We start from the raw sequence: 219,081 nt of genomic DNA, 5'->3' as shown, positions 1-219,081 counted from the left end.
GATATGAGCTTCCCATCCTGAAGTTATTTGAAAGGAACCCTTTAGGAAATTCTTTTTCCATTTGTTCAATTTCACAAGTCAGGATTTCATGAATTCTCCTTAAAGGAGGAATCTTTAAAACAGATTTTGTAGTTTAAGTCTTCAATTCCACCTTACATTTGAATTGCACACAATGTACAATATCTTATTTAATCCTCACAATCCTGTTACAAAAGCAGGTCAAGTTTTTATCTGTTTTATAAAAAGGAAAGTAAAGCTCAAGAAAGATCTGTCAATTTGCCTGAAGGCCACACTGAAACTATTGAGTCAAACAAGGATGCAGATTCATCTAGTCCTACAATACCACAGTGCTCAAAGAGCCTTAGCTAGAGACAGCCAAGACAGTAGTTCCAGACCTAGAAATAGTGAAACAGCCTTCCGTGGCAGCCAGAGAACCTTTCCCTCCATTATAGTAGGCTGTTCCTTTTCAGCGTACATGGTTTTTGTAACAGAAGTTCATTGGTATCTCATGGCAAAGTATTTAAAAGGACTGCCTGAAGTTACTGCGCAGGTTTCTCTTACAAAAAGGTAAGCACTCCAAATTTGTTGACTTTCTCTATGGCAACAGTGACTGTCGAAAGTATGATAGCTAATATATTTGAAAAGTGTACTTTTTACATAAGGTAAAGCATCTTTTTAAAAAGTTATTGCAGATATTTTTTTAACTTTTTATTTTGAATTAATTTTAGACTTACAGAAAAGTTGCAATGATAGTACAGATTTCTCATAGCCCCTTCACTCAACCTCTCTTCTACAAAACCATAGTAAAATGATCAAAACTAAGATATTAACACTGGCATCATGTTAACTAAACCACAGCCCTTATTTGAAATACAACAATTTTAGTACTAATGTTCATTTCCCTTTCCAGAATCCTAAGATCCTACATTGCATTATTTCTCCTTAGTTTCTTTTAAACGGTAACAATTGTTGAGGTATATTTAACATATAAACAGCACATGTTAAGTGTACAATTTGATTTGTCTTGACATATGTATGATTAAACTGCATTTGTTTATTCATTCACTTATTGATGGACATTTGGGTTTTTTCCAGTTTGGGGCTATGACAAATAAAGTGGCTGGGAACATTTCTGCACAGTCTGTGTGGACACGCTTTCTTTTCTTGGGTAAATACTCAGGAGAGGAATGGCTGGATCACATGATAGGTGTGTGGTTAATTTTTTAACTTGCCAAACTTTTCCAAAGGGGTTGTACCATTTTATATTTCCACCTATGGTGTATGAGTTTCAGTTGTTCTACATCTTCACCAACACTGGATATGGTCATTCTTTTTATATCTTAATAGGTGGGCAGTGGTATCTCATTATGGTTTTAATTCGCATTTGCATGACTAATATATGAATTCTGATATAAATCCTTTATAAGATATATGACTTGCAAATATTTTCTTGTCTATGGCTAGTATTTTCATCCTCTTAGTGTCTTTAAAAGAACAAAAGTTTCATTTTAATTGAGTCTAATTTAACAAATTGTTTAAATAGTTAAACATTTGAATAAGTAGTCAAATTAATATCTAAGAAATATTCACCTAACACAAAGCCCAAATATTTTCTCTTATGTTTTCTTCTAGAAGTTTTATAGTTTAGATTTTACCTTTAGGTCTATAATCTATTTTGAGTTAATTTTTGTATGTAATTCAAGCCTGGTCATTGTTTGTTTTTTTGTTTTGTTTTGTTTTTGCATGTTACTATCCAATAGTTCTACCACATTTGTTGAAAAGATTATTTTCCCATTGGATTGTCTTTACACCTTTGTTGAAAATCCGTTGCCCCTATGTGTGTCTGTCTCTGGGTTCTATATTCTGTTCCTTTAATCTATTTGTCTATCGTGACACCAATTTCACACTGCGAGATGAGGTAATGTTCTCCAGCTTTGTTCCTTTTCTTCCCATTCGTTTTAGCTATTTTATGTCTTTTATATTTCCATATATGTGTTAGATCAGCTTGTCAACTTTAAAAAATTACTGGGATTTTGATTTGTATTGCTTTAAATTCATAGATTGATATGGGAGGAGGAGGGACTAACATCTTAAAAACATTGTCTTTGATTCACGAACATGGTATATCTCTCCCTCATTTAGGTATTCTTTCATTTCAGCAGTATTTTAGCTAAATTCAGTGTACAGATCTTATACATCTTTTGTCAAATTTATACCTAGGTATTCGATAGTTTTGATGCTATCGTAAATAACATATTCAATTTTTGATTTTTTATTGCTAATATATAGAAAGAGTTGATTTTGGTGTATTGATCTTATTTCTTGAACTTGCTAAACTGACTTATTAGCTCTAGTTTGTATCTATTTGGGCTCATCATCCTTTTTTGAGGATTCAGTATGATTTTTTACATAGAAGGCATGTTGTCTATGAATAAAGACAGTTTTATTTCTTCCAAAACAGTTATTTTGACCTGAATGAGAAAGTACTGCTTTCTGTAAGGCACTCAAGTCCTGAAGAAGTATTCAAAATATTTTTCTTTTTTTTTATGTGAGTTTTTTGGCTGAGGCTGTGGTGCCTCTATCTCCTTTTCTCTAGGGACAATCTGCTTCTACCATCCTCTTCAATCTCACTGACAGACAACAGTACGGGAAGCAGCCCAGGACACTGTGGCCAATGCCCACAGACACAACTTTGTGCTAGACTGGTGTGCCTATGAGGCCTGACTCTAGGGACAAAACGAATTGTTCCCAATGGCTGCACATTGCCTGGAGGTCAGCAGCCTACTCATAGCATGAGCTTCCAGAAGCATCCTGGGGTGGAGATTAAGTACTCCTGGCGGGGACTTAGAGCTGTCTTATGACATATGCCACACTCTCCCACCTCTTTGGATTTTAATGAACAGGGAGTTAAGCACCTTGGCTTTATAGAAAGGGGTTCCAAAAGTTTCAACCGTGTTCCACCTTTTTAGTCCATCTGCTGTCTGGCTCCCATGTTCATGTCACTAGCTGATTTGAGTTCTCAGGATAATTGATATCTCATAACAAAAGATCTCTCATCCTAGCTGTCCCAGCAGGCACTGTGACCTCCAGGTAGATGTCTCCAGAAAAGTGGTTCCATCACATCACCACATCTCTCCCTCCCCTAGGCATTCCCATATGTCCTTTCTCCAAGACCCCCGCCCCCATTCCCACTCTCACCCTCCCATCCCCAGGTCTGTCTTCAGTCCTTTGGGCCTTCTGGTCACCGCGGGCTGTCCATGTGTGGCTTTAAGGAGTAGGATCTGAATTGTAATCCACTGTAGGAGGGCACTTCCCCTTAGTAAAAGGTGTGATCCTTTCCCTTTAAAAAGACAAAAAAGAGAAAGAAAAAATGAAAGTGGTCCCTTGGACGGAGTAAGCCCCCCATCCCAGGAGGGGCACCCACAGGAAGTGAACAGGTACATGTTGGTTGTGCTTCCCAGGAGATCCTACATTGGGTGAGAGGCCAAAATCGATGACCTCCAGAGCTTTTCTATCAGAAAAGCCTAGTTTTAAGGAGGGGATCCCTCTGCTCTGCACCTAGTTCAGCTCATCAGAACCCAAGCTGGCTTATAAGAACTTCCTAGCACCTGAAAGATCATCTAGCCCAATCATGCTTAGTAAGTGTTCTATAAATATCTGTCAAAAGAAGGAAGGTGGGAGGGAGGGTGGGCTCAAAGGGTAAAAGAGGTTTTACTACCATCCAAAGGGCCCCATGCCTCTGGCTCTTTGCTCCTCCCTAGACCACTGCCCCTGGCCTGGCTCAGAGACTTAGCTCTCACCTGACTATTAAGACAGCCTCCTTGTCTCTCCCTCCCCATTTACTCCCCTACCCCACAATGCCACAGAGCACACCTTTAAAACTCAAGAGTTACTTCCCATTAAAACCCTTCTGAGTGTCTGGGAGAAAATATTTTCAAAGCAATTATCTGATAAAAAAAAATATATATGCCTAGGATATATAAAGAACTCTTAAAATTTAATAGAAGAAAGCAACCCATTTTTTTTTTTAATGTAAAAAGAAGAGATATGGCGGAAGTACATGAAAAGATGCCCAACATCCTGTCATTGGAGAAATACCAATTCAGACCATAAGGAACTACAACTGTTAGGATGGCTAACATTAGAAGGGAAAAAAAAACAACAATACTGATGCTAACAAGAAGATGAAGCTATTAGACCACACATACATTACTAGTAAGAATACAAACTCGTACAGACATTTCAGATAATAGGTTGGCAGTTTCTTATAAAGTTATATATATACTTTGACCTAGAAATCCTACTCTAGGTATTTACTAAAGAGAAATGAAAATATATGTTTAAACAAAGACTCACATATTACTGTTTATAGCAACTTTATTTAAAATTGCCCAAACTAGAAATCACTCAAATGTCCCTCGTCTGGGAAATAAACGAATTGAGATACATCCATTCAATGAAACACAACTCAGCATTAAAAAGGAATGAGCTACTGATACCTGCAATGACATACACAAATCTCAGGAACATTATGTAAAATGAAAGAAAAGACACAAAATTCTATATATGGCATGATTCCATTTATATGACATTCTAGAAAAAGCAAAACTATAGGAATGGTATATCAGTAGTTGTCAAGGACTGGGGGAGGGGAGAAGATTGACTCTAAGTGGCACAAGGAAATCTTTTTTGGGGGGTGGTAATATTCTCTATAGTTTGTTTTTATGAGTATAGAATCATACATGTTTGTCAAAACTCATAGATATGTACTCCTTAAAAGTGAATTTTACTGTACAGAGTTATATCATTATAAGTCTGACTTAAAAAAAAAAAAAAATCCCTCCATGGCTTCTAACAGGCATGATAAAGTCCAAGCAGCTCACTTTTGTATTCAAGTTCTCCAAAGATTGACCAGATCAACCCTGCCTGCCTCACTCTCTGCTGTTCCCCTTTATACACCCCACACCTCATCCAGGATGAAACATCTAGTGTTTTCCGAACATGTCCTGAGCTTTTTTTGCTCCCTTTCTTTTGCTCACTTCTGTCCTACAAATTGTTTATCCTCCCTGGAAGTGAAGCCTCGTGGAAAGAACACAGCTTGGAGCCAGCTAGAGCAGAGATCCAACCCTGCTCTGCTACTGTAATAGAGAGTAAAAATGGCCCAGGTCTCCACTTCTTGTCTCCATGCCCTCTGCAATGTGACTCTGCAGCTTCTCTCATCAAGAGGTAGAGTCTACTTCCCCTGCCTTTGAAGGTGGGCTAGTCTTGTTACTTGCTTTGCCCACAGAACGTGGATGATGTAATGGTGCCGTTGTGAGCCTAAGCTGCCAACAGCCTTGCACGCTTCCTCTCGCAAACCCTTGCCTCTTCCATGAGAACAAGCCTAGGCTAGACTGCTGAACGATGATACCCCATGTGGAAGAGAGTCTAGAGAGTCTAGTTGTCCCATTTAGGACCATCGGAGACCAGCCAGCCCCTACCTAACCCACAGGCTCATACATAAAAGAAATGGATATTGTTTTAAGCCACTGAATTGTTACACTGCAACAGCCGTACAATCACTAACTCACTGTGACCTTGAGAAAGTTAACTCATTTCCACATCTACATAATAAAAGTCATATTTACCCTTCAGAGCTCTGTGAGGCCCATAAGAGATAATATTTAAATAGAGCTGAGTGCAGTGCCTGGCACACAGTTAACCTTTTACAAATGGTTGTTATTGCCTTGTCAAGCCCAACCCTTAGCCAACTTTTGAGAGCAAGCTCAAATGTCATTTCTTTTAACCAGCCCTCCTTGAGTCTCCAAATTGGATATAATCCTCCTCCTTTGAACTTCCACAGTACTTTCTCTGTTCCCCTGCAATGTACTATACCTTCAACTGTAAGTGCTTTAGAAACATAGCCATGGCCTTGAATATAGGTGTCCATCCAGTACAGATGTAGCCTCAAAGTCAGAAAAAGATTAAATGATTTGTATGTACCCGGGACAGAACACCTGTTCCTGCCTTCCAGGCCACTGTTCCTGCCACCATCACACACAACCTGCTTCCAGGGCAATCCCAGCATACTTCCTTGCACGTGTTTGGCACTTCATATCCCACATTCCTCACACTTGTCAGAGCCTGAAACAAGCCAAGTCAGGTTGGGAAGTCAGGCTGACCTAAAAGCAGCTATCGAGTAGACACACCATACACAGCAGAATCCAGGCTACCCACTGGGACAGGGGCCATAAACACTGAGGCCACTGAGAAAACAACCTGTTTCAGGAAGCTCAGGTGACTCGTCAAGGACACAGCTTGTAAGTACAGAAACCCAGTCCCCTCCCCCAATCCAGAGCTCTTTCCGGGGTTTACTGTAAAGTCTCATACCCTCTAAGGGTTTGCTGCCTGGTAACTTGGAAATGAAGAGGCAAAGGCAAGTCCCATCCCAATATTTTCCAACCTTCCAAGTGGCCCTTTCCAAAGATCTCCTCCTGTGCTAACTGCACTTTGAGGAAAGCTTGTTGGCTATGTGATTTGCAGGTATCTGTCTGAAAAAAAAGTCCAGACTCCTACATCAAGATACTATACTCCTGTCCCGCCTGATTCATCTTGCTCCAACTCTTACCACACCCCTCCTGGCAGCCTGGAGCATCCTCCATCTCTTTGTATCACCTTCCCAGGTATGCTTGGGCACTCCTCTCTCTGTACTGCACACTCTCACACCATCTTACTAAGCCCTTTGTCATGTACCTGATTATAAATCAACCCCTCCCCTCTGCCTCACTTCCTGTGACCTGAGCAAGAACTCCTGGCCCCTAGAAAATGTTGGCTTAATTTTATTGAATTATCGACCTTTTTGTCTCCCCCACTCCCTGGTCTATCCAAGGCCAGCTGATGCAAGGATCAGGTTTCATCACCTCACACCTGAATATCCTGCTTCTTCCTTGCCCATCAGCCCAAAAATATGCTCAAGTATCTACATCCACCCACCCCTACCCAAAATAGGAAAGATAGAAGGAAAGAAGGAAGGAAGGAAAAGGAAGGAAGGAAGGAAGGAAGGAAGGAAGGAAGGAAGGAAGGAAGGAAGGAAGGAAGGAAGAAAAAGGGAAAGATGGAGGAAAGGAAGGGAGAAAAGAAGAGAAAAAATATGGCCTCTCCACTCTGCCTTCCCTTGGAGCTAAGGCCCTGTCTTTCCTTGGCACCATGTTATCTCCATGGTAATCACCAGACTTCTGTGTTCAATAGCAAATGTGTCCTGGGAGTTGTGAGACGCAGGACTCTGTGCTGAACTTCCTAAGAGTCCCCCTTTCCTGTCCAAACTTTCCAATATCCCACCAAAGCAGCATGCACAAAGGCCCAAGAGGTAAAGCAATTGGACGAGGGCAGGCAAGGTGAGTACAGGAAGATGGTCACGGTGCAGGCTCTCTCTGCCTTAGCCTTCTGGGTTCAAATTGCTTTCCCTCCTGCTCTCATCCTCAGAAAGCTGAAGGGGGAAGAGTGGGGAAAGCATTCCAAATGCAGAAAGAAAAGTCCTGGGTCCCACCTGCCCTCATCCCGCTTCTCATGTTGCCCTGTAACTGTCAAAATGGAGGTGAGTGCCTTCCCTAAGAAGTTGGAAGCCACTCTGGGGCAAAACTGCTGCCTGGTTCTTTTTTGCAATGTCCCAGTAGCCAGGATGTGTTCGGCACATAGTAAGTGCTCAACTAATTTCTGAAGACTGAATGCACAAATGCCATTGACTAGCAGTGACTTTAGGAAAACACTTTCTCTCTCCAAACTTCAGTTTTCTCAACTGAAAAACAATGAGAGTAACACCTACCTTTTAAAGTTACTATATCCAGTAAATACATATAAAATCATGTTATATATTATAAACTCCAAGGATATAAGAATTTATTATTATTATTATTACTATGATTATTATTAAGAATGGATATTTATGATTTCAATTTCAGATTACTGGACAAGGAATATGGCTTTTGTTTAAAATGCTGAAAAGGTGGTATGCATATTGAGTATTCAGAAGGAATTGTATTGATGTCTGCCATTTACTTTAAAATTTATCAGATTGTAAGGTGATTAATAGATGGATAGAAGGATGATAATGGATGGATGCTTGATAGATTAATAAATGAACAGACAGAAAAATGTATCATCAAACAGGAAGAGTGAAACATTAGTGACATGACCTAAGTGGTGGGTATACAGATGTATACTGTAAAAGCCTTTCAATTTTGCTGTATGTTTAAAATTTTTCATGATAAAATTTCAGGCGAAAGAAACTTAGAAGGAAAAATAAACTTCTCCCAAGTCAAACCGGAAGTTCCCGTGCACTCCTTTCATGGAGTTACCCAAATTCTAGAGCAATCGATACACTGACTCATCCTTTAGCAAATATTCAGTGAGCTCCTTCTACACATGCCAGCTAGACAGTCGAGCCAGAGAATAGAAATGTTCTCTTTAGTAGGGACCACGGGCATATTAACAAATATTACAATATAATTTTTAAAAGCGATCCAACCTAGGAATTCTCAAGAGGCTGAGAATGAAGAGACACTGTCTGAAAAAAATCAGGGAAGGCTTCCCATTTAAGTGGAGTTGTGGAGATTGAATAGGATTTTTCCAGACAGAAACTAGGAGAAGGATGTTCCAAGAACAGATCACAGTATGGCCAAAACGCCAAAGGGCTGAAGAGCAAGAGCATGGTACAAAGCGAGGCCTGGCTGGAGCACAGAGTGCTCATGTCCACAGGACCAGAGGGTGGGCAGATGGAGTAAAAAGATCTAGCAGTAAGAGCCAGAAAGATGGACAGATGGAAAACCTGGTCCACTGGTCAGTCAACCAGATGTATAAGTACCTGTGTACACAACTCTAAAGAATGAAAAGCAAAAGGCCGCCGTTCCCATGCAGGAGTTAAATCCCAGGCTGCCTGGCTAGATGCCCATAACCCTGTGGTTTGGCAGGAAGAAACAGGTGAAGCTTGGGAGCAAGGGGTGAAAAAGATTAGCTGTAAGGATATATTCCAAAAGACTTCACAACTCACGCACACACACCTCCCTTGTCTAGACTGAAGACAGCAATCTATTGTAAGACATGTTGTGTTCTGCCATCCATGGCCTCCTCCAAACCTGGCAAGGGAGGAGTGGCAGAAGCCCAGGACTGGAGTCAGAGCCACAATTCCTGGTCTCTGCCCTGCCTCTGTTTGGCTGCGGGACGCTGGGCCATTTCCATCACCTCCACCCCTTGGAGTCTCGCTTACTCATGTATAAGATGGGGGAGATAGCACTGACGCAGTCTGGACTGTCTACATTTTCTCATCCACAAGCACACTGGATTGTAATTACCACCCTGAGGCCGAAGGCAGGGATTAACATTAGCCCATAAACACTGAGGGTTTGTGAGGGTCCAATGAGAAGGCCTCCACCCATCCAGTCTCTATTTGTTTTTATTAATTCTTTACTCCTGCTTTATTTTAAAATTTATTTTGATTTTTTAAAACTTCTAGAGTAGAATAATTACTTCTTTGGGTTTCAGTCTTTCTTATTTTATATTAAAAGCAATTAAAGCTTTGAATTGTCCTCTGATGGATGCTTGACAATATTATGTAGGTTTAGATAAAAAGTTTTCATTGTAATTAATTTCGAAACAGCCTGTTATTTTAAGCCTGATTTTCTCTTACATCCAAGAGCTGTTTAGTAGAGAACTTTGTAATGTCCAAACACTTGGTTTTTGAGGTTCTCTTTTATTTGTTAACCTCTTGTTTTATTGTACTATGTTTAGAAAAAAGTAATCTAAATTTTTCTATGTAGGATGGTTTTAATTTAGACATTTAAAATGAGATTTTCTTAGAAGATCAACTTTTATAAACGTCCTATGAGTTATCTGAAAATAATGTGGAATAAAATATACCTATTTAACTCCTCCAAATAATTATTTATATATCTTTACCTTATTCTCAGACAGACCTATTAAGAATTCCTGTTATGATTGTGGGAGTTTGTCACTGTTATTTTGGGTGTATAAGGTTAGGATTATAACGTCCTCATGGATTTTATTGTTTATCATGATTAAATACTCCAGTATCTTTGTCCCATTTAATAATTTAGCCTTGAATTCTACATTGCTTGCTGTTTGTATTACCACTTTTTTTGTTGCTGTTGGTTACATTTATTTGGTATATCATAGACAGATATATTCTTTCCCTTTCTTGAGCTCTCAATGCGAATTCATTTTCCAGTTGACTGTAGTATAACCCCCAGTAATATTTTCAGGAAAGGTACATTTGAATCCTTGTGCATCTCAATTTGCCTTGTACATGACTATAGTTTGGCTACATAGAAAATTTTACAGTCTCAAGTCTTTTTCTTAAGAATTCTATATAGTGTTTTTTATTATTCATTTTTCAGAAGAGATGCTCAAAACATATCTGACTGTCTTTTATTTAGATTGTAGGTTGTCCTTTTAGATGTAATGCTTGCAAGATTTTTATTCTACCTTTGAAACTCAAACATTTCATAAAACACTATAAGTGGATCAGATGCATACATTAATCTTCCAACCTCCAGAAATCTCACTAAAACAACAGTAAAGGAATAAAAATTTAAAGCACATACCCACGAGGACAAAAAGAATAGAAGCGGCAGCAGTGAGAAAAAATATTTTGGAACTTTAAAGCAGATGGAAGAATGGTAATGAACTTTCTTGGGTAGCAGACCCAAGAAATCTAAATCCTAAGCCAGGAGAAGATACAGCTCAGGATTCCTTCGGCTCCACAGGACTGGGGGGGAATCGGCAGCTCCAAGTGCTCCTGGAAGTAGAAGTGAAGGTGGAACTGAAATTGATCAGAAGTCTGTGCGATGTCAGTTTCCCACCCTACTCCCTGCATCCAGATGAGTGCCCTTCGTGAAAAAAGATGGGAGAATTTATTCTCTGAAGACAGCAAGGTTCTCTGTACAGGATGACACCGGGAACATTTGAGATCGGGAGTACCTCATTTAAAACAGGGAATAAAATGGGAGTTCGGTCACTAAATATTGAGACCTCTAGGCTCTTCTCCTCCACTTGGAGCTCTGGCAGCCAGGCTTACATCCCCCAGAAGAACCAAGGCCAAGAGAAAAATTATAACAACACGGACATTGAAGTTTCCCCAAGTGCACTCAGTTTGCTCATCCTGTGATGAAGTCTGTGATCGACAATCAAAAATATTTTATTTATTTATTTTTATTTTTTATTTTTATTTATTTATTTATTTACAACAGAAAGAGAAATGCTTTATTAGAAGGGAAAGTACATTTCCAGACGTGGAAGCGGGCCTGAACAAGAGAAGCGTGGCTCAGAAGGCCTTCAGTGGGAGTTTTAGTTAGGTATGAGTCAATGACCAAGGATCACCAGACATTTGAGAGAAATCTCAGATATGGAAGACTGAACCCAAAAAAACAGACAGAAAAAAACGTGATCTGAAAAAAAAACAGATGATGTCAGGCAATCATCTCAATAATATATATCTTCAGCTCTTCCTGTAAGCAGCCTGAAGTGACCTCTGAAAATGGCTCGCTATTCACTTGACCCAGAAAACCCCATAAAATCATGCAAATCAAGAGGTTCACATCTTCGTGTTCACTTTAAAAACACTCATGAAACTGCCCAGGCCATCAAGGGTATGCATATCCGAAAAGCCATTCAAGTAGCTGAAGGATGTCACTTTATGGAAGCAATGTGTGCCTTTCCATCGTTACAATGGTGGAGTTGGTAGGCATGCCCCCACCCAAGTGGGGCTGGATGCAGGGTCGGTGGCCCAAAAAGAGTACTGAATTTTTGCTGCACATGCTTAAAAATGCAGCGAGGGATGCTGAACTTAAGGGTTTAGATGTAGATTCTCTAGTCCTTAAGCACATCCAGGTGAACAAAGCTCCCAAGAGGAGGTGCAGAACTTACAGAGCTCATCCCCCTGCAACACTGAGATGATTCTCAGTGAAGAAGAGCAGACGGTTCCTAAACCAGAAGAGGAGGTTGCAAGGAAGAAAAAGACATCCCAGAAGAAACTGAAGAAACAGTTATGGCCCTGGAGTGAATTTAGCATCAAATAAATGCTAATACAAGTACAACGACGACAATGACAACAACAATAATATCTTCAAAGGATAAGAAAGCATTGTGTCCATGAAATAAGAGCATGTTGTACTTAAAGGAACATTCAGAAAATGAAAAATAACTCTTAGAAATTAAAATATAAAACCAGAAATGAAAAACTCAGTGAGCGAATGAGAGAACATTTCTGGTCACCTGAAAATAATCGGCAGCTCAGACATGCCCAGGGCAGACCCAACACGGAGCAGATTTTTAAAGGAATCAATCAATAAAAGAGTGTGTAAGGAAATCCTTGGCCCGCCTATGACCTATCTTCTGTGCCTCGTGACACAGTTCTGACTGTGGGTCCAAGAGCCCAAGTGGGTCGGGCCTCCATGGACAATGCCAAACCTGAGCCTCAGCAAGAGTCATACAGCAGCCTGACAATCAGACGCCCACAGGGGCCTGCTGGTTGGCTTCCATTCAGTAGCATTCATAAGCCTTAATTAAGGCTGACCCTGTAGGATATATGTCCCTGCAGGATATAAATTATGCTCCTTTTACAGGCGAGAAAAGTGAGGTCTGGAAGATAAAGGGTTGCTCTTGGCTAGAGACAGGTCTGCAAGGAGAACTCATCATTTGTGTAGTCTCTCTCAAGAGCTCTTGTCCTTTTCCTATTTGTTTTTCGTTTTTTTTTTTCTGATTATAAAAATAATGTTTATTTTGAAAACTTCAAAAATTTTAGAAATAAAACAAAGTAGAAAGACCCTAGTAACCCTTCAGGTATAACTACAGTCAACAGTCTGGGGCCTAGTCTTCCACAGTTATACTCACATTGCTGAGTGGAATGAGCCCTGCTCTGTGAGGGAAAGGACTGTATGTTACTTCCAGCTCTATCACTTACCAGCTGTGTGACCTTGGGCAAGTTGCTCTCTTCTCTGGTCCTGGTTGAACACCTATGAAAGAAAACTAACCGCCTTGGCTAGAAAGGGAAAGAAAATATTTTTGCACAATAAAAAAGTTCCGTATGACTTTCAATTAAATAAGGCGGATGAATATATGCACTTATTTCTCCTCCCTCCTGCGATCCACTGAAAAAACTATATAGAATTTTTTTTTTTTAATTGATAAACAAGAAAGGAGACAAAGGTGTTAAGGTTTGGGGAAATGCAAAGTGCAAGGAAGCATTTGCAGAGCCTAGAGGGCCGATGCAAGAGCTGCCTGCAGTAGAGGAGCCAATGAGAAGCTTGCCAGCTCCTGCCGCAAACCCTGGAGAGGTCCTGGAATTGGAAGCACCAGTATCTCAAAAAGCAGGCACAAGACAGATGGCTGAACACAAGGAGAAAGTTAGACACACTCCCTCCCCAACTAACTCCTCACCCACCTAGCAGGAGACTGAAGGTTTAGCGGTGGGAGATACTCCAGAGGGAGGAAGTGGGCGCAGTGGAAGGTAGGCAGCCAGGTGCCAGTGAGAACAGAGGGACCCAGTGGAAGACCATATACTGGTTGAGACCCCCAGCCCCCTTCCCTAAACACCAGCACCCACACTCCCCGCCCCCGACCCCCAACAACCCCCAGGATGTGGGATCCTTTTCTAGAGAAGCTGAATGGTCCCAGGGAAAACACCTCGAAACACTGACATTGAGGGTCTCCCAAGGGAATGACCAGATCCCCATCAATCACTCCCAGTGTAGCCACCAACCAACAAGCCCCACTCAGATGCACATCATATTTTAGTGTTTTTCTCATAAATATGAATAAAACAAGTGAAAGGAAAAAAGGACCTTGGAAGAAGTTTATACAATGCAGGGAGCAAAAGGGAACTGAAGGAAAACTGTCATTATCCTCAGATAAAAGAACATGACAAAGAACTGGGTGCTATTAAAAGATTGTGGGGAGGGGCGGGAAGCAATCCACAACACACAAAAGCTAAAAAAGATGAAAGCCAACATATAAAAAGGCAATAGTAGAGTCTGAAGATAAGGACAGGGGAAATTTTACCAGAAGGTAGGACAGAAAAGGCAGAGGTCAGATATAAGGAACAAAAGATAAGAAAAATAGAACATCAAATCAAAAAGTCTAAGATTTATCTGTGAGAGAGAAAAGAGAAAACAGAGGAGAGAAAATCACCAAAGACCAAAATGCAAAAATCTTCCTGGAATAGAAGATCCTGAGTTTCCAGAAAAAAGAAACTCATGGAGAACCAAAACAATAAATAAAAATAGACTCACACTAAAACCCATCATCATGAAACTTCGGGATACAGGAGACAAAGAGAAAATCCTAACAGCTTCCAGAAAGGACCATGCGGATTGCATATGAAGGACAGAAAATCGAAATGGCAACAGAATTCTCAACAACCACACTTGAAACTTGAAGGCAATGAGGCAAAGCCTTCAAAATTCCAAGGGTAAATTATTTCCAACCTAAAATTTTATTTCCAACCAAACTATTGATCAGTTGTGCAGGCAGGAAAAAACATTTTTTTAGGCATGTAGGCATGATAGTCTATCAAAAATGTTACCTCCTTTTACCATTTCTATGGAAGCCACCAAAACAAGGGAGTAAATCATGGAATAAAACACAAGACTACTTTGACTAAAATAGTTTAAAGCTGGTTTTCCCTGAGTGATCTGGTCCTCATGCCCCAGGATCTCCAACAACAAAATGATCAGCTCTAAAGTGCATGCTTATTTACATTTTAACATTTCTGAAATTGAGAATACATTGCAATTGCTGGCCTCTTAGTTCAATAAAATATGGCAGCAGCTAACAATTGCAAGCTGTTTTACAGCTAGCCACAGTATTTCATGCACTTTTTTCCTTTGGCTTCACAACTTTCTGAAATAAGTTTTACCAACCCCATTAAGAAAACCAAGAAACTGAGATTCCGGGGGGCAAAGCCTTGCAATTCAGAGGCTAGACTTTGTGGGTTGTGGGTGCAGGAGTTAGTGTTGATGAGTTCCTTAGCACGAGCTTTAGATAGAGCATCTCGTTTGGGTCTCCACAGTCCTTTGCTCATTTGACAGCTGAGGGAAATGAGGCCCAGAGAGGTTAAGTGATGAACCCCATCTCGCACAGCCAGTAAGCAGTAGAGCCAGGTTGGGAACTCTCTCCACCACTGCAGCTGTTTGGCTGACACTAGGGGCAGCGGCTGTGTCTCCACCGGAAGCAAGTATAAGGCAGAGGGAGCCCCTGCCCACCCCACAGGGAGCCCCTTCCTTGCCCTGGCCCCTCTGCTGGAGCTCCAGTGGCACTCACTGCATAAGCTTATCCCGGGCAGGGTCCGAGGGGTAGCGCTGGGCTCCCGCCAGGAACAGGGACCGATATCGCTGCCGTTGGTCCTTTGTCTCCATCAGCCAGGTGTTGAGGTAGCGGCCCACACCCACGGGGTTCTGCACCAGGTAGAGGAGGCCGGACGTTAGCAACCCCAGTGCCTGGCCTGGAGACTTGATCTCAGGCCTCCTGCCCTCCCCAGGCTCCTCACTACTCCATCTGTTATGGGTTGAATTATGTCTCCCAGAAAAGATACATGAAAAAGACGTGGGTTACCCCAGTACCTCGACGTGACCTTATTTGGAAACACTGTAATTGCAGATGTCATCAGTTAAGGTGAAGTCACACTGGGGTGGGGGTGGGGGGCCTTAATCCAGAGTGACCGGCGTCCTTATATGAGAAGAGACATATGGGGGGAGGATGGCCATTCGACATGGGTGCAGAGATTGGAGCGATGCATTTATAAGCCAAGGAATTCCACAGAATGCCAGCCACCACCAGGAGCTAAGAAGAGGCCAGGAAGGACTTCCCCCTCTCCAGGTTTCAGAGGGAGCATAGCCCTGCTGACACCTGGATTTCAGGCTTCCAGCCTCCAGAACTGTGAGAAGATAAAGCCCTATTGTTTTCAACCACTTTTGTCATAGCAGCCCTAGGAAATTAATATACCATCCTGCCCAGAAACCTGGGTCGTAGATACAAGAGGTGCCAACGGAAAGGAGCTGCGCCCTGCCCAGAGTGACTAGTGAGGGCAAAAGAATGGCAGGAAAAGAACCCCGCCATCTGTAAAGAGCAGGCCAAGGGTGGGCTGGGAGATGTTAGGAGCCAAACACTAGTCCAATGCGAAGCTGGACTCACTGCTGACAAGGGAAAGGCCTGTCTCACGGGAAAGAGGCTCCCAGCTGGGTGTGCAGTCAGAAAGGCTGCAAGGGCCAGGCGAGCTCAGCCTCTGCCCGCCGCCCACCCACCCCCATCCCCTGCACTCTGGCCAACTCTGTGGCAGCAGCATGGTTGTTTGGCTCCTGTCTAACCATCTTATTTGGGGTGTTCGAGAGAAGACCCTCTTCCCTGCATGAGATGCAGGCTGGAAGTGAGAAAAGGAAGAATGAAGAGGACTGGGGCCCTCTGAGAATCAGGCAGGGGAGGGAGTGTGGGCACACGGGGGACCAAGCCATCACTCAGGGAGGTGAAGAGAGGGTGTGGCTGGCATGTTGCTCTCCTCAGAGGAGAGAAAGCTCAGGTGTGGGCTGTGAGTGGGGCAGTGGGAGCATAATGGGAAGACAAATAAGTCACAGGAAAATGTTCCCAGGGAAACCAGGAGAGACTTTAAAAATATACAGCTGTTCCAAACCAGGCAAAACTAACCCGTACTAGCTGGAAGTCAGGACAGGGGAAGGTTATAACCTCTGGGGAGTGGGAAGAGAGGGGTAGGGAGAGGACAAAGGGGATCCTTGCTCAGCCAGGATGGGCCAGCTCCACCAGCTGCCCTGAGGCCCCAAGACAAACAGAGAATTTCCCTGGGGAAATAAGAGAATGAGATGGCTCCAGGGTGATGTCCCATAGTGCAGTGATGTGCCCAACAGCAGCATCTACATCACCTGGGGGATGGTTAGAAAGCCAAATTCCCAGGCCCTCCTCCAGGATGCTGAATTAGATGCTCTGGCATGGGGCCCAGCAAGCCATGTTTTAACGAGCCCTCCAAGATGATGCTAATGCCTGCTCAGAGTTGGAAACCAATGCCATAGAAAAAAAAAAGACAGTGAGAGTGGGTGTGTTAGCCCCTGGGGAGAAAAGGGGTGGGAGCAACAGTTTCCATGGAGGCAAGGAGGGTTTGGGGCTGCCCCTTACCACGTACCCTATGACACAGACCCACTCACCCAGCTTCCCTGAAGCATCTGGTAGGCCCTTGTGCCTATTCGCTTGGAGGACAGCAGGAATGGCGGCTGGTTGATATTTCTGCATTCGTTCTCTGAAGGAAGCCACATACCGGGACCAGACGTGGCCTGGGGTAGGGAATGACGGCTGAAAGCTGGCCGGGTCTGGCAGTGGTCAGCCTGGACCCAGAGCAGGTAAGGGCTCCTGGCAGCTGACATTACCCAACTGGCGGCACTGGGTCTTGACCCAAGGATGGTGGGAGGTACCCAGCCACCTCCTAACTCACCAGGAGCCCATCCTTCAGGAGTGTAGGGGCCCTGTGTGGCCCTCATAACCCCTGCCACCTATGCTAACCACCCACCCACTAGCCTGACACCTCTGTCCAGGTTCCCAAGGACGCTCACAGCTTGGCAGGGTCCAGAAAGATGCTCCAGGCTCCAGCCTGGGGAGCAGAAGCCACTTAGACCTTGGAGCTAGATGAGCTGGGTTCCAATCTCACTCTTCACCATTGCTGGGGGAGCCTGGGCAAATCTCTTCCTTTCTCTGGGGCTCAGTTTCCTTTTGTGAAATGCAAATGGTAATCCCTCCATAGGGAAGGGCGGGGCTGGCAGTGGCCTGGCCCAGAGCAAGCATTCAGGAAATGGGGGTACCCCTTTTCCTTCCCCCAGAACCCCACTCCTCCCTAAGCCCTTAGTGGTTCTCTCTCTGGGGGTGGCGGGGAGGACTCTGCTTGGAGGGCCCCGGTAAAGTCCAGGGCCTACTCAGATGACTGGCTGCTGCCCTCCAAAAAAGGAGTCCACCGCTCCCTTGGCCCAAATAGATGTGCAGCCCCTCTGCCAAGGTAGAGCTTGTAATCACACTCTGCCCCACCCCTGTCCTCCCTTGTCCTCTCTCTGGGAGATGGAGGGGCAGGATGGAGGTCAACAGTGGCTGGGCACTTCTGGGTACCAGGCTCCATGTGGTGAGGTCCAGTACTCAACCACATTTAATCCTTGCGGCCACCTGGATGTGGCCCGAGGACGAGCCTGCAAACCAAGGCTCAGAGTGAGAGAGACCCACCCAGCATGACTTGTAAGTGCAAGACCAGGACTGGAAAGCAGGTGGGGCTGATACCCGCCTGCTCAGTTTTCCCCCCAGAAATAGCCACCAGCACCCCACCCAGCCCTGCAGGACAGCCACCTTCCAAGAGAGGAAGGAAGGCCTTGGGCAGACACTAACTAGTTTTCGGGGACACTGGCTGAGGGTGGCCCAGTAAATCCTCTCTGTAGGGGTTTTCGGGTTGCGGGAAACTTGTGAAAACACCCCACGCTTCTTATTGTGCCGTGAGTTAAGTTCGTCCGTGAAGCTCTTGAAATTCATCAGTTCCCTGGGCTTTATTTTCTGAGAAACAGAGAGGGGGAAACGAATGTATCTGTTAGGCCAGGAAAGTCAAGGGCCCCTCTTCTGGACCCTCAGCAGCACTCAGAGAAAAGCAGGTGGCCACACAATGAGGCATCACTGTCCACACTGCCTGCGGACCGTCCCACAGCCCGAGTGCCCGGCTGGGTGGGAGACATGCAGCCCTCGGCCAGGGGCTAGTCCGACGGTCTACTAGCACCCTGTGTGGCGCACCAGCTTAAGTGTAGCCCTTCCTTCTTTCTTTCACTCACTTCCTGAACATTTACCGAATCAGGCACTGTTCTAAGCAGGAGCGACCATCCAAATACTTAAAAACCCGTGTAATGGGGGTACACAGAAGACTTTTAGGGTGGTGAAACTACTCTGTATGATATTATAATGGTGGGTACGTGTCATTATACATTTGTTCAAATCCACAGAATGTAGAACACCAAGAGTGAACCCTAATGTATGATGGGCGATGATGACATGTCAATGCAGGTTTATCAGTTGTAATAAATGTACCTCCTTCTAGGGCAGGATCCTGGTGGTGGAGGAAACCGTGCCTGGAAGGGGCATAGAAGGTACACGGAAACTCTCTTCTTTCTGCTAAATTTTGCTGTGAACCTAAAACTTCTCTTAAAAATAAAGTCTATTACTTTTTTAGATAATGAAAAATGTTATCGTGTTGCCTGGGCACTGACTAGCCAATCAGAATGGGCTTGATGAGGGTCCCAAGGCCCCTGCTGCGCCAGGCTGGACCACCTTACAAGCTGCTCATGGAAAGGTTTGGGAGGCTCAGGGGAGCTGGCACCAGGTGGCAGAGCTCAGTTCAGTGGCTATTTACCAACCAGTCCAAAAGTATTCATTATTTCACCGCCTCCCTAGTGCTCCGAATGCACTCCGTCGTAGCCCTCACCACCTGTTAACACTCTATATTGTTTTTTACTTACCTCTGTGTTGCTTTTTCCATCAGAATGTAAGTACCCTAGGGGCAGGTTTCCCCTGCACCTAGACTATTACCTGGAATAAACACATACACTGAAGGAACGCACAGAGGAGACAAAATAAACAGGTCATTACACAAATACTCAAGTCCAGTTGCTCTGAGCGTGAAGAAAGCAACGCACAGGGTGCTATGGATCACACAACAGGAACTCGACTGGTGCAGGAAAAGGGGGGTCAAGCTAAAATGCTACTTAAGTTTCCCCTCCAGGCCCTCCAGTTCTCTGCCTGTTGACAGCGTGACACTAACTCAGCCAGCTTCGCTGGATCTGTGATGCTCGGGAAGTGTATCCAAAATAGCAGGACACCCAGATCTGAGCGGTCAAGGTCCCTGCAGGCTTTGTGGACAGTTTCCCATGCCGTCCTGGCATTGTGGCCACCTGCGCTTCCTCTGAGGCTCGTGCCAGTGCAGAGGAGAGAGGACCGGCGGTGAACTCAGACAGCCTTGCTGGGGTTCAGACTGTCACTCTGCCTTACCAGCAGTGCGGACAGCCTCGAGTTTCCTGATCCGACACAGGGCGCCATATCTCGCCTTTGCTGTGAGGGCGAAGCGTGAGCAGAGTGCGGAAAGGGCCCTGCTCAGGGCCTGGCACACACGGTGTGGTGTTCCTGGTGGTGGTGAGGCCTGTCATCCTGCTGGGAAATGCACCCCCGCACCCTGCCTGGGTACCCACCTGCACAGAGTAATGTCCATAAGTAGGCTTGTTTCGATCACCGGAGAAAATGTCATAGAAGCCGCGGGTGCCCATGGATCGGCCCAGGTTTGCCTCCAGGTCACTTTTCAAGGTGTAGGTGCACGGTGCCAGACCGCTCCCCTAAAACAGAGCACAGGTGCCGTTGTCTGCAGGAGGGCTGCTAAAGCAGGCCCACCGACCTGCAGGGTCTTGGTTTCTTCATCTGCTCTGGGAGTCTGCCCCCAGGACTGTGCACGAAGGCAGCCAGCCCTGGTCAGGTGAGGGGGATACCTGATGAGCCAAGGGGAGCGGCTTGTTGGTCATCCTGCACATGAGGCCCTCGGAATGAGACCGGTTCCAGGCGCTCTCCTCCAGTTTTGTGTATGGATTGCCCCTCTCCCCATAATTTCCAGGACCTGGATAGTAGTTCTGTGTGGGAAGGGAGAGACATAAAGGCCATTAGTTCCACTCTTTATGCTGAGTGCAGCTGAGGAAGAGATGCTCCCAAGAGGGAATGGGATTTTCAGGGCAACTGTCCCCAAACACACAGCACTGTTGGCCCAAGAGCCTCCATCATTGTTCAAACCTCCATTTCTATGTTCAGACACTTTACCAGGGCCCCATTGGCCTGTCCAGTTTATCTCTTATTGCTCCCTTCCTACATCTACACTTCGGCCAGAGTGGGTCCTTGCTGGTCCCCAAACACACACCATTCTGCTAACCTCCTTACTCTGCTTACTCATGCTGTTACTACCACTCAGAATGCCCTTCCTGCCTTCTTTGCCTTGGAAAATTCTTCTAATCTTGCAAAGCCAGCTCAAATGTCCTCTATCCTGGGAATGAAGCCCTCCTTCCCGGATCACCCCAGAAAGTTGCTTGCTTTGGTGATCTCAGAAATTCCACCCATTACAGCCTGTGTCATAGCCCTGCATTTGCATAAATTGATTTCTCACTGTGCTGTGACCTGGAGGGATCTGCAGTCCTGGGTTTGAATCCTGACTGTTGCTTCCTAGCTGAGTGACCTTGGGCACACCACTTCTTCCACCTGAGCCTCATGGTCCACATTTGCAACATGTAGATGATAATACTTTCTCCTAGGGTAATGAGGATGAAATTAAATAATATCTATAAAGACTCCTGCATAGCGCCCAGCATGTGACAAATCCAGGTGGGGTGTCTGTCTTAGAGCAGAGGGTGGGAGAAAGAGGTAAGAGAGGCTGCGAACTATGGCAGGAAATTCTGGAATGACCACTCAGGACCTTGACTGTCAACGTCGGAAATATGTTCTTTGTAGGTGGAGTGAGGAACACCTCTCTGCAGTGTTGGTGGGTAAGTAGGTGGGTGGAGGTCCTCTGGCCAAGACCCGGCCAGCAGGTTGTTTTCTCCTGCTCTGTATCTTTTCGCCACACGGGGTCGCTGTCGCTCCATGATGGCTCAGCCCTGCCCACCTCTGGGCCCAAGAACCCACGCTGGGAAAGCAGCCGGGAACTGGAAGGGCAGTGGGGTAAGGGAGCTCTGCTGCGGGGGTCAGGCCGCTGTGGCATCTGACTTGTTTGCCCTCCAAGGGACACGACTACAAATCACCCTTTCTAGGGCATGTTCAGAGGAAGCTGTGTCCTTGCATCATGTGTTAGGTGCTTCACAAGCCTCATCTTGGTCCTGTAGACCAGCGGTCTCCAACCTTTTTGGCACCAGGGACCGGTGCTCTAATGAGAATCTAATGCCTGATGATCTGAGGTGGAGCTGAGGCGGTGATGCTGGTGCTGGGGAGCTGCTGCAAACAAAGATAAAGCTAGCCCACCGCTCACCTCTTGCTGTGTGGCCTGGTTCCTAACAGACCACACAGACTGTACTGGTCCATGGCCCAGCAGTAGACCACCGGTTGAAATCAAATTAGTGCTATCCACAATTAACAGAGGGAGAAACTGAGTCTCAGAAAGGCAAACCTTGCATCCAACCAAGTTTACCACCTCTGGAAAGGGGCGGCACAAGGAGGGAGTTCCATTTCTAAAATCCAAGGTCTTTCTGAGCCTCTCCTGTTTGCCAGGCACTATGTGGGCACTGCGGTGGGAGGGCCATGCGCACTACAACGTCCGAGGGACCTTGGAAGTGTCAGTTATAGCAAAGAGTGAGAGCAGCCGCTGCCCCTGGAGCCCGGTGCTGGGCGCTCTCTGCAGAGCCTCACCTTTCCTTCAAACCTTCAGGTTCAAAAGTGTAGTAAATACACTTAGGCTGATGTGAGAGTCCACAACTTTAACTAGAATGTTATGTCATCAGAGCTTTTGGGACCCAGGCTGGAGAAGTGATTAATTCTAAGAGTAGAGGTGTGTGGGAATAGAGGTATTGGTACTTATACGATTTTTATAGCTGGACTTTGAAGAATGGGAAGGATCCCAGAAGATGGGTGTGGTGAAGGGGACAAGTCCCCCCCAGCAGAGAGGCAAAGGCAGGGAGGCCAAAATGACACCTTTGAGGCAAATTGGGAGAGGTGCAAGGGAAGAGGATGGAAAAGGATCTGGAGGCCTCATCAAGGCTCCTCGAGACCTGATTCTGAGGCGTGAAGGCTTTAGGAAGATGCTGGCAAAGGTAAGACACCAGGGAATTCATGGAGAGACTGTCTGGATTGGGGTAGGGCTGTGGCCTGGGCCAGGGTGGAGGCAGTAGGGCTGGGAGGAGGAGGATACGAGGAGGAGGAGCACAGGAAGTGAGAGCACAAACCCCAGTGATTTGGGGGGAACAAGGTGTGCTTGGTTTCTGGCTCTGGCAGCTGGGTGGTGCCAGTCCCCTGAAGAGCAGGCCTGGGGGAGACGCTGTCATGTGCTGGTTATTGGATGGGGTGCAGAGTTTAAGGTGCCTAAGGGACCCCAGGATAGAGATCTGGAGGCATCTGCACAGAGCCTAGCTGAGTGAGAGAAATCACCCCAAAGAGGGGGGCGGGGCTGGCAGAGGAACTCCAGGGCTGCGGAGACTGGTGTGCCCAAATCCAAGAGAGGGGAGAGTGCCCTGAGGGCAGGGCGGGGGCCGCACCCAATGCCAATGCCGGATGGGGTTAGGAAACCAGAGAAGGCACTGCCCCTGAGATGTGGTTCGACAGCTCCATCCTCTCTGCGGGAAGAGTCGTGGGGTCCCAAAGCAGACACCCACACAGCTTTGGCAGGCGGTATCTGTAGACCTGCAGTGGTGGGGGTACAACTGGAGGGACCAGAGACCAGAGGAGGCCATGAGCTTTCCAGCCCAGGTCTCGCAGCAAGACAGTGATAGAGAAAAGCAAGCCTTGGATGGGCACTGCCTTCACCCACTGGGGCAGTGCCACGTCCTTAAACCTAGGGTCCAGGGCTGACTCCAGGAGAGCAGCTCGAAGAAATCCTCCCGGGCCTAGCCAAGGTTACTGCAGGCGCAGATATAAGGACCAGCGACAGCTGGAAAGGGAGGAACAGCCCACGGCACTGCCACCCTCCTCAGCCAGCACTCACGGATGCCTCAGAGCCGGGGGCTGGGGACAGGAAGGAAACGCACAGCATCAGATTTGTTCCGCCAACTCCTCTGCCATCAGCTGGGCTGGGCTCTGACATTAGACCCTGTTTTCTGCGGTGAGTCAAGAAACAAAATCCAAGGGAGCCAAACTTATGGGTACAGCTCAGTGATCAGGTGTGGACACCTGGATTCAAATTCCGCTTCTGTCCCTTAGTAGCTCTATGACCTTGGGCGGTTACTGAAACCTCTGTCCTTGTTTTCTCGTCTGGAAAGTGGAGATAATGATAGTGCCTACCTCACAGGGCTGCTGCGAGGATTAATTAGTGCAGTCCAGTGCTTAGAACAGTGCCTGGCACATGGTAAGCGCTGTGTTAAAGTGTCACCTATTACTACCTTAAATTTGATGGTAACGACTCAATTTTAAATGCCTCCAGGCATCCCCTCTTCCTAAGTTGCAGTTAATAGCGTCTGTACCTGAAGATGCAGGTGCTTGTTCCCGGAATGTGGCAAGGAGTAATGTCTAGGCCTCGGAGAAGGCTTCACAGCGGTGAGTTAAGGGGGAAAGGCTCTGGACATGGGGTTGGATGTTCCTCATTTGCAGTCGTGCAGCCTGGGGCAAATTGCTTACCCTCTCTGAGCCTTCAGGGCCTCATCAGGAGTGATTAAAAAAATGAGAATGTTTTGGAGCACCCGGTACCTCAGAGGCATGCATGCACTTAGTCCACAGATACTTATTGCATGCCTACTATGTGCCAGGCACTACTGGGATTTGGGAATTCTGCAGTGGACACACTAGGCAGATGTGTGGTCCACCCTCAGGGGCTGTCGTCTAGCGGGGGAGAGACACTAAACATCTAAAAAAAAGAGATGCCACCTCCTGGGGCCAGGCGGGCAGCGTGGGATCAGGTCAGACCTTGGAGCTGAGCACTGAAGGATGAGTAGGATTTCCTTAGGCAAAAAGCTGCTTGGGGAGGCAGAACATTTCTGGCAGCAGAAACAGCTGGAGCAAAGCTGTAGCTGAAAGAGCCTGGCTCGTTTAAGGAGCTGAGAGAAGGGCACAGAGAACAGGAGGACCAGAGGAGGTGAGGTTCTCAGCAAACCACAGCGGTCACTCGGTACGATGTGACTCCTGCCTTCTCTCTCATGATCTTATTGAGCTTGACCCCCACTCGGTGTCCCCTCACCCCATGGGTTGAGCATCCCTGCCCACACCAATACCATCACAGCCCTCCCGCCACCCCCACCTCTCACAGCCATCATCTCCCATCCGAACACCTGCTGCAGCCTCCAGCGCTCACCCACATAAGAAGGATATGTCTCTGAAAGTTAAGTCAGGCCCTTCTGGTCAAAACCTTCCGCTGTCCTCCCACAGCACTTGGGATCAAACCAGAAGCCCCCACATTGCTGCAAGATCCTCATAGCCAGCCCTCAGTCCTCTGCCCTCATTTCTCCTCCCGTTTTCGTCCACTCCCTCCGGCCACACTGGTCTCTGGCCTGATGATCTAACTTAAAGCCTTAGCCTTTGCTGTTCCCACTTGCCCAGAATGCTCTCCCGCAGATTCCAAGAGTCTCAGTTGCTCACGTCTTGCAGGTTTCTCTCAGATGTCATCCCGCGAGTCTTCCCAGATCACCCTATAAATTGTATCTCTACCACGGTCTATCTCTTCCTTGTCTCAATTCTCCTCACAAGCCTGACAATATATAACATGCTTCTTTAAACTGTTACTTCTACCACTAGGATGCCAGCTCCATGAGGGCAGGGACTTTGTCTTCATCACTTCTGGGTCCCCAGGAGCTACAACAGTACATGGCACTTGGTGAATGCTCCATCATTATCTGCTGGCTGGCTGGCTGGCTGGCTGGATATATAGGTGGATGAGTTTGTTGAGTGACCTATGTATGCCGGGCTCTGTGCTGGGAACTCAGAGATGAACAAGACCTATCCCTGCCAGCAGGGAGCCCCCGGTCTGGTGGGGGAGACAGACACAGGTATGTACAACAGCCAGTGGGCTGGAGGCTGAGGTGCTGGAAAGCCAAGGGCCGTCAGAACTCAAAGGAGAGCCTAGCCAAGCCTGGGGAGGGGATGAGACAAAAGGGGGAAAGGGGGCGCTTCCAGCACCACCAAAGGCGACAGAGAGCAGAGGGTGGGAGGGTTCCCACTCCTTACAGGAGAACACCTACCCCAATGAATCCTCGGAAGCGAACCTCCCCAGAGCTGAGCAGCCCCCGGGTGCTGCGCGGTTTCTGCTGCAGCTCTTCTAAGAAGTCTTTGAAGTTATAGGAGCCAGGCCCCAGCTTTTCCTTCTGCCCCAAGAGAGAAGGTGAAAATCTTAAACTTGAGGATGTCCACATGGGAAAGGAGTCCTAGGGATGATGGTGTTCCTTAAAGAATGAGCTCTACCTGGGGTTGGGAGGACACTGAGGCCACCCTTGGATTATAGAGGGGCGTGGCCCAGGGACCTCACCTGCAGCCGCTTTTCTTTCAAGATGGCCTGGTATTGAAAGTGGGGCAGCTTGGTCAGCCGAGTGGCTTCCTGGGCCTTGGCCCAGCCTGTGCCCACCTCCTTCATCAGCTTCTTCTTGCTGAAGCAGGTCTCCTTGTAGCCATAAGTCCCAGGTCCTATGTGGGACTGAGTCAGAGCACAGTGAGGGCTGGGCCAGCCACAGAACAAGTCTTTCCCCAGCTCCCATCCTGACCTAGGAGTGACCATCCCCAGTACCAAGCCTGGCACTGAGAGGCGTGGGACTCAAAGTACCATCATGACTTCCTCTGTCCTTGGCCCCCTCACACTTCAGGAGGTGGGGTCAAGAGCCCACAGCCAGTCAGTGCAAGAGCTGGGAATGGAACCGACCCATGCCGTGGTCCGACCCATGCCGTTTTCACTACAGTCCTGCCCCGGCTATAAACCAAGCCCTGTACTGAGAACTGAGGACATGGAGAGGTGTAAGACTCAGTTCATCTGCCATTCTATGGGACTTGGAGGGCAGTGACCAGACCACATGGGAGAGTCAGCAGAGCTGGCCAAACTCACCAACTCCACAGAGTAAAGCTTGGAGCGTGGGGCCCCTGTACAGGTGCTCAACTTCTTCCGGTTGGGACAAACAGTAGACATATCGAACCTGGGAGAGGACGGAGGCCCAGTGAGAGTCCAGTGCCTGGCACCCAGCCCTGGCATGGGCAGTTCTAGGGGGTAGGGAAGATGGCTTTGGAGCTAGCCCATGAAGGATGGGCAGGTGTGCTCCCACCTCAGGGTCTTCATCCTTCCTGGGTCCCTCTCCCTGGATACCACTTTCGCCCAGTCCCTTCCCCTTTAATCCTACCCCGCCCTCCAGCACTTACCAGCTCCTCCTTCCAACTTTTTCTCCATAGCCCTTATCATCATGCAACGTTTTATATACTTCTTTTGTTTACTATCCTCTCCAACCACCCCTCTCCACAACAATGCAAACTCTTAGTACAAGGTTTTGCTGTTTTGTTCATTGCCGTATCCCCAGATGCTACAACTGTGTCGGGCACATAGGAGGTGACTATATATATAATAGGTTGTGTATATATATCCCTCAATGTCATATGTATGAATGAACGAAAAAAAGACCTGGACTGAAATTCTACCATGACTTTTGAACTCAGAGACCTACTACGGGCCAAGCCACTTGGCATCTCTGAGTCTGGTACCTTGTAGGTTCTTTTGAAATGGTTTTAAAAAACTTAATAACAGCGGAAAACAGATTCCAGGCATGGGAGTGCAGCAGGTCTGAAGTGGAGAGAAAATCCAGTCCCCCATCCCACTGCCGGCCCCCCTCCACCCTCCCCTAGACTCCAGCCCTTTCTCCTCCAGCCCCGAGTCCAGCTACACCTGTGGCTCTGCACCCCAAAAGGTGCCCCGCTGAAATTCCTGATGACTATGGCACCGATCCCCAGCTGCGTGGTCCTGCAGGGGCTGGGCCTCCACTCTTGATCGCGGGACTCCTGCCGCAAACTCCGCACAAGCTTGGCCTGCTGGCCTCCGCTGCTGCCACGGCAACCGGGCCTTGTGATTTGTGATTCGCCAGAGGACCCAGGCCGCGTCTGTGCCCACGTGGCACCCTCATAAGCGTGCCTTTGCTGTCCCCTGGCTTTTTCATTGCTCTGCGTACGCTTTCACCACTTCCTTGCCAGAGAGCCTTTCCTGGGACCTACAGATTTAATGACCCCTCGTGGTGGGTAGTATGGATGCCATTAGTCGGGGTTTAGAGTCACTTGTTGAGGAACCGTTTCTGATTTCTTGCTGTATCTCTGCGCCTGCAACGGGCCCGGTAGAGTGCCGCTCAAGAAACGCCTCTTAATGTTCCCCTTATGCTCCTGGAACACTGAGGCCCACAGAAGGTTCAACGAGGGCAAAGAGGGTGCCGGGTTCCACTTTGGGGAAGGGAGGAGAGCCAGCGGGGAGGGCAGGAGGAAGGCCGCAGAGACCAGGGAAGGGTTGCAGGGATGGAGTCAGGACTCATCATCCCCAGATGCGCCCCGCCCCTCAACACACACACACTCACTCTACAGAGGCCGTTAAAGGTGTCTGGACTCACACGTGGTCCCAGTCCTGAGAGTCTAGTGTGACCAGGCCTGTGAAGAGGCAAGTCTCTGACCCAGCCTGTGGATGGGTAGGTCAGGGAGGGCTTCCTGGAGGAGAATTCCAAACTCATCATTGAAGTGTGTGTATGACCTGCTAAGTAGAGAAAGGAGTTGAGAGTATGTGGTCCCAACAGGTCAGCTCTCCTCCCTCCTCCTCCTCCATCTAGCGTAGCTTGAGAGGCACGCCCCATTTGCTGATGACAGAACTGAAGTCAGAGAGAAACAGGACTTTTTCTGGGTCCTGCATCCATCCAGCCTGGTGGAACCAGCCTGCTGGGACAGTGGCTGTCCTTTGGGGCCCCACCCAATGCCCTCTAACATCCCAATATAACTTTTAAATAGAAAGTTTGGACCCCCAGCAAAGTCATGACCCTCAGGCACCAGGTCAGGCAGGCACATTGCCATGGCTGGCAGACCGTCCACCCTGCACTGCTGAGCTTGATGGTCAGAAATGTCAGGCCTCGGGAACACACACAGAATAGACTCCCCGGGTCATCCAAGCACAGACTCTGCACCTTCCCAACTCTGTGACCTTGAGCAAGTCACTTCCTTTACTGATTCTCAACTTTCTTACCTGTAAAATATAGCTAATAAGCTCTGTTTCTCCAGATTGCTGTGAAGAGTAAATGAGCTATTTTAGTATGTTCCTGGCAGATAATGGAAGCTCAATAAGAGGCCATTCCATGTCCTAGGAAAGAGACCTTCAGAAGGCCCAGGGCAGAGACTGTATCTCATTCACTACTTTGCAGTACTTGGCACACAGTAAATTCTTAGTAAATGTTTGTTGAATAGCACGTGAACAAATAAATGAATCTAGTCCAAATTCCCAGGAGTCCACAAATCCTCAGAGACTCACATTTAATCCTGGGCCTGCTGCTCCCTAGATAGTGAGTGGCCTTGGTCAAGCTACCCTGGCCAAGATTCAATTTCCTCATCTGTGACATGGACCTATGACTGCAGCCTCCTGGAGGAGATGTTTCGAGGTGCCAGTGAGATGTGGCTGTGTATACTACCAAGTCCTGTGCACGCGGAAGCCCTGAGACCAGCCCTGGGCCTGCTCAGGTGCTCTCAGGATGGGCCCACACCTGCCTGGAGCTGCTTTGCTGCTTCTGTCCCAGCCTGAGCCCCTTGGCTGCAGGGCTCATGGAGGAGTGACTGTAGAACTCTTGGAGGAGTGACTGCAGGATATAGGCCAAGGTCCACTAGGCTGGGAGTTTTGGATGCCAGGCAAACCAGAGCAGGCCAGGGTGGGTCAGCTCTGTGGCAAGGCAGCCTGCTTTAGTTAGCCCACAGCCTCCTCATCGCAGCAACTCACTGATCATAGAAACTAACTCTTTCTTGTAGATAATGCTGCAACCTCTTCTCATCTCCATTATATGGAAGAGGAAACTAAGGCTCAGACAGGGAGAGTAACTTGCCCTGGTCACATCTAGTGAGGTATAGGAGCACACAATGAATATGGAACTCATAACTAGGTTTGAGAGCTCCCTGGCTACAGGAGTTTCTAACTCATCCAGATTCTGGAGTCATCTGTTACGTCAATTGAATGAAGTCAAGCTTCTCAGCCAGGATTCGGCCTCTGTGATAGGGCTGTGGCCATTGACTTCAGTCCTCACATCCTGCCATCTCCTCCCCATGCTTCAGCCATATGGGGCTGCTCTGGCCCGAGGCACACTCTGTCCTGCAAACCTCTGGTCTTTTCATATGCTTTTCCTACTGCCAAAATGTTCTCGCAACCTACCCTCCCTGTTCAACCCCTGCTCATCTTCTCAGAGTCAGATCAAAAGCCAAACACACCCATTAGGATGGCTATTATAACAAACAAACAAAACCAGAAAAAATAACAAGTGCTGGTGAGGATGTAGAGAATTTGGAATATTTGTGTATTGTTGGCAGAAATGTAAAATGGTGCAGCTCTTCTGGAAAACAGTATAGCAGTTTTTCAAAAAATTAAGCATAGAATTAACCATATGACCCAGCAATTCCACTTCTGGGTATACACCCAAAGGAATTGCCATGTTCATAGCAGCACTGTTCCCAGCAGTCAAGTGATGGAGGCATCCCAAGTGTCCATTGATGGATGAATGGATAAACAAAATGCGGAATATATATGCAATGCAATATTATTCAGCCTTAAAAAGGAAATTCTGACACACGCTACAATATGGATGAACCTTGACAAATGATGTTAATTGAAATAAACCAGACACAAAAAAACAAGCCTTATATTATCCCACTTGTATGAAGTACTTAAAGTAATCGAGTTAAAAGAGACAGAAGTAGAATGGTGGTTACCAGAAGCTGGAGAAGGGAGGAATGAGGAGTTATTTTAAATGGGTACAGAGTTTCAGTTTGGAAAGATTAAAAAGTTCTGGAGATGGATAGTGGTAACGGCTGTACAACAATGTGAATATACGTAATGCTACTGAACTGCACACTTAAAAATGGTTAAAATAGTATATTTTATGTTAAGTATATGTAACCATAATTTAAAAAAAAAAAAAAACCTCTCTGGGACTCCATCCCTGATCCTCCCAAGCAGGTCAGAGCCCATGTTTCATCTCATGAGCACCAGTGATTCATAGTCACAATTTTTTATTAAAAATTGTTAAATTTATATTTTAAAATTACATTTGAAAAATAGCACTAGAATGCGGTTTTATTTCTTTATTGTTCAAGTGAAATATTTTTTAACAAGTTTATTAATTGGTTCTACTTCCTCTTTTGAAAACGTTGGTCTATTTTTCAAAAAGATGAAGCAATAGGGTGTCAGGAGCCCCGGTGGAATGATTGATAGACAAGAGGAACTCTAAGTCCAGACTTGTTAAAAAAAAAAAAAAAAAAAAAAAAAGGCCAAGCACTGGAGGACAAGAAGCATCGCAGCAGGGAGCACAGCCCAGCCTTCTAGAGTGTGGGAGACCCATGCCCTTCAAGGCCACAGGTGGAGATACAGGATGGGCTAGGGAACAAGGGGGAGGAATGACAGTTATCCAGAGTGACGCATACCAGGTTGACTCATGATATCAACCCTGCCCCTGGGGAAGAGGATGTTACCCTTATGTCACAGATGAGGAAAGTCTGAAGTGTGAAATTATGAGGATCACATATTATCTGCAATGGAGAATCCGCATTACAACCAGCACCTGGAGCCCCTTAGTCTTTCCACCAGGGACAACTGCAGGGCAGAGAGGAGGCAGAGAAATCCCAAGTGGGAAGCCTGATCAACAATGGCCAAAGAGCAGGAGGGCAGTGAGGAATTGCCGTGAGGATGGGCAGCACCCGGAGTGAGAGTGGCTTCCATAGGCAGCTGGAAGTGCCAGCTCTGACTCTCCTAGTCAGGAAGCTCTAGGCGGGAGGCTGGAGCAGTGTCAATGGAGGAAGAGCCTGGCTGGGTTCCAGACCTGCTTGGGCCCATCTCAGTTCCATGTCTTCAGCAAGTCCTTTTCCTCCTGAGCCTCAGTTTCCTCAGCAGAGAGAGTGAAAATACGCCTTTTGTCATGCACCAGGATTTACGAGCCCCTCATTTGGCAATGCACCTGTTTGTCTGGCACACCTGGTTGTGCAATGCAGGTGTCTAAGAGCCGCTGAGCAGCGAAAGCGGAAACACCCACAGGGCGCACCCCGAGCCGACGCTCGGACCCACCCACAGGCTGGAGGCGCCCCGGGACCAGGAGGTGGCTGCGCCCTGGGCCCCTGAACGTTGACCGTCGCCTCCCTCTCGGGGCTCACTTCAGGGGGCGCTCCATCCGCCGCCCTCCGCAGCCTCTGGGGTTAGGGCGAGGCTCCAGAAGCAGCAAGGCAGACATGGCGGAGCCTGAGACCGCGGCCGAGGACCTGGACGCCCTCATTGACGATCTGGACTACCTCCCAGGCCACTTCCACCTGGAGATGCAGCTGAACTTCGAGCCGCGCTCGCCAGCCTCGCTCCGCGCGCGAGACCTGAAGCTACAGCTGGACGGCCTGCGGCAGGAGCTGGAGCTAGTGGCCGCCCCGCAGCGCCCCGCCGTGCGCCACCTCCTGGGCGCCTTCGCCTTCTACCTAGAGGAGCTGGACGAGGCCCGTGAGCACTTCCTCGAGGTGGTCGGTGAGGACCCGGGCAACCTTAATGCCTGGGCCAATCTGGCGCATGTGTACGGGCAACTGGGGCAAGAGGAAGAGGAGGAGGCGTGCGCCGGGAGGCTGGCCAGCCTCATGGGCCTGGCGGCTGACCCCGAGGCCGCAGGCGACCCCCAGCTCCGCGCTGCGCGTTGCCTGGCCGAGCAGGGCTATGCGCACGGCTTCGACGTGGGCTGTGCCAGCCCGCAGGAACACGCGCGGGTGCTTTCGGCAGGCATCACGCTCTACGAGAAGGCGCTGAGCTACGGGCAACAGGTGGGTAACCCCTCCCCAGGCTGGGGTCATGGCCCCTAATGTCTGCAGGGATGCCCCCCACACTCTCACACTCTCCACTCCTTGGTCCTTTGGCTCCCCAAGGACCTTTCCGATGTGCCTCTCTTCTCCAACCCCTCCTTGGATCCCAGACCAAGTCTGTAGCTTTAGTCTGCTGGGCTAGCTAGGGAAGGACCTGCTTCCCAGCGGGGCAACTTGGTTAGGTTTCTCTTCCCGCAACATCACAAACTCAACCTGGCCACTCATCTTCCCTCTCATCTTCTCCTCCCAGCAGGTACTTGTCCACGTGCCTGTGCACACCCACCTAAGTAAAAGGCACAACCAGACATCCCTCCAGAAATTTGAGCAGTGTTCCTACCTTCTCTCTCCCCCTCAGCCCCCATTCCCATCTATTCAGACCCCAAATCCTGTCCATTCTGCCTCCTCATATCTCAGAGGTCTATCCCCACCTCTCCAGCCTCCCTCCGTCAGCCCAGCCTCTATCATTCCCAGTCTGGACCAGTTTCCATCATTCTGCCTGGGTTCCTGCCCTCTGGCTTGACCCTTCTGCCTCATCCTCCACCCTGCTGCCGGTGTCATGTCGCACAATCTTGGTGGTCATGTCCCTCACATGCTTGTAACCCTCAATGACTCCCCACCACCTAGCAGATAAGTCCAAGGCTCTACTTGGGCATTTGAGGCCCTCTCTGATCTCTGCCCTCCCCCTGTCACATTCGCCTTTCCAGCCAGGCCTTTCCCATGGCCTACTGCCCTTTGTTCCCCCTGGGCAGGGTTCAGTTCCTCATTAGCTGCGGCTAGGGACCTCCCTCAGGTCGTTGCCACATGGACATCGCATCATTTTTGCTACATTCTGTTCAGTAGAAGTGAATTGGTAGATCTAAGCCACACTCAGAGGGAGAGGATTGCACAGGGCACGAATACCAGGAGGTGGAAGTCCCTGAGGATCATCCCAAAGGCAACTTGCCTTGGATGACAGAAGAATGATGTAGAGGGCATTGTCATCCTGTTACAGAAGTGGAAACCTCAGTTCAGCGAGGTACCGTGACTTTTTGTGGAGGCACAGCACAGGCAGGGTTGAGCTGATAATGGTGACATTTCATAATGGTTTAGATTTGTGATATTTAAATAACAACTAGCCTTCACACAGGGCTTCATTTTGGAGCCCTTTCCACCAAAGCTTATGGCTTCAGAGAGGAAATGTGGAGTCCAGACTTCAGGGGATGTGGGGTGGAGGGCACAGACTTGACTTAAGGGGAGCCATACTGTGTAGTGTTTAAGACAATAGACTCCGGGTCAGATGGTCCAGGTCCAAATCCCAACTCCTCCATGCTCTCTCACCTCTAGTTGGTCCTTAGCATCTCTGAGCTTCCATTTTCCTCTCTGTAAAATGGGGATACTAATAGTACTTATGTCCTCAGCTTCTTCATCTATAAAATGGGGACGTTCTTATCTGGTTGATGACATAACTAAAAGCCAATATTTGGAAAACACCTGGAATCAGGCCTGCACTAAGACAGCAGGATCACAGACGACCCCTGCCTCTCCCGGCCTGAGAGTCACCTCTGCCCCATGCTGGGTATAGCTGCAGCCATCGAATGGGGCCAACAGGGACCCAGGTCTCCTGTTTTAAAGCCTGAGCCTGAGGCCCTGAGTGCCAGCTGCCCTCCATGGAAGGCCTGGCAGGCATCATGTGTATTGAGCATGGTCACGGCAGCAGATCCCCAGGCTGGGAGCAAGGAGGCCCACAGTGAGGCCTTCTCCTATCTGGGCTATGGTTTCCCCATCTGTGAAAGGGTGACAAGGAATGGGACTAAGGTGGCCTCCAAGGTCCCTTCCTGCTTTCAGAGGGAAGGTTTCCTGGAGGAGGTGAGCAGGGAGGCAGAGGTTTAGGTGTAGGGATGGAATGGCGGCCAGACCCTCTCTTCCTGTAGCCAAGCATCCCAACCATTGTGGAAGCCACCTGCTCAGTGAGTGACCTCCCAGAGGAGAGAATGTCAAGCAAGGCACTACCCAGTGCTCCAGGGAGGAATCGATTGCATCAGGTGGGAGGTGGCCACCAGGTTCTGTGCTACATCTTTGGGCCTGGCCCAGCTGCTGCTCTCCAGGTCTGGACAGAGCGACTGTTGTCAGCCCACCATCACAAATCCCAGGAGAAAGTGGAGATTTGGAGCCTCCCCCTACATTTCATCATCTGAGGATTAGAAGAGATCGTGCTTATAAAGTAGCTGGCACAGAGTAGGTGCTCAAGAAATAGCTGCAGTTAGGCTAATGATGATGATTTCATTATAATTAGAGCCAGGAGGCTTGAGTTTGTGTCCCCAGCTCTCTTATTATTTTGCTGTGTGGCTATACAAGTCACTTATTGTCTCTAGCCTCAGCATCTGCCTCATGAACTTTAAATAATGATGATCTCTGCCTCAGTTTACTGTGATTATCCAATTGAAACATAGGGTTAAAGTGCTCATAAACTAGTCAGTTCTGGGTCATGTCTGAGAAGCGTATACGCAGTATCTGAACATTTATTGAGTACCTACTATGTGCCAGGCCCTATCTTTAAGAAGCTCATAGACAAAGAGAGGAGGAAACATTTGTTCCTGGGCCCCTCCTCTTGGAGCAGGAGATGAAAGGACAAATCAGAGATGTGCCTACAACTGGCTGAGGTCACAGGCATTCATTACACAGCCTGTGCCATGTGACAGTCATCTCTGAGTGCTGTACACCAGAGACCATCCTTTCTGAACTGAAAACGGGCTCACAGACATTGACAAAAGATGTGTACTTTGGGGACATTGGGGCCAGTGTTGGAGTCAGCAATAACTTGGAGAGTCCAGGTCCTGGGGACAGAGTGGCAGTGACTGAGTTTCAGAGAAGGAATACTTCCTTTTAGCACAAGTGACTGAGGGAGATCTGGGAGAGGCAAGAGTGGACTGGCAGGGAAGAGGTAAGAGCACACCCAGCAGAGGGCCTGTGGGGGCCCTGCAGAGCCTGAGACCTTTGGTGACAGCTTCCCTGGAACAGGGGATGAGGCCTGGAAAGAGGGCAGCCAGAGCTTCATGGGGAAGAGCACATGATGGCCCTGGAGAACTGCTATGAAGTCTCTGAAGTTTGGATCCTGCCCTCACCTTTAGCTTTATTCCTCCTAGTTCCCCGAAACTTACACTGAACTGCTTACCCTTCTCCAAACATGATGTGCTGTTTCATACCTCCCTGTGTAGCTACTGTTCCCTCTGCCTAGAGAGCAGACTCCATCCATCAAAACCCAGCTCAAATATCACCTCCCCCTTGAAGCCTTCCTTCATTCAACACACAAACTTCGTACAGTAATATTCATGAATGCCTTCTGTGGGTGCCTTCCAGACTTTATCTCAGTCCTCACAAGAACCCTCTAGTCCCATTTTACAGACGTCGGAACTGAGGCATAGCCAGGCTAAGTAACTTGGCCAAGTTCACAGAGCTAGCATGTGGAAGTTGAATCCACTCCACTCTGCCTGACTTCAAAGCCTTCACATTTTCTGGAATGCTCAGAGAAGTGGGGGGTGTGATAAGTGTAGTGCAGATGACTGGTGGGGTGTTGAGAGACCCCTCACAGACCACCTCCTAGAAATCTAGGGTGGAGGAGGTGTCAAGAGAGAAGGTGGGTTGCCGTGAATCGGCGGTGGGCTGGGGAAGGATGGATGAGTGCAGAGATGAAGTCAGAGTTGGGGCTGGGGTAGGAGGAGGTGGAGGAGGTGGGGCAGCGGAGCAGCAGCTGTGAGACTCCCAAGTGAGAGGGTCACCACCTGCAGGAGCACAGCTGGGGTGGGCAGCCGGGGATCTGGCCGACCCCGTGCTGCAAGAGATTTTCCATCTTCGTGGGGCTGGAACTGTCCCAGACAGGGGAGAGCCCTTGGAGATCAAAAGATAAAGAGCTGCTAAAGAACCAATGAATAGCGGCTCATCTGCTAACTAAAATTATGAGAAAACATTATAAAAGTTAATAATTCAGCCCATAATCCAAAAATAAGCAGAGTGTTTGTGTGGGCGAGTGTCTGTGACTTCCTTTCTCAGCTCTTCACTCCCTCCCTTTTCTCTTTCTCAAGTTACAAAAATATGATGAAGCAGATTGCTTTAATCTGTCATTCCTCCCCTCCTCCCATTCCCTCCCCCACCTGACCCCCACTCCACCCCCCCCCCCCCACACACAGTCACAGATGGATTCTTGGTAGCAGATCTCAAGGTTGAATGGGTATTAAGATCATACTCTTTGGAATTAGACAGACCAGGTTAAAATTCCGCCTCCATCACTAGGTGTCTACAGGCAAGTCATTTTGCTTCTCTAAGTCTCATTTTCCTCATCTGCTAAATGAGATTCTAACATCTGTCTCACAGGGTTGCTGTGAGGAATAAGTGAGAGAACATGAGAGGCTCCGGGCAAGATACAGATCACATGAGGGGCCCATTGCTCCTCCCTGCCCGCCCCCTGGCCCCACAGGGCTTTGCTGTTGCTTTTTAATAGAACCATTCCCAGCCTCTGCCTTTTCTCCAAGGAATCTGCCCCCTAGAGGTTAATCCCTCTATTCTGGGCTTCTTTCTGTCTTTCCTCACCAAGTGTCTAGCACAGAACTGGACATGCCAAAGGAGTGTATGATTACTGTTAAATGTAATTTAATTGAATCACTGAGTTTTAAGCCTTAAAATCCTTATTATTTTTGTAAATAAGTTAATTCGAACTTATATTTCTCTAAAAAAGGGACATCCCCATCTCAACCTAACTCGGTTATTCGAGCTTCTTCCCCTTTGCCGGGAATATCGGCGGTTTAACACACGCGTCACTGCACACTCACAGGTCCTACACCCTGCTCAGAGCCCAGGGCAGGCCCCGGTGACAACGGGGACTGTTGCTGCGGCAGGTGTGGCTATTCACAGCCTGTGTCCCAGCACTGAGCTCAGAGTGCAATGTTCACTGGTGCGTTTGGTTTTTATTCAAACCTCACAGACACACTGCCAGTCGGGTACTGTGATTCTCCATTGTACCAAGTTCCTAGCAAGCTTAGGGAAGGAACTGACTTGCCTAGGGTGACCCATTGTACTAGATTTCACCCTACCAGCAGGGGCAGGAGAGGAGGTAGGCAGTGCTGGTAGGCCGGCCTCACAAACAAAGGTGTGGAACGTTCCAATCAATTGCCACACCCAGCAGGCGGGGACCTAGCAGGAAAGCCAAGGGCGTGGTCCATCAGCAATCTCAGGTTCCCTATCCCCCCCTACCCCCCCCCCCACACACAGAGACACACGCACCCACGTGCCCCCTTCTCTCTACCTCAACCTTCCTTTCTCACTCTCCTCTACTTCCCCCAGACACCAGCAACTCTGGTGCGCTGTGTAAGGCACATGCAGGTGTGACCTCAGTCAGCATGTCAGTGTGGGAGTGCGGGCTGCAGGGGAATCCCTGGCTCTGCTGGCCATGCCCTGTACGACCTAGGTCAGTTGCTTAACCTCTGAATATCCATGTCCTTCTCTGTGGAATGGGGACAGTCATACCAGCCTGACAGGGTTATGGAAGGAGTAACTGGGGTCACAGAGGGAAGGCCAGGCCCCAGCGGGCATCAATGGACACAGGTGTCTTGTGCTTATCCCCTGATGTGGCTAATAGGACCAAGGACACACAGGAGCCCCAGACTTCTTCTAAGTGACCCCCCAACTCCCCCTCTCTGCCTCCCCCTGCCCTTCTTGCAATTCCCCTTATCCTGACCCAGAACCAGCCTTGGGAAAAGAGCAATGACTTTGAGGAAGACCCCTCTCAGAGTCAGGGGCCAGGATTTGGGTCCCTGACTGTGTGACAGTGGCCAAGTCACCTCCGTTCCCTGGGTCTCCATTTCTTCCTGTGTCAAACGAGGGGGCTGGACTCAGGTAGTGGGTGGGATGATTTCAGGGACAGGAAGGACTTTAAGAAGCAGAGAAGTGAGGAAAGGAACAAACATCCTGGCAGAAGAAAATGCACAAATGTACATCTGGACCTGGGAAACCACAGCTTGAGGGAAGTGGAGGACGGTATTTTGAGGACTTTAGAGTTTATCTCCAATTTTTGAGATCAGAGGCAGAGTTTGTCCTCCCATGGTGCTTGCAAATACAAACACACACACACACACACACACACACACACACACACACACACCTCCACAAATCTAAGTGGTTCAATTTGGTTCAGCTAGAGAAGGAGATGGATGACCGCTAGACAATGAGCTGTGCACTCATGTGCTTTTCATAGATTGTCTCACTTGCTCCTCACGGAAATGCTAGGAAATCAGAACTGGTCTTAACCCCATTCTACAGATGAGCAAACTGAGGCTCAGAGAGATCTAGTGACTTCCCTAAGGGCATACAGCCGTGAGTGGCTGTCAGGAACTGAACTCAGGTCTCTCAGACAAAAAGCCCACACTGAGGGATAACTTCCTTGCCTCTTTTACAGAAACAAAGAAAGTATGTTAAAGGCACACACAGCACGGACCTATGGGAGGAGCTGAGAAAACTCAGGCATAACTATTATTACTACAGAGGGCAAGATACTTCTTCAGACCTCTACTGGTGCTAGAGTTGAATTTGGACTCAGGACAGGACAGGGTCCCTTTTCTCTAGGGACAGTAGAATAAGAGAAGCTGCTCAATGCAGTCCTGCAAGTTTGGGGAACCAGTGAAAAGCAAAGGTGACCCACAGGACCCGCATTCGCACAACAAAAAGAGAGTGACACACAACAAGGAGCTGCAGTCGATTTGCTCAGATCTTAAGATTCACACTGAACCATCCAGGGAACCCAAAAAAGGAACACACTGGTGACTTACGTCCATGGCATAACACACAGCCTTCGAATCCCCTCCACGCAGTCAAATTGAGCACCTCGCCAACAGGCCTGTGACACAGGCAGGCCAAGTGGATCATCCCTGTTTATAGATGCAGCAGCCGAGACCCAGGCTGGGCCAGCAGCCTTTCTAGGATCCCTGAAGGAGGTAGAGGCAGGGTGGGTCTCCAATCCCATCCGTTTACTCCCCACATCCACTGAGGAAGAAACTGCTGGGGAGGAGAAAGCCCCTGCCCTTGCCTTCCTGTTCATGCCCCCGCAGGTGGCAGGGCCGGCCCAGGTGGGATGGGGGCAGGGCTCAGTATTCAGAGCAGGGAGACTGCTCTGTGTCATCACAGAGGACATTCCAGTTGTGCAGGAAGAATATATTCCTGAGGCCTGCCACCTTGCTACTTTTCTTTCTGCAGTGTCAGCCTTCACAGGGTCAGCGTGATGAGGTGGAAAGAATGAGGGCGTTGGAGGAAGGCAGATCTGAACTTGAATCCTGGCACTTCCGCCCTGAGCTGTGGGGCCGGGCTGGTCCACCGCTTTTTTTCTTAGCCTTTGTTTCCTTGCCAGTAAAAGGAGGATGCATTACTACCTTCTCAGACTGTTATAAGGATTCAGTGCCATGATGCACTAAATTGCCCAGTGGATAGTCAATGCTCAAAAAATGTTCATTCTCTTTCCTTCTTCTCATTCCCCCTCCCCTGAGAGAAAATTAGTCAGCTCTCAGGAACTAACTCGCAAATGTAGAATACAGTGTCATCAGGGGCAAAGTTCAAATTGCAAGGCAAATATTTTCCTTAAGAAGGAACGAAGTCTCTGTATAGCTTGTTCGGATGCACAAAGAATCTTAAGCTATTGGTATATACTGAAAGATCTTCTTTGGAAATCCTTTAAAATAACCAAGACCTCAGCATTTCCTTCTTTGGGGGCCACCTTTTGAAATAAATGGAATGGCTAAGATCCATCCTTGTCCCTCCAAGTTAACAAAAACCTGCTCCGAAATGGCTTATCCCTATCCTACTAGTCTCTGCAAGTTCTACCAGGTCACCCATCTTTGTCGCCTAGAGGATCACAATTTCTGATCCTTTGGCTCACTTAAAAGTGATCCACTGGCCAGCCTGTTTTCACTCGGCCCCCTGCAGTGTAGTACAGTGAGAGGCCAGTGCAGAGGTTCTCAAACAAGGGTGCATCAGAGGGCCTGTTGAAACACAGGTTGCTGGGCCCTACTCCCAGAATTTCTGATTCAGCAAGTCAAGAATCTGCTCTTGTATCAAATTCCCAGGTAATACTAATGCTACTGGTCCAGGGACCACACTTTGAGAACTACTAGTCTAGGGTAGTTGGGTGCAGGGACTTTGGGGCTAAGCTGCTGAGTCCCCAGTTCTGCTACCTTCTAGCTGTGCCATTCTGGGCCACAGTTGCCTCGTCTATAAAGTCAGGATAATCGTAGTCTTGACCTTGTGAGTAACCCTAAAGAGGGTCGAATGTGTTAACGCATGCAAACTATGTGCTTGCTACATAGCAAGTGCTCAATAAAATGTGCTTTTTTTGGAGCATTTGAGATCTTACTCCCTGGCATATGTTGTCAGTTTGGCTCAAATAAACTCTTATAAAAATTCTTTAAAATTTTTATTTTTGCTATTATTAACATAGTAAAAAAAGAAAAAAAGAAAAAAAAAGGCACCATTTCCAGCCTTCAGACCAGGCTTTTTCACTGTGTGACTTTGCATTCCACACAGGATGTCCTGAGGATCATATGGATCTGTGCGAGTGTGCTTTGTAAACGATAAGCACTGTACAAACTGTACAAACACTTGCAGCTGGGTGTTGTGGGAAAAACATGAACTTGAAGTTAGAGAAACCTGGCCTGAAATATCAGGTTAAGTAGGCAAGTCTCTGCCTCTTCAAGTCTCGGTTTCCCCATCTCTAAAATGAGGGAAATAATAGTGAGGGCCTCAGAGGGCCTGAGAAATGTCCTGAGAACCCCTCAAGCGAGAGGTTAGTACCAGCATCTAAGGATTTCACTCCAGGGTCAGTGCCGGAGCCTGGGCCTTGCCCAGTCCTCTCCCAAAGGCATGCCACTGGAGCAGCAGCCTAATGTGAGACCCCTCCAGCTGGAAGCCGAGGCCAACTCACACGCTGGCCAGCCCCCTCTTGTAGACCCCAGAACCCCCAGCTCACAGGGTCATGATGAGGATGAAATGAGAAAAAGAGTGGGGCGTCCTGCCCAGATCCCACACCAGGCAGGCCTTCAGCAAACACGCCTTTTCTGGCAGGGATCCTTTCAGCCTCTCTTAGGCTGCCTCCAAACATCTTGCCTCTGGGAGCCATCAACTCTGGAAGTGAATTCCTTGCAGCGTAAGAGGTTTCACAGCAACTTTATTCTCCTGGAGAGAGGTGGAACAGCCCCTCCCTCCTCCTGGAGGGGAGGGAGCAGTCAAAGGCCTGTTTAATTTAATTTAACGCACTGTGGCTTGCCAGGTTGCCCCTGGTAACAGCTTCAGCTGCCGCTTCAGTTACAACCAGAAGGATTTTTAAAGAGACAGCCATTTTAGAGCCAAAATCGTGCAGCAGAGTGAACACCCTCTACCAGCTTCATCACAGGGGTAGAGGATTAAACCTCAGGCACAGCAAGGCTTCAGATCACATCCGTTCTATATCTGCAACCCTATAAGCCCTCCTGCAAATGTAACTCTCAAGCAAGAATCTGAGGAGGGACTGTGTTTGGAGTTTGTCATATAGATGTCAGTCAGCTAGCCACTTTTCCGAAAACCAGTTTTAGTCTTCAAGTTGATGGGGAAGAGAGTAAACTCTTTGGAGTCGCCCCTGCAATTTAGACATACTGCCACCAGGTGGTAGATAGTATTGCTTGCTTAGTTCAAACCATAACCAGACTCTTGTCAGAGTGGTGTTGAAACCACTGGGTTTTAAGCTGATACTAACTACTGTGTGACTGTTGGTTAAGTTGCTTCACCTCGGTGGTCTTAGTGTCCTCAGAGATATAATAAGGAGATTGATCAAGATAACTGAGTGTGTGGACAAGGGTTAGAGCTAGGACAGTGAAGCCATGAGTTTAAGTCCCAGCTCTGTTGTGTACTAACTGTGTGATTTGGGGCATATAATTTAATTTCTTGCAGCCTGAATACCAGACAAGAGAGTAGCTATGAACCAGGGAGAGCCCTGGGGACACCACATTACTCTCCAACACTAGGGACCTGTGGAGAAGAGAAAGATGCTGGGGACCCTAGGAGATCTGAGGCTGTAGAGGCACAGCAAGGGGTGGAGAGTGGGGCGAGGCAGGATGCCTCTGGACTTCTGGAGCCTGAGGGCCTGAGACCTCACTGTCCCATAGGGAACCGAAAGAGGTCACAGTGGACAGAGCAGCCTCCTAGACACCCCTAACTCTGTTCAGTGTTAACCCAAACCAGGAGAAAGGGAGCAAACATTAATGGAACAAGTGCTCCAAGCTGGGCACTGCTTCACAATGCCTGTGAGACCTGTATTATGATCCCCCTTTGCAGGTAGAGACGCAGCCCTGAGGGGTAACCCATCCACCCAGAGCCAGCCACCAGAGCCTCTGCTGTTTGCATTACAGCCACCACATCTCTATGCCTGCTCTCGCTGGTGGCTACACCCCCTTGTCAGGAGCCTCAGAAAGGAAACAGGCTCTATCTCTCCTTACCATGACTCAGTTTGGCCAACCTCAAAGTGGGCATGGGGTCAGAGGTCATGAGATCATGCCCATAAGCAGCCATGGAACCTGAGATACACATGCCTTCAATATTTCCATGGTCAGGCACTGACATTCTGTCCAGGTCTTCAGCCAGCTTGGCCCACAGTAGTTGTCCCATGAATCCAAGTTCTCTTCCCTGTCCCCAGGTCCTGTGTAGGTGCAGCAGGTAAGGTTATCCAGAAGCTTACCCCAGCCTTTTGCTTTAGCCAGTGTTCCTCATTAAGCTCTCAAGGATGCCCTTTAACCCCTGGGACCTGCCGTTCTCCCCTCTGGACAGCTCTGTTCCCAGCTAAAGCCGCCCACACGTATTCCCACCTAAGTAACAAGATTACTCTACAAGGTGATGTGAATATAAAAACACATCGGATCTTGGCATTGGACCTATGGCTCCTTGCTGCCCTGCTCCCCCACAGATAGCTACGAATCCTGAGCCTGGCACTCAGGAGCCCCTCCTGGTACACCTCTACTGGCTCGTCCCCCAACTCCCTATAACTGGGGTTCCTGCAACTTGGGGCTGCATGCAGCCACCAACATACTATGTTCACTTTTGCATATGATGTCTCCTCCATGTGGAATGCCTTCTGTCACTGGATCCACTGGGGTGGTTCCTACTTGTCCTTGAGAACCTTGCCCCAGCTTGTCCTCCTCTGGAAGCTCTGGCATACCCTTGGATCATGTAGGGTACCTCCTCCCATACCCCTGGTGTTCCTTTACTCTGTGTCTTTGGTGCTGACTTTCCTGCCAGACAGGAAGTTCCTAAAAGTGAGGCCTGCCTTTACTCTCTTGTCCCCACTACCCAGCCTGGGCCACATAGGAAGATACTTGGGGAACCATGGCTGACAAATGCAATTTGTGGTGCCTCCTTTGGTGGTCTGGCATGGGCCTGGGCTCACTCAGTGGGATCTGACTCTCAGGTCCCCTTCCTCTCTCCTTCCAAGCTTATCCATGGCTGCCCCAGCACAGCTGCAACATAACTTGCTGGCATTAGCTCCATCCACACCCCGTTTATATACACCATGCCCCATGCTGACCACGTCTCCATGCTGAGGCCTCCATCTGGAATTCTCTTGGCCCCCCTATCCCGCCCTCTGAAATGCCACTGCTATTCAAGACCCACCTTACAGCCCATCCTCTGCAAGAGCTCAGAATCTTCTGGCTGGGATGGCCTTTCCATCCTGCTGCATTTGTCTGCATCCCTTTCAGGGCCCTGATCAAACTTTGTCTCCTATTATAGCTATTGGCAACCTAGTGTGGTAATGAGAGCATGGGCTTTGGAGCCTAATAAAGGGGGTTCGAATCCCAGCTCTGACAATCACGTGCTGTGTTACCTTGGTGAGTCACTTTACCTCTATAAGACTCAACATCTACTTCGTAAGTTGTTGTGAAATTGGATGATGAGTGTCAAGATCCCGGCACGAGGCAGGCACTTAGTCAAGCCCTATTATTTATGCCTGGCTCTGTTTCCCCAGCCAGGCTGTGAGCCCATTTGGATCAGGGTGCAGATCCCATTCAGTCCCACATCCCCACAGCACCCAACACAGGACTTCATACCATAGATTCCCAGAAATGCTGGCTGGACTGAACACATTCACCCTGGCTACTGAGAGTGGGTGGAGGAATGATGGGGGTCCTAAGCTGAGGAGGCAGCAGTGGCAGGAAGGGGGGGACAGGGGGTGCTGAGAGTAGAATCAAGCCCGGAGATCATCGGAGGGAGATGAATGCAGAGGGAGGGACCGGAGCCCGAAGCGGAGCTGCTGATATGCACTAGGGGTTTTATTGGTTTTCATTAAAATTCCTTCTCGAGGCAGGAGCAGCTACTCCCATAAATAATGGCATAAATATTTTATCTGGTGCCCAAGTCGGTCTAAATGCACAGGAAGGTTGGCAAGAATAACAATGGGAAACAGCTCAGGGGGTTCCTGGGTTTCGGCTGAACTCACTTGGCATGCCAAAGGGGCTTTCTCAGGAAGGTGGGAGCTGAGGGATGGTGCCAAAGGGGAGAAGTGGGTGGACGGTGGGGGAAGGGGAAGGTGGCCAGTGGAGTGTGGGCTCCAGTGTGGGGGGATGCAGAGCACAGGTAGGGAGCCAGGGGAGGGGAGCTTAGCTTGGAGAGCAAGACAGGAGGGGAGGGAATGTATCCCACACTCATACTGTGTTGGCCTCCTCACATGGGAGCATTCACACAGATTATTGCATCCAATCCTCTGTGGTCAGAGGAGTGAAGTGACTTGCCCAAGGCCACCTGCCCAGTCAACGGCAGAGCCAGGACTATACCAAAGGTGTTAAGGCCAAAGCCTTTGTGCTGACTGCTTCTCAGGGTTTGCAGAAAGCATGGGAATGTACGAACCACAGCCTGAGCCCCTCAATAACAGTAGCACGGGCCCTTCTCTGCTTCCCTAGATCCCAATGGAGGAGAAAAGAGGCTGGTACTTCACCATGGCAACGCTCTTCATCAGGTCAGGCTGGGAAGGGGGAGCACAAAATATGGGGGGAGGTGTGGCCTGGAACCTATCTCTATGGCAAGGGCTCCCCGAGTTTCCCTCCCTGCCGTTGGCCTGGGGAGGGGAGGATTTACAGCATGCTAGGGATAGCTAGAAGGAGGTACCTACCAGCTGTATCCTCTTCTCGGCCGCAGACTAGATGGCATCTTCCTGGAGCTGGACACTGAGGAGCAGAAGAGGCTGCCTGCCTTCAACCGCACACTGGCTCTGCTCCGGCAAGTTCTCAAGTCCTCCGACCCCCACTACCGAGGTACGGCCCTTGGGGACGGGTGCGAGACAAGCCTCTCCCTGCACCTGTCTCTATCATTGTCCCCTCCTCTAGTACGGCCTCCCTTTTGGAGACCTTGTTTCTCTCTCTCTCACCCCCTGTCCCATATACTCACTTGTTCAACTCAGGGAGCTCACACACCTTGCACAGGTGAATATACCAATTACAAATCACTGAAACTGTGTGTATCCAGGTGTGTGCCTCCTCCATCCGGCCTCTCATCCCCACTTTCTGGTTGGGAATGAAGGCTGTGCTGGAGAGGAGCCAAGAAATTTTTTTGCAGGGCCACACAGCTAGGACAGGGACTAGGACTTCAGAGCTGGCAAAGAGTCGGAGTCAAAGGAGCTGTGTACCTTCGGGGAGGTCCCCTAAGTGACACAGTAAAGGAAGATTAAGCACTGCAGTGTGTTCATCCACGCACTCACATGTCCCCTCTCTCCACCTTGTTTCTCTTGGTTGGACCCTGGGTGACCTTCCGTGGTTTCATGCTGCTGACCCACCCTCTGTCTTTCTGGGGCTGACACCTTGGTGGAGCTGGCCCACTCCCTCCTCTTGGCTCCCCTCCCTCTCTCCTCCTTGCTGCTTCCTAGAGACCTTCTCTTACCCTTCACCCCAGCTCTGGCCTGGTGCTACCTCGGGATGCTGCTAGAGAGGAAGGACACCTTCTCTACCACCCCCTTGGGTGTCCATGACTGCGGGTACTCGGGGACCGACCCCCTGGACTGCTTTGGCAAGGTACGTGTCCCCATCCACACCCACTCTCCAAACTAGGACACGGCCTGACACCCCAGCCTCCTCTCCTGGGGCTCACTACTTCTCTGGGTGTCACCCTCCACTCCCCGCGCCCCTTCCCACCGCCCCCTATGTGCCCACCAGGAAGTGCCCTCACTCCAGTCCTTTCTCTTCATCCAAAACAAAAGTGCCGACGTGGTTCTACAGTGTAGGAGTTAGCATGTCTGCTTTACACATACAAGGTCCTGGGTTCATGCCCCAGTGGAGCCATGGTCCATGCTCCACGGCCATGCCACCCTTAAGAAGCCCGATGTCTGATCTAGGAAGCTAAGCAGGATCGGGCCTGGTTAGTACTTGGGTAGGAGATCACCTAGAAAGACCAGGTGCTGTAGGCATAAATAATAATAAATAAAAAAAAAAAAAGAAAAAAGTACAACCTCATCATCAGTCAGTCCTCTTTGCCTAAGAATCAGACCCTCCCCAGGCCCAGTCTGGCCCCTTGCCTGTCTTCAGCTTTGTCTTCTAATCTACACACCATTTCCCAGATATACCCTCAGGCATAGCCCTGTCAGGCCTTGGTTTGCATTTTCCCTTCCCATCTGCAATGGCCTAGTGGAAAGAGGATGCGTGGTTGTAGCGGGGCTCTGCCCACAGGCCATGTGCCCCTAAGGCAAATCACTTCCATCTCCCAGCCTCCTCATCTGTTGATTATGTGATCTGCCTCCCTTCTAGGAGATTGAGCGACTCAAAGGAGGTGGCAGACAAAACTATTCATTGTAAACTGGAAAGTAATGTTCAAGCCTTATTCTTGGCACCTTGCTTATATGGCAGTTTTCACATTCAGTTCAGTTTTGAAGTCCTTCTTGGACACTGGGGACCCTGTGATATTCATTTACTTCACCTGTGCACTCAGCACAGTGTCCTGCATGGGGCACATCCCTAATGTTTACTGGTGGGTGATGGGCAATTTCTTAATGAGAGATCTTAAAATAGAGCAGAGCATAAACAGTGGTTCATGAGTCTTCCGAGAGCTGTGTCCAACCTAACAAACATGGTGCCTTTGCCCCTCCTCGAGAACTCACTCAGTGCCAGGGCAGGGCCCACCATTTCAGAGGCAGCAACAAACACAGGACAGACAGCCATCAGTACCAATCTAGGGGGTAAGTGGGCCCAGGCAGAAACACTGCACTGAATAAGTACAGGGGATATAGGGGCTGATTCTGGACTTTCCTCCCACCTGCCCCAGGAAAATGGGGAGCAAGCACTAGATGTGTCTGAGGAAGAGGGGTCTGGAGGAATTCACTGGACATGACTCGCGAACATGGTGGAGAGCATGGCAGTGAGTTGAGTTCTTGAGAATTAAGTACCAGTGAGTTGTACCCCAAAGTGTTGGGCTCCATGATAAGACTGAGCTTACTGGTAGATAGATATGGGGAATAAGAAGAGCATTGAAGTGACATGGCTCTATCCAGAGACGGGGTTCCTGAAGGTCAGGCATCATTTATCCAGTTCTGACAAACAACCAGACAAATGGTTCGCTCTTACCCTCCTCCCTTACCCAGGCCATCGAGATTGCCAAGGACCAACCCCCTATCCTGAATCGCCTGGCCAAAATCTTCCACTTCCTAGGAAAGCAGGATATGGCCATTGGCACATGCAACATGGCCCTGGATGTCCTACGAGATCCAGAGCTCAACTGGCAGGCATACTGCACAAGGGCCAAGGTGAGTCAACTTCTAATTCCAGCTCCTCCTGCCATCAGACACCAGAGAACAAGGGCCAAGAGCCAAGACCCTATTGCCAGAGCATTTATGATAATGGAGCATTTATGGCAGAAAAGAGTTTAGGAGTCATCAAGGTACACAGTTTGTGTTCTATACAATTGTAGAGTGAAAGAATGAAGGAGGCTCCCACCCACTGCAGGCCTCCCTTCTACAATGTGCCTGCAGCCTCTTCTTGATTAGTACCCAGTGCAGTCACATTGACCTGGGTTGAAATCTGACCTCTCGGCTCATCACTCCAGGACTGGGGCAAACCATGTACTCCTCCAAACCTCCGTCCAAATCTGGAAGATATAGATAACAACACCTGTCTTAAAAATTGTCAGAATACTAAGTAAAGTTACGTCTAACACACATCCCTCGGCCCACCCCTCACTCAGCTCCCTCTCTTCCAGCCACACTGGCCTCCTTGCTGTTCCTGAGGCAAGATCTCCCCTCAGGACCTCTGCCTTGAATGCTCTTCTCCAAGATATCCTATTGGCTTTCTCCCTCCCTTCCTGAGGTCTCCATGAAAAGGGGCTTTGAGCACCATTTTAGTGAAAATATCAACCTCTCATCAACATTTTATGTCTTCCTTTCTTGGTCTACTTTTTCTCCTTAGCACTTATCACTCTCTAACATTCTATTTGCTTATTTATTATGTTTATAGTCTCCACCACTAAAATATAAGCTCCACAGGGGCAGGGAATTTTGTCATTTTGCTCTTTAGTGTACCTTCAGTGGCTGGTACAATGCCTGGCACATAGCTGGCACTCAATGAATATTTGTTGAATGAACGAACGAACGAACGAACTCACATACTAGGTCCTGGCTAGACTATATTCTTTCAATCATCATGGTAACTCCTCAAGGAAGATATTAGTGTACTGATTTTTCAGATGTGGAAAATGAGGCTCACAGAGGTTGAGAAACTGCCTGCAACTCACATGCTAATAAGGGAGGAGGGGTTGGAATTTATCCAAGTCCAACTGGCAATAAAGCTCGAGCTTCCATCCCCAACCCCTCACCTCATGATGCTCTCTTAGTGTGGGGGAAAAGGGAGGAAGTGGGGATAAAAGTGAGGGTCTGGAATCATTTGTAATTTGATGTCTGTAAGTTGGGGCCACCTGTCATTCTTCCCAAACTGCCTGCTTACTTGGACTCTCACAAAATCGGTACTGCCATCCTAGCTAAAATAACCCCCTCCCCTAATCACCTTGATTCCTTCACCTTGTTTATTTTTATTTTTTTTTTAATTGCACTTATCATCACTCAAAATGATACTGTTTACTTGTTGTTCATGATTATCTCCCTACTGGAATGTTAAGTTTCACCAGGGCAATGACTTCATCTGTCTTATCACCATTGCACCCCCAGTACCTAGTGCAGGGTCTGGCATATGGTAAGCACTCAAAATATATTTGTTGGACAAACTAGTGAATGGACAAAGGGCTCTTACTTCATCTAACCCCCTCATTGTACAGACGGGGTAAAACTGAAGCCCCAAAAGGGGAGTGGCTAGCCCAAGTTGGCACAGGACTAGGACCTAGGACTCCCGGGTCTCAGTTTCAGGGGTTTTCTGCTGCACCACAGAACCTCTCTGACTTGCTGTTAAAAAAAAAAAAAAAAAAAAAAAAAAGACTAACTTCCTTTAGGGTAGAAAGAAGGGTAGGGGTCCTTGCTTGGAGTAGCATCACTGAGCTGACTCTGTGGGCAGGTCCACATCAGAGCCTACTTACACGACCTGGAGCGGGCCAAGATGGGGCTCGGAGGCATGCCTGACAGGAACCACCTGGCCTGCGCCAAGGCTGACCTCGAGGAAGTGGTCAAGGTGTGCCCAGGCCTCAAGACCTACCTGGACATCGGCCAGGTAAGGCAGTCTCTTGACTTGGTTAGCCAATGACTTAGTAAGAACCTGTTTACTATCTGCCAGACCAGGCCTGGGAACTGAGGACATAGGGAGGAATACGGGGCATGGCCCTGCCCCATGGTGGTACCCACCTTCTGTAGCCATGGTGAGGATTAAATGAGATAATACATGTACAGCTTTTAGAATGCGGCCTAGATCTTTCTAAGCACTCAGAAAATATGGACCATCGTTCTTTATCCAGAAGTGCCTTCTGTGCACAGGAGATGATTACCAAGAGGTGACAAGATCATAATTTTAAGCAAGAAAACCGATGCCCAGAAATTGCCTGGCTCAAGGTTATGTGGCCAAGAGCGATGGGGCTGGAAGGAGTACTTACTCTTTTTCTAGGGGAGGGAGACCAAAATTTGCCGTGAATAATTGTCAAAGGAGAGAGGTTGGGGGTGAATGAATTATATTTTTTAAAAAGCAAGTGTGGGAACAGAATGATCAGGGAGCAGCTAGACTGGAAAAGAAAGGCTCACCCCACCGCCCCACCCCAGGTCTACTACTACATGGGCGTAGACGCGGTGCAGGAGATGCTGGCAGTGGACGAGGCAGCGCTGAACCAGGCTCTGGTCTTCCTAGCCAAGGCCGGCGAGTCGGAGCTGGGCGCCACGCTGCCTGAGCTGCAGCTGCTGCGCGGCAAGTGCCTGCGCATCAAGGGCGAGGAGGCCAACGCGGCTGCCTGCTTCAAGCGTGTGGTGGAGCTGGACGACACGGGCTCCAGCCACACCGAGGGCTTCGGCTGCCTGCTCGAGGCTCTGCTGGCGCAGTGGAGGCAGGCACAGCTGAGCGACGGCGAGCTGGGCCGCGAGGTGGACACCTGGCTGCGCTGCGCCCAGGGCAAGTACCCGGCAGCGCGCCTGCGCCAGGAGCTGCAGCGAGTGTGGCGCGGTCACACGGAGGAAGTGCTGGGCCTGGCTCGGGCCTTGGTGGCCCAGGGCCGCCCGGCGCTGGTGCGGCTGCTCTTCGAGACCATGGAACGCGACGGCGAAGGCTCGGGAGCGCCGCGGGGCCACCGCGCATTCTCCTTCTGAGGGACGTTGAGGCCCTGTCCACAGCTGATTACCAGGTCTGGGCGCTGGAAAGGGCCTTGCTATCAGCTGGCTGGTGAGTGGAACCAATTAGATTCTCTTTCTGGAATTGGAATGAGGACGTTGAGACAGTAGGGCAGTTTGACATGCCCACTGAGAAAGAAGGACCTGATTCAGGAGAGCAAGGGAGGCTGGGTGCAGACACAAGAGACCACTGGGAAACTGCCGATTGAAGGCCAGAAATGTGCAGAGAAAAGAAGACGTCTCTGCGTCTCCTAAGAAATACAGAAGATCACTGCCACCATTGTGGTGGTTTTCTAGCTTCCAGTGCAACTCTGAGGCCTGACTGCCTGTCTTTGAATTCCATGAGCCACACTCTATCCTTATAATAAATCCCTCTTTACTTAAATTGACTGGAATGGGCCTTGGGTCCTGCAGCCAGAATAGCCGTGTGGCTAGAACAGAGGGCAAAGCTGTACAGTGAGCAGGTAAGGGGCAGGGCTACGGTCTACACCTGTGTGCCCAGAGCTCTTTCCTACCTAGCTAGCAGTCTTTCAGCAAGCTTCATCCTTGATCAGCACGGGCTGCATCGCCCTCAGACAACCTGGAATAAAGCCCACCCGTTTTGGGAACCCAGGTGCCCCACCCATCAGAAAATGCCATCTTCACGCAGTCTTGAACTTTTTACAGGAGAATGAAGAAAATGTTGGAATTTTACACTCTTGGAATCAATTCTAATAGTCATAGAATCTTAGATGTGGAATTTTATTGTCAAAGACTTAGACTCTGCCACCAAATCTTAGAATGGCCATCCAGGATTCTTATGGCCCTACCTAAAAGAGCTAACTTAACCTAAAATTCCAGATTAAGCTCTTGCCAGGCTCCATGAAAGCTAGTTATACATAGCTGCAATGGCAAGACCCCATGACGGTTTGTGATTTATTTTACATATATTTTATTCTTTCTTTAAAGAGTTATACTCACTGCTTTGCTCATATCCCTGATCCTCAGGCATTAACTAGGGATAGGCCAGCACCCCTGCATTGCTTCTCACATCTCCAGTGACAGATGGAGAACGGACTGAGAAGTGCAGTCCATAGAGATCACACACTCCAACCCTCTCATTGTGCAGACGGGAAGACTGAGAGCCCTCAAAGGGAAGTGGCTTGCCCAGGATCACACGTCCTAGCCTCCCTTCCCTTGTATCTCAAACTCACTGTCAGCATTTTTCAGGTTTGGAAAAATAACAATAAACTGATTAACACTAAAGCATTAGTGTTTATGTGTTATCTATCACACAGGGCGCTGATATCCATTGGGATAATACTCTAAGTCTAATGGTGGCAATCCAAGCACCTATGAAATCTGGGCTTTGAGGCCACCCTGAGACTCCCAGATTCTACCTCATGGCTCATTATGGCTCACCACTGTGGGCAATGACAGTCTCTCCCTCCCTCTCACCTCCATTGCAGCTGAATCAGGAGGCAACTCTACAGCAAGCAGCACACAGAGCCCAGTCCACTTCTCCCCGATCCCTTCTCCACCCACAACTGTGACCTGTGACCTTCCCTAGGACAGGAAACCATCTCTTTTTTCACCTGCTTCCCCAAACAGACAAACTAAATTCATGACAGTCTGCTGGCAAAATTGGGAAACTAGTGAAGTTTGCTTCCCAGGCTTCCCAATTTGTTTCCTTCCTTGCTTTTCCCATTCCCAAGGTCATGCATTTTTCCCTGAATTGCCTCCTATTAAACTTTTTAAATAAACTTTCCTTCTGATAATCTCATTCACACTAATCATATAAATGACTAACAAACACCTGCTGTTGACCAAAAGCCAAAAAGAGATAGGAAACCCCCTTTCCAGGACTGCCTCCTATGTGCTAGGCACTTCGTGCTTGTAATTCTCTCCACAGCCCTGGGGAGTAGCATTATCATGCTCATTTTACAGGTGAGGACACTGAGACACCAACCAAGATCACAGATAAGGATAAGAAGAGCCAGGATTTGGATCAGACCTACCCAATTCTGTGCTGCCTGCGAAAACACAGTCCTTCCTGGGAGATGGGTCATCTGTGGTGTAGAGTTGGGTTGGTGATCACCAACTCAACCTGTTCCTTTGCCCTGTCCTCTCCCTCCAGTGCACTAGACTCTGTTCCCAAACTGCCTTTCCTCTGTGCCTTTGTACATCTTATTCTTCTGCTGGCTTTTTTTCCTGTGATTTCTCTCCCAGTGCTTGGCTCAAAGATGCCTCCTCCAGGAAGTCTTATCAAATCCTCCCAGCTCTCATTAATCACTCCTTTTTATGCATGGAGAGCTCTCAGGGCATTGTGTTGCACTGCATTGCATTTATATCTTCTCCTTGGATCATAATTGTGTCATGTCTATTTCTTACCCTCACCCCAACCCTGGATTCTTTACAGCAGGAACCACAACTATTTCAGCACCAGGGTCCTACACTGAACTTGGCACAAAAGACAGGCTCAGTTTGGGTTGTTGAACTGAGTAAATTCGCAGCAGTGACATGGCTACTTTAGTCCCAAACAGGTTATTTCATCACCAGTCCACAGTTTTGAGGTTGGGGCCAGGTCTGCATCTTAAGGATATTTGAGGCCAGAGCTCAACCAGAAAGCATGGGCTTTCTTTCTGCCTCCTCGCAAGCCTTAGGCCAATTCTCCAATTCTGCAATTGGGAAACTGAGACCCAAATTTGTAAACTGAGACAAAAGAACAGAGATTTGGCCAAGGTCAAGCAATGAATCAATGACAGAAGCCAACTCGAGTCCCACTTCCTGACTTGTGGGCCACTGTCTCTGCCCTTTCAAGGCTGCCTCCTTTGCCAAGTTTATTTCTATCAAGTCCACGAGGACTACAGGCTTTCCATTCCTTTACTGGACAAATACTTATGAGTACTGGTTGAGTGCCAAGCTCTGAGGCTCCAAAGGAGAACCAAATAGACCTTCCCTTGCCTTCAGGGAGCTCGCAGGCTAGACACTGCAGAGTAGGTTATGCAGGGTCTTGTGGGCCACAGTGGGGACCCGGGAGACCAATAGGAAGCTAGGGAAGGTTTTAGCTGGCAGAACTGGCTACCCCTCCCCCTCCAAACCAGGTGTACACATTCTGTGATGGTTGCCTTTTCCCGGCCCAGTAGGGAGGAAAGAATGGCTGTCCCTGGGGCTGTCCTAAGCTGCCTCACCTCAGCAAGCCACTGCTGGGGCCAGGCCTGGCAATCTCCCAGGACTGTGGCTCTAGCTGGTAGGGGGAGGCTAGTGGGCGGCTGGTCTTCATTTAGTTACAATTTTGAGCCCTGTGGAACACCCCTGCCCACCAGGCAGCTGGGAGAACAACTGTCTGTCACACAGCTAAAGCAGCAGGAGATCCTTAGGGGAGCGCTACAGAGTAAAAGCCTAATGACCTCATAATCAGAGTAATGAAGATAAATCACACCTCGTGCTGCCTGCCCACTCTTTCCTCTGCATCTAACAGCCATCATTGGGCAACTGGAACTCATGTTTAGCCACCGTGAGCAAGGCATGTTAAAGATCGTGAAAACAGATGAGATTTTTCAGTTATAAATTTTTAGAATCTCAGAGCTGGAAAGAACCTCTTCCAGCCTCTCCATCTAAAGTAGGACTCCTCTCTCCAGTGAGTGTCCTGAACTACTTGCACGTGTCTGGCAGATGCGCAGCTCACTACCTCTGAAAGAAATCAATTCATTTTCAACTAGTCTGTCTTCTGAGCTTCTCCTATTGAGCTGAAATCCTCTTTTCTGTGGTTTTATCTCCTGATTCAAGTTCAGCTTCTGGGGCCACACGGAACAGGCCCTAATAATCATGCCGACCTTAAATAAGTCACTTTCTTATGACTCCCATTCTCTTTCTGTTGTACCTAGTACGGTGTTTGAGTTCTTCAAAAGGTGGGCGGCTGCTCTGCCAATGGCCAGGCTGAGCTCTGACCTGGCCTGCAGTTGTCAGGGCCCAGGCAGGAGCCTGCATAGAAGGGCTGCTTGCAGCTGAAAGCAGAACAGAGCAGGGCTTTTCCCATCCCTAATCAGGCCCCGAGGGAGCACCCTGTGTGGATAATGGTGGCTGGATGCCAAATGAAGTGAAATATCTCCTTTTCTCAGGCTGTTAACTTTTTTTCTTGTTTAAGGAAGGGGAGGATAATGACATTTAGCACTTTACAACTCAGCAGTAAAATGAGCAGATGGAAACAGATCCCCAACATGGCAGGCGTGTTTCCAGTGAGAAACCCTCCCCATCTCCGTGGGGCTGAAGTCACTGGCAAGGATTGCGGATGGGGTTAGGGGCACAGACAGCTCCCTCCTTCTTCCTCAACTCCTGCCCACAGGCAGCCACTCCAGGCTGCATGTCACACAGGCTCTTCCCTGCCCTTGCTTCCCGCTTCCTTCCTCTGCACACCCTATTCCACCTGCCTGGAGCACCTTTCTTACCTCCCAGGTCTGTTTGGAATACAACCTCTCTAATTTTGATGAGGAGAGGAGGAAAGGGATGCTCTTGACAGCAGTGGTGAGCAAAAACTGTGGAGCTGTGGCAAAGCTTCAGCTGGCCTCTAGGTGGCCATAGAAGAACAATTCGACTGAACAAGGAAGATTTCCCACAGGGAGGTCAAAGAAAATCACGGTCGTCAGTATCGCAATCACAACTATTTACTGAGAACTTGACATGGGCCAGTCATTGTGGCACGTGTGTCATATGCCTTACCCCATCTAACCTTTGCAAGCTCATGAGCTAGCATTGTCTCCATTTTACAGATGAGGAAACTGAGGTTCGGAGTGGCTCAGTAACTTTCCTGAGGTCCTTCCACACTGACTTGTATGGCAGGCAGGCTAAAGAGCACTAATGAATGGCTTTTTCATTATTTGGGGTTTAGATGATTTCTTTCTCTTCTATCACATATGTTGCTCTATAAACTGAACACTAAAAATCTGAATGCATTTTTCATGTTTATGTTTCCAAACCCGGCAATAGCTCTGTGGTGGAGCTTGTTCAATTTTGGCATGTGAATCTTTACATTTAACTGCAGCAACGCTGTGAGTTTTATTTGTCATCCGCAAAGTAAAAGAAACAAACAAAAGAACCTCTATATTTACTGCAGAGATCTGTTGTTTCATCTACCCAGAGCCCCTCCCTGCTGGTAATAGGAATTGCAACTTCCCCACTCTGTATGGAGGCAGAGGGCTGCCAGTCATAATACCCCGCCTCCTGACCGCAAGAGCTGACCTATGACCCAAGGTGGATCAATCAGAGTCTTTCCCAGAGAGTTTTCCAACTGGATGCGGAGACATAAAATGCTATCTATCCATTGGAATGGCATTAGCAGCTGTCCCATTAGGGTTAGGGTTAGCCTTGGGCATTGAAGGCCTGAAGACAGTATCTTAAACAAAATGGAAATTTATCCTGTAAGGCAAGCTCCAGTGTCATTTCAGTGCCTGCCCATGTCCCTTCTCCCCTCGCCTACCAGGTACCTGCCGAAGCCATCTAACAGCAAGCACCTGCTTGCACTTCTTTGCCTGACTGGAAGCACTGGGTACTTGTCACTCCTGGGAGCAGCCTTCAACTAATGGGGAATGGAAATTGGAGAATTCCCCAGCCTCATGGGGGGTGGGGGTGGAGAGGATCATTCTGAAGCAAATTCCACATTCCCCCTGAGGTCCCATTGGGGTTGAGGCCAGTTGCCCACAACAGCAATGGCTCTATCATTATCACACCGTGTATTCATTCCCGGCCCTTTCCCACTCTCATTTCCTCACTCCTCTACCAGTGTTTCCTGGGATCACCTCCCAAATAAACTGCTTGCCTGAGACTCTGATTCAGGATCTACTTCTGGGGGCGCCCAGCTTTTGACACCCTTGAAGTCCCCCTTTATCCAAAGAGGAGGACTCCACCACTTGAGCACTCCCTTGGCGCCTTCTTTGTACCTCTAACACAACAAACTGTGGTCTATTTTGTTGTATGCATTAATGAGGAAAGAGGGAAAATAGGGCATATATAAAATTGAATCACTTAACTAGCCTGGAAACTTAAAACTTTTGGATTTTCCAGTCCTGCATCAATGCCTACATATACTTCTGGACATATACTAAACTCCCAGATAATCCTCTGATTACTCCCTGAAGGATTCGTGTATCCAGACCACCTGACATCCATTATCCAGACCCCTGACATCTAACTAATAACACCCTGGACCAACCCTACAGCTTAAAATGCAGGACAGATCATTCTCAAGAATGTACTTTTTACTATAATAACTCTTTTCTTTCTTCTTCAAAACACATCTGGGTTTTCAACTACCTGTGTTTATCGTTTGCAAACTCTAAGACTTTTGAATAAATTTCTAGCAAAGCCTTTAGACTCTTTTTGAATTCACTAAACAAGTATAAAATAGGAAGGCACTCATTCATTGAGTGCCAGCTGTGTACCAGGCACTGTACCAGCTGCCATGTGCTCCTTCATTCATTTATTCACTAATTAATTCTTCAACAAATATATATAAAGCATTTACAGTGTGCCAGGCAATGATCTAATCCGGGGATTGGCAAACTATGGCCCACAGGCCAAATTTGGCCACTGCCTATTTTTGTAAATAAAGTTTTATTGGAACACAGTCATACTCATTTGTTGACATACTTCTATGGCTGCTTTCAGGCTACAATGACAGAGTTGAGTAATTGTGACAGAGACCATAAGTCCTGTAAAGCATAGGATATTGACTGGTCCTTTATAGAAAAAGTTTGGTGCCCCTTGGGAATGTTGGAGTGAAAAAAAAACAAACAAAAATCATACCCTCCTAGATTTTGCATCCTGCTTGGGCTGAGGGAGAGGCAACACAAATAAACCAAAAACTATGTAAAATTTAATATCTTAGATGGTGATAAATGTTATTTAAAAAAAAAAAAGAGAGAGAAGGAGTATCGGGAGTGCTGGGAGGTGGGGAGGTTAGGAGTCCTGACTGCAAAGGTGCCGTTTGAGCAGAGACTGGAAAATCCTGAAGATGTGAGCCAAGTGGACGTGGGAGGAAAGAACTGCTGGGTGGGGGAACAGCAGATGCAAAGTTAATCCTATGCTGAGCACTAATAGGAGCCCTTTAGGTGCTTTACATACATAATCTCATTTAATTACTTAAAAGTCATCATCTCATTACATACTTAATCTTGCAAAAGAATAATCTGAATGTATTTCTATTACTACTGTTTATGTAGAACTTTTAGTGTACATTGTTTTGTAATGTTGTTTTCTTGCTCTTCACAGCATTTCAAGGTTACTGACCTCACTAAAGTATAGCCAAAGATCAGAAGGGTCAAGTCCCTTGCCCCAGGTCACACAGCCTATAAGTGCAGGAGCCAGAAAGCAAACCTAGGTCTATCTGGATCCAAACACTGTATTTCTCTCTGTAAGCCACTAGCTCTGGAAGGCATGAACTCCACCTCGTTCCAATCGCACCTCATCCAAATCCTGCACCAAAGAGAAAAGTCAAAGACATATTGAAAGGAACTCAATTTCTATCATGCTCCCAGATAAGAGTGACCAGTTAAACTGCTGGAGTCACACCCAGAACTCATAGACATTTGATCATTCCCTCTGGCCTGGCGCACCTATGCTGTGCCCCAGACTTCTAGCTGTGCCCAGTGCTCTGCAGAGCTAACTCAAAGCAGGTGCTCGAAGAGGAGTTGTTGGTCGTCAGATTAGCTGTTGCTGAGGTTTTGTTTGGTTGCATTTTTAGCAGGGCATTCTTAAGAATTGAGGGAATTGTGTAGAATGATATTAATTCAGCAAATAAGAATTGAGATTTACTATGTACAAAATCTTTTTATGTAGTAAACAGATTTACTATGGCAGGGTTAGAGATGAACAGGACACAGGCCCTCCCCTCTGAAAGCTCGCAGTCTATGGTGGTAAAGAGGAACCTTTCGTGTGCCCTACATGACCTACTTTGTGCCAGGCACTGCGCTGAGCTCATTACCTACCTCATTACATGAGCCAACTCCTTGCATCTTCATCACGACTCCATGGGGGAGGATCAGGCACCTGAGCCTCAGGGAGGCTGCATATCTCACCCACAGGCGTATAGTAAGTGGGTGGCAGAGCAAGGATTTGCACTCCAGTCTATTTGACCCCATTAAATGTACATACTTAGCTATCACACACGTCAGAGAGAGAATGGGCCAGATGATAGACTCAGACAAAATTCTGAGGAGAGTGGAGCCTCTGCCTGCAGGGACTTCAAGGAAGGCTTATCAAAGAGGGTGCCATTAGAGCTGGGATCTAAAGGTTAGGCCTCCAGATAGAGGGGACCCACCCATTTGGAAAGTGTTTGCTTATGTGATGGCTCCCACAACTTTAGTTATGAGTCAACATGCGTTTGATACAAATAAGTTGCCATTGGTGGCTGTGAGTATGAAGATCAGGCTGCGCATCAAACAGACTTGAAGATGAATTTTATCTCCCCCTTTTACTAGTTGTGTTGACTATGGACACGCTATCCAACCTAAGCCTTGGTCGTCTCATCTATAAAATGGACAAAAGAGTGATATTTTTACCTTATGGGGTTGTTGTAGGGATTTCATCAGAAATGAGTGTAAAGTGTTTAATATTATCCCTGGCACATAGCAAGGGCTCTGAAAATGTGAACAATGATGATGATGACAATTCGTGACCATACTCTTTAATACTGAGGAATCATGATAAAAAAAACAAGCCTATCTTCCCAGAACCCTTCTGGCCTCTAATCCACCTAGACTTAGGTCCTAAACCCATGAACAAGTGATACTCTCTGGGCACAAGGAGAAGAGGCCTCTGAAGACAGAGAATGATCAGCATCCCACACAGTGGCAGAGCGGGGAGTTCCATGGCAACAAGATGATGATTCTCTCCTTATGGTGAGCAACGGAGCCATGCAGTCTCCAGAATCAGAATGAGTTAAAGGATGGAACAGATGCTTTCAATTAGACCTCTCATTGAACCCTCAGAACACCTCTGTGTGGTGGTATTATGATTTCTGTCTTACCGATAAAGAAACGAAGAGGTAACTGGCCCAAGGTTATATAGCTAGGAAGCGGCTGGTGGGATTCCAATTCGAGGCTACCCCTTCCACCTCCAGTCCAGTCTATCTAGATTGGGCTGGGCTAATGGGGCAAGGGTGGGCTTAGGAGTCCATCAGATGTACTGTCCCAATGGCTCTCTGGGGTCTGTCCCCTCCTCTCCCACCCACTGCCCCAGTCTGGTCCATGGTAGGAGTCCCCATCTTCTTCCTTCCATTTGGGTTCACACCTCACTCAGGCCAAGAAACACAGTTGACTATGTACTTCTCTAGTATAAAGCTCTTCCATTACCTACAAGCCTACTTCTCACACTGGCCAGCATCCTCAGCAGAAGAAGTGGCCATCAAATTATAACAAATATATGTCTACAGTGGAATGCAAAATGTCCAGAAATTTCTCTCAGAGAAGAAGTTGTTTTGGGCTAAGCCTCAAAACAGGTGTGTATATGTTATGGGGATGGGGGGGGGGTATCATTCTTCATAGAAAAAGTCTCACCAGCCTCAAAGATGAAGAAAACTTGCAGCCTGGTCCATTAGGCCCTGCCCCACTGGCACCTGCTGCCTTTCCTGTGGTGCCTCCATGATACCTGGGTACACTTGTGCTACAGATCTCTTTTTCCTTACAGCCAGTTGTGACTTACTGACCCCCTGACTGGAATGTCTTTCTATCCCGCCTGTCAGCCTGGGAAGCTCCTAGTTATCCCTTAAGATCCAATTCCACTTCCCATCCTCCAAGAAGCCCCCTTGATCCCACTAGCTCCATCCTTGCAGTGCTTGTCCCTCGATTTTTTGCTCTTCACAGCTTCTTACCTCAGGCTGCTGGGACTACCACTTTGAGAGGCAGCCTCTCCAGAAAGTTATGAGCAACGAGAGGTCAGGGAGTTCTGCCTTCACTTAATTCAGTACACACTCAGAGCCCCCGTCTGTGCCAGACCATGGGCTCCTGATGCAGAAATGACTCTGTGTCCTCAGAGGAGCTCTGAACTCAGGGAGAAACAAAACATCCATTCATTTATTGATTGATATAGTAAAACAAACAAAAAGCAAAACTCTTTGCCAATCCCCATCTGAGCCAAGCTGTGTGCTCAAGGTATAGAAAAGAGCAAAACCTATGTTTGCCCCAGAGGCCCTAGTCAGGGGCCAATAGAAGCCACTGAGGGTGAGGTGTGTCCCTAGGGCTGCAGGGCAACAAGGCAAGTATGCTGTCCTTTTGTTTTAAATGACAATAAATGAATAAATGAAAGAATGAATAATTTGTTCTGTAGGGGTTTTTCCTTCCTGTTTTAGGGAATTTGTGGGTTATAAACCATGAATGAGCTCTGTAAATCAAGACACCCAATAAATGAAAAATTGATTGATGACATGTCACATAGGGAGTTGCCAGCACCAACAGGGCTAGATTCTTGGCCTCTGCCACCCTGTACTTTCTCACTGGGGACTAAATCTACTCTGACCATGGTTAGCTTGAGCAAGCTCTGCAGCTCCAGGCTACAGAGTCTCCTACAAACACGAAGTGAAATGCAGCAGTTCTCAGCCTGCCTCCCAAGGGGGTCGTGAGCATTAATTAGTTACCATTGGTAAAGTGTTCTGAAGATGTGGGGTGTATAAACACAGCAAGTCATTAGGCCTCTCCACACCACTATGCTCTACAGCCTGGGAACTGTTAATTGAGAAATAATTAACACCTCAGGGTGCAGAGGACGGATGCTGGCTTTTCCAGAATTGGAAGGGATGTAATAATGTGCATGGGGAGCAGGGAAAGCTAAGGCTACTTTGGATCCCAAAATATACCAAAGATTATTCACCTCCTATCTCTAAGCAGGAAGCATGGGGAATATTGCCTCAGTAAAATGTTTGGGACTGCGCTCCTTGGAGAAAGCCCCCACCACAGTGCTAGGCTGCAGAGGCTGAGACACATTGTTAGGGCAAAAGCACTCAGGTCCAGTCCAGCTCTGCCTGACCTAGCTGGTTGAGCAGAGAGCAACTGCATGGTCCACCCAAGCTGCATTTTCCTCAACTGTAAGGTCAGGATGATAACATGCATCCACCATCTATCCCATTCCTCCACTATGTTGTCTAGTAGCTTCCCTCAAGGCCAGAAAATCCAGCTCAGGCCTGGGGAACTGTAAAGGACTGATGCCCAGGCCTACCCAGATTGATAACTGGCATCTCAGGGCTGGGACTAGGGGTTACATGGTAATTCCAGTTCAGTCAAGGTTGAGAACCAGTGCTTTGACCTATGTATCAAGCACTGGAGTGGTGGGAAAAGAAGATGCAAGTTATAAGCTATATAAATGTCTGACCCATGTACTGTATATACTTGAAACTAATAATGAAATAAAATAAAATGCTTAAAAAGAAGATATAAACCCTACCACACCTCATGCTTCCCTCATACCAGTTCATCATTTCCTGATTACATGCTTGTCAGTGTCCTGGTCCCTCTGCCTGGACATTCTATTCCATTCCTATTGCCATTCTTGACCTGGTAAACCCCACTCACCCTTCAGACTCAGTTCCAAGTTCACCTCCTCCGCGAAGCCCTCCTTCTTAGTACTCCTACAGGTTTCTCAGCCTCCATTACCCTACTGATCATACCATGTTGATCCTGGCAGATCCTGAGCAGGCTGAGAGATTCTTAGGGTCACCGTTAGAATCACCAGTGTATTGCATAGAATCTGCTACACTTTAAATGCTCAATAAATTATAGCTGTTATTACTTAGGTAGAGTTATATGACATGCAGCTCTCACGTCAGCACATTTGCACTTGTTGTTCTCATTGTCTGTAACATTCTTCTCCCAAATATCTGCAAGGCTCTCTCATCTCTTCAGGTCTCTGCTAAAATGCCACCTTCTCAATGAGGCTTTCTTGATCATCTTATTTTAAATTGCAACCTCCTGACCTCCAAACTTCTCCAATTAATTTTTCTCTATAGTATTTAAAAAGCATCTGATGAATCCTGTCTTTATATAAATTTTTGATAATTTTTTCACCATGATTTTGCATTAATTTTCTAAATTAATTACATTAAAATACAACTTCTCTTTATTGCAGAGTTCTGTGACCTCCCCTTGTTTCACTATATTGGTTTATTGACAGAATGTGAGCTACATTAAATACAGAGAATTTTGTTTGTGTTTTGTTCACTATTCCCAATTTCTACAACAGTAGCTAGTACATGGTTACTGCTCAAAAAGTAATATGAATGAAAGTTTGATTTAATGTCTTAAAGGCTGTCTTGGGCTTTGTAATAAGGGTGACTTTTTCCAATTGTTTAACTTTTTAAAATTTATTTAAATTATAAGCCTGTAAAATAATAGGGTAGATTCGAAACTGCATTGCCCACTGTTGTCATGGTTACACTACTGCCAGCCTTTCTCCTATTCAGAGAGTGCGGCGGCCCCAGACAGTAGGAGGGAACTCCACACTCAAAACCCGGAAAATCGGCTTTGATGATAGAGTTACACCTCCCTAAATCCTAGAGCGCACTTCCGGAATGGTGCTTTACTTATTGTTGCCCAGGCCGATCTTTGATCTTGAAGAGGGCCGGGTTCTCGCTCCTCGGCAAAGCTTCCGGAACACCTCTCACTTGCGTCTGCTGTGGGGTTGGGCGAGTCCTCTTGAATGCGGCTTTGTGATTGGCTAGAAGGACAGAAGGCGGAGCTTTGACAGACACGCCCCTGGCGCAGGCGCGTTCCCCCGGCACGGTGGTCGCGTGTGCAGCGTTGGCTGGGACTGCAATTGGTGAGCGTGGGTGTCAGGGAGGGTGAGAGACTGGCGAGGAGTGGTGGAGTGAATAGTGGGCTCTGAGCGCAGAGACCTAGGATTCTGCTGTCCGCTTTCCCATGTGCATCCCGTCCTTGGGTTGGGGTTACAGTCATATAAACTTTGGGGTAATACTCATCTCTTAGTCTCATTTTCCTCCATGGAAAACTGAAGGCAAGACTCCTTGTCTATCCAAGGTTGTTGTGGCATAGTGTTCCTAGAAGTGCCAGTCCTGGAAAGACCCTCAGAGTTCACCTGGTAGCTGAACCCATTTTACATATGGAAAAACTGAGATCCGGAAAATGTAGTCATGTGACCCGGTCACCCAGCCAGTGAAGGCCAAACCAGTTCTTAGAACTAGGTCTGGGGCTTCATTGTTTTTTGTTTGTTTGTTTGTTTGTTTGTTTGTTTTTCTTTCCCAGCATGGTTCGTGATGGAGACTTTGGGGGAATTGAAAATTGAAGGCAGGGACTTAGCCTCCAGGTGTGGCCCTGTGCTCTTCTGTCCTGTCTCTTGATACAGTGACTTCACATCTCAGAGCCTCCTTCTTCTGTGAGTTAGGCATGATGATAATAGCAAACACTGGCACTTACTGTATACCAAGCACTGTTATAAGCACTTTATGCATAGCTTTCCTGCTTGGATTGCAGGGCCTTGTGAGTCAAAGAACCTTTAAAAAAGCCTGTGCTAGAAGGACAGAGTAGGTGCTCTATAAAAATTTGCTAAGTGATTGAATGACTCAGAGGTTCTTTGGCAGACTCTTGAGATGCTGGACACATTTTTTACTATGTTGCTTTCAAGCCATTATCTGAGAAAATTGAAATGATTATTCTGTTGGTGTAAGCTGAGGGATCTGAGGATGAGCACACATTTAGGGCTCGGGACAGAGGGCTTAGGCTCTTATTTAAATTATCCAGGTAATATCTCATTGCACCCCTTCACTTTATTCTTCATTTACTAATATAGTTGATCAACAAACAATAATAGGCTAAATAATAGGCCTTGTCCTAGGCTCTGAAATATAAAAATGCAAAAAAACTTATAAACTCATAGTTTAATAGGGAAATAGGACATGAAACATTCATTCCCAATGCCTGGCACACAGCAGTTTCTCCAAACCATGTTTGAGAATTATTCCAGTGCAATATACTATAAGGAAGTGTTTTCAGTGGGAACACAGAGAAGGAAGTGACTCTGTTTGGAAGGGTTGGTGAAGGCTTCTTGCAATAAGCGAACTTTGAGTGATGAATTGGAGGTGCTGGGGGGAAGTTTGCCTGTTCTTAGAATGATGAGCAATTTGGGAACGTGTTAGGGGAGGGGTAGGATAAGTTGGAAGAGGTGTGTTGGGATAAAAATATGAAGAGGCTTTGGTACAATTCTGAGAAAATTACTGGGGAACCATTAACGGATTATAAACAGAAGAGACACTGAATCAACTGTAATATGGACACTGGACAGATGGGGTCAAGAATTGTTCAGTTCATTCATTAATAAACCTTTATTGAGTGTCTGCTGTGTCCGGGCACCATGCTGGTTCCTGCAGGTACAACTTGAATAAAATATACGTGGTTTTTACCCACATGTAATTTATAATCTAAATCAGAGTGGGTAAACAGTTAGGCTTCTGCATTGGTGCTCCCTGTGCTGTCCCTGGACTAGCAGCATCAGCATCACCTGGGAACTTGTTAGAAATGCAGGTTCTCTGTCTTTACCCCAGACCTACTGAATCAGAAACTGGAGGTGAGGCCCTACAATCAGTGTTTTAACAAGCTCTCCAGGTGATTCTGATGCTCACTTAAGTTTCAGAACCACTGGTATACTGTAATGTAGCAAGCGGTATTGAGGGGCTAACCCATCGTTGAAGCAATAAGGGACAAAAAGAAGGGGGTGGACTTAAGAGAAATCGTGAAGAAAGATTTGTTTGCTTTAGGAAGAGCCAGAGGCAAAGGCACTTCTGGCTTGGGCCACTGGCCTGAGGTGGGACCTCACGTGATGGGGGCAAGTGTGAACTACATGTGCCATGCCTCCAGGGCCCACACTTTTCCATGCAGTCACACTAGGACTCTGACGTAGTGCCTCCTAACCTTTTTCAGGTCCTAGGCCACATAGGAAATGATAATATTTGTACAGTGCATGGAGAAATGGATGAAGCTGCCTGAGGTTCGAGAGGACCAGCTGGAGGACTTAAGGCTGAAAGCTAGAGCTGGCCACCTGGGGCTTCCAGCTTCCCAGAGCTGAGAGGGATCAGTAACCCATTCTCAGCACACTGCAAGGGAACTTTCCTCCATGGGATATGCTGAAAATCAGAGTTGCTCACCAAATTTGACAATATAAATCAAGAACCTTGAAAATTTATACCCTTTGTTCAGTAATTCCATTCCTGAAAATCCTCTCCCAAATAGATAACAAAATAAAGACTTCTGTTCTTTGTAGTTTACCTATAAGGAGAAAACTGACAACTCTCTGGTAGTAAGAGAATCATTCTTGATATAGTCAGTCAATGAATTGTTGTACTGCCATTAGAACTGTGTGACTATTTGCTGAAGTCATAGAGAAACGTGCGTACTCATTCATCAGATAGTGTCTAGTCAGCCCCTGCTGTGTGCTGAGTGGAGAGCAAGTTAGAGGTGGTCCCTGCCCGCACAGAGCAGAGTGCCTGGAAGACAAGCAACCCAACGTGCAGTAACTCCAAAGAGTGGTATTTGATAGGGGACAAATGGGCTGCCGCAGGAGAAGCTGGTCTTTGCAGTATGAGAGGTGGGACAAGGAAGGCATCCTAGAAGACAGGATGGTAATCCTGAGGCCGGAAGGATGGGTAGATGTTGGTATGCAAAGGGGCAGTGTGTTCAAAAGCGAGCATGGTGCAACTGGGACACGGAGAGGGCAACTGGGACAATGAGAAGAGGTCTTAGGGGACCAGCAGCCGGCTCATGTGGGGCCGTGGGCACTGTGAAGGTCAGAAACTTAGACCCGGTTCTAAGGGAACCAGGAAGCCATTGGAGGATTTTAAGCAAGAAAAACTGTTACCGTATGTGTTTTGGAAGTGTCCCCTACGGCTGCAGCGTGACGAGATGATAGTGGCCTGGACCTGGGTGGAAGCTGTGGGGGTGGAGAGAACAAATTGAACAGCATGTGAAGAGGTAGAGATGACAAGGCCAAGAGGGTTGGTGTATGTGGGGCGGGGGGCGGGGGAGGGACAGGGAAATGAACCCAGTCTTTTGGTTTACACGAAGGGTGGCTTATGGTGCCATTCGGAGTGATAGGGGGTGGGTTTTGGGGGAGGGCGCTGAGTTTCTTAGGGTGCTGAGTTTGAAGTGCAGTGTGTTCTCCAGGAGTCAGCGTGTGGCCCGACCTGGGAGTGTGTGTGAGAGAAGGGAAGAAGCACACAACATTTGACATGTATGGGGGTGAGCAAGGGACAGGGCTGGCAAAAGAGAGAAGGGATCATCAGCTGTAGTTGTCTCTGGGCTGAGGGGTTATAGTTGCTTTCGTTTTCTTTTTTATTTGTTTGTTTGTTCCCAGTTTTCTGTAATAACAATAGCAAACATCGATTGAGCTCATAGAATGTGCCAGATGCTGTTCCAGTAACTTTTTTATAACTTTTCTAAGTTCCTACAATAAACCTAGAAGGTAGGTTCTATTGCATTGCCATTTTACAGATGAAGAAACTGAGCACAGAGGGTTTAAGTCACATGTCCCAAGCTGTCAGTGGGAAGCCTGCTCGGAAACGGGGCTGTGTGGATCCAGAGCCTGGGCAGTCGCCACCCATTCCTGTCTCTCCACAGTATGCTCTTATATTTTTTGTAGATGAAAAAATATTGATTTTTTTTTTTTTACATGACAACAAGAGGTAAGAAAAGTAGTACTTGGATCTGCTAGGAAATTGGAAATGAAAGGGTTTGCATCTGCAGAATCAGTGTCTGTCTCAGAAGTTTATTGGAGACCAGACTGAGCTGGCTACTTCATAGTGTCAGAATGTAGTTAATGCTTATTTGTGCACAACTCATTTTTCTTCAGGCCCAGGTGCTTCCGTATCCTGGGGTGGTATGGAAAGGCTGCTAGCAAGATTCAGAGCACTGGCCACCTGCAGCCACCAGCTTTCCGGGTATGTCCCCTGCAGGTTTCACCACTGTGCCCCAGGGAGAGGGAAGCGCTTGATGTTGTCCCGAGTGTTCCAGCCCCAGAACCTTCGGGAAGACCAGGTGCTCTCTCCGGAGGGCAAGTCTGGCGACCTGACCTGTAAGAGCCAGCGGCTGATGCTACAGGTGGGCTTGATCCACCCTGCAAGCTCTGGGTGTTACCACCTCCTGCCTTACACTGTTCGTGCCATGGAGAAGCTGGTGCGGGTGATAGACCAGGAGATGCAGGCCATTGGGGGACAGAAGCTCAACATGCCCAGCCTCAGCCCTGCAGAGCTCTGGCGCGCCACCAACCGGTGGGACTTGATGGGCAAGGAGCTGCTAAAACTCAGAGATAGACACGGCAAGGAATACTGCTTAGGACCAACTCACGAGGAAGCCATTACAGCCCTGGTCGCTTCCCAGAAGACACTGTCCTACAAGCAGCTTCCGTTCCTGCTGTACCAGGTGACGAGAAAGTTTCGGGACGAGCCCAGGCCCCGCTTCGGCCTTCTTCGTGGCCGAGAGTTTTACATGAAGGACATGTACACCTTTGACTCCTCCCCAGAGGCTGCCCGGCAGACCTACAGCCTGGTGTGTGATGCCTACAACAGCCTGTTTAACAGACTGGGGCTTCAGTGTGTCAAGGTCCAGGCAGACGTGGGTAGCATCGGGGGCATGATGTCTCATGAGTTCCAGCTACCAATGGATGTTGGAGAGGACCAGTTTGCAGTCTGTCCCAGCTGCAGCTTCTCAGCCAACATGGAGACACTGGACTTGTCACAAAAGAACTGCCCTGCTTGCCAGGGACCACTGACCGAAACCAAAGGCAGTGAAGTGGGGCACACATTTTACCTGGGCACCAAGTATTCCTCCATTTTCAATGCCCAGTTTATCAACGTCCATGGCAAACCATCCTTGGCTGAAATGGGGTGCTATGGCCTGGGCGTGACACGGATCTTGGCTGCTGCCATTGAGGTTCTCTCTACAGAAGACTGCATCCGCTGGCCTGGCCTTCTGGCCCCTTACCAAGTCTGCCTCATCCCACCAAAGAAGGGCAGTAAGGAGGCGGGAGCCACAGAGCTCACAGGGCACCTGTACGACCACATCACAGAGGCGGTGCCACAGCTTCGTGGGGAGGTCCTGCTAGATGACAGGACCCATCTGACAATTGGAAACAGACTGAAAGACGCCAACAAGTTTGGCTATCCCTTTGTGATCATCACTGGCAAGAGGGCCCTGGAGGACCCTGCCCATTTTGAGGTGTGGTGCCAAAACACTGGCGAGGTGGTCTTTCTCACCAAGGAAGGAGTCACAGAATTACTGAGTCAAGTGCAGGTTGTCTAAGCACTCCCAGCCCACCCCAACACATCTCGCAGCCTTGGAGTTCACTCTGATGCTGCCTTTGCCTTCACTCCTTTCTGGGGCTGGTCTCTCCAGAACCAGGGCAGCTCACAGAAGGTAAGAATATGTTAGGGAAACCGATTTTTATCCAGTCATTTGTTCAGAGGACTTGTATTTAAAGTCGTTAACTTGGTCCCTGTCTCTGGATTGGCCTTGCTGCCACGTACAGTCCCTTTTTCATTCCGATTTTGAAGCTTTATTAGGAGACAGAGAGGCAAGAAAGGGCAGAGTTCTCATGTGGGCCCTCAGCCGAGTCACTGCCCTTCCGGGAGCTGAGTTTCCTGTGTGAAGGATGGGAGTGGCTGATCGCCAGGGCCCTCCGGTTGTGATGGTCTGATTACAGGCCAGTTGCTGCATACCAGGCCCACCAGCCCTCTTCCACTTGGACTCATCCTCTCCCCTGCTGAGGCCTGTTTCTCCATCTGTGACATGAGATAATGGAACTAGATCTGTAAATTCCTTAACTTTCTGTCACTGGCTGGTTCCATGAGAGGTCATGACAGATCTGGTTCCTCTGATCCTCCTTAGTCTAAGCTACACAGAACGTTGATTTAATCAATTAATGAGCCCCAAAAGCACCTCCAGAGACCACTTAGGCCACTGCACTCTGAGATCATGTTGGATCAATGGAATAAAGTCAGACTATTGGGATGGGCCTTGCATGTTCCTTTGAAACAGTGGTGACACCTGCCATCTTAGTGTAGTGGCTTCCTGTCTTGAGACTCTTCTTTTGCTATCATTTCTGTACCCCACTCAAAGAAAAAAAAATGGGCGGCCGAGAAAGTGTTTTGAACCATTTCTCCCCACAGATACCAGGATAGGAAGCTTCGAGTGCCACGGTGACTGTGTTATTAGGGCAGAGTTGGATCCTAGAGCCACAACCGGGTGAATATTCAGTGCTCTGCCTGCATTATGTGGCCAATTAGGAGCAGACTTGAGCCACTACTGCAGTGCCGCCTGCTTTCATTGCTCGTGCTCCCTAGATTAGGGTCTTGGACATGTCCAAATCTAACAAGGATATATCAAGGGCAAGCTCAAGGCCACCACCTCCTGAAAACATGCCTGACAGCTCCTGGAAGTGGTTTTTCCCCAGCACTCCCCCGTTCATCCCTGATGGCATTCCTTCTTGTTCGGGGCAGCTCCTAGTTTTGCAGCCAGCCTCTTGTAGTTGATGGTCAGCAACTACAGGGTCCTAGACTGATTCCTAGTCTACTGCAGTTCTGTCTTGGCCAACTGTTGCACCTGCCACGCAGCTTCCCAGCAGCTTATTACTGCTACTGCTGTTACAGCTCTAGTAACCCCACCCCAAGCACATACCATCAGGTTCCCTAATTAATGCATATGCCAAGACATAATGACTCCCAGGCTCACCACTGGAGCGTGGGGGCCCAGCATTCAGGCCAGGAGATGCAGCTTCTGAGAGAAGACCTAGAAAGGCTGGATTGTAAGGCAGTCCTTACCCTTGGTTTCACGTTGGAATCACCTGGTTCCCACCCAGAGGTTCAGGTTATAATCAGGGATGTGGCTAGGTATCAGGAATTTTAAAGTTCCCCAGATGATTCTAACATACAAAGTTTATTGAGAGCTCCTAGTGTGTGGGTAGCCGCCTTCTCTGAGCCCACCTTGTAGCTGAGTGTTTCTTTGAGTAATTTTTGTTGTATATTATCAGACTGATGGGAGCTCTCTGCTTTTAATGGGCTTGTCATTTATTTGTTGGAGACCTGCCACTGTGCTGTGATGCCCTTTTTTGCACCATTTTCAGACCTTGAAATTGTACAGGAGGTGCTGTTACTCTCATTTTACCAATGAGCAAAGCTCTTAAGTATCAGAGCTAGAATCCAAGTATTGGCCAAAACCTGTCCTCCCCATTACAATGCATGGCCTCTGCCTATGCAAGTGATTTCAGTAGTTAAAACTGAATTATTTATGTCTATCTAATCAAGTTAGCCTTAACTAATGAGAAATTAGAATTCATGCATATGGGTGCATATATATATATATCTATATCTATATATATAGATAGATAGATATATAATTTTTAAGTTCATGCTCTATAATCTTAATTTTGGAATGCTAGCCAAATGTAAGAACTTTAAAAACCACCCAATTAATTTTAAACCCTTGACAAATGTACAAGTTATAGAATGATTTGGGGATGATGTAGAATCATGGAACTTTAGAATGAGAGGAGAACTTGGAGCCTGCCTGTCCAGCCCTCACTTCACAGATGGGAAACAGGCCTGGAGTGGGAATTAACCTGCCACATACCATCTGACTGAAAAAAGGCCTGATTGCAGGCCAGGTGCTACATCCCCCAAATTAGGCTGCTTCCTGTCAATAAATCAGCCTTTGAACTACAGAAGCCTCTATGTATGAAACGTGCCCATCCTCTATTTTCCGAGAGAAACAAATACAGAGTACAAGAAATCTAGGTGTTCTGATTGCTAAGCCAGTGTTTGTTCTAGTAGCAAGGTCAGTGTAATTTGGTGGAAAGATCAGAACCTGAAAGAGACCTAATCCTAGATCCACCTCTTACCAGGGATGTGACCTTAGGTAAATTACCTGACCTTTGTGCATTTCACATTTCTTCATCTGTAAGATGCACTCATGATAATGGTACCTACCTCCCAGGGTTGTCTGGGCGTTGGCTGAGCTTATATGTTATGCTTAACTTTTGCTATGCTCTCAGGGAACACTTCCTTAATACTAGGTGACTTAGAAAATGCCCATTGGGAGCTCAGGTTCTGCTGTTAATTTTATCTTGCTTAGGTGCTTTACATCCTTCCTGGGGAATGCCACCAGCAAGAGCTAAGTAATGCTTGCAGAGTGGTTCCATCTCCTTAGAGGCAAGATGGACTTACTCAAAATAAACTTTCTTCTTCTTAAACTTGCCAGTGTTACTTCTTGCCATGAATTGATGAAATGGAGATGCTGGCAAAATAACTGGTACTGGCTGTATTATCATTGCTCATTTCTTGGGGAGAGCTAGAGGCAACTGGCTAGGAAATATTTCACAGAATTAGTACTTGGGGACACAGGCTGGTGCATAACCAAATCAACATGTAAAGCAAGCTTAGGATGTAAATCAAGGGCTCCATTCATATTCTGTATTTAAATGGAAGAAACACCTGCTGGGCTATCCATAAAAAAAATCTGTTGAAATTGTCATTTCCTAACTACTCAATGCCAGGCCTCTTCACAAAGTTCCCACCATCCATTTCTACACCAAGGTGCCAGAATGCTTTTTAGAATGGATTGTTGCACATCCAAGGGCATGTAAAGGTTTATTTTAGTTAGAATAAGTCTTTATAAATGTGAGTGGTTTTCTATAATATAGAAAATGGGAAAAAAATTTAATAATGTTATTGCAAACTTAGGGAACTTTAAAAAAAAAATCAAGATACTTCACTTAATTTAAAATAATGGCTTATGTCATAGTGACTCAGACTAGAGGCGTGAGTCAGACTACCTGGGCCACTTGATAGCCATATGACTTTGTGGAAGTTTGACCTTCCTCATACTCCCTATGCTTCATTGGTAAAATGGGGACAACAGTGCCTGGCTCACAGCAGGTGCTTGGCAGCCGCCCCTTATATTAAGCCAGTTAGCCCTTTGTACACAGTAGGTGAGTGAGTGGTACATGCGGGCCAGCAAAAGAGGGTGGCACCTTTAGGCTCCCCACATTCAGGCACCACTTTGGTGCAGGGATGGTGTCCACTCCTGTTAAACCAGCAAATCTAAAGGCTACTAATGAGCTTCCATGGTGAAAGCTTAATTGCTCCTAGCTAATTAAAACTGTAGAGCCAGGAGAGTGAAGAGGAGGCACTTACCAATTAATGCTAAATGAGGATGCCCCATTTGTAAGGGTAGAACTGCCCAGGCTCACCCAGAAAGCTCATGGGCTGACAGGAGACTCATTGGTGGGGTGTCGAGTGCTGTGGAGATTCGGCTGTGGGCTGTGGCAGGGGTTTCCGCAGACTGGATTCTTCTACTCAGGATGGGGTCGTTGCATGACAGTGAATGCCAAGACTTTACTATAACCTTGGAGTGAGCAGGCAAGGCTGCTGGGGCTATTGCCAACTTCTCAAAGGCAGGGGCCCAGTCTTGTCACTATTAATATCTCCTAAAGGGTTTAGAGGAGTTCTGAATTCAAGTCCTGACTCTACTTTTACCAGCTAGTTGACTTTGGGCAAGTTACCCACCCCATTGGTGCCACTTTTATTATTAAAATGGTGCCATGAAACTATTTGCCTTCTAGAGGTGTTGAGAGGATTAAGTATGCCAGTCCACATAAATCACCTAGAATGCTGTCTAGCATATCTTAAGTGCTCCATAGATGACAGCTGTTACTATTGAGCCAGGCTAGCATATGCACTACCCCTGGAATGTGCCTTTCCAAGGCTCCTTGCCTTTGCATGAAGGCCCACCTACTTACCCCACTCCACCAATTTCTGCAGCTTCATGGCCCACATTCATCATGTATGGTGGCTTCCACCCCTTATCTGTTCAGAATTCATCACTCCTTCCTCTGTGTCATCAGTCAATAGTTATTTGTTGTGCACCTACTATCTGTTGAGCAGGTGCTCTGCTAGGTCCTAGCAATACAAAAATGTACAGTTCAGGTTCCCTTACTCAGTTTACAGAGAAGTGGGAGGAACCATCCAGTAAGCAGACAATTACAATGCAATATGGTAAGTGTAGTGATGGTGCAGGGGCCATGGGACAAGTGGGATAAGGGGCCACGAAGGCTTCCTGGAGTAGGCAGCTGGGCCTGATTGAAGACTAGGTGTTAAAGGGAGAAACAGTTGGGTATGGAGGAAGAAGAGCAAGTGGAAATAATGTTCCAGGCAGAGGGAACAATATGCAAAGGCCCAAAGTTAAGAGCATGGCAAGATTGGAGAATTACAAAAAAAGTGTCATCGATTGAACACATAAGGTAAGCTGTTACATGTGCTTCACATAATTAACTCATTTAATCCTCACAGCATCTGCATGAGGTAGGTGATACTATCCTATTTATATCGTAGATGAGGAAACTGAGGTACAGTGCTTAAGCAAATTGTCTGGAGGCCATATAGCTAAGTGAGTTGTGGGGCTGGAATTGGAGGGCAGGCAGCCTGGCTCCACAGCTAGTACTCTAAGCCACTGCACCCTCCTGCCTCATAGCTGAAATGTGTTCAGGATGACTGGGCTAAGGAAGCCAGAGAGAGAAAGCTGCAGAGGTAGTAAGGGGTCAGATCCTGAAGGGCCCTGGATGCCACACTATATTGATGAGGGGGAGCCACAGGGGGCTCAGAGGCATGGACAGACTTGCTTTTGTGGCTATATTTTTCTTCACTAGAGCAGTTTCTAGCCCAGAGTTAGATTTATGACATCCACTCAACAGCATGACCTTGAAGGCAGAGGGTGCCTGATGCACTTCAGCCTTGATGCCCTATCCTTGGTTGGTGCTTGTTAAATATTTGTAACCAAACAGAATAAAAGGAACACAAAAAAGGAGGCAGATGGGCTCTGGAGTGAAATGCTTGGGTTCATATCATGGCTCTGACAATCAGCCATGGCAAGGCTGCATGCCCCCATCTCCTTATTTATAAAATTGGGATCCTAGACCCAAGGCTGGGGCTGTTAAAATGAGAATTCAGGTTTGCACAGTGCCAGAACTCCATGTTGACAGCTGCCATAATGTCTCTTGGTTCCCTTCCTGCCTGTGTGTACCTAACCAGCAAGTAGTGTGTTTTGGGGTAGCTTAAGGGGACTTTGTTCCCCAACCCAATTCTCCAGCTGCCACCCTAAATCCACAGAAGTAACCAGAGAGAAGGGCTGCACTCCTGTCCTGTAGGAAGGAGGGGCCCCCAAGTGGTGGGAAAGGCTTTGTAAGTCAGGGATGCTGAGAATGCTGGTGCCTTGCCCCTCCTCTCTCGGCCTCAGTTCCCTTATCTGTAAAATGAGTCGGAGGGTTGAGGCCCTGCAGGAGCTCTGACTCTGGCTCTGCTGGAGTTTCAGCCATAGGCAGGTGGCTGGGGAAGCACTGGGCAGTGGCCAGGCCCACATGCTCCCCTTGGAATCATCTGCCTCTTGGGCTGCCTGTCCCACCAGCCCTGCCCCTAAGTAAGGGGCACCCCCAGGGTTTTTTTTCCCACACTCCCCCACCCTGCTTAGCTAGGCTTCTACTGGCCAGGGAACTGGAAGGGGAGGTCCCAGGGTGGGCAGTGCACAGGGACGCCTGCTCTCTGGCCTAGCAGAGTTGTAGTCCTAACCTCCTCAGGCCCACTCCTAAGTTCATGCTCATTCCACTTTCTTGCACCCAGAGAAGATGGCAGCGGTCAGAGGCAAAGCCTGTAGGCTTGTGAGGCCAGGAGCCTTCCTGAAGAAGGCATAAGACAGCCATGTTGGGCTCAACCCTGGGAATGCCATTGCTGATGGTTGTGTGTGTAAGTGGAGCCTGGGAACAGGACTGCTTTTCATTTCTTAGTTCTTTCATCTGTTCATTCATCCATCCATTCATCAGCACACTCACACTCACTGAACTCCCACTGGGTGTTAGGCCTGGGCACTCAAGGCAAATCCTCATTTGGCCCCTGCCTTCTGAGAATTCACCTTCTGGAGGGTTTAGTGCAACATTTCTCAAACTCAGTATTAATTTGGCTCAGATAATTCTTTGTTTGGAGACCTGTCCTATGCAGGGTAGGATGTCAGGCAGCATCCCTGGCTTCAACCCACTAGATGCCAGCGGCATCCCATCAAGTCATGAAACCAAAAATGTCTTTAGACATTGGCAAGTCCCCTGGGGTGCAAGTCCCCTGGTTGAGAGCTACTGGTCTAGTGCTACTACTGGTTTGCATAGATGTGTGGCTGTTTACTTAAGAACTAGTTACTGAATAATGTGCTAGGCACTTTGCGTACTATATCTGCATGTAAGTGCCACGGACACGCCTATGAGCTGGGTGGTATAGTGAATCATTTTACAGGTGAAATAGGCTCTTATCACAGTCCCTTATAGTCACAGCAAGTCAGCAACCACCAGGATCCTACCTCTGGTCTAACAGTCTGTCATTCTAAGTCCCATTTCTCCCCTGTGCACTTCTGCCCTCACCCCTAGCTGGAGAGAAAGGGAGGGAATGAAGGGAAAACAGAAGCTGGTCAATAAGAGGCCTTATGAAAAAGGGCTGGGTGATAGGAATGGTCACGTAACAACCTTTGTCAGGTGAATCTATAACCTGCTCTCTGGCATCTCATCCCAGTATTGGGGAGAGGGTGGGGTAATCAGTCTGTTTCACAGAGAAGTAAGGCAGCACACCGGAACCTGCTTTGCCCCGAGACAGTGAGGTGACTGAGGGGGCTACTATAGGGAATCCTACAGTGTCTGCTATGGTTGTTACTAAATGTTAGGCCTCTTACACAAAGTGCTAGGTTCTTACAAAGAGAGCCAAGTAGGAGTCTCTAGCTGGGGAGTGAGGAAGCATGGCCTTAGCCAGGCTTGGGAGGAGGGCTGGACTTTAGCTTCCTGGCCACGAGCCACAGGCAGGGACCTGCACCTGGAAGGAAAGCTGCATGGTTGTCAATATTCCACAACAAATTGACCTTCAAAGACAAGGAAGCACACAGCACGAAATCCCACATTAGTCCACCTTGAGGACAGCAGCAGGTTTCATTTAATGATGTATTAGTTAGCTTTGCTATAGTAACAAACAGCACACAAGCCCTGATTATTACAACGAACATTCATTTCTCATTTGTGTTACAATCAGTGGCTGCAGGCCAGCTGCTGCAGCTCTGCTCCACATGTCTTACCCTTCTGGCACCCAGGCTGAAGGAACAGCCACAATCTGGGAAAGTTTCTCATAGCAGAGGGAAAAGAGCATGAGCCTAACATGCAATGGCTCTTCAGGAAGGTACACAACTCCCAGGGGGATGTGCTGGGCACTGCAGGAACTCACATGGCTATAGGTAAGAATATATAAAACCCTCTAGGAAAAAGGAAGCAAATAGCTGCAGACAAAAATACAATCTATGACAGTAAGTCAACATGCAAAAAGACTCTCCAGTTTAAAAGGCACAAAATCCTGAAATGTGCAAACTGAGGAGGAATGCAGAATCCACTGTCCAAGTGTGTCGCAGTCCTCCATATTGCAAAGATCAGAAAAATTAGCAAACTTTTTAGGGGTTCTAAGGGATCCCAGATTTCAGGTCTCTATAAATGGAGAAATAGGACCCAGCTTTCCTGGCCCCATCACACACCAAGGCATCTACAACACCCCACAGAGCAACCCTCTGTGCTTATGAAATAACCAGAGGCTAGAGTTGCTCAGCTTTAATGCCTTCAAATTCCATGCATGGTTTGTATATATGCAGTTTCAGGGGTAGCTTCTCTGAGGCCTCCAACCCCACAAAGCTTCAGAACCAGGTCACTAGATCCTGAGTCAGTCCAGGGAGTTCCTTGGGTCAGTTGCTATGGTTAACTGCAACAGATGGTCCATTTAGAGATGGAGGCTGGTGGTTAATACAGCGCACAGTGAGCCCAAGGATGTTCTGACCAAGGCGTAGAGTTTTCTGTCAACAGAGGATGAAGACCGGTTGGGGGCTCAGCACTCTGACCAGAGAGGCTGCAGTTCAGGGAAGTCAGCAGCTCCTCTCCCACCATAATGTGAGGAAGGACTGTCCCCAGGGTGATAAAAAAATAGTGTGTCCAACTAGACAGTCTAGAATTATGTCCAACAGATTCAAGTATACTGGATTCCAGACAGGAGAATGAGGGAGGATATCCAGCGAGCCTGGCTCCCACCGCCTGGCTCAGTCACTTCACCTGGTGCACCTTTCTCCCCTGGAGATAATTTCTGCAAAAAGGAGAGGATCCTACACAGACCAAAAATGCTGGTGTCAGGGCTTTTACAAAGTACCTGCAGTGAACACAACAAAAGAGAGGGGTCAATTGAATTGCAATCTTATTCATGGACCTTCCCAACAACATTCAAGGTGAACCTTTGGATGTGAGTCAACATTAAAATGCAAGTTTAGCACATTTTGTTTAGCTGTTTATAAATCTGGCAAATTAACATAGCCTGCTTTTCCCCCCACCCCCACCCCTTTACAACCTAGCCAGAAACCTTTGGGCCAGTCCTCTAGCATCACTGTATGTGTGTGGCTAAACATGACAAGAACACTACAGGAACGTGCTTTCATTCATTCACTCAACAGTGAATGCCCAGGGTGCACCAAGCCTTGTGCTAAAAACAGACTATAAAACAAACGAAAACCATTGTCCCTGCTCTCAAGCCCAGGGGAGAGGGAGATAAATAATCAATTTATGACAGCGAGGCACAATTGTAGAAGCATTTGTAAAGTACAGTGTTAGTACAATGAACATGATTCCTTCTGTGAGAAGGGAAATAAGGAATGGCTCCTAGAAGGTGCTATGCCCGAGCTTGACTTTATTTGGAAAGGGGTGATGGGGAAGCAGAGCCAGGGGGTACAGGTCACCACAGCTTTCGCTATTGTTGGGCATAAAGCAAACAGAGTGAGGCAGACTGGAGAGATGGGCAAGGCTTTGGCCTTCTGGATCAGAATGTTAGCATATTACCTAATATATCTAGTACTGGACAGAGGGGCCTGTATTCTGGCTCCACCCAGTCCAAGGTCTGAAGTTGCTGGAAACCTGTCCTGGGTAGCCTCTTGTCTATAACAGTCATTTAAAAATCACTTCCAACAGCATTTACATTTTCTGAGAGGCATGAAATTGTTCTTTCTCCACAAATCAGTCTGCTTTCTGTTTCGATTTCTCCTCCCTTTTTTAGGGGGAGGGGAATAAATGAGGGAGAGTAGACCTTGGACCTTTAAAGAATCTAGGTAATGTGCTAACTACTGAGAAAATGAACAGCTAAAAATTTGTCTATAAAATAGAGAGATTTGTGACCAGAAAAAACACTCCCAAGAGAAATCATCGATCATAACTGAAGAATCTTCACCTCCTGCCTGCCAACCCAAAGCAGAAGCCTCAACACCAGCTGGACACCCCTACCAAGTCAGTCACCACATCACCAATTCCCATCCAATCTGCCTCCTAAATCTCTCTCTGACTCAACCCCTACTTTAGGCCTCACCAATCAAATAGTACACTTAAAATCTTACATCATTATGTAAATTTTACCTAAATAAGCACCTCTGTGGCTCCACACACCACTGTCAGGATGAAGGTCACACTCCTCAGGCAGGGCATCAAGGCCTTCACACATGGCCTTAACTCAGCTCTCTAGCCTCATCTCCTTCACCCAACCACCTTCATTCCCCTAACACATCAGACTGTGAGCCTAAATGCAAGAACATTTGCTTTGCTCAAAGCTTAGGGAAAAGTAGTCCATGAGTCAATTTATACATCTACTGAGGGCATTCCTTTATAATCCAGGAACACCCCAAACCAGAGGAAATTGACAACTACCAAATCCAACTGGCTGCCACTGCTACTAACCATTGTGCCCACTTACAGCACAACTGCCCTTTATAGTTTACAAAAGCACTTGACTCCTTCTCCCTCATCAACTCTCAAATTCCTTGAGAAATATGTAGGCAAAAGTTATTACCACCGTTCAAAAGATGAGGAAACCACCCCAGAGAGGCAGTGTGTGCTCAGGGTCAAACAGCCAGTAAATGATGCTGTCTGACTTTAAGAGCCAATGCTCTTTCCATATAACAGCATCAGGGACAAGGCATGATTGGGAACAGAGGGCCATCCAAGGTTGTCTTCAGGAAAGCTTTACCCTCCTCAGACAAGTGCCATTCAGTTCTCCCAGTCTTAGGGTGTCAAGGCTACAGTGCAGTGGGCTGAGTCATCACATTGCCACCTGCTTGGTCAATGGCCAGGCCAGTCTCCATGGTTGGTGTCTCACGGTTTTGTGTCCAGGTCAGAAGGGAGAGAATACAAGGCAATCAACAGTGAAATGAGAATGTAGCTATATCCCTGAGATAGTACATGAGCATCTTCCCTGGTCTACTCAGCCCCATGAAGTGACTCACCTGGGGTGCTGCAGCACCTGCAGCAAGGTGCTCTTGGGAGGCACCCGGTACAGTTCTGCCCTGTCCTCATCTTCAAAGTAGACCTGTAAGATTAACGAAGGAGCAGGAGTCAGATACACACAAAGGGGTAAAGCAGCACCAGGCATGTTGAAGCCAAGTCTAGGGAAAAGTTCAAGAGACGGTGACTATTACTCAGTGAATGGCTCCTTTATAGGCTGTGGAGTATAAAGCACTCAGTCCTCCCCTGTGACACTAAAAAAGGTACTATCACCTCCACTTTTCGAAAGATAAAACCAATACTCAGAGAACATAAATAACACGCCAAAAAAATCCAGCCAGTAAACAAAGGAGCCAAGACACAAGCCCAGACCGATAAGGCTTCCCATCCCCAACAATTCAGTCACAGAACCATAGGCATGGGGGAAGTCATGGTGGCCCAGAGCAGGGGCAGAAGGATGTCCACATGGAAGATAACCTTGTACTGGTGTCAAAGCCCAAGCAGGGTAAGGAAGCATCTGCAGAGGAGGGCTGCAGGAGTGATGGGCTCAAAGCCCAGCCCCTAGAAGAGGGGATCCCTGCTGGGGGACAGCCAGCCTAAGCATAGTGAGAAGGTCTTCCTGGTAGATGGCTGTCTGGGGTGGGATGTCAGAGGCCACATGGGGTGAGGAGGGTGTCTATGCATGAGAACAGCCGATATGGGGGCCTAATCAAGGTGAAGAAGGCAGCCACTAATGGCAGGGGCATCCTGCTATGGGGAGTGGGAACCAAGCAGGACAAAGAGGATGTTCATGCAGTGTGGGGTGTCAAGAGAGTGCACAGGATGAGGAGGGCACCCATACTGGGGCAGCAGCCTGATATGAATCAAGAGTCCAAGCAGAGTGAGGAAGGTTTCACATGAGAGGGGACAGTGGTGGTGACAGGAGTGGGATTAAATATAGATAAATTGATCAAATTAATAAATATATTAAGAATAATAGAAGCCAGTTCTACAAATACAGAAAGGAAGAGATCCTGTGGTGTTGGATCAACTGAAGATACCAGTGAGACCTCATGTCTGCTCCCTCCCTACCCCCTGCCCCAACACACAACATTGGAGCAGTGCACCCCCCCTCACCCCCATAATTATGAGTATACCTATTGCACAGATCTTGGCTTCTAAATACCGTTTTTTCACTAAAAAGAACCAGGGCTCCTTGGGGAAAATGGCTGAGTCCAGAGCTAGGACAAGAAAAGCACAATTTGGGCCTAGAACACCTTGTGCTAGAAAGCAAGGAAGTGCTTAAAAAATGGAAACAAGTCAAAAGGACACAATTTGAAGAGATTCCCACTGGCCAAATCTGAGACAATTCGAGTATAACATATTCATAGTAACAGATTATAACTCAATGAATAGGAAACCACAAACACACCTATACAAATAAATGATTATGTTGAAGGTGTGATAAACAATGGGATATTTAATTATTTCAAATTACCTCCCTATAAAATACTAATTACAAAATGAAAAATAGTAACTTTATGATAGAGAAGCCTGTCAGAACCCCCCACCTCAATAAGATGATCAAAGTGAATGTCATCAGTAATGGCAAACTGAAATCATGTGCACCTGACAGGATGCAATAAAACACAGCATCACTCATGAGATATTCCAGTCAAATATGCGTAATCCAGATCTAGTCATGAAAACAAAGACAAATCCACACTGATGGACTTTCCACAAAATACGTGGTCTTCAAAAGTGTTAAGATGTAGAAAACTGAGGAAAGACTGAGAAATTCTTCCACAGCCTGAAGGAGACCAAAGGGTCATGACCACTAAATACAATACAATGTGGGATACTGAATAGATCTGTTTGCTATAAAGACCATTACTGGGACAATCTGTAAAAACTGAACGAAATGGGAAGATTGGGTGGCACTACTATACCAAAGTTAATTTCTTAATATTGGTTGATTAGGATTATGATGGAAAGTGTCCTTGTTTGTAGGAAGTAGACACTAAAGTATTCAGGGGTGATGGGGCATCAGCTGGCATCTTATTCTGAAATGGATAGAAGATAAATTATTTGTACTATAAATTATGATTATTTTTTTAAATCCCAACAATGGAATATTATTCAGCCTTAAAAAGGAAATTCTGATACGTTACAACATGGATGAACCTTGAAGACATTATGCCAGACATAAAATGACAAATATTTTATGACTCCACTCATATGAGGTAACTAAAATAGTCAAGTTAATAAAAACAGAAAGTAGAATGGTGGTTTCCAGGGGATAGGGGAGGGGGAAATAGGGAGTTATTGTTTCATGGGTACAGTTTCAGATTGGAATGATGCAAACGAAGATGGATAGTGGTGATGGTTGCATAAGATTGTGAATGTGTTAATGATACTGAACTATGCACTTTAAAATAGCTAAAATGGTAAATTTCATGTTTTGTATATTTTATAATTTTTTTTAAAAGGGCAGTGAAACTTCTCCCTAACCCTCAAAAAAACCCAGAGGAACAAAATAAAATTTCACTTACCTCTAAATTATCAGGGCAGTATTTTTGCTCTGAGTCCCAAGAGGGCATTTCACCAAACATCACCATTAGATGATCAATAAACCTAAGGATATAACATGTACTTTCTGGATATCAAGAACTCATGATCTTTCCCACATCATTGTCCTCAGACACCAGATCAGAGTTACCAAGAATGTACAAAACATGAAATGTAAGCAGCCATTTTGACAACAGTATCCAAAATGTGTATGTGTATCACTTGTTCTATGACATAGTAATTTTCTTTAACTCAGGCTTAACAACATCCCTTACATTTAGCTGCATTCTAAACATTAACCCTATGAAATCACACTTTAAAACTGCTTGTTTTATTTTTTTCTAATAAATACACACTTGCATTACTATGAATGTACTCTTACAATGATTTTATATCTCACCAGATAGGTACCAATACTTGACAGTCAATACAATGGTGAGACTGTGTTTGTCACTCAAACGCCAATTAGTAGAGAGAGAAATCAGGTACAGAATAGAGATTATGCCGAAACAGATTGAAACCTTCTATACTATTCTCTTCCTTCAACCAAAAATCCACCGGTCCCTCCTGCAGAGATAGCAGGAAAAGATTATGCAAGCAAAAGCAGAGGACTCTTGGGAAAATAAGTACCTGGAGTCTTCATGAAAAGTGGAGATGAAGTCCGACTGGGCATACTCTGGATACAGAAAGAGCACAGGCCAGCTCAGTCTGCCCTGGTCATCTACACTCAGCCTAGCTCCATAGGGGTTCTCTGAGCTGAGCCCATCCAGAAAAAGTTCACCTAGATCTTCTGAGGCTGAATCTTCATCCTCACTGGCAGCTTCAGAAACCAGCCTGATGTTCCTAGCCTGGGGTAAAGACAAACCTTATTGTGTGGAATGATGCAAATCAATTCTACTAAAACGGGGAAACCACAACACTGCAAGCCCCCTGATGGCCAGCCCTACACAGGATTCATCTTCATTATCGCTGAGGCCTGGCACATAGTAGGCATCACTTGTTGAACTTATCTTCCTCAAGCATCAACCTCATGTTGGATGGACTCTGTCACAGACGAGTTAGACACAATTCCTGCACTCAAGACCCTGCTCATGGTTTAGTGGGGACATAGCGATAGAAATAAGCATAATATACAGTAAGAAATAGAGCTGTGGAACTGCATATTATGAAGAATTAATTCGGTCTGGGGACTGAAGATGACTGGAAAATGGTGGGCCTCGAGCAGACTCTGAAAGGCAGAGAAATTGGGGATGTGGGGAGGTAGAAGGGTGTTCTACCCTAAGGAACGGGATGTGCGAAGGCACAGAAAAGGTCAAGAGTATGGCATGTACAAAAATGGTAAATGCTTTCACATCTCACCAGATAGTTTAGCTAGGACATGGAATACCAAAAATAATGCACACTAACTTAATCTTAACTATCTTATGGAAATAAGGATAGATCAAAGGTCTAAAGAGTAGAGTCACCTCTTAGGTATTTGTGTGGAGGTTCCTAAGGCTAGCGCCCAAGGACAATGTTACATGCAATTAAAATTATCTTTGATGATATCTCCTAAAACAGGGGTTGGCAAACTTTCTCTTAAAGAATCAGGTAAGAAATATTTTAGGCTCTGTGGGTCAAATGGTCTCTGCAGATGTTAACTACTCAACCCTGCCACTGTAGTGTGAAAACAGCCATAGGTAACAACACAAACAAACAAGCAGGGCTTCAGTTTGCTGACCTCTGCTTTAAACCATTGATATCATGTATTATGCATGGCTTTGTGTATACTATTGTTGAGAGTAATTCTTCTGTACAGTGAAATCTGAGATGCAGAGCTGGACTAAAGAAAAGCAAAAAAAAAAAAAAAGGTCTGTGGGCAAATGTCTGTACATTACAATATTCTACATTTTAGAAAACGACCAAATTCTTCACCGTGAATGAGGATTAGGTAGATAATCTGGAGTATTACATTCTGTTCAATCTATTAATATATGTTAATAGATTGCTTGAAGTGAGGAGGGTAAGTGGAGTGTATCTTGGTAGTTTGAAGTTCTCAGAGTCAAGTCACTTAAATAGGTGCATAATTTAACCAACCAAAGAATGAAACCAAGAACCTACCCCATACTCTCATAGCAGGTGTTATTCCCCCTTATAAGACCAAGGCTGTTCAGGTGACTTGCTGGATATCCAGGTAAAAACAGGGTTTGGATCAGACTACATTCATTTAAAATGCAGGAAAAAGAGGGCAAGGGAGGTAGAATTTGTCATTGTTGTTATAGTTAGAGGAGCAACATCCTAAAAATTCACACTTTCTCAATGCAGTAGAACACAGCGGCTAAGAGCAAGGACCTGGCTCTGACATATATCAGTTACATGAGGTTTCTTCACCTCTCTAAGATTATGTCATCATCTAGCAAAATAGAAACAAGAAGACCTACTTCAGAAAACTACTGTGATTAATAATGCTTAACCCATAGCAACTATTTAGTATAGTTGAGCCCAACACATGGACACAAGTGGGAGAGCTAACTAAACTCAGAGGGTGTTGTTGACTTCAGGGCCCCTTCATCATACTGCTTCACCAAAGAGAAAATGAAGAAATTCATTCAGGTAAAGCACCCCAAAAAAAGTTCCCAAGAGGCTTCAAGATTAATGGATTTAGCAAGAACATAAGGGCCTGAAGTTTGAGAACTCACCTTGATGGCATGGAGTAAAGCCTTATTCTGATTCTGCTCCTTCTTTTCTTTCACCTTTGCTTTCCTTATATCCCTCTGTTCAGTTCGCTAAAAATGAAATTCAGATGCATCAGCTCTAGGGAACTTGCTTCCTCTTATTACCCCGGCCTGCTCCAAATTACTATCTCTGGTCTCTATCCAACCCAGACTTCTATGACAAAGGATACCAATGGCCAGATTCAGTTCAATAAGCATTTAAAAAGCACATGTCTGGGTGCTAGAACCAGTGGCAGCAGAAATTTTAAAATCTACAGTTGCTGTGCCCAAGTACTTCACGATCTACTGAGGGGAAGAGCTAAATAGTCTGTTATGTGTCATCATTGCAGTGTGAGCCAAGTGCTATGAAACACACAGGAAAGACTGACTGCCCCTTCGAGGAGAGTTTAGACAGACGGGGAAGATTGTACCAGATGAAGGAGAAAGGGCATTCTTGGTATAGGGACTAACATTGGAGCTTATGGAGCATTTCAGTTTCTCTGGTGTGGCTGGAGTATAGGAAAACACATGGGAAAAACCCAGGGTAAGAACTTATCGGAGGCTCTGGCTTTTGCACAATTATAATCCATGAGAGAAAAGTACTACCAGTCTACTTAATCTGGCAGAAATATAATTTTGATTTCCTTTTCATGCTAATCTACCCCAAACTACCTGATCCTGCTTTTACCCTCAAGATTGTGGACTAATAGGGATCAGCAAACTCTTCCTTAAAGGGCCAGAGAGTAAATATTTTAGACTTTGTAGACCATGTATAGTCTCTGTCATATATTATCAGGTTTTGTTTGCTGTTTATGACCCTTTAAAAATGAAAAAAATATTCTTAGTTCACAGAATGTGCAATAACAGGCTACAGACTGGATTTGGCCTATGGGTCAATTTGCTGACCCCTGCTCTAAAATATAACACTAATCATCCCTTATCCACACAAATGCCCCACAAAGGCTAACACAGGTCTTTTTTTTTTCTTGTGAACAAAATCTACCCTTTCAGGGAGACAATGGCTGATAATTCTTGGTCATTCCTTCTCCAATCCAGTATACCAAGAGAGCTGCAAAAATCTTTTCTGCTGTTATTATGATTACACTATCAAGAGTGCCTGCCCCATGGATACCACTAAAACTATGTCCAATTCTGCCTTCCCAGTGGAACTACACCTGACCGACCACATGGTGTATGGTCCGCATTAGAAAATGATTAAGATGGAATGATTAAGGATGACTTGGCCTCTGTCCCATGTTGTTTTTACTGTATTTACAGGATGCAAGTGGGTAGATATGGCTTCCTGCTCTCCCACCTGAAGTTTGGGGTCTCAGCAGCTCACATAAGTAGAATAACCACCACGTCAGAAAAGCCCCAGCCCCCCATGACTTTAAATCAACTGTATTGAGGTATAATTTATAGATTTTAAGTGTATAGTTGATAAGTTTTGGCAAACGTGTACCCTGAGTACTCAACACTCCAATGAAGACAGAAAACATTTCTATCCCCTAGAAGGTTCCTTCATACCCCTTTGCAGTCAGTCCCCATCCCATCCCACCACTGATAGCTTTGTTTCTTTTTACTGCCAAGTAATATTAATGGTATGAATATACTACACTTTGCTTATCTATTTTCCTGTTATTAGACACAGCTATTCCTGGGTTACTAGGAATAAAACAGGCTATAAGCATTCTTATACAAGTCTTTTTATAAACATGTTTTCATTTCTCTTAGGTAAATATCTGGGAGTGAAATTGCTGGGTCGTATGATAGGTGTATGAAACTGCCAAACTGATTTCCAACATGGTCATACCATTTTATATCCCACTGGCAGTATGTGAGAGTTCCAGTTGCTCCACATCTTTGACAACGTTTGGTATTGGCAGGCAGTCTTATACACCAGGATCCCACTGAGGTTTAATTTGCATTTCCCTGACGACTAATGATACTGTGCATATTTTCACGTGCTTATTGTAAATCTTTTGAGAAGTATCTGTTCCTTTTGCTATATTTAAAAATTTTCCATATTGACTTCTTTATGTATTCGGGATACAAATCCTTATTAGACATTTGTATTACAAATTTTTCTCCTATTCTATGGCTTGTTTTTTAATCTTAGTGATATCTCTTTTTTTTAAGTTTTGACTAAGTCCTATTTATCAATAATTTTGTCTTTTTTGGTTAGTATATGTATTTTTAAATTTTTAATTGAGGTGAAATTCACTTGACATAAAATTAACCATTTTAAAATATATGATTCAGTGGCATATAATACACTCACTATTTTGTGCAATCATCACATCTAGTTCCAAGACTTTTCAATATCCTAAAAGAAAACTGCAAGCCCTTTTAGCAGTCAATCCCCCCAACTCCTGGACACCATTTGCTGTCTTTATAGATTTACCTATTTTGGATATTTCATATCTATATGAAATCATACAATATGTGATCTTTCACAGCATAGTATTTTGAGGTTCATCGAATTTGTAGCATTTATCAGTACTTTATTCCTTTATTTATCATTAGGTGATGGACATTTAGACTGTTTTCACTTTTCAGCCATTATGAATAGTGTTGCTATGAACATTCATGTATAAGTATTTGTTTGAATACTTGTTTACAGTTCTTTTGGGTACATACCTAGGAGTGGAAGTGTTATACTATGTGGTAATTCTATGGTTAACTTTTTGATGAACTGTCATATTGTTTGCCATAGTGGTTACATCATTTACATTCCCACCAGCAACATGTGACAGTATCAGTTTCTCCAATTTTCATCAGTTTATTTTTTACCTATTGTAAAAAAAATTATAGCTATGCTAGTGAATTAGTATCTGATTGTGTTTTTGATTTACATTTCCCCAATGACTAATGATATTATCTTTCTTTTGCTTGTTAGCCATTTGTGTATCATCTTTAAAGAAATGTCTATACATTTCCTTTGCTCATTTAAAAAACTTATGATTACTGAGATGTTAAGAGTGTTTTACATATTCTAGATAAAAGTCCCTTAGCAGATGTATGATTTACAAATATTTTCTCCCATTCTGTGGTTGCCTATTTACTTTCTCAGTGGGTCCTCTGAAGCACAAAAGTTTTTACCTTTAATAAAGTATATCCATTTTTTTCTTTAGTTGCTTATGCTTTTTGTGTCACATCTAAGAAACCAATGCCTAATCCAAAGTCATGAAGATTTATGCCAATGTTTTCTTCTGAGAGTTTTAGTCCCAGCATCATTTGTTGAAATGACTATTTCTCCCCCCACTGCATGGTCTAGGTACTCTTGTTGAAAATCAATTGTCTATAAATATAAGGGTTTATTTCTGAGTTCTCAATTCTATTACAGTGTATGTCTATCCTTATGCCAGTACCACAATGTCTTGATTACTATAGCTTTTCTGGTATGATTTGAAATTGGGAAGTGTAAGTCTTCTAACATTTGTTTTTCAGAATTGTTTTGGCTATTCTGGGTCCCTTGAATTTCCATAGGACTATCAGAATCAGCTTCTTGATATTCTGCAAAGAAGCTAGCTGGAATTTTGATGCAGGGTGCACTGAAATCTGTACACCAATATGAGGAGAACTGTCATCTTAATAATATCAAGATCTGATCCATGAACATGGAATGTCTTCCCACTTATTTTGTATTTTCAGCATATACGTTTTATGCCACTTTTGTTAAACTTATTCCTAAGTATTTTATTTCTCCTTGATGCTATTATAAAATTGTGTTATTTTTACATTTGGAATGTTCATTAAAATTATACGGAATATAATTGATTTTTGTATACTGACATATCCTACCAGCTTGCTGAACTATTAGTTCAAATAGTTCTTTCAGTGGACTATATACAAGATCATATCACTTGCAAATAGTTTTAATTCTTCCTCTCCCTCATTTTTAAAGGGTAAGTTTCCTGGATATAAAATTCTTGGTTGATAGTCTTATTTTGGCACTTAGAATGTCATCGCATTGCATTTTGGTTTCCATGGTTTCTGCTATTTTTATTGAGGGTATCATATGTGAACCGTCACTTCTCTCTTGATGCTTTTAAGATTCTCCTCTTTGACTTTCAACAGTTTGATTATGATGTATCTGGGTGTAGATTTCTTTAAGTATATCCCACTTGGAGTTTATTAAGCTTCTTGGAAGGATAGATTACTGTTCGTCATCAAATCTGGGAAGTTTTTAACTGTTATTTCTTTGAATATGTTTTTTGTCCCTTTCTGTCTCTCCTCTCCTGGAACTCCCATTATGTCTATGATACACTTAATGGCATCCCACAGGTGTCTTGGTCTCTCTTCTTCTTTATTCTTTTGTCTTTCTGTTCTTCAGGCTGGGTAATCAAACTGACCTATCTTTGAAGTTCTGCTGTTGAGCCACTTAGTGAATTTTTCATTTCAGTTATTGTACTTATCAACTACAGTATTTACATTTGGTTCTTTTTTATAATTTTTCTTTACTGATAGTCTCTATTTGATGAGACATCATTCTTCTATTATTTTAGTTCTTTAGACATTGTTTCCTTTCGTTCTTAGAACATACTTAAAATACTTGGTTTAAATTCCTTGTCTTTTAAGTCCCATGTCTGGGCTTCCTCCAAGAAAGTTTATATTGATTTCTTTCCTGTGTATGACCGTACTTTTTCTTTCTTTGCATGTCTTGTAATTTTTTATTGTAAAATGGACATTTTAAATATAATGTGGCAACTCTAGAAATCAGATTCTGTCTCCTCCCCAGTGTTTGTTGTTGCTGTTATTTTTTGTTTGCTTAGTGACTTTTCTGAACTAATTCTGTAAAGCCTGTTTCTCTATGTGACCACTAAAGCCTCTAACAGTTTAGCTTAATTGTTAGCTAATGACTGGACAGATTTCCCTAAATGCCTTAAGCCAACAAAGTCTCTTGGTCTTTGCTGAAAAGCTCTATGTACATGTTGGGGCACACTTTCAACTCTCACCCAAGCAGTTTACAATTCAGCCTTAGCCTTCACTTCCTGCTTGCACAGAGCCTACAAATCAGCCAGAAGTGAGAGCTTAAAGCCTGCTTAGGTCTTTCCTGAGCACATGCATAGCCCTGGGCTTATAACATGACCTACATTCCCATGAATATGTTGGACCTTTACAAAGCCCTTATAGAATCTCATTCCCCAGCTTTTTTTCCTTTTAAGTTTTCTGGTAAGCCTACTGTTCGCCTCAACTGTTATCCACTGCCTCAGGCAGCTGCAACCTTAAATAATTGCCTTTAATTTTGACAAATGCCCCCCACTACCACCCCTACACCCAGCCAAACTACGGTAATCTTATGCCATTTATTTAAAACAGCCACAAATTTATCTAGTACTGACTATATGTCTAAGAAATGTACTAAGTACATACACACACTCTCTCTCCTCGCCCCCCCCCCACTGCCCTCATTTAATCCACAAAAAAAACCTTTGAGGTATATATTATACTTACTATTTTCAAAGAGGGGTCTGAGTTTCAGAAAGATCAGGAACTTATCCAAGGCTATACAGTTCTGCTTTATTCTATCTAGAATGTTCCCCTCACCCCCACCCCCAACTGAGTAAATTCTTGCTCAGTCTTCAAGAGATTAGACTCAGGCATCACCTCTTTCAGCAAATCTTCTCTGCCACCCCCATTTCTGCCCTGCTCTTGGCCAAGGCAAAGTCAGAGACCACTCCTACTTTATATTCTTGCCTGCCTCTATCACACTATTGTTTGTTTACTTCTCTGTGTCCTCCAGCATTCCAGGGATAAAGACTGGTTTGGGGTTTGTTTTTAAAGAAGTTTACAATAACCAAAAACACACAATCTTGAGAATGCTAATTAATTAACTAATACTAGTTAACAAATGTCAAATAACTACTATTTTGCCACCAACCTTCAGTTTGTCTGCTTTAGCCCTCATTTCCAGAAGCTTCTTTTCTTTCGCATCTACCTGCAGCCCTTCATCACACCAGTTCAGAGCCTCAGCAAAGTTTTTCAGTTCCAGATGGCATAAGGCACCTGCAGAACCCAGAACCATTAAGATCCTTAGACAACATGCACGGAAAGAGTCCCCCTTAAGCACGAACCCCCACCTCCACCAGGTACCACCCAGTACCCTAAAGGGAAAAACAGATGATAGAGCCCCTTTTACTCATTCCCAAGACTAAGAAGACTATTTTTTTTTTTTTTTATCTTAGATTAGTATGATCTCTAGGGCCCATTCAGGTCAAAACTCCTGTGAGCCTCTCTGGTATTAGGGACTCTTAAAGTAGAGAAGGCTATGGCTTAGTGGCAAAAAGCATAGGCTTTGAAATCAGACAGATCTGAGTTGGAAATCTGGCTCTGTCATTTACCAAGCATTAAAGGCATTAGACAAAGAATTGAGCATCTCTGAGCTTCAGGTTCCTCGTCTGCAAATAAGAATAAAGCCCATCTCAGAGGATTTTTCTAAATGGAATCAGCAAGCAGAATGAGCTTCAGCCATTCATCAAAGCGGTGGCAAGACCAAAGACATTAGGTCTCTCTTAAAATTACTCTTGATGGCTATCAGTATAAGCTGCCTCTCCTTTAATCATGTTCAATTTTCTCCAGTTAGCCTCTTTAGGCTTTCCACAGAATTTCAAAATATCAGAACTGTAAGGGTTTAGATGTCAACAGAAACCAACCTCATCTTCCAGAGATGAGCAAACCGATACTAAGAGTGGATGTCTTGCCAAGGTCACACGGTAAAGTAAAACTGACAATTCGGCCGAGGATTAGACTTCCAGCCAGAGGCCAATTCCACAGCACTACACTCAACTTATTTGCCAATCTTTGCTCAGTACCTTCTTTCCCCACAGCTAAGCGACATGGATCTACTTACCACACCCTATCATAAATATCTAAAGAAGGAGAACTTTGATAAAACATTTTTAAGTTGGTCCATGCGAATATAGGGAAGATTAATATGTGAGGAATAAATTAAAGTTTGCAAAGCATCTTTAAGCTTCTCAAAAAAAAAAAAAAAAGGATGAAGTATAAAAGTAATAAAAGCACTATTATTATATAGAAAGGTGAGACTACAAGTGAAAAAACAATCTGGAAACATCTCAGCATCAGAGTTATCAACAAAGGTCCCATAACTTATCTTTTAATTAACATGAAGATGGCATTTGAAGATCTCATCTTTCAATCAGCAAATTTGAAAAAAAAAATTAGAATGTGGCTTTTGGAACTGCTTTATTTTAATTAATTTTATTCTTTACTAATTTGAAATGAGAAATTTCAATTTATCTACAGATTGTTAAAACACAAAAGGTTAGATGATTCTCTGGGGAATTCTTTTAGAAATGGCATGTTGCTGTGGATAAGGACCAGGAACTTAAAATGTCTCAACTTTTCTTGCAGTACATGCCAACTTTTCCTTCGTGACAATCATACTGTAGTTCTATAAGACTTACCTCTTACTATTGCTTTGAGGTGGCAGGGTTTTAGCTTTCTGGCAGCTGTCACATCATTGAGAGCAGAACGAATATTGCCTAATGAAACACCAGTTAGCAAAAGAAAGAACAAGTTTTGAAATCAGAATGTTTCCAAAGTTTTGTGGGTAGGCACAAAGACACTCTTGTACAATCTTGTATAAATATAAATCAGAGCAACTGTTTTTAGAAAAGAAATATAATTGTGGTCAAGAACCTTAGAAATGTTTGTAACACCAAGTAACCAACCCACAGAACTACAGACGGTAAGCACATGAAAAGATGCTCAATGTCACGAATGATTAGAGAAATTAAAATTAACATGAAATTGGTAAAAATTAAAAATATCCAATATTAAAGATATGGGAAAAGGACACTCTAAGGGTAAATTAACAAATCAGCATGCACTTTGAGATACTCTAACCCAACAATATTCTAAGAACTTACCCTTTCATAGTTGCTATGAGGTCAAAAGGGATAACAAATATGAAAGTAAGCTCTACCAGTGGACATATTAGTTAAGGAATGGCTCTCATTATTAAGCATCTGCCCCTCTGGTGTCACACATACTTTTTTTTTCTTACAAGGTGCTTTTGGTCTTATTAGCTCTATAAGTGACATCCTTTAAGATCGCCAAAAAAAACAACTATGTAGCTCTTGTTCAGAATGCAGTGCTTAGCACACAGTAAAAGGTTAGGTCTTACTCATCTCTAGGATGCCAGTGCCTGCAACAGAATGAGAACTCAGTTTGTTGGCTGAATGAAGATGTATTCCTCCAGAAGTTAGAAAACTGAGTTTCCAATCCAGGTTCTGGTACTAACCAAAGGGCCCCTCTCTGGGCTTATACAAAATGAGGGGGTTGGTTGACCCAAATAACCTCTAAAGTTCTATACTACTCTCACTTTTTAGAATTTTATAATAAAACAGGCTAAATGAGAACAGTAGGAACAGACTATGGTTGGGTAGAAACTACCCAAATGATGATAAATCCCAACAGACTTATCCTAGCTAGACTGCAAGGCTTATTCTCCCCAGGCCCTAAGAAATGCCTGGGGTCATTTCCAGGTACTCTCTAAACTCTGAGATAAAAAAAACACAAGTCTAATATAGCCAAAAATAGTCACCAGCAATAATGCCACCCAAATAATCAGTGTTTCCCAAAGTGATATCTGCTGAACAGTACTGTGTGTTAATAAATGTTAACTGAAAAGGGGGCTTATGAAACTTGAGAATCACATGGTAAGGTTCTTTGCTATAGGTTATTTCACAGTCCTTAACACACTAACGAGTACTGCAAATCCCCAACAAAGCAGCAGCACTCTCCAAACTTGTCCAAAGAATATTTTTTATTTCAAGGGCCCCACAGAATATTTTGAGAAATTCTCCCTCAGATTAATATAGTTCTCATACAGAGACCTCTATTGCCTTAATCCTTCTATTATACTTGAGAAGAGGATATAAGGCCAGAAAAAAACTTTTGAGAGAGAATTTGGGCTAAAAAACCCCAGATCATAAACTCCTATATTAAGGTACTTCACGTCACTCATTTGGTTCAGATAGTAAAAATTATGCAATCTATGGGAGAAGGAGAGGATGGGAATTTTTTTAAAAAAGAATTATACAATCTATCTGGCTTCCCTTTTCACCACATCTACCTGGAAGATCAGAGTTTAATTAAACCATCCTAAGTTTCTGGGAGAAGCAGCTCCTCTTCTTGGACACTCTCAAACTCTCCATTAGCCATCACAATGGCTTTTATTGTAAGTTAACTCTTTAGAAAGCACTAAATAATGGAATTACCCAGATAGTACTGTGCTGCTGCCCGATTAGTATAAAGAACAGCATTCAAATCAGCGTCTTCACATTTCTTCTTTAAGCCTTCACTGTATGAAATCACAGCTTTTGCATAGTCTTTTTCTTTAAAGTAATCATTGCCCTCATCTTTATAGGTCTTGGCCTGTTCTGTAAAGAAGATAAGAAATAATCACTATTTCCTATTTTTAAAAAGTCTCATTAAAAGTTTCTAAATCATGCAAAAATTAAACACAATAAACCAAACAGAAGAAACCAATAGGGAAAAAATAAATAAAATACTATAAAGCTGGGTATCAACATGGACAAAATCATATGTACTTAATGCTACAATCAATTCCAAACAGCTCATAAAGTAGATTATTAAGTGCTTACAAAAAAAGAAATATAATAGAAAAATGCATACTTATCCTTTTAGAAAGAACTTTTTTTTTTTTAATTACTGAAGAAATGGGAGTAATTCTATTTCTGTTTGTGTTTATGTTGTTTTATTCCCTGGAATGATTTCTGATCCATTATGAGTCCCCTCCTACCTCTCTGCCTTCAGTGTTCCAGCCACACCTAGTCTATAGTTACATGTTGGCACTATCACACACGTTTGTCCTGATTCTTTAGGACAATTTGTATACTGATTGGAGCGTGACCTTTGAGGGCAGTCTTTTTCATCCCTGTCTCCAATGCCCAGCATTTAGTAAGTATCCAAAGAAGTATATGTTGAATAAGTAGTGACAAGTAAGCTCAGGCTAACTATTACTTGTTACAATAAGAACTTTTCCAATCACTATTTACATCAATGGAGACACATATGTTAGAATGATGGAAGATACCTTCTGGAGATCGCTCTTCATCAAAAATAATTGACTGGAGGCAAGCCAAGTCAGGATTCTCCTTGGGATCAATTTCTGATGGCGTTTTCTTCATAAATAGAGGGATCTTTTCGAATTCCTAGGGATTGTTAAGAGAAGAATGGACTATACAAATAGGATGTTCCATTGAATAGATCCAACTCCATGTCTCTATATCAAAGTTTTCTTATCATAATTTGCAAATCATCATGATTGGCTATATCTCTCCCTATCCAGGCCTCAGTTTCCCATCTGTAAAATGAGAGTGTAGGATAATGCTCTCTAAACATTCTTCCAAAAAAAAAAAAAGAAAGAAAGAAAGAAAGAGAAATCATTCTACTAGTTCTCACATTCTTACAAGATGGGTAGTAATTACCATTAATTGAGGGTTCTATGTTCCTGGCACTTTACCCACCATCTCATTTCATCTTCGCCACAATCCTACGAGATTGGTGCTATAGTTAGGGCAATTTTACAGATCCGGGAGACCGCTAAAGGAAGTAACTGACCCCAGTATCAGGGCCAATAAGTGATGGTGTCACAGATCCATCTGACCTCAAAACCAAGACTCCTAAATGTACTGGCATACTAAGAAGACCCTGAAACCCTTGAGGCTGACTTTTAACACTCAAGTAGAAATCACCTATCTGCTAGCAGCGCCAGGGGTCCAGGGACTGAGGTGTCTCCGCGCCTGGAGCCCGAGTTCGCAGGACGCCCCACACACGTGTAGCGCCCCGGGACCTGCCCACCTCCTCCCACTGGTCCTCGTTGAAGCCTCCTCGGTAAGGCTGGCTCTGAAACTTTTCCAAGAACGAGTCCATGGCGTCGTCAGAAATAGCCTCCAGCTCAGGACCCTCCATAGCGACTCCTCGGACGTCCAGCCACAGTCCCGGCACTCGGAACAGCGCTGCAACTTCCGGCGGCGCAGGCTCTCTTCCCTCAATCCTCCGGGGCGACGCCGGCCCACGCGCCTCGGGTTCCGCTGATCCGGGGGCGTGGCCGACCTCCGGCACTCCTCCCCGGACAGGCACCAGCCCCGCCCCGCCCTCCCTGCAGCTGTGCCGCAGCCCAGGCCCCCGAATGCTTTTGGTGTGGTGTATAAACTCAGCGCCCCGCCACGCCCAGTTATCTCTGAAACCTCAACTCATTTGTTCAGCCCGTTAACACATATTTCTTAAACTCTTTCTGGGTTCCAGGCCTGTTGTAGTCGCTGGGTATACAGTGGTGAGCAAAGCAGATAAAGTCCCTATGATCCTGGAGTTAATGAGGTTGTGAGGACAGATAGACAGTAAATAAATAAGATGTGAGAGTTTGTCGGGTGGTAGCAAAAGCTATAGGAGAAAAGTTTTAAGCCGGTAGACAGGCATTCAAACAAAAGAGGAGGCCTGGAGTGGCCAGGGCATGTGTTGGGGGTGGAGGTGGGATGGGGGAGTATTTTCATGGAGGGAACAGGCAGAGCGGAGCCCCAGCTGGGGAGCTGGCAGTAAGGGAATGGTGCTGGAGGAGAATGAGCAAGACAGTGAAGTGGGAGAGTTAATGGACCGTGATTCTGAGGACTTGGGTATTACTCAGTGCAATAAGAGTTCTGAGGAAAGAAGAGATGTGATCAGACATGTCTATTTATGAGGTTAACCACTTGGTATCCCCACAACTAGGATGAAAATAAGGTCTCCAGGCCAGATGTGCCTTCCTTCAGCCGCTGGGTTACCCAGCAAATGGCTGCCAGGCCCTGCATTGAGTTTTACAGTCTAGGGGAACCCACAATCTGATCTATCTAGAAGGAAAGGCAGCCAGAACACAGACCAATCAAAACCAGGGCTTAAATACAAATCTGCACAGTGGAGGTTCAGAGGGTGGGCATTACAGGAGGTTTCACTGAGGAGGTAATGCAGAGCTGAGAGCAGAGGTGAGGAAGGTCTCTGCAGGTCTCTGGATGGAGGCTGCAGGGAAATTGGGCATTTCAGGTATTGGGAGCCCAATGTGCAGAGAGACATGGAGGCATGTAACAGCTCAGCATGATGACAGCAAGGCTAAAGATGACATGTGGAAGGCCATGAGCCTTCCAGGGATAGGACTGTGTCTTTCCCTTCTAACTCGCCCACACATAATAGAGCACCTAGTTTCTTTCCTCCAAACCTAAACTTCATTTTCCACCCTTCCTCCTCTAGCCTGCTCCCTTAACCACATTTCCCATTTTTATTCTCTTCATTATCATTAAACTTCTTGAGTAAAGAGCCTACTAAGTCCTTTTGCTTCCATTTTTTAATTCAATTCCTATAAAACTCTACAAGAATCCATTTTTATAGGTGATGATAGGAGAGGCTCAGAAAAGAGAAGTGATTTGCCCAGTGCTCTTTAACCCTTCCAACTCAAGACTACTTGGGGGCCTTGGCCAGTAACTGAGCCTATCAGCCTCTGTTGAGCTTTGAGGCCACCCAGACCCGGAATATGGCAGCTGTTATGTGTCAAGGCCACCCCTAGACCTGGGTTCTGGCCAATGAAAGCAGCAGTGTGAGTTTAGGTAGAAAGGGCTCAGAGATGGGTGGGAAAACTTTGGGACCCACATATTTATTGATTCCCTCTGAGACCTTGCACAAAGCCCACCATCTATCTTTGAGCCCTGTCCTCACCTGTCAAATGTGGGCAATGAAGCCTACCTGCCCTTCTAATAATTCTGTATGACTACTATGAGATGCAAAGGAGACAATGCTTGTGAACATTCTTGGCAACGGAAAAGGTTATACCCCCATTTTCCTACTTTCTCTTTGGACCAGTATCCTGAAGGCCTTGGCCTACCATTTATTGCAGAATGATTACGTGGGTCAACTTTATGGGATCCTAGGTGCTCTTCACGCTTGTCTCTTCCCACTCTACACACTCACCCAGGGAATCTCACCTTACCCCTATATATAAATGAACCCCCAAACTGTTTTATCTCAGATCCCACTGCTGAGCTCCTCCCCTGTACAGCCAGCCACCTGGTAGATAGTTCCATTAGCATGGCATGCAAGCCCCTCAAGCTATCACCTCCAGACTGGACTCATTCCTCATCAAACCTGCTGCTGGTTTGAGAGATCACTCAGTGGGGGAACACTGCTAGCCCAGTCATCCACCCAGAGACCTGAGCACCATCCTCGGTGCCTTGCTATTCCTCCCATTCCTCCATCAACCACCAGGGTCTAAAAATTTTCCTTTTGTAATCTCACACAGGTCTGGTCACCTTCTCCATCCCACACTGCAGCCCAGCACTGCCTCCACTTCCTCTCTGCAGCCTCCAGCCAAGTCTCCCTGTGTTCATATCCACACAACCCCCAGCCATTGCCTTTTTGTTCCATTAAGAGTAGGATTTCTTCTGCTCCCTTTTTTATTTATTCCCCTTTATGTCCCAGTGCCTTCCTCCTTATGCCCTCTCACCAATCAGTGTGTTTTCACATGCATTTTCAGTTTGTAAGTGTTCTTGCAAAGTGCAACTTCTTTGGGACATATATTTTTAACAAAATTTTTTCACTCAGCACTAGGTTTTATGTCCCATCTATGATGCTACATGTACCTCACTACCTCTAACTGCTGTGCAGAATGTCACAGTGCTCATTTACTCCCCGAGGATGGACAGTCAGATGCCTCCCTCCTAGGCACCACAAGTAACACTGTGATAGACTTCCTCATACATTTCTCTTTATGGACCTGTGAAAAGATTTCCCTGAGATGTGTGCCCATGAGTAAAATTGCAAGGTCATGGCTATACATAAAGGGTATGTCTAAAAAGAGACAGATTCCTGTCCAAAATGTCTGCACCCATCTACCCTCCCAGCAGCGGTGCCTGGGGGCTCCTGTATCCCTGTGAGAGGAGAGCTTTCTAAAGCAGCCATCTGCCCACGTCATTCCCCAGCTTGCTTCTCCCCTCCTCACCATGTCTTCCCACTGCTCTCTGGATGAAGACTCCCTCCTTAATACTCCTCTCCCCCTGGGCTCTGTTGTACCTACCTATTGCCATTTGGGCCTTGGTCCCATGCACACCGCTGTCCTCCACACACAGACACCATACGGTCATCTTTCCAAGCCCCCTTGAGGGGAATACAGTCTCTTGGAAGCCTTCTCTGATGCCCCAGCCCCAAGCTGGCCTATATATCGCCTCTAAACTTCATAACTCTTATGTTTCCTTTTATCATAGCACTGGCCTACTGGGCTGTTGGTGTGTCTATATATTTCTGACATTTCCATTAGTACAAAGTTTCTCAACCCCAGCATTTTTGACAATTTGAGATACATAATTCTTCACTGTGGGAACTTTCCTGTGCATTGTAGGATATTTATCAGTATTGCTGACCTCTATCCACTGGACATCAATAGCATCTCCTTCCCCAGGGTGTAACAACCAAAAGTCTCCAGACATTGCCAAATATTCCCTGGGTGTCAAAATCACCAACGGTGAGGAACCACTGTATCAGGGGCTGGGGCTGGGTCTTGTTCATGTCTGTATCTTCAGTGAATGTTGCCCAAATGAGTGGCCAATCTCTGGGCAAAGACTCGAGGACGGGACTCAGAGATCAGGGTTCTGGGATATGCATCATGTCATGGGGTAAGAGGAGTCTCTTTTTTTAACTCTCCCAAAAGCCACCTGAATCATCATCTTCGTTTGTTCTTATAGTCTTCCTGTGAGGGAGGGGAAACTGAGACATCCAGCAGACTTACTGTGTGACTTGGAGCAAGCCGCTTCACCTCTCTGAGACTCAGCTTCCCACTTATAAAATGTGGACAAACAGCCTATGTGAGTTGTAAATGTCAACTGAGTCGACAATGAAGGCCATGCTCCTCTTACGGATTTGTCGCACAGAGCAATGACTGCTCCAGATCCCAGGGCATCTCCCGCAAGGACATAAATACTCAGGGGAGAGAGGTAAGCCACGTGGCATTTATAGTGAGCTTGGCTGGGGCTGTGGCCTCCCCTGGGGAGGGCTGGGGGCTCAAGGACATCACTGCTTCAAGGACATCTTCCAGGACCCCAGTGCCTGCATGATCCAGGAACGGCGCTGGTGGGAAGTGGGCAGGTTCTCACAGCTCGGGCTCCAGCGGTGGGTGGTGGCCGGGTTGCATACCCATGTGTTCCCGTGCGGCAGCCGCCAGGAGTTCCTCCAGCAGCTGGCCAGGATGTTGTCCTGGGCCTGGGCTGCGCAGATGCACACTGATGCTTCTGGGTCATGTCTCAAGTTTTCCAGAGCTGAGTCATGGGAAGGAGAGAGGCCCCTCGTTAAGACCAGGTCCCCACATAGGTCTCACACCTCATCCTTTCTTCTCGCTTTCATGCCTTGGCTTAGGCACCCTCTGCTCGGCATCCCCTACCACCCAGCTCTTCAAATTAATCATACCTTTTAAAGACCGAAGCAAAACCCGCTTCCTCCAGGAATCCTTCTTAAATTGCCCTAGCCTACTTTCATGCTCCTATCAGCTCCCCCATTTTTCTAAATTAATCCGCCCCCCTTAAGAGTCTGCACCACTTGCCTTGCACTAAATGGTTTTTTTGCTCTGGTTTTCTGAGCCTGGTTTCCCACACTGTAAGCTCCCCTAGAGTGGGCTATGTTCTGTGTCTTGGTGACCCCACGGTATCTTCCATGTACCCGCCTGGACAAAGACTAGCACGACTGGACTGAGTCGAGAACCCTTGCCTTAGGACCCCTGCCCTTCCCTATTACCCACAGTGAGCCTACTCATCCTCTCGCTGGCCCCTGCAACCTCACCAACGCGGGGCACAACTTACCGGTTTTAACTTCATTTAGACGATCTTCGGTCATTATGCCATCCATGCAGGGGACCAGGGACCCTTGAGCACAATCCGAGAGGTGAGCACACCCACCTCCTGATGCCGACCACAGTCCCATTCCACCCTTGGACCAGACCTCCTCAGAGAAGCCCTCCTCATCCTCTTCCGGTCTCATAAATGAGGACACAAAAAGAGAACTTCATTTTGACCCTATGACAGATCCCCCAAGAGGGGCACTGGGAGAGAGGGCAGGTCCAGCAGGCAGGGATGGCACCAGGACAGGGGGGCAAGAGGCGGGCTGCAGCCAACTCTGAGGTGGCCCTAGGTGGTCCCTTAGTTACACTGGCCCTTAGTGTCCTCATTTGAAATTTAGGGAGGTACTGCCTCAGGTGCCCCTTCTCTCTGGAGAGTTTGAGCCACAATAACATGTAAGACACCGAGCACCTGGCATACATTCCAGGCAGGCTGTTGGCAGGGCCGCCTGGAAGGGCTGAGACCCAGCTCCTCGGCAATATTATTCTGCCCTCCCCTCCTTCCAGCCTTCGTGCCTGACTCCTAAAGCACCTCCACATCTTTAAATGGCCCATACCTCTCAGAAGGCCTTTTGTGCACTTCTTTCTTAGCTAATTCATATTTATTCCTGAATATTCTGTTTAACATAGTCACTTCTCCAGGAAATCTTTCCTGACCCTGCCCCCAAGCTAGGTCAGGTACCTCTCTGGGTTCCCAGAGTCCCTGTGAGTTTCTTTCTATCTATATATATATATCATGTTGTATCTTACTTGTGATCGATTAATCTCTTCCACCAGACAAGGGTATTTTTTAGCTTAGATAATCGTATGGATATATGCATTTTTCTAGAGAAAGTGTTTATAACTTTCTTCAGAGTCTCATAAAAGATCGGTAACCCACAGAGATTGGAATCACTGCACCATGCTGGGGGCTCTCTACAGGCAAGGCAGGCACTGCTCTGCCTTGTTCCCCGCCCCCCCCCCCCACAGGCCCTGGCACAGAGGAGACTCCCAGAGGGTTAAACACTAACATTTTTAGAAGTGATTAATTTGGAAAAAGATTGAGAGAAATCAGCACCTGGGAAACAATGTCACTCCATGTTAGAAGTGGCCTCTGAGCAGGCCCCCATATTCTGAGGACTCTCCGCAGTCGTGGGCATGGCTCCTCCGTCCCCACACTAATCATGCTAACAGCACCCCCCAACCCACACCCATCAGCATCACCTCCTAAAGGGGTCTTTGCTTCTCTAGTCTAAGCACAGTGCCTGACACAGAGTAGATGCATGTATGACTGGATAGATGAAAAAACTGCAAGTGAGTTGAGGAAAGGCACTAAAGGAAACACTGCTTTACAAAGTTGGAGGAAGGGGCTGGGAACGTCATCCACTCCAATCCTCTTTGCAGCAGTGTCTCCTGGTCTTTGGGGCAGTGTGTGGTTATTCGGGGGAGAAGAGGGGAGCAGCTGGGAGGAGACATACCCAGCACATCGTCAGAAGGGTCCTGTGAGGGATTCTGGGTAAGGGGAAATCTGCTATTTGTTTTTTCCCCACAGAGGCAGAGGTTGGGATGGTGGGAAATTTAAGAATGAGAGTAATTAACATTGAGTGAGCACCTTGGTGTGCCAGGCTTTGCAATTTTTAAAAAATATTCTCAACCAGTCTGTGAAACAATACTTGATCCCATCTCACAGACCGAGGGTCTCAAAAGGGATCATAAAGATTCTACTTCACTTTTCCTGGCAGGTTCCTGCTAGGCCTGGACCTGGCTGTACTCCAGCAGGAAACAGCACTTCTGCTGACCCAGTAACCATTCTGTGACCTACTGCCAAGCAGTCATCCTAGAGGAAGGAAGACCTTTCTAATTTGCACCATGACTGTCTCCTGGCCAAGCCTCAAACCCAAGGGGAAGCATCCACCCAGGTGCTGAAAGGGCTGGCAGCTTCCTTCCAAGGGGAGGAAGCAAACTGGAGCATGTGTAAAGCCCCAGCAGCAGGATAAGTCGTGCCAGGGCAGGTTACCTATGAACATGACTGAGAACTTCCGGAGGGAGGCCCGGGAATTCTTGGCATACTCCAGGCTCTGGCTGAGGAATGTGAAGGCGCTGTCTTGGTGGGTGTTCACCTGGGACAAAGAGAACCTCTGAGAGTGCTGGGCCCTCAGAGGGACTAATTACACTTCTACCCCTCCTGTAGCTAAGAATGGTAACCCTGTCATGCAGCCAAACCCTGGCCCTTGCCTTCTAAACTTTTCTGCTACCCATCTTGGCCTCTGCCTGAGCCCCCAGAGGCCAGGCCTCATTTTCTCTTAGTCGATTACAACAATCGTTTCAATGGTCTCTTCCCTTGGATATCCCCTCTTCCAATCCACCCTCTGCTGCAGCTGGAAGGAAAATTATAAAATGCAAGTCCAGCCAGAGGTGAGAATGGACATGGCACGTGAGGGACATGATCCATAAGGAGACAGGTCTGACCAGGGTGAATGATTCAAGTTGCAGAGCAGTTTGAAATAAACTGGAGAATTAGGAAGGTCTTAAAAGCTCCTAAAAGTCAGACAGAAATAGAGCTTAGATATGCATTAGAAAATAGGAAGCCAGCATTCATTCTTGATAGGATGATGCCAAAGCACTGTTTGGGATAAAATAGTCTGGCAGTGGTGTTTGGGGTGGGTTCAATCAAGTAGAAAGTAGGGGGCAGGTATCCTAACCTGCTAAGAGGTTGTTGAGGGAGATAAAGAGAAATCTCATTTGATCATTATTCTGTTGACAATCTGCACATCAGGGAGTACACTCCTGGGCCTGGCATGCGAAGCCTTCATGATCATGTTCCTCCTCAGCCTCCACTGCCTCCACCTGCCATGCACACTATACACCAGCCCCAGGATGCAGCCCAGCTCACCCCAAATCTGTGCCTGGTACAAGCGATTGCTCCCGATTGCAGTGCCCTTCCCTCTCTTCTTTACCTAATGAATGCCCTCGCATCTCTTGAGGCTCAATTCAAAAGCCACCTCCTCCCTGAAATCTTCCACAACCCTCAGGCAGAGCTGATCCCACTACCCTTGATATTTCTGCAGCATCTTGCACAGCCTTTGCCATGGCACCTATGACATCATACTGTAATTATATGTGCCTGTCTCCTCCACTGGATCTGGAGCTTCCCCAGGAGAAGGGGCCACATCACTCAGCCCAGAGTCCTCAGCACCCCGGACAGGGCTCGGTATGGTACAGGTGCCCAGCAAGTGTCAGATGAATGCATGAATGAATGAATGACCAAATGAATGAATAGATTACCACCTCTTATTAAACCTAAGGCTAGAAGTTGACCTTCACATGAGCAAAGCTGTTGACGCCTAGAGAGCAAAGAAGAGACTTAGAATCCACAGAGGTCACAAGCTAGCAGCCCACGGTACACAAGTGGCAGGCCAAGAAGTGACCAGCACACTGTTTTAAACAAGCTAAATTAATTGCTAATTAATGTCTTATAAAAACCTTATAAAAAGCTTTCTTTGTGAAACCAGTGGACCTGGCAAGAGTGGTTGCACAGTGAGCTGGAGTGCTCCACTCATGCTTTCAAAGGGACTGGGCCCTCCAGCTTGCCACAAGCTACCACTGCCACGTCACTCATGATCATTATCTGCCCAGTCACTGGTCACTATAGGTATTTGAATAATGCCCTGGCCAAACACTTCCTCCAGGCCTTTTTCTCTGTGTATAAAATGATGGCAACAATATTTGGCGCTGGACTGTGAAGATTTTAAGCATTATTGATAATGATGGTGTTGAACCCTTTTCCCAATCCTAGTAACAAGTTACTTTGTATGTTTTTATTAGGTTGGTGTGAGGGATGCCATGCCTTGCGCAGATCTCCCTTTGGGTATGAAAATTTATTCTCCCATCTATAGAGATTGCCTTAGCTGAACAGAACTGCTTACCCAAGATCACATCCCTTCCCAGAGTCACTGGCATCCAGTGACAAATGGATGTCCACAGGGATGTGAAGATCTGACCCCTGGCTCCATTTTGGGGAATCTCACATAGTGTTGGCTGAGAGCTCTTCTAAAACTACACTGTAACTTGACTTCTCCCTCTTCCACTCCTGCTCCCTGCCCTCCCTGCTAATCTCTGTCTCAGAGTCCCTGGAGAACCCAGCACATGACAACAGGGAAGGTCAACGGGACTAGATGGCAAAGCTTCCCAAATGTTATGCGGAGAACCGGGCTGTGTCTTGCAGCGTAGCATTTCATCATGTGTTTGTGGCTCGCTCCTACCTCAAGATGTTCTCAGGTGTTACCGAGAAAGGAGGTTCTAATGGCTAAATAAGTTTGGGAAACCATAAATTAAACAACCATGAAACATTTCCTCAGCACAAAACATCTCAGAGCCTTTAATAAGCTGATGGCATTGCAAATCTCCAAGAGGAAAGTGACAAGGAAGCATTTCCCAAACTTATTTGTCTTACAACTTCTTTTCTACCCTGTGGGATATATCTTATAAGGACTGGTGTCACAGACAATACACCTGGGAATTACTGTTGTAGAAAAGAGAGCCAATGAAGCCCTTCAAGCAGGAATATAACATAGACAGATGTGTGTTTTAACCAGATCACTCTGGTGACCTGGGTGGAGAATGTAGATGACATTAAAGGCTGGGAGATGCACTGGATGGATGGACTCATGATCCAGCTGAAAGACATCTAAGACCTGAACTAAAGGCAATGACAATGGGTGTGGGAAGGGGAAACAGAATCAGAGATATTTAGGATATTTCAGAGAGATCCAATGTGGAAGGTGAGGGAGATTAAGGAGTCTAGGACGATTCTGGGTTCAGCTTTGGGGATCTAGAGGGACAGAACAGAATTGAAATGGGAAGTCCATCAGTTTAGAAGAGACATGGTGAACTTGCCATGAGCATTATTCAGCTGGGGGAGGTGTCAGTTAGACCACTGGAGTGGGAGCACTAGGAGTGAGGAGAGGAGGGAAGTCAGAGACGAGGATGAACATTCAGAAGCCAACAACACATGAGTGGTCATGGGATTGCCAGTCAAGGTGTAAAAAGAAGAAAAAGAAAAGGAAAGAATTGCCCACCTCCAACATACTCATAAGGGACCACTGTAGTCTTGGAAGCACTCACAAGGTACTTGCAAATTTTGGTCACCGTCCGGTGCTGGTTGTCCCAGGGCTTCCGGCTATAAGCTCTTTTTGGCAATTCCCAAGCCATGAAGCAGGAACAGCGGAACAGGGTCTTCACACAGATCTGGGGACCAATAGGAAGAGAATGCCAGAGCTGGGGAATTCCAGGACAGCCAGGACATGTGCCAGAAAAAAGTTATGTGAAACAGGATTCTAGAAAACCAATTCCTATTTGACATGTACAAGTGAAGTCAGCAGTTTTGAGGAGGAATCCTGACATGGGTGCTTTGGAAACCAGACTCCCCAAGGCAGATTGTCAGTGATTCTAGATCAGGGAGACAGCCCGCAGGGCCTGGTGCTGGCGCACACTTACCCGGCCCACCTTAGCGTTGCTTTCTTGCATGGTCAGCAGCAGAGGCACCAGGGTGTTGATCAGCTGTTCCTCCATGGCCAGGGTGCGGGGCGACCGCAGCTTCTGGACCACCTTGCCATACAGGTTGACACAGGAGGAGCGCACGTCCTCCCGTGACTAGGAAAGACCAGAAGGCTCAAGCATGCTCCCGCCTCCAAGAGGCAGCTTGGGACTCTGCTCCCCCACATGGAGGCATCACACATTCTGAAGAGCCCCCAGCCACCGAAGATACAGAGGCAGGGAACAGCAGAGGCCACCTGGTGAGGCTGACCTGGGGCTGGCATCCCTCTCACTGGAGCCTGGATCCACCCACTCTTCCCAACCAGGGCTCCAGCTCACCTAAAAGGTGCCTTAGTGCCAATGGAAAAATGTTCCCCTCTGCTAGGACAAAAATGTGCCCCCTATAGGTGAACCAATGGCAATGAGACAAATCTCTGGGGAGATATGATTACAAAAGAGCTCCCTCTGTGAGAACCAATTAAAAAAGGAACTTTCTCTGTGCCAACCAATTACAAAAAGACACAGATGAGTTGGAGCAAGGTGCCACGTCCTCTGGGCTGACTCGGCCCTGCCCAGGCCCCAATGGGCCATGGGAGCTATTGCAGCCCCCAGAATAGTAACACCTGCCCTCCAAATGCTCACCCCCCACACTTCTAACTCCCCACCCCCACCCCAGTAGGGTTCCTTACATCACAGAAGTGTGGCAGCAGGACCTGCAGCATCTCTACATAGACTGAACTGTCAGTTAGTTTCCGATCCTGCCCCTTGAAGATGGTCTTGAGGTTGCGGCCTGCCTCCATCACTAGCAGCCCATCCACACTCTTCAGGCCCTTCACCATGGAGGGCAGGAGGGCTTGCACCTTGGCAGTCTATGGGAAAGGAGCATTTGGGGTGGAGGCTCCTACCTGGGCTAACATGGTGAAGCAAGTCCCACCTCCAGGCCTTTGCGTATACCAATTCACCTGCCTGGAATGCCCTCACTCAAGCTCTTGCTTTTCCCAAAGCCCACCTTGACCTCGCTGACTCCTTCTTGGCCTGGATACCTGAGACCCTTTGCTGTCTACTCTCTTCCTTGTATTGTTAATTAGCTTTGTGTCCTCTCCCTTCATCCTGCTGTATATATCATGAGCTGCAACAGTGATTGGTAGGAAGAACAGAGCCCTTCTTAAAATGCTAAGGATGCCTCGATAATCCTGGCCTTGATTTCCTCATCTGTAAAACAAGAATAATTACCATCCCCAGCTCATCCTACACACATTGCCTTTAAAGGTCATTGTGGAAAATCTGGATTAGAAACTATTTCTATAAGAATAAAATTTGGAGGGAATTATTAAGGGATATCAATTTTACAGATGAGGCAACTGGGGCAGGGACAGAAATGGGCTCTGATTCCAGCCACCAGCATCTGATGATGGTCGGCTCCATCCTTCCTCCAGCCCAAGGCCAGGATGACCAGGCTCACCTTCTCAGTCCTGCGGGCCAGGATGACCAGGCCTCGGATGCACAGAACCTTCATGATGGGGTCGCGGTGGTTCAGGCCTTCTGCCATTCTCCCCAAAGAGTATTCCTCAGGTATCCGCCGCACCTGCTCCATCTGGAGAAGCTGAGAGAGTAACAGTGAGTACCCCCTGGGCCAGAGGGGCAGCTCCCCGACCCCATCTCCCCACGCACTGATAATATACACTAGACGACCATGGGCTGAGTGTGGGTTGGGGCATGAATGACTGGTGTCTGGTCAGCGCTGTCCTATATGAGCTACATGAATTAGTTTAAATTTTACTTTTTAAAAAAGTAAAAAGAAATAGGTAAAATTAATTTTAATAACACATCTTATTTAACCCAGTATATCCAAAATATTATCATTTTAACATGTAATCAATATTAAAAAATTATTGGTATATTTTACACTTAAAAATTTTTTTGAACCAAATCTAAAACCTGGAATGAATTTTATATTTACAATACATTTCAATTCAGAGAGCTGCATTCCAAGGGCCAAATAGGTCCCATGTAGCTGGTGGCTCTTGTATTAGCCAGTGCAGTTAATGACAGCCAGTGGCTCCTCCGTCTCCACCCAGTGTCCCATGGTGGCAGCCCCGGGCCCTGTCTTCTCTGCCCACTCTCCTCAATGAGCTCGCCACTTTCAGGATTTTAACTGCTGTCCCTAAGTGAATAAATTCCAAGTCTGTCTCCGACTCAGCCTCTCTGTCCGGAGCTCCCAACTTGGACACCAGACATCTCAGCCTGATGTCCATCAGCACCTCATGACAGAGCTGACCTTGTCACTCTCTAGCTCAGAGTCCCCATGTCACCCATTGCCTTGCTCTACTTATAGAGCTAATAGAGCCCGTCGGCTCTACTTGCCCTGGGTCTTCATTCACACTTGCCCACCCTCTAGCCTACACTCTTACTATCAATTGGCTTCTAAGCAAGCTGCCCATTGCTCATGAAATGACTCAGGCTGTTTTGCCCCTTTGGCGCGGGTGGGATGCCCTCCTGCCAAGGCGCCCACCTCCACCCTAGCCCTTCCTCACCTTGCATGGCTCCATCTAAAACTCTGACCTCTGTGAAGCTATAATTGACAGTGCCTCAGGATTCATCTAAGCTGACGGCCCCCTTCTCTGGGCCCCTGGGAGCTCCGGACATGGAGACCTTAGTGCTCCAATCTGCTTATGCATCTGCCTCCCCATCTCACTGGAAGTTTCCTTAAGGACATAAGTTAGTGTTTCTCATTGAGTCCCTGCTGTCTAATGCAAACTTTCATATGGAGTACGTGCTTAAGGAACACTGTTGCACAAAACATGAAGTTTGGTTCCTTTTATCCTTAGAATTGCCCTTCCTCCTGTGTCCCCATTGCAGGGTTTGCACCGCCAGCCACCATCCTCCACTATCCCAGTCCCAAACCAGACCTCTCTCTCATCTCTTTCCTCTCCCTCACAACCCTCCCTACCCACTGCAGCCATGAGTCTTCAATTCCTGCCTGGTCATCCTCATAATCATTTCTCCCATCTGTTCCCATGCCCATACCCTACATCTACTGTGGCTATTAAGATCATTTATCTGTATGATAAGAAGAGAGAGCTGGTGAGAGAGAAGAGGAAAGATAGGGCCCTTCCCACAGCCTGCCCTCCACTCAGCGGATACTTAGGCCTGCTCTGCACCAGGTTCTGGGCTGGGCACTATCAACACAGAAAAGGATAATGATAATAATAGTAATAGCAACAGAGCTAACTCACAGAGACCACTTCCTATGTGCTGGTGCTGTTCTGAGTGCTTTACAGACCTCACTGAATCCTCATCAAAACCATATCAATTCATTATGGGTAATTCATTATCCCTATATTACAGGTGATGACACTGAGGCATAGGCAGGTTCGCACGGCTCCTTTGAGAAGTTTACCTATCATTGGGAGAAGCAAGTATACACAAGACAATGACAGCATAGCCAGAGTAGCCAGGGAGGGACATCTGAGCTACATCAAAGTACTACAGTAAACATGATGGGCCTGACTCTGGCCCTGAGTGGGAGAAGTACTGAACCTGAGGGAGGACCCTTGCTCCAGCAAGGGAGAGTCACTGCTCAGGGTTCCAAGAGAGAGCTGGGAAAGGCTGTCTAGAGTCCTTGACTTGTGGTGGACATGGGAGCATCATCCCTGATAACCAGCATGGTCCAACCTCTACCACCTCCCCAAAGAACCCATGTGGCCGCCACTAGCAAACTAAGAGAGAAACACCTCTCCCACAAGGCTGACCGGGACAGAGGAAAGCCAGTCAGGTAGACCTGGTCTGAATCTCTCTGGACTCCTTGAGCTGTGTGACCTTGAAAAATGCCCCTTATCTTAGCTAAACTCGAGCATTACAAGTCCTTCTTTGCAGTGCTGCTATGCAGATTAGTGGGATAACTAACACATGAAAGATGTTGGCACAGTGTTCGGCACATAGTAGGCCTTCGAGAAATGGTACTTTCCCTTTTCTCACCAGGGACATGTGAGAAATTAGTAGTAGAACCCAGCAAAGCTGGGGCTTGGAACCCAGGACCCCTGACCCCAAGACACCGGCTCGTCCTCCTGGAGGTAGCATGTTCTGCTGATGCCTGAAGAGCCAGGCAAAGTGTTTAAATGTCATTTAGATGTCACTTTTTCCAGGAAGCCCTCTCTGATGCTCCGCACCACCTCAAGTCTTCTATTCTCGCACCACAGCCTAGGTGGGCTGCTCCCATCACAGCACATGCCCCTCTATGGCGCCCCATGTTATAACTGTCTCCTCTCTTACCCCAAGAGTTTATTGAGGGCAGAGTGGAGTCAAATTCATATTTGTTTCTCCAATCTGGTACCTGGCACATAGCAGTGCCCAGCAGAGGATGGTGGTTGCCTGGGGCACTACCGGAGTGGGGGGAGGATGGAATGTAGTGAAGGGGTAGAGAGAGGAGAGAAGGGTGGGAGGAGGGAGGTCTTCATATTCAAGAGAAATCCTGTTCATGAAAGACTGTAAATTGTTAAGTACTGTTTGCAAAGAAAAAAAAGACTAGAAATGTGAACCGAAGCCTATGCTCAGGGGAAGGCCTGGGAGCAGGCCCGCTACCTCCCACCCCCATGTCCAGTGCCCATTCTGTACCTCCACGAAGAAGGCGGTGGCAGTGATTCTGTGCTTCTCGTCACCTCGCTCCAGGAGTGGGATGAGCAGGTAGAGAATGCGGCACAGCTCCTGGCAGGAGTAGTGCACCATGGCCCTAGGGATGGGGAAGGGGGAGCAGTCCCTTAAGGCTGTCTGGCCCCAGGGAGACCTGCTAGGTGGGAGTCTGGCCGTGACACTCAAAATTCTGGACAAGGCAAAGATACCTGGGTTCCTCATTCCCACCCGGGGCTATTTCCCACCTACACAGGATCTCAGAGGCCATCTAGTTTAACTGCTCTGTTTTACAGATGGGGAAACTAAGGCTTAGAGTAGGAAAGTGACTTTTTCGACAACATAGTAAGAGAGAGAGGGTTAAGACCCCTCACTGCACAGGACCACTTCAGAAGGAAAAGACAGGAAGGAGAGAAAGCGAGGACCCCTCCGTACCAGGCAGTGGCCAGATGCTTTCGCATTGTTAACGCATCTGATCCTCACCATCAAGCTTTAGGGACGATTATTGTTATTATCCCTGTTTTCATAGATGAAGAAACAGAGGCTCGAAGTGTGACCTCCCCAGATTCACAGAGGTGGAAAAAAGGCAGAGCTGGAGCCCCAACCCAGTGGTTCTCAAAGTGTGGCCCTCAGATCAGCAGAATCAGCAACCCTAGGAGCTCACCAGAAATGCACATTCTCAGGCCCTCATCCCAGACTGAATGAATCAGAAACTCTGGGAGTGGGGCCCAGCAATCATGTTTTAATAAATCCTGTAGATGACTCCAATGCTCACTAAAGCCTGAGGACCACTGCACTATGTTTCATTCATCCAGGAAAGTGTGGCAGCCATGCACAGAGTCTGGAGTAAAACAGCATGGGTTCAAGTCCTGGCCCCACCATTAGCTGTCTGACTTTGGGCAAGTCATTTAACTTCTCTAGTCCTCAGTTTCCTCATAGATAACACTGGGATTATAAGCGTGCTATTTCATCAGTCATGATGAGAATTAAATGGAATAATCCACGTGTGTACAGCTCTTTGCATGGTGCCTAGAGCATAGTAAATGCTTGATAAATGTGCTCATATCCTGAGACCCCCAGAGAGAGCACCATCCTGGGCACTCGGGTGCAAGGCTAAGAAGCAGGCTAGTCCCACAGGAGTCACATGAATGAAATCAAGGTGTCCCCTCCTGACCTCCTAAGAGGCCGTGTGTGGTTTCAAGGAAGAGCCTTGGTCTGGGTCAGCAAGTCATTTCTTAGCTGTGCCGCCTCCTGGCTGTGTGACCTTTGGTACATAACTGTCCCTCCCTGGACCTTTGGCATGCTCCTCTACATCCCTGCCCCGCCAGTCAGCATAATGATAGTATAAGCTACGTTGAGCTCTTACCGTATGCCAGGGGCTGTTCCAAGTACTTTATTTAATCCTCACCTCAAATCTCAGAGGTGAGTCCTATTATTATTTCTATACTCCTAAAAGGAAAACTGAGACATGGAGAGGGAAGTAACTTGCCCTGGGTCACACAGCTGGAATGGAATGGAGAGCTGGGGTTCAGACTCCAAAGCCACACACTCTGAACTACTCAACCATCCCACATTTCTATATTAGTGTGGGAACTAAACTCATAATTCGGTCTACGGCCATACCTCCCTGAACAAGCCTGATCCTGTCTGATCTCGAAAGCTAAGCAGGGTCGGGCCTGGTTAGTACTTGGATGGGAGACCACCTAAGAAGGCCAGGTGCTGTAGGTGTAAAAAATAAAAAATAAGGGATCGTAAGCAGACAAGGTCCTTGCACTCTGTGAGGTCAACCAAGGGTTTCCTTTGCCTAAAAATAAATAGATAGATATCTAGATATCTAGATATGTGCTCTGCAGTTGCCAGGTACTATGGCAACCACAGTTTGCCTCTGTAGAGTGTGTGTGCCATCTTTCACATCTGTATTGTCTACCTCCTGAGGTAGACAACACTCTGCCGGTTTTAGAGAAGAGGTGATGAACTAATAGAAGGGTCTCGCCCAGAGATAGATGCAAACCCAAGTCTGCCTGAAGATGCTGAGGGCTCTCCCCTCCCTCTGAACCCTGCCTGGGGAGGTAGGGGGGCGGGAGTGGTGGTGCCAGGCCTCACCTTGCCAGCAAGGACACTCCGCGATGGTGGTTCTCCGCCTGCCCCATGAGCTCCCAGCCGCCCCGTTCCTCCAGGAAGGCGGCCTCGTATGAGCAGCCCATCTTCAGCAGCAAGGTTTTCACCACTTTGACCATCCAACTGCCAAGACAAGAGAGCTAAAACCTCATGTCGCTCTGCCCCTGGAAGGCGACACCTCCCTCCACCCCAGCTTCTCCCACTATCGGTTCCCATCTGGCCAGTCTTCTCTTCACTGTGTTAATTGTTGGATAGCGGTATTGTGTATCCACAAAGAGTGGCTTTTTACAATTATTCACTTTAACAAAATTCCCCTCCATTTGGAATTGGTGCTTTACTCTCCCTTTTCCTTTGAGACTCTTTACTGAAGGGAGAGATTAGAGCTGGGCCTCCCAGCCTCCCAGGTAGAGCCTCTCTCTTGCCCTCTACCCCCATCGAGTCCATGGCTGGGCAGGACAGCCCTGCAGGACAGTCCTCCGTGTTCATTAGAACACAGTCTTCCTGTCCAATCTTGGGTCCTTCATCTGCTCAGGACACTTAAGGAGTGATTCTCAAACCTAGATGCACAGAAAAAGTCCCCAGGGAGCTTCTACAACTGCCAGACTCACCAGGCTGGGCTCTCAGCCTCTGTGCTTTTGAAGCTTCTGACTGAGCTTGAGAAGCCTTGCTGTGAGGGAGGAGGAGGGGAGCACTGCCAAGGATTGCCATCCTACTGTGTGCTTGGTACAGCACTGGGTGTTCCCAGGTATATATGTATGCATAGGTGTATGTGTATGTGTATGTGTATGTGTATATGTACGTATATGTATATGTATATATGTATGTTTGTATATGTATATTTGTGTATATATACATTTATAGTGCATAAAAACCTTTATTAAAATAAAAACTGACAATGTGTGGAATAAGGTTTTCATTTAAACAAAGTTTTCCAGAAACCTAAACCCTTGCTTTAAGAGTTTATGATGCAGTTATATGGACACACCTCAGTGATACCGGGAACTGGTGGTTCTCATGATTCAAGACAAAGTATCAAAGCATTTTGGAATTCGGTAATGTTCAGGAATTTGCTCTTAATTGTTATGTTTTTGGTTTTGTAATGAATATCAATCTAATGTGAAAATTCGATCTCTCGAGCCCAAGGCTTTAGGAAGCATACAACCTTAGTGCTGATTCTTTGTAACATGCACTGCCAGTGACAGCTCCCTACTGGCAGTGCCTCCAGGGTTGTAATTAAACACACACACGCACACACGCACGCACGCACACATGCACAGAAAAGAGGGTGGCAGGCTCTAGGTATTGTCCACCCTAAGACACTGGGGCTCACCTTACCCACCTCTCCCATCCTCCTACCTTCCCTTGCCTCTGAAACTTCAAGCACTGGCTGAATAGCTAAGCTGTAATGTATATGTTTTCATTTGAAGAAGGAAGGTTATAACCTCCCTTTAGCGTTAGCACCTTTAACTAAAACAAACTGAGCCGCCTGTGCATGCTCCTCGCGATGACTTGACCACCCTCCACTGTTCCCGTGTCCAGGGGCAGTTGATAACCTTCTCACTAACTGGGTTGAGCTCAGGATTCAGGAGCTCTACAGGGAACAACCTGACTTAGAGGTTTCACAGTCACAGCTTTTACCCAGACCGCCAGCCCTCAACTGTGCAGCCAACAAGGAATGTAGATTTAGGTCAAAGCTTCTGAACACAGAGCTGCACCTTTAATAGTTTGTCCCCTCCACTGTTTCACCATGTCCTCAATCAGGCTCCAAAGTTTAACAAAAATGACCCTCTGCATCTCCCTTCCTCTTCACTTCACTCCCAAAGATGCACCTGTAAAAGCCCCAAACAAGGACCTTTCTGCTCTGCAAAAAACACCATTGGGAGGAAGCTGCAGGGGCTGGTGGGAGGTCTCCTTTGGATCCCCAAACACCCTCTCCGCAAGCTTCACCTTCCTGAACGTCCTCAGCTTTTTCCATCGAAACAGAATGAGGGTTGCTCGTCCCTGCCCTGAGATGGAGAAACAAGGGTCAAATTCTGCTTCAAAGCCTGAGGCTGCTGTAGGGCCCAGAAGCTAGACTTCGCGGGAGTGCTGTCAGGCTGTATCTGTGGTGTGCAGTCCAGCAGGACTCTGCCCCTCTTTCTTCAAACCTGAGTTGGTGTAACAGGGGCTGATATTCATGCCTTTCACCTGCACCCGTCTCTCCTCACAGGAGGGTGTGACGATTTCTGTGCACTTGGCAGCTTCCTTAGGTTTTCCCGTTCTGCCACCAGAGTCTGGAGCACTGATGACCCACTCGGGTTCTGTACTTGAGTGTCTTAGTTTCTTGTGGCTGCTGTAACAAATTACCACATACTTGGTGGCTTGAAACAATGGAAATTTGTTCTTTCACAGTTCTGGATACCAAAAGTCCAAAATCCAGGTGTCAACGGGGCCATGCTCCCTCCGAAGGCCTAGGGGAGTATCCTCTTCCAGCTTCTGGTGGCTCGTGGCCTTCCTTGGCTTGTAGCTGCATCATTCCAATCTCTGCCTCTCTTCACGTGTCTTTCCCTCCCTGTGTGTGTCTTTCTCTTCTTATAAGGACACTTGTCATTGAATTTAGGGCCTACCTGGTTAATCAGGATGATCTCATCTTAAGATACTTAATTATATCTCAAAAGACTCTTTTTCCAAATAAGGTCATAGGTTCCAGGCAGACATCATTTTGGGGGCCACCATTCAGCCCACTTCTCCCAAAAACCACCTCATGTCTTTTCTGGTCCCCTTTAGCATAGCGCTTGCCTGCCTCTGCTTTTTCTGTCTCCCAGGCTACTTCCTGTAAACAGGAGGTGAGGATGGACACTCAGTCTCTCCTCCAGCTCCTGTGTGCGGGACCCAGCTAAGTGAAACCCTCCAACCCTTCATCACCAACAGCTGAGAATTTTTCCACCACCTCCAGCGCTCCCTCCACTTTCCTCTGGTTTTGTTTTCCCCAGAACCCACCAGCTTTCTGAGTCAGGGATGACACTCTCAGGGTAGCACCTACGAGTGCCAGGGGAATCAGAACTGGTGCCACAGCCTTGGCACTGGTGACGCATTGTGATACGATCCTATTCGGTCCTTATAACACACCTGTGGGATAGGAATCGCTTACCCCATTTCATAGGCAAGAGAACCAAGTTGCCAATAGGTTAAATTAGCTTACCCAAAGTACAAAGTTCTAAGTGATGGAACCAGGACTCATATCCAAGGTGTTCTGATTTTAAGTCCAGCTATACAGCTGCTTGTCCTCTGCCCCTCAAAGTACACCTTTCTGAGCATAATGCACAATAGAACCAAAAAGGAAAAGATTAACAGACTTGACTAAATAAAAATTTAAAATTTCTGAATGGCGAAAGACCATGGAATAGTTGCAGGCTAAGTGGCAAACTGAAATACAAAGGACAAAATCCTTAATATATAAAGAGCTCTTACAAATTAATAAGAAAAATTCCCAAAGGTCCAACACAGAATTGGGCAAAGACCAAGAACAGGTGACTCACAGAAAAGGAAACACAACGGCATTTCAAGCTCAACCTTGCTCATGATAAGAGAAATGCAAACTAAAATTACAGCAAAACACTTTTTTTTCAACTTTCAGACTGGCGAAGATGAAAATGTTTTATATGACATTGTACTAACAAAGGTGTGAGGAAACGGTCATTCTCACGCACTACTGGTGGCAGTGCCCTCTGAGGGAAACAATTCGGCAAATTGGGCACTTTAGGGTGTGTTCCATTTCCCCTTTCATCACTGTCTGGTCAAGAACTCTTTCCACCACATCTCCTTTTTCCACCTTCATATTTAAAAGCGGAAATTTTTTGATACGACCATTCTACTTTCAGGAATCTATCCAATACATACGATCACCTGTGCACATACATACACACAAAAGGGCAAACTCACTGCAGCATTGTTTGTAATTACCAAGGGCAGCAAATTGCCTAAATAAAGAGGACCCTGGTTAAATAAATTACGGTCCATGGGATTCTTTACATAGGACTATTACTTGTCTGTTAAAAATAATGAGGCAGTTCTACATGTGATCATCTCTAAGATATAGTTTATGCTAAAAGCAAAAATGTATAACTGTGTATGATTTACTACCATTGGTGTAATGATAGAGAATATAAATGTGTGTTTATTTCTGCCTACATCACCTCTGGAAGGGCACGAAAGAACCCAGTTCTTTTGGGGAGGTTAACTGAGGTAAGTGGAGGAAAGGAGACTCACTTTTAATGTCTTTTGAGATTTTTACCATGTGCATATATTACATATTTTGATTAATAATTTAAAATTGAATGATTGAGGCTTGGATACAAACCTAATACAAATAATAACTCTGGCAGTGAGGAGGAGAATGAAATGGTGAGCTCGTGGGGAGGGCCGATTCTCCCCTGCAGCCCAGCACTAAGCGGAGTCTGACACACACAGCAAATGCTCACAAATAGTTGTGGAACAAATTACTGGCTCTCTCTCATAAAAATGTACTTTTGTTTTCTCTTCTACTCCCAAAGCTAATTTCTATTACTATTGATTGATTACCCTAAAGAATTTTGAACAGTCCCTTAGGGAGTGGCCCTACCCCAGGGAGTGGCCCTACCCCGCCCAGGCTGCATACCACACAGGTACGAAGACAGAGGGCTGTGAGTCCTTCTTGGAGTCCTTGTGGGAAGTTACACGTCCAGGCAGACTGAGGTTGATGTGATAATGGACCTGAATGAGCAGGGCCAGGAGCAGCTGGGGGTAGATGCGCCTTACTCGGCCCACGCAGCTATTGACGGACAGGAGCTCACACAGGCCACTGGCTGCCTGCAGGCAGAAGGGAGGCTGCTGGGATGTCTTGGCCCATCATCTCAGCACCCCTGACAGGGGATGGACTGCTTCTCTAAAGGTCAGACCTGGATCTTTGCTCTTCTCTGGCCCAGCCTGGAAAAGTCCAGATCCACACACCCCTGGCCCCCTGCACCCCAGCTCCTGGCTCTCTGGGTGAGTCCTGGCCCAGAAAAATAATTGTAGCCCACCTCTTTGCCACTAACACACTCCTGGAAGAATCATGGTGGAGGGATCCCATCCCACTTCTTGTGGGTTAAAGAATCTTGATCCCACTGTGTGGGTGAAGAGACAAGCTCAGAGGAATGATGGGACTTACCTGCGGTCACCCAGACCCTCGGGGACTTGAACCAGTGTTTCAGATGCCGGCTGCAGCATGCCTTGCCTCTCCCTCACTCATAACACAGGCGCACACACCACGAGAGGCAGCAGTTGCCTCTTTCCTTTTGGCCATTGAACTAGTCTGGCTTCACTGCCTCCCTCCCCACGTGGCCTGCAGCCCCCATCTTCATCAGGAGCCAAGGAGGATCAGTCCTGCAGTCTGTCACTCCACACTCACTCGTCCCATACCCCTGTCCCTCCAGACCATGGCTCCCACACAAGCCCTCCCAAGTCCCAGAACTTGGTTTTGTTAGTATTTGGTCCACTGAGGTCCTCAGGACCCAATTTGTACTTGCCCCACAACTTCTCCACCTGCTAACCCAGCTCTGGCCTTGGCCTGGGCCCATCTCTCACACTCGGCACATCAAGTCCTCTCTAACTAGCAAGAAGACAATGGAGGGAGCAGGGGATGGTGGCAGGCTGGGGTCACAGACCTAATGGCTCATTCTGGCTCCACCACTACCCACCCCTCTTTGAGCATCAGATTTATCTTCCCTAAAGTGGGCTTACTAGTCCTCTTACAGCTAGCCCCACAGGTGTAGAGGAGAATTGAATAAGGGGGAAAGGAGAATGCTTTATAAAGAAATAGTTGAATTTTTGGCCGTACTACCCTGAACAAGCCCGATCCCATCTGATCTGAGACACTAAGCAGGGTCGGGCATGGATAGTACTTGGATGGGAGACCGCCTTGGAAGACCAGGTGCTGTAGTCTTAAAAAATAAAAAAAAAAATTAAAGGATCCTAAGCTGACAAGGTCTTTGCAATCTGTGAGGTCAACCAAGAGTTGCCTCACCTAAAAAAAAAAAAAAAAAGAAAGAAATGGTTGAGATCTGTGCCACCAAGACCCCATGTTGCTGGCCTGAAGGAGAAGCATTTAACTGTAAAATAAAAGAAGCCATGGCCTGTTCCCATGGAAATAAGTGACATAACATGGGCCGAAGGATAACAATCAATGACATGTATTTGTACTTTACGGCTTTGGAATCCCTTTCGCATACACTATCTCCCTTTTCTCAACAGGTAAGACAGACAAGGCAGGCATTATTACTACCCATTTTACAGATTTAAATACCAAGGCTAAAGAGGGGGAAATGATTGACCAAGGTTATATAGTCAGATGGTGGCAAAGCTAAGATAAGCCTCTCTGACTCGAAGCCTTTACATTTTTCAGTAGCCCAAAGCTAATGACTGCACCCAAAGAACACAGTCTGTGGTGTCGAGAAAAGTCTCTAGCGGTATGCCATAGGGCTCTGCTCTTGGCTAAGTCTTGCTCAAATGGTTTATTAATACGATAAGATGGAATTGAGTCCAGGTCGTATCTGTGCTCAAACTATGTTTGTTGAAGAAGAAGCAAAATGAGCAACTCAAAAGTACACACTGATTGGAGGAGGATTGGATAAACGTCCAATCAGGGGAGCGTGAGTGCTGGGGGAGAGGGGCAGAGAGACCCAGTGGTGAAACCGGGGATTCAGAGGCAGGAGATCTGGGTGTGAGTCCTGGCACCACCACTTACTCGCTATGTGACCTTGGGGGAGGCAAGAACTATTGCTGAGCAGAAGTATCTTTTTCTGTAAAAAGTAATGCCACTTGCTCCTCCATCCCCCATATCTTTGCTTATTTGCTTCCTTCCATCAGAATGTCGTGCTCTCTGTTGGATCCTCAGAACCTATGAGTGTGTCTGGTACAGAGTAGTTGCTCAATAAATATTTTTTTGAGTGTCTACTATGTGCCGGGTGTATGTTGGATATTGGAGATATCATGGTGAACAAAACAGGCTCAGGCACTGTCTTCATGCAAGTCACAGATTATTAAAATGACCCCCTCTACTGTTGTCAAATCACAACTAGGATAAGCTCTCCCGAGATAAAGTAGGAGAAGCAAAGTATATATAATATGCACAGATTTGATCTGGTCAAGGAAATCAGGGAGGGCTTCCCTGAGGAAGTGATACTTGAGTTGAGAGCTGAGGGATGAGTAGACGTTAACCTGGTAGAGAACAGTTTAGGCAGAAAGAACAAGATATGCAAAAGCCCTGTAATGGTAGATAGTATGGCATGAACGACGTTCTAACAAAGACCAGTGAGGCTTGAGCCAAGCAAGCAAGAGAACCAGGGAGTGTGGTGAAGCTGGTGAGGGGTGCAGAGCCCTGCAGCTCAGGTAAAGCCCTGTGTTACTACTCAAGGGCAATGGGAAGCCATTGAGAGAGTTGAAAGAGTAGATGTACATTTCTCAAATTTTTTTTGGCTGAGGTACAGAACGGAGGAGCAGGAGCGAAAGCAGGAGCGAAAGCAGGCAGATGAGCAGGAGTATTAACCAGCTGGCTTAGACGAGGGTGGTGGGATAGAGGCAGAGAAATCCATCTTTCTAGCCAGTCACCTTCCCACAGTCAGAGCCCTTTCCCTCGGCGTTCCCAGTCAGAGCTCAACTGGAAGGAAGAGCACTTAAATATTTTGTGTTGCCTAAATGAAGGAATGAGTTATCTCATTTAATCTTTACAACCACCATACGAGGCAGATATTACTCTTTCCATTTATAGATGCAGAGGCTGAGCCTCAGAGAGGTGAAGGGACTTGCTCAGGTCACAAAAGAGTAATGTAGCAAAGCCAGCCAGTTCTCAGACTAAGGTCTATGAATCCAGGTCATTCCATTTCCACTACCCCAGGCTTCTGCTATCATTGTAAATAGCAGTACAGTTGTCGTCCAGTGGATCACAAATAAAAGCCTAGAGACAGAGACCTGTCTAAGGCCAACTAGCTAGCTGCTGGCAGAGCAGAGTACTGGAAGCTGGGTGTCATGAGCTCAGTAGGAGTGAGGAGGGAGGGCAGGACAGAGTAGTGACATGGTAGGTGGGCAGATCTTACCGCTAGGGGCACGATGGAGGCCCGGCCCTTCTTGGTTACAGGCTTCTCCTTCAGGCTGGTCAGAAGCAAGTCCAGGAGGTCTCGAACATCACAGCTGGGCTTGCGCAGTATCAGCTGCCTCCACATCTCTGCTCCATTGCTGGAAGCCAGGGAAGGGATATTTAGTAGAGACCAGGCCAATGGGCCCACCCTGCCTCCCAATGGTTTTGGGAAGGACAAGGGAAGATGCCATCGAAATGGCATCTATGGGCATGTCAGCAAATTTTGGGAATGGTCCAGAAAAGACTTCCTAAGAGGCAGGGGGCTAACAATGATTAAAAGTCCTATTTCCCAGGTATTATACCATGTGCTTTACATACTATTTATTACTTCAGCAAATACTGAGCATCTGCTGTCTGTCAGCCACTAGGCAAATCTCTGGAGATACATGTGTAAACAAGAAATTCAAGACATTCAAGGTCACCGAATGTGGGTTGCTACTCCTATTTTGCAGAGTCGAGGCTCAGAGAAGTGAAATCACCAGTTAAAGACTACACAGCTAATGAGCCGTATTGTCAAGAAATGATCGGGCCTCATGTCTCCAAAGCTTGTTTTCCCTTCCCCATGCCAAGGAACCCTCTGGGCCCTGGATCTTGCATTTGTCACATAACATCAGGGTGCCCCCACTCCAGTCCCTTAGAAGGCAATACATCTACAGGGGAGGGCATCTGTGCTGGGTGGCACCAGCCTGCATGAGAGGCCAGCGCACTATGGGGTTAACCAAACCCTTTTCCCCTCTGCATGAGCCTTTGAACCTTCCCTTAACTTTCCAGCTCTGTTCCCCTGGAAACCCGATAAAGATAGTATGTCAACTATGTTGCTAGGCAACATTGCTCGTGGTGAAAATGACCCAATTGATAAATTGCATCTGGGCTGGGAGAAACTATAAATTAACTATAATAACCAATGAGGACAGTATAGCATTGAGCTTCCCAGGGTGCAGTGACTCTTGTGACTTGGCTTATCCCTGTGGGGACTCTGGAAGCAAAGGCTGTAGAGTTATATATTTTAAGAGATATCATTAGTTCCCGTGGGGCCTGAACCATTTAAGCCAGGGTAGCTCCTGCACCTTTCACCTGGGAAGCCCAAGAGATCAACTCATGGACCTAGGGCCAAGACTAGGATGAGGAAAGTGAAGCATCCAGGGCACAAAAATGAAAGTAGGCCCTCGGTCTCAGGCTCATGGAAGTGCAGGTGTGGCATCTAAGGTGAAGGCCGCCTTAAATTTTGTCCCAGCTCTGTCTGGCAGGCTTTGTGGGTAGCTACAAGGATTCCTGCAAAGAAGAGCTCCTGACATTGCCCGGTGCTGTATCCTGAGCAATTCTGAAGTCGCTTGTGGCCCCAGCAGCCTTGTGGGGCTGAATGTTAAGTGGCTCCAAGAAGAAAATGCTGTGGTGGGCGGTGCGGCCAGAAAGGGTTAAATTCTTGCAGGTGGGAGAATGAGGATATGTCACCCTGGCCCTTACCACCCCCACTGATGTCCTTGGCTTCTATGAATGACACCAACTCTCCTTATTAGAAGCACACCCATTTGCACGGTTCGGCACAATTCTTTTACAGTCACTCTCAGCCAACCATTTTAATATATGGATCGCATGCTTTCTGCCTTGTTTTATTCATTCAAAGGCGTGGAAGCGTTTCCTGAGCTGCGAGGCTGGAACAGTCAGACTGGTCTCTCCTGCTCACAAACTCATCATCTGGCCACAGTGCCCTCTTCCCATCAGACCACCAGCTCCCTGAATGCTGACAGTATGGCACATTCTCCATCATAGCCCCAGGCCCAGGCAGCTGCTGGGCACAGCCGGCTGCATTACTTTCATGACCACCTATCTGGGGTGGGAATACAGGGATTATGTCCTCCTTTCACTACGGGGGAAAACTGAAGCCCAGAGAGAGCAAGCAGGCTACCAAAAATCACACAGCAGCTGAAGGCAGAGTCAGGACTGTCACTCAGGCCATCTTTCTAAGGCATTATTAAAGCACACTGGGCTTAGAGTTGGTCTGATCTGAGTTTAGACCCTCATTCTGTTGCTTGCCCAGTGGGTGCCTAGAGTAAGAAACTCTCCCTGAGCCTCAGTGTCCTCATCTGTAGAATGGGGTTCTTATACTATTAATGCTGAGCAATAATACCTAGCAGTGCTCAGGACATGCTTAACGGTTGTCATAGACATCACAGATCATGGAAGAGGGGACATCTGGGAGGGCAAGGGGCTTCCCCGAGCAGGAGGAGGGAGTCCCAGCCCAGGGTCGGGGCTGCTTCAACCCTCTGAGATGTGGTGGCTGACAACCCCCCTCATTTGGTACCTGTCCAGTGGGAGGGGGCACATGAGCAGGGCCACGACGACCTCGGTCATGAAGGAGCTGGCCAGGAGAGAGACGGGCAGCAGGGCCACCTCACGGGCCCGTGGCTCCTGGATATGGCTCAGCTGCACATAGATGGCCTGCATGATTTCTGGGATCTGGGCACAGTGGGTGGCCGTCATCAGGCAGCAGAGGGCCCATGGAGAAGCCAAGGAAAGAATGGGGGATGATGGGAAGAAGGAAGGGGTGTTAAGATAGAGTGACAGGGAAAAGGAGGGAGGGGACAAGAGGGAACACAGGAAAGAAATGGGGAGAAAGGGGGGCAGAATGCTTGCTCCATCCCGGGAATGAGCCACTTTGTCTTCCCCACCTTCCCCCACCCCACGCCAGATCTGTAAGTTCTCTTGAGAGCTGGTAAGTGAGTTCTTTCTCACCTGCAGGTTTGGAAGCACCTAAAATTCAGCCGCCACCACCCCTGCCCTGCCCGAGGGTTTGGCAGGCCCCGTGCAGTCTCCCAGCCCAGCCCTTGCCCACAGGGGCCTTACCACCTCCAGCGCCCTGTGGCGGTACCACTCCAGCACTGAGCTGAGCGTGACCTCTGAAGCCAGCTGCATCATCTCTCCCGAGTCCTTCCCCAGAGCCTCTGAGCCACCTTTCAGCCCTTCCAGGGCTGCTAGTAGCAGGTCTTTTACCTGCTGGGGCCCCAGGAAGTCTCCAAATTCCTGAAACAAAGGCACAGAGATACTGACATACATGGGCAGACCCCAAGTGAGCCATACACAGACACACGAATGTGACCAGACATGCACAGAGGTCAGCAGAGAGGGCCCACAAACTCTGGGGAGGAACTACACAACAAGGGGTGATGTGGCCCCTGTCCCAGAGCTGGGCGGCATGGCCCACAAACTGTGGCACAGACCGCAGGGATTGGGGGCACTCAGGATGGTCCATGTGGTCAGGGAAGGCCTCCTGCGAAGGGGACTTGAGCTTGGAAAGACGGAGGGGAAGAGACGACATTGGCAGGTTGGTGCTGCCCCCCTCCCCACATCCCCTCGAAGGGCCAGGCTGATGGGCCGCGAGCAGTCACCGCGATCACGCGCAGAATGTTCTGGCATGGGCTGACGGGATTGTAGGGCCCCAGGTAGCGCTTGTTGCTCTCATACAGCTCCTTCTTGTTGGTCTCTTCCTTCTCCCTGGTTCCTGCAAGAAGAGAACCTTCTCAGTGAGGCCCAACCACCCTTTTTTAAAAAAAAAAAAAAAAAAAAAAAAACTCTCGTTAACTATAGTTGAAAAGCTTGCATAAATCGCAAGTAACCAGCTTGATAAATACTCACATAGTGAAGATACCCATGTAGGGTCACACCCAGGTCAAGAAACAGAACATGATCAGCAGCCCAGAAATCCCTCTTGTGCCCCCGTTTCTCTCTCTCCTTCCCACACCCAGGGTATCCACCATTCTGACTTCTCAACCCACAGATTAGATTTCCTTGCTGTTAGACTGCTATAGATAAACTCGGATAGCACGTTATCCTTTGTGTCTGGCTTTCATGCAACATCACGTGAATGAAATTCATTGACACTGTTGCAAGTAGCATTGCTTCATTCATTCTCAGTGCTGCATAATTTTCCATGGTATGAATATACTATAACTCATGTATCTGTTCTACTTCTGATGGACATTTGGGTTGTTTGCAGCTACTATAATAGTGCTGCTATGAGCATTCTAGCATGTCTAGTCCATGCCTTTTGGTGAATATATGTAGCCATTTGTTAGGTGGATAGCTAGGAGAGGAATTGCTGTGTCCTAGGATAGGCAAAGATACAGCTTTTAGGGATATTGACAAACTGTTTCCCACAGTGGGAACCCATAATGCTCCCACCAGCGGCGTATGAGAGTTCCAGTGGCCTCACATTTCACCAGCACATAAATAACATCATCTGTGTGTTTTAACCTTACCATGCTGATGGGTGTGTGTCAATACCTGTTTTAAATTGTGATCCCCCTGCCCCTGGCATTCCCAATCCCCCTTTACCACTTTTTTGTTCGTTTGCCTGTCTTTAGGGCTTATCATCATCTGACTTACTATATGTATTACTTGTTTATTTTGTTAGTTATCTCCTCACAAGAAGTTAAGCTTGACAGGGAGGATTATTTAGTTAATTAATTTTCTATTGATTTCTTCACTGCTGTGTCCCAGTGCCTAGAATAATACCTGGCACATGATGACTCTGTATTTTCTATTGAAGGAAATACATTTCAGGCACATTTCCTGAGCCCTTACTGTGGTCTGGCCTGGGTCCTACCTGGATCCTCCAGGGTATCCAAGATGTGGGCATAGGAAAGGTCCATCAAGATGGCGTGCCCACCTGGACAAAGTGTGTGGGTTGTTTGTAAAGGGAAGAAGCTTAAGGCCCGGAATCAGGCAGACCCACAGTCAAATCCTAGCTTTGCTGCTTCCTACAGTCAGGGGACCTGGACAAACCTTTTCATTCCTAGAGACCCTAACAGAGTGGGTTTGACCAAGGTTTGCCTGACAAAATACAGGATACTCAGTTAAATTTGAATTTCAGATAAACAAATAATTTTTAGTGAAAGCATGTCTTAGATATACCCAAAATTATTCATTGTTTGTCTGAAATTCACATTTAACTGGGTATCTTATATTTTTATTTGCTAGATCTAACAATATTAATTTGGTTTATACTATTTCTGCCCCTAAGGCTGATGATTAGCATGGCTTATACCACCTGTACCCATCACTTGAGAGGTCTGAGTGGTCCCTGGGCAGCAGAGAAAATCACTTAGGGGTCAAATCTTTGCCCCAAATGCTATAGGTCAAGAAGAGCATGTATACAAGACAGAGCCTAAAAATCTGAAACTAACAAGATGATCCTTGTAGTGATGGGAAAAAGGGAACTCTATTTGACAAGTGCCTATGTGTATCACTGAACTGGTCTCTTTATGTATATTACCTCATTCAATCTTTCAAAAAGCTTGGTAGTTATAGTCTCCTGTACCCTTTTCACAGATGAAGAAATGTAGGCCTGGACAAGAAGAGTACTTGCCTGAAGCCACACAGCCAGCTCTTGTACCTAGATCACTCTGCCTCCAGAGCCAGGGGAGTTAAAACAACATGCCAAGGTCCCTTGGCTTGGGGCAGAGTCGGGACTATGGAAAAGAGAAGGAAGCAAATAACAGCTCATACTGTGCACCTCTGAGTACAGTGCCAGCAGGAACTTGTGTCAGCCCATATACCACATCGCTAGCTTCCTGAAGCTGAATCCAGGAACGTTCTCCCACCTGCAGGTTTTAGCCACTTCAGATTCTAAGATAGGATCTGTTCTTTGTTCATTCATTCAATAAATGTTCACTGAGCACCCACCAAGGCTAGCCCTTGAGGATTCAGAGGTGAACAAGACACGGCCTTGTTCTACCCTCAAATGAGCTTATAGGCTAGTTGGGAAGACAGACTAGGAACAAAACGTTAAGACTATCATGCCTGGGTGTACATGGTGCTGGAGGAATGTGAAAATGAGTCACAAATTAAACTTGGAAGAATGAGGACTTAGATAAGATTGCCTAAATCAAAAAAGATTTGTTGGACCCTTTTGCCCCTTTATCCTTCACAAGATGAGTCTATTGCTCTGCCTCTCTTCTTCTCTCTCAGGCTTTCACGGAGTGGATACTGCCACCTCCTCCCTAACTTCATGCTTGTTTCAAGTCCTGCTTCCTGTTTCTGGGAAAGATCTTCAGAACCTGGCTCACGCCTCTCTTTAAGCGCTGTGTTTGCTATTAGCATTTTGTCTTTAGCTTTTATATGTGATTGTGCTGCCATTCTGTTTTAAGCTAATGGATCAATGGACTTGTTCATAATGTGATATTTTCTATTAAATTCAATATTTTTAAAAAATTGGTTTGTTTATAGCCTTTGTCCCCTCGTCCTGTGGGACTAAGGGTTTGCATCAGTTTCTGCAGAGACCTTCAGACCCTGTGCTGGTCTCCTCCATCTCCTACCAGTGCCTTGTTGCTAAGGCTCCAGTCAAGCCCCAGGCTGAGGGTCTGCTCAGAAGCCTTGCTTCAGAGGCGCTCCAAAGGGCTTACGTTTTTGGAGCTCCAGGATAGTGTAGAGGATGATGATGCCGTCCAGAGCCTCCCGGCCAATATCCTCATCAGGATCCCCAATGCGAAGGATGAGCCTCCCCAGCAGAAGTCCCAGTGCGGAGAATCCCGAGGAAATCTGTTTGTGTTATAATCTTAAGGACTGAGTCATAGAGGTTCGATAATGCTATACGGTAAACGGCGAACAGAGCTGGAAAGTTTATCCCTGATAGCAGAACCCTCTGAGGATGGCAAGAGCCACCTACGAATCTTTGGGCAGATACACAGGCACCCTCAGAGCTGGAAATGTTCTCCCTATAAATGTCCCCCCTCCCAAGTGCCACTCACGAAGAAAGGCAGGCTCAGAAGCATGTGGTTCAACAAAGAGACATTGCTCTTCACAGCCCGTGCTCGCTCGTGGGCCTTTTCAGAGTTCATCCAGGGCCCCAGGGGCTGTGAGGACAAGAGCAAGACTCAGAGCTACAGGCTGGCTGCCAGCCTCCGCTGCCTGGGTGGGCAGGCCAGCCTTCGCCGATCCACAGAAAGCTTCTGGGGAAGGCATAGAGGCAACTCTCCCACAGCCCCCCTCCTCTTCCTGGAACATAAGGAGACAAGGACTGAAAAACCAGAAGGAGGACGAAGGTCAGTGAGGAGAAAGATGAAAGACAGAGAGTCCTGAGGATAGAAAAGGAAGACGGGGCAAAAACGAAGGGAGCAAAGATGCGGGGGCAACTATAGCAGGAATGTGGGGCGTAGAGACAGGGTGAAAGGGGCAGGAGTCTGGGACAGGGCCTTGTGAGGACGGGAGGCAGACAGAACACTGGCACAAGATGACATTCTGAAGTCGAATCACGCCTCCTCGATCCAGCTCCACACCCCCATCCCGGGCCCATTCTCCTTTCCCCTCCTCCCCTCTTTTCCTCCTTGCCCCCATACTTCCAAAACGCTCTTCAGCCCAGCAGGAGTGGGGTCTTCCACAAAGAGGGCGTTGAGCAGTCTCTGCAGGGCATCCAAGGTCTCATGGTAAAGTGTCTGTGGACAGGAGGAGAACCAAGCCACTAGGGAGCCTCTGGAGCAGACCCTAGCCCCAGGCAACACCTTGTATGGGTCGGGGAGGAGGGGGCATTTGGACCCAGGAGAGCTGCTTTCTGGTCCCACCTCTGAGACTAACTTGATGTGTGATTGAACAGATTTCTTCCCCTCCATGAGTTACAGTTTCCTTAACAAATTGGTAAGTATTATCCCTGCACTTCTTAACTTATAGGGGGAAGAGGCAGAGGCCTAGCATTTACTGAGAATCTACCATGGACCAGGTGAGGGCCTGGTGATTTGCACAATCATATTGTTTTGTCTTCAAGTGTTTTTCTCATTTAATGAATGAGGGAACACTTGCCCAACATCACATAACACAGAAGTTTCAAGTCATGAGCAACAAATAAGAGAACGAATGGGAAAATGGTCTAGAACTGTGAGAGCCAGATAAACTTTAATCATCGTGTCTAGGGAAATGCTCTGATTCTTTTACGAATTGCTATTCTTAGATAGATTTTCCAACTTGCCCCATCTCTCCTCTGCCAGTTTCCTCCTCCCTCTGCCAAACCAAAGCCTGGCTGAGCAGTGGGTTTGAGCTGCTCTGGGAAGACTCTCTCTTTCCTGCCTCCCCTCCTGCTGCAAGATCCCCACATCAATCTGCCATGTTGTCAAGGCTTCCAGAGTCTGTACATTACAGAGTTACGCCACAACCACCAATCAAGCCTCACACACCAACTACCTCCTCCTTCCCTCCCATCCCCAGCCCATCGCTGTGCAGCACTGACCTCTGCTGGCAGTGCCCTTTCCTACAAAAGGACTGCTCTCTTCCCGCCCCGCCCCCTCCTCCCCCGGTTCCCACCACCCACCCCAGCTTGGACTTCCCATCTTTCCTTCTAGCAGTCTCTCAACACACCCCTTCTGGGACCCAGAATGCTCATGCTGCAAGTGATCTACCTCTCGCAGCTCTCTAGACTCGCTGGTCAGCACTCTTGCCTGGCCCTCTGGGCTCTAGCGACACTGCTCCTTGTTATCCTGGCAATCACCATGTTCTGTCTTCAGGCCTCGGCACAGCTCTTCCTTCTGCCTGCCCCACTCCCTTCACCTAATAGACTCTTTTGTAACCTCTCAGCTCCAGCGCCTTGACCTCTGATCTGTATCTAGGCCAGGTTCTTTATAGCAAGCACTAAGTATTTCTTGGTAAACACAACTATTGTAATTTCGCATTAATTATATAATTCTTTGATAATGTCTATCTACCCCCCGCCCCTTGCCGTTGCCCCTACTGTATCTTGCCCTGTTCTTCTGGAGTGAGCCTTCAGTTAATATTTGATGAATGAAAGGATGAATGTTTATGCCTCATCACTAGCTAAAACCTCTCTTCCTTAACCTCCCCCACGGACCCTTCCTCCATACTAAAGGTCATCTCTACCCGCTCCTCTTAGGACAACCCTGCAGAAGTTTAAAGATGCTCATGTGAGTGAGTCCCTTGAGGTCCTACTTCTCCAGGCTTCAGCCCAGTGTTTCTTCATTAGCCAGTCCTCAGTCCCCTTTCTCCAATCCTGGCCACTCCCCTAGCCATGCCAACATCTGCCTACCTCCCTCTCCCAGGACAGGGCCCAGAAGTGCACAGAGCACTCCAAGTGAGGTATCAATGCCTATTCCAAAGATTCAATCATTCACCAAATGTATCGGGGGCCTACTCAAACCAAGAGAGGTGAAGCGAATTGCCCAAGGGCCCAAAGCTTGAATAGGAGGGTGAAGATCCTTATCCACCTCCTGGAACACCCTTTCTCTCCCTGCTGGGAGTCCACAAATGTGCCTCACTCTGAGGACCCTGGACAGCCCAGAGGACCCACTGTGGGAGGGCCCTGCTCACCTGTATGACCTCGGCCTTGTCCTCATCTTTCTCCTTCATGGCCTGTACGGAGGGCAGGGAGAACACACTCTTCACGCACGTGTTCACCAGCTCTGACCTTTCCCGCACACCTAGGACTGGCTGGGAGTTACTGAGGAAGAGACAGAAAGCAAAGGTATGGAGTGAGGAAGGGGGCCCTGTGGCTGGAGGCTGGGATGAGGGTGCCCGGAGCCCGGGCTCAGGACGGGTCTGAGATACAGATCCACAAAGGGCAGGGGGAGGTGGGGAGAGGAGAGAAGTGGATGTGAAGGACGGCCCAGGCAAAGACTAGACAAGGGAAGAGGAAAAGGCATGGGAATGCGGTAGGGGCACAGCAGAAAGGGCCCAGAAGAGACGGGCAAAGCCCATGGGAAGAAGGAAAGGAGATTGGGGTGGATGGGGCGGGGGAGGGTGATGAGTGGAGAAGGGGCCGCGGACACCTCAGCTGTGCCAGGGTCTCCATAGCCTCCTGGCGGATGGAGCTGGAGAGAGAATCCAGTGGCTCGTCCTGGATCTGCCTCTGGACAGGGGACAACAGAGAGATCAATGACGGGGTCAGACTGCTGCAGACTACCAAAGCCAAGGCCTCTCCTTGCCTCAGGAAGCAGGCTGCAGCAGCCCCTCAGCCTGGACAGACCATCCCCACTGCCATACCCTGTTGGGGGCGCCAGCTCACTGCTCAAACCTGTCCTGAACATCCTGAGCACTCAGTTTAAGGCCATCAAAAACACTCCATGCCTTCACTGGCTGCGCCCCACACATGGGACTCAGCAAGAACTGCTTCCACAGCCTTGTGATGAAGAAGTGTATTTCAACTACGGACTGATCCAAAGCAAAAACACCACGAAAGGCCCTTGAAAGAGGTCTAAGTTGAATTCCTTTAAAAATCTTCTAATTATTTTTTACTCGTGATCTAGCACCTCCACGCAATAGGTGCTCAATTAATATTAATCAAATGAAGGTATCAAGGATCAAGCTAAATATAATTTTGGAAACTTCAGTGGTTATCCCTGCCCAACCCATTAGATTAGATAACAGAAGTGACTGTATTTAGCAATATGAGGAGGAAATCTTTAAAAGTTCTCCACCGGGAGGAATTTCTGATGTTAAATAATAATAAGTTCTCCCAGATGCATAATGCTTTACAGTGAACTAATTATTTGCTTATGTCCCCGCAACAAGCAGTGACACAGGTATTAATTATCTCAGGCATTTGAAGGTGAGAAGAGTGAGCCTCAGAGAAGGGATATGACTTGCCCAAGCTCCCTCTGGGTAGGCAGAGGGTAGTTAGAGCTGCCTCCTCCTCTGTCCTCTTCCTACCTCAGCTCCCCATCTCATCAGCGGGTGGACTCAGAACTTCTGTTCCCTCCCCACCCCAGTGCCACAGATCTGCATGTGGCTCACGCACCATCATCTTCTTCATCATGGTCTTTTTCTCTCCTTCTACTTCCAGCATATCCTGGCTCTTCTGGAGGGTGATGACATTCTCCGCCTCAGGGGAAACAGAGAGCAAAGCCACAGAGTAAGAACCACACTGAACCTAGCTCTCAGGGGCTGTCCCTACACACCCATTAGCCACCTGCCACCTGCAGGCAAGCCAGCCCGCTCCTCCCCAGCTGCCAGCCCTCCGCTTCCCCAGTTGCTCAAGACATGAAAAACCACAAGAGGAACTTCGTGGGGGAGGGGTGAGATTTGAGAAGGTGGCAGCATGGGGTAGATAATCTCTGAAGGTCGGCATCAGGCATCAGAGGAGACAGATATCATCATGCGCTGCAAAACACTTCCCCTTTTCCAGTTAACTAAGGGAGAAGAGGCAACAGCTCAAGGGACAGAAAGGGTCCCCCCTCAAGCTGAAATCTCACAATCGGTAATACCTCTTAAGGGTCTTCTAGTACCTACCCTTCTTAAGAGCACACCCTAGTCAGGTTGAGGCATTCTGTTCCTTGGGTGAGGGAATACATTAATCAATGTCCATTTAATCTATTCATTCTCCTTATCTTAAGGCAGAAGAAGAAGAAAAAAAAAAACGAAATAATTTCATGTAGTAAAGAAAGCAAAACAAGGCGACCTGGTGGAGAGTGCGGGGGGTTAAAGATGGCACAGGTCTTTCCCACTCCTACCTATCAAGAGGACAGATGACCCTTGAATCTAGGCTCATCTCACCACTTGCTTGGAACACAGAATGCGGTAGAAGTGACGCCGTGCCAGTTCCTGGCGTAACCCTTAAAAGAACTGTCAGCTTTTCCCCACTCTGGAGCCCAGCCGCCATGGAATGATGACACCACGTGGAGGGAGACCCTGGAAGATGCGGGTCGCCTTGGATGTTCCAGCCCCGCTTCCCCCAGCGATCTCACTCTGTACCACACAGAGCAGGACTACCCTGCTGAGCCCAGTCAAATTTCAGCATCGTGAGAAATTAGGCCCTTCCCATCATTCTTCCTTCAGCAGTCAGAGTGAATTTTTAAACCACAAAGTTTGGGGTGCTTTGTTGAACAGCGAAAGCGATGCAGCGGGATGGCTAATATAGGCGAGGGAAGGCCTCTCGGAGGAGATACTATTTGGGCCGAGCCATAAATGACAGGAAAGTGTTAGTCATGGGAACTAGAGGTAGTAGGGTCTGCCTGTCTCCAACTAGAATGTCATTTCACTGTTGTGCCTCTAGAGCCTGAAACAGTACCTAGCATATAGCAGAGACTCAATAGAATTTGCTGAGCAATTGCCGTAATAAACCTCTTTTGTGCAGGGACCATGCTCAGTGCTGGGTACACGTTATCTAATATGGACCTTGCTTCAACTTTATTATGCCCATTTTATAGATGAGAAGAACCTCCTTGGCAAAAGAAACAGCAAGTGCAAAGGCCCTGAGGTAAGAATGAGATCGGCATGTGTGAGAAACAGAAAAAAGTCAGTGCGGCCAGAGCAAGATGGACAACCGAGAGAAGGCCTTGGGATGAGGACAGATGCTCCCGAAACGCAAGACCTCTTCTTAATCCCGTCACTCCCTCTCCACCTTCCCACCTCCACCGTGCATTGCCCCAGAGCTTGCCTCTGAAGCAGCCTGAGGACAGGGCCTTTCTCCCACACATCCTAGCCTGGGTCCCCTGCATCCAGACTCTGTCCACCAATAAGTCTCGCCCACACTCCACTTGCCACTCCCACCAGTCATTCCAGTGCGCCCAAGTCCTGCCGAAGCTGGCTTTCTCTGGTTTCCCGAGGCCTGCTGCATGGCCAAGATCTGGGTCAGGCCTGTGTCCTGAAATGGGCCATTTTCAACCTTTCTATCCCCTTTAAAGATGCTCTCACAATTTAGTCAGTTGTTTAAAAAACTTATTGAGCACGTATATGCTGTGCCGGGCACTGCTCTAGATGCTGGGAATATAGCTGTGAATAAGACAGACAAAAAAAAAAAAAAAAAACCTGATGTATGGGAGAAACATATAGCGGGAGAGACTAACAAGAAATAGATGAATAAGTAAAGCATATTGTTCATCAGTGGTGATAAGCACCATGGAGAACAGAGGAGCCAGACAGAGAAACAGGGAATGCTGGGGCTGGGGCTGGGGAGTTGGGAAAGAGGGAGAGGGAGCATTCTAGGAAGTCGGCAGGGAGTTCAACGGAAAGCGTACCAGAGTCATTTCGTTGGCATCATTTCTCTTCCCAGGCACATTCACCAGGCATGAGTCCACTTCATCAAAGGCTCCTGCGGGTCATAGTTTCAATGAGGAGAGAGGATAGAGGGTAAAAATATGGTATGCCTAGGGTACCACAATCTTGTCTTTCCTCCTCAACTGGGCCTCTCAAATCCTTAGTTCTCCAGCAGCCAAACTGAGCTCCCTTTCCTAAAACCCTTCAGAGGGAACCTCATTTTACTGAGCACCCCATTCCATCACACATAAAGCCAGCATCCTTGTCAGTGCCTTCGAGACCATACTAGGTCAGTCTCCCCTGCCCCATCCCCCTCACTCCCCATGCTCTGGCTATCCTGGCCTCCTTCCAGGCACAGGCAAGATTCCCCTCAGGACCTCTGCGCAATCCACTGCCACATCCCCTTGCCCAGGTCTTGCGCCCTTCCTCAGGTCTCAGCTTGCCTATCCCTCTTTAAGAAAGGCTTCCCCTGACCTTCAGGATAACAGAGGGCCCGCTGTGATCCCCTTTTGTAATACTTTATTCTCTTCTTTCAAACATTATCATAATTTATAATTAAACTCTTCTTCATTATAGTAGGTAACCTGCTGGTTTGTCAGCCCCAAATTTCCTCATCTTTCTTTTGGTGAAATAGCTCCTGTCTCCCCTGTGGGTTTCCTTTTCCATGTAGCTAAGTGAAGCTGAATTCCAAGCCCCACCCATCGCCTCTCTTCAAATAGCAGTGGGCCTAGAACCGAGCTTGGCCAATAAGAGAGTCCCATGCCCCCAACCACAGTGATTGGTCCAGGGATGGGCTTTTGCCTGAGCAATGCCAATATAGCTCTTTATTTAAGAGATCATGTCTCCCTCCTTTTGAGAACCTAGAACTCCAGAGCCAGCTTGGCCACTGAGGCTGCTGGAGGATGGAGCTAATAGGGAGAAGCAGACATACCTCGATAAGTAGCGAATACAGATTACACCACAATCTTGGTTTCTAAGTACTATTCTCCACTAAAAGGGACAAAGCTCCTTGGAGAAATGGCTGATTCTAGGAGTTAGGCAGGGAAAGTACAGGATGAGCCTGAGACATCTTATACCAGAAAACAAGGAAAGAAAAGCACTCAAAGAATGCTGGGAATATGTCAAAGGGACACAAAAGCCTTGCTGGAAGGGGAGTCTACTGGTCAAATTGGGGAAAGTTTGAGTATCACAATAAATAATGGTAGCAACAGGTAATACAGCTTATTGACTAAATTAGAAAACCACAAGTCCATGCTAATACAAATAAGTAAATAAATAAATTGAAAGTTTGATGAGGAATGGAATATTTACATAGTTTTAAAGAACCTCTCCACATAATATTTGTTACAAAAGGGTAAATAGTAACTTTACAGTGGAGAACTTTGGCAGCAACCATCTCGCTCACGTGATCAAAGTGAGCATCACCATAATGGAATAAATCAAAATCGTGTACCACCAGATAGGATGCAATAAGAAACAAGCCAGCATCGCTTCTGTGATATTCTTGCCAAAGATGTGTGACATGAATGGGATCGAGAGAAAACCTTAAACAAACCCAGACTCAAGCACGACTTACAAATGTATCCAGGATATGAAAGTCCAGAAAAGTCCGAGGACTGAGGAAACAAAACAGACTAGACCAAAAAGTGCAATGAATGATTCTGAGCTAGATCCTTTTTTTCATTAAAAAAATAAAATAAAATAAAAACATTGCTGGGACAATTGACAACATTCAAATGAGATCTAAGGATTATTATTCTTTTTATTATTTTTTTTAGACGCGGCAACCCTTGGTTGACTTCAAAGATTGCAATGACCTTGTCAGCTTCAATCCCTTATTTTTTATTTTTTATGCCCACACCATCTGGTCTTCCTGGATGGTCTCCCATGCAAGTACTAACCGGGCCCAACCTTGCTTAGCTTCCAAGATTAGATGGGATTGGGCTTGTTCAGTGTGGCATGGCTGTAGACAGAATTTTTTAAATTTTAGTAAAAGATATATCCTATATAAAGTAAAACTTTAATGAATGGCTAAATTAATTAACATTCCAATAAAATGCTAGCAAGATTTTTTGAGGACCTAGACAAACATATTCTAAAATGTATATGGAAGAATGAGGGCCTACTAAGAATGAGGGCATTGTTTGAATGCTTTTATCCTCAGAATAATTTTGAGAACTTTTAACAGGAATTCTTACCCTATCAGATATGAATACATATTTATAAATCCATGATAATTTTTTTTAATTGCAATACGATACTGGTACATGAACAAACAAAAGTATTTGGAGATATAAATAATTGAGAGAAGATCTATACGTCAAAAACTGACAAGAGATTAATTTACAGAACTTCTCCATATCAGAAGTGAGCACAGGTTCCAGATAGGATCCCGAGGCTTCGCTCAGGTAGGGACCTCAAACCCTCAATAGAGCCCACCTGCTCTACTGGTCACACTTTGACCTGAAAAGCCAGGTCTGAAATTTATCAAGAAAGAAAGAGGCATACATTTTGAAAGAAAGGCGACTTGTAATTTGGACATAATAAAAGTATTATTATATGGAGATATTATTACAGTTAAGGAAATTGAAGCTCAGAGAGATTAAGTTGCTTATCCCATGTCACACAGTAAGCAAAGGCTGAGCCCTGGATCTCTTGTGCAAAATTAAAATACTACATGTTATCCACTAAATACCATTCTCTTCCTCTCCTCTCTCCTCTTCCCTCTCTGCCCTACATGTCTGAATAGAGTTCTTATAGGACAGTGCCCAAGCTGGGGCTGTTGTCCTTGCCGTACTTACCCTCAGCAATACTTTGGAAATTTGTGGTGTTCTCGTCAGTGGTGTTGCAGGTTGGGAATCCCAGAGGACACTGGTCCATCTCGGCACCAGCCATCTCACTCCAGTTCTGCAGATCCTCGTCCAGGGGCATGGCGTGGATGACGTTGTCCTCACAATAATCCTGCTGGCTGCTCACAGTCAGGGTGGAAGTGTCACTGAAGATGAGGCTAGAGCCCACGCTCAGAGACTCATTGGAGCCCAGGATCAGGGTCATGCACGAGGGTGGAGAAAGGGTGAAGTTGGGTCCATGGGTACTGGAGTGCAGGCTAATACCATCATTGGAGCCAGGAATCAGGGTCAAGCATGAGGCCTGAGTGACAGTCACATTCAAATCAGACCTGGCATTGCCATTTGAATCCACATTGATGGTTCCCTTGGAACTTGTGTTCCAGGCTGCACCAAAGGCTCCTTTTGAAACAGACCCAGAGATGTTTTGTGAAACCAAACTGATGGTCTCATTGGTGTTTGGGATTAGGTTCTCACGAGAACCCTGAGCCACATTCAGGTCCAGCTTAGAGATGGTTCTTGAACCCACTTGGAGCAGCTGATCAGAATCAAAATCCAGAGAAGAGTTTGAGGCTGGAATAAGGAGTGCTTTTGAGCCCGGCCTGGAGATGCAGTGGTCTATAACTAGGGCTTCTCTTGAATAGGACCTTATAAATAGGTTTGATTCAGACCTGGAAGGATTGGAGTTACTCTGACCCAAATCGAAAATCTTACTGGAGTGGGAGTTGAAGGTCTCCTCAGAATTCAACCCAGGGTAGTTCCCCGAGCTCAGATCCTGAACCACGGTAGAGCCAAGGCTCGGAACAAGGTTTGAGGTTGGACATAGGGCCCTCTGTGAGTTAGGCCTTGAGATGTGATTCAAATCCAGGCCCAGGGCTTCACTGGAGTGGAAAGTGGTAATCTGGAGGGAAGCTAGAGCCACAGCCCTGCTGTCATCAGATTTGAGGGTGTTATCAGACACCAGGTCAGGGGCCTCCTCAGAGACAGGACTCAAAATTGGATTAAGGTCTGGAACAAGAGCCAAGCCAGGATTCGGGGGTGGATTCAAGATAGGAACAAGGTTTGTGTCTGGGTTGGGTCCAGAGATGGTGCCAGAGCCTAAACCTGGGGTCCCAGTGGAGGTGAGGCTGGGTGTCATCTTTGAGTGTTCACAGAGGACCAAAGTAGCCTTTGGACTCAGAGCCATGCCTGATCTGAAGGTCTCTCAATGCCACTGCCCCCTTCTCTTCAATAGCTGACTGTCGAACTCCCTGCAGTGCTCCTGAGAGAGAGAAAAGGCAAATTCAGCCATGCAATACCTGTTAAAATATTTCCATGGCTCCCCACTATTTTTAAGATGAGGCCCTTGTATGACTTAGGTCCTCCCTGACCACGCCCAGCTCACCTTTCCAGCTGCACCCTACGTGGCAAAATATTCATCAGACTTTATTCTAACAACTCATTTAGTGAAGTAGCCCCTGCTAGAGATGAGCTCCACACTCGCAAGAACTGTACATATCTTTCTCCCAGAGGCATCTCTACCACCGAGCACGGTGCCAGGTACGTGGTAGGAAGCCAACAAATACTAGACATGAGGAAACTCTTTTGCTTTAAGATGCCTTACTTTCAGCCAACCCCTAACTCTCTAGAACTACTCTGCAAATGGTTGTGGCACTAGATTCCCAAAGCAGGCTTGGCAGAGCTGCACACTGCCCTTAACAGTTCGCCTGTTCTGGGTGTGGCAGGCTACGTGGAAGAGAATGTGGGACAGTCATCAAAAACAGAGCCTGCCTCAACCCAGCAATCTGACTATTGGGTGAAGTCCCCATTCCTCCAACCCTGCTCCACCTCCACACCTGGGCCACAGCTCACCTGCATGCATGATGTTCTTAAGCAGGAGTGAGCCCCTGTGAAGAGACACAGAAGGAGACCAAGTTAGGTGAAGAATGACTTTTTCAATACTTACTGAACAAAGTCCACAGGTCAGGCATACAGAGTCTCAGAAGTTAGTTATTGTTGCTGCACTATACACTCAAGAAAGTGGAGATCAATGAGGTCTCCCACCCCACTGGCTCTCAGGGCAGCCAAGACTATATTTTTATGTCACCAGTCTGCCTACCCTCCATGGTTTCCCATTGCTTTCAGGACAGTGTCCTCAATCATTAGGAGGACTCAAAAGGCCATTCTGTGTCTGGCCTCAACTCTCTTTTCACCTTTATTGTCTCTCCATATCTCCTTTCCCAACTCCATTCCACTGTCCCTCAACTCTTTTGAGTTTCTCCAAAGAACCAGGCTCCTGGGTTAGGTATGGGCCTTTCACAGGTTAAGTGTCCCCTTTCTCCTTCCCTGGCTGACACCTATAGCCTCACCGCTTCAAATTTCAGCTCAAATGTGAAGAGCCTTCTAGTTTTCCCAGAAAAGTGAGGTCCACTTGTAAGTTCCCAAGGCATTTATCTGGTGCACTTCCCCTTCTTGACACACAATATCTGGCTTCCTTTCTAGACAATAAGATCCATAGAGTCTAGCACAGCACCTGACACACAGTGAATGTTCAATAAATGAGCTTGTTACTTCATCTTTTGGTTTCTCCTTCATTCAGTTATCCATTCTTCCACTGACTTTATCGCTTACTCATTTATTATTTATTCATGCACTCATTCACTAAACCATTTACTCACGCCAAAAATTTTGCTGTGCATCTTTATAGCTTGGCTTTGGAAAGGCCATAGATTTGGAGTCATGTTGTCCTGAGTTCACTCTCAGGGCAATTCACTCTCTTACTAGTACCAGTGAACTTGAGCAAGAGACTTTTCCCCTCTGACCCATTCCCTCCTTATCTCTAATAAGAGGAGCATAAAGCCTGCTACCTGGGGTGGTGTATTTTCAGTCTGGCATGGAACATATGTCTCTCCTAAGGCTTTTTCTAAATGACAGCTATTTGATCTATTCCTCTCTGCCAAGCACTGTGGGCAGAGATGAGTAAGGCCCATTGTGCATTGGGAAGGGTAATGATTGTTAAGGAACTTGGGTGGGACCCAGGGGAGCTAAAGGAGATCACTGCTATCTTGTCAGCCACATGCCACCCTTTGGCCTTTGCTCCAAAGCCCCAGGGCCCCAAATGGGGAGGGCGGAGAATGGCGATAAAACAGCTAGTCCTGCCCAAGACTAAGAGAATCATTGACTGATTCCTATCTCTCCTCCACCTCAGTGAACACTTCCAGACCCTAGCCGGCGCTCTCAGGATAAGGAAATATCAGTGGGTCTTTCGGTTCCTCATTAAGAACACATTTATGAGACGTATGAGCCTGATATGTGTTAGGCACTCATGTGAGTATGTGTGCACACATACATCTAGCATTAGGGCATCTCAAACCTAAAGAATCCAAAGTAGAACTTACCACCTTTTCCCCAAATCAGACTCTCATACTATCTTTCACTGAAAGTAACTGGTACCACTGGCACCACTATTCAAGCCAGAAATAGTATTATCCTAGACTCCTTCCTCGCTTGCTGCATCCAATTGTGGCCATGTTCTGCCAATTGTGGTGCCAGAAAAGCTCCTAAATATCTTCCCATATCTTCGTCATCCCTGTTAGACCCTAGTGAAACTCTCATTGTTTTGTGGTTTGGTTTGGGGATTGCCCTCTCAACAACAGTCCCTGTATCTAGAGACTGTACCCAACAAACCATTTTCCAAATTGAGTCATAAAGATCTTCCTTTAAATTGCATTCAACAGGTGGTACGGGCACAAGGGTAGGCATATAAACCAACAGAATAGAATTGAGAGGCCAGAAGTGAATCCATGCATCTATGGTCAATTGGGTTTTGAAAAGAATGCCAACTCTATTTAATGGGGAAAGAATAGTTTCTCCCACAAATGGTCATAGGACAACTGGATATCAACATGCAAAAGAATAAAGCTGGAGTTCTTACTGTTAGGTCCAGGAGAGCCCTATCCCTACCCCTGTAGTGTGGGAACTAGACTCCTCCCTTACCTTTGTGTGGGAACCAGACCTTGACTCCAGGTTGCCAATACTACACGCTCACCTCTCACCTCACTGGACTCTCCTCCCTTCCCTGCCAATTTATCCGCCTGAAATATTCCCACCAAAAAAGCCCATATAAGTTTCAGGTCCCCTTGCATTCAGGGCTGACATCATCTTTAGCTCAGCCAGGCTGTCACTCTACTACAATAAATAGTGCTTAACCCCTTTAGCCTTACGTGTTCCTCCTTCAGTGAACCTAACACTTACTTCACAGAAATTGACTCAAAATAAATTAAAGGCCTAAATGTAAGAACTGAAGTTACAAAACTCTTAGAAGAAAATACAGGAATAAATCTTTATGACCTTGGATTTAACAATGGTTTCTTAGGTACGACACCAAAAACCCAAATAACAGAAGAAGAAAAAATAGGTTGGACATCATTCATATTAAAAATTGTATATCAAAAGCATCTTCAAGAAGTGAAGAGACAATCCACAAAATAGAATAAAATATTTGTGAATCATATATCTCATAAGTTTAGTAACCAGAATATATAAAGAACTTTCACAACTCAACAACAAAAAGACAAAAACCCAATTTTAAATGGGCAAATGGCTTAAACATGACATTTCTCCAAAGAAGATATACCAATAGTCAATAAACAAATGAAAAGGTGCTCAACGTTAGTCAATTCAGAACTACAATGAGATATTACTTTACACCCATTAGGAAAGTTATCATTTTTTTAAATAGAAACCAGCAAGTGTTGGCAAGGCTGTATAAAAATTGGAACACTCATATTAGATGGAAATTGGAATCCCACTGCTGGTGGGAATGTAAAATGATGTAACCTCTATAAAAAGCAATTTGGTAATTTCTAAAGAAGTTAAACACAGAATTATCATATGATCTAGGACTTCAGCTCCTCGTTATATATCCAAAAGAACTGAATATTGGTTCCCACAAAATTTGTACACACATGTTCATAGCAGCACTATTCACAACAGCCAAAGGTATAAACACCCCAAATGTTTGTCAGCTGGTGAATGGATAAACAAAATGCGGCATATTCATATGATAGAATATTATTCAGCCATAAAAAATGAATTAAGTACTGCTACATGCTAAACATAGATAGACTTTGAAAATACTATGCTAAGAGAAAGAAGCCAGATATGAAAGGTCACATATTATATGATTGCATTTATATGAAATATCTAGAATAATCAAATCTGGAAAGGCTGAAAGCAGATTAAAGCAGACAGAAAAGGTTGCCAGAGGCAGGGGAAAGGAGAGACTAGGAGGTGACTGTTTAATGGGCACAGGATTTCCTTTTGGAGTGACAAAAATGTTCTGGAACTAGAAGGTGGTTGCACAACATTATGAAGACACTAAACATCACTAATAGTAAATTTTATGTTATGTATATTGCACCACAATTTTTTAAATGCATATAATAGACAAGAGGGCATAGACTCACTTTTTCTTATGCCTTTCTTCTAAATACAATAAATATCCTGGAAATAGTTCAATAGGCAACCATAGAAAAACTGAAAACTAGAAAGAAGACAGTGAGCTGGTTAGGACTTGAGGGATGACACAAAGGTGAGTTCCCTCAGGTTTTCTTTTTGTCTTCCTTATATCCAGACTGGGTACCAGAAAGGCCTGAAACACAGTTCTACTGAGAACATACATACACACATACAAAAAAAAAAAAAAGAAAGAAAGAAAAAGAAAAGAAAAGAAAAGCTTGCTCTCTCTGGCCAAAGGACCAGGAAAAGGGAAACATAACGGAGAGAGAACCCCGGTGGGGAGCCCCAGTTCCCTCTCCTTATCCAGGGTGGTGGCTGGCCAATCCATCTGCAGTGGCGGTGGCAGCCGAGTCGCGAATCTCTGGGCTCTTTACCCAGTGGTAGAGAACTTACCAGGTATCATAGCTCCTGACCCCACAGTGACAACAGGAGGCCCAGGGGAGTACCTTCTGCCCCTACAGGCAATCCCAGCAGGAATAAGCAGGAGCCAGAAGAATGAAGCAGACCACGGCTCTGAAAACTATTATTGGAACTGCAGTCTATAAAAGTAGGCAGCCAGAGCCTACACTCTAAAGCTTAACAGATTGACTGCCTGCTAAAATAGAAGATTTATGTAGGATCAAGAGCCTCTTAACTTAATGTCCAAAATGCCAAAGACATAATCAAAAATCACTCATCAGACAAAAAACTAAGAAAATCTCATCTTGAGAAAATATAATCAACTGATGCCAACACTGAGATGAATCAGATGTCAGGATTTACGATTTTAAAATAGTTATCATAAAGATGCTTCAAAAAGCAATTACAAATCTTCCTAGAAAAAAAAGAAAAATAGAAGATCTCAATAAATAAATATTTAAAAATATTTAAATTAAAAAATATTCCAATAACTGGAATTAAAATAAGAGTTAACTTAAAAGCATAATAACTGAATTTTTTTAAAAGCTTGCTGGATGAGCTCAATAGTACAGTTGCAATGACAGGATAAAAATCAGTGAACTTAAGGACAGATCAATAAAACTTCCTTAATTTCAACAATGGAGAGAAAATAGGCTGAAAAAAATAAAGTCTTAGGGATCTGTGGAACAAATAAAAATACCTAATAGTTTTGTCATTAGAATTTTAGAAGTAGAAAAGAAAGAATACTCAAAAAAAATTTAAAGAAATAATGGCTGAAAACTTCCCAAACTTAGTGAAAGATGTAAACATACAGACTCAGGAAGCTAAGAAAATCCAAAATTGGATAAATCAAAGAAATCCATTCCAAACTCGTGATTAAACTTCTGAAAACTAAAAACAAAAAAGAAAAAAATTGTAAAAGCAGCAAAAGAGCATTACCTATAGGGGAATATCAATTAGAATGAGAGTAGATTCACTGAAAATCATGAGAAAGATCCCAGAAAGAAGTGCTACACATTTTTTGAGTGCTAAAAGAAGAGAACTATCAACCACAAATTATGTCAAGACTATCCTTCAGGAATGAAGAGGAAATAAAGATATTCTCAGATGAAGAGAAAATGCATGCAAATTTAATCAGGCTATTCTCTCTCAGACCCCCTCTGACTTTTCGTGGGTTTTCAGATTCTGGGATGTGGGTAGAGCTTATATTTTTAAAAAGATTCCTACGCTTCACTCTCAGAAACTATTATGTAGCTCTGAGGGGGCTCAGGACTCAGTCTTTTTATCAAACTCTTCCCATATCTCCCTTCCCCACAGTGATTATCACGTAGCTGGTGGGCAGGCTCACTGGTGGAGACACCTGATCTTGCAGTCTGATATCTGTGTTTCTCTTACCAGAACCCTCTGCCCACAGGCCCTTCCATCTCTCCAGTTACATTCATCCCTTTCCCTAGCCTAATCCTTTAGCCACTTTTAATCAAGTTGTACCTGTTAAGGGTGGAAAATTTTCCAGTAAGCCAGCATTAAGGATTTACTTCTGATTCTGTTAACTAGGGTGTGGTAATCTGCTCAAAGGTATGCTAATGGCCAACTTCTGATTCTTTTAACCAGGGTGTGGAAATCTGCTTACTTGTTAACCAGGGTATGGTTCTAGGCCCTATAAACTGCTTCTTTTGGGAGCTCGGGGCTGATCTCTTCTAACCCTGCATGGCAGAGTCAGTCGCCGGCCGGCTAATAAAGGCTCACAATTCATCTCAGTTGGCTCTGTGGGTCTTAGATTTGATCGCACCACAACAGTGCCCCATACTTGAACCATTCTCAATTTCTCCCAACTCCTCAAATGTATTAGCCTCCTTCTTGACTTGGGGACTTTTCAAATACTCTTCTACCTATAAGCTTCCCCAGGACTACTACTTTAACCATCACTTGCCCTGGCTAACATATAGTCACATTTTAGATGCCAGCTTAGGAGACTCTTCCTCCAAGAAATCTTCCTGGGACCCTCAAATGTGAGCGAGGCACCTTCCTCATGTGATCACTCTGTATCGGAGGATTGCTGTGTTTACTTATATGTCTCTACTGCAGAAAATGAGCATGGTGAGTGTCTGGCTGTTTTTGTTACTCCTGTTTTCCCAGAACATGGCACAGTGCCTAGCACAAAGGGAAGGTTCAGAAAGCACTCATTGAATAATGGAATGAATGACTGAATGAATGAATGACAACTCTTCAAGATAGGTATCGTTGTCCTCATTTACTGGCATGTTAATTCAGACTGTTCAGAGATCTAAAGTGATTTGGAAAGCCTCCAGCAAGTGGCAGAGGTAGGATTCAAATCCAGGTCCTCACCCCTCATAGTTTTCCCTACAATATCCCAGAGACTCCCAAGGCATGAATCACTCAGTGAAGCTATGTCTCCCCATTTCCTATTTCCCATTCCCTCTGCCACATTTAGCCCTCTATCCTAAAAGAAAAGATGAATGAACGCAGCACAACTCTCTTGGTGCCCAGTTATAAGCACAAATCCAAGGCTCTGGAGTCAGATAGTCCTGAATCCAAAACGTGTTCTGTTTCCCACCAGCTGTGTTAGCCTGGGCAGGTAGCCTCACCACACTGAGCATCAACCTTAATATTCAGTCCAGATGATTACTGTAGGGGATAAAATAGATAGTGATGATCCCGGAGCCTGGCCCCCAGTAGGCCCTCAAAAAATGTTCATTCTCACCATCCCTTCCTCCCCATGGGCAACCGTAGGGTGGGGAGACTTGAGAAAAAAAAAAACAAGTCTAGCTTCCAAGTTGTCTGCCTCTTTCCCTTGATGCTCTCTCCCTGAGTCTTCTCATACCTTCCCCTTCGTCTCCCCCCAATTCTTACCTACCACACTCTCAGAACTTGATAGCCTAAGCTCTTTCTCCATGAGCTTTGAGCTGCTGATATAAAGTTCAGTGTGTTACCTCCACCTGTGGCATCCACATGGTAACAGAAAATTCAGCTTTAAGCCAAAGGTATGAAGTTCTAACTGTGGAATTATAGCCAGAGGGGAGAGACTTTTACCCAGGGGGATGGGGTCAAGGTGGTAACTGCCCCCACCCCTGGGACTTTCTCAGAGCCACTCCTCAGCTCACCTAGGCTCCCCCCAGCCCAGGGGTCTTTGTGAGGTCACCATGACTCAGGAGTTCCCAGCCAATGAGGCCTCTGCTCGTATCCACACAGCAGGAAGAAGCACTTGAAGTATTTGTCCAAGGAAGGATTCATCTTCAGACCCTCCACCCCTGCCAGGAAGTGACCTCACACAAACCGAAGACAGAGTTCTTTGCCCTGCATTTAGGACTCCTCATAAATGTCCCTCACCATAGAACCTCATGCTTCTGTTTATCTTGGGGTGACAGCCTGATTCTGAGGGGCATTGCAATTTAAGATGCAGCTGACCTGAAATAGAGTCTCGAGTGTAATGATGTGTGTGCAAAGAGCTTTGCAATCAGGCAGTCTATGATGAGGTAACTGAGACTCGGAGAGAGAGAAAGACTGGCCCAAGTTCACGAGCTAGGACACTGTCTAAGTGCCTTATCTCTTGTTTACTCTACCCTGCCTCCCTGCACCAAGCAGGGATAACAGTGTGGAGCAGGATGGGAATGAGGGAGGGCAAGGAGACCCAGAAGTGAAACCTAGATTCTATGACAAGAAAATGAAGACACCACCACCTTTCTAAAGAAAGACTTTTTAAGGATTAACAATGACTAAACTAATTCAGATTACCAGTGGCTAGACAGAAAAGTCATTGAACACCACCTCCAAAACAACAATGAAACTGTGCACTACGCTGTAATCCTGTTTACCCAGGTCAGGAAATCTCAGAATGGTCTGTGTCCATCATGTAATATTCCACCACTGGGCATCTTAGCACTTGACAGTGTTGACATAAGAAACATCCAAACCTGTAGAGAATTTTTATGAGTTTATATGAGCCAAGGCTGATGACATACACCAGGGAACTAGATTTCAAATGCTCCAGAGAATATCAATTTTGCAGTTTCTTTCATACATTTGAAATTAAGGAGCGGATGTAAGGAAGATTAGGGAAAGCAAGGCAGGGATGGATTATAGAATAGTTTAAGATTATTTGCTCTCCAGGGTGGTTACGTCTTAGAAGGAGGGGTCTGAAAGGGTGGTTCACACATAAGAAGGAGGGGTCTGAAAAGAGGCATTTTAAAGGCATGTTAACCTAGATGTGCTGAAATAGGGTTTGTTTAAGGCGAAGATAAACCTTTTACTGAAGTTATATGCTTGGGGTGGTGCTACCCACCACGACCTGCCCAGTCAGGAATTTACGATCAGATCGCCCTGCGAGGTTATTTCTCATAGAGCCCATTTTTTTGCCCGCAGCAGCGAACGTCCTCCTGTCCACCTCAGGTCTGCCTCGCCCGCTCGTGGCCCTTCACCCCTGCTTCCTCCTGCTGCTTCGGGGGCCTGTAGCGTCTTCTTCTACATGTTTCTTCCCCATGGCCTACAAAGATGGCTGTTTTCTCTCTCTAGGTAAAAATCCTCCCCTTAAATTCACTTCTTCTCCCAACGGCCCTTTACTCACTCTTTAGAAGCCATGACAAGCCTCTTCCCAAACCCTTTTACACTCCTCCCTCTCCTCGCTTGGCCTCATGTGTCTGATTAACCACCAAGTTCTTCCAGTTTTACCTCCAAGCCTCTTCTGTCTCCTCAGCCCCACAGTTCTGACTTGGGTCCTCGTCATTGGAAGGCCAGGCTCTAGCCGCTCTTCTCAGAAATGCCCCACAAGGCAGGCTCTCCCCTCTGCTAGCCACCTCCACCCTGCAGCAAGGGAGCATCCCTGACAGCTCGCCCTCCCCATAATACCTTCAGTGCCTCCATTGCCTGCAGGGTCATGTCCAAGTTCATTAGTCTGGCATTGAGGCCCCTTCACAGTCTTCCCCTACCTACCTGCTTGTCCACCTTGTTTCTGCTCCCTTTTTGATTTTTAAAATGTATACTGAAGCATTATATACATACAGAAATTTGCATATATCATGTCAATTTTGATGAATTTTCACCAAGTGAGCATTCCCATGTAACTGTCACCCAGATCTAGAAAGTAGAACATTGCCAGGACCCCATCTCGCCACAGAGAGTAACCGTGGTACGGACTTACACATTGGCCCTTAGGTTTGCCTGTTCTTTATATACACAGAATTATACAGCTATACTCTTTTGTTTTTGGCTTTTTAGGTTTAATGTTATGTCTGAGATTTTACACATTTTTGCATGTGGTAGCTGTTCCTTCTTAAATGTCCGCTCCCCTCTAGTCTCTCGCTTTTGATATCCTTCCAGAAACTTCAGGTAGTTATTTTGTATATTTTGTTCAGAATTCGTAATATCTCTAGGAGAGTTCCTCTGATAGGAGAAGTAGCCTCTCTCCTTTTTAATTTTTACCTATTTTTCTCCTTTCTTACTTTCTTTAGGATTATTGAGTTTGCCTTCCTTCTCTCACTCTTTTCATTTCCTTTTCTATTTGATCGAAAGTTACATATTCTATGTAACTCTAGCCATTTTAACATGCATATCTTATACAGCGAACTCTAAAATTAAGTAATATTATTATCCTCCTTCAGAAAAATCAAAAAGTAAAAAAGCACAAGGAGAGGAGAAGAGTCTAACTCCAATCGGCCACCTCCCATCTTATTCATTACTATTATTCTTTATTTTATTCTTGTTCTGTTTTTTACACCCTAGCAATCAGACGTTATTGTTTTATGCAATCAATGTTTATTTAGATTTAATCAATATCTTATCATTATATTGTCTGACCATTTTCTAAATTAAATCTCAGACTTTCCACCCATGATCCATTTCCTTCTGCCTGAAGAATAGCTTTTATAAATTCCTGAATAAGAGCTTGTTAGTAGTAAGCTCTTGTTTTAGTTTTTGTTTGAAAAAAAAAAATCTTTATTTCATCCTCATGCTTGAAAATATTTTCACTGCATGTAGGATGGTAGGGTGTCTGTTATTTTATTTTAGCACATCAAAGTTAATGTTCCATTTCCTCTGGCTCCCATTGAAGCTGTTGCCAGCTTTTTGGTGATCAATCTATTTTTTCCGGCTGCTTCTAATGTTTTTTACTTTGTTGTTCTGCAATTTTATTATGATGTATGTAGTTATGGATTTCTTTCTTTTTTCTTTCTTTTTTTTTCTTTTTTTTTGGTACTTGAGAATCATTTTGATTCTTAAATCTGGGTAATGGTGTTCATCAATAATTTTGAAAATTTTCCAAAAATACTACCTTTTTCTCATTCTTTCTTTGCTTTTCTCCTGCAGCTCTGATTAGATGCAGGTTACCCTTCTCTCCGTCTTAACTTCTTTCATTTTCCATCTCTTTTTTGGTTTTGTTTCTCTATGCGAATTTCTGGATAACATTATTAGATTTCACCTAATTCTCTAGTCATCTGTGTCTAATGTTAAATCCTCCCATTGAGTTTTAAATTTTAATTCTATTTTTCATTTCTCAAAGTTGTTTTTGTTTTTTGTTTTTTGTTTTTTTTTTTTTGGCTCCTTCTGAAATCTGCTTGGTCATTCTATATAGTCTACTGTTATTTGTTCATATTTTCAAGCTACTTTTTTATTTTTTGAAACATATTAAACATAGGAGTCTATGTCTGCTAATTTTGAATTCTAAAGATGTGGGTCTAAGTCTACTGTTTAGTCTTTCTGTCAGTTTTCACTCATGGTGCCTTAAGTTCCTATGAGTTTTGGGACTGTTGATGATGAGCTAGCTATTCATTTTCCTTGAAACTTCGCCTGGGAATTCTGTAAGGTCTGTATGAGGCTATGTTCCCTGTGAGAAGACTTGTTTTTGCTTCCACTCATCACCTTAGGGCACTGCCTACAGGGAACTACTTTAAACTAAATTCCACCATTTAGAGTTTGGGGTCAGTACAGGCAGTAGAATTTGGACCAAATATCTATATGAGGAACAGTCTGTGGTTATTCGTTTTCGGAGGAATTTTTTTTCTCCCACCAAGTGCTAATATCAAAACAGGCAAGTGTGTTTATTTCTTTCGAACCCTCCTTGAGGGTGTAGCCTTTGTAGTACCACTTTATGAAGGTGTTTCCTCCTAGAAGCCCCACTTTGGAAGGAGTTCTAGGCTTTATCTCTTGTCACCATAACCTGTACAGCCATCAGAGTGGAAGCTCCGCGTCTCCAGGGTTTGGTAAAATTCCCCCAGACAAAAGTCAGCCTTGACAATTGCTTCCCTCACAGGGCTCCTGCTTTCATGTCATTTTTCGGTCTTGTGGATTCTTTACTGTTATATTAGCTTTGAGATACACTTTAGGAGATTATTTTTGTTTTATCCAGCACTAATGTTGTTTTCATTGAGAGGTTTGTTCAGTGTTTCTAGTTCATTATATGGCTGGGATTATTCCCCAGTCTCATCCCCTACCATCTCCTCCTACACGATTTCTGCTTTAGCAGCGCATGGTGATGTTTCTTGCCTCTGTGCTTTTTCTCATGAGGTTCCCTCCATCCAGAATGCTTTTTTCCTCCCATTTCTCCCCATTTCACCTGTTTAACTCCTACTCATCTCTTACAACCCAATGGTATCTTCTCCAGGAAGTCCTCCATGATACTTCTCCCCACTGCTGGGTCGGGACTTTCTCCTCTGCTCTTAGGTCAGAACACTTACTACAGTGTGCTTTAAGTTTCTGGTTACTTGCTTATTTCCCTCATTAGACTGAAAATGTTTTAAGGACAGTAATGATACCTTCTTCATCCTTTCATGCATGGTACCCGAGGCCTAGTCCATATAATTATCCAAGGTCTTCGACAAGTATTTGCTAAGGAAACAAGTCTTATTCTCACCCCGTCCCCCACCCTCCTCCCACATACGCACACCCACAAACTCACTCTCTGCCCCACATTAATATTCCCTGCAACCTCCCTCCATTGAGGCTCCACCTCTAAGGACATCACTATCTAATTTCCCAGCCAAAAAGGCTTGTCCTCCATCTTCATTCTTCCGCCTTCTCTGGAAGTGCACCGGTCCACTTAAGACTTTCTCCTTCCTTGGCTTCTGGAGCACTTTACCCTGCTGGTTCTCATCCCACCCCAGATCCTTTTTCTCCTCTGTCCTTTTTGGTGTCCCCTTTCTCCACCACTTCCTACATCTACGTCTCCCAGCATTCTGACCTTCACTCTCCTCTCTCTTATTTGGCACCTCTTCCATACCCCTTGCTTAATGCATCAATGCAGACGACATCTGGATTAGTCATTGTCCAATCAGGAAAGCAGGAGACAGTACTAAGTACTTAAAATGGAAGAAATGAATTCAGAGAATTGGTTACACATTGGTAGAAGGGCAGGAGGCAGGCTTACCAGAGCCCAGGTTCCTGGGCAGGCCCCAGACCCATCTGGGAGACGCAGCCATTGCTAAATATGCTACCTGAGGCAGACAGAGAGATGATAAAATACTCTGCCTCTCCCCTTCTCCCGTGCTCCATGTCCCTGCAGGTGCCTTTCATTGGCTAAAAGGAAGCAGTAACAAGGAAGGCTAAGAAATGCAGCCTGCAAGGCTTAATTCAGTGCAGCATGAGGAGAGAGTGGAGTGGATCTGTGGATACCAGACTAGAACTAACACAGCCCCACACCTCTATTTCCAGTCCCAGACTTATTCACTATGTATATACCATGCCATGGCACCTGCACCTGCCCTCGGGCCCCTCAAACTCAGTTACCTCAACTGACTCTCCTTCTTCCAAATCTTTTTTTTTTCCCTCCCAACTTCCTTATTTCTGTCAGCGGTTCTTGAATCTTGCCAATAACCAAGCTGAACACTTCTAGCAAGACCTCTTTGACTCTTACCTCCCTCGCCTCCCACCTTCCTTTGCTGGAAATACCTGCTCTTGTCCTCTACCCCCCGGGCCCTACTCTTCCCTTCTTCCTGCCTTACCTACTTCAAGTCTACTCCTCTCTTGCCTGGCTTCTAAAAAGAGCCTCTTCACTGGGCTCCCCACTTCCATTTAGCATTTCTCTGAATTATCCCATTTCAACAGATTCATCCTCCTGGAGCACAGACCTCAGTCAGCCATAAACTTGCTTAAAAACCTGCCAGTCACTGGTGAATCAAACATGACTCTTAAGTTTTACACCAGCCACCAGCCCCACCCTCCAGCCTAACTGCCCACCATTTGCTTACCCAGACCTCATGACCAATCAACAGACCTTCTGCCCAATCCCCCTAAGGTGCCCTGAGCTCTCTGAGCCTTTGGTCCCCTATCTAGAATGGCCCCCACCCAGGCCTGCCAGGGAAGCTCCACAATGGTTCAAATCTTTTAAAATGAAATTTAGCAGAAGATTCCAAAAGCCTTCAAAATATATTTCTCCTTTGACCCTATAATTCTACTTCTGAGGTACATAATCAGGAACGTGGCAGATGTGCCCTGAAACATTTGCAAGATAATAAAAGACTGTAAATAATCCAAGTATACAACATAGTAGGCAATGGTTCAATAAACTATGGAAACATTCATTTAATGAGATTTTATACATGCATTAAAAATGAAAATTACAATCACATGCTCATACTATATATGTGAAAAAAGGAGGAAACAAACTCATATATTTTTTTTAATTGTATATACATGTATAATCACAGCTGTGGGGGAGGAACAACTTCTCTCTCCCTTCAAGGTTCTTCTGGCTGGTCAAATAATTAAATAGACATGGGACATTAGCAACAGAAATAACCAGATTTAATGCATACAATGTATCCTGCATACCTGAGAGAGTCAGAGAGCCCACAAGCAGGAGGGATTCAGAGATAGGGGCACTGAGGTATAGAAGACATCCTGAGCTAGGGATGAGGTATTGCACCTTGGGGGGGCTTCAAAAGGTCATTGCAGGTTGATAAGAAGAGCAGATGTTTAGTAAATAAAGGTTTGCCCAGTCATATAGGTGGGTCAAAAAAAGATTATTGCTGTTAATCTCTCATTATAGGAAAGGTCCCTAATTCAAGTTCTCCTAAGTAGTCAAAGGGAAGGGCAGAAGTTTCTCTTGAACCTAAAGCTAAAATTGCCTTTAGCTCAAAATAATTCACATACCATTGAAGCACATATTAGGGTATCTCATTTTCAACACCCATACAAGTCATCTTTATCAAGTACTTGGTCTGTACCAGATACTATCCTGAATGGTTTACATAGATTAATTCATTTAACCTTCACAACAACCCTACAAGTTTATGGATGAGGAAGCTGAGGCACAGAAAGGTGAAATTGCTGCCCTAGATCACACAGCCGGTGGGTATCCGGGCTGGAAAGAAGAGGCAGCCCAGGGCCTGTGCACTTAGATGTTGCCTTCCACACTCCAACCATTAAAAAGGGAAACAAAAGCCCATCCTTACCATGGTAGGCAGAATAATGCCCCTCTCACCCCAAGATGTCCCGTTCTAACCCTTGGAACCTGTGAATGTTATTTTTTATACAGAGGTGATGCAGGACAGAGCAATTTTTTTTTTTTTTTTTTAGGCGAGGCAACCCTTGGTTAACCTCACAGATTGCAAGGCCCTTGTCAGTTTACAATCCCTTATTTATCATTTTTTACACCTACAGCACCTGGTCTCCCCGGGGCGGGGGAGGGAGGAGAGGAATGAGTCTTTCTGAGTGAGGATTCAAACTCTGTGCTCACCGAGAGGGAGCCCTTGACTCCATTCAAGAAAAAAATTCAAGGGCATGTCAGAATTAGAGACAAAAAGAAAGTTTATTAGGAAAGGAATAATGCTCCACAGACAGAGACATGGTTTCCTCTCAAAGTCAGGGAGCAAGATTAAGGAATTGGGTTTATATCTTTTCCCTTCGTGGTACAGGTTTGCACCATTAAAGGCAGAGAGAAGCAGTTAGTTATCTCAGTGGGAATCTCCCTCAGGTTCCCTGTGCCCCGTCCCTGTACAGATCAGCCAGGTTCCCGTGTCTCCAGCACACAGCCAACTCTGAATACAACCTCCTTTAATATTTAGTCAAATTGTGTAGTTCTCGTGTCTTATTCCTATATTAAAGGGAATTAAGATTGCAGATGGAATTAATTTGCTAATTAATTGACCTCAAAATTGGTAGAGAAGAGAGGGCCAGAGAGATGGCATTGTGAAAAGGACTTGGCCCAACCTTGCTGGCTTTGAAGCTATAGCAATGACACCATGTGCCAAGCCATGCAGACAGACTCTAGAAGCTAGAACAGTGCATTTTCCCCTAGAGCCTCCGGAAAGGACTCAGCCTTACCCATATCTTGATTTTAGCCCAGTGAAACCTATTTCAGACTTCTGACCTCAAGAAGGAGATAATATATTCTTTAAATCAATAAGTTTGTGGTATTTTGTTACAGCAGCAATAGAAAATGAATACACCCACCAAGAAAGCAAAAATATCAATAATTGTGCATTGAAAAAGAATGGAAAGGGGTCTTCAATAAAATGAAAAGAAGTTTTTATTTTATTGGTTGGTAGATCTTTGTTTATTTTAAAATCATGATACTTTCCTTTTTCCATATTTCTGAATTTTCTAGTATCTTTTTGTATTACTTTTATAAAGGGAAAAAAAATAAGCTTTTGTTTTCTCCCTGAGAGATCCTACTCAACCTTCCAGGATAAGGTGAAATGCTGTCCCCACCCCCACCCCCACCCCCACCCCAGGAAGCCTCTCAGACACCTTATCCTTGGCCAGGGGCAGACTCTCTGCTTCCATGACCTTAGCACTGCGACTGGATTCTAAATGCCTCAGGGGCAGGATCTAGGTTGGATTCTCCAAGGGCTCAGCAGCCCCCAGCTAGTGGATGTTGAATGTTCATGAGATGGATTCAGGAATGATAGTTTTTCCTGAGATAATTCAAGGTAATTCAAGGCCACTTTGCCTTACACACCCAAGGATTTCCCTGCAGGGGAGAGGAGGATACTGCCTCAGGGAAGCTTGTGGGGCCTCTCAGGGTTCAGTGGGCAGAACCTTCTGCAGCATCAGTACTGAAGATGGCTGCTTCAGATCCGAAATGTTCGTGCCTCCTAACAACCTCCCTTTAGTCTATCTGTTGGGCAATGAAGGGATCCAAGTAACCCAGGTAACAGAGCCTGGGGCTCAAACTTCAGCACTTGGTTGTTCTGAGCAGAATGTTGTGGGAAGTCTCATGGCTCTGTCAGCAGCCAGGGTTGGGGGCAGTGGTAAAACAGGATGGCCAGGGTGCTGGAAACAGGCGGGCCTTCTCAAAATACTTCTCAATACCAAATTCCGGAATCAGCCTCCAAAATGCAAAGCTGAGCCTGTTTCCTGTGTTTAAAAAAAAAAAAAAAAAAAAAAAAACAGATTTCAACCAAGTAAATTTGAAAACCTGATTGGCTTTATTAAGGGATTCATGATTCAGGCAATATCCCATCTAGCAATTAGACGGGCCCTCCAAGGAGTTGTACAAAACAGAAGGGGTTTATAGACAGAATGAGGGTGGGACTAAGAAGTTAAAAGAATGGATTATTTCAGGCAAAGTCCCCTTCCCTTAGTGGAAGGCAAGAAGAGGTCTTATAAGGAAGGTTTTATAGGGAGCAGGGTAGGGCAAGGGAACTATTTTTTTTAAAAAAAGTACTCTTTTTGGACCATGACATTTTTAATTTGGGAAAAAAAATGAGAAGACATTTTATTGTGTACATGGCCTCCTCGTTCTATGGGGGATGAAGAGAGCCCATTCCTACTGGTGTTTGGTCAGAAAATTCAACCAGTTGATTATGTTTCTGGGAGAGGTTAAAACTACGAGTAGGACAGGTATCAAATCTAGGTTTGGTATCATGGGCTTTCGGCACAAATGATGTTATTTTGGGCCTGTAGTTTTCTGTTTAATACTTGCTTATCCCATAGGTGAAAGTTCCCCATCGCCCCTAGGTTGAAGCCAAGATCTTTATCAGGGTGACTCGGGCCTGCTCACCCACCCCCCAGCCTCATCTCCCGAGTATTCCCTTTTCCTACCCAGCAATCAATCACACTGAACTGCTCCCACACACACTACTCTCTTGTCTGTACCTTCCTTCCCTAGCCCCCAACTCTTATGATTCACCAGGGTCTCCATGCTTCTCCTGAAAGCTCCCTGGCCCACCTTTGAGGTTGGGGCTCCTCCTCCATATTCCTAAGGCCCTGTGTCTCCTCAATACATCATGCCCCTCATTGGAGACCCTGCCACTGGCACATCCTTACAGGCTGTGAACCCCTTCCTGCAGCACCAGCTCTAGAATGACCACTCCACATCTAAGATGCTGGAGCTTCAACACCTTGTTTCTTCTGGGGGGAGCAGGTAGGTCCCTGGAGCCTAGCACAGCGCTGGGTACGAAGTGGGCCTCAGTACGTTAGTCTCACCAGGAGTGTCACAGGCAGTAGAGTCATTTACTGCCTGGAGTCTGCCCCAGAGCTGTTTCTCCTGCCAAAAGCCAGAGCTGGAGAAATTCCCACTTCCCCCAAGATGCAGCCTGCAGGGCCTTCAGGAATGAGAGAGCATCTCTCCACATCCTTGGGTGGGAGTGGGAGGGAATGGGCGACACACAGCCTGCTAGGTGGAAAGATCAGGCTTTATGTCCCCAGCTCTGCTTCTGACCAACTCCCATCGCCTCATCTGAAAAGGGGGATAATGCTTCCTCTCCCATAAAAGTGTCACAAAGTCTAAACAATTCTAAAACAACTACTTGTACATGGAGAACCCTCGTCAACTGTGATATCTAAGTTCTGGATTTTTCTTTCAAAAAGATGTTTGTCCAGCATTGGTGTTAAATATTGTAACCCTCCAAAAATTGACCATCTCATTGAAAATGGAGTCCGTGGACAGTGTCTCCACCAGTATCACTGTCACTTACGGACACGTCTGGTGGTACCTTGCTATCCTCATGGGATTCCATCTCCAGGTGTAGCCGACCACCCTTCTTCTCGAAGTGACCCATCCATTCACTCCGAGGACCCCTCCCCCACCTATCCCCATTCTGTCCCACTCTTCTTCACTGATTTCTCTTCTTCCACCAGCCCTAATTCCCCAAAGGTCTGTGTTCACTCTTTTCCATGCCTTGGACAAGAAATGATACTCACAGCCTTGTCTTTGGTCCCAAGCCCGAGACCTCTATATCCAGTGTCCTCCTGGGCACCTCCTCAGGAATGGCCCACAGCCCCATGAACCCATGAGGCCTAAACCAAACTTCTCCTAACTTGTTCCCCACCCACGGGGCTCCCTTAATCTGCCCACATGGGTATCATTCATTCTTCCAGACACTCTTGTCAACGTAAGGAACGTCCAAACTTGTAGAGAATTTTTATGAGTTTATTCGAGCCAAATTGACAATATATACTGGGGAGCAAGACCTCAAATGCGCCGGAAAATAACAGGCTTGCAGCTTCTTTTATGTATTTGAATTTAAGGAGAAAACATAAGAAAGATTACTTGGAGGTAGGAAAAAAAAGCAGGTGGAGATTGGATTATAGGATAATTAACAAGATAATTGCTCTCTTGAGGCTTAACATCCACTTCGAGGGGTATTATTTCTGGTCTTTGAAAAGGTGTGTTAACCTAAATGCCTAAGAACAATGGACAGGGCTTCCTTAAAAAATTTCACTAAAGAAGTTATAGTCCTGGACTATGACTACCCATCATGACCTGCCCAGTTAGGAATTTATGATCAGACCACCCCGTGAGGTTATTTTTCATAGAACTCTTTTTTTTTTTTTTTTTTTTTTTTTTTTTGCATTTACAACTCTGACACACATACACACACACTCAAATCAGTCACCAGGGGCCCTGATGGATTTCTCTGCGAACAGAGGTCCCTGCGTACAGTAGATGATTCTTGAGCTCATTTAAACTCCAGGGTTACCAACGTAGGGACAGTCTTGAACTTCATTCGCACACCAGGGCCTTCAGGACACTCTGTGTGAGACAGTGACTCAACCACTCCCCTTGGACTTACTGCCCCAGGAGTGATCTTGAATAACCCAGGCCAGCATTCTAGGCCTATCCGTTTCAATCTCAGGTAGATAATCTATCAGCCACAACCTGGGATGGAAGGAAAAGTCAGTTCCTCAGGTAGATCTAATCTGTTCTCATTACCAACACTTGCCTGACCTTCCTGACTCCCGAGGGGCAGGGCGGAAAGAGGGAAGGACAGTCCAGTTGCCTCATTTTACAAATGAGGATCCCAGGACCATAGAGGGGAGACATTTGTTGTAAATCTCCTGTAAAGTAAGGTCTAGATCCATGGTCTCTCATCTCCCAGGCAGTGGGAGACAGACAGGGAGTGGGGATTCGGGCCAACTTCCTCTGCTGCCTCTTAATGTGCTCAAAGGTCATACTGGGGGTGGCAGAATTTTCTGCCTGACCCATTAAGATCCTGGGAGGGTGAGAGGAGAGGAGGAGGGCGGGGAGTGGGGAGGGGCTCCACACTGCGATATTCCACCTCTGCAGGAGCTGCCCTGCCTGGGGGAGAACTGGGTGCTCCTGGGAGCTCCCACCTCCCACCTTATCCAAGCTGCAGAGCATTTAAGGACTCCGGGCTCACGGCTTTCTCCAGAAAGGGTCGTCATGGCGTCCAAGGAGTGCTCCAACAATTGGAAAAAATGGGCTATTGTCAGCATTACCCTTGTGCTCCTGGTGTCTGTCATCGGATTAGTCCTGTTCTTCGCGCTGTGGAAGGTCACCCAGCCAGGTAGGAGCCTCCCCACTATGCCATCAGATTGGCTTTTCCCATCACCCATTGTCCCCACAAAGGCTCTATCCCTATAGACAGCTCTGATGGCTTCCTCTCCCACCCCACATCCCCACCAAGACTCACCCCCATCCACACCTCCATTTGCCTCTCCCATTACCAACCACACTAAGACTTTTCCCCAGCAGAAAGTCCCATTTAGCCCTCTTTCCCTTTCTTTCTCCAGGCTTCCATTGTCCGAAGACCACACCAAACCTTGGTCTTCAGCCCAGACCTCCCTCCTGTGCCCCCAGACAGACATTTCTCCTTGGAGGTTACATGGGCATCTCAAACAGCAAGCTGAGCCAAACTCAACCTCACCCCTCAATACCTGCTCATCCTTACTCCTCTCCATTCACACAGAAATCTGGGAGCAGCCTCCATTTGTCTTTCTGCCTCAGGCCTGTCTCCTCAGGCCCTGCACCTTGAGGCTTCTGCCTTCTGTCCTCTATCCTCCATCTGGGCTCCTGGACCCCTGCTGTGGTTTTTCTCTTTCCACTAAGTCTCTCTACCACTAGTGAGATCTTTCTAAACGCTGAACTGACTTGCTGCCCTCAGCACATGCCTAACTCTTTTGCTGGCGTTCAAGGCCATTTGCAACCTGATCACAGCCCTCTTTTCCAATCTTGCCCCACTCTATTTCTCTGCATTCCATCTGTACCAAGCCAATGGCCATCCCTTTAGGCAACCACACTCTTTTCCTAGAGCCAAGCCTTTGCTTATAATGTCTTTTGTAGTAACTTATCCCCCTTTTCTGTCAAATTTATACCCATCTTTCAAGGCCACCTTAAATGTTCCGTTCTCTGTAAAGTTGTCCCCCCCGAAGCTGGTTTGGAGCCTCCTTGTGCCCAGGAGCCCACATATTTCCCTCTCTTGCAGTACTGACTCTGGGGTCTCACTGCCTCTGCTAGAGGGCATGCTGGACACACTCTAGGAGCCCAGAGAGGGAGAGTGAGTAAATGGACGGGAGTCTTAGGCTGGGGTGAGAACTGATGCTAACCCCACCCCTTTGCCCTTCCCTCTAGGCTGCAAAGAAGATGCAGTTTGCCGCCCAGATGCAGACATGCTGGACTACTTGCTGAGCCTGGGCCAGATCAACCAACGGGATGGCCTGCTGGTCACCTGGTACCATGCTGCCAACAGCCAAAAGGAGATGAATGCTGCCCTGAATAGTAAGTTTAGCTGTGAGGACTGGAACAGGCCCGGGAAGGAATGGAGGCAATGGAAGGGGAACAGAGTTGGGGATAAGACGACACTACCTATAAAGGAGCACAGTGATGGGTATCCACACATTTTTGTCACACTCCACGTGAGGAAGTGGGGGCTCAGAGAAGCTAGATGCTATCTCAGGCTGTGCAGCTGATAAGCTCTGAGCCTAGGACTTGAACCAAGTATCTAATTCCAAAGTCATCATGTCCTGCCTTCCCTCCCAGCTACCCCTCCCATGATCTACCAGGTAACAAGGTCCCTGATAAGGAGCCCTTTGTCCTTAAAGCCTAAGGAAGCCAGAAAATGTGAGTTTGAGGCCCAGTGCTACCAAACACGATCTGTAAAAAACCTAGCAAAATCTGAGTCTCCAATTCAAATTATGGCAACCAGTCAGTGATTGCTTACTATAGAGACATGCACACATTGTACATGGATTTTCCTGGGTCTGTAAGCAAACTACTTCATGGGCATCATGTGACAGAAATAAAGAGGGAGCTCAGAAAAGTTGGGTGACTGAAAGTGGCTAAGCCAACATAGGAACCCAGAACTCTGGACCACTCAATGCATTATGACTGACCCAGTTCAACAGAGAAGACAGCCTCTTCAGAACTGGTAGGAAGCTCATTAGAGACTGTTCATGAACATGCTGGTAAACTCTAAAGCAGTAACTAGCCAAATGAAGGGCCTAGTCCTCAAATTTTTTTTTTTACTTCAGAAGACAGATTGCTGGTCCCTCCCCCCAGAGTTTCTGATTCATTGGTTCTGGGGTGGGGCCTGAGAATTTCATTTCTGGTAAGTTCCTAGGCGATGCTGATGCTGCTGGTCCCAGAACTACATGTTCAGAACCCCTACTTAACCTAAATTCCTCAATTTCAGATGAGGAAACGGGGGTCCAGAGTAGGAAAGGGTCCTGTCCAAGGTCATACAGTGGGTCTGAAGCAGGGCAAGGCCTAGGCACTAGGCCTCTGGATCTTATTCCTAGAGGATCACCATGCCAAGGGCCTGGGAGTGAGTGCCTGGGAAAGGTCTACTGAATGAATGAAGAATGAGCGAATGGTTAGGGAGGACTTCTCAGAGAAGGCAGGCTTGGTGGTCAATAGAGGAGAGGCCACCACAGACTGGGCAGGAAATCTCTGGTTGGGAGAATAATGACCAGAACTTAGTGATGGGGAAGACAGAGACCCCTCTCTCTGTTGGAACCAGGCCAGCAAAGGAGGACCCGCCACCCCCAGACTTATTCCATGTCAGTTCTGAGGGAGCAGACAGATCCAGGCAGCAACAACAGTGGGGAAGTGTGGAGAGGCATCCTTAGCATGGCCGCAGGGGTTCAGAGAGGCCCCCAGTCCTGGTTTTCTTCCTGACAGTCTCACCAGGTCACCTGGGTAGGCCCCTGCGAAGGTGGTACCACAGGGGTGTGGACGTTGATGGAAGCCAGTGGTAGGGTTAACCTTGAATATGACTGGACATCCATGTAGAGAGGCGGGGCCAGAGCAAAAGCCCTGGGAGGCTGACAGAACTAGGTTCAGTCTGCCCAAGGTCACACAGCTTTGCAAGTGTTAATGATGAAACTGGAAGCTAGCAGAATGGGTTCAGGCTCTGCACACTCAACTGCGATGCTCTCCTGCCTGGACAGGATGTGTAGGGCTCCTGGTGTTGGGTGGGGGAGCACAGGGTGAGGCGGCAGCTTCCTGTCTGTCCCCTCTGGAGAGCAGCTCTCCTTTCCTGACTGCACCCCCTGAGGACCAAGGCTCCTGCTGTGGCTGCGGGAACCTGAGCTTTCCCTCATGGCCTTTCCTTCTTACCCCACCCAAGCAAGTTGGGTCCCCAGAGTCAGCATCTGAAAGGCAAGTAACAGCTCTTAATAACAAGGGAGAAAATTTTTTTCAGGAAGAAGCTGGACCCAGGTGGTAATTGCAAGGAGGCAGGTTAGGTCCAGAATACATTCTCTATCTGTCTTTAGTCCAATTTGCTAAGCATTTTCTGGGCCCCTGTTTTGGGCCAATCACAGGAGGAAGGTTTAGAAGTAACAAGTGACCCTGTCTTTAAGGGCTTCTGGTGTCTAAAGGAAAGAAACTAGTACAAATCAAAAAGGCAGCTGCCTCAGATTACTCCAGGAATCAGACCTGGATCCAGTCCTACTCCCTCCCAATTACCCCTACCTCCCCCAGACTGTAACTAGTCTCCATTAGGTGGGAAGGAGACTCCTTAGCATCCATTTTCTTGAGTTACGCTGTATCTGCCCAGCTGCTGCCTGTGGTCTGGCTTCTCTGGGCCTCACAGGGGGCCAAACTCTTTGGACCCCACTCTGCATTCTCAGATAACCAAAAGTTAAGATAAGAAAGGACTTTGTATTCAAGCCATACAAATAAAGACTACCTTTATAAAGACCTTCAAGGTTTACAGCATGCTTTTATGTCCACATCCTGTGTTTGTGGCCTGGGGACGCTCATCCCCATTGTGCCAATGAGGAAACCAGCAAGACCCAAGTACTGGGCAGGATGTATAACATGAGGATGAAACAGGACTATGCAAAGTGCTGGGCTCAGGGCTGGGGACTGCCTGCACTCGGCTTCCTTCTCCTCCTGGAAATCCAGACACCGAGAATTTAGAGTAATCTGAAAATTCTGCATCTTTGGGGCAAGTTCTTTTCACCTTCCTGGACCTGAGTTGGTTGATCCTGACTTTTCCATCATTTATTCATTCAACTTTTTTGTTGGTTTGTTTGTTTATTAAATTGATTGGGGAAACACTGGTAAATAACATTATAAATTTCAGTTGTACAATTTTATAACACATGTGTATACTCTATTGTGTGCTTACCACTCAAAGTCTAGTCTTCTTCCTTTGCCATGTATTTGACCCCTTTACCCTCTTTGTCCTTCCCCCACCTTCCTTCCCCCCTGGAAACCACCACACTTGTCTATAACTTTATTTTGTTTTGTTTTGATCGTTTGTTGCTTTTTTTGATATCCCACATGTGAGTGAAGTATAGTTCTTGTCTTGTCCTTTCAGTCTGACTCACTTCACTTAGTATAATACTCTCAAGATCCATCCATGTTGTTGCACATGGCAGTATTTCATCATTTTTTATTGCCGAGTTTTATCCCATTGTAAATATATGTATTACATATTTATTCAATCATAAGGACGATTCAACCAAAGGACACTTAGGTTGTTCCCATGTCTTAGCTATTGAGAATAATGCTGCAATGAACATAGGGTTACAAATATCTTTATGAATAAGTTGTTTTCCAGTATTTCAGGTAGATAAACAGAAGGGATTGCTGGGTTATATGGGAGTTCTATTAATTTCTTAAGGAAACTTTATATTGTTTTCCATAGCAGATGCACCAATTTACATCCTCACTGTTTATTAAGGTTCCCTTATCTCTACATTCTCTCCAACACTTGTTATTTCTTTTTTTTTTTTTTTTTTTTTTTTTTTTTAGGCCTACAGCACCTGGTATTCCTAGGTAGTCTCCCAACCAAGTACTAACTAGGTCCAACCCAGCTTAGTTTCCGAGATCAGACGAGATCGGCCACCTTCAAGGTGGCATGGCCGTAAACTTGTTATTTCTTGCCTTATTGATAATAGCCATTCTAACAAGAGTGAGGTGTTATCTCACTGTGGTTTTGATTTGCATATCCCCTATAATTAGTGATGTTGGAGCATCTTTTCATACATCTGTTGGCCATCTGTATGTCTTTCCAGCATCTATACAGGTCTTCTGACCATTTTTAATGGGATTGTTGGTGTTTTGTTGTTGAGTTATGAGTTTTTTATATATTTTAGATATTAGCCATTATTAAAGATATCGTTTGCAAATATGTTTTTCCATTCAGTTGGCTACCTTTTCATCTTGTTGATGGTTTCTTTTACTGTGCAGAAGCTTTTTAGTTCGATGTAGTCCCATTCATTTATTTTTGCTTTTATTTCCCTTGCCTTTGTCAAGTTCACAAAAACCCCTCTGAGAGCAAGGTCGATAACTGCCTGTTTTCTTCTACATATTTTATTGTTTCAGTTCTTGTATTCACGTCTTTAATCCATCTTAAGCTAATTTCTTGTGCATGTCAGGTACCACCTAGTTTCATTCTTTTGCATGTGATTGTCCAGTTTTCCCAGCACCATTTATTGAAGACATTTTCCTTTCTCTAGTGTATATTCTTGGCTCCTTTATTGAACATTAGTTACCCATACATGTGTGAGTTTATTTCTGGGCTCTGTTCCATTGGTTTGTGTGTTTTTCTGCCAGTACCATACTGTTTTTTGACTATTGTATCTTTCTAGTATAATTAAGTTGGGGAGTATGATACTTTCAGTTTCTTTTTTCCTCAGGATTGCTTTGGCTATTTGTGATTCCATACATATTTGAGGATTTTTTGTTCTGTTTCTGTGGAAAATGCCATTGGGATTTTGATGGAGATGGCATTAAATCTATATATTGCTTTAGGTAATATAGCTATTTTACCTATGTTAATTCTTCCAATCCATGAACATAGAATGTCTTTCCATTTCTTTGTGTCTTCAATTTCTTTCAACAATGTCTTGTGGTTTTCAGTGTATAGGTCCTTCACATTCTTTGTTTTTATTCCTGGGTAGTTTATTTTTGTTATTATAAATGGAATTTTTTTCTCTTTGACACTTCATTGTTAGTATACAGGCACCCAATGGATTTTGGTACATTGATTTGTATCTTGTAACTTTATTGTATTTGTTTATTGATTCTAATAATCTCTTTGGAGTTTTGAGTTTTCTATATATAGAATCATGTTATCTGTGTCAATAGCGACAGTTTTACTTTATTCGCAATTTGGATGCCTTTTATTTTCTTGCCTGTTTGCTCTGATTAGAACTTTCAGTACTATGTTGAATAACAGTGAGAGTGGGCATCTTTGTCTCGTCCTGATCTCAGAGGAAAGCTTCCAGTTTTTCACCATTTTGTATGAGATTAAAGGTTCGCAATATAGCCTTTATTATTCAACAACCGTTTTTGAAGTTCTTCTTTTAGTCCTGGCACCATCTAGGCACCATAAATCCAAGTGGTCAATTCAGATCAGGCCCCGCTCCCTGGCACTTACACTCAGGCCCGTGCTAAACAAGCAGTTTACATGGGGGCCAAGTGCTCAGAGGAGAAACCCAGAAGCGGGCCACCCAACTTAGACTGCGCACGGAGTTCAGGAACAGCCTTCTTGAGGAAGTAATATTTTAGGCCAACACTGACAGATAAACGTGACACGGCCTAATAAAGCTGCAGAGGGAAGAGTGATACCAAGCAACAACTACGTGTCAGAGCCCAGAGATGGAGAGGACAAGACGAATTCAAGCCTTGCTACTTAAAGCATAGGCATCACCGGGGACTTGATTAGATGTGCAGAACCTTGAGCCCAGTCCCAGACCTACTGTGTCAGAAGTTGAATTTTAATAGTTCCTGGGTAATTTGTATGCCCATTAACTGATATTAGAGAAGCTGGAGTAGCCAGAACCTAGAGAATGAGGGAGAGAGGGACTCAAGGCAAGACTGGAAAGTTTGCTGCACCCTGGTCATGTAGGACCAAAAAGAATACAGAAGGAATTTGGATTTGATTCTCCAGGCAATGGGTGGGGCTGTTTTTTGTTAACGTAAGCAGCATGGTCAGGTACATATTTAGAACACTCACTCTAGTTGAGAGAATGGACTTGGAAGGGAGCAGGGCCAGAGGTGAGAGGAATAGTCAGGAGGCCGTGAGCATAAACCAGGAGAAAAGGCTCCTTCTGATGCTAACTGTCTGTGATGTGGCTGCAGCTGGAAGCGGCCCCTCCTCCCTCCTGCCCTCCACAACACTCACTTCCCAATTGCAGAGTGATGCGGGCAGGGTCTTCCAGCATCTGCTCCTCATTGGAAAGGCCTTTTATCAGATGACATCTCCCTGACTGAGTTAACTGCATGAGTTTAAAAGGCAAAAATAACAATGCTTGTCAGTGCCGTCAAGGTGCAGGGAAATGGGCAAGCTTACGCATTTAAGGCGAGAACGTGAACCACAACAATTTTTCTGAATAGTAATTTGATAATATGGGCTGAAAATTACCCTGCATTACTCTGACTCAAATTCCACAAATAGGGATTAGAAGTAATCAGAAAATCAGGATAAAATAAATTAGAAACAATAGGAATGTCTCAGGAATAGGAGGAGGTGGGTAACTAAATTGCAGTATGCCCCCTCAACCAGGCTTTCATAGCACTTTTTAAAGTTTTTTTATAGCATCTTTTTAAATGAGGCAAAAGATTGCAAATGTGTCATAACATTGAAAGAAAAAGATTAAAAATTATAAATGCAGTGTGGTCTGTGTAAAAACTATACACTGACAAAAATGGAGGGAAATACATCAAAATGTGAACTATGATGGAAATGTGGATGAATATTTCCCTTCCTGTTTTTTCGTATTTTCTTTACTGTGTGTGTGGAAAATTTTTTGAGTTAGGAGTTTATTTGAGCCAAATAGAGGATATGTCTGTAAGCAAAATCTCAACAGACTGAAATATTTCCCCGTTTTTCTGTATTTTCTAAGTGTTCTGTAATGAACATGCAATATTTTTTATGAGAACATCGTTTTTTAAAAAATCAGGAACTGACTGAGTTCTGTCTCTTGCACAGGTGACATCATGGTCTTAGAGGCAGACGTCAACGTAGAAGGGCTCAACACAGCCAATGAGACAGGGGTCCCCATCATGGCGCACCCCCCGGCCATCTACAGTGACAACACCCTGCAGCAGTGGCTGGAGACTGTGTTGGCCTCTTCCCAGAAGGGTAATCACCTCTCTTGGGCCCTCCCAGCTCCCCAGTCCTCTGGTCCTCAGTGACCATGTTCAGGGATCGCTCCATTGGGAGGCAAGTCTAGTTCCCATCATGAGTTGCTCATCACCAGCCCAAAGTTCCAGAGGCCCAGGCTCAGGATATTCTAGGCGAGATGAGGGATGTGAAAGGGCAAGTCCAGGGTGTTCTCTCCTAGATACACAGGTGAGATGGGGGCGTAAGCCGCAAAGTGCCAAACATGTGCAGGGTATTCCCTCCTGGCTCCACACAACTGGATATAACACGTTCAAAGCCAAGCTCGGCGCTCCCCCTCCCATATCCCTTTGCCAATTTGTCAATCAAGGCATCACCCTAAAATCTGCCTCATCCCCCACATCCACTCCACTCACGTCTGCCAATTCTAGCCACTAATCTAACCTCCCTGCTTCGGTCCCAGTCACACCATCTCTCTCCTGGACCTCCTTCCTCACTGACTTCCTGCCTCCAAATTCAGTCCCTGTCATCTCTCCTTGACCACCTCCACTACCACACACATGTGAGTGGGCTTTCCAAAAATACCAGTTGTCGTGTCACTCTCCTGATTTAAACCTCCATGGCTCCCCATTGTCCTCAAGATAACATGATCTCCTTAGCCTGGCTTTCACCATCTCCAGCCTCACCTGCCATTCCTAGGCCCTCGCCACCCCGAATAGAACAGGCTTTTGTTCACGCTCGATCTTTCCTCTACCTAGATTTCCCTCCACTACTCAAATGCCCTTTCCCGAAGACTGAATGACCTCCGTCCAGGCTCGGGTGGTTTAGGGCCCTCTGAGCCCACTCTGTCCAAGCATCGGTCCCTTTTCATCATTCCCTTTTCATCAGATGCTTGACAACCCCTACACCAAGCCCAAGTCCCAAGCCCTTACCCGGTTTCTACTAACTCCCCTCAAGGAAGGGGAGCTGACTCTCATGGTGTTCCTTCCTCTCTGGGTTAGTTCTGTCCATCTGAAAGCCTTTCTTCACACTCAGCTGGAATCTGGTCCCTGTCTTCCCACCTCTTCTCCCTGCCCCACCACACACACCATAACTGTTCTCTCTGCCCCACAAAGTCATGTCTTCTAGTTTCTTCTTCCCCGAGCATGAGGAGCCAGTTCCCAAGCCCAGGGCCTCCTCTCCACAGGTATCAAGCTGGACTTCAAGAGTCTCAAGGCTGTGAGGCCCTCCCTAGACCTCCTGCGGAGGCTGACAGATGATGGGAAAGTCCGGAGGCCTGTGTGGATCAATGCTGACATCCTGAGGGGCCCCAACATTCTCACCTCCATCGAGCTCAATGCCACACAGTAAGTGTTCCCCTCTCTGCCCAACTGTGTCCAGCCCTCTCCCTTCAACATTTGGTACAAGAAGTGCTCAGGGGACCTTTTCTGAATTTGCCTCCAGCCACACCACACACTCTAACTCCTGAGCCTTCGCACATGCTGTTCCTTTTGCCTTCAAAGCCTTTATCCCATTCCCTGATGAACTTTTGCCCAGTCATTACCTCCTCCAAAAACTGCCCCAACATCCCAAGCTGACACTCACATTTCCTAACACAGGCCTTATTTCATTGGGGATACTCTATCCCCAGTGACCAGGGCAGAGCTCTGCTTTGAACATGTTGTATCTAAAATGTAACTCCTTGCCAGCCACCCATGAAATCCCAGAACTGCCACCAACAGCCCTCACATACACCAGCTCAATGGTGGCCTTCAGTTTACAAAGAAGGGCCACTTAAAAAGAGAAAGTATCTAATTTGATTCTTAAATAACAGCACCAGGTCAAGGGTATTTACCTACCCTATCCCGCAACCCCATTTTACAGATGAGAAAGCTGACAACAATTGAAGCTTAATTTTTTGAATGTTTATTTGAAGTACTTTAGTTGTAAAATACCATTTAACTCTTACAATGAGAATGAGGTAGCTGCTATTATTATAGGAACTATCTCATCGAAGTTAAATGACCTGCCTAAGTCTAGTAATTGGCGGAGCAAAGATTGAAAGCCAGGCCCTTCTGATTCTAAGCCCCACACCCTTTACTGTCCATTTCCATCCATCTGCCCATCCAACCAGCAGACAATCCATCCAACATCTGTGATTCTCATATCGAGGTGCATTTGGAAAGCAGCAGTTTGAAAAATGTAGTCAACGGCCCAAGATAAATAAGGTTTGTCTTGGAGTATTGAGTTCACGGTTTGAGGAGAGGAAACCGGTAACATTTTTTGCCTATTAAAATTTGCAGCAGGGCAAAAATCTGAGTGAAATTTTAAAATATGAAGCTTCAGAGGCTGTCACAGCAGGCAGAGCCCAAAGCACCACCACCACGGCTCTGGATTCCAAGACCTCTGTTCACATGGGGATGTTTAAGCAGCCCTGCCCAGCCTGAAAGGACACCCTCTCTGAGAATCAAAGAGGTTGAATGAATTGCCCGAGGTCACAATCAGGACCTGAACCCAGACCCCCGGACTCCAAAGGAGTCACTTCTGCTCTTTAGGACTCTGCTTCTGCCCTTATATCATAGACTCAACAGGCCCTGCCACTTCCTAGTACAGTGATGGGAACCCAGAGGCTAGCGAGGCTCTACAAGACCAGCATTTCTGATTCTCTGCAGATTCCTGGCCTTGGTCCAGGAGAAGTATCCTGAGGCCACCCTGTCTCCGGGCTGGACCACCCTCTACTTGCCCATGTTCCCAAACAGTACTTACACCCGAGCCATGGTGGAGGAGATGCAGGGGCTGGTAGGAGCACTGCCACAGAGGGTCACCTTCCCAGTGCGGGCTGTCATGGTACGGGCTGCCTGGCCCTACTTCAGCTGGCTACTGGGCCAATCTGACAGGTATGCTCTCAGCCCCTGGCACAGACCCTGCTCCCACCAAACCCACCCCTAGACACTGATGCCTCCAAGAAGATCCCAGAAGCTCATGCTGAAAGGGTCTTAAAAGAGTCTGGTATAACCCTCGCTAGTGCTCACATCCTCTTCAACATTCCTGCCTTCTGCTTGTTATACTTCTGGTGATGGGTTGTTCACTACCACCTGCCCATTGGTGGACAACTAACTCTGCCTGTTGGAAAGAGTTTATACTGAGACACACAGTTTGCCTCCCTACAGCTTCCTCCCACTGGAGCCAGCTGTGGGCTACGCAGATTGCACCTGCAATTTCTGCCCCAGAATAGTCCTGTAGGGACTGAGGAACTCCCAGCCCCACTCTTGCAGTCTGCTCCCACCTGCCCAGCCCTACCTCCCTGAGCCACTCCCCACAGGAGTCCTGAGGCTGCCCCCTTTCCTCCACACCGACCTTTCCCCCCATCCCCTGTGCCCATCCTCCTCGTCTTTGTCCCTTTCTTAAAACAGGAAATAAGAAACAGGAGGCAGAGCAGGCCATCCCCTCCCTCCTTCCTGGCCTCTGTGTTTAGTCATCATTCCTAAAGCCCCTGAAGCTACTTCTGCCCCCAGGAAGCAGGCAGTGCTCAGGGAGAAGGGGCTGGTGGGAAGTCAGATGCTCAGCCTACCCGGCTGGGGTCCAATTCCAGGCACAGGAGTGGGTCTGAGGACCTTGCAGGGCCCAGGCAGACACTGAGCCTGCTGCTCTCCGCACCCCAGGTACAGCCTGACACTGTGGCAGAGCATCTCGGAAACCGTGTCAGTGGACGATCTCCTCTACTTTCGGGACAACTGCGCCACCCATCAAATCTACTACGACCTCTTTGAGCCTGTTCTGTCGCAGTTCAAGCAGCTGGCCAGTAGGGAGTGGTCTGGGGCGGGTGGGAAAGGGCCATAGGGCTGGATGCTGCACAGGACAGCACCTGGTGGAGCCTGGCACAGCTGGAGGCGTGGGACATTGGAAGAGGAAAACTCTGTGTGGAATAGGGGGGAGGACTTACTTTAAGCACCTATTGTGTGCCAGACCCTGGTATATGCTAAGCTTCATATCCATGAAGCAGAGATTCCATTTTAGATGGGAAAACTTAGGCTCAGAACAGTTAAGAAATTCATACGAAGTCATTTAGCTTGTATGTGGCCCAGCTCAGATTGGAACCCAGAAAATTCCAAACCCCATGTAATTTCTCTTGTAGCATAGTTCCTCTGTGGGTCACCCTTAACGCTTCAGAGAGAAGATCCTCTGTGGTACCTGTTAATCAGTGATCCACATGCTACCTGTTCCCCTGTTCAAACTCCTCATTCCCTTGACCTCAAACCTAGGAGAGCTTACAGTTAAGTCATCTCAAGGGGGACCCATTAGATTCAACATTCTTCCCCTGGGAACCACGTAGGTGAGGGGGAGGTCACAATCCCAGCAACTCTGCTTGGTGGCTATAGGATCTTGGGCAAATCACTTTCTGTAATCTATCAAATGGGTTGGTGGCTGCTAGCCTTACAGAGAACGCATATAGAGCCGTGGCACACAGAAGGTGCTTTGTGAATGGCAGATACTTCATCTTGGCAATTCGGGTCCTTACAGTGAATGCCACGCGGAAGCAAAACTACTACACAGGGGGCAGCCTGATCCCTCTCCTCCAGCTCCCAGGGGCTGACGGTCTGAGTGTGGAGTGGCTGATGCCTGACATGCAGGGCAACAGAAAAACAGCCACAGTTCGACTCCCAGGTGAGTGCGACTCCCCAATGCTCCTAGCTAAACTGAGGCCTTCCTTTGCTTGGGGTAGGGAACTTGGGACTTGGGACTCTGTTATCACGGAAACACCAGACAGGAGGTGGGGGAGGACAGTGCTACCAAGGGTATGGGGGATCCTGGCCTTCAGACCAGTACCTTTGAGTCCCCAGCCACATTGTGCTACAAAAGAAGCAGGCATGTTCCCAGGGCTGAGCCCCTGGCACATTTAAAGCAGACCTTCCACCTAGAGCTCAGACTCCGCAGATCCCAGACCAGAGGCACCAGCTCCTCCTTGGCTGCCCATTACAGCCCCGCCACCCGTTTAACAAGGGCCTCTGACACCCTCATGATAACCAAACTCCAGACACTGTTGCCTTCACCGCCTCTTGCAGACAGAGAAGGCATGATCCTGCTGAACGTCAGCCTCCAGGAGCCTGCAGCTGGAGACCCTGTGCCCATTGTGCATGCCCCAGGTGGCTCTGCTTTAACATTGGAGTCATACCTGCTGCAGCTCGCCACACACTCTGGACGATGGGGTGTCCATTTGCACATAGCAGAGCCCACAGCCCTTCGGCCATCCCTGGCCATACTGGCCCACCTCTCCGCCCTTGGCCACCTTGCTTGGCCTGTGTGGGTTGGGGCCACAGTCTCCCATGGGAGTTTTGCAGTCCCTGGCCATGTGACCGGCAAGGAGTTGCTTACTGCTGTGGCTGAGGTCTTCCCCCACGTGACAGTGGCCCCAGGCTGGCCTGAGGAAGTGCTGGGCAGTGGCTATGGGGAACAGCTGCTCACGGATATGCTGGCGCTGTGCCAGGGACTCTGGCAACCTGTGTCCTTCCAGCTGCAGGCTGAGCCACTGGGCCAGAGCACGGATGGAGTTGTGGCCAGGCTACTGGCAGCCTCCCCAAGGGCCACTGTCACGGTAGAACACAGCACAGCGGGAGGCAACTACACGTCTGTGCAGAAAGTGCTGCTGGCAGCCAGGGCCGTGGACAGGACCCGGGTCTACTACAGGTCCCAGAGTTACCGCAGAGACTTGCTGGCAGATATTGGCAGAAACTGACCACCCAGTCGTGCTGGACTGGAGGACCCTTGGGTCAAGGCTTCCCATCGGGGGAGGCAGGAAGAAATAAATGCCTCCGCCTTCCTCAATGTACCGCATGTGTGTCCCTGGCAGGATGGAGTGGGAGCGACGTAGTCACTGAAGTTGCCTAGAGGGTCTGGAGGCTGGGGGCCAGATCATTCCGGTTGTCCAAAAGGAACTGCTCACAGGCCTTGAAGGTGTTGTAGAACTCGGAGGAGAGGCCAGCCACATTGGTGGTCACGTAGTTGAGAAAGCCCGAGGTGGCCTGATTGTAGTAGGACACCTGCAGGACAGGAAGCCACACTCAGGGAAGCTGGGCTGGGGAGGAGGTGAGCGCCAAGTCGGCATGAAGCAGTGGGAAGTCGGCCTTGCTTGCCTGCTGGGAGGGCAGCAGCCCGAGGTCTTAGAAGACTACACGATTGGCAGGCAATACCTCCTTCGGCCAGTTTCCCGACCCCTCCCTTTGGGTGCCGACAACCTTAGCTTCCTCTGTCACAACACACTGTACTGTCATCGCGTTTCTCCCCTGCCAGCCAGGAGACCCTGGAGGACAAGGACTGGGTCTCCAGAGCCCAGCACAGAATCCTGTTTAGACGAAGGTGTTTTAGGGCATTAGAGACAAGTTCAAACAAAGCCCAGGGATCAACCTGAGAAGCTCATCAGTTGAGTGTATCATCTGGGTAAATCTAGGACCCTAGCGGCAGCTGTGAGCCAAAAGGAGCTGCATAGCCCATCCTCACTCACTCTCGGCCTGCCTCCCCCACGTAGTCTGATGGGCCCTGGGAACTATATAAAGCCTTCTTAGACAAGAATTTTAGATCAGAACCTAGGCCTTCTGCTCTCAGTGTCCAAATCTTTTTCCCAAGACCCGGCAGTGGCCTTGGACTTATCTCTGCACAGGACCTTAAGGCTCACTTTCAGCCTGACATGCAGGCTCCCCAGAGCTGAAAGGAGAGCCAGCTGGTAGGGTTGGGGGCCTGGGGATGGAACTGTTAGCCAGGCAGCACTGAACTCTACAAGCACATGGATTTGGGCTGGATCCAGGTGGGAGACGGAAAGGGGACACGACTCACCTTGGTCAACTGGTCCCCCTCACGCCAGAAGCAGAAGCCTGAGCAGAGAGTTTCCCCACGCCTATACTCTGGCATCTCACGGTGAGTGGGCAGTGTAACCGACCTCAGTGCAATGACATAGGGATCCCTGGAGTGGAAGAAGGGCAGGGAGGGGCACGGAAGGAGAAAGTAAGGCTTTCTTGCCCAGCCCCTCCCCCCTGCCCCAGCATTGACCCAGGTTTGGAGACACCCTTGGCACGGAGCGTAATGCACATAAAATCTTAAAGGCCCAACTCCTGGCTCTGGGCCAGGCTGGAGAGAGGAGGCCCCTGTGTGTTAGCAGCATTGAATTTGCCAGAAACCAGCATGAGTTCACTGGGGATTTTCTGGAAAATCCTCCATGGCGGATGCTCAGGAAGAAGCAGTGGGCTTTAGAATCTTCATGCTTCATCTTTCTGTGCCTGTCTCTAGCAAAAGTGAGGCCGTCTGTCCTGGCTTCCTCACTGGCAGTTGGCAGACCTGCCATCCAATACGGGGCTTTCAGAGGATGGAGGCCAAGGAGGTGCCAGATAAGAAATGGCCTTGCCACCCCAGGGACAGATCACACTGCTTTAGAGCATAAGTGATCAGTGGGAGGGTGAGTTCCCTTGTCCCCCATTTTATCCATAGTATAACCACAGCAGCCCAGAAAAGCCAAGTGGTACCTGGGGTCCCACAGCCAAAAAGCAGAGCACTAACTCAACTGATGTCCTCCTTGGGGAGCCCTGCCCACCTCCCACCCCGAGCAGTCAGGCACCCACCCATTGTCACAAGGCTTCCGCCGGGAGGCCAGGATCACAAAGTCCTGGGGCTTGGCATCGCCGCAGAGGGCAGGGCTGATGACGTGGTAGATGGTATCATCCTCATCCACCTGCTGCACTAGCTCCACGCTCCTGTTGGGAGGCCCAGAGCCCAAGGGTGTCACGCTGGCTCCTTGTGTGAGAGCACGTCTGGCTCAGCCTTCCATGCCTCAGCCTCCCTGAACAGATACCTAGGGAACAGTTCAGCCCCTACACTGCTCAGCAGGGACCACAGTAGAGCAGGAAGGCCCAGCCAAGGTGCACGCACACACACACACGAGCACAGAAATATGTACACAGACAAATGCAGACACACACTTGTGGGCATACCTCCATCACAGACATGTGTTCAGACACTACCATGCATACACAGACACGTGTGTCTACATGTCTGTGCAGGTGCACATACCCCACACAGGTATGATGATGTACTGGCTGTGCTGAATATTTAGTGAATGTCTGCTGTCTTCCAGGCACTTCTCTAAGTGCTTCACATGTACTATGCGAGAAATCCCACAACAGCCTAGGCAGCAGGTACTGATTGGCAGCCCCATTTCATAGAGGAGGAGCTGCAACTTGGAGAAACAACCCGCTCACAGCCACGGAGCTAACAGAGAAGCAGGGCTGGGAAGTGCAGAGGCTGTTGGGTGCCATAGCTGTGCCCCTCGGGCCTGGACACACTGCACACATGCAGGCTTACATCAAAACACGCACACACACACACAAGGATATCCACGCAGAGGAATGCATGGCCATGTCTAGATCTGCCACCTTCTCTGCTTTCCCGCTCACCCTCAGAGGCTGCCTCAGAGCAGGGCGGCTGTGGGCAGAGTGGGGGGAAGCAGTCAGGGGCTCCCTTTCCCCTCAGGCCACTCCCCCACAATCCCATCAAGTATCAAGATTCGAACTGGCCTTTAAGGCCCACATCAGCCCATCTCCAAGAAGCCTTCCTACCATAGGCACAATCTCCCCAACCCCAGCATTCACCACCAAATCGCCTCTCAGACTCCTTCAATGGAATTGCCTGCAGGCCTGGGGTCACCTAGACCAGGGCTTTTTAAAGCGGCATAGCCCTTTTTGCAAAGAAACTTTAAGCAGAAAGCCCATGTATAAACAGCAACAAGTAAACTTTCTCAGGTGAGGACAGACAGGGATAGGAAGGGGAAGGCCAATTTGTCAAAAATAAGATGACCCACTCAGTGAATTTCTAAATGCACAGGTCCTCCTGGATAAACTCAGAAATATAAGCTTTTTGTAATAAGCCATTGGAAAAATGATTGAGTAGCATGTTGGTATAACATAAAATAATTTCAAAGATTTTTTAAAATATCAATTCCAACTTAACATTCCCATATTAAACCCTGAAATTTTGGCTGTTTTCCAAAGAACATATTTATCTTACTTTACTAAATGCAAGAAGATATTCATATGAAGAATCAGTAAATTTGGGGAACAAATGTGTTCATAAGAATAAAATATTCAGTCATTCACTGCATTCAAAAAGAACATATTCGTGTATAAATCTATAAGAACTGGCAAACTTGGTAAATTCAGCAAACTGGCCATTAGTTGGCCCGAATTAGGAGGTGGTCCCACCCATTCCTTCAGCCTTCCAACCTCCAGCCTTAGCTCCTGAAACTCCTTTGAACACAGATCGAAAATCACTGATCTATCCCTGAGTGCATTCCATGACTCATCCCTCAAATACCTATTTTAAGAGGAGGAAAACTAAGGCCTGGAAAGGAAGTGACTTGCCCAAGGTCAACAGCTAGTTGGGCCAGAAATAGGACCAGGTCTTCAACTCCAAATCCGGGATCAGTCCCTTCCCTAGAGGCTCAGAAAACCCCTGACCTTGACACTCACCTAACATGTAACTACAGTCTGACACCCCGTCCCTGGCTAAAGATCAGCAGGGGCTGAGCATAATGAGGGACAGCTCAGCAGGAGGACACCTGAAGGCCCACCCTCCCCACCAGGCCTGAGAAGGGACCTCCCGAAACTGTGCCCTGGCCCTCACCGGTAATGCTTATCCCACTCAGGCCTCCGACGCAGGTCTGAGAGCAGCAGGAAGGCCTGGGCTGTATCCACATGCACCAACATCTCCATGTGGAAGGACAGGTACTTGTCGTCCTCCAGAGTGTACAGGCGGACCTATGTGGGACAGAATAAGGGTGGCCTTATTCCTGTAGCCCCTCCCCAGACTATGCTAGGTCGTGGGGTGGGCTGACTGGGATGCTCGAGGCCAGAGTTGGAAGCTCAGGGATCCCACTGACTTGCTGTGTCACTGAACAAGCAAATCAACCTCTCTGAGCCTCAGTCTCATCCCTATGAAAATGGCTGAGAGCATTCAGCACAAGTGGACAAGATGATGTCTTAAGCAGTGATGGAGGCAACAATGGAATGGATCCCAAGAGCCAAGCACCCATCCAACCCCCTAACGTCACAGGTGGGGAAGCAACCCATCCCAGACAAGAATGGCAGAGCTTGTCTTCCCTCGGCTTGTTCACCGGCCTCCCATCCTGGCGTGACTCACAACAGAAGCAGCAGAAGGAGCACAGAGGAAGGAAGCAGCTGGGCAGAGAGCAGTGGAGACGAGAGATGGGGGAAGGAGAGAATTCTCTGCTCTAGGCCCTGTGGGCTCTATGTTTCTATAACGGGGTCGGTTTCATGATCTCATCCCATTCCCTCTAAGAAATCCCCCTTTTGACATGAGCGGTTTGAGAGAGTTGCCTGCAGTCACCTCTGGTGGCTCAGAGGAGAAATGGTGGGTGAGTGATCAGCTACCTGATTGATCTCTGAAGACAGCACCCAGTTGTCTTTGGCCACAAGCATCTTCAGGGAGGAGACATTGTTGTAGCTCAGGTACACCTGGATAGGGCACACAGAGAAGCCTCGCCATCTCCCCTTCCACTGAGACCACACTGGGGTTGGGGAGAGGAACTTAGATCATGAAGGAGGGTGGGTACTGGGTTTTGGGGAAGGAGGCCCAGGCCTGGCCGGACTCGCCCAGTGACCCTGGACAAGCTGCTCCTCCTCTCAGGGCCTCAGCTCCCTCCTGACAAACAGGGACACAGGAAAGCCTTTTACTAACTATACCAATCTTGAGTCACTAGCATCCTGCCCCCTTCAGGTCTACCTCCAAACCCACTCCAACAACAGGGGAAGGTTGGGGGTGGCCCTGGTGGGCCCGAGGACTCTCCCCTCAGAGAAGAGTGTCTTACCTGATTGCTAGGGTCCCAGGGGACAGAGAGGGGCATCTCCGTCTGCTTACAAGACACAATATACTTCCTAGGAGAGAAGGAAGATGACAGCCTTGGTCCCTTGGGAGCCCATCTCTTTGAACAGACTTTACTGCAGGCCCACTGTGTGCCAGGCCCTGTGCTCAGCTCAGCAGATGGGAGACTCCTGTCTGACCAGGAGACTGGACACACAGCAGCAGGAACATACAAACTCAGTCAGAGGCAGGATGGGCCAGGAGGATAAGGGTGCCGGGTGAAGGCTCAGTGCTCCACACCCTTGCTGAGCTAAAGCGACTTTGCCCTTACACCTCAGTGTCCTCATCTATGAAATGGGATCAGTAGTCACAGCTGCCTCAGACGGTCACCATGAGAACAGTGCTCGGCCTATGGTAAATGCTACATAAATCGCACTTGTAATAATGGGTGATGGTGGTGATCCCCAGAGTGTTTACAGCTCTTTCAAGTTTGTAAAGTGCTTCCTTAGCAGTCATTCACACCTGGGTTTGCGTCTTGAGCAATCACTTCTCCTCTCAGGGCCTTTCTTTCCTCATCTGCCAAACAGGCATCGGACTCAACGGAAGGAACACAAGATTTAAAATTGGCCAGATCCAGCCAGGTCCAAATTCTCACTCTGCCAATCATTCCTATCTGTGTGCCCATGGCCACCTAATCTCTTTGTCCTCAGTGTCCTCATCTGTACAATGGGACAGTTAGACCACCGTGGAGTGAGGCCGTATGGATGTAAAGGGCCCAACCGATGCCCAGCACAGGGGCACCACTGAAGAAATGCAAGTCCCTGAGACCAGGGGAGCAGGTGGACAGCCTTGAGCCCCGTGTCTCCTCCTACTGCCCAGCCGCAACTTACCTGTCCAGGCGGATCTTCTTCCTGGCACTGGCCTCTCGGTACCGCCGCTCACCATCCTAGGGAGAGAAGCAGGGACAGACTGTGGTGCAGACAGGACAACCAACTTGTCCCGCACTCCTATTACTATCACACACACGCGCGCGCACACACACACACACACACACACACACCGCCCCCACAAGGGCCCAAAGAGAGCCTGCAGCCCTAAAGTGGAGTTCAGGACTCCGGGACAGCCAGAGTCAGAGCAACCTGGACAGGAAAGTGTTAGGTCACTGAGCTCCAGCCCCAGCTTCCCTTCAGACTCTCTGAGGGACTCTGGGAACACCGCCTGCCCTTACCGAGCCTCAGTTTCCTCCTCCATATAAGGGGATCCTAAGGGCACTTACAATGCTAATAAGAATCCACATTTATTAAGCACTTGCTATATACCAGGTACTATTTTAAGCACTGTCCATGCAAAATTTCATCTAAGCCTCATGGCAACCCTCTAAGGTTGGGACTAGTACAATCCCTATTTTACAGAGAAGGAAACTGAGGTACTAAAAGGTTAAGTGGCTTGCCCAAGGTCACAGGGGTAGAAGTGAAGCCAGGATCAGAACCCCGATGACCTTACTCAGAGCCCGTCCTCCTTACCACTACTTCTGATGTCTCCCTACTTGTGAGCATTGAATGGCAAAGGCCTGAAGGACCTTGGGGACTGTACGCTGTTCCACCTGTCTGCCAGACTCCCCACTCACCACTCATCACCCACTCTTGACCGCCCAACACCCAGCTCCAGAGCAAGGGCTTTTCACGGCCTGTGCTCAACCTTGGGAGGTGGCAGGCAGGGCAGGGACCTTCCCAGAGAGCAGGAACTGCCTCTCCAAGGTCACTCTCTGGCTCCTCAGAAGCGAGCCAAGGCCTGGCCCATTGGAGGCATGAGGAGCATCTCATAAGGGACGGCCTTTGAACCCAGGCCCCTGACTCTCCTCCCTGTGCTCCTCATCCTCCCGTCGCCATTGTCATAACACTCACTGCTTCCTGAGCACCTGCAGGCCTTAGTCAGGCACAGGGTCAGTGACCCATAGACACTCCCTAAAGCCTCGTCAGGCAGGGACTGCAGATATGCCCACTTTACAGATGGGGACCGAGAGCTCACAGAGGGGTACTTGCTAGAACATGGCAGAGGTGGTCCCAACCCATATGTGACTCCAAAGCCCACTCTGCCGGCCCATGAATGCCTGTTACTACCCGATGAGCCGGGCCCACATACGTAGTCCAAACTCTGTCAGTCAGAACAAAGTGTCCATCTGGCATAAGGGGCATCCCTGGGCAGGGGAGGGGGGGCTCATACCAGGACACTCAGTGTTGGCTGTGCCCCAGCAAAGGGGCAGGCCTGGGCCCATCACTCCTGGGGCCTGTCAGGGGCTGGCAGGCCCTCCCCTGGGGCAGAGAGGGAGGAGGGTTGGCAGTGGGGCAGGGTCCTGCCCCTACTCACCCCGGGCTGGGGCCGGATCCAGGGCAGCAACTGGGGCTGGTCATCTGCATCCAGGACCACAAAGGTCATGAAGGCGCTGTTGATGTGCCTCCGGTGGGTCTCCGCCTCCTGGCGGTAGGCCTCCACGGACACGCCCACCTCCATGCTGAGGGGAGGGAGGGCTGCTCTCATGCTGCACAGACCTTCCCGAGGCCATGCCCCCTCTCCAGCACGTGCACACACACATATGCACGCCTGCACACTCCTGCAGTGCCCCCCGCGGTGGATCAGAGTCCCACTGGCAGGAAACTCAGAGCTGTTCCCTTTCCTTAGTGTTTACAGAGCACCTACTGCATGCCCAGCCCTATGCCAGTCCCTGGGGACACAGAAAGGAATAAGCCTGTCTGGCCCATATCCTTGTGGGCTAACAGCTGGGGGAAGGGGCAACAAACATATATAAAATATGTAATGATAACACGTTCTGAAAATGAAAATATGTTATGGAAGGACATAAGCAAGGAGGTGGAGGTGCGAAGCCTTATTAGAAAAAGTGTCCATTATACACACATTCATCAGCACTCCAACAGCTGTGATCCTGACAGCTCGGTGGTGGCTGTTTCTGTGGTTCTGACTGTCTTTATTAATTATAAAATAGCGGCCACCACCATCCCCCTCATTTAAGAAGGTCTATGCTCCCAGAATGTGAACGTTATACGATGGAGACACCAAGACGTAGACGAGAACAATAACTTGCCCAAGGTCACACAGTAGTCGGAAAGAGACTCTAAATCAGAAACAAGGCCTTGCGGCTCCCAGTTCAGGCCTTTTGCCCTGCACAGCAGCAGAGTGTGTGCTGGTCAGACTGTGAATAATAATGACAACAACAACGACAACAACAATGATAGCAGCAGTAATGGTTGACCTTCACTGACCATTTTCTCTGGTATTCTACTAGTAACACTTCATCGAATCCTTACAACTATAAGATAGTTGTGATGAGCCTCATTTTACAAGTGAAAGAACTGAGGCTCAGAGGGGTTAAGTAACTTGCCCGAAGTCACACAGCTGGTAAGAGGTGAGCCAGACTTAAACCCAGGCAGCCTGGCTCAAGATCCTTCTCTTTTTTAACAACTACACCACAATTTTTGAAATCACCAGAAAAGATAGGTATTTAAAGTAAGCTTTCCTGGGAGTCAGCATCAGGATTCATTCCAAAGGTAAGGAAGGGCTCCTGGAACTAAGCGTTGTTTCAGGAAAAGGGTGGAAAAGGGTGGGAAAGGGTTTGATAATGACAGAGCACTGGCAAGAGGTGGCCCTGTGATCCGAGCATCCACACTGAGGCGGGCCCAGAAGCAAGAGCTGGGAGGGACATACTTAACACATGCTGTGATCCAAAACGGCAGGAAGCACAGAGCTGGGGCGCCCAGAGGAGGGGACATCAGAGCTGACTCTTGGTGACTGTGAAGGGACCTGGCAGCAGGGCAGGGTTTAGACTTCCTCTGCAGGGCGAAGGGTTCCTGGCAGGTTTGCTATAGGGTCCCTTCTCTAGTTAGAAAGAGCCCTCAGCCCTGGGGCTGGGGGCAGGAGGCAGTCCCCGCCATCCCATCCCTTACCTATGCTTGAAGGCGTTGTTCACAATGGCCTTGAGCACCAGGCGGTCCCCAACCTGGGATGGGCCACGGAAGTGGAACATCTCAATGGCCTTCAGCGTAGGGTAGGCACGACACAGCCGGCTGGAGGAGGCCAGGGGTTGGGGGGAAATGGGATAAATACCCCTAATGCTTCAGCCACTGTCTTGAGTCATTCTCCTTCCCAGCCATCATTTCCAGACCCAGCCAAAACCACACGCACTGCCCTCTGGCACACCTACTCCCATCCAACCCGGTAACAGTTCTGCCCAGAGGAACAGAACTGAAGTCCCATTTCACAGCTTAGAATACTGAGGTTTATGTGCATGGCCAAAGAACAGCTGAGTTTCGGTTGACAGGAGGAAGCCTAGGGCAGGGCTTGAGGTAAATCCCTTCCCCGTTTTCCCTCCAACCTTTATACCTTAGCACCTACTGTTCCTACTACCCGGAAGCCCTGCGCTTACCCAAAGCTACATCTTGTTCAAGGCCCAACTAAAGTGCTCTTCCTCCAGGAAGGCATCCCTGACTATATGGTCTCTGATACCTTTGTGACCTTATGGCACTCTGCCTGGGCTGTCCAAAAGGGCATTGCTTATGCACTGTGTCCCAACCATTAAACACATAGGAGGAGCCACTGGAGCCCAGCTCTGAAGGGTGAGGAGGAATTTGCCTAAGGAGGGTGTGGGTTGGGAAGAGCACTCCTGGCAGAGAGAACGTCCAGCACAAAGTCATAGAGTTATGAGAGCATCAGTTAGTGAACATTGGTCATCATAATTATAAAAAATGCCCCGACATTCAGGGTAGAACGAGCCCAGACTGGTGCGGAGGTTGTAGAAGAAGGAATTATTTTCACATCTAGGGAGAAGGGAATAGTCAGAAAGGCTATTGGAAAGGGGAAGGGCTAAGGACTTGATTTGCAGAGAGTGTAAGAAAAAGGAAGAGAGCCACAGGGCCAGGTCAGGGGGAGGCCCTGGTGCCAGACCCGGGGGCTTGGCATTTCCCGGACAGGAGCTGGGAGCTATGGAGGGCTTTCTAAGTTGAGGAAGGAATGAACAGTGCACAGAAAATCATGCTTTCTGGTTCTCTGGGTCTAAACATCCCAAGTTACCTTACCAGAACAGCCAAGCTTCTGAAGCCTCGAATCCCAACACCAAGCCTGAGTTTCTCCCCAGAGGGAGCTGGCTAAGGGAAGAAGGAGAGCAAAGAGGAGAGACTGAGGCAGCACACTCTCCCCTCACCTGGCTGCAATGGTGGCCACATTCTCCATCCAGGCCATGATCTGGCCCCCGAAGGTATTGCCCTGGTGATTGGCATGGGGAGGCAGGACCAGCTTCACGCTCTCCACACGGGTCTTCTCGGCTGGCACCATGTGGCTGCAGTCTCTGCTTTCCAGATCTGACCAGGGAGGGGCAAAGGGAGGGAAGGGGGAGGTGAGAAGGTTCCCAAGGGCAGACACTTTCATGGGCAGCCTGAGACCCACCACCACCACTCCACCCCACCCATATTCTTTTATTTACTCAGTACCAAGTGTGCTGAACCCGGATGAGGAATGAAAGGAAACTGGATGAGAGAGATGAGACTGGCAAGGAGCAAGGGACAACAGCTTTGAGACAAGACACATGTGGGTCTGAACCTCTGCTCCACCCCACACAGGCTGTATGCCCTTGTACAAGTCAAGTAACCTCTCTGAATCTCAGTTTCCTCATCTATAAAGGGCAGATGTCATACTCTCAAAAAAGATAGTTCTTCCCTCCCCCTGCCCTGACATGTCCCATTCCTCAGGGCATTGGCATGAGGACATCCTCAGAGGAGAGGCCAGGAGGTGGGCAGGGCCCTGGGTGTCAGGAAAGCAGATGCCGACATGCCCTACCCAACCCAAGGAGGTGCCGAGCATCTCTTGCCTCCCAAGGAGAAAAACCTCATCAGGGAAGGCACATCAAAGGCAACATTTTGCTTGGCTTGCAGACTGCTCAGAGATGCCATAGGCAGGAAGGAGGGGCTGTTAGGGGACTGAGCCAAGGTCTGGAGGCAGGATGGCAGGAAACTCACAGGAGCAACCAGGCCTTGGCTTAGCTGGAGCTGAGAGCAAGTAAAGGGACAGCACCGGATGAGGCTGGGCGATCATCCCCTGGATGCCCCACTAGGGCATCTGAACTGACCTTGAACAGAAGGACTGTCAGGACAGAAGGGATTTAGGAGGGCTGCAGTGAAATGGACGGCTCCAGGGGCCTCGACAGTGATAGGAAGAGCTGCCCAGCCACAGCCCCAAGAGCCAGCGTCAATAGGACACACAGAATTTGGAGAACAGCCCACCGCTTTTACCGAGGTTGGCTAGTTCCACCTGCTCCCTCCCCACTCTGGGCAGCTGAACTAGCCTTGATTTGTCTTAAAATTTCCTCCTTTAGGTTTCAAAGAAGACTTTACATCCTAATGTTCTAGAGATCAGTGAGCAAATCCAAGGTCACCCCTCTGGGCCCTTGCCTAGCCTGTGCCCTGTCAGCAATACCTTTCTTCATCTCTCCACCTGTCAAAATCCTACCTGTCCACAGTAGATCCGAGTGTGCTGGTATAGAACAATCTCCAAGATGCACTTTTAAGGGGAAAGAAGCAAGCTACAGAACAGTATGTCTAAATAATACACACTGCTAAAAACATGCAAGGACTACTTCCAAAGATGTCCAAAAATGAGGCACAATGGGAGCCTCCGAGGGGTGGGGCTAGGTTCTGGGGTAGGAGTCTTGCTTTCTACTCCCTCTCTATCTCCATGCCTGTATCTATATCTACAACAAAACCTACATCAATCTCTATCTATCTATCTATCTATCTATCTATCATTTATCTATCTTATCATCTACCTACTTATCTATATGCTTTCAAAAAATCCTAGTGTCTTCAAGGCCAAATTCAATACTACCTTCCCAAATACCTTGAATCCCAGAGACCTAAACACATTTTCTAGCTGTGTCCTAATTTCCTCCTCATGGCTTCTGGGAGCTGGTCAAGACACCCAAACACTCCCCTTTCCCTGAAAGGGACCTTGAGGCAAGAGGGCTAGCCAGGCCTGAGGCCTCCAGTGGACGGACATCCCAAGGGAACTTCCTTCCTCCTGCTCAGAGGGTGTCCCGGGCAGAGGGAGACATGCAGGGTGCCAGCCGCCCTGCTCATGCCCAGCCGCTCACCACCCTGAATGGCACAGTTGGCCAGGAGGTCATTGATGGTGTCTGCGTAGACAAGCCGCATGCGCCGGCGCTCTGCTGCCACACTGTGCTCCGTCTTCTCCTCCTCCGTCCTCGGTATGATCTGCTTCAGCTTCACCTGTGAACAGGGTGGGTGGAGCGCGGGGTGTTCCCTGAGATAGCACCAAGGCCTATGCCCCCAGCAGCCATCTCACGCCTGGGGCTGCTGGATACTTATAAGTCTTTATCCTTCTTTGTCCCTCTCTTCCTGTCTCAGTGTTGACTGATACACCATGTTCATCCTCCAAATGTCCCCAATCCTCCTTGGCAAAAGCAGAGGATGAGCAGAGGGGTCACTGCAGTACCTGAAGAGGAATGTTGAGGCCCAAAGAATCCTCATGTGAGAGGCACGGGGAGAGGTGGGAAAAAAAGAGAGAGGGCGGACGCCTGGCGTCAGATCCCAGAAGTAGGTGGGCCTTACTCTGGGGGCTGTGGATTCCCTGCCACTCTCCCACCTTCACCCCTCCGCCAACCCGCAGCCTAACTGCCTTGGTCCAAGCCCGCCAAGACAGGCACAGGTGGCCCAGCAGCACTGAACAGCCAGGTGTAGACACGTACCTTGGAGAACTCCCGGTGGGCTACAAAGGTGGCCAAGGCCTTGCACACGTTCCACTGCTTCTCAGAGCACAGATCCTCAGAAGCCACCTGGATGCCCACCTGGAGAGGAAGAGCAGGTAGAGGAGTGAGGAGGGAAGAAGAAGAGCTCAACAACCTGAGGCTCCTCAGCCCAATGAGACAGGAAGTCTCACCTTAGGTCTGGCCTCTGCTATTTCTGTATCATCCACCAAGTCTGGGAGGTTGGAGATCTAGAATATGTTCTGATTCTGGCCCTAGCTCTCTGGGAACCTTTGGGCAAGTCACTTCCCTTCTCTGAGCCTCAGTTTCCTCATTTGTAAAATGGGGATGAACATACCTATCCTAGCATAACTATTGAGAGGTTTAAATTAGACTGTCTATAAAAAGGCTTTAAGTAAAATGTTGGCTAAATTGAAAGGACAGACATGATGGGGGACACCTAGGGAGTACCTGGGTATTTATGGGGTGCACAGTCAGTACTCTGCTATCCCAGCCTCAGTGGTCCCTCAATAACCACTGGCTCAACTGGGTGAAGTAGCCTGGGTCTGGCATCCATGGGTGAGAAATAGTCTCTCACAGAGCCCTGTGCAGGACCAAAGAGTCTTTCGACAACCCTCAGCATAGGAATCATGCTCCCATTTTACAGATGGAGAGACAGAGACTGCTGGAGATAAGCTAAAGGACCAAAGCCCAGTGCTCTCCCTGCTCCAGCCCTGCTGCCTCCAAGGTCAGGCACAGTGGCCGTCTTCCCTGCATTTCTGCAACCATCTCGCTGCTGAAGAGAGGGTCCGAGGCTAAGCATGAAGACCCAGAAGTCTGGAAGTCAAGTCTCACATGGGGATCTATGGGGCTTGGTGAACTGAAGCACGTCCCTCCCCCTGACCCCAGGCCTCAGTTTTCCCTTCTGTGCTATGGGGTGTTGGACAGGAAGAGCCTTAGGATCCTCCCAGTCCTGCCAGCTGTTCCAGAACTCTGCTGCCTCAGCCAGGGCTTTGTGAGCACGGCTGTGCCTGGGCCGGGGGCTAAGAATGGAGAAGAGGTAGAAAACCCACCCAGCACCCACTCGCCTCCTCCCACCAGGTAGCGCCCTCCCACACACCTCCATGCTAGAGTTGAAAGCCCGGTTGACCTTGGCCTTGATATTCACCACGTGTCCAACACTGGGAGAGAAAAGCAGGAGGTGAGCCTTCCAGAGGGGAAAGAGGGAGGGTCAGGAAGCCCAGATACTTGCAGGGCCTCCACTGAGGGGAACGGGCAGGAGAATGTCATGGCTTACAGAGCATATTCACATCTGTGATGTTACCTGAGCCCTCAAAGCAAGCTGGCAGGATTAGCAGCCCTTTAACAGAAGGAGCACCTGTAGCTGGGAGAAGTGGCACGATTTCATTCTTCTGCCCCCTCTCCCCTGCTACCCCACGTCTAATGAATGCTCAAGCATCTTTCGCTTTCGACTCAATGGTCCCCTCCTCAGGGGAGCCCACCCTGCCTTCCTGTAGCCCTGTAAGGTTCAGCCTCTTAACATTTCTTCCAGCAGATTAGCCTCTGTCTCCCTTACAATCCTTAGGCTCCAATGGGGCAAGCAAGGATCACCACTGACTTCGAGGCCTAACACAGGGCACAGGGCAGGTCCTCGTCAAACAGTGGCCTACTGAATTAATGCATTCCACAGTAATCGAATGCCTACTAAGTACAAGGGGCTATAAGCAGAAGGTAGGAAGGGAAATTAAAACATTTTTTAAATACCTACTATGTCCTAGACACTGTGCACTACATCATTTAAGCCTCCCAACAAGCTTGGCAGGTAGGTTTAGGGGGAGATTGAGTATCCGAGAGGGTAAGCCATTTACTTAAGGTCACTCAGCTAAAAAGTGACAAAGCCAGGATTCTAGACTGATTCTGTTGACTGCACTGGCCTCACCCTTCCAGCTGTAGCCTGTCCGGAATGATTCCCACATTCAGATGAACAATCAGAACCCTTGGGGGAGCCCCTTAGTCTGCCGTGTTCTGACTTGTTCATTTCTGTTCATTTTTTTAGCAGGTCAAACAGTCACATAGAGGACTGTCATTTTTAGGAGATGCATGCTGACATGTAGAAGAATGAAGTATCATGGTGTCTGCAACTTTTTTTCTAATGGTTTAGCAAAGAGAGAGAGAGAAAGGAGAGAGAAGTATATGTATTTTTTTTACCCACATATAGATAGAGCAAATTTAGTAAAATGTTAATTATTGAATTTCAGTCCTGGTCATCATTGCACTATTCAACTCTTCCAGAATTTTGAAAGTTTTCATGATTAAAAAAAAAAGTTAGAAAACTTTTATGATCCTCGAAATAAAAATGAAAGTTTATTTTCTGTGGTGTTAAAAAACAAACCTTTCCCTCCACCCCCCACCCCCTCCTCTCTAGCTTCCCAAAAAGCCAAGCAGACACCATTTTGGACTCCCGAGCTTCTCTTCCTTCCTGACTGTCCTCCACCTCACGGCTCAGGCCGAAACTGGCTCCTTCCCCAGGGTCACTGCCCAGCCTCCTTGGGGACCCCCTTAACCCCCTGGCTCCCAAACACCGCTCCAGGTGTTCACATCACAGAAAGGCAGCTCCCAAGCCCTTCCGAGGCACCAACTTACTTTCAGGGGACGGGAGGACTATGTTAACTGACGCCACACTAATGCTAACAGCAAAACCCTGAGAAGGAAGAGCTCTAGAGATTAAATAGCCAGGTTTCCACAACAAATACATTTCAAGGAAAAGAGGAAGGCAAGGGAGGAGAGAGAGAGAGAGAGAGAGAGGGAGGGGAGAGGGCGTAGGGGGGAGGTATAGTAACTATGGATTTATAAAAAAAAAAAAAGACTGGAGAGACATAGCAACCAATTGCAACCTTATTTGCATACTAACTTGAACAACAAAAACCGTGAGGCAAAACAAAATAGAAACAAATTCATGTTGATATTTGGGTGTGGATATTGGATGATTCATGAGAATTGTTGTTAATTTTGTTTAGGTGTGGTAATGGCCCTGAGGTTAAGTTTGAAAAGAGTTCTTACCCCTTAGAGATACATTCTGAAATATGTTCAAAAGGCTAAAGCAAAATCAAACCAAAAAAACTTTTCCCAATTTTCCTCAGGTGCCGCCAGGCCTTTACCGGCCACCAACCATGCCCAAGACCCCTCCCCAGCTTGTCTTCCTTCCCAGGATCCTCTCCAGCTTTCCCTTCCACCCACACTTGCCTCTGCCCAGACTCACCTTCATGCTGCTAGGTTCTGCAGCAGGTCCATCCTTCATGCATGCAGCCCCCTGCCAGTCCTTTCTGCCCCTAGCTCCTCCAAGTGCCTCTGTGTTGGCAGCAGAGACCCAGAGCTCACCCAGAATAGCTCTGTTGTTCTTTAAAGTATCATACCTACAACGCTGACAAGACTGGAGCCAGCTCAAATACCACCTCCAGGAAGTCCCCCTTGACTACCTTCTGTACCACTACACCCATCCCCAGACATAGAGAAAATATAGTCCGTTGGTTAAGAACAAGGGCTCTGGGGCCACACTGCTTGTCTGTTAGTAAGTATATCTGGGGTTCTCCACTAGCTGTATGACCTTAAGTAAGTTACTTCACTTCCCCATGCCTCAGTTTCTTCATCTGTAAAATGAAGATAAAAACAGCCAGAACCTCATAGCATTGTTTCGAGAATTGAATAAGTTAATAAGGCATTAAAATAATGCATCAATATTGGTTCACTGATTGTGACAAAGTTGCCACAGGAATGTAAGAAGTTAATAGAGGATTTGGATATGGAATATATAAGAACTCTCTGTACTACCTACAATTTTTTTGTAAATCTAAACTGTTATAAAATAGAAGCTATTTAGAAAAAGCATTACAAAGCACCCATATGTCAGAGATCGCTATTAGCACAGAACTTACCCCTTTGAATTGGAATTATGTATCTATAGCTGCCCCCCTGCAGCATAGGAGCTGCTGGGGCCCAGGGACTGTGCTCCAGTTGACTCTGTGTACCACAAACCCAGCATGGGCCCTGGTCTGAAATAGGTACAAGTAGTGATGAATGACTCAATAAATGAATACGGGACTGGCCAAACTTGTTCCTTAACCACGACACTCACTACCAGGAAGTTCTGAATAAGCCCTTGGCACTTGACATCCTGGGCACTAATGCCAAGTTTGGGAGCAGGCCCAGAGGCAAAAACACTATATGCAGCCCCTACAGCCCGTCCCGAGGTAGTGAGCTCCTCATTTCTGGAAGTATGTGAGCAGAGATTGAATGACCCAAGCTTCTGGCTCAGGTTTTGCCAAGGTACCTTGTCTAGGGACGTCCCTAGAGTCCAGTGACCCATAGAGAATGTCCTAGCTCAAAAAGCATTCACTGATTGAGTCTAATCCCTTCCATTTTGCAGATAATAAAACTGAGGCCCAGAGAAAGAGACTGACTTCCCCAAAGTCATACAGCACCCCATGATGCACCTCAACAACACCCAACTCCAAACCTGAAGCAATTTCCTTGGCCCCACCCTGGCAGAGGGAACCCACTCCACAGCGCCTAGCAGCGGGCCAGCTCCCAGCCCACCACTGTCCCAGAGACACTGCAGACAGGTGATTTCTCCCCAAAAGCTTCTCCTACTCCATCTGCAAAGGACCTTGGTCAGTTGAGTCAGGTTTCAGGCAGGTGACAGGAGATGGGACCTAGGTTCGTGATAGGGAGCCCAGAAGGACTGAGAGGCAGGAGGGGCCACTTACCTAATGGTGTGCTCAAAATAGATATCATCCATGGAGGCTGTGACGCAGGGACAGCCAGCATGCCTCTCCGCTGGCATCAGGAGAAGAAAGCCATGCGTTAGCAGCCTTGCATTTCACGCAGGCCTCTGATCAGATGTCAGTGTTCCCAAGCTAAGGCCATGCCTTCTCGCTAGCACTCTCCCCCTTCTTTCTTTCTTTCTTTTCTTTCTTTCTTTCCTTCCTTCTTTCCTTCCTTCCTTCCTTCCTTCCTTCCTTCCTTCCTTCCTTCCTTTCCTTCCTTCCTTCCTTCCTTCCTTCCTTCCTTCCTTCCTTCCTTCCTTCCTTCCTTCCTTCCTTTATACCATGGTTACTACACTCTGTTTTATATATCTGGGTTTCGTCTGTCTAGCGTCTCTCCCTTCTCTTCAACTGCAAGTTACTTGAAAGCAGGAATTTCTGCCTGCCCCAGCCCCGGAACAGTGCCTAGCACGTAGCAGACACTCCATAAGTGGCCGTTGAATAAATGAATGATCAAGCCATGCTACTCTACTTCCCAGCCTTCTAGAGTGCTCAGCCTCTGCCCAGTCAACTTCACCCTCCTTTGCTTGCTTGCCTCTGCTCACATGACTTTCTTTGTCTCTCTAGAATCCCTTCTCTGCCCCCAGGGCTGGGTCAGGGTCTCTGGTCTGTTCTCCCACAGCCTCAACTTCGCCTCCCTTTACCAGTCCCCATGAAACAGTGTTGGGGGGGGAGCAGTTGGGTCACCTGTTTGTCTCCCCCCGCTCTAAGACTGTGAGTTCCCTTTGGATTGGAAAATACTGGGACACTGAAAGGAATGAAATGAGTTCAATTCAGCTCCACTCAATTCAGTTCAGTGTAGGGAGCTCCCCAAGGCAGACAGCATGATCTTGGCTCACAGCACTCTCATGCCGTTCTCGGAGCAGCCACATTTAAGGCCATGCTGTGTCGGTACAGAGACCTAAGGACACTCAGACTTGAGAGGTCTGGGGGAGAAGGTGGGCCAGTGTTAAGGATGGAGAAATTGGAGAGGGGATTTCAGTGACCATCTCGGAAAATCAAGTGTATGGGGCCAGCGGTGGGAGGATGGCTATGCCAAGCACGGTCTCACCGGACAGGCAGGCCGTGGTGTCAATCCACTTCAGCAGCTGCCCCACGCTCAGCTCACCACGATGGTTGGTGTGGGAAGGCAGGACCAGCTGGCTCATCTGCACCTCCGTGGGGTTCCGGTACCCTTCACCGTCTGCCATGGCACCGTCGTCTTCTGCACGTGAGGTAGACTTTCGGGATTGGCGGCTCGAGAACATAGAGGCAAAGCTCTGGGGAAGAGGTGGGGACAGGGAGGTCAGCTCATCCCCTGGCTCTGCCCATTCCTGAGACCTGAGGGCTAGAGGGAAAGCAGAGAGCACCCCAGAGCCACCTCTTCCGAGACCCCAACTCCAAAAGCGGTCACCACCCTCCAGCCCATGGCTCATACTCCAGGGGGCAAACTTACACCCAGACTCCTTTTAGCCAACCACTCCATGTTGACACGACCTTGGACCAGAGGGAGGGGAACAGGAGGAATCCTGCAGAGAATTCAGTCCCTGCTCTAGGTTGTGGACCAGGTTTTTAAAGTTTTTTTGCCTCAGGTCGACCTGCATTCTTGAAAGAGTCCCTGCTCTCCAACAGGAAATTTATTCCTAAGGATTTGTTCCCAGTAAAGTGTTACAAGAAGCAGCTCTTATTTCATCCTCCAAAGGCACCTTCCCCTTTAGATGATGCCTCTGTTAGGTGCTCATTTGTCTTTAGCACTTAGCTTTACTGACTGGGAGGGCTCTGGGCAGTCACAGAGCAGCTGTGCCTCCAGGCCAGGGTTGCAGCAGCTGCCAGCTGGAGAACCAGCTGAGAAAATCCTCAAACTCATGAATTAGAGGTGGAGTTTCTGCCTAGGGCCCAGCTTTTCTCAGTCCCCAGCCAGAAGTGGCAAGTACCTAGCAGTCCCTTGGATGGGGTGGAATGGGAAGGGGGAGCCAATCAGCTGTCTCATCTATCTGGCCCTCTGTCCCTAATCAGACTGTGAACAAGAACTGGGTACTCATGCATTGTGTGAGAAAAATGACAGGAAGGGTAAGCACGCGAGTTCCAGTTCTCATGGTCGTTGTCAATTGTGATGATGATAACAGTTGCCACCAACATTTATATAGAATTTATCAAATACTCCTCTAAGCACTTTATGTGTACTAATTCAATTGTATCCACACAACAACCCCCTAAGGTAGGTACTTTACTACCTTCACTTTACAGTTGAGGAAACTGAGGCCCAAGTAAGTGGCAAAGCCCAGCTGCAACCCTAGAGGTCTGGCTGTAGTCTTACCCACCATACCGTACTACCTGCAGGGCCTCCTGGGGCCAAGATGAAAAGGAAGCCAGGGTCCTGGGCCTGGATTCAGCAGCGAAGACCGCTACAACCCGATGCTGACCCTGCCACAGCTTCCGATGTGGACATAGATGGCTCAGGGCAGTGACAGCCCTCTTGCTGGGGACCTGTGCTCCTTATATAATTCCCCCATTGAGGCTCCCGTAGCTAATTCAATAAATTCAAAACACACCAAAGTGACTTGTTCAAGGTTGGTGACCCCTAAGCGGTAGAAATGGGATTTGAGCCAAGCCTGTTTGACCCAGAACAGCTTGTGGGTCCCCAGAGAGGCAATTTATTCCCAAGAGCCCCTAGATACCAGGTACAGTGCTGGGTACCAAGGGGAAAGAGAGAAAGGCAGCCACTCTCAGAGCTCTCAGCCTGCCAGCCTGCCAGGCTTGCAGGCTCTTGCAAGCATCTCACAGGGTGCTGTAGTCCAGGCAGCAGGACCGTCACCATGGCAACCACTGCCAAAGCAATTCCAGCCTGGTGGGCACTGGGGGCCTGCATAGATGTGAATGTGGGTGGCTGCCTTTCTGAGTGTGGCGTACAGTAGAGGGAAGAGGTAGGCAGACTCCTTCACCCACACTCTTCCCGAACCCCTCCCACAGCCAAGGGTTCTGCACAAAACAATCCAAGTAGAAGCCCTGGAGAAATTTAAGGAAATAGGGGCGGCAAAATGCAGAGGATAAGCGGGCAGAAGAAAGGGAACAGACCATGTGGGGTTTCTGGGCAGTTGTGGACATGCACACACAATGTCCCTGCTTTATGGGCCTATTTTTACATCCACTGCCTCACTGGATCCTTACAAGGAAGACAGAAGGTAAGGACTGTTGACCCCATGTTACAGATGAGGAAATGGAGGACAGAAAAAGCCCTAGACCAGCCGTCAGGACACCAAAGTTCTAGTCCTCTGCTTCTTACCTGGTCAATCCCCACTCCCATCAGCCTCCTATTTCCTGTTTATGAAAAGGAGTCCTTACCTTCCCAATGGATTCTACATGCCTGGGGCAGGATCTTTGTCTCATTCATTCATTCATTCATTCATGGAGCACATCCTCCGTACTGTCCCTTGGCCATACACTGAGAATGCAAAGATAAATCAGGCCAATCCCTTTGAGAAGCTCCTACTCTAGTGCTCATGCCTAGGACCTCATGAAAGGTTTGCAGAGGGGTGAGCAGTGAGCAGAGACAGACTTGAGTTTGAATCCCAGCCCTGTCCCTCAGGTGCTATGTGATCTCCAGCAAGTCCCCTTTCCTTCTGAGCTTTATCTATCACTCACAAGGTGGGCAGGGGCAGGGGGAGATTGCTAATCCCTAAGATACTCCAGCCTCGGTTCCAGGATTCTGGGGTCTCACCCTACAGGGCTCTGGCATACCCAGCTGAGATTTTCAGTGAGGAAGCTAAGGAGCCCTGTCACCCTGTCACAGGAAATGCTGAGCTCTTTGAATAGGGCTGAGCTCCCATGCCCCATCCCCACCCCCTGCAAGCTGAGGGACAAATTCCGTTGTGGCTGTCCCCCCACTCACTTCACAAAGAGAAGGGTACATAAGCCCTGAGCTAGAGCACCAGTGGAGGGGGCAGAGCAGCACTCGTGGCCTGGGACACAGCCTCTCAGATTCCAACTCCTTTCTTGGTGCCAAGGCAGTCTGCCCACATTAGGTCAGGCCAGGCCAGGCCTCCTTTTCATCCCAAAGTGGGCAGGCAGCCAGCTTGGGAGGCAGGGGCGTGTGCAGACCAGGCAGGGTTTGGCCAATGGGGCCCTGGAATCAGGCCACTCCTCCCAGGGCCAGTCACAGGGAGAAAGAGGGCCCTGGATGGAGTCAGGTTCTGGAGTGGCCAGGCAGGCTGAGCCAAGACAGCTGACAGGGAGGGCAGAACCTACTACGAAGGCAGAGAGGGCATCTGGGGGTCAGAGACGTGCCCTCTCAGATGGCAACCATGCCAGGCTCTGGGCCCCAGCCACAGCAGAACTGGCCAGATTTGATAATCTCAGACTAGGCCTCAACTAGCTACACCATGGGCTCTGTGTCCCTCTTCCTGGGCCAGCCATGTCACAGACCTGCTGGTCAGAAGAAGAGAGGCCATTTCACTCAACCCCTCATAGCTGGGGGGACTGAGGCAAACGGAGGGAAAGTCTGATCCAGGGTCAGACAGCTCAGGAGCCAGGATGGACCCTCCTGGTCTCCTTCCAGGCACTTTAACCACAGCCTCACACTGACCGATGACCTGGGTTTCCTCCCTACCCCAAGGAGCCAGGTCCTGGGGATCCAGCCGCCTGAAGCTCTCAGTCTACCCCACTGCCCTGATGCGCCGGCCCCCGCACTGCAGCCCACTGGACGGATTCCATAGCTTGTCCACAGGCATCCAGTCTCTCCACCTCCTTCCAGCCTCCACACAGTGTCAGAGTGATCATTCCAAAAAACAAATCCACCAATTCAACAACTGCCACACTGTGTCCTGTCTGACAGGAAAACCAGGTCCAGTCCTTATAACTCCTCCCACCACAGGCCTCCATTCTGTACCTTAGGATAACACGGACCTATCTAAAGAGCAAGACTTGATCAGTCACCTCCCCTGCTCAAGACTCCTCAATGGCTCCCTACTGCTCTCAGGATCAAGGCCCTACTCTGCAGCTCCTGCCACAACCCCCAGCAGCTGCTCTCCCAGCCTAACCACAAGTGGTTCCTCAGAGCACCCCTCTCATCCACCTCTGTTCCTCCTCTGCCACTGGGGTGCTGCTCCTACTTAGGATCCTGTTATCTGTCCCATCTGCTAGATGAGTCCTTCCTCCTTCTTCAAGTTCCTAATCTTTTCCCCAGGGGGAGTTAGGGCCTCAGGCCCTGCAGCCTCACTTGCCTCCATCACAGCACTGACCAAGCTGTGCGGTTACTGTTTTCATAGACACCTCTCCCATCTGACAGGCATTCCCATAGGACAAGGGCAAATTCGAGCCTGGCACAGAGCAGGTATTGAATAAACGCCTATGGAAGAGGCTAATGACGGGCCTCTTGGAGCTAAGACTTGAAGATGAAGCAGGTCCAAGGTGCAGAGAGAACATGAAGATAGCAGAAAGGAGACGTAGAAATGGTGGTGGCTCAGGAGGTAGCTAGATGATGGGAAGAGAAGTGGCAAAGGGAAGCATGAGATAAAGTCCTAGGTACCTGTATGGGTGGAGACAGAGGGAGAGGCGCCAAGGAGTCCCCAGAAACCATGGAAGATTCCAGGACAGGGGCATGGCCTCCAGTGATCAGTCAGAAAAGGAGACCAGCCAGCAGAGATAATTTCGTGCCTGCAGGAACCATCAGGAACCACAGGTCTAGAGCAGAGGAGCTCACGGGAAGAAGCAGACTTGGGGGATCTCTCAACTAGTTCACCATAACAGGCCTTGTATATTGACCTGGCCTGGGTTCAAATCTTGTTGCACAACTAACTTGTGTGACTTCAAGGCAAGCTGCTCAACTTCTGTGGGTCTGTTTTCTTGTCTGTAAAAACGGATTATAATACCTAACTCCAGAGGTATTCCTAAGGATGAAATTAAATGAGATCAAGTGTTTATAACTCCTGGCACATGCCTGCCATATGGTTAACATTTCTTGAGCACTTACTATTAGCATTTTAAAGCTGAGTTTAGACTCCCTATAGAAATATACCTGGGAAAGACCTAAATGTAATTGACACAGGACTTTTTGTAGCCTTTTCTCACCCATGAGTTCACCAGAACCTCACGGTGAAGAGGCAAGATTGTTTAAGGTGCAAGATTGTTAGCCTGTTTGAGAGGTTCTGCGAGAATTCAAAAGAGGAGCAGGAACTCAAGCCAGAGTGTGAGACTGCAAAGCCCATGTTCCTCCCACTCTCCCTCCCTGCCTCTCCCAAAGGGTGGGAACTAGAAGGCAGGCCCAAGATGACAGGGAGAAGCAGCCCTTGGTCCACCCTCAGAGCCAGTGCCCATGAAACGCTTGGTTGTCTGAGCCAGACCGCTCTGAGCTGTGTGAGGGAGCTGCCTGAACTGATGCCCTGTCCCCACAAAGGTGGCTCCAGCCCCCTCCAAAGAGACCAGGATGGTCGCCTTTAACATCCAAAACTCTCCTTCAGGCCTATTCTCTGCTTTCTTCCCAAAAAAGGCTCTGAGGCAGCCTGCACACACACACACACACACACACACACACACACACACACACACACACAGAACACACAAGCACCAGGAGCCAAAATGCAAACAGAGCTAAGGAACCAAATAAGAGACAAGTGATTATGTTAGGAATCCAGTCACACAAAGATGCTGCCATAAAGAATTTCATTTGGCGTTGAGATTCCCAGTAGACAAGGCAAAAAAGGGTAGCAGTGGGTACCAAACTCAGGTAAAAAGAAGAAGCGCTCGTCCATGAACCCGGCCTGAGGGCTGGGAGAAAGACACAAGTGGGCTGTTCCACAGGCTCATAATTGTCATATAACATTAGATCATGCCATATAACATTAGGTCATATTTTCATTCTAGAAGATAAATAATGGTCCCCAGTGCCCTATACAAACATCTTCATTTTACTTCTAGCAACAGGGTGTGTTGGTACTTAACATTTTTCAATATTTGGGAGTGAGAAAGGTAGAGAATTAAACCAATATATTTTTAAGCACCTCCCATGTGCCATTCATTTAGTTAATATTTATTGAATATCTAGTATGTATCAAGTTCTATGCTAGGAGCTTTCAGATGTATTATTTCAGTAATTCTCATATCTACCCTGTGAGGCATTGTTATTCTATCTATTTTGCTGATGAGCAGACCAAGGCTGAGAACAAGTACATTGCTTCTGAACATCTGAGAAATTAGAGTTTAAGACACACCCAGACCCACAAGCCAAAGTCCACATTTACATCTCTAAAGCACTTCTATAGGCCTTGGAGATGGAGAAGATGGAAGAAATTCTTCCCATCTGAGACTCAGAGAGGGGAAGCAAACTACTCTAAGTCACACAGCCAGTCAGTGATCAGGGGAAAAACAGAGGTCAAGACCCGGAGTCCTTGTCCAGAGCCCAAGGCCTGGTTCAGGTTGATCAGGCAGTGGGATTCCCCCTTCCGACAGCCAGCTCTTGGCCTCTCCCAGTATGGAGAGAGGGGGGTGGGAGGACCTCCAACCTTCTAATCTGCACTGCGCCCCAAACCTGGTGAGGAAGGGAGCTGGGATGGATATAATTGAAACTCTGAGCTAAGGACAAAACTGTCCAGCCCTGTCTCACCTTTGGAGAGTTTCATGGGGGCATTTTCAGCTCTGTGCCTTTCTATAAAGCTTAATAACACTGGAACTTTTATCAGCTCATCATCCCCAGAAGACCCTGGGCAAGTTACATTACCTCTCTATACCTCAACTTCCACAACTGCCAAATGCGGAGAGTAAAAGAACCTGGGTTTTAGTGAGGACGATAAAAGACAATTAATTTGGGGTAGGTATAATCAAAATCATGGAAAATAAGTGTTGGCAAGGATGTGGAGAAAAAGGAGCCATCTTATTGACTCATTATGTTACATACCTGAAACTACTATAACATTATATGTCAATTACACCTCAACTTAAAAACATAAAAGTTAATTTAAAAAAAAAGACCCCTCATACATTGCTGGTGGGAATGTAAAATGCTTGAAAAATAGTATGATGGTTCCTCAAATAGCTGAGCACAGAAATACTACATGACTCAGCAATTCCATTTCTAGATACAAACCCAAAAGAATTGGAAACAGGTACTCAAACAAGTACATGAATACACATGTTCATAGCAGCACGATTAACAATAACCAAAGGGTAGAAACAGTCCAAACATCCATCAACCGATAAATGGATAAACAGATTGTAGTATATACATTTAATGGAATACTGGACATAAAAAGGAATAAAGTATTGATATATGCTAAAACATGGATGAACTTCAAAAGCACAATGCTAGGTGATATAAGCCAGACACAAACGGTCACATATCACCTGGTTCCATTTATGTGAAATATTCAGAATAGATAAATCCATAGAGGCAGAAAGCAGATCGGTGGTTGCCAAGGACTGAGAAGGGAAAATGAGAAGAAACTGCTTTTGCTTTGGAGGGATAGAAACGTTTTGGAACCAGACAGAGGTGGTGGCTATACAACATAGTGAATGCACAAAAGGCCACTGAATTGTACCCTTTAAAATGGATAATTGTATGTTAGATTTCACCTTGATAAACTTTTTAATTCTTCAGAAAAATATCTTAAACATTAGGTGAGTCTGCCAAATAAATATAAATGTCGATTTTTAACAAAAAAAAAGTTGGAAGCAGACTGTTTAGCATGGTACCTGGCACATGGTAAAAATGGAAGATAGCTTTTCTTATTAGCTCTCTGGGCCTCAGATGCCTTATCCATCAAATGGGGCATTTAACTTTAGTTTCCAAGACTCTTTCCAATTATGAAGGGCTTGGCTTCCAAGAACTTTTCAACAAGTCCTCCTACTACTGTTGGTGGGATTGCAAATTGGTGCAGCCACTATGGAAAACGGTTTAGAGATTCCTCAAAAAATTAGAAATAGAACTACCTTTTGACCCAACAATTGCACTTCTGAGTATTTATCTAAAGAAAAACTAAAACACTAGTTCGTAAAGATCTATGCACCCCTATGTTCACAGCTGCGCTATTCACAATAGCTAAGATATGGAAGCAACTTAAGTGCCCATCGACAGATGACTGGATGCAGAAGTTATGGTATGAATATAAAATGGAATACTATTCAGCCATTAAAAAAGACAAAATCTTACCATTTGCAACAACATGGATGGACCTAGAAGGTATTACACTGAGTGAAATAAGTCAGATAGAGAAAGATAAATACTTATATGTGGAATCTAAGGAACAAAAGAAATAAACGAACTAAATGAAAATGGACTCGCAGATACAGAGGACAAAACTGGTGATTGCCAGAGGGAAAGAGGGTTGTGGGGCTGGATAAAAAAGCGAAGGGATGAAGAATTACAGATTAGTAGTTTCGAAATAGTCACAAGGAGTTAGAGGATAGCATAAGGAATACAGTCAGTATTATTGTATAGTTGTATGTAGTGCCAAATGAGTACAAGAGTAATTGGGGGATCACTTCATAAATTATATAAATGTCTAACCATTGAACTATATACCCCGAAGGGTGAAGTAATATAAAATAATAACAAAAAGGTTTTTTAAAAGTCCTCCAAGCTCCACGCAGACCACTGCCAACCTCCAGTTTTTGTCAAACCATGTGACCCCAGCCTCATGGGCTTCTCTCAATTTCTCATACTCATCGTGCCGCCGCCCACCACAGGGCCTTTGCCTGTGCCATTCGCTCTGCCTGGAGTACGCTTCCCTCTTCTCTTTACCTCTGCAATGTCTGTTCATCCCCCAGTTTCATTATCTCCTCCCCCATCCTCATGTTCCAAGCACGTCCCTCTATAATGAATGACAATGTTGATTTAGTTGAAGGAGTATTTGACTGACACCAGACCAGAAGATCCACCAGGCAGGAGCCCTCTCTCTCTACTCCTGGTGTCCACGGGACCCAGCACAGAGCCTGGCTGGTTGTAGACCGAATGAATGAGCTTGTTCAGTGGGTTTCTGATTCCCACCAGTGTCACCCCACATACACGGGGAGAGTATAGGCCATAAGGCCAAGCAAGCTTCCTCACTAGAGGCCCAGCTCCCACCCTGCCCCTTCACCCCATTCTAGAACAGAGTGCCCCGAACATCACCTGCCTCCCTCCACCTCCAGAGTAAAAATAACCTTGTCTGAAATCCGACACCTATCCTCAGCCTGGGTCATCAAGAGAACTCACTCCCCCAGCCCCTCGAAGGAGGCTCCCAGGGGCCAGAGTTGGTGGAGAGGACATTTCCTGCTTTCTCATTCCTAACCCATCTGACCCAAGGGCACATATTTGAGGTGTTATCATTGGTGAAGCATACAGGGGACCTAAGCCCAGAGAAGTCCCAAGTCCTGTCCAAGGTCCTGTTGCTGTGTACCACACAGCTGGGCTTAAGCACAGGCTTCCCGCCTCTACCTACATGGCAGCCCTTTCCTTCACCGTGTGAGGAGGACTCAGAGATTGGTTACAACTGTCTGCTTGTATGGCTGGGGAGACTGAGGCATGGGAGGCTCTCTGTCCAAGGTCTCAAGTGAAAGGGCCTAGAGTCAGGCAGACCTTGGGTGAGTTATTGAGAAACTGTGACAAACACGGTCACCCCATCTCATCCAAGAGTAGTGTGAAGATTAAAAGAGATCCCAGAACTGAAGGCACCTGGCCGTGGCGTGCTGTGTACCTGTGAGGAAGCATCACTGTGAGTAGGCTGCAGAGGGTGGAGCAATGAGCTGGGCCGGGATTTGTCTTCCCTGAACCATCACAGGCCCCGAGCAGCCTTCGTTTCTCATCTTTGGGGAAATGGAAATGTGGAAAGAGAGGAACGTGGGACCATGGGTTCTGGAGCGGGGTGGGCTGCATGGGAACCCCAGACCCACCCTCAGAAATGCAGGGCGACAAGCAACTTGCTTCCGCCTCCACCAGTTATTCATGTGTTCAGCAGCAACTGAGCACCCCTACATGCCCACATGCCCATATCCTCACCTGTGAAATGATATCAATAAGAACTTTGCAGAGCTGTCCTGAGGCGCAAAGGAGGGGACATAGGGAAAGTGCTTTGTAAACTGCAGCGGTCTGCCCAGGAGGACAAGCTCCTCGCAAAGCCAAGGTCTAGGTGGGAAGGCAGCAACGGAACGAGGGGTGACCTAGGAGGTGCTGCTACACTGAAGGGCAGCAGGGGCCTGTGGGCACGTGTGCGGAGCCTGCAGGACACAGGACCAGTTGTGTGGGGCCAGGGGCTCAAATAAACAGCAGCCAACACCCTCGTTCCCTTTTCTTTGTATCGTTTGGGTGCTGTCCCAGCAATATGCCCCACAACTAACGACTGAAGGGATGTGAGCAAGCTTTTTTTTTTTTTTTTTTAATCTCCCTGGCCCCAGCTTCCTCACCTATAAAATTGAAAGTGTAGGTGTGCAGGTGAGATTGAGAATGATCGCGCTCCCTCGCTTAAGTATGTGCTAAGCACTTTCTTTGCATTATCTTGTTCAGTCTTCACGTGGCCCTAATAGTTGAGTGTTGTTATTATTCCCATTTTGTAGAAAAAAAAGAGACTCCAAAAGAGGAAGTAACTTGCACACATACACATACACATACACAATCACACGGCAACTCGAAGCCTGAGGCTGTTCGGCTGCTTTGCTGTAACCGCCTCTCTTGCCTGATAGGCAGGGTGGTTACTACCGCATCCCAGACATTTGTGCCAGGCAAGCCCCCTCCTCACCACACATGCTGGGCCAGGACCCATACAGGGACGTTCCCTTCCCTGCCCACCCTCAAGTCCTCTGCAGGTAACAGCGATGCTTTCAGTACCTCCTACCTGTTCTACTGGATGCTCAAGGCCCAGAAGCCTATCAGGTGGCCGCCATCAGGAAGGAAACTGTAAGCTGTCTGTGAGCTGAACACTGTAGTTCTTAAATCCTCAGCTCTTAGGAGTACAAAGAAACCTTCCAGTCAGCTAGATACAGCTACCACGCCCCCTCCAGTGGCTTCCAGCAAGCTTGTTTGCTCCCAGAGACAGGGGGCTCACTCCCTATTGATGCAGACACTGCCACTGAAGAACAGGTCTTCCTATCAGAGTCTTCAATCCCCTCCCCCCACCCTTCTCCATAGCGCTGCCAGTTGCCTCCTTGTGGCTTCCTCTTTTGGGGCTGTTTGCCACCTCCCATCCCCTACCTCTAGCAGATGCTACAAAGAGACAGGAGAGGTCTGCACACAGGCAGTCTAAACCCAAATCTGATGGGCCCCAATCACTCTGATAGTATATGTGGCCCCTCAGCAGAGCTACTCTGATAGCACCCAGCCTGAAACTCACATTCACATGCAACACCCTCATGATGGAGCTCCTGGCAGTGAGCTGGGCCTTTCAGGAACTGTGAAGAACAGGCTCAGCCTCTCTCTTCATCAGAGTCCTTCCTGCCTTCCCTGTCAGACAGCCAAGGCAGTTGCCTGACATTGCCTCTGGGTCACCATGGCAACAAGTGGCCAGGTGATAGGTCAGGCCCCGCCACCCTGCCAACAACCTTGTTTAACCTTGGAGCTGGAAACAACAGCTACAGGCATCACAAGTCCCCTGTTGGAGGGCATGAGAGAGGAAGAGAATGAGAAGAGGGAAAGGAGAAGAAAAAGGTTACAGAAACAGAGAAAGAGAGACAGAAAGGAAAAAGAGGGAGGGAATAGAGAGACAGAGAATAGAAAAATCATGTGGTCAAACAACAGGCTGGTAGGGAACAGAGTAAGTAAAAGAGAAGAGAAAATTTTTCTCTCATTTCTCTCTCTCTCTCTCTCTTTCTCTCTCTCTCTCTCTGTCTGTCTCTCTCTCTCTCTCTGTCTCTCTCTCTCTCCCTCCGTAAGAGAAGCAGGAAAGGAAAGGGGCTCTCTCACCTTCCCAGACTGTACACATTCCTCAGGCCTTAGCTGCTCCTCTCAGCCCTGCAGTGTTCTGGCCGCAGCTGAGACTTCCTGCCCCAGGAAGCTGGCAGCACGTGGGATGGCCCCTTGGAGGCCCAGCACTTCTCCAAGTCCCTGCAGGCCCCTCTTGTTGAGGTTCGGTATCTTCCCCATACCCCACCTCCTGTGGGACCCCTTCCCGTCCGTGGGACCCAGCCCCTCAGGAAGCACCTTGGGGCTGACCTCCTCCACACGCCCCAAGGCCCCAGACATCCCCAGTTCTCCTGCCTGCCCAAGTCTACAGTCCTTCTTGTCTTCTTTCCCACCACACTCAGCTTTCCCTTGAACAACACACCAACTTTTCCCCGCAAAGTGTTTGAGAAACCATTCCGAAGCAGAGCTGGATTGTGACATTCATGAACACATTCCTTTACGCTGTGTGAGGAGTGGACCAGGCCTCAGAACAAGGCCTAGCAAGAAGATGCCCACCCTCAAGGGGCTGCTTCTAAAGCCTGGAGTCACCAGGCCTAAGGGTGTGACCTAGGGCTGGCCTGGCCCATCTCCTGCAGGGGCCGCTGACCTGAGCAGAGCAAGATACAGGGGTGCTCTCCACAGGGTGCTTACCATACACATTCCAGGTCCTTCCCTCAGCTTTGAGCTCTCTGGTTACCTGTCCGAGGCCCACCCCCACCCCCATGCACCCTACACTATCTCAGAGGAATCTGAGCCCACAGGAGAGCTTTGCTGAAGAAACCATGAGCAGGGCACAGAGAGAGAGGTAAAAACAGGAAAGCCCAAGGGGCTGGCAGGAGGGCAAGAGAAGACGAGTCTGCTTGGAATCCTAGCCCCGCCCATCTCCCTGGGTAACCATAAGCCATTTACTTAAGCCACTCTCAACCTCACTTTCCATATCTATAAAATGGACATAAAAATATCATTGACAGGATCCAACGAGATTCTATGTGCAAGGTACTTAGAACAGGATCAGACCCTTTAAAGTGCTCGAAAAAAGTGTCAGCTCTTCATGTTGTTAAAAAGCCAGGCATTGTAAATGACACAGGAAATCATGAGAGCTAGGAAGGGCCTGCACAGGTCCCTGCAGATAAGACACCCATCATGACCATCCATCCAGGCAGCCTTGGCAGAGCCTTTGCCAAGCTTGAGGATGAAGACCCACCTTCAGATAGACAGCGGGGCTTTGGGGAAGCTCCCAGCAGTGGTGCAGGGGCAATCTGTCTAGCACCAGGGCTTCATTTCAGCCAGGAACCAAGATGTTGAACAGAATGGATTCTGTGGCGCTCCGCAGAGGCCTCCCACAGATGTCCATACACAGTCTAACCAGACTCAGGAACTGTTGGGCCTTAAGTGGATGGGACAGAAAGGCTTAAGATCCCTCACGAGGAAAATGGCCGCTTGGAATAGAAGGTGGCGATCACTAGAAACCAGCTCCAGATCACTGGAACAAGGCCTTCCAAGCACAAGGAAAGAGATCACTGGGGCGGAAATAGGCATATTTTGCATATTTTTCATTTGCATAGATCCAGAACTTCGTAAGTGCTCAGTAAACATGTTAAATCGAACCTGGGAGGTGTCACCAGTGGACTGACATTTATCCGCTCTGTTCAACATGTGATCAAATGGCTTGAATGAAGATATGCCAGGTCATAGATGGCAACCTGAAACGTAACAAACATAAAACCAAGCAGATGAAAATAAACAGGATTCATGGTAGTAAGGCTGCATTTATATTTTTCCGTTGCAGTCATTTTGCTTTAAGTTATATGCATGCTGGGGTAGCTCTAGCTTAATGGTAGTTTATGAAAAAACCGGCCACATGATTTCACCTGTCCACAGCTCAACAGTGACAACTCCTGCCGTAACCAAATGGGCACCCTGTGGTACTGAGGTCTTCTGCTGTGGTGAGGGATGTGCTTAAGGCAGGGAAGATTTAGTGATGGGGTGGAGACACCACTAGTACATGGCAGGAGCATGAGGCCCAGCCCTATGAAGGGGAAATTGATGGCTGTCATTTATTGTGCACTTTCTGAGTGCCAGGCCTCGTCCTTTGGGGTCCTTTAATTTTCAACTCCACTCTGAAGCAAGAGTCCTCATTTTATGGTTGAAGAAAAGGAAACTCATACAGGGAACATGGAAAGATCCACCCAAGGACATATGGCCAGTCAAACGCAGATGGGAGATTGGTCTTAGGTCCTCTGACTCCAAAGCCTGGCAGGGGTCATGCCAGGGGGACACCAGCCCTGGAAGGAGATCCAATCACCAGCCCACAGGACTTCTAGCACTTTGAAGACCCTCCATGGGTTGCCTCCCATCATTCCTGCCTTTCAGGTGATAGGAAGAAAAGTTAACCAGTTCATCCCACCGGGGCTGTGGGGATCTCAGCACCCCCACCATCATTATCCCAGAGCAGCTTATCCACCGGGCCAAGCAGGTTCAGAAGTCTCTCTTAGCTTCCAGACTGCCTAGCTGAGAACCAGCTTGCTCAGTGAGACACATCTCTTAGCCCAGCTGCCTGGAAGCTCTCCTTTTATCTTCAAAAGCAGGGCAGGGTGGGTAGAGGCCAGGTAAACTCAGAGTCCCAGGAGGCCCACAAGGTAGGAGGTGGAGTGGTGCAGGGAAACAATGCTGTTCTTGCCCCTTTCCCGCTCTCTTCAGGGGACGGTCTCTCTCCTTGCCTCAAAGTCATTTAATCCTCGGGCCCTTTCCTCTCTCCAGACCCCCACTGCTCTTAAGGCCTACAGACATGCCATTCAATCTCTTGAAATTCATCTTCTCTGTATAAATGCCAGCATAGAGCTAACCTGCTTGGCGCAAGGCAGACTCAAGTGACAGGGACCATTATTTCTCCTGTGTCCCCATGTTACAGAAGAGGAAACAGGCTGGGAAAGTGGTAGCCACTACCAACTAGATAAGAGCCAGCCAGAGTCTTCTGACTTCAGACCACCCACCTATCCCTCCCTCAGCTCATGGGTACCATATCCCCAGAGAAGGAGAGGAGCAGGGTCTTTCCACACCCTCCCTAAGGAATCTAAAGAAAGTAGAGACCCACCTGGTTCAGCTCAGCCCTGGAGTGTGCTGGAAACCTCAGGCTGCTTTAGGAAGGCCCTAGCGCCACTCCCCTTCCAACCTCTGACCAGTTTCCAGGACTGGGAGCAGGGCCACACCTGACTGGCCACACCCCTGGGGCGAATCACAGCCTGTTCTAGCTGTCACTCCCATTGTCTAGAGGATAATGCCAAGCAGTAGAGAGACCTTGGGTTTGGCACCACCACCCACAGTGAGCATCTTATCTCAAGTGGGGGGCCGCAGGGGAGGTGCGGCAGCCAGCCTGCTGACTCTCTGGGCTTTTGGACAACCATTCCAGGTAAAGCATGTACTCATGCTTCCTAGATTGTAAAGTAAGTACACACACGAGAAGATAATAAACTCCTTGAGGACAGAGGCCAAGTATCATGTCCTTGTAGAGTCTCAGTGCCTCACTACATAAGTTTTTTTCCAGCTCTATTGGGAGATGACTGAAAAGTAAAAATTGTAGATATTTAGGTTGCATGATGTGATGTTTTGATATACATATGCATTGTGAAATGATTACCATAATCACGAGATGCTTAATATTTAATGTCTACCGACATTAATTAATGTCTGATTTGCTGAGGTCAAATTATTACTATTGAAGAAGCCCAGGACAGGACATACATGTTACCCTCAAGGGGTCACTGACAAATTCTCTCCCCAATCCTTGTAGAACAGGCTCTTTCCCACACCTCATGTACGAGTGGCTCTGCCTAGACCATGCTTCCTGACCTGGAAAAGCTTTCACGTCTAACTCATCACCTCCTCTAGGGAGCCTGCTCTGCCCTTAAACTGTGAGGGGCTACCTCTGGGCTTCTCTCTGTCACAGCCTGGCCACACTTCTGTCATCAGATTGTTCCTCTCTCTGTCTCCTCATCAGCTTGGGGCACCTGAGGACAGGTCCAGCGTGACTCAGCCCTGTGTCCCCAAAGCACCAGACTCTGGTCCTTTCCATTACTGTCGTAATGCCACCTCCTAGCCAAAAGGAAGCTGCTCCTGGGGAATGGCAGGAGCACACAGGCCCACAGCCAGGGAGCTGGCAGAGGACCCAGCTGCCAGCACCATCTGTCCCTGGAGCCACAGGACAGAGCAGCCACAAGGCAGCAGTGTCAGTTCCTCGGCTCAGCCAGGTCAGCCCAGGACAAGGAGAAGAGCCACAGCACAGGGCCCCTGCCCAGGTGCAGCTTAGTACCCTAAGACAAGACTTGGAATGCTCTAACTAGTTCAAAGCAGTTCAACGCCAGAGTCTTGGTTTTCTTATCTATAAAGCCAGATGAACACCAGTAGCCTGGCAGAGCTGTTGGGAAGTTTAAATATGCCTGACACTTAGCAGGTACTCAACAAAAGCTGGCTTTTACCATCTCATCTGACCAGCCGACCCTGTCATTGACCCATTGAGGAAACCGAAGTACAGATAAGGTGAAAAGAAAAGAACCAATATTCACCATGGCCAATTACATGCCAAGTTCTATGTTTCTCCAAAGTCTTTCATCTCGTCAATGATCTAACAACATCTACAGGAACAGGCCTAGTTCACAGATGAGAAAACTGAGGCTTATGGGGTGAAGTTAGTTAGAGTCTGCAAGGCAGCTCCCTGGACACTTACACTGTGGGGCAGAGCAGTGAGGCGCCAGTTCTGCCCCACCTGGACCAGGTACAGGTAAAAGGCACTAGGGCAGCCTTCCTCGATGCTGGTGTGTGCAAAGTGGAGGGAGGCAGGTAGCCCTGGCTCTGCGTCATCAGTATATGAAGATGGGCAATGAAGACTGGGAGGGGGGTGGGTCTGAGTGTGACACACAGTAAGACCATATTCTGGTTGCACAGAGGCTCCAGATGCCTTTCTGGTCAAGACAGGGGCTTGAAAAGGGTCCTAGACCCCTCAATAAAGGTTCTGAGTCCCTTGCCATTTGTACAGGCCTGGGAACATCATTTCACTTCTCCATGCCTTATCTGTACCAGGGGTCTGATCCTATTGTCCACCTCCCTATTATGAGGACTATGGGTAGATAGGAAGGCGGCTGGGACCTTCAAGGCTCTGGCCATTCATAGGAGAGGAACCGTGATGATGTGTTTTCCTAGGATCCTGAGCTCAGTGTACAGGGACTGTGAACCTTGACACCAAGCCTGGAGGTCCAGAGAGTCCTCGAGGAGAGCGCGGTCTAGTGGCAGGATGATACTATACTACGTACCACATTCTAAACCCCAAACCCTGCCTACAGGACCCACCCCGACAGCCTGCAGCACATGGCAGCCATGTCTCAGCTCCTTTCAGCTGCTCTGCCCTCACTCACTCCACTCCAAGCCACACTAGACTCCATTCAGCAGCTCAGAGGCACCAAACTCCCCTCACCTCAGAGCCCGCAAATGAATGCTGTTCCCTCTGCCTGTAATGCTCTTCCCTTGGCTCCTTCCATAGCTGCCTCCTTCTCGGCTGCTAGGTTTCTGCTCAGTTGTCACCTGCTCAGAGAGCTCTCCCCTGACCTCTCTCGTTATTCTCTGACAGTTCTCTGTTCTCCAGATAGCCTCGGTTTAATCTCGGCAGTTCCACTTACTAGCTGTGTGACCTTGGGCAAGTTACTTAACATCTCTGTCTCACTTGTCTCAGTTTCATCTTAAATATGGGCAAAATACCATCATCTACTTCAGTGTTGTTATGAGGAATACCTGAGTTCATGCATGCTTGGCACACAGCTAACACTTCTTAGATCGTATTCACTCCTCTTAACAGCACTTAGCACAGATTTTCCTTGTGTATTTCTTTGACTGCCTTTTCACTGTGTCTCTGTCATTAGCTGTCAGCTCCATACAACAGCCTAGGTTCATCACAATGCATTCAACACCTGACACATGCTAATGCCTGTGGAGGAAACAACTAAAGTCAGGACAACATCCTGAGAAAATACCAGTGATTTGGGGGTAGGCAGGATGGGGAATTGAAGGGGAAATGATGGCTAAGCCAGGTTTTGAAAGGCAAAGAAGAGCCTCCAGGACAGACTAAGCACTAAGGGTGTCTGCCCACAGCTGAGACTGGGGTTCAAATGTGGCTCTTAAATAGGCCAAAGCTAAATGGTCAAGTCTCGCCTCTTCCTCCAGGAAGCCTTCCGGGACCACTTTAGCCCCCTTCTGTGCTCCCATTGTCATTCATTCATTCAGTAGCTTTTGCATTCCTACTATATGATGGATACATGTCATTTTATGTCTACAGGCCTCCCCTCTACCTCCACACAGTGAGATCCTCAAGGTGGTTGGCCCCTGCCTTTTAGCATCAGGACCAACTTCAAGGTGATGCGCAAACCCTTCACAACGGTCCAGCTCCCTAAGATGTGAAGGCTGGTTAGGGACCTCAGGGACACCCAGAGAGGGGGAGCACCTAGTCCAAGGTTACAAATGATCAATGGGATAAAGATAACATTCTAATGCAGGGTGACCAAATGTTATGCCCTCAACCTCCTCACACTCAGAACTAGACCCCTAATGAGGCTGTGGGGCTGGGCAGGGAGGAGCACCTCCAGCTATCCTCAGGTTCGGGGTGAAGCGGCAGGACACCCAGGGGCTGTGGAGCAGCACGTAGGTCTGTGGGCGCATGAGCACGTGCACAGACAACCGCGCTGTTTCCAACCCTGTTAGCAGCACTGCCCAGGCACAGGGCTTCTCAGGGGAACTGGCACGAACAGCCCCACCCTCACTTCTGGGGTAAACAAGGTTCTTGGGCCCCAGTGGGAGCTGAGCCAGGATAGAATTCAGGCTGAGCAGAGATACCCAGCCTCCCACTAGAATACCAGAAGTACCCTGCCAGCTCAGGAGTGTGGGATTCAAGGGCCAGTATAGACTGACCCTTGCATGGGGGAAGGAGAAGCGTTTCCACCTAGAGAGACTGGACAGGGGACCTTTCCAGTACCAATGAACAGGCACTCAGTGCTCCTCTAGCCCCCTACCTCAGCTTGGCAGCAGACTCACCACCTTGTTCATTCACTCACTCACTCACTCACTCACTCACTGTGCAGTGCTGGCTGGGTACCCAGTGGTGGGTAAAAGCCAGAATATTCTGACTCTGAAACACCCAGTGCCTGCAGAAACACAGGATACTGATGAGGGCCTATGGTTATCCGAGGCCTCCCTCCTGTTCCCGGTTTTCTAGTCCCCAGCGAAGAGAGCTTGGTAGGGTTTTTTGGAGTACTTGCTGTTCATTAAAAATAGCTTTGGTAACAACCCAGAAAACAGTCTGCAACCCTCCTGTATTCCCAGAGAACTAAGAGAATTCAGGAGGAATTCAGGTCCAAGGTGACCTGCCATGCAGGCAACAGTTCAACGGTGGCCATCCAGACCAGAGTGTTCTCAGCCAGCACGAAGTTACTGGCGTCACCTTGTGGGCCCAACTTCCACACCCCACACCCACCTCCACTCCTAGACTCAGTGGGAAGTGAGGGGCATCAAGAGGAAACAGAAAGCTAACTGGGCTCCAAGTCAGGACGTGTGGGTCAGAATCTCTGGGCTTTCTTCAGGATGAGCCTCAGGTTTCCTATGAGCTAAAACCCTGGAGCTAGATTGCCCGAGTTCAAATCCCAGCTCCACCACTTCCTGTTAGTGTGATTCTGGGCCAGTAACTCAACCTCTCTGAGCCCATTTCCTCATTTGGGATATGGGGATGATAACTCTACCTACCTCACAGAGAACTGAAGGAGTTAATATATGTCTGGTCTGGTGCCTAGCATGTCAGCACTATGTATGAATTTGTGCTATAAAAGGATATTGTTACCTCCTATAAAATGGCAGTCATACAGATGGGGTGGGGAGATAAATAAGAGATTTCTTTATTTGTCCCTTTTAAAAAGGCTTTCTCCAAAAATATCCTCAAAGGACACTCACTCTACTCCCAGCACAACCTCTGCCAGTCTGTCCTGAACCTTTCTCTGTTCACCAAATCAAAAGCTGGCTGAGCACTTGGGTCTGTCTAGTGTCTCAGTATTTAATTTCGGCTCCAAAGTCCCTGTTAACAGGTTCTGGGGAATTGTTCTCTGCAAGGTCACCTTGCAGGATAGGTTTCCAGCAACGCTCACTTGGTCCTATACTTGCTCTCCCAAAGAGGTTTTAGTCCCCAAGAACCCCGGGCTTCACCCCGTCACACTCACTTGCACATACATCCCAAGCCCTGTTAACAGCTAACAGCTCCACAGCCTTTGAGTCCTGAACTCTGAAAGTTAAGCATTGCACAGCCATGAAGTTCAGACGTCCTGGCGGAAACACTCACAGACCTCCCAGAATAGAATTTCAGATGAAAAGAATTTGCAGAAGATGACTGCACTCAACATAGCCCACCCTCTGGAGTGTAATGGTCCCTAGGGCTTGTTTGGGGATTGCTGCTTTTAATAAACCAGCCCAGGGGTCCTGAAATTTCTCTATCCAAAAAGAGAGTTAGAAAATGGCCCGTGGAATATGAGAGGAGATGTAGAACTTGACTTAAAATGGAAACTTCAGTTCTCTTTTGGGATTCCAGCCTCCAGTTCCCTTCCCTTTGCCTCCCACTTTGCCTCCAATCCACCCCCAGCCCACCCTCCATACCCTTCGCAGGTGATTTCCGACATTCTGGATCATTGTGGCTGAAACCCCGCTAGCCCGGTCGCTGGATTACAACACCCTCCGGTCGCTGGATTACAACACCCTCCAAGAGAGACGTGGGTCACCTGAGCAACAGCCAGGCTTCCAGCTCCATAAGAAGCCTGTCCGCCTCTCTTCCTGCTCCTCCCCCAGCTCCCGCCCCTCTTGAGCCCCAGTCACAGTCTCCACTCAGACTGCCCTCTGCCCCCCTTCTCCTAGAGCCCCACGCAGCAGGCTCCTGTGCCTGCCCAGTGGAGAGAAAGCAGAGAGGCTGCCAGCTGGGTCACAGCCACATCAGGGGGCACCGTGCCCACCCACTGGGCACCTAGCTACGCACTCCCTTAGCTTCCAGCCAAGGCCAAACATAGTCACCTCCACTTCCAGCCCATGACATCCTCCCCAAAGGGTCTCTTGGCTCTGGGGTCGCTCCCAGGGGCCAGGAGGTTCCAGTTCCCTGGCTCCGGCCAGAAAGACTGGCAAAATGGGTACCAGGTTTCTATTCGTCCACAAGCAATCAGACCAGAAGCCGGCAGGAGGCCAGAGATATGCCAGCAGTGTCCCAGAGAGACACCAGACCCACCTGCTAGTACTCTTCACTCTTGAGAGTGCCACCCCACCCCAACCCCATGGCTCCAGGTCGCGGGCATCCAGCAGCTGCTGGCCGGGGACAAGGCACACCCTTCACTGCCTCAAAATAGGCGGCATGACTTTTCTAAAAGTGGCACCTGCCAAATCTCACCCCACTGGCTTCACAGGACTCAGCTCCTGGGCACCCACCCTACCCTCTTTGTAGCCACTACCCACTGAGAGACCACTAGGATTTCCTCTTCTCCCTCTCACTTCTCCAAGAGGCTTAATGAGGGGGCCTTGGCACTCATATTGGACTGCTTATGACATAGCAATGAAATAAAGTGCTTGGTGGTTAAGCGGTGAACGGGGGTGGCAATCTAGGCAGACAAGCTGGATTGGACATGCGGATCATGGATCGGGACTAATAATGATCTCCTTACAATTACCCAGCACCTAACTGTGTGCCAGGCCTCATACTGGTCCTCAATCCAAACCCCCCAGGAGGTCCCTTGGGGAAGGTAGATAATGTGTCCCAGGTGGCACAGCTATTGAGCACAGAGCCATACTGGAACAGAGGTCATCTCAATTCTGAGGCCTCTGACCTTTCCTCGGCCCTTTATTGCCTCTAGTTCACTTACCACACATCTAATACTGTCTCGCCCTGAGCCTAGGACACCTGGGGTCTGGGCCTGGTTCTTTCACCTAATTTGCTATGTGACTTTTGGCATGCTTCCTCCTCCTTTGCTTTAAGGGTCAAGGACATCCCTATGAGCTTACCCTCAAATTGTTCATGGTCTGTCAGCAGTTCAACATGTACGAATGAGAAATTAAAGTCACCCCTTAAAGACTGCAAGACGGTCTAAGGATGAAAAAGACGATGGTCCAAGGATGACATTGAGGGTTGGGGCAAGCCAGGAGGCTTCCTGAAGGAGATAGCTAGAGCTAGCCCGAGGACTAAATGGGTTTAGATAGACCAAGAAGAGGGGTGGAGGGAAAGGCCTAACAGGAACAGAATGGGATGCCATCACAGGCAGTGAAGAGCCTCACCTTGCAGGGAAAAGCTGGGAATCTCTAATGCTAGGCAACAGAGATTAGGCATCAAGAAGCCTCTGGGAATGAGAACATGCCCAACATGATAAAAGCCATGTGAGGTAAACTGGACAGGAGTCATGAGACCACCCTGGACTGGTAAGGAAACCAGCCCGGAAAGGGAACAGCTCATCTCACTCAATCCTCAATCTCATTGGATTCGGGCAGGAGGCCAGGACAATCTCAGGATCCTCACTAGGCAGATGAAGTAATAGAAACTAGAGAGCTTCTGGTCCCCAATCCTAGCCTCTCTCCAGAATCATAATATTTCAGACTCACTGGACTCTGTCTGGTCCCTTCATCTCACTGATGGATACATTAAGGCCCAGAAATGAAAAATGAGCCCCCTAAAGTCACAGTGAGAAAGTCATCTAGAATTATCACTCCTGACCTCAAGTCCAGAGCCCTGTTCACCCCACCCCAAACAAGATATAAAATAAGAGAGGCTCTCGTCAGACTTATGAGAGGATTTCCAGCAAGGTTCAGTTATTATTATCAGAAACGAGCAACAGAGAGCTAGATCTTTCTGCAGAAGCCCCTCCAGCCCACAACGGTCTCTCTCTTCTCTGCTTTTTATTACAGAACTGATTCGTGTCTCTTTAGGAGTCCTGGTTGCCATGTTACTCCAGTGACTATTTCCATGCTCTTTGCCTCACTTTTCTCAGCCCCCTGAGAACTGAGACCACATCTTACTCCTCTCTGTGCCCCCACCCCACCAGCTCCCAGACTAGGGCTTTAAATATGAGAAACATGAAACACACCTGGATGAACCATAGTCCTGGAAAGGCAGACTGAGAAAAGGTGATAAGTGGTAGCTAGGTCAGTGATTCTGAAACTTCAGCCTGCATCAGAATCACCCACAGGGCTTGTTAAAATACAGATTGCTGGGCCTCACCTCCAGTGAAGCTTCAGTCAAGCCTAAGAATTTACACTTCTTACGTGCTGCTGCTACTGGCCCAGGGATCATACTTTGAGAAGAGCTAGATCAGCCCTTCAGTTTTACGGCTGGAGAGAATGAGGCCCAGAGATTTTAAAGGCAGTTCTTGACAGTATATCACTATCATCATCACTATTATTGTCATTATACCCCTGTCATTAGAGCCCTTCTTACATGCCCATCACTGCGCAAGCACTTCTTATACTTACCACCTTTGGGCCTTGCCCTAAGAAGAAGGTACTATGATTATTATTCTCCTACAGAGGAAAAAACAAAGGCAAGGAGTCGTTTGTCCAAAGTCAGCCAGTTGACAAGAGCTAACACCAGGATTTGAACCTGATCTAAGTCCACAAGTTTAATCATAACTCTATACAATCTGCTTATAGTTTATGCTGACCAGAGAATTCTTCAGAGGTTCCTAAATCCAGTAGGCTCATTTCTGGTATGGGATGAGCTTGTGGTGCCCTCAGACCGAAGGCCTGGTCCTCGAGTCTGGGGCATCCCACATCTACAGATGTCCTGCCTCTTAACCTTTGTCAACCTGGAGTATTTTCTCCCACAAACATTTCTTTCTTCTCATTACATCCTTCATCTGGCCCAACCAATGAGGCCTTCCTGGCTGCAGAACAAACGTCTGCGTTAATTCTTCAGGTCCTCGTCCGAGCTCTACCTCCCCACTCAGTGACAAAACACAATGAAATAAGCTCCATCTATATTCCACGGTGATACTGGGTTGTCATTGTCAGTCATGGGTCTGTGTCACAGGGCCAGGGACCTCATCTGCATCATCTGAGCCCTAAACACAGGATCTGTATGGAGCAAGGGTTTAGTGACTAAGTGATAGGGAAGGAAGGAAGGGAGGGAGGAAATAACCAAATGAATGAGTGAATAAATAACCAAACTCCCAGGAATTCCCACTGCTGGGTCTTTCAGCCTTCCCAGACAGGACCATGGACTTTCTGGGGAGGAGGGGACTTCTGACATCATCCACTTTGGCTCCCGCTTTCAGCACTGTCCCAGCCGGACCAGTCCATAGGTCGGAACCTACAGTTCTCCCTTCTCCACACACATACTTAGTATCCCAGCATCCACTTCATACCTCAAAGACTGAAGGGCTTATTCCATCTAAGGCTGCCTGTACAATGAAAGAGCTCGAATAGCCAGAGGGTCTTCCTCTCACCCTATGACTGTGGCTCTGGGTCACCTAGAACAAAGATGCTCCCCTTGCCTGTGACATTGGCAGAGATGTGGGAGCACATATCCTGTCCTCTGCTTGGCCCTGGCCTCCCCGTCTAAACCTATTTCTTCTAATCCTCTCAGGCCATGCACAGAGCTTCCACTGGTGCCTCACACACCTGAGTTTTCCTCTGTTCCTGCTGTTCCCTCCACTCTGATGCCCCCTAATAACTCAATATTCAAACCCTGCCCCCCATCAAAGTCCAGCTGAAAGGAGACTACCTCTAGGATGTCTTCTAGGCTCCTTCTAAGTGAAAATTACATCCTTCTCCTCTACACCCTCAGCCCCCACACACAAACACATGCACACACATCACAGTCCTTTATTTCTCTCCATAGCCCTTTATTTCTCTCTTAGGCTGCTTTTTCTCTTAAATTGGGTTGGTTTGGGCTAATTTCTCCTTGACCTTGAGCAAGATGGTGATGATTCATCAGAATATCCTGACCTCCTCCCACCAAACACTCGGAACCTTGATCAGTCAGCATCCAAAGAATAAAGGAGTGAGTAATTAGATGGGAAAGAATAAAGGAACGTATGAGTGAAGGGAAGTAAATAAGGTATAAATGAATGATCTGAATGAATGAATGAATGAATGAATGAATGCATGCATGCAAGAATCCTCTCCTGTTCTCCAAGCTAAAGACTCACAGTTCCTTCTGGGGGCCCCTTGAGCATGGCATGACAGAATAAAGGAAGTTATGGGAAAAATGGGACTGGGGACAGGAGGGAGGAATAAAGGAAGGGAGTAGTGATACCAGTAAGACAGGAAGTAGAGGAAACCTAAACATTACTTCCAGGCCAGGTGCTTTCAGAATCGCAGCCCTTTAAGGAGAAGCTGAGCAAGTAGAGCAGTGAGAACCCAGTTCAATGGTCTGTGGGAAAGAAGACCGCCTAGTAGGGATAGAGAGGAACGAAAGCTAACAAGTCATGGAGGCCAGATTCCAGACACTGTCCAGCCAGCCCTGAACTCCATCCTACCTAGAGGGCTCACACATGCCCTACCTCCCCCTCTCTCACCACCTTGTCCCGTGGGGGCTGAACTCCTCCTTGGCGGAGCTGCTGACGTCTGGACCCAGCTTGACTGCCTGGATTGAGCCCTTTTAGGAAAGCTGCTCACAACATGGGCTAGTGTTCCCCACTCCACCCAATGTGTGCCCAAGCGAGTCAACAGTGGCTGTACCCTCTGGACTCTCTGGCTCTTCCACCGGGAGGCCCTCCCCATCCTAGTGAGAGGCCGGCCCATCCCAACCCAAATCCCAGATGCTTTCTGCCCCACTATGGAGGTTGAGGCAGATCTGCTGTCCCACTATGTGGGTTGAGGCAGATCAGAGTGAGGGCTGGGACTGCGGAAGAGTCCGCAGCAGGAGGCTCTCAGGGAATTGGGCGGTTCTGAGGCCGCGAGGTGGGGGAGGGAGCGGACGGCCGGGCCCTTACCCAAGTGGCGGGACACTCTAGACCCAACAATGTGCAGGGCCGAAGCCAGGGGAGTCTTCTGGGAACGGCGGAGACGGGTCCGCGGGGTATGGCTCTGAAACAAGCATCCGAGGTCCCAGAGCAGAGTCTGATTGAAGAGGCTGCAGGAGGCTGGAGGGAGGCGAGTTGCAAGAAGCCTCCCAAGCAGAGGCACAAGAGAGAGAGGCCCGACGAATTCCTGGACTAGCCTGGTCCTGTCTCCTCCCCTCGTCAGGGTGGGACGGCCCCGCTGCTGCCGATCCTGCGGATCACAAAGGGCCAGGGCACAGTGACTGGCGCCAGACACTCCGCCCCGCTAGGCAGCGTCAGACAGTCCCCCGCGCCTGGCAAAGGCGGAAACGGGTGCGCTGAACCTGGCGGGTCCACGTGGAGCGGGGCAAGCTCCAGGTTGCAAAAGCCACTCCCTGTTACTGCTAAACCAGCCTCTCACTGTCTTAAAAAAATAATACCTGCTATTTGTTCACACCTTTATTGAGCACCTACCAAGTGCCAAACACTGCTGTTGGGTGCTGGGATGAGGTTCTGAGCAAGACACGATGTCCTTGCCTGTATGGGTATCCACAGAAGAAAATTTTAAATGGCCAGTTCTGAAAAGAACAAAGAAAATGAGTACCATCCACGATCTCTTCACCCAGAGAGAATCAGTGTTGATATTTCAGGGTCTGTGCTTCCAGCTAGACTAGAACTGAAAGATGTAGATATGCTGAAGGTAGGGTGACACCCCTCCTCCCTTCCTCAAAGTGTGTACGTATACGTGTTATGATATATAATATGATATGATATGAAATATATGCTATAATCGTAGGCATGGAGAAGCCGCCTAGAAAAATTTCCATCAGTGTTTGGGTTTGGGATAAGGGCTCATCTGGCAAACTTAGAAGGGACCTGACAGAGGACAAAGGTGGTCCCGGAAAAACAACCAATCTCAGGAGGAGGAGTTTGTCAATAGGAGTGCATTCTACACCAAAACCAGGGAATGAAGGGATCGGTCATTCCAGACACCTCAAAGAGGCTGGCACTTGAACTCATCCTGCC

General features: G+C 47.4%; 7 protein-coding genes and 5 pseudogenes across 25 annotated transcripts; 6 read left to right on the top strand and 6 right to left on the bottom strand.

Annotated features, from left to right (window-relative positions):
• Nucleotides 1–3,124: 3,124 nt before the first annotated feature.
• LEXM (lymphocyte expansion molecule) lies at nucleotides 3,125–32,141 on the bottom strand. Its single transcript, XM_016120250.2, has 11 exons — nucleotides 32,065–32,141; nucleotides 27,584–27,739; nucleotides 26,759–26,846; nucleotides 26,192–26,356; nucleotides 25,908–26,030; nucleotides 20,544–20,681; nucleotides 20,253–20,393; nucleotides 18,415–18,576; nucleotides 17,199–17,324; nucleotides 15,310–15,443; nucleotides 3,125–3,340 (listed from the first exon to the last, which is right to left on the bottom strand). The coding sequence occupies exons 1-11, from the start codon at nucleotides 32,139–32,141 to the stop codon at nucleotides 3,268–3,270; spliced, it is 1,383 nt and encodes a 460-aa protein (XP_015975736.2). The 3' UTR covers nucleotides 3,125–3,267.
• LOC107497904 lies at nucleotides 11,521–12,081 on the top strand (annotated as a pseudogene).
• On the top strand, nucleotides 31,722–100,877 carry TTC22 (tetratricopeptide repeat domain 22). Of its 3 annotated transcripts, none has more exons than XM_016120395.2 (7): nucleotides 31,722–32,706; nucleotides 45,678–45,733; nucleotides 45,913–46,028; nucleotides 46,663–46,781; nucleotides 48,341–48,502; nucleotides 50,256–50,408; nucleotides 100,827–100,877. In XM_016120395.2, exons 1-7 carry the CDS (start codon nucleotides 32,140–32,142, stop codon nucleotides 100,875–100,877), a joined length of 1,224 nt encoding a protein of 407 aa, XP_015975881.1. In that variant the 5' UTR covers nucleotides 31,722–32,139. The 3 variants fall into 3 exon arrangements, with proteins under 3 accessions (XP_015975881.1, XP_015975880.1, XP_015975879.1); XM_016120394.2 differs by lacking the exon at nucleotides 100,827–100,877 and adding an exon at nucleotides 51,033–51,360; XM_016120393.2 differs by lacking the exon at nucleotides 100,827–100,877 and adding an exon at nucleotides 50,948–52,808 and having other exon boundaries at nucleotides 32,140–32,706.
• On the top strand, nucleotides 64,223–70,479 carry PARS2 (prolyl-tRNA synthetase 2, mitochondrial). Its single transcript, XM_016120396.2, has 2 exons — nucleotides 64,223–64,285; nucleotides 68,324–70,479. The coding sequence occupies exon 2, from the start codon at nucleotides 68,353–68,355 to the stop codon at nucleotides 69,769–69,771; it is 1,419 nt and encodes a 472-aa protein (XP_015975882.1). The 5' UTR covers nucleotides 64,223–64,285; nucleotides 68,324–68,352; the 3' UTR covers nucleotides 69,772–70,479.
• On the bottom strand, nucleotides 77,532–97,080 carry TTC4 (tetratricopeptide repeat domain 4). Its single transcript, XM_016120397.2, has 10 exons — nucleotides 96,928–97,080; nucleotides 96,161–96,278; nucleotides 95,322–95,483; nucleotides 93,504–93,581; nucleotides 91,958–92,082; nucleotides 86,059–86,145; nucleotides 84,011–84,228; nucleotides 83,365–83,446; nucleotides 80,836–80,918; nucleotides 77,532–78,725 (listed from the first exon to the last, which is right to left on the bottom strand). Exons 1-10 carry the CDS (start codon nucleotides 97,036–97,038, stop codon nucleotides 78,623–78,625), a joined length of 1,167 nt encoding a protein of 388 aa, XP_015975883.1. The 5' UTR covers nucleotides 97,039–97,080; the 3' UTR covers nucleotides 77,532–78,622.
• A 144-nt stretch (nucleotides 100,878–101,021) lies between the features above and the next one.
• MROH7 (maestro heat like repeat family member 7) lies at nucleotides 101,022–144,166 on the bottom strand. Of its 10 annotated transcripts, none has more exons than XM_016120382.2 (24): nucleotides 144,065–144,165; nucleotides 140,024–140,058; nucleotides 138,128–139,433; nucleotides 135,308–135,381; nucleotides 133,090–133,173; nucleotides 132,122–132,201; nucleotides 131,664–131,793; nucleotides 129,692–129,787; nucleotides 129,104–129,208; nucleotides 128,759–128,894; nucleotides 125,744–125,856; nucleotides 125,202–125,378; nucleotides 124,660–124,814; nucleotides 122,317–122,455; nucleotides 118,863–119,053; nucleotides 114,212–114,349; nucleotides 112,097–112,211; nucleotides 108,945–109,085; nucleotides 108,172–108,351; nucleotides 107,444–107,599; nucleotides 107,026–107,194; nucleotides 103,965–104,067; nucleotides 101,934–102,106; nucleotides 101,024–101,396 (listed from the first exon to the last, which is right to left on the bottom strand). In XM_016120382.2, the coding sequence occupies exons 3-24, from the start codon at nucleotides 139,356–139,358 to the stop codon at nucleotides 101,152–101,154; spliced, it is 4,131 nt and encodes a 1,376-aa protein (XP_015975868.2). In that variant the 5' UTR covers nucleotides 139,359–139,433; nucleotides 140,024–140,058; nucleotides 144,065–144,165; the 3' UTR covers nucleotides 101,024–101,151. The 10 variants fall into 10 exon arrangements, with proteins under 10 accessions (XP_015975873.2, XP_015975868.2, XP_015975870.2 ...); XM_016120384.2 differs by having other exon boundaries at nucleotides 101,029–101,396; nucleotides 103,965–104,029; nucleotides 107,072–107,194; XM_016120385.2 differs by having other exon boundaries at nucleotides 101,031–101,396; nucleotides 101,934–101,996; nucleotides 103,965–104,094; nucleotides 107,072–107,194; nucleotides 144,065–144,164.
• LOC118605315 lies at nucleotides 113,718–113,836 on the top strand (annotated as a pseudogene).
• LOC118605437 lies at nucleotides 120,049–120,167 on the top strand (annotated as a pseudogene).
• On the bottom strand, nucleotides 137,179–137,297 carry LOC118605306 (annotated as a pseudogene).
• Nucleotides 144,167–159,647: 15,481 nt separating the features above from the next.
• On the top strand, nucleotides 159,648–173,497 carry FAM151A (family with sequence similarity 151 member A). Its single transcript, XM_016120421.2, has 8 exons — nucleotides 159,648–159,771; nucleotides 160,836–160,982; nucleotides 167,653–167,805; nucleotides 168,971–169,130; nucleotides 170,436–170,660; nucleotides 171,426–171,565; nucleotides 172,285–172,428; nucleotides 172,827–173,497. The coding sequence occupies exons 1-8, from the start codon at nucleotides 159,648–159,650 to the stop codon at nucleotides 173,495–173,497; spliced, it is 1,764 nt and encodes a 587-aa protein (XP_015975907.2).
• LOC118606644 lies at nucleotides 164,468–164,586 on the bottom strand (annotated as a pseudogene).
• ACOT11 (acyl-CoA thioesterase 11) lies at nucleotides 169,667–218,229 on the bottom strand. Of its 8 annotated transcripts, none has more exons than XM_016120417.2 (17): nucleotides 218,008–218,080; nucleotides 205,637–205,731; nucleotides 192,260–192,467; nucleotides 191,152–191,221; nucleotides 187,509–187,569; nucleotides 186,392–186,490; nucleotides 185,777–185,912; nucleotides 183,836–183,992; nucleotides 182,583–182,702; nucleotides 180,991–181,135; nucleotides 179,514–179,569; nucleotides 178,631–178,697; nucleotides 178,194–178,277; nucleotides 177,427–177,560; nucleotides 175,371–175,502; nucleotides 174,592–174,718; nucleotides 169,667–173,801 (listed from the first exon to the last, which is right to left on the bottom strand). In XM_016120417.2, the coding sequence occupies exons 2-17, from the start codon at nucleotides 205,682–205,684 to the stop codon at nucleotides 173,646–173,648; spliced, it is 1,800 nt and encodes a 599-aa protein (XP_015975903.1). In that variant the 5' UTR covers nucleotides 205,685–205,731; nucleotides 218,008–218,080; the 3' UTR covers nucleotides 169,667–173,645. The 8 variants fall into 8 exon arrangements, with proteins under 8 accessions (XP_015975903.1, XP_015975902.1, XP_036090300.1 ...); XM_016120416.2 differs by lacking the exon at nucleotides 218,008–218,080 and adding an exon at nucleotides 212,705–212,801; XM_036234407.1 differs by lacking the exon at nucleotides 205,637–205,731 and having other exon boundaries at nucleotides 218,008–218,229.
• Nucleotides 218,230–219,081: the final 852 nt, after the last annotated feature.

This window comes from Rousettus aegyptiacus, unplaced genomic scaffold (assembly GCF_014176215.1).
Source record: "Rousettus aegyptiacus isolate mRouAeg1 unplaced genomic scaffold, mRouAeg1.p scaffold_m13_p_1, whole genome shotgun sequence".
NCBI classification, from domain to species: domain Eukaryota; kingdom Metazoa; phylum Chordata; class Mammalia; order Chiroptera; family Pteropodidae; genus Rousettus; species Rousettus aegyptiacus.
This window is presented reverse-complemented; position numbering and strand designations above follow the sequence as displayed.

Excerpts from the sequence above, each read along its gene's own strand:
- TTC4 (XM_016120397.2), bottom strand. The coding sequence starts at position 97,038 with ATGGAGGGTCCTGAGCTGGAGGCTATTTCTGACGACGCCATGGACTCG. Across the intron at positions 83,447-84,010 it reads ACTTTTCATGAAGACTCCAG|GTTTATTGATCATCTAATGG; the intron begins GTACTTATTTTC and ends TTATATCCTTAG. Across the intron at positions 78,726-80,835 it reads CAGGTGCTGCAGCACCCCAG|GTACTTTGTAAAAGCCCTGA; the intron begins GTGAGTCACTTC and ends TGTTCACTGCAG.
- MROH7 (XM_016120382.2), bottom strand. The coding sequence starts at position 139,358 with ATGGCTCTGAGTCCAAAGGCTACTTTGGTCCTCTGTGAACACTCAAAG. Across the intron at positions 129,788-131,663 it reads ACAAGGCCGAGGTCATACAG|ACACTTTACCATGAGACCTT; the intron begins GTGAGCAGGGCC and ends TCCTGTCCACAG. Across the intron at positions 114,350-118,862 it reads TCTGTCTTCGTACCTGTGTG|TTGGATGGTCAAAGTGGTGA; the intron begins GTATGCAGCCTG and ends TTGTCTTGGCAG.
- ACOT11 (XM_016120417.2), bottom strand. The coding sequence starts at position 205,684 with ATGTTGAACAGAGCGGATAAATGTCAGTCCACTGGTGACACCTCCCAG. Across the intron at positions 182,703-183,835 it reads GTGGCCACCATTGCAGCCAG|CCGGCTGTGTCGTGCCTACC; the intron begins GTGAGGGGAGAG and ends GGCCTCCTCCAG. Across the intron at positions 178,698-179,513 it reads AAGAAGATCCGCCTGGACAG|GAAGTATATTGTGTCTTGTA; the intron begins GTAAGTTGCGGC and ends CTTCTCTCCTAG.
- LEXM (XM_016120250.2), bottom strand. The coding sequence starts at position 32,141 with ATGTCTGCCTTGCTGCTTCTGGAGCCTCGCCCTAACCCCAGAGGCTGC. Across the intron at positions 26,847-27,583 it reads TTTGGGGTGCAGAGCCACAG|GTTCGATATGTCTACTGTTT; the intron begins GTGTAGCTGGAC and ends GTCCTCTCCCAG. Across the intron at positions 15,444-17,198 it reads AGATGCTTCAGGGAAGCTGG|AACCCCGTGGGTGTGGGCCG; the intron begins GTGAGTGGGTCT and ends TACCTGGTGCAG.
- FAM151A (XM_016120421.2), top strand. The coding sequence starts at position 159,648 with ATGGCGTCCAAGGAGTGCTCCAACAATTGGAAAAAATGGGCTATTGTC. Across the intron at positions 159,772-160,835 it reads GTGGAAGGTCACCCAGCCAG|GCTGCAAAGAAGATGCAGTT; the intron begins GTAGGAGCCTCC and ends CCTTCCCTCTAG. Across the intron at positions 169,131-170,435 it reads ATCGAGCTCAATGCCACACA|ATTCCTGGCCTTGGTCCAGG; the intron begins GTAAGTGTTCCC and ends GATTCTCTGCAG.
- TTC22 (XM_016120393.2), top strand. The coding sequence starts at position 32,140 with ATGGCGGAGCCTGAGACCGCGGCCGAGGACCTGGACGCCCTCATTGAC. Across the intron at positions 32,707-45,677 it reads CGCTGAGCTACGGGCAACAG|ATCCCAATGGAGGAGAAAAG; the intron begins GTGGGTAACCCC and ends CTGCTTCCCTAG. Across the intron at positions 50,409-50,947 it reads CCTACCTGGACATCGGCCAG|GTCTACTACTACATGGGCGT; the intron begins GTAAGGCAGTCT and ends GCCCCACCCCAG.
- PARS2 (XM_016120396.2), top strand. The coding sequence starts at position 68,353 with ATGGAAAGGCTGCTAGCAAGATTCAGAGCACTGGCCACCTGCAGCCAC.